We start from the raw sequence: 288,358 nt of genomic DNA, 5'->3' as shown, positions 1-288,358 counted from the left end.
CTGAGCAGAGTTCCCTGTGCTATACAGTAGGGCCTTGTTGGTTATCCATTTTAAATATAGAAAGTGTATACTCAAACATCCCAAACTCCATAACTATTCCTTCCCTGTATCCTTCTCCCACCGGCAACCGGAGGTTTGTTCTCTTAAGTCTGTGAGTCTGTTTCTGTTGTGTAAATATGTTCATTTATATCATTTCTTTTTGGATACTGCATGTAAAGGATGTTATAAGCTGTTTAGGAGAAAGCTGTTTGGACTGTGCTCTCAATATAATGCTTGGCTTACTACAGATTAAAAGTGCTTTGAAGCCCTCTGTCTCTCAGGTACTTGCCTATTTTATATAAGTTACTGCAAAGTTGGAATACTGTACTTCTAGTAGAGTGAATTATATTTCCCCAAAGCATTTCATTTTATTCACCAGAATGCTCAGTCTTTGAAAAATGAGGATTGATATCATTTTGCTTTAGTTCGGTTCACTGTGCAAAATAATTTTATATTCTTTTTTCTTTACCCCCTGGACACTATTTTTATCAGTTGATCCTTATTCACGGGTTCAGCATTTCTGTACCGTCTCTCCCTTCCCAAGAGTGTGTGTTTGGTCAATGGGTAGACTTGGTGGTGATGTTGGTTTGGGTCATGGTTTCAGTGGAAGAAGATATTTGAATTCCATTCCTTTCCAGATGCAACAAATTAGTATAGATTGTTCTGGGTTTTCAGTTGGTTCAAGTCTAAATATTTCTTCTCTCAAGAAGGTAGATATAACTAATGAGGCGAGACCTGGCCGAACACATGTCTGCTTATGCTTGTTGCAGGGGTGGTTTTATGTCACTTTCCATGACCCCATTTCCAGAGCTAAGGTCTGGGCTGTCATTGCAGAGGATCACAAGCCAGGCCCTGCCCAGTGAGAGCCAAGAATGATACCACTACTGTTGTGAATGCTTCCTAAAGCCACTGAAATCCTCCACGGTGGTCGAGAACTCAGCAGGTAGACATGCTGTGTCACTTCACAGAGCCACTTGTGAAGTGATAACAAGCGAAGTGAGCGGTAGAGAGTTATACCATCCTACCACAAGGGTGGCAAGTGTTCAAAGGTGAAGAGGCATTTATGGCTACCCTAACAGCCAGTTTTTCTCCAGATTCAAGGTTATAGACTTTTTAAAAAGTAGGTTCATTAGGTGACAAGGCAAGACTTAAAAGTCATCGGACAGGCTGGCCAAGTGTTCCAAATAGCTCGGTTGCCTTGTTTGTTCAGTCACTAAGCCATGTCTCTTTGCAACCCCATGGGCTGTAGCACACCAGGTTCCATGGAGTTCTCCAGGCAAGAATACTGGAGTGAGTTGCCAGGAGATATTTTTCTACCTAAGGATATCTAATATTTTTCTCCAGGGAATATTCCCTGACCAGGGATTGAACCCACGTCCCTTGCATTGGCAGGTGGATTCTTTAACACTGGGCCACCTGGGAACACTAAGGAATAAGAGACTTAATCAAGGAACCACACATCTTCATCACCCCAACTAGACGAAAGCTACCCACTCAGCCAGAGGCATTTGACTGAGTTTCCATTTCTGGATGGCACTCACAAAGTGATGAGCTGGTCTTGTCAAGAAATCAATCCAAAATGAAGTATGATAATGCATATTGGGAAATGAATAAATGCAGTCCCAAGCAATCTGCTTGTGTGACATTTATACAGGAAAACTACCTTTTATGGGATTGGCAGTTGTCTTCATTCCCTTAGCAAATCCTGTTGTGATAACTCTGAAATGAATAGCAGGATGCAAAACTAGATTAAACAATTTCCTTTTTACAAAATACAGAGATGTTTTAAAAGTTGGAAACCCACAGCATTGCCTCAAATGCTTCAAACTCTATGAAACACTAAGCAATGAACCCTCTTGCCTTCAAGAGAGGATGTGGTCAGAGAAACTCCCCACTCTGTAGAACCAGCTTTTGCAGGAGAGTCGAATTGCCAAACTAGAGCTGGCAGGAGAGTTGCTCCATGAAATGAGAACAGAATGGAATGCACTCTCACCTTCGAGTTCAAGTGCATGTTGAGATTTTTATCTGAAATGAATTCTGATTAACATCAACTTGGACTAAGGAAGAAAAAAACATTCAAGCATGTGTTTATACTTGTTGACATACGTAGAAGAAACACCTTAAATCTGAGTCATAATATTGGAAGAGGAGACTATTGAAAAATGCATGCCACTGATATAGTCTTACCAAGAATCCAAGAGTCAAGAAATCTAAATCCCCCAAGAGACAGGGAGATTTGTTTCAATAATCTGTCCTGTCACTCTGCAGCCATAAGAACATTCTACGGTTGAGTGCCTTCAACACTCCTCACACCGTTTTGTTCTTTTAGCTATTGTCTCATTTTCTCACTTAAATATTTCATTTTCCAATTGTTTTAAGAAGAAAGAGGAACAGACATACCTTCCATGAATGTTCTAAAAGCCCTGTTGCTGATACAGAGAGAGAGGGAGAGTTGAGTTCATATTCCAACAAGAGTTTTACATCCATGACAGTTGATGTCACAAGCAAGAAGATCAAATGAGCCCATCTCTTTAGAGGAAAAAAAGTAGAAGTGTTAGCCATGTCTGACTCTTTGCAACCCCGTGGACTGTAGCTCACCAGGCTCCTCTGTCCATGGAATTCTCCAGACAAGAATATTAGTGTGGGTAGCCAGGCCCTTCTCCAGGAGATCTTCCCAACCCAGGGATCAGAACCTGGGTCTCTTGCATTGCAGGCAGATTCTTTACCATCATCCTTACAGGATGATGCCCCAATTCCTTAATCAACTCTCTTGATTAAACCTGAACTTTTGCCTTCAGCCAAGTTATGTCTTTCAGTGGAAATATGATCGAATTCCCAAATTAGCAAGATTTGGAGCTTGGCTGGATAAGCCCTGTCAGCAAGAAGAAGCCACATTTTCCCTTGTCCATCTTAGCTTATAGTCTCCATCCCCTGGATACAGATGCTTACATTACCTATTCCTCCTTCCATGGTTTCTTTTTGTTTCTTCCATGGTTTCTTATCAGAAATTATTTTAAAGAGTACAAAACAACTATATTTAATGACTTCCCATTTCACTGAGAGTAAAGGCCCAGTCTCTACAAGGCTTTCATCAGGCCACCAGCCAATCGCTCACCCACCATCATCATTCCTTCCCAACCTCCTCCAGGCACACTAGCCTACATGTTCATCCCTGAACACTCCGGCATGTTGCTGCTTCAGTGCCTTTACACTTGCTATTCACTCTGGATTGCTGTAACTGCTGTAATGTGCACGCATGCATGTGAAGTCGCTTCAGTCATGTCAGATTCTTTGTGACCCTATGGGCTGTAGCCCACCAGGCTCCTCTGTCCACTGGATTCTGTAGGCAAGAATACTAGAGTGGGTTGCCATGCCCTCCTCCAGAGGATCTTCCTGACCCAGGGATAGAACCTGCATCTCTTATGTCTCCTGCATTGACAGGCAGGTTCTTTTCTTTACCATTAGTGCCACCTGGGAAGCTCTAACTGCAGGGTACATATGGTGAAATTGGGTCTTAAGTCAAATGTTGCTTTCTCGATAAAAACTTCCTGAGAAATCTTACCTAAAATTTTATCTTCTCCCACCTCCCAAATAATTTCTATTCCCCTGGTGGCTCAGAGGTTAAAGCGCCTGCCTGGAATTCAGGTGACCCGGGTTCGATTCCTGGGTTGGGACGATCCCCTGGAGGAGGAAATGGCAACCCACTCCAGTACTCTTGCCTGGAGAATCCCCATGGAGGGAGGAGCCTGGTAGGCCACAGTCCATGGGGTCGCAAAGAGTCAGACATGCCTGAACGAGTTCACTTTCACTTTCTTTCACTTTCCTAACATATCATATAAATCTCTTTTTCATTCTTATTTAATCTGTCTCCTCACATGACTGTAAGCTCCACGAGCAAGGTTTTCTATTCACTGCTATGTCCTCAGTGCCTAGAACAGAATGTCTGGTATGTAGTAAGGCTTGAGTAAATACCCATTGAATGAATAAATGATGATGAATTTATGAAAGAATATCAACCATTTACCAAGAGAGAGAGCCACCTTTATTCACATAAAGGCAGGTCCTTCCGGTGGGCACTAGAAGGCTTAACACCATGATCTTCATTGTAAATGACTACTAAGCTCTTACCATGTACCAAACATTATGTGAAATGCCATACGTGCATTATCTTATTTAATCTCTACCACCAACCCCCGTGTTGAGCGTGATGGTCTCAGGTTTACAATAAATAGAAGAGGAGCCAAGGAGATCAAGTAAGTTGCTCACGTTAGCATTTAAGTAGGAGGTGGAGCTCAAATACAAACTGAAGTTTGTCTAACACAGTAGGTCTCAGCCGGAAGGTGATTTTGCCCTTCTGTCCCAGGGGATGTTTTACAATGTCTGCAAACACTTTTCACTGTCACAGCTGGGGGTTGCTACTGGCATCTAGTGGGTAGATATCAGAGAGGCTACCAAACATCCCATAATGCACAGTACAGCACCCTCCCCACCAATAAAGAATTATCCAGCCCAGAAGGGCATCACCGACTCGATGGACGTGAGTTTGAGTAAGCTCCGGGAGTTGGTGATGGACAGGGAAGCCTGACGTGCTGCAGTCCATGGGGTTGCAGAGAGTCCGACACGACCTAGCAACTGAACTGAACTGCACTGAAGGGCAATTGTGCCGAGGTTGAGAAACTCTGATCTAACTCCATAAACAGGTTTTAGTCACTTTGCAGTTTTGCTCAATGAGTTGCTAGCGGCAGTAAAAACCAGCATCAACCCTTTTATAAAGCACTATGACAGTATTTCTCAAGAGTGCCAACTGTTTTCATACCTTTTGACCCTGAAATCCTATTTCTGTAAATCTGGCCTCAGGAAATAATCTGAAATGTGGAAAATATCCTCAAATATTTATAATGACATTATTTGTAATAGCAAAAAATTGGAAACCACCTAATGTCTGGCAATAAAGGAGTCATTAAGTAAACTCTGGAATATCTACTTGTTGGGACATTAGACGGCCATTAAAATTATATTTATTAAACATTTATAAAGGGGTGGGAAAATGCCTACATAGAAATGATAAATTTTAAAAATTAGGTTTCAAAATTATATGTGCAGTATGACTCTTTAAAACCTGACCAAAATTATATGTACAAAAGAGGTGAAGCAGAAATACATTAAAATATTAATAGTGTTGTTGGACTACGACTGGTTAATTTGATATTTCAGGACTTCCAGAATGTTCTGTAATAACAATGTGCTCATTTTACAATCAGGAAAAATATCTTTTAAAAAATAAGAAGATTAAGAACTAAAAATTAGAAATAAGAACTGTGAAAAAACAAAGGGTAAGTAAAGTATCTGTCCCTAAAGTGAACTCTGGGGCTTCCCAGGTGATGCTAGAGGTAAAGAACCTGCCTGCCAATGCATGAGGCATAAGAAATGCAGGCTCCATCCCCAGATCGGAAAGATCCCCTGGAGGAGAGCATGGGAACCCACTCCAGTATTCTTGCCTGAAGAGTCCCATGGACAGAGGAGCCATGGGGTCACAAAGAGTCGGACACGACTAAAGCGACTTAGCATGCAAAGTGAACTTCAGGCCTATTGTGGTGATTTTATCTCTTACGTGGATTTATTGAGTTTAATTAGTGTTTATAATTATCCCTTTTAGGGAACTGTCTTTGGTATATGAAAAAAGGCTTGGTTAGTTTTGTTGTGGTAGCTAGAACTAGCTCCATCTTTGCCAGTTTATGTCTATCAAACACATTTTACTCGATCATCTTACATTTGTTTTCTGATGTTTTAAAAACATTTAGTTCCATTAGATTAAAGGATTCTTACCCTCAGGCACAAAACTGCTGTCAGGTCAGTTGCTGTTTGGGGACACATGGCGGGGACGTGCATGGTTAACCTCCTTCATAAGGACTTTCCAAACTGGGAGCCAGCAACTAAGAGGACAGGCCATGAACTTCAACAGGCCTTGGTTCAGATCCCAGCTCCACACTCACCAGTGTGCTTCATTTTGTTTAAATATTTATTTATTTGACTGCACTGGGTCTTAGTTATGGCATGTGAGATCTAGTTCCTGGGATCAAACCCAGATACCGCCTGCATTGGGAGGACAGAGTCTTAGCCACAGGACCACCAAGAAAGTCCCACCAGTGTGTTCTTGAGTGAGCTCTTAACCTCTCTGTGCCCTCTCTGTATCCCACGCCTGTGTTTAAAACCACTACAAAATTCTGTTAATGCCTGACAGACTTCACGCTCTTTGAATGCTATGACGTGGGACCATTTACTTGAGAAAATTCGTCCTACAACCAGCCTAATTCCTCATCTTCATCCTTCACCCCACTTTCCAGATGTTTTTCATCTTAAGAAAACTTAGGCTTAGCCTGTAAAAGTTATGACACTACCTCTGAGAGCCTCATCCAAGATGTGGTATCTTTGAACTTTATCTTAAATTAAACCTGCCTTCATTCTGTAAACTGATGGGGGTAAGATTTGGCTTTCTGGTCAACCTTGGGCTGCAGCCTGGAATGAGTGAGGAGTGCAGGTAAAGCAGCTGCAGAGACAGCTTCCAAAGAAAGAACAGAGAACTCAGTTATTTAATGAACCCTTAGAGTTTATGAAATGTAAACATTTTCTTTGTGAAGCCCTGAGACCGCTCTTGTTTCCAACAAGCCCGCCTGTATGTCTACCTCTCTGTTCTCGACCCTCCTGTAACACATTGTTAGATGACTTGTTTGCACAGAGGGACAGAATTTTTTTTTTTCCAGTTTCTTGAAGCCTTAGAAATTTTCTCCCTTATCAATTTTCCATGACTGGCCCTCTATTACCTAATGGCACTGGATTGGTACACATTGCAAACACTGGCTCAGAAACAAAAGGCAAAGCGAGAAGATAGAGATACACACAGACAGCTTCCCTGGCTATTCCCCTTGTGTCCCACTGACAATGCTGTGTGGAAGGGAAATTGTTCTATCAGCGACTGTGTTAGATTCATGACCCCACCACAACCTTGAATTGGCCTTTAGTTGTCGCTGATGGGAACTGAAGAACAGCGCCTGTCGACATGATTGCTACTCTCCAATGAATCAGAACATACAGGGCGAGGAGCAGCACATTAAACCAGCAACAGAAATATATCACTGTACTTTTATATAGATGTATTGCTTTTGCCCAGGCATATAAATGATTGGGCCAGCCACTTATTTTTTTTTCAAGGACTATAAATTAAAAATAAGCTAAAGGTTTTTAAATTATGTTCTTTTAAAAAAAATCAGGGTAGCTATTTTAAGGCAACAGTCAAATATTTAAAGATCATTGTATATGGATATTTCAGCCAATGTCACCGGGAGGAAAATCCGCCTTGTTAAGTAACTCAGGTTACTTAACACATGGACGATAATTTATCATGTGTGGTCATTTGCTAATTGATCTTTTTAAAAAGTAAATGTTTCCCATATTTACTTCTCTACTTGCCTATTGAAGAACATATATTTTATAAATTTAAGTTGCGATTTAGACAACAAGCATATTCACCAACTTAGAATATGGTTCTGTAAGAGTCAAGGTGTTCAGAGAAAACTAAGAGTGGGGATCAACAATTCTTAAATTTGGGGTTATAAAGGTCTCCCATTGAGAATATGCTGAAGCCGAAGGACCTTTTGCCCAGAAGCTCATATGCCTGTTTGCACCTACAAGCAAGAGTTTTCATTTCAGTTCAAGGACTCACAAACCCTCTGAAGCCCCTCCCTGGTGTCCAGGTTGAGGGCCACTGCCTCTGAGATTATCTTATAAAGCTACAAAGTTGTAACTTATTGGGATGCGGTGATCCATTGTGCTGCTGCTGCTGCTAAGTTGCTTCAGTCGTGTCTGACTCTGTGTGACCCCATAGATGGCAGCCACCAGGCTCCCCTGTACCTGGGATTCTCCAGGAAAGAACACTGGAGTGGGTTGCCATTTCCTTCTCCAATGCATGGAAGTGAAAAGTGAAAGTGAAGTTGCTCAGTCGTGTCCGACTCTTAGCGACCCCATGGACTGCAGCCCACCAGGCTCCTCCATCCATGGGATTCTCCAGGCAAGAGTACTGGAGTGGGGTGCCATTGCCTTCTCTGGATCCATTGTGAAGTGTGTCTTAAGTCAATAGTTACTAACAACAGATAAAGTGTAGATGTTTGTGAATGATTTACTTTTCAGAAGCATAAATAGTTAAGAAGATTCCTAAGGTTTTCCTATAAAGAGCTTTGCTGTCATTCATTACCATCACTAATAAGACTTATGAGATCTAGCTCTCCCTACTTCCCTGGCATCAACTCTCACCACTTTTCTCCTCACCCCAAAAGCTCCAATCACATGGCCTCCTTTCAACTTTCCAACCTTGGGTCATTTCCATGGTCTAGGTACAGTTTGGTAGCTGAGTTGTGTCCAACTCTTTTGTGACTCTATGGACCTTAGTCCACCAGTCTCCTCTAATCATGGGATTTTCCAGGCAAGAATTCTGGAGCAGTTTGCCATTTCCTTCTCTTGGGGATCTTCCTGACCCAGGGATCAAACCCACATCTCCTACTTCGTGGGCAGATGCTATGCTCTCTAGGTATAGTTTGAATGAGGCCATTACATCTGTCTTTTGTGGATTTTATATTGTGTAGATGCTTTCTAAGGCCCACTTGACTTAACATTCCAGGATGTCTGGCTCTGGGTCAGTGATAACACCATCGTGATTATCTGGGTCATGAAGATCTTTTTGTACAGTTCTTCTGTGTATTCTTGCCATCTCTTCTTAATATCTTCTGCTTCTGTTAGGTCCATACCATTTCTGTCCTTTATCGAGCCCATCTTTGCATGAAATGTACCTTTGGTATCTCTGATTTTCTTGAAGAGATCCCTAGTCTTTCCCATTCCAAATCCTGAAAGATGATACTGTGAAAGTGCTGTACTCAATATGCCAGCAAATTTGGAAAACTCAGCAGTGGCCACAGGACTGGAAAATGTCAGTTTTCATTCCAATCCCAAAGAAAGGCAATGCCAAAGAATGCTCAAACTACCGCACAATTGCACTCATCTCACATGCTAGGAAAGTAATGCTCAAAATTCTCCAAGCCAGGCTTCAGCAATATGTGAACTGTGAACTTCCTGATGTTCAAGCTGGTTTTAGAAAAGGCAGAGGAATGAGAGATCAAATTGCCAACATTCTCTGGATCATGGAAAAAGCAAGAGAGTTCCAGAAAAGCATCTATTTCTGCTTTATTGACTATGCCAAAGCCTTTGACTGTGTGGATCACAATAAACTGTGGGAAATTCTGAAAGAGATGGAAATACCAGACCACCTAATCTGCCTCTTGAGAAATTTGTATGCAGGTCAGGAAGCAACAGTTAGAACTGGACATGGAACAACAGACTGGTTCCAAATAAGAAAAGGAGTTCATCAAGGCTGTATATTGTCACCCTGTTTATTTAACTTCTATGCAGAGTACATCATGAGAAACGCTGGACTGGAAGAAACACAAGCTGGAATCAAGATTGCTGGGAGAAATATCAATCACCTCAGATATGCAGATGACACCACCCTTATGGCAGAAAGTGAAGAGAAACTCAAAAGCCTCTTGATGAAAGTGAAAGTGGAGAGTGAAAAAGTTGGCTCAAAGCTGAACATTCAGAAAACGAAGATCATGGCATCTGGTCCCATTACTTCATGGGAAATAGATGGGGAAACAGTGTCAGACTTTATTTTTCTGAGCTCCAAAATCACTGCAGATGGTGACTGCAGCCATGAAATTAAAAGACGCTTACTCCTTGGAAGGAAAGTATACAACCTAGATAGTATATTCAAAAGCAGAGACATTACTTTACCAACAAAGGTTCGTCTAGTCAAGGCTATGGTTTTTCCTGTGGTCATGTATGGATGTGAGAATTGGACTGTGAAGAAGGCTGAGCGCCAAAGAATTGATGCTTTTGAACTGTGGTGTTGGAGAAGACTCTTGAGAGTCCCTTGGACTGCAAGGAGATCCAACCAGTCCATTCTGAAGGAGATCAGCCCTGGGATTTCTTTGGAAGGAATGATGCTAAAGCTGAAACTCCAGTACTTTGGCCACCTCATGCGAAGAGTTGACTCATTGGAAAAGACTCTGATGCTGGGAGGGATTGGGGGCAGGAGGAGAAGGGGAGGACAGAGGATGAGATGGCTGGATGGCATCACTGACTCGATGGACGTGAGTCTGAGTGAACTCCGGGAGTTGGTGATGGACAGGGAAGCCTGGTGTGCTGCGATTCATGGGGTCGAAAAGAGTTGGACATGACTGAGCGACTGATCTGATCTGATCTGATCTGATATTGTGTAGAGGGAAAAAGACAATAAGCACTTAAATATATTTATAAGTTTGATCATTTCAAATGTTAGGAAGCAATTAAAATAGTATGATGATGAAATAGGGACTGATTGATGGGTGGCCAGGAAAGGCCACTTTGGGGAGGTTTTATCTGAGACAGGAGAAATGAGGAACAGCTGTGCATCAGAGGAAACACTTAATAGTAATAAGTGCAAAGGCCCTGAGACTGAAAAGAACTTGCTGGTTGGAAAGGTCAGAAAGGAGGCCATGATGAATCTGATATGTTCTCTCCAGGAGAAATGTAGATACTCTATGCTGCTTCCCAGCTTGTTGATAGACCATGAGCAGTAATTAAAAATCAAGTATTTCATTTCCCTGCAATCATTTTGAGTTTTTGTAAAAATCTAAGTATGCAGGTTGAGTTAATTCAAGATCTAATATAAGACGGAGTAACATGAGGCTCAGAGAGGTTAAGTAATTCACTTTAAGTCACTCTGCTGGTTAATAAGTTAACTTAGTGGAAGAACCCAAAAGAAAGCCCTGGCTTCTGCATTTGTGGGTTTGTGCTCCTTCTCCACGCCATTCTGCCTCCCGCTGGTCTTCATAGATCTCACCAAAGTTTGCTTTTTCTTGAAAAATAGTCTGGTGTCTCATTCTATATGCAATTACAGCCCAAAGACATGCCATCATTTATATAATAGCCCTTTTGTAATTTTATTAAAAATCTAGCTCAGATTTTTAATAATAATAATAATAAAAATAAAATCTGCCTGATATCTTGGGCTCACCAGTAACCAAAAGTGAGTTAAAATTTTCTGACTCCTAAAGGGAACTAGACACCACTATCCCCTCTGGGCCAGACACTAAGATCATCAGGATTATTATAAGTTCTGGTTTCTCACCTATCTCTGGTTGGGACAGGATGGGCTTCCTCCCAGGATTGGATATTCTTGTCAAAGAGGATAACCATGCCCCCCATGCCCTACTCTGTCCCTTTGGATCCTCAACAGCAAATGAGTTGGCAGTAGTCTTTTTATTTTGGGGTCACATGATGTGGCATGCAAGAACTTAGTTTCTCAACCAAGGATCAAACTTCGCAGTGAAACCACACCATCTTAACTACGGGACCATTGGAAGGCCCCGATACCAATCTTGACCCTAAGCAAAGAAAAGAAATGTTCCTAATGGGGGGGGAAACCTTTCAGACCGGAAAATTATTATCAATATTTGGAATAGGAGTGTAACTTTCTTCCTACTGAAAAATCATGATACTGTTATGACACAATTTTGTAATAAACTTAAATACAATAAGCTTAAATACAAAAGTTAAAAATAAACTTGACACAATACAATTTTGTAATAAACTTAAAAACAAATAAATAAATGTGAGAATTCTCTGATATAATATTAATAGAATCAAATGATTTTAAAACATTAGAGGGTGGGATGGGACAGGGAGGCTCAAGAAGGAGGGAGTGTATATATATAATTATGGCTGATGCCTGTTGTTGTACTGCAGAAACCAGCACAACACTGTAAAACAATTATCCTCCAATTAAAAACAAATTTAAAAAATTAGAAAAAAATGGAAATATGCGAGTGACATATTTTTGGCGATTATAAATGGGCAAAGACTAAGCTAATTCCAGTCACTGCTACACAACTAATCATTCCTGTACTAATAATGAACAGTCTCAAGGAAAAATTGGAAGAGTCTAGCCCAGTTCAATATTGAAATCCCCTTTCAGGAAGAAAGTTGAAAAAAATGAACCCAGCCCATTCTCCAGTACCTCTGGTGAAATTCAAGATCATAATACTCTTCTTCAGCATCTGAAATCTGTCTTCTCTCCAGGAAGTTTCTCTCTCCTTTCTTATACTGCTGGTGGGAATGTAAACACATCATTCTTTCATGAGCGTAATTTGGCTATCGGGTATCAAGAAACTCTAAAAACCATGTAGACTTTAACCTGACAATTGTGCTTCTAAGATTTGATGACAGGGGAATCAGAAATACCTGCAAGATTATATGACTAGATTTATATCACAAGATAGTCACAACAATGTTATTTATGGTAGTGAAATATTGAAAACAATATAAAGGAGATTGGAATCTCTCAAAATGTTTTTTTGTACAAACTGGTCTCATAATAATCCCCAAACATATGTATACACACACACAGGATTGTGTGATTAAAAAATTTTGAGATACACACATTATATCCCTCTTTTGAGCAGTCACAAAGCATATGAGCAAGAATCTTCTCTGAAAAAATTCCTGCAATAAAGAAATCTATTTAACAATGTTTAACTCAATGTTTCTCAAAATCTTTTGGCCATGGAACCCCTTTATTGCATAATCTTAATATACTCCAGAATTAGGGCTCTGAAAACTATTTCAGGAAATACTAGGTAAATAAATTTATATAACTGCATTATGGAATGCTAGAAGAGAAGTGAAAGGCAAAGGAGAAAAGGAAAGTTATACTCATTTGAATGCAGAGTTTCAAAGAATAGCAAGTAGAGATAAGAAAGGCTTCCTCAGTGATCGATGCAAAGAAATAGAAGAAAACAGTAGGATGGTAAAGACTAGAGATCTCTTCAAGAAAATTAGAGATGCCAAGGAAACGTTTCATGCAAAGATGGGCACAATAAAGGGCCAAAATGGTAAGGACCTAACAGAAGCAAAAGATATTAAGAAGAGGTGGCAAGAATATACAGAAGAACTATACAAAAAAGATCTTCATGACCCCGATAACCACCATGGTGTGATCACTCACCTAGAGCCAGATATCCTGGAATGTGAAGTCAAGTGGGCCTTAGGAAGCATCACTACCAACAAAGCAAGTGGAAGTGATGGAATTCCAGTTAAGCTATTTCAAATCCTAAAAGATGATGCTGTGAAAGTGCTGCACTCAATATGCCAGCAACTTTGGAAAACTCATCAGTGGCCACAGGACTGGAAAAGCTCAGTTTTCATTCCAATCCTAAAGAAAGGCAATGCCAAAGAATCTTCAAACTGCTGCACAATTGCACTCATTTCACACTCTAGCAAAGTAATGCTCAAAATTCTCCAAGTCAGGCTTCAGCAATATGTGAACCGTGAACTTCCAGATGTTCAAGCTGGATTTAGAAAAGGCAGAGGAGCCAGAGATCATTTGCCAACATCCACTGGATCATCGAAAAAGTAAGAGAGTTCCAGAAAAACATCTACTTCTTTTTTTTTTTTTTTTTTCTCTCTTTTTTTTTTTTTTCTCTCTACTTCTGCTTTATTGACTATGTCAAAGTCTTTGATTGTGTGGATCACAATAAACCGTGGGAAATTCTTAAAGAGATGGGAATTCCAGACCACCTGACCTGCCTCCTGAGAAATCTGTATGCAGTTCAGGAAGCAACAGTTAGAACTGGACATGGAACAACAGACTGGTTCCAAATCAGGAAAGGAGTACATCAAGGCTTTATATTGTCATGCTGTTCATTTAACTTATATGCAGAGTACACCATGAGAAATGCTCGGTTGGTTGAAGCACAAGCTGGAATCAGGACTGTGGGGAGAAATATCAATAACCTCAGATATGCAGATGACAGCACCCTTATGGCAGAAAGTGAATAAGAACTAAAGAGCCTCTTGATGAAAGTGAAAGAAGAGAGTGAAAAAGTTGGCTTAAAATTCAACATTCAGAAAACTAAGATCAGGGCATCTGGTCCCATCACTTCATGGCAAATAGATGAGGAAATAATGGAAACAGTGAGAGAATTTATTTTGGGGGTCTCCAAAATCACTGCAGATGGTGACTGCAGCCATGAAATTAAAAGGTGCTTGCTCCTTGGAAGAAAAGCTATGACCAACCTAGACAGCATATTAAAAAGCAGAGACATTACTTTGCCAACAAATGTCCATCTAGTCAAAGCTATGGTTTTTCCAGTAGTCATGTATGGATGTGAGAGTCGGACTATAAAGAAAGCTGAGTGCCGAAAAATTGATGCCTTTGAACTGTGATGTTGGAGAAGACTCTTGAGAGTCCCTTGGACTGCAAGGAGATCCAACCAGTCCATCCTAAAGGAAACCGGTCCTGAATATTCACTGAAAGGACTGACACTGAAACTCCAATACTTTGGCCACCTGATGTGAAGAGCTGACTCATTTGAAAAGACCCCAGTTCTGGGAAAGATTGAAGGCAGGAGGAGAAGGAGATGACAGAGGATGAGATGGTTGGATGGCATCACCGACTCAATGGACATGAGTTTGAGTAAGCTCCAGGAGTTGGTGATGGACAGGGAAGCCTGGTGTGCTGCAGTCTATGGGTTCTCAAAGAGTTGGACAGAACTGAGTGATTGAACTGACTGAGAATGATTTTATTATGAGGAAAACATTTTTAAAATTTTTATTTTAAAATAATTGTAAAGTTACTGCTATTGACTGATTTGTACCTTCCCAATATGCATTTGTGGAAATCTAATCCTCATGGTGAAAGCATTAGGAGGCAGGACCTTTGGGAGATGATTGGATCATGAGAGTGGAAGCCTCATGAATGGGGTTAGTTCCCTCATAAAAAAAACCCCACGGAGCTCTCTCGTCCTTTTAGCCAGGTGAAGACACTGCAAAAACACTGTGTTAGCACAGCCATTTCTCTGAAACAGGAATCAGGCCCTCACCAGACAATGAATTTGCTGGTGCCTTGATCTGGGACTTCCCAGCCTGCAGAACTGTGAGAAATGAATTTCTGTTGCTTATAAGCCATCCAGTTTATGACGTTTTGCTATAGCAGCCAGAACAAACCAAGACAGAGAAAAGTTGCAAAAAATAGTACAGAAAGTTGTCATACATCCTTTACCCAGCTTCCCCTTGTATTGACATCTTATAAAATCACAGTGCAGTGATTAAAGCACTGATGGAATATTCGTTTGAATTTGACCAGTTTTTTCTGTTTCAGGATCCATCCCAGAATCCCTCACTGAACTTATTCATCTACAACCTTGGATTCTGAACCGCAGATTCAACCAACTACGGACAGTCAAGTTAGTACATGATCTACAGTTGATTATATCCATGGATGCAGAACTCTTGGATCTGGAGGGCTGACTGTATATTTATTATTAATCTGTCATACAGTTAGGTTCATTTTTATCATTTGTACTCCATTGGGAAATCTCCCGACATACAGGTTGATCTACTTTTTAAAACTTATTTTAATGATTCACTAAATATACCTGACTCAGAGCTACATACTTAAAAATATACTCAGGGAAGTGTCACTCTCCCTCATCTTTGCTGCTGCTGCTAAGTCACTTCAGTTGTGTCTGACTCTGTGCGACCCCATAGATGGCAGCCCACAAGGCTCCCCCGTCCCTGGGATTCTCCAGGCAAGAACACTGGAGTGGGTTGCCATTTCCTTCTCCAATGCATGGAAGTGAAAAGTGAAAGTGAAGTCACTCAGTCATATCTGACTTTTAGCGACCCCATGGACTGCAGCCTACCAGGCTCCTCCATCCATGGGATTTTCCAGGCAAGAGTACTGGAATGGGGTGCCATTGCCTTCTCCCACCCATTCCTATCTGTCCATCCTACTCCCAACCTCCACCTCTCAGTAATAAATTCTATCAGTTTCTAGTTTATCTTTTCTGTATTTCTTTTGCACAAATGGGAAGATACCTGTATATTTTCCTCTATATCCTTTCTTACCTGAAGAGTAACGTGCTATAAATACACCTTATACGTTGCTTGTTTATGTTTAACAGCGTATCTTGGAAATCACTCCAGCTTTTAAAAAAATAGTTACATAGTAACTGTTGAGTACTGTGTGGTACAGACTACAGTGTATTCTGTCATTGTTTATTCAACCACTCCCCTATGTATGAGCATCTAAGTTCTCTCTACTATTTTGCAGTTATAATCAATACTGAAATTAATAACCTCTCACATGTGTATTGACATATTATTGGACATATATCTTCAGAATAGTTTCCAAGTAAAATTGCTGTGTCAAAACAAAGTACATATGTACTTGTTTTGTTGTTGTTTAGTCACTAAGACGTGTCCAGCTCTTTAGCGACTCCATGAACTGTAGCCCACCAAGCTCTTCTGTCCATGGGCTTTCCCAGGCAAGAATACTGGAGTCGGTTGCCATTTCCTTCTACAGGGAGTCTTCCCAACCCAGGGATCGTACCCATGTCTCCTGTATTGGCAGGAAGATTCTTTACCACTGAGCCACCTGGGGAGCCCACGTGTTTGTTAGGAATTGCAAACTTATCCTCAAGGATTGTTGTACCAGCTTGCATTCCCATCAGTAAGTGCATGAGAATGCTTGCTACTCCATATACTTGCCAACAGAATGTGTTGTCTGATGACTAATTTCCCTCAATCTGATAGATGAGAAAAAGTAAGTAAGTTGAGTGTTAGTTTAATTTCCACTTATCTAATAATGGTTAGTGGATTTGAACATATTTTTAAGAGCCATTTATACTTTTATTGTGAATTGTCTTTTTTACATTTTTCTATAATGTTTTTGATTCTTTATCACTTAATTATTAAGAATTCTTTATGTAGTAGGTTGATTTGCCCTTTGTGGTATATGTTACAAATATTTTTTCCCAGCTGGTTTGTCCTTTTTTTTTTTTTTTTTTTAGCTTTTAAAATATGTGTTTCTTACCCTGCAAAATTTTGATTTAATTTTATCACACTTATCAAACCTTTTTTTAACTTCTATATTTTATTAGATATTTTAAAATGTGCTGCCTATGCCATACCTGAAAGACTCAGATACTACTGGAGTGCAAAGAAAAGTAAGAACTTACTCTAGAATATTTTAAACCTGAGAGTAAGAAAGTGGAAAACTCAAGGACCCTATAGTCAGGTGGATTCTATTCTCAGCTAGTTCACTTTTATCTTTTTAGCTGTGAGATTTTAGGCAAAGTATCAAGCTTCTCAAAGTCTAGCTTTCCTCATATGTAAAACAGGATGGTAAAACTTACTATGTATCATTATGAGGATTTGAAATGCTTGTTTCAATGCTTGGAGATATTTTTTATTATTACACATATAATACATCTAATTCTAACTGACAATTTAATATCATTTCAAGACATGTATCTGGCATTTTATTCTCAAGGTTATCTATTTGAAACTCCACCACTTCTATAAGAGTGAAGAACCTGAAAAATTTTAACCAATTCACCTGTACATTCATCAAAATTTTTCTCTTCTTGGCTTTCTGAAATACTTTATCTTCTGAAATACTATCATGTCTCTGTTCAAAATGAATTCAGAGAAACGTTATGAGAATGAAGGAGTTAACACCCTTAAGGCACACTGAGCTGGCAGATAAGAACATCAAAATAAATTCCAGAAAGAATTCTAATGAACCCAATTTATTATCACCTTATCTCTCCAAAGCCCTTTCCTGCCCCCAGCCCCCAGTTCAAAGTTTTGCGGTCATTCCCGAAGGACACATATACTGTAGAACCAGGAATCTTCAGCTGACACTGGTTATCGTCAGTACCACGAAGGTACTCACTGGAATTCCTCTTGCCAAATGTGCTTTCCCTCCACAAGTAATTTGTTTTCAGTGTCCCTGTGAAGTGAAACAGATGCCCATAAGGAAGTCTGATATCACCTTTGTTTTCAATATCGTTCAGAGCAAACATAGCCAAGAAGGGTCCCCTAATCCTTTGGCAACTGCCCCAAAATTATTTGAACATGATGAAGTTCACATCTACCAATAAGTTAATTAGGCGGATGTGTGTCTTTATAGAGTACAGATGTCTAGCCGGACCAAAAAGAAGTCAAAGGGCTCCATAGAAGGGAATGGATTTTTTTTCTAGTTAACTGATATTTGTTTGGCTCATGGCCTTATTCCCAAAGGGGTGATTTGGATATAGTTGTTCTACCCTTTTGCAATTCCTCAGTGCCTCAGGGTACATGGATCTGGTGGAAGGAAAAAAAAAAAAAAAAAGTGGAAGTGACAAATGAAAAGCAAATAACTTTGATTGTACCTGCACTATAATCCAGGCCAGTGGTCATGTATGGATGTGAGAGCTGGACTGTGAAGAAAGCTGAGCGCCGAAGAATTGATGCTTTTGAACTGTGGTGTTGGAGAAGACTCTTGAGAGTCCCTTGAACTGCAAGGAGATCCAACCAGTCCATCCTAAAGGAGATCAGTCCTGGGTGTTCATTGGAAGGACTTGATGCTGAAGCTGAAACTCCAATACTTTGGCCACCTCATGCAAAGAGTTGACTCATTGGAAAAGACCCTGATGCTGGGAGGGATTGGGGGCAGGAAGAGAAGGGGACGACAGAAGATGAGATGGCTGGATGGCATCACCGACTCAATGGACATGGGTTTGGGTGGACTCTGGGAGTTGGTGATGGACAGGAAGGCCTGGCGTGCTGCGATTCATGGGGTCGCAAAGAGTCGGATACGACTGAGTGATTGAACTGAACTGAACTGAGCCGAGCTACTTACAGGTATAGTATATTTCATTGGTTCTTAGTCTTAGTCAAGAGGATGGAGAAGGAAATGGCAACCCACTCCAGTATTCTTGCCTGGAGAATCCCAGGGACAGAGGAGCCTGGTGGGCTGCCATCTATGGGGTCACACAGTCAGACATGAGTGAAGTGACTTAGCAGCAGCAGCAGCAGCAGTCAAGAGGATACCACCCCAGTGGCATTTGGAAAATTTCTGGAGCTACTTGTTATCATCATGATAGTTGAAGAGTACTACTGACATTTATGGGGTGGGGTGGTATAATAAAAAAATAAACATTTGTTCTTTGTTCAGATTTCCTGGCACAGGGTCCCTAAAGCCTTTGGGATCTCCTTAGTGATGAGTGTCCTTTGTAGTCTAGTGAGATGATTCTTAGGGAGTTTGGGGAAAGATATGGAGTCCTGGAAAGGATACAGGGTGGTTGGATGGCATCACTGACTCAATGGACATGAGTTTGAGCAAACTCTGGGAGATAGTGAAGGACAGGGAAGCCTGGCATGCTGCAGTTCATGGGGCTGCAAAGAGTCGGACATGACTTAGCAACTAAGCAACAAAGGGGTGGTTGCTAGAAAGGCCAGCCACCATTAGAGGGTTGGATCTTTCAGCCCTATTGAAAGTTTAGAAGTGGAACTTTCGTCCCATCTCTGTGGAAGGAAGAGGGCTGGAGGTTGAGGTCAGTCACCAATGGCCAATGATTAAATTAATGGTATCTATGTAATAAAAACACCCTAAACAATGAGATTTGGAAAGCTTTTGAGTTAGTGAATACATTAATGAATTCATTTTATTAATAAAAGAGGGGTATGCCCAGGAAGGGCATGGAATCTCAGCACCTTCCACAGTTCCATGCCTTGCCATATGCATCTCTTCCATTTGGCTGTTTCTAAGTTGCATCCTCTATAATAAATCAGTAATAGTATGTATAGCATTATCCTGAATTCTGTGAGTCATTCACTTATCAAACCTGGAGCAGGGAGATGGTGGTGACTTCCGAGTCTGTAGTAGCATCTGAAGTGGGGACAGTCTGAGCCCTTAACCCGTGGAATCTGCATTAACTCTGGATAGTCAGTGCCAGAATTGAACTGATTTGATGGACACTGGATATTGGAGAAGTGGTTGTTCGGGAAGGAAAAAACAGCTCAGGTGGGGCCCAAAGATGCATCATGCTAGACATGCCTGGCACAGTTCTGAGGAGGAGGAACTGTCCTGCCTCCCACATGACTTTCAAAGGACTCACTGGTGAAAATCTGTTTATAATGATCTGCACCTAGAACCTGACTTCATCTTATTTACAAACTATGTTTTTTTATAAACATAAAAATATAACTTTCCAGAAATGCAACTAAGTAAACTGCAGTCCATGGGGTCGCGGAGAGTCGGACTCGACTGAGCGACTTCACTTTCACTTTTCACTTTCACGCACTGGAGAAGGAAATGGCAACCCACTCCAGTACTGTTGCCTGGAGAATCCCAGGGATGGGAGCCTGGTGGGCTGCTGTCTATGGGGTTGCACAGAGTCGGACACGACTGACGTGACTCAGCAGCAGCACACTGAGGGAAGGCCGCACTTGATTTTGTTCTCTGTGGTACCTGAGTTGCTAGCACAACTTACCTGTGTCGGTCTGCATTTGCACTTGTCACGTATGTGGTGAAAAATATAGGTGCAACTGTTGGGCCATTTTGTTGTATTGTCTAATATAGCTGTACCTCAGCATTTACAAATTATTTTATTATAAATAACTTTCCTTTGATATATTCTTTATATTATACATGACCATTTATTGATTTTTATGTATATAGGTTATCCTATTTATGAATTTTATTTCAAGATATTAAAGGAAGCATTGTAAAATATTTGCAATAGAACTACAGCATCTGTTCTAAGAGGGCTGAGACTCACTGTGTGACTTCATCAGTTCCTCACAATGATGTTGAGAGGATCTCTTATTAGCCCCATTTTATAGATGCAAAGTTAGAGGTCAGAGCAGCTAAGTCTTTTCCCCAAAGTCACACAGCCAGTAAGTGGCAAAAACCAGGATTCAAATGGTTTCTGTCTGATCCTGAAGCTAAAATGTAATGAAAATAAAAGGATAAAGGACATAAGGATGGATTAAAGAAAAAGGAAAGAGAAAGGAAAAAAGAGAGAGGGGAAAGTATAGAGGAGAAAAAAGGTGCAAATTAATTTTCATTTCAATTGTTAAACTCTGTTGAGCAATCTAAATATATGTAAAAGGGTCTCAATGAGAAGTATTGTTTGATGTCTGCTATGTATAACGTATGTTATAAAATGCCAAGGATACAAAAGTAGTTTTTTTTAAGTGTATGACACAACCCTATCCTTGAGAGACTCATAGATGGGAAGATAGAATACTTTTATTTAAAACAAATGAGCAAACAAACAGCATGGTCCCCTAAGTACATCAGGTACAAAAGCAGAAGGACAGTGTCATCTCTTCGTTGAAACGCACGGCCAAGTTTCTAGACAGTCTTTCCCTTCTCTCGCCACAGTCAAGAAATGGGAAGCTCATCAGTTATATGCTCGATGAAAACTTCATGCCACCGGCACACAAACGTTCCCTCCAAGTCAAGCTGATCTTGACACTGAACCTGGTTTTATGAGACACAAATGCCAGTTTTCTCTTTCCAGAGCTGATGCCCTGAGGGTACCCGGACTTTTACTGGAAGAAAGTACCATAGCCCAAAAAAGCAAGGAGCCGTCAAGTTGCCAGTAAATGCATGGCAGTTGGTGCCAGGTCCAAAGCCGCAGCCGCCACAGGGTGGATGAGTGGCTGCTTTCCTGTTCCTGTCTGATGGCACTGAATTTCTGCCATTCTCACTGCTCACTGACCCTCTCTCTTTAACTCAGGGGAGTTATTTCCTTTTCAGACTCGGGCTGAGGCAGGTTCTTCTTTATTTCACTATGCCAGGTCTTAGTTGAGGCACACAGAATCTTTAGTTGCAGCATACGGGCTCTTAGTTGAGACATGCAGGATCTTAGTTCCCTGACTAGGGATCAAACCTGGGCCCTCTGCGTTGGGAACATGGAATCTTAGCTACTGGGCCACCAGGGAAGTCCCAGAGGCAGGTTTCTGTTAAAGAAGATGCTGAAGAAGTTTAAGATTCAGGGCCTCTCATTTGCACAGGAGCCTCCTAAAATCCAGGGAGGAGGTGATCATATGTTCCCAAGATCACAAGTTTTTATAACACCTGCAAAAGTAAGATATTGTAACTATAATTGGTTAAGGCCACTGTCTGCATGTAGGCTTCCCCTCCCCTCCCATGCCCCTTTGTTAGGAGGGCATTAGAGTAGCAATGCGTAGCTTTAGCTCCAACTCAGGAGAACTTGAGATGAGAATACCTTTAGTTTGGGTGTAATGGGATATATTTTTGTAGTTCATACTTCTTTCTTTTTTGTGTGTTACTTTTCATTTATTTATTTATTAAAAAATTTGAATTGGGATATAATAGATACATGACATTACATTCAGTTCAGTTCAGTTCAGTCGCTCAGTCGTGTCTATCTCTTTGTGACCCCATGAATCACAGCATGCCAGGCCTCCCTGTCCATCACCAACTCCCAGAGTTTACCCAAACTCATGTCCATCGAGTTGCTGATGCCATCCAGCCATCTCATCCTTTGTCATCACCTTCTCTTCCTGCCCCCAATCCCTCCCAGCATCAGGGTCTTTTCCAAAGAGTCAACACTTCGGATGAGGTGGCCAAAGTACTGGAGTTTAAGCTTCAGCATCATTACTTCCAAAGAACACCCAGGACTGATCTCCTTTAGAATAGACTGGTTGGATCTTCTTGCAGTCCAAGGGACTCTCAAGAGTCTTCTCCAACACCACAGTTCAAAAGCATCGATTCTTCGGTGCTCAGCTTTCTTCACAGTCCAACTCTCACATCCATACACGACCACAGGAAAAACCATAGCCTTGACTAGATAGACCTTTGTTGGCATAGTAATGTCTCTGCTTTTCAATATGCTATCTAGGTTGGTCGTAACTTTCCTTCCAAGGAGTAAGCGTCTTTTAATTTCATGGCTGCAGTCACCATCTGCAGTGATTTTGGAGCCCCCAAAAATAAAGTCTGACACTGTTTCCACTGTTTCCCCATCTATTTCCCATGAAGTGATGGGACCAGATGCCATGATCTTCGTTTTCTGAATGTTGAGCTTTAAGCCAAACTTTTTCATTCTCCTCTTTCACTTTCATCAAGAGGCTTTTTAGTTCCTCTTCACTTTCTGCCATAAGGGTGGTGTCATCTAATTTCAGGTATATAATACAATGATTTGACTTCCCTGGTGGCTCAGACGGTAAAGCATCTGTCTACAATGCGGGAGACCCAGGTTCGATCCCTGAGTTGGGAAGATCGCCTGGAGAAGGAAATGGCAACCCACTCCAGTATTCTGGCCTGGAGAATCCCATGGACAGAGGAGCCTGGTAGACTACAGTCCATGGGGTCACAAAGAGTTGGACACAGCTGAGCGACTTCACTATATCCCTGTCCTCACTATATGCAGTAAAATGATCTCTCACTTCTATATACAGTACAGTTGAGTATGACTAGCTATACTGGGATAACAATGGCTTCTTAGAATCTCCCTTTCACTAATTTATGCTGGCTCAGCCATCAAGTGTGTCCTGAAGATGCAAGGCCGGGGGCCGAATGGCACTCTCATACATACAGTAATTGGTGTGTCCTATTCTTTGTGACCTATGGGCTGTAACCCACTAGGCTCCTTTCTCCATGGGATTTTACAGGCAAGAATACTGGAGTGGGTAGCCATTCCCTTCTCCAGGGGATCTTCCTGACCCAGCAATTGAATCCAGGGTCTCCTGCATTGCTGGCAGATTCTTTACTATCTGAGCTGCCAAGGAAGCCCGATACCACATGTTTATAGGTAAGGTAGAGAAGCAAGGTGTGAAAGAGCCAAGAATTGGTCCAGGAAAAATTATTCCAAATTTTAGAGCTCATATACAAAAGGAACTTATGCAGGCTTTTCCAGACTTGACAACAATCCTAAAACATCACTGATGTTACCCATGTCAAGTGATATAGCTAAAAAAAACCTTTCCTAGGACTTCTCTGGTGGTCCAGTGGTAAAGAATCTGTCTGCCAATGCAGGGGACAGGGGTTCAATCCCTGGCCCAGGAAGATCCCACATGCCAGAAGCAGTTAAGCCTGTGTACCACAACTACTGAGCCTGTGCTCTGGAGCCTGAGAGCTGCAATTACAGAAGCTCTCTCACCTAGAGGCCATGCTCCACAGGAGAAGTGATGGCAATGAGAAGTCCACGTGCTACTAGAGAGTAGCCCCCATTCACCACAACCAGAGCAACAGAGACCCAGCCCAGCACCCCACATAAAAAACCTTTCCTAGTCTACCGAAATGAAAGACAAATTTTGATGCGAGGAAAGATTGAATTATTTTCTCCTCTTTATTACCTTTATCCTTAGAAAGTGATATTAGAAAATTGTTGTCAAATAGTTATTCAGAATATTGATCCCCCAAAATGCAAGGAGCAAAACAAGTATTAGAGAGGTAAAGGTCCTAAGCACCCCGATTTCAGTGTGTGACAGGGTTTTTCCGAGTAATTCTCAACCACCACCTGGGTATCCTACAATTAAACTCAATTCTGACACTATCTACCTGGAGATAGCATCAGATCCCACAGGTTAAGGGCTCAGTCCCACAAGATTGTCCCCGGCAAGATTCCACTTCAGATATCAGTCCCATGTCCAATCAGTCACTCGGGCTTCAGATCCACTGGCTGTAGACTAGAGATTCCCGAAACCTCATCCTTGGGTTTGATTAATTTGCAGCTCATGGAACTCAAAGAAAGATTTTACTTTCTAGATTGCTGACTATTATGGAAGGATGGAACTCCGAAACAGCCAGAGGGGAGAGATGCACAGGGCAAGGCCCGGAGAAGAGCCCAGAGCTTCCATCCCTCTCAGAGTGCACGTACTCCCTGCATCTCCACTTGTTCACAAACCTGGAAGCTCTTAGAACACTGTCTTTTTGGGGTTTTGTGGAGGCTTTATTACACAGGCATTATTTGTTTTAATTGGAAGATAATTGCTTTGCAATGTTGGTTGGTTTCTGCCATTATCAACCTCGTTGGGTCCGCAAGTCTGTTCTCTGTGTCACACTGGTATTATAGATTGAATCACTGGTGACTGGCAACTGATTAAACTTCCAACTCCTCTCCCGACCAAGGGGCAGGAAGATGGGACTGAAAGTTCTTACCCTCTAATCACGTGGTTGGTTTTTTTGGCTGCCGGTCCTCATCATTAGGTGCGCTCCGAAAATCATCTCATAATATAATAAAAGACACCTTTATGGTTCTCTTCACTTAGGCAATTCTGAGGTGTTTAGAGCTCTGTGCCAGGAATGGGGATGTAGACCAAATATATATTTCATATTATAAATTGCAAAGTCACAGCAGTGGTTGGACAATTAATTAATAAGATTATCATGTTGTTTTTGTGGCTTTGTGATGGTTGGATTATTATCAGCTTTTTCAATGTGTAATTTTTGAGATTTATGTTCTTATTCAAAATATTTAGTTTTGTACCTAACTTTAAGTTAATAATTTTCTATCATTTTTTAATAAAGAGGGCCTCTGAAATTGTATAAGCTTGAGGTTTTACAAGACTTGGACTCATCCTGGCTGGCTTATTTATTTTCAATGTGTTATAATACAGAGATGGTTTATTTCATGGGTACCAAATATCCAGAACTTTAATTGATGGTGGGAGGAGCAGGAGGTCAGATGTCAGGTCATTTAAGAAAAATATTTAGAGCCTTCCGATGTGAAGAGGGAAGTTACAAGGAATAGTGAGTTCCATGACAGTGGAGATATTTAAGTAAAAGTTTCACAATCACTTGGCATGGCCATTGTAGTGTAGGCCTGAACTTGCAAGGCCGTTTAGGTGTAATGAATCTTCAGGTATACTCTGATGCCTGGACTCTCTGCTTCTTCCTGTCCGTAGTACCTATGGCCTCCTTCTGATGCCCCAACACGGCTTTCACAGTAGAATCTTAGAGAGGGGTGAGACAGGCCAGAGTAATGAGAACAGAAAACAAGGAACACAGCAACCTTTTTATGAAGAGGAACTGAGGGCTCAGAAGTGAGATTAATGGCCTGGCATGTTCAGTCATCAAGAGGGAATCCACAGCAGACAGTTTCTAGAAACACCTTCTACAAGCTTCCCAAAGACCTAATCACGTCCTAAGGGAAAGGCCCAGCTTCTCACTAACGGTGGAGGCATTTGCTTTGCCATTAACCTTTTCAAGGGGTCACTTCCACACCATGCGCCCAACATGCCACCCAGAAAATGTAGCTGAACATCAGTTTTGCTTTTCCTCTTGCTTAACTGTTTTAAATGTCCTTGAGCTGCATTTCTCCACCAGGCTTAATTTTATGGATTGTGGATTACATTTACTGCTCAGCACTTCTTGCTCAACCCTAGACAATTGCAGACCTACTGAGTTGTTAACTCACATGGTCAGCATTAATGTCTGAGAGCAGTTATACCAAACGACTGTAGCAGAGTGCGATTAACACCTGGCCTTAGCGAGGCCCAGTGAAATCAGCACTTTGGTTCTTCTTTTCCACCCAGCAAAAACCCGGGAGGGATGAATGGGTAATGGCTTGGGTTAACTTTGCTTATCTTCCAAAGAGTTCAAATTTCTATCCCAGTCTTTCGAGCTGCCTTATCTTGGAGAATTGTATTTGAAAGCGGTAGAATGGCCACTTTTCCCATCTTACAGGCAGGTTATAGAACTCCAGAGAAAGGTGCGACTTCTTCTGTGAGAATGTGTGTTAATCACTCAGTCATGTTCAACTCTTTTTAACCCCATGGGCTGTAGCCTGCCAGGCCCTCTGTCTATGGAATTCTCCAGGCAAGAATATTAGAATGGGTTGTCATTCCCTTCTCCAGAAGATTTTCCTAACCCAGGGATCAAACCCCAGTCTCCTGCATTGCAGACAGACTCTCTTTACCATCTGAGCCATTGAAAATCAGGTTATCTTGCTCTGTTTTGCTTTGTTTTTTTTTCCCTGCACTAACCCAAGTCACTTGGTTAGGAGAATTCCAAGAAGTTGTGGAAGTTACAAAAAGCTTTGGAATCCTAGACTCTTTTTAAAAGTTTATTTCTTTATTTGGCTTCAGGGTCTTAGCTGTGGTATGTGGACCTTAGCTGTCACATGCCACAACACACAGGACCTTTCAGTTGTGTCACGTAGGATCTAGTTCCCAGACCAGGGATCGAACCCAGGCCCCCTGTACTGGGAGCGTGAAGTCTTAGCCATAGGACCACGAGGGAAGTCCCTGAATCATAGACTTTTAAAGTTGAAAGGGACCTTAAAAGTTATTTTGTATTTGCATCTCTGTGCTTTGAACATCTTCTCAAATAAAGGTGATTAGAACCTGCCACATGTCTGACCTCCCACATGTATGACCGCCCACTGAAGCTACCTTATCTCCTGATCAGGAGGAGAACTCCACTCATGTCAGATAGATAAGCCCAGGAAAGTGGAGCACAGTGAGTATAAATGGCTTCTGAAATTGCTAAAGGGTTCCCGGTTCAGTGTTAACTTGGTCAACTTTTCTGGGTTTTTTTCTCATTTTGCCAGCCCTATTTAGTGTAGACTGTGCCATGCAAGTCTGACATGTGTTGGGGTGTTCGGGTTTAGAATGTCAGCAGCTCTATTTAGGAGGACGACAGTCTGCAGCTGCTGGGAGTGGGGAGAAAATTCTGAAACGTCCTCTCCTGGTTCACTCAACCGTCCTCCCACTGCTCCCACGAAGGGGAGGTTGACAAATTCCCAATATCAAAACCAGCTGTCAGAACAACATAGGGTAATAGCTGTCCTTGTCAAAGGCACCAATTAATTCACTGGCTGCCAATGTTAGGATAATTGATAGACTCCACAATCTGGCTGAGTAATGAAAGTCGAAGGCATTACTAAGTCCATTCCACCTCCTAACAGGTCTGGTAGTGGAACTAGGGTTGTCAGAGCTGGACAATATCAATAAGCCTCTGCAAAAATTAAAGTTTGATTTTTAAAAGTCTGTGTGTGGGCAGACGGAGGGAGGTTCCCTAATCAACTCGATCTATTACTATGGGACCAGAAGTGCCCAAGAATATTACCAGAAGAGGCTCAGAGGAAAACGTGGCAGATGGGTAAACGTTATACTGGTTTGTTCGGAGGCTGGTTTGCATGTAGACAGCTCGCTGCTTGTGGATGTTGTTTCAGACTGCAGCAGCCTGGATCTTTCTGCATTACTTACTCACTTTGTTAAAAGTAGAAACTAGAAGTCTGGATCAACAGAAGCCTAGCTAGGAGATTTGATAGGAAATATTCTTTATTCTTATGATGGAATAATCTAATGACTATCAGGCAATGTGAACATTCTCAAGACTAGAGAGTTTTCTTGGACCTCCGATGATATAATATAGAACATTGTTAGATTCCAGGGTGACAGTCACAATCAGATAGTTGTGGTGGCGGGCAGGTAGGCAGGGGAAACCAGGGAAGTTCAGGTCTGCTAGACTCCCAAGGAAAGCAGAAGGTCATTTCCAAGGAGGTCAACTAAGAAAGGGCTGCTGCTGCTGCTGCTAAGTCTCTTCAGTTGTGTCCGACTCTGTGCGACCCCATAGACGGCAGCCCACTAGGCTCCCCCGTCCCTGGGATTCTCCAGGCAAGAACACTGGAGTGGGTTGCCATTTCCTTCTCCAATGCATGAAAGTGAAAAGTGAAAGGGAAGTCGCTCAGCCGTGTCTGACTCTTAGCGACCCCATGGACTACAGCCCTTCAGGCTCCTCTGTCCATGGGATTTTCCAGGCAAGAGTACTGGAGTGGGGTGCCATTGCCTTCTCCGAAGCAAGGGCAAGTCAGTACAATAGGTCTAAATGGGTAAGATGTCAAGTATAAGTGTCATAAGGTCTATACTTGTGAACAAGATTTAACTCTGATCTGTGCATTCTAATTTTGCTGCATGTTTCTTATGCGAATTATATTCTTTGCTGAACATGGACTACCCTCAGCCCCAAGATAGTAGTAATAAGAATAGTACAATTTATTTTGTACACTTATTATATTCAAGCATTTTTCCTTTTATTTTAAATAAATTATCATTAAACTCTCACAACCTTTTGAAACAGATTAAACAAAAAAAACATTTTTAGTGTGCACAAACTTTTAGGCTAACGGAAGGACACCTGTGATCTTCATCTCAACTTTCGCCTTATTGCTCCCTCTCAAAGAGGAAGGAGTCTTTCTTGCTGCTAGAGGGGCTAAACACTGATCTAATTAATAAGATGTTGATAGAAAGGGGAGGGTGAATGGTGGGAAAATGCCTATTGATGGTGTGGGGTGAGACAGGGTATAGTTTTTCAGGAGTGTTTGAGGAGAGAGGCTTAGAGCAGCTGCAGAGAGTAAATTAAGTGGATGGGAGAGCATAAAGATTAAGTAAACATTGTTGTGAACCAAGTATTTAAATCCTCTGTCACATCCTTTGAAGAAGCCTGGCCAAACCGAGAATATCTTTTCAACTACTTTCGGACTGTTGAAATCAGTGATTATTACATGTGACATTACTTTGAGGTAGAATGACAAGATATCTGAATTCATTAAAATTAGGGTATGAATATTACTCATGGAAAAAGACAAAGCTATTGGACCTTAAAGAAATTACATAATTGACCCAAAGCTTTCAGAACATTTGTGGAACTGTGATTTAGCAGCCCAGATGAAAGTACCCATTTTTGCATTCCTACGCATGCCATTCTGGTACAGTTCCATATTCAAGGATTTTCCTTGGCCAGTTACACCAATTTCCTTCAAAGCCTCAAATCAGAACTTAACTGCTTTTCTCTGGGTAATACCACTACTTTCGAACATTAGGTACTTCCTGTGTGACAGGCTACGTGCCATATACTTGACTTGCATGCTCTCAGTTCATCCCCTGATATGGAGGTATCATTATCTCCAAGATATAGGAGAGAAAACTGAGGCTTCAGGAGTTTGTCACTTGCCCAAGGTTGCAAAGCTAGTGTACATTTGAGTCTGAAGTTGAATCCAGTTCTGCCGAACAGCAAGCCTCCGCCTCCCTCCTTTTCTTTAAGGTCGTTTTTGAAGCCCCAGGTAAATGCAAAGTGTTGTTTTGGGGAGCAGGAGAATCTTAAATCTTGCTCAGAAACACTCCAGGCATCTTTTGCACCTTGGCCTGTTTGCTTTCCAATTGTTTGGGCAACCACACCATTTGAATAATCTGTGCAGTCAGAGGGGAGAATATCAAGCAAAAAAGTGAGCAACGCATCCCCGGCAGGCAGCGGGGCTAGGGATTCGTTTCCTTGAGACAGCCTGATTGATAAGCTGGGATTTGTCTAGGCAGGCAGTCTTCAATTTGGATTTGTCAGGATCAGGAAGATTTGTTTTCTTCTGTAGTAATGTGAGGCTCGGGTGAGTTCAGTGTAATGTTTGTTCACCTTGACTCTGATCTTTAAAATCATGACCCTGTTTCTCCAGCCACCCACCTAAGAAAACACAGAGATAGATTTGCATAGTGTCTTCCAATGGAAATTGTTTCTCTTGAAAAGTAAAACATTTTTCTTCCTTTCTACACTTCATCTTGAGAAGTTATTTAATGAAAAATAAGATACGAAGCAAGAAAGGAAGAGGAAAGAAGGAAAGAAAGAAAGGAAAAGGAAAGAAAGGAAGAAAGGAAAAGGAAAGAAAAGAATGGTCCTACCCCTGAGGATCAGGACTAAGATCTCCTAATTGGACCGAGGTCCTTGTATCAATGAAAAATAGATATTTGGTGCATGGCAAAATCATTTCTCCTCTTCTCCTCCATCACGCCAATTCAAAAGGCTTTCATTTCACTTTATTTTTACATTGGCCAACTGAAGCTGTCATGTTCGGGAGCTAAAAGTGTTATCCTGCGTGGGCATCACATCCATCAATTAACGTTTCTGCCTTCTGTGCTAAAGGAATTATCTCCAAGTTCATCTTGATGAATTTTTCTCTCTACCTCATTACCCAAGCTAGATACAGCAGAGACTTTTCATGTTTAATGGCAACCATCTTACACACATTCTGATTCTTTTGAATGCACACATGCCTATTTATAGAGGCCCAAGAACATTCCATTGACTGTTTCTGCATTAAAAACACTTAAATTACAACAGCCATACAAGTCCCTTATAAAATAAAATCAAACATTATAGAAATGTTTTTAAAAATGAAAGCCCTCAAAGAGAATTTTTTTCCAATGCACAATTATGAGTCAAATCACACACTATATATAGTCTACTGTGATTTGATTTTTTACTTCCTTTTTCATCTGAGTGCATAGAAGTAAGATGGTCATTAATAACTGACACTTTTCTTTATACCCTTTATTACTAATAAAACTCACATTTTGAGAGTGCATTTAACTTTTACAGCACATTCACATTTAATTTCTTAATTGCTCCTTATTAGATGGACTTATGAGATTAGAGGAGATCCTGGTCACTAAGATTCCTAACGTAAATTTCTTATGTATTTCTCTGTGTTTACTTGCTGATATTCTGGTTCTGTCATTTGAATGCAAACTTCTTGAGGGCAAGAGAACCTGCCTGTCTATGTCATGGCTGATTCTCTCTGGTATATTGTAAGTTGTCAATAAATGTATGTGTAAACATAAATAACAAATAATTTATTCTAAATGTTTCTATCTTCTGGATAATCCTCTCTCCATGGGATTCTCCAGGCAAGAATACTGGAGTGTTCCTTCTCTAGGGAATCTTTCCCACTTAGGGATCGAACTGGAGTCTCTTAAGTCTCCTGCATTGGCAGGCGGGTTCTTTACCACTAGCACTAGCTGGGAAGCCCGGATAATCGACGGTTTGCATTTTTTAAAAATCTGAATGAATTTATCTCTGAAATGTATAAAAGGGTTTCTTGCCTTTGTAAAGAGAGTGTATTGTCCACAATCTAGATATTAATATTTCCTGGGAGTACAAGATCATCATTGTATCATCGACAATTATTTTGCTGTGTATTTTACCACTGTGATTTTCAAGCTCAAGATATATCTGGTTCTTTGCCTCTACCTTAACTCACCTAGACATTTATTTAATTGTTTAACTTCTTGAGTCTTCTGACTTAAAAAAATAGCAACAATTGATACCATCATTTTATTTCCACAAACATCTATATTGAGTGCCTGTTTCATGCCAGACATAATGATTACAAGAAAAAAAAAAATGACACAGTCTCAATGCACAGGGATCATAGGATTGTATGTCTTTGATGACAGTACACAGGAATCCTTCTCATTTTGAATGTATTGTTGCTCTGTAATGCTATGTAGTGAGTTTAGGAATCAATAATGAAATGTACTAGCAACGTGTGTATAACATGAGAAAGCAGGTATAGAAAGGAGTCTCCCATTTGTACTCGTATTTGCATGTAGGTTAAGTGATATCTGGTCCCAGGTTTATGGAGGATTTTTAAAAATATATAATGTATATATATTTACTTAGTTGTGGCAATAAGGATCTTTGTTCCAGAGCACAGGCTCCAGGGCATGTGGGCTTAGTTGCCTGGTGCCAAGTGGGATCTTAGTTCCCCGACTAAGGACTGAACCCATGTCCCTTGCATTGGAAGACAGATTCTTAACTACTGGACCACCAGGGTAGCCCCTATGGAGGATTTTTTAAATTGCATCTGATTCTCAATTATGTTTAGGGAAACCTAAGTTTTGTTTGTTCTTTATAGAGGAGGTATTATCCATATGATAGAAATGAAATGGAGGCCGAAAGAACAAATTTCTTGTCTAAGCTTGCTTGAAGCAGAGCCAAGAAAATTCCCCTTTCTTGATTGCTGACTAGATGTATTTCTCACCAGACCACAGACTCACAAGAACTTGTTACAGAATGATAAAGCATACAGGTGAGCCTTGTATGCATCTCTGTGTAATATTTCCAGAGCTTTCCAAAATAAGGGATGAGAGCACTTGCCTTCTTCTGTATTAGGCAGCTATCCTATGTGAATCTGCTCACATCAAATCATAGAAGAGCAAAAAGTTGAGACAAAGTCTATTAATTTGTGTGTAAGGGATGGGAACTTAGGAAAAACAGCAACAGACATGATAGGCAATTCAAGAGACAATCAGGTGTTATCGCTTATCTCAAAATCTTAAGCTTTTACATTTGCCCTGGGTATTAATTCAAATGGAGCAAAAGTCTTGAAACCTGTAGGAAATGCAATGTTGATACACTTTAACTTCATATGAACTTGTCCTCAGTACAGGCTTTTCTTGGGCTTCTAGTTGATATGAGTTTTTCGATCTGAGCCTCTTGCTGTTCAGGCCTTCTCTTGTCCCGGCTTTTTGAATTTTTGTGATAGGCTGTGCTGTTTGTGTTGACTGGCTATTCATGCAAGTGCACTGACGCCGAACCCAGTAGCCAGAGGGACCTCCCCAATGTATAAACCAAATCATGTCATTCGACTACTGAAAACCTTCCACTACCTTCCACTGTCTTCCTATGGCAATTAAAATAAAACCTTATGTTGAAATTTGTTAAGAGAGTAGAACTTAAATGTTCTCATCTATATCTATATTTATATCTGGATGTGTTAATTAACTTGTTGGGAGGAATCCTTTCATAGTGTAAATGTGTATCAAATTGTCACAATATAGACACTTTAAATGTCTTACAATTTTATCCATTATACTTCAATAAAGCTGAGAAAAAAAAAAAAAAAGAATGAAATCCTAACTCTTGCCAGGGCCTGCAAATACTTGCATGATTTTGCACTCCCCACCCACGTGCTCTGGCCACACTGGCCTTTTCCCTGCCTCTCTGTTACTAGAAGCTCTGTATTCACTGTTCCCTCTTTCTGAGCACTTTCCTCCCAGATCTTCATATGACTGCCTCATTCTCATCACTTAGGTCTTCACTAGTGTCTTCTCATCAGAGACTTGCCCATGGCTTCCCTCCTTAATGTCACTCACCCTGCTCACCACACCCTGCCAAATGACTTCTAGTCCATCACTTGGTTATTTTCTTCATAGGGCCTATCACAATTTGACATTCTTCTTACATGTACATTTTATTTTCTTTCTTTCCCAAAGGAATATGCATGCCATAGGGGCAAAGACTTAAAAATTCTCATTTACTGCTGTTTTCCCCAAGCCTAAAACAGTATCTAACACACAGAAGGGGCTTAGAATTTGGTTGTTGAATGAATGAATGAACAGAACACAGATTAGTTGAACTTCAGGAACTCTCATCACTGCTTAAGTACTTACTCCTGCACTCAAGCTCATTCACAACACTCAAGCCCTCTGGATTAAGTGTGCTAGATTCATATCAATAATTCTTACCCACAAGAATTATTATGAATGCCCCCATTCATACCAGTAGGATCATTATAGAAGGCATGCTAATAAACATGTTTACAGGTCATACATAATGACAGCAAAAACAATGATAAAACCACATCATCAGCATCATCACAACCACACTTGCTGAGCACGTGCCAAATGTTGGATCCTACACTTGTCTCACGTTTGTTTTTAACCCTCACCACAGTCCTACAAAGTAAGCGATAGAATCTGTTTTGCAGAATAGGAAAACAAGGGCACATATTCATTATGCCTCAAACATGTTTGCAGATCCCCTCGTTCCTCTCAGCATGCTTACCAGTGCTTATTAATATCCTCCTCCTCTGAGCAGATATTCTGCCAGGGACTCAGGACAAAAGAGGGTATCAGGGAAGGACGTGTGTTAGTCACTCAGTTACGCCTGACTCTTTGCAATTCCATGGACTGTAGTCTGCCAGGCTCCTCTGTCCATGGGATTCTCCAGGCAAGAATACTGCAGTGGGTTGCCATTACCTTCTCCAGGGGATCTTCCAGACACAGGGATCGAATCCAGGTCTCCCAAATTGCAGGCCGATTCTTTACTGGCTGAGCTACCAGGGAAGCCCCTCAGGGAGGGATAGGGCACAAGACTAGTCCCACCACTGCTGACCACAAGGGACTGAAGAGAAACTGTCCCATGCTCAGCTCCAGCCAGAAAAAGGAACTGAGCAGTAGGGTGGAGAAAGGTGTGAGAATGGCCTCCATCACAATCAAGGGTGCATTAATTTCCTGTTTAGGGGGAAATATTCAGAAGCTTGCTAAGCACACCAGCTTCTTTGTGACTCTGTAGTCCACAACCCCATCTGCTTTCCAGCAGAGCCCCATGCACAGCAGACATGTTCATGGTACCCCCTTCTCCACAGCCCTCCACTGCACTCCACCCCGTGACAGCGATGCCCTGATATCAGGCCAATACCCAGGCTTGGCCCTTCAGAGGTCAGAGGTGGGGACCAGCGGGGGAGGGGCGGTCACATCGTGTTCTCGGCAGATGCCAGACATTGACGTGGGGGAGGGCTTTTTGTGGGAGGAAGGTGGGAGCCCGGGTGTGCCCAGCTGGAAGCCGCCCGTAATTTAACACTCGCAGATGGAGACTGGGGGTGATACGATACCCCCAGCTGTCTGCCAATGCCGTCTTGAAGGCCCCCCTCGGCTGCCTGGGACTCAGGATGCTTTGGGAAGGGCCTGGTGCGGGTGGGGGAGGCCTAATAAAGCAGCTGGTCTATTAGAAGATAAGCTTTGTGGAGAATCATACAATCATTCCGAATCCCCCTAATCCCAAACTTTATTGCCCTAGATAATAAGCTTTGGTGGCGACGCTCCATTGAAATATGGAATTGTCTGCAGGCTGGAGGCACCTGCTGTGTCACTCAGCTCCCAGCCGGCAACTGCCAGGCACAATTCAGAGGCAGGTGCACAGCGCCGCCGCCTCGGCTCGGAGGGAAGGGGGACGGCCAAGGGGGCCGGCAGGGCTCCCATGAAGGGCTTCAAACACCGTGTCCAGGAGGCCCGGCTTAGGGCTGGGAATTTCTTTCCGAGGCTTGCTTGTTAAGTTGTTTCGGGACTTGGGAGAGGAGGAGCAGGAGGGAACATTTGTCTGCTGGGGATGCTGAGCTTAGGGGAGGCACCAGCTCCATCTGCAGACCTCGGTGGTCCAAGGCTGATCAGTCTCTCCCGTCCTCCTGCCACTTCTTCTTGTAGGTGCCCAAGCCAAATCTGGGCACAGGCTGTTTCCGCCTGCCCTCTTACCTGCATTCCACCTGGCCAGCATCCCTGGGCCCTCTCCTCTGTGATGCCTCCTGCGGCCCCACCAGGGAGATGTATATGTGTTCTGCATGCCTCTGTAGTCATGGATTCATGGCAGGATTGTAGCCCAAATATTAATGAAACCATTCATTAATTACTTTGCCTCCTCCACTAAGACTAGGGGTCAAGGCTTGGGACCAAATACTCTTATCTTTTAGTAGTTAGTTTTCTTGAAAATGCTCAAAAGATTTACCACCAGCACATAAAATGGAATCCTACATGGCCATTGAAAATACTGAGGCAGATCTACACGTATTCACAAGGAATGAAATCCAAAAGCATTTTGTTAAGAGAAAAAATGTTCATTGCAGCACTGTTTATAATAGCCAGGACATGGAAGCAACCTAGATGCCCATCAGCAGATGAATGGATAAGAAAGCTGTGGTACATATACACAATGGAGTATTACTCAGCCATTAAAAAGAATACATTTGAATCAGTTCTAATGAGATGGATGAAACTGGAACCTATTATACAGAGTGAAGTAAGCCAGAAAGAAAAACACCAATATAGTATACTAACGCATATATATGGAATTTAGAAAGATGGTAACAATAACCCTGCATACGAGACTGCAAAAGAGACACCGATGTATAGATCAGTCTTATGGACTCTGTGGGAGAGGGAGAGGGTGGGGAGATTTGGGAGAATAGCATTGAAACATGTATAATATCATGTATGAAATGAGTCGCCAGTCCAGGTTCGATGCAGGGTACTGGATGCTTGGGGCTGGTGCACTGGGACGACCCAGAGGGAGGGTAGGGGAGGGAGGAGGGAGGAGGGTTCAGGATGGGGAACGCGGGTATACCTGTGGCGGATTCATTTCGATATTTGGCAAAACTAATACAATATTGTAAAGTTTAAAAAAAAAAAAAAGTGAGGCACCAGTGCCAAGAGTGTTAACTTATGTTAAGAAAAAAGTGATACTGGTGGTGAGAGCTGCCTGTGGGCAGAGTACTTGGGGTTGTGTAGGTGGGAGGGAGACTGATTTTACACTTTAAACCCCCCATAAAGCTGAAAATTTTAGCATGTGTGAATATTACCTTTTAAAAAGACAAACAAATTACATTCGCACATGTGAAAAGAGATTTGTTGAAAGCCAGAATAAATAAACAGTTCATGCTCAGGGTGATCTTACTCCTCTTATTCTCTGACCATGATCTAGAACCATGGGCTGTGTCTGCCCAAAGGCATTTGCAACAGAAAAAGGAAAAGTACCAGATGTCCATGGGGACCAACATTTTGGGCTGGATCAGGAATTTGTCAGTTGCCATCAGTGAGCTGAGAAGCTATGGAGGAGAAGCTTGGAAGATGCAAGACAGGAATTCAATGCCTGCTCCTGAATGTACAGTTGTGGGTGTGAACAAACCAAGGAGGCATTTACTAAACCTCTGTTGGAGGAATAAGAGATCTGGCAGGACACATCTTTAAAGAAAACTGTCAGGTTTTCCCTCATTGTCCTGATGAGGATGGAAATGTTCAAGTTCTCTTTGTTAATGTATTCTTTGTTTCTCCCTTCCTCCCCCTTTCTTCCTCTCTCTTCCTCAACTACGGTTATAGATGCCCTCTCTACAAGGTCTGCCCTCCCTCAGATGAACATGACCTAAATTATTTGGCTCCCTCTCTGATGGTATATTGATTACTTCCCCATTCTCATAAACAACCCCTCGGCACCTCTCTGGGGGACTGACTGCACTAGATTAAATTAAGAGCAATCTTGGCTTTTAACAGGGCCTCTCCACCAAGCGGTTGCCTTGCAGGAGTGATTCATGAGTTTAGTTTATGATCCTAATGGCCTCTAGTAAGGCTGACCCTTTCCTCCCACATAGCCTTTAGGCTACACAGACTGGATTTGGCAAACTTTGATTAAAGTTGGATATATTTCCAAATAAGAGAGAGAGTATGTGAATAAACCTGGTGTGTGGTCACTAGCAGAACCAAACTGAGAACTCCACTCAGGCAGAAGTGGCTAATCCACATTTTTGAGAATGGCACCTGGGGTGTCGCCAATTCTCCAAGGGCTGATGTCTTGATAAGAGCTCTTTGTAGTCCCCCTGCTGAGCTGCTATGCCAGCTTTTGCTTCTGTGTTTTCATAAAATGTGTGTCTGTGCTCATGGTTCTGACAGAAATTCAGGAGCTCCCTGCTTCCTTTTCTCAGGAAGGACTGAGGCTTGAAATAATTCTCAATTAGCTAATGAAGAATTCACTGGCTTCCTCTCTGTACCCCCCATCATACACTGTGCCCCCACAATGCTGCTTCTCTAGAAAGTACTCTATTGCTTTTCTACAACCTTCCTTGCTGAATTGAGTTGCCTTGATGTGCCTTAAAGCAGCCTCTGATTGGCTGAGGCAGGTGACTGTCTTTTTGGTAACTGACTTGGATAGACAGAGTACCCTTAGTTTTAGGAACTCCTCACTTAACCTTCCCCCCAAGGACAGGATAGCATAACTCAGCCAGAGTTTGGGGCATCAGAGTAGAACTTAAAAAGTGAATACACAGAGTACCCAGGTCCATCGGCAGACAAAACACCCAAGGTCCTCAAGCTCATTGGGCTTCCCAGGTGGCTCAGTGGTAAAGAACCCACCTGCCAAGCAGGAGATGTGGGAGACATGGGGTCAATCCCTGAATTGAGAAGATTCCCTGGAGGGGGAAGTGGTAACCCACTCCAGTATTCTTGCCTGCAAAAAAATCCCATGAAATGTAGGCAACTACTTGGCAGATTATTACATTTGCATTCAATGAAATATTAATTAAAATGTATTATTTGTTATTGGCTGCCTTGGGTCTTAGCTACAGCATGCGCAATCCTTCACTGCAGTGTGTGAGCGTCTCTCTAGTTGGGGCACACAGGCTTAGTCGCCCGGTGGCTTGTGGAATCCCAGTTCGCCAACCAGGGATTGAACCCACGTCCTCTGTATTGGAAGACGGATTCCTAACCACTGGACCACCAGGGAAGTCCTAACGAAATATTAGTTTTGATTTCTGGCATTCTTTTAAAATACTGGTACAATATATATATTTTTCAGATCGCAAATATTGTCAGTCTAGTAATGTTGAGTGTCCTGCCTGTGTTCCTTGAAGGATAAGAGTCCTGAAACATCCAGTGTTCTCTGGAGGAATTTACGGCACAGGAGGCAGGTTTCGGGGAGCGTCACTTTCATTGATTACATAGCAGCAGCCTCTGAAGTGTTCCAGAGAAGTGTCAACCGAGGATGCACCCTTACAGTGCCCCAAACCTCAAAGGAGCGCTGTTTCAGTCAGTCTTTGCTGGGTGACAAACAATCCCCAAATGTGGCTTAAAAACAATGTACTCCCCCCCCCGCCCCCCCCCCATGATTCAGCTGTAAGTTTACACTGCCTGTTTTGCCAGGGTTCACTCAAGCCTTCAGGGGGAGGGGCAGCTGGGTTCAAGGTCAGGATGGTGGGGGTGTCCCTGGCCTCTGTGGCAGTGGGTCTGGCTGTCGGCTGGGGTGCCACACTTCTCTCCCATTTGGCCTGTCGTTATTCAGTCGGCTGGATCCGCTTTGTTGTGTGGTGGCCTTAGGACAGCGTTCAAAGAAGGTGGAAGCTGATAGGTCAGAGCAAGTCCTAACTGCCCAGACTGAAGAGGGTGGAGAAACACACTGTCCTCCAGGACAGGGAAGGGTGCCAAATTACAGTGCATAGGGCCCTGGACACTGGAATGGAAGGAATTTGCAGTCATTAAACAACATTCCCACAGAGATGCCACAGAGGGATTGCCATTTCCAGAAGCGAGGGAGAAGGGAATGTCTAGAGCCTTCAAAGAAGCTGGGGCATTGAGTCTGACCCACAGACCTTGTGGTTTGGGGCCCCACTCCCTTTAGAGAGTGGCTGCCCCATGGAGGGTGGCTTAGTAGCAATATGGCCCAGCAGCTTGAGACTCAGAGGCTAAAGAGGCACCATTTTTCCATATTGTCATCTTGCACTTTCTCTCTAAAGGCTCAGACACCCTGTGGTGAGGCTGCTAATCAGCCCCTAGAATCTTCACAAGGAAATCTGGGCCAGGTGCTCAGCTTTATCAGTCAGGGGAGGACAAAAAAAAAAGCCACAGTGCCCGAACAAAACCGCAGGTAGGAGTAGATCCTCAAATCAAAAGGCCTGGCTGTGAACCTGGCTCTAGCACTGCTAGCTGTGCAAAGTAAACAAGAGATATAAACTCTCTAAGCCTCAACTTTCTCCTCCGTAAAATGGGATGATTATTAAATCTTTTCTTTTTAATCATGTGTGCGTCTATGTGTTGTGTGTGGATTTAATGAGACCATGCCGTTTGTCTTCAACATCTGGCATATGTTGTCTTCAATATTACGTGTTAGTTCTCATTATTTTCCAAAGACACAGAATTCAAAGGAAAGAGAGGTAGGTGTCTGGAACAAGTATCTTAATATGTTTGTGGAATCGAAAAGAACAAAGAAAAAAACTCAACCTGTCCAGTTATCCTGACATTTAACATGGATTGGGAGGGAGTAGAAAGAAAGGGTCCATGTACTTAGATCAGTCTGGGTTCTTATCCTGGTTCTGCCAGTTACTGTGTAATCTGGAGCAAAATACTTAGCTCTCTGTTTCCTCATCTGCAGCGTACATGTAATAATAGCATATACATTACATCATACACAATTACATCCAAGGGGTAGATGTGAGAATTAAGGTAAACCTACGTGAAACAACTAGCACATAACAGACGCTTGAAATACATTAGTTCTCGTCTGTCTCCTTTTTGAATTTCTAATTCCTCACTTGAGTTCAAATAACAAATTCAACAATATCGGGTTGGGGGGCCACTGGCCTTTAGAGAATGGAACTTGATTCAAACCATTTTTTTGTTTTATTTGATTTTGGGGTCTTTTGCCAGAAGCCACCAAGAAGCCTCCCCTCTCTTGAAACATCAAGTGCATTTTTGTTGTTATGGACTGTTCTCACTCACTGTTCTGTCCCTTTAAGGAAAAGACCCTGAACAAGCTGCTCACCCCATTAATACTAAAGGCTGTGAGTTTTTCAGTTCTACTGAACTCTGCATGACCCTCGCAGACAATAATTGCTTTAACATAGGGTTAGGCAACAGCAACAAACTTGTCTAAAAATAAGCCAGGGCTTAAAATACAACTTAACCTGGGAGATTTAAGTAGGTAAAGAAGATGGCTTCTCTCCGGAATTGCTTCTTGATTAATCACCCCATCTGAGGCCATTGGAAAAATGACAGTTTTCAAACAGGGCTTTAAATGTCTCCTGCTCTACTTTTCCACACTGGCAGGAAGCCAGTTCCTGTAAGCCATTGGTTCTTAAAGGGGACGGGTTCCCTTGGATTTTCCTAAACTGCAGCCCAGGAAGATGGTGAGCTAGTAATGGCCAGGCTGATGGGAGGGGATTTTCATGCTCCTCTCTTTAAGGTTTGCCCAACTTCAAGATAAACTCAAGGAGTGGCCATTGAGTCTTGGAAGAGAAAAGAAGCAATGCTGAGGGCTATTTTCAGCTCTGCTCTGGGCTTCTGGCCAACAGGCTTCAGTATGTCTACTAACTTCTTTCCAGCCACATTATCTACCATCTTGCCATCTCTACTGGGTTCGTGGCATTTTGTTGACTTAGCCCTAGTCTGTTCTCTGTCCCTCCTGCTTACCTCTATCAACCCTAGGTTCTTCCCAGGCTCCACCTTTCTGAATATCTACGCCTTGAGCTGGGAACCTTCAATTTGAAGCCAATCTGGGGATCACCTCCCATTTATGGTTGTTTCTCTTTCTCAGGTTAATTATGAATCATCCAGGCTGGAGTCTTGATTCTCCACCATACTGGTCAAGTACCCATAGCATCCCTGAAAGATACCAGTGGCCAGTCTCCTCTCCTCTGTCCTTGCTAATAGACAAACTGATTCCTGCTCTCACCACACCCTGGAGAGAGTCTGTGATTTTCAGGTGATTTTGGCTTTATCACCTAGGCCTAAAGCATATTTCCAACTGATGGGATTTTAGAGAGGATTTCCATCTTGGCCTTAGGGAAGAGATTTTTCTTACCCGAGAGAGATTTCTTCTTGACCTCAAGCCAAATAAGCTCTGTGCAAGGATGGGTTGGCTCAGTGAATGTCACACTGTGTTCCTCATCCAAACCCTAGGGTTCTGCAAAGGATTCTCTGGGAACCTCCCACTTAGTTTCAAGAAGAGTGGCTCTATTCTGATCAGTCTTGTGTGCTGGATTGGGGCTCCACCTAAGATTATTCTCTTTGTCTGCAACATTCATCCCAAGATATTTGCACAGCTTGCTCCTCCTCTTCCTTTGTGGCTATGAATTGTTCTCCACCACCACCCTCTATCAAATAGCAACATTACCTTCCCCAATTTCCTATTTCTCTTATCATAGTAGTTATACCATCTGACACACCACATAGTTATTACTTACGGTGATTAAAGCTCCCATGAGTTTTTGTTATATTTAGTACTTCAGTTCCTGAACCTAAAACACTGTGGACACATAGGAAGTGCTCAAGAAACAGTTTTCCAATAAATGGATAAATTATACTTACAAAAAGAGTCTTGGAGTTCCTGGATATTATGTCTTATTGATCATAAGTCAGATTAATTTCTCAATGGACTCATTTTCTTTTTACTCTGTTTAAAAAATAGTCAATTTGACATTTTTGGCATGTAGTTCTGAGTTTTAGCACATGTGTAGATGTGTGTAACAATCACCACCACCACCACAGTCACAAAACAATTCCATCATCCCCCCAAACTCCGCCCACCCCATGCTGCCCCTTTGGAGTCACATTACCTCCACCCTATTCCCTGGAAACCATGGATCACTATAGTTTTGACTTTTTGAGAATATCACATAAATAGAATCATACGGAATATAACCTTTTGAGACTGTCTTCTTTCACTCAGCATGGCGCCCTTGAGATTCATCCATGTTGTCATGTGCTTTATTAGGGCTTCCCAGGCAGCGCTGGTGGTAAAGAACCCGCCTGCCAATGCTGGGGACTTAAGAGACACAGGTTCGATCCCTAGGTGGGGGAAGATCCCCTGGAGAAGGAAATGGCAGCCCACTCCAGTATTCTTGTCTGGAGAATCCCATGGACAGAGAAGCCTGGCAGGCTAGAATCCATAGAATAGCAGAGACAGATGTGATGAAGTGACTTCATGTCATGTGTCATGTTGTATGTTTTAATGGTTTGTTCCTTTCTATTGCCAAGTGGTATCCCATTGTATGAATGTACCACAGTTTGCTTATTCATTAATCCACTGAAGGACATCTGAATTGTTTCCAGATTTTGGTGCTTATGGAAAGAGATGTGATCAATATTTTTGTACAGGTTTTTTTGGTTATGTGTGAATCTAAGTTGTCATTGCTCTAGGGTAAATACCCAAGAGTGAGATTGTTAGGTCATATGGTAAATGTAGGCTTAATTTCATAAGAAACTACCAACCTGTTTTCCAGATGGTGGTACTATTTTATAATCCTATCAGTAATGCATGAGATTTCTAGTTGTTCTGCATCCTCATTAACATGTGGTACTATCAGATTTTCATTTTGTGCATTTCTTTAAGTCTCTCTAATAGGTATACAGTGGTATCTCTGTAGTTTTAATTTACAAGTAGAGGTATCTCCTTTTCCTAATAATGTTGAACATCTATTCTTGTGTTTATTGACCATCTGTATGTCTTTTTTGGTAAAGTGTCTATTCAAATCCTTTACCCATTTTTAATGTGATTGAATTTTAAGATTCTAATATATTATAGCCATAGATACATGATTTGCAAATATCTTCTCCCAGTGGCTTGTCTTTCCATTTTTCAAATAGTGTCTTTGACAGAGCAGAAGTTTTTAATTTGAAGTCCAACTTACCAATTTTTTTATGAGCTGTGATTTTGGTGTCATCTCTAAGAACTTTTTGATTCCAAGTTGTGCGTATTTTCTTCCATGTTTTCTCCTGAAAACCTTTCAGACTGATGTACAATTAGATCAATAACCTATTTCAAGTTAATTTTTGTATAAGATATGTGGATTTAGGTCTAAGTTTATTTATTTTTGCATATTAAGTCCAATTGTCCTAACACCATTTGATGAAAACAATTGCTTCTCTTCACTGAATGGGCTTTGCACTTAAAAAAAAAAAATGAACTGTTGTACTCATGTGGGTCTATTTTGGGGCTTCCCAGGTGGCGCTAGTGGTAGAGTCAGCCTGCCAATGTAGGAGAGGAAGAAACACAGGTTTGATTCCTGGTCTGAAAGATCCTCTGAAGTAGGGCGTGGCAACCCACTCCGGTATTCTTGCCTGGAGAATGGATAGAGGAGCCAGGCAGTCCATAGCATCACACAGAGTCAGACACCACTGAAGCAACTTAGCATACACAAACGGTAATTGTCAACATCAAACAGAATGAGTCTTTCCATTTTGTTTTGGAATAATTTTCTAACCTCTGTCATCCTGTGCTAAAAAAGGAGGAGAAAATAAAAAGAAGAAACTTTTAGGGAGCACTGTCCATGTCATATGCACTGGACCATGGGAATTTAATTTTTAAAACAATATATTCCAGGTAGATATTATTTTCCCATTTATGAAGATAAGAGAACTGAACCTCGGAGAATCTTAATAACATGCCCAAGGCCATAGAGTTAATAGAGTCAGAGCTAGGACTTAACCCATGTCAGACCAACCCTCAAGCTCATGCCCTTTCTTCAACAGTCGTTCAACTTTTCTGGATTTTGGAGGTGTGGAATATGCCTGAGAAGACCTTGGATGCTCTGCTGGATTGAATTTTTAATATATCATTTATGCTAAAAAGAAAAACCCTCTGTGGTTTTCCAAAAGTCATTCTGTTCTCATGGTTGATATGCAAGCATATTCTTATTTATAGTCTGAACAGAAGGTTTAGTATGGCCTCTCAAAAAACAGTGCCCAGTTAATAATCTAAGAGTAGATTGTCACACTGGCTACAGGAAGATAAATAATCAAGGATTATAAGTCTTTAATTTAATATAACTTATTCTCATTAATTAAATGCCAATTACCTGCTTGTCTTTCCTGGGAACTGGCCTTTGCAATTAATCTTTCCAGAAATGTTGTACACACATGCTCACAGAGGTATTAATATCACTCAAGATTTACAGGCACTGGACTCTTTGGCTTAAACCATCCTCAAACACTCTACACTGTAACCACAGATAATCGTCATAAATTTCCTGATCTTTGACCCAACCGGTTCTTAAATTTCCATTCCCTAACGGGCTTGAGGAGTTCGTATTTATCATACCGAGACGCTTACTTCTAAGGATCAACGCGTTCCAGCAAGGCTCTGAATTTCAGACCTCTGACCCATCCTACTTGGGGCTTTGGTTAGTCACAACAGATGAGAATCCCTGGGGACTAAGAGAGTACTCTGTCCTCTGACTGTCCTCTGCAAAATCAATCAATCATGGACACTATAACCTTACAAAGTACCTGGAGCAACCTGACCCTGAGGAAGCTTTTTGAATGCCCCACCTGCACTGCGGAGAGGGGAATCGCACCCCACTCCAGTACTCTTGCCTGGAAAATCCCATGGACAGAGGAGCCTGGTAGGCTGCAGTCCATGGGGTCGCGAAGAGTCAGACACGGCTGAGCGACTTCACTTTCACTTTTCACTTTTATGCATTGGAGAAGGAAATGGCAACCCACACCAGAATTCTTACCTGGAGAATTCCAGGGACTAGCCTGGTGGGCTGCTGTCTATGGGGTCGCACAGAGTCGGACACGACTGAAGCGGCTTAGCAGTAGCAGCAGCACCTGCATTGATCCAAGCATTCAATGGCAGCATACATCCGCTGCTGAAAATACTCCCACTTCAACCTTTAGCAGCTAGCTGTGTGTAGCTGCAATTTTTTATCAAATTCTTTATCTTCTAGACTGCTCATTCCTTATGCTTGTACATAACCATCTTTTATAGGTGCTATATATTCAATTCTTGCAAGTGGTTGGCGGTTTGCTTGGCAGACCTGACCTGGAATATGTGCCTTCTAATTCCATATTTCAGCTCAACAAGACAAGGAAATGGAAGTGGAAACCATATGTATTGAAGGAAATCCCAGGTTTACTTGCAAGATCAAATTCACACCATTCTAACATCTGATCAGCTTCTACTGTTACTTTAATATTTTGATTTGAGGGCTCAGAATAGAATTATCTTCATCTCAATCATTAGCTGAATGGTCTTTTCTGTTTACTTATTCTTTAAAATTATATTTAGATAGTGTAAAAAACTGCAAGGGAAATAAGTCATGAAATAAGAATTAACATGTATTTATATGGAAGGTCTAATCAAACAATTCGATAATGGTAGTGTATGGAGAAGGAAATGGCAACCCACTCCAGTGTTCTTGCCTGGAGAATCCCAGGGACGGGGCAGCCTGGTGGGCTGCCGTCTCTGGGGTTGCACAGAGTCGGACACGACTGAAGCGACTTAGCAGCAGCAGCAGCAGTGCATGTATGCCAGGCACCATGCTAAGCTCTTTACATCTTTTCTCACTGCTCTCAACAATCCTGTGAGATGAGTAGTATTAGCCCTTTCATTTTAATGATGAGGGAACTGAGGTCCTGAGATTAAATCCTTTGATTAAAATCTCATAGGTAGATGGTAGAATCCTGTTCTGAACCAGACCTTACTCCAAATCCTATGTTCCAAACTTGAAACTAAAAATGTGAGCTCTTCACCATCTCAGATTCATCTTTTCAACCACACACTCTGTGAGGTAGCTTAACTATGTAACTAAATCAGTCTATTGGGAGTCTTTAATGTGGGCAGGGCTAAATATCTTACAAGAGATGTTTCATAGCTTATCTTGATCAACTCATTCCTTGAGAACGGACAATTAATTCCTCCAGTTTGTAGGAAACAAAGGAAACAGGGCTTGGGATTTCTTAATAAGTCATTGTCCTTGCAGATAAACATGGTAATACTGATTCCTACCAGTACCTCAAGGGCTATGAATTATTGCAGTTTTTTTCCCCTTTTAGTAGCAGATATAGCTTTGTTTCACTTCACTTATATACTTTCAAGCAATGTCCATGGTCAGGTTGATGAGTTAAGATGACAGGGCTGAATTTGTTGGGGCTCTTGAATAAGAAGAATGAACATCTATCTTCATAAACACACTACTCTGACTTAAACTCAACCTGTTGCACTCACTACCCAAAGTGGGCCACTCTAGGTCCTGCATAACCTTGGCTACTAATCAAGATGGACACATGACCTGGGATAGACACACTGACTAGGAAGAAGCTGATTAGATGATTTTTGTTTTTACTAAGCATCAGATAGAAGATGCACGAACAACTGCTACTGAGATGCCTGGAAATTCTTGGTTCATTTCTTCCTTAGGCTTACTAGCTTCTTGCTATTTATTATGTCTGTATCCTATAATAAACTCTTCTTTTGAGTGAATTAGAGTGAATTTTGGTTCCTTGCAATCAAACATCATCTGAACACGAGAGATGTTTTAAACTTTCTTTAATATCAGAAACAACTCTTTGGAAGTATAAATGGGTAAAGACCCATCAGCTAAAAAGCATAAAATGGTATGTATCAGACTTGAAAGAGTTAACTTGCCCACAAAGAGCTAAGGAGTTGACTTCCTTCTCTTCAGGGGGGCCCAGATTAATTTTGGTGGGTTGTAAATGGTGTTTTTATTCAGGAGTCATGGGACATATGTGGTAAATGTGAGGACTGTCATATGTCTTATAAAGAGCTAATTGTTTGTGAAAGATGCTCTCTCTGTGACACACACAAGTCTGATGTTCACTGGCTGCTGGGTCTTCTATAACAATTTCATTAAACCATCAACCCTTACACCAGAACATAATGTGACGGAGCAGAGACTGTCTTCTTTGACCTTGGCAGGATCTGGAAACATTAAAAAAGGATCAAATACTCTTCCTTTTTAAATAAACAACTTTATGAAGACCTAATCACCCAGCATACTAAATTGAAGCACAGAACTTATGTCAACCATTTTCTCATTAACACTGTTGCTAATTTTTCATACTGTATCCAATTTTCTCCATGTCTCAGACTAACCACTTACTCTAATTTATTAGCTTAAGAATTGCTGAATTTCATAGGTAAGAAAAAATTATATGTTTCTCCTTTCTTCAAGAATTAGTCTCCCATCCTGGGGAGCTAAAATTCTTCACTCAAGGAATCATTCTTTTTCCATCCTTTAAATTGGTATTTTATCAAATCTCTGGCCTGTGGAATGTTGGCAAGCATTCCCTAGAGTAGAATGTAATGTACTGTTTCGTGTCTTTGTAAAAGTCATTTTGCATTTATCTTCAGAATTATTTTATCATTTTATGAGCAGCTTAACATATTTACTCATGTGTAAATGGACAATGGGTGAAGATTAGAGAGGCTTCATTTGCAGTGAAGACCTCAACAGAGTCTCAAACAAAAAATGGTTGCACTACCAGTTAGGGATTATAAATTGTGGATATCAAATTATGACATAATCTCTAACCTTTAGATACTGCTTTTAAACAGAACAGACAAAATTTCTACAAAAAAATGAATATATATTAAATAGATATATTTTTAAACAGATGTATCTATCTTGGTATCTATATCTACATATCTATCTATCTACGATGTATCAGCCTGAAAAATGGAGTCATAGAACTCATACTCATAGAACTCAGTACTGTACTGGAATATTTAGAGTCTTGAGTTTGTAGTTTTTTCTTTAACTGAATTACCTGGGAAATCCCACGGACAGAGCAGCCTGGTGGGCTACAGTCCACGGGGGAGCAATGAGTCAGATACGACTTAGCAACTAAACCACGACCAGAGAAAGTTGTAGAGAGAAGTTTTTTGGCTGACTTACCTGGAATTAAAGGGAGACACCCTAAAACTGTAGGAAAATTCAGAAATCCCCCAAAGCTTTCAAGTAGTCCTAGCCCATGAGAGAGATATTCTATTCCTCGTTATTTGGGTGTCCATTTCAACCTCACTTTGCAGACATCAATGTTAATATTAGCCAGAGAAGTTCTAAATCCTTGAAGAAGAAAGAGTGCACTCATTGGCCTGTTTTAAGATATATCATCCAAACAATAAAAGTTTAAAAGACCTAAAACTTTAATTTCCTAGATTTAACATTAGCCAGACCGCTCCAGCTTACACACACGCAATCCTAACCACATGGTCCAAAGGTCAATTACTTTGTAATCATTTCTTTCTCCAATAAAGTATGTTTGTCATCAAACACTAATAAATGAATGTACTGGTACCTTTTCCTCTTTATAGACATCATGGCTAAAAAATAAAAGTGATGAAATGTCTGCAAAAATCACAATAGAAAGTGGTGACTGTGTGTTACAGTGTGTTAAAGAAAAGGGAATGGCACCACTGATATGATGCAGGTCACTTGGAGAAAAGCTCATTTGCTCTGATGCAGGTTTTACCACTGTGGTTAAGGCTTCAGTTGGAGCCTCTCTTTGGCCCAACTCTGCACTCAATATTACACTAAATATGGTGCCTGATGAAGAGTGGCCACGTGAGAAAATATTAGGGACCTGGTGGCTGGCTACAGAGGTACAGATTTGCATCTCTGCCCTCCACCTAACATCCCCCAAGGGCACGTTACTGGCCACTAACACCCAAAAAGTTATCTACTGGGTATGCCACTTCCAAACCTCCTTCCTCAAATGAGGTCTAAAACAGAATCTTTTTGACTTTAGGTAAGGCGTAGAAACATTTTCTAACCCACTGAAAGAACTATACACAGATTCAACTGAAGAGTGACACTTACAATCTTAGAAAACTTTCAGAGGAAAAGGAACTACATAAGAGGAAAAAAACTGCCAACAGAAGTCTCCCTCCAGAATGCCTCTAGGTCAGTAAAAATTACCTGGGGGACTATGAAAGGAGAATGCCTCTATTGAATTGCTTTTAACATTGGTGGAAAGAGGTGGTGGTGAAGGCTTCTTTAAATAGCTTTGAGAATGCTGAGCTTTAAAAACAGTAGGTGATGTCCTTAGCATCCCAGCCAAGCTATTCGCTGCAAATACCACCAACCAACCACAGCACAACTGGCATGGATATAAATATTGATACCAATAAATCAGATACTGCTGAATCTACAAGTAGAGCTGGAAGAGCCTGCATCTTGTCACTTCACTGGAGATACATAATTTATTTTGTGGGAATAATCTTCGTTAAAAGTAACATTCTCACAAAACAGCCTTCCATGTGCCATTGAGTTGACTGTGCTGGAAAAACCCATCATATGGACTGTGATGGCGGGGGCAGTGGAAGAGAGGTCCAGCTCTCCCTGTCTCCTTACAAAAGCCAGCAGACTTCATATGAATGCAACAACCAGATGTCCTAACATTAGGGAAGATAAATCCGTCAATTCAGTTTAAAGAAAGTGAGCAGAAGACATATACAAGTCACACCTATTGGTCTCAGAAATCCAAAAGTTGATTGAGTTTTGGACCTAGATTCTTGCTTTCTCTCCTTATTCTCCTTTCCTCACCCCTACTTCACCTTTTTATTGAATACATTTCTCAGCGTAATTTCTGAACTCAAGCATATTGTATTGCTATCTCTGGATGCTGTACCTGGAGACTTCATCTTTCTTGGGGAAGATGATCTTATTCAATACAGATGCAAGAGAAATACAATGCCAATCTACTATAGTTTCTGACTTTTCCTAGAACATACAGCTTTTGCTTAAAAGATGTGAAATCAACGCATTGTTCCTATTACAATCAGTGGTCTTATGATTAGTTCTAGATTTTTTTTTTTTTGGTTATTCAGCCCTTTAGAAAACAATGTAAGGGAATTTTTATCCTCTGTACACCTAATTTCAATTCCACTTGTACCCAGAAATATAGCCAGTCAAGGAAAATGGTTAATTTGCTATATATATGATGTAGTATTGTTGGGAGAAGGCAACGGCGACACACTCCAGTACTCTTGCCTGGAAAATCCCATGGATGGAGGAGCCTGGTGGGCTGCAGTCCATGGGGTCGCGAAGAGTCTAGCATGACTGAGCGATTTCACTTTCACTTTTCACTTTCATGCATTGGAGAAGGAAATGGCAACCCACTCCAGTGTTCTTGCCTGGAGAATCCCAGGGACAGGGGAGCCTAGTGGGCTGCCGTCTATGGGGTTGCACAGAGTCGGACACGACTGAAGTGACTTAGCAGTAGCAGCAGTATTGTTGACGTACAATCTCTCTCTTCCCCCCTTTAATACAGAAACACAGTGTGATAATTAGCACTATTGCCGTAAAATTGATTCCAACACATTTTTTCAGGTGAAAGAAACCCTCCAAGTTATATTTTTCAAGTTTTTGAGATAAGAAGGTAAACGTGCCATTTCAAATCTTGCCACAAGTTATTAGCACTGCAGATAGGAGTACTGTGTTCAACATTCCAGGGTCTCTGTACTCTAAGATACTTCAAACGTTTCATCTTTATGATCACCATCAGTCAGACAAAAGCTTTGCAGTGTCTGAATCAGTATCAAGTCGGATTTTGAGAATGCCATTCTCTGCCTTGTCTCAAGGAAACTTTAGCAGATAAAAATGATCTTTTGTTAAAAAAATCAATGAATCGATGTATAGTTGCATACATTACTAGGTTTCAGGTGTACAATACAGTGATTGGACATTTAAATACATTAAAGTCTAGTAACCATCTCTCACCAAACAAAATTGTCATAGTATTATTGACTATATTCCTTATCCTGCATGTTATATCCCTGTGACTCATCTGGGAAGTTTGTACCTCTTAATCCAATTTGTGTATTTCACCCAGCCCCTCACTCCTCTCCCCTCTGGCAACTGCCAATTTGCTCTCTGTAAGTCCATTTCTGTTATGTCCATTCATTTGCTTTTTTAGATTCCACATAAAAGTGAAATCACATAGCATTTGACTTTTTCTTACTTATTTCACTTAGCATAATACCCTCTAAGCCCATCTATATTGTTACAAATGGCAATATCTCATTCTTTTTATGGCTGAGTAATATTCCATTGTGTGTGTATGTGTATCACACCTTTTTTTTCCACTCATCTATCAATGGACATCTAGAGTACTTCCATATTTTGGCTATTGCAAATAATGCTTGCTATGAACATGGAGGTGTAGGTATATTTTCAGATTAGTATTTTTTTCTTCAAGTAAATGCCAAGAGGTAGAATTGCTAGCTTGTATAGTGGTTCTACTTTTCACTCTTTTGAGGAACCTCCCTACTGTTTTACATAATGGCCAAAGCAATTTATATTCCCACCAACAGTGTACAAGAGTTCCTATTTCTCCCCATCCTTCTCAACACTTGCTTTTTGTTGTCTACTTGATGATAACCATTCTGACAGAGGTGAGGTGATATCTCATTGTGGTTTGGATTTGCCTTTCCCCAGTGATAAATGATGCTGAGCATCTTTTCATGTGTCTGTTGGCAATTTGTATGTCTTCTTTGGAAAAATGTCTATTCAGATCTAATAAGAATTATCTTGATGTTCCTGTTCTTCTTCCATTTCTGCATCAATGATGTGCGAAACTCTGAAGGGTCAAGGGCCAGACTGTCTCCAGCCTGGGGAGCGAAGTTCAAGGATGTGGGACAAATTAAAAGAAGGAAGGGAAGTGTATTCATGCATGCCATACCCTTTCTCTTCCTGGTGAATATGAGTTCAAGAGAGCTCATGGGGGAATCTCATTACACGTTCAAATGTCCTTACACAGTATCAAAGGCCAAGTTCTAGTTTCCACCCCCCATAACCCAGCCCTAAACGGTCACACTCACAAGAATGTGAGCTCTTATATCTGAGAGCTACAAACCACAGCAGATCCCTGGATCAGCTCCCCAGGAAACACTGGTCAGGAGGATATCAGTGCAGTCCAGGCCAAAGTCACCTTTCAATACAAGTTCAGAGCAGCATTAAGAAACATGTGCGAGGGCAGGATTTCTCCAGGGAGCTATTTCAGATTCCATATAAAAGTAACTTGTGGCCTTGGATAAATCATTCCTTTCACTTATGTGCTGAACGGGAGAAAACAAGTCAACAACTGATGCATGCAAAAGCACTTGGAGGTGATGGATGAAGACATTATGGCGCATTTTGTCAATGGCATGCCATTAGAGAAAACCATTTCATAGAGTAAATTAAGAAAACAAACCAGCTACGTGACACATTCGGAATTGCCACTGGTCAGACTGGTTTTTCTCCTCCAGGAATGAAGCTGCATGGGATTGACATTATCACTCAGACTCCCTTTCCTGGGGTAGCTGCCTGTGCTTGTCTGGAGCTTAAACCCCAGTGAGCACCTCCCCAGAACAATGGCCACTCATATAACTGGAGAAAACTGTGCATTACAGACTCTGATTTTTTTTTTATTGCTGTCTTGAACTATTATTTAAATCTCTTATTGCTGTTTAACTTCATTTGTCAATATCTTTTTTTCTTTTTTGGACCAAAATTACTTTTTATGGCAAGAACTGGGTCTTACAAAAGAAGCTTTTTGGTACATCACTGGGCTTACGGTGTCCAATAAATATTTATTGATCTGATCTGTGATTAATTTCTCCTATCTTTCTCGTAGACCTAGCTATTGTCTGCCAAACAATTTATTAAGAAAGCATGTCTTTGGACCTAGATGCTGGGAATGCAGAGACAGAAGATCTTGTCACTGATCTCAGGAAGCTCACAGGCAGACAAGCAGTGATCAGAATGTCCTAAGGTAGAAAGAAGTATGTGTGTGTGGGGTGAGGGGGTGGCTATGATGGTATCAAGGGTGAGGGGTGTTCTGGGTAAGGATAAGGAAACTCAGAAAAGTTTCCAGGAAATATGAGGATTAAGTTGTTGCTACTGAAGCATTATTGCCAGTATGTGCAAGGGCATGTTGGGGAGCTCAAGCATGGAGCATTCGGGTTCCAAGTCATTTGCTATTTCTGGAGCTCCTACTGAAAAGCTCAGCCTTGGATTTCCAAGGTCATCCACTAAGGTCGGGGCAGAAACAGGCTATGAAATCACAGCCCTTTCCCTTGGTAAGTGGGCTCTGAGAGCATTCAGATGCACCTCATGGTAACTGTGGCTTCATAAAAATCAAAGCTGATTGATGGGCACAGGCTCTCCGCTCTGTATGTTTAGTCTACTCGTGCTTTTAGTACCACTGTGGCCATGCTTCCTAATGGAAATGCATTTTTCTCTCTCACCATTACCCAGATATAGATGCTCTCGGATATGAAAGGCCTTTTACCTCAAGAGTTTTGTCTTGTAAGGCATCCCTAATTCAGGAAGGAAATAAGAAGGGGTCGAGAAGAACCTACCACAAATGTTTTGTTAGGTAGCTCAGAGAGGGAGAGAGACAGGAATTTAAAGAGCTTGATTTATGGATGGCTGGGCTTTGCAGCTCCTTTACCCTGACTCAGTCCAGTTCAAGGAATTCACTTTCTCATGTAAAGGGCTCTAACAGAGAAAAGTAAGCTAAATGTTTCTTTCTGCATTTGTAAGAAAGTATCATGGCTGGCAGAATAAAGTCTTCCATTTTTAAATAATAGCTCACTGGGCCCAGGATCCTATGATCAACTCTGACAAATCCACTGTCAAGTAGGAAGCATTCCCATTACACAGGTGTGGAGCCTGAGGCTGAGAGAAGTGACATACCACATCCAAGGCTGCCCAGATGGCCAATGACAGAGCTGGGATTTGAAAACAACCATGTCTGGTGCCAATGCTGGGGGCTCTGACCCGCACCCAGTGCCTTCCAGACTGGACATGCACATGTGTGTCAAAATGCATGATGGAGAACAGTCCAAGTTCAGAGGGAGCAAGGGCAGAAACAGGCACCCATATCTTCCAGTAGAAGGAACTGGCTGCCCATCAGAGAAAGTGTAGGTGGACAAGTTGAAGGGGAAAAAAGTGAACACTCATGGGAACACTTGGGGGTCAGAGTCTGAGCTTTTTTCAAGTAATCTGGTTTAAATAAGCTCCATATAGGCAACTTGTTCTTGGCTACAAAATTACATTATGTCTGGCCAAACTCATCTCCCCATCTTCGATTATTCCTGAATGTCAAGTTGAGAGAGCCGTTTATGTTCAGAGTCTGAATGTCAATGCAGGGCTGTCTCTTTGAATCTGCTGTGTGAGCATGGTGGTGCCACTGAGCCTCTCTGAACGTCTCACGAGCTGCACAGGTGATTTTATACAGGCATCCAGAGAGGCTTCTCAGAGAGGCTTCTCAGAGAGGCTTTGCAATTAGCATGGTTTTCTCTTCCATGGGAAGGAAGGACAGAAGTAGATTGGTAGAGGTGACATTTTGCAAAGGAAAAGAAAATAGCTTTAAACTTCTGAGTCATACATGCAGCAATCCTGCTTCTTCACTGCAAAGCAGGAGAAAAAACGTTTTGTGTTAAGAAGGCGATAGCCAGAGTGGGCTTAGAGCCTTCTATGAAACCACTCATTAAGATTGTCCAGTCCAGGATCCCTCCCCACCTCTAATGACCCCCTGCCCCGTGCCCAGCAGTATTTCCAAATGCCTCAGCTCAGAGCCGAATTCTCAAAATTCACTTAATCTCTGAACTCACTTTGGTGTAATAATTAAACAAAAAGTACCTTAAAATTTTTAGGCAAGTGGGAATGGGAAGGCATGAGAAGGGCATGAAAAGACACTGGAAAAGCAAAATACCATGTGGATGTTAACTCTACCAAAGCAGCACATTCTTGCTGGATGAGGGTTGGGGGAGGGGGGTATTATTCTGGGCACAGCAAGTGTTTTATCTGCAATTGACAAGTCCCCAATCCTCCCAGCTTCTGTTTCTCCCTACTTAAGACCTGGGTCACAGTATTTATTTACTTAAGTGATGGAGATGAAGGCAGGCTTAACGCTGGCCACCTGTCAGAACAACAGTGACCTGCCTCTTAAGGGGATTTTGGCATCCCCCAGCATCTTTATAAGACAAAAGGAGCTGGGGAGAGAATGTAGAGAAAAAATTCACTAATTGAGCTTGAAAAAAGATGGTGAGATGAAATGTAAAGACCCAAAGGGCAAGAGAGGCTAAGATCCATGGGTGCCCTTTAATGCGACTTGAAAGAATACAGCCCCCTTCCTGTTCTGAGATTAGATGGGATTTTGCAAACTAGGATACCCAAACTGAAAAATCAGTCTCCCTGATCAGCCTCTAGCAAATGCCCTTGGCATTCTTCATGTTCTTTTTTTTAATTTATTTTTTAATTGGAGGAAAATTGCTTTACCATGTTGTGATGGTTTCTGCCATACAACAATGCAAATCAGCCATAATTACACATATATCACCTCCCTTCCCTCCCCACACCGCAGCCCTGCAGATCATCACAGAGTGCCTGCCTGGCCTCCCTGTGTTAAACAGCAACTTCTTACTGGCTATCTAGTTTACACACAGTGGTCTTGAATAATGGAAATAAAAACAAAAATAAACACATGAGACTTAATGAAACCTAAAAGCTTTTGCACAGCAAAGGAAACAATAAACAAGATTAAAAGACAACCCTCAGAATGGGAGAAAATAATTGCAAATGAAACAACTGACAAAAGATTACTCTCCAAAACACATAAGCAGCTCATACAGCTCAATGGGTAGAAGACCTAAACGGACATTTCTCCAAAGAAGACAGATTCTTGTAAAGAGGGATGGCTAATGGTTTCCAATGACTGCAAACAGACACACTTTCTCGGAAACAATGCTCTTGTAGGTGAGAAGTCAACCGGCAGGTCCTGCCTGGAGAATCTCAAGGCAGCTCTGGAGACGTGTTGAACAAGCGTGTGTTACCACTTACTAAGATGCCAGGCAGTGATCGCCACATCGTGCAATGTAGACCAACAATGTACAACGACGTCATCATCATCACCATCACCCCCATTTTACAGGAAGGGTGAGTACCCAGCCAAAGGTATCTGCGCCAGTTTGAGGGGAAGCCAGGCACTGGGGAGCCAGGCGCTGGCTCTAGGCTCTGTGCTCTTCTGACCACACTGTGCTAGGCTTCAAGCGGGAAGGACATGGTTCAGCTGGCTGCGGTTATAAAGCCCTGTGCAGTGTGCTTCAGCAGGCCCCCAGGTGAGGGAAAGGGAGTATCCCGCGGCCCCATCAGTCTTCTATCAGCTCTTGGACAGCATTCTCCTTTCTGTCCTAGAGGTAGGGTGATGAACAGGGAATTGACTAGAGAGTCAAAGAGACCTTCCATTTCCCTAGGGAATGAATTTGAAGCTTCCATTTTCCTAGGGAAAGTGATTTAACTTTTGGAGTCTCAGTTTCCTATCTAAAAAGTGGGGCTTATGTAACCTCTCCCAGAATTCTGAGATCCTGATGCTGGGGAAGACTGAAGGCAAAAGAAGAGGGGGGCAGCAGAGGATGAGATGGTTGGCTACCCTCACTGACTCAATGGACATGAATTTGAGCAAACTCCAGGATATAGTGAAGGACAGGGAAGCCTGGCGTGCTACAGTCCATGGGGTTGCAAAGAGTCAGACACGAGTTGGCAACTGAATAACAACAGAAACAAAATAGGAAACCGACTCAGCAGAGAGCCTGGTTACAGAAGGATAGAAAGCGCACAATGTCTAATCTATTTCTGATGTTTCCTTGTTATAAGGCCCAGCGGAGAAAACGTCTGGCCTTGGGACAGTCATCCTGGGCCCCCCGGAGGCAGTTCACACATATGGAATGGTGAACCTGGACCGGCTGAAGGAAGCTCTGTCTGAGCCAGTCCACCCCATAGATTAACAGACTGGGCTGCTTCCTGCCCCCACACAATGGAAAGCAATTTTAGTAAGTGCTTAGCTTAATTAGTGTCCAGACGTGCTCTCAAGGGCTGGGCACGCACACTTGTCATCGCGATCATCCACCTGTCTCTGGAGAGCCTGCTTTTCCAGAAGTCTGGGCCTAACTCCTTACACTGTAACCAGCTGAAATTCCCATTTGGTCAACGCTCAGTTCAGCACCCGGGGAATGAGCCTGAAATCACCACCCTCTTCTGCTGATGCAGTAGGTCAAGGAAGTATGGTTAACCTCCACAGCACATCTCAGCTACTAAGGTCATGGACCACTTTTGGCTCTGGGTGGCCACCCAAGACACTTCATGAGTATTAACAGTATGACTCTGAGCCAGAATTCTGGCCTAGAACATTCTCTATAATTTGTTGGTACTGAAATCCAAGAATTCTTTTTGTGGATTATACCAAAGGATGCCTCGTGGGTAGGAAGGGAGGAGGATGTGTTAGAATGCTACAATCCAACAGGCACTGGAATGCAGATGTACGGGATATATTGCAGATTCAAGATCACGCTGCTTTTCTTTAATGGCTCTTCCAGAGAAAATAAAAAAGACGTAATATGGTTTTCCCCACCCGGCCCCCTGCTGCCTCCTGGCTGCTGCAACATTCTAGTGTGCGCGTGCCCAGTCTCTAAGTCATGTCTGACTCTTTGCAACCCCATGGACTATAGCCTGCCAGGCTCCTCTGTCCATGGGGTTTCCCAGGCAAGAATACTGGAGTGGGTTGCCTTTTCCTCCTCCAGGGATTCTAGTGGTGGACATTACTTATTTTTAAAAAAAAGTAAGGGGGGGGATGGTGACTGCTCCTGGGGACAAAAGGGATCACGCACGGGTTACTCCGTTACCCACTGGTTTGTCTTCTCATTCCCACACACATGTCCACAACAGTCCCTCTTCTGCACAGTCCCTCTGTTCCTATAGACATTACAATAGCTAAAGACTAAATCCTCACCCTCTGAAATCTACAGCAAGATAGATGACAGCATGATGGAAGGAAAGAGTACACTGAGTGCCTTATCGATCTACCTGCCAGCCTGTGAACGGAAGGTAATAAAAATTTATTGAAAATCTGAAAAAAAAAAAAAAAGTCACTTATTCTAATTCCTCTGAAAGGGAGTACCAATGTTGCATATGAATAAATCCCTCTTTCCCCAGGACTAAACTACCACCCTCCCACCAGCACAACCCTCCAAACAGCACAGATTTAAAAATCTTGCAATTTTATTTGCATATAAAGGCCGCTAGATATAGAATATCACAATAAATTTAAAGAAACAACTGCTTTCCTAAATGTCATTAACAAGATAACATAAAATAGAATAAAGCTCGACAGCATTTACAATGGGAAAACAGAAAGGACTATTAGCGACAATATTTTGTGCTAGCGAAGATTGCATCAAAACACACAGTGCAAAATGGGGGGTGGGGAGGGAGGAGGACGTAAGGAGGCAATTCAGGGCATTTAAATATAAAGGACAACTAAGCCTTATTTTAGTTAGCTTCCATTGCATCCGTTTAAATCTATACACGCCTGCGAGTGTACCTAGATTTAACTCAAGCTCTTTAAGACCTTGAGTTCTGAGAACATGCGTCAGCTCCTTCGGACTTCTGATGCTCCACGATCAAGCATCCCTTTACAGTTGTACTGTCCTTGGCAATATTAAACCCCTAACTTAGTCATAATACACAAAAAATATTTATATATATAAACCCATATTGAAAAGGAGTCTGCACGCTTGTTTTTTTTTTTTTAACTGCATGAAATACCTGCTCTTGACAGATTCCATTTCCATATTTTTAAAGCTAAAATAATTTAAAAGAAACAAACAAACGATGAGACCTTGTATCACCACAATATGGATCTCACTAGCTAAGCCATCCTCTAAACGAGAGCTGTTTTTTTCCCTTGACACAGCTTGCTTTATAGTGAGAGTGTGAAGGGAAGTCTTTTCCACGCCTACTTTTGTTGCAAAGATTGCTCTAAATCTGGGCCACGTCTGCAAAAAAGAAGCATTCCCAAGAAAAACAACAACAACAAACATCATAAAAATAAAATACTTCAAACAATACTCTTAAACTGTTGTGCAAATCTGGGTGGTTTTTAAAACACTGCCTACCTGCTTTATTTCTTTTCTTTTTTTTTTTTCCAGCTTAAAGCATATTAAAATAAGACTTTTGTCACCTTTTCAAAAGAAAGCTTGGCTGCCCTTTGGCGAACACTAACAATTTACAATGGCGTGGCCTTTGAGAAAACGGAAGTCATTTTACAAATTGACAACGCTCTTTTGATTCCAAATGGATGCCCCATTTAAAAAAAAAGGAAGAAGAAGCATAACCTCTAGCATCATTCATGTTCCAGCAATTTACAAAAAGAACTCACAGGATCTGGAAATAAACAAGGAAGAGAATGTAAGTTTATAATTAGAAAAAATGGCAGTTTTTTTAGACCTTCCCTCACATTCCAATTGGGTGTTTGGAGCTTCAGGAACCCTGTGGGTTTGGAAGGTCAAATATAATTGGAGGGTTGGTCGGTTGAAAGCTGACTGTACACGTTGAGGCATTGATGTACGTCGTGTAACCGTCGGTCATAATGCCGTAACCTGTGGAGAGAGAGTGTCACACTTACTGTGAAATATACAAATGCTGGTGACTCCGTGCAGGACTATCAGCCAAGGAAAACAAAAAAGTCTTTGCCAGTGGGCAGTGAGATGAAATTCAGTGGAGCCCCTGTTACAGCTTTCAGAAGCTGCCTCCCGATTTTATTTTCTTTAAAGGGGGAATCCTCTACTTCAAAGAAAAGTGATTCCGTGTAATTTATTTCAACACTCGATTTGTAGAAGAGAGGCTGTGATTTCTTTACTAGTGAGAATAAAGAAAAAACATTTTTTTCCCTCTTGTTTCAAATGTGATTTTCATTTCAAAGCCCTGTATTAACTATTGAGTTCCAGGGAAGAAGATGAGTAACATAAACTCCTCAAGGGGGCAAACACATCCTTCACTCAAACCCAAATGGGCTTCAAGACAGGTGAGACTCACGCAGGGTATAGCACTGGGAGTTAAGAGACATGAATTCCTAGCTTCCTTATTTATAAAATAAGCTCTAAACTGCCCCAATGAAAGTTAACAATAAGTTATCTTTTCAAAATGAGTTAATTTATTTGGCTCCGCTGGGTCTTAGTTGCAGCATGCAGGATCTTTGGTTGTGGCATGTGGGATCTAGTTCCCTGACCAGGAATCAAACCTGGGGCCCCTGCATTGGAAGTGCCAGAATCCTAGCCACTAGACCATCAGGGAAATTCCAACACTAAGTGATCTTACTGTCACCTACAAATTGGTGCTTGCCAAGGGCATTTGCCATCTGCCTCTGTGGAGATGGAATCCTGTGTTGCTGTAGCTGTTGACTTTCAACATGCCCTGAAGGCAGGTCAGGATGGAGAGTGAGGCAGTCTGTGCTCCAGGGAAACTGGTGGAACAGGTCTTTAGATAGTTAAGATATTTTCAGGAACTGATTTCATGACCCCAATCCTCTGTTGTTCGGTTGCTCAGTCGTGTCCAACTCTTTGTGAACCATGGACTGCAGCACTCCAGGCTTCCCTGCCCTTCACCATTTCTGGGAGTTTGCTCAAACTCATATCCATCGAGTCGGTGATGCCATCCAACCATCTCATCCACTGTTTTCCCCTTCTCCTCCCACCTTCAATCTTTCCCAGCATGAGGGTCTTTTCTAATGAGTCAGCTCTTCGCATCAGGTGGCCAAAGTATTGGAGCTTTAGCATCAGTACTATTCAGGACTGATTTCCTTTAGGATGGACTGGTTGGATCTCCTTGCAGTCTAAGGGACTCTCAAAAGAGTCTTCTCCAACAGCGCAATTTCAAAGCATCGATTCTTCAGTGCTCAGCCTTCTTTATGGTCCATCTCTCACATCTGTACATGATTACTGGAAAAACCATAGCTTTGACTATATCAACCCCAACCCTTGCATCTCTTCATATCTAGAAAAGTACTAAATCCCTTCATGGTGACATTAGCTCCTCGTGACTAGCAGAAAAGCTTTTATAAAGTAAATGCTTGATTGCACTGAATGCCCCCTTCACCAAAATCTTATATATTGACGTTCCTCTACTACCTCTTTGGAACAGTTTCTCAGTTATCCGAGGTGCTGTCTCCCAGGCTGCAGTTCTCATTTTGCCCCAAATAAAACTTAACTCAAAACTCTCACGTTGTGCATCTTTTTAGTCAACATTTTCTTACTTGAATTGTGTGACTTTGATGCTGAGTTCCATTTTATTCAAAAGAATCAGTTATAATCAAATATCTGGGGTCTTCCTGGGTAGCTCAGCAGTGAAGAATCTGCCTGTAATGCAGAAGACTTGGGTTCAACTTCTGGGTCAGGAATATCCCCTGGAGAAGGAAATGGCAACCCACTCCAGTAATCTTGCCTGGAAAATCCTATGGACAAAGGAGGATGGTGGTCTAGCATCCTTGGGGTCGCAAAGAATCGGACACAACTTAGGAACTAAACAAGAAATAATCAAATGTCCAAGTGGTCTGGAGAGATACCACCACAGGACACTGCTTCCTACACTTCTTACACCACTGGACACTGGCTCAAGCAAAAACACTTCCCATCGGCAGTATAAATCTCTTGTGACCTATGAGAAGAAAGCTAAGCAAGTTTCTCTGGGCCTTTGGTATGTATATTCATATCTCTTATGAATTTCAACATGTTGAAATTTTTAGCACGTTTGCAGATTCGCACATGTCCCTGGATACCTTATATTTTGTCTTACAGCCTCTGTAATTAAGTTTGTAATTCTATGTCGGTATCAGGTTCTTATGGCACACAAGACTACATTTGTGAAAAAGAAATTTATCAGGACTTATACAAATAACTGATAAGGCTTTTTTTTCCCCTTCCATTTGCTAAAATTTCTCTAAATAAGCCTGTGGAGAGCTTAATGAGGGTCAATGGAAAAAATCTCTTAAGAAAAGAAAAGAAGCATTTAAAATGTGCACTGTTTAGTTCTGGGGTCATAAAGTCTTGTTATCTCTCTCCATCAAGAGGCTGGTATTTGCCCTCTCTCTGCCCTCTTCAGCTGTCTTAAACGAATAAAAGCGAGACAAGTTTATTTGAATATGATCTCCTTCCTTTTAAGCAAGTTTATTATTTGGGGACTTCAGTGGAATTCCCCAATTGTCTGGCTACTTTAAAGCTAATTAGTGATTTTTTTAAAAAGGATAAAATGCAAACTTATAGGTGAGGATGCAGAAATGCATGACTGCCCCCCAGAAATGCTATTTAGACATGACCTTCCATCCTTCCTCTACTCCCAGCCCGTATCAGGCCTTAGAGAAGTGCCCTCCTTTCCAAAGAGTGTGGCTCAAAGTCAGGGCAGGATGGTATCCGCTCTCAGGGAGCTGGACCCTTGCTCTCCATCTACACAGCTCGTGCCTACACTCGGAGCAAGCTGGATTTTCTCTGGCCCCAGTAGGATGATTTTCAATATGCTGTTTATTACCCACCTAGCCAGGAAGCCACTGGATTGAGGACTTTGCAAAGCAAACTTTGGTTTTTCACAGTGCCAGGCCTAAATTCCTCACCTGCAGGTTCATAAATAACTCAGAGTAACAGCCGTGAGTGAGTGAATATGGAGGCTGCTCACATACACACACTCATTGCACACAAACATATGTAACCAGGAGACGATGGTACAACCACAAAACCTAAGGCCGGTCTGTCCCAAGGCCCACGGACCCCTGGTTTGAAAAAGGGAGGAGAGAGAAAATCTAGGGCCTCCAGCGAGGCTTTCAGATTCTGTGAACTTGACTTCACAGCTTACCCTGAAAGGCAGAAAACAGCAACTTGACCAGTTCCCATCTAGGGGAGATTTAATTATGCTGTTTAACCTCAGCCCCAACTAAAAGCACGGATGATTTCTGAGAAGTCTGAAATGGTTTTCTGAGCTTTAGTAAGGAAAAGTCTACCTACAAATGTGTAGGTTCCACCACTTCAGTTCTATATCTTTCATTGCATGTACAAAGTTATTAATATTTTTTGGAGAAAGTCTTGTATAATATTTACAGGTAGGAAGAGGCCAAGGACATTATTTAGTCTAAAATCCAGGCCATTTCTTCTAATGCTCTTAAAGAGAAAATCTGTCCTTTATTCCATCTGTGCTGCTCTGCAATAGTGGTTATCAACCACTCTTCATCAGAGCCCTGAGATTCCAGAAGTCATCTGGGGTTAGTGATGGGTTTCCCAAAAGGTGGACCAGATTCGGTTTCTTACTGTTTATGGAGGAGGGCATGGCAACCCACTCTAGTATTGCCTGGAGAACCTCGATAGACAGAGGAGACTGGTGGGCTACAGTCTATGGAGTCGCAAAGAGTTGGACACGACTGAGTGACTGAGCACACACGTTCCGCTTACAAGAGAGCAGTTCTCCACAAAATACTTCTCAGCTTTATATGCAAGTGTTTCTCATAACATTTCATCTCATTGAAAGCATTCCACAGGTAGAGTTTGGCAACCACCACTCCAGTTATTCCCGGTAACTAAGGTCTCTGCTGTGGAATGAGATCATGGCTAATGACTCATAATGTTGTGAACCCCTTTCTTCTGGTCTTACCTTCATGGATTCCACCAAACACATGGAGTTTGGGCCGGACTCGCCTCTGGACTGTGTTTAAAAGCTCCACGCAGCCCACTCTCTGAAGCTCCTTTGGAACCCAGTCTCGAAAACCTAAGGGTAAAATGCAATCAATACTCTTAATTTTCTGTCTTCAGGTAAGGTTTCATTTAGACTTTCAGGAAGCCATAACTCACAGAAGGTTTATTACATTATCTGTAATCCTAGCCTCCCCATTAAAGCTTACAATGGCTTTTAAGGAACTTTTCACTCGTCACTTTGTCTTCTTTAGGATCTTGAAAAAAAATTTTTTTTTTGGTTTCCATTTTTTTCCTTCCGTTAATTAACATTTTTTCCCCCCTCCCTGTGAGGGATTTGATTTATTCAGCCATGGGCTTCAAATCTTCTTCATGGGCCCAATGACATTTATTCCCGGCAGTCCCATACTCTCTCTTTTTCTCTCAATTCAGTTGCTTTCTTTTTTAAATTATAGCTCTCTTAGAGCAGTCTACTTCCAAGATGTAGACTTTAAAGAAGAAGGGCTAGGAGGGACTTCCTATAAACTGGCCACAAGATATCTTGTTCTCTTTATTTTTATTATCATTTTTTATCTTTGGCAGCACAGTGTGGCATGTGGAATCTTAGAGTTCCCCAACCAGGGATTGAATCTATGCCCCTTTGCAGTGGAAGTACAGAGTCCTAACCATTGGACCGCTAGGGAAGTCCTTGTTCACTTTAAACACATCAACTCTTAACCCTTGGTGGTTCCTGATGACCCACGCTTGGGAATGCCAAGCTCTTCCTCTGGTCTCCTCTCTAGCAACCGGGCAACCATGGTGACCCTGTGGTGGCAATGCAGTAAGCTGGGGCTGATGGACTACCTTTAAGTAAAAGCCACTTAGTTCTATGTCTAATGCAGAAAATCCATAAAAACTGACGTCAATTATAGCAAAAGTCAGCTACTGAATGATTATGGCCCAGAATGGAATCCAATCGCCTCAGTGGGATGGGGTGTTAGGAAAGCAGACAGGCCAAAAGGCTAAGTCATAATCAGTGGGAACACACACCATTGCTCCATTAGGTGATTTCTGCCACTCAGAACTGATCAGTCAGAAAGGGAGAGGCCAGCTCACTCCACTTTGTTTGGCAAAATAGTAGAAATGAAGTTTTAACATCTCTATAAAGACATGCTGACTGGGGAATGGCCAGAGAATATGGAAAAGCGTGGAATATAAGCAAGGGGCCCTATAAAAAATTCAATCAGAGATTTCAAAACTTTGCTAATTAGAGGAAAAACTTTAATCCACAGTGATTGGCATATTCCCTCATGGATTTTTTTTTTTTTTTGAAGAGGGAAAACATCTCATTTCATATATAATCACCTGAGAAAGTGTCTTGCTGGTATCATAATAATGAAGTCCCATGTGTCACGGTTCCTTTCTTAAGAGGAAAAGATTCAAGGCCAATTCCCATATCCACCTCCTACCTCCTAGCCCAGAATGTTCACAAGAATTCCCAGTTAACTACACTGATTAATGTTCAGCTTTACCTAATGAAAACTTTGCCTGGCTTTTTATTAATAGAGCTTCTCTAATAGCTCAGTTGGTAAAGAATCTGCCTCCAATGCAGGAGACCCCGGTTCAACTCCTGGGTCGGGAAGATCCCCTTGGAAGAGGGAAAGGCTACTCACTCCAGTATTCTGGCCTGGAGAATTCCATGGACTGTATAGTCCATGGGGTCGCAAAGAGTCAGACACGACTGAGCGACTTTCACTAACATTTTGGAACTCTCTGATGTAGATCTTACTCTGCTACACGCACAGCCACTCTCTAAGTTACTCCAACTTTACTACAAAGAGAGGGATGGTAGCCTCTTTCTTAAGAGTTCCCGGATGGGGGTGGGATGAATTGGGAGGTTGGGATTAACATATATACAGTACTGATACTATGTATAAAATAGATAACTAATGAGAACCTACTGTATAGCACAGGAAATGCTACTCAGTGCTCTGTGGTGACCTAAATGGGAAGGAAATCTTCCCCCAAAGAGACAGATGTATATGTGTAGCTGATTCACTTTGTTGCACAGAAGAAACCAACACGATATTGTAAAGCAACTATACGCCAATAAAATTAATTAAAAAAAGAAAAAGAGTTTCTGGAATGTATGAATTCTTTGGAGGCCAGAATTCAGACTGACTGCCACTTGCTTTTGTACCAAAGCTAATGACTTTGTTAACAACAAATCAATTGTTCTGTTCGAAGTTATTTTCCAAATAATACTTCAGGCATGTAAACATTTCTATGCTGAGGATGTCGAAGTCCCTGACAGTAAGCAGCCTTAAGAGGATCAAGTCCAGACCTAACTAGGTTACTCAGGGAAAGGATCGAGTTGGCTAGGATTTGGTCTCTATAGTGTCTCTCTATTTAAATCACGCTGAGCAGAATACTTAGCCAACAATTTAATGACTTAGTCTCCAATGATTGCAAAACAGGGAAATTAATTACTTATGACTTGATAAAGGTTACTGATAAGTATAACCATGTAAAGTACGGAGAAGGTGGGGGTGGGGTAGGGAAAAACCACAGGGATGGAGATTCTGAAGCTTTGAAAAGTAGGGAAGTGCTGATCTTGTGCAAATCTGTATAAATTCCCCGTCTGCAACAGAACTGGCTCCTTGTCTTATTTCCCTTCACTCCTCTTTATGAAAATGTGCCACCGTGGCTCGTGCCCTGGTCCTCCCTTCCGCTGTTTCTTTGTGAAACACACAGCACTTCCCTTGTCGGGGCAGGAAGGCAGCACTAAGCGGTGTGGGTGGGGAGGGGGTAACATCCATGAAGATTAAATTCACATTGGGGGATATGTGTTAGGTATTTTTTATTTTTCAGGTTGACAGAGGAGGGAAGTGACATGGACAACAACCCCAAACCACAGGGAAAAAGTTACAAAAATCATTCATTTTTGCATTGTTTTCCCCCTCTCTCCAAACCAAGAGGATCAAGAAAACTTTCTTAGAACTGAACATTTAACAATTTAAGACGATAGATTTCATGGTATCTGGTTTTTAATACAATTTTTTTTAAAAAGGAAACTCTCCTACTATAAAGGAAACATCTGGATTGTCTGAGAATATCTTTGTGTGACAAGGCTGTGCCAGCATAATAGACACTCAGTAGATGAGAGGATCAGGGTGGTGGTCCTGTTTGAAAAGGGGCTTCCCAGGTGGCTCAGCAGTAAAGAATCTGCCTGCCAAGCAGGAGATGTGGGTTCAGTTCCTGGGCTGGGAAGATCCCCTGGAGAAGGAAATGGCAACCCACTCCAATATTCTTGCCCGAGGAATCCCAGGGGCAGAGGAGCCTGGTTGGCTATAGTCCATGGGGTCGAGAGTCAGACACAACTTAGTGACTAAACAACAACAAAACCTGTTTGAAAAATATTCTGTGGCTAAACCAAACCACTAACAAGCACACGAATCATTAGAAGATAATTATGTAAGTCAAATAATCATCTTCTGGCCCATAGTCTGGGTAACTGAAGGTAGCTATGGTGCATATTGGCAATCTAAACCTGGATGCAGCTTCACTGTATCTATAAGATCCAGCATCTTTAAGTAAGGTTCAACATACTGTGCTGTGCTTAGTCGCTCAGTCGTGTCCAACTCATTGCGACCCCATGGACTGTAGCTCACCAGGCTCCTCTGTTCATGGGGATTCTCCAGGCAAGAATAGTGGAGTGGGTTGCTATGCCCTCCTCCAGGAGATCCAGGAATTGAGCCCAGGTCTCCCACATTACAGGCAATTTTTTTTTTTCCGTCTGAGCCACCATAAGTCCTTACTTAACACTTTGGCTTAAAAAAAGAGAGAGTAAAAAGATTCTTTTCCTGTATAATTAGCTCAGTGTTAAACTTTTAAAGCTCTCCTAGGTTCCACTATTACAAGGAAAAGGAAAATGAGTTCCTTTGAATGAAAGATTCCATCATTTCATTACCATTCAAAAGCCCTGTGATTGGGAGGTCTGTGTCTTCCTTCCATTCCCCACCCCACCCCCTCACTCCAAAGTGAATACAGTTCTTAAAATAAATGATCAAGCTCAAAGGACTGTGGTGCTCTATGCTCATTTGATTTTTTCCTGAGTTGACTAAATCAAAAAATTTAATTTCAAGAACACCTGTAAGCCCAGCAGAACTGCTGAGTTTAATTATCATACTGGGTTTCTTTAAAGACATTGACTTTTCTTTTTTCGATCACTTTTTTTTTTTTTTTTTTGAGGAAAATGATTATGTCCCTGAAGCATTAGTCATTATGCTTGGGAAAAAAGGCATCACAGATAACGAAAGGACACCTTTGCTTCACTTACCTAGAGGAGGTCCGTGTGTCATGAGTATGTCAATGCCCTCGGGGATGAGGTTCCACTTGTCCAGCAGAGATTGACCTCTGGGCAGGTTAAAGCCCCATCCATTAAACCACGGGGTCCTTTGGGGGAGATAATGTACATGGTATCAGGCCAGCAGAGCCACATGTCCGCTCTACACGATTTCTCTCTCACACATTCATTCCCCTATGGTTTGCATTGCTCTCTTTTCTCTTTTTGATGGTTGGCCCTGGCAGCAGGATGCTTTTTTGTTGACTGCTTCAAAACCAGTGCATCTGAAAATCAAGTGTGGAGCCTATGAATTGTTCAACTAGAAAGGGGCACAAGAGCCTTTCCAGTGGAGACTTTCCCAGCAGACCTCTATCAAAATCTTAACAATGCTTTGTCTTCCCCCAAATCTCAGTGCTTCCGAAAGATGCCCAACCCAGATCTGAAGCCTATCCACTCTTGCTATAGTGTCTCAAGGCTAAGAAATTTCATCACTCTCCCTTCTTCCTCACCATCACTATGGAAGGGCTTCGCCAGATTCTTACTGAAATTCTTGGAGAAATAGACAAGCGCTCTGAAAGCAGAAACCTGTGCACTTATGAGATGTTTTGAACATCCTGGACTGAGAATGCTGAAAAAAGTTGGGAGGCGGGGGGCTCTGAAAGGTGAGAAGGGACACAGGGAACAAAAACTCAATGTGGAATTTTTCCCCATCACCGAAAGGAAGACTTCTGGGGACATTCTTGGTCACTCTGGAATCCATTCTCCTGACACCAAATGCATGCATTCCACCCTCTCAGGGATGTCTGCTCTAGGAATGAGTTTCTGAGATTGATGCTCTACATCGAAATGATGGTGTCTTCGTCCATCCAATGAGGGTTTCTAACTGGAGCTGAAAATGTCTCTATCATTTATAACAATGGGAGAATGATCATTTTTCTTCTGTAAATACGACAGACTAAATCACATCGGCACCAAACCATGCCCAGTGCTGTCCTGTTCCCAAACATCTAGATGGAACCGTTGTTTTTCAAAACCAATTCTCTTTTGTGCTGCAGGAAAATTCTAATTTACTAGGGTATACACATCAAAGACAAGTTGGTCAGTTTCCTGGCTAAGCCCAACTTTTCCCTTCAGCTTAAGCTGCCCCGTCCATGCCCACTGAAAGAGGTAACCCTGTGTACAAGGGCGCCTGGTTTGTTACAGCTAATAAAATGGGGGCATGACTATTTAAAGTCAATCATGGGTTAGACTAATCAGTGACTCTCAAGACTCTGCACTCAGAAACACTTAGCCATCATTCTTTTGGGGGTGGGCATGCATAGTCAAGGGGCTTCCCAGGTAGCTCTAGTGGTAAAGAACCTGCCTGCCAATGCAGGAGACGTGAGAGTTGTGGGTTCGATCCCTGGGTCCAGAAGATCCCCTGGAGGAGGGCATGGCAATCCACTCCAGTATTCTTGTCTGGAGAATTCCATGGACAGAGGAGCCTGGTGGGCTACAGTCCACAGACTCACAAAGAGTTGGACACGATTGAAGCGACTTAACACACACATGCATGGTCAAGGCCAGAGGTGAAAAGATGGCACCTGACAGCCTGGTGAAGATCCACCTTAAGGTGGGAACCACACCTGAGGTGGCTCAGAGTAAGTTTCAGAGAAAACAGACAGTGTGGCCTCAGCTAGAAAAAGAGAAACCAGGAAATATCTGACTTGGTTCCTAACCAAGTCCCTAAGCCATCCTCAGAAAACTTACTTGTAATAACAATAGCTATTCAATAACAATCATCATTATTAAAGCCATTATTTAGTGAGTGTTCACTCCATGTCAAGGTACCACTCTAAGTCCTTTATTTGTATTAACACATTCAAAGCTCACAACGAGCTCATGAGATAGGTGCTCTTATTAAGCACATTTTACAGATGAGAAAATGGAAGTACAGAGCGGTCAGGTAAACACAGCCAATGAACCAGACTAAAACCCAAGCAGTCTGATTCCAAAACCAAGACTCTTAATCACCATGCAATTCTCCTTCTCATATGCAACCTGGATTAATTTACTTCTTGCCATGAGTAAGCCTGCCTCTGTATTCTTTCAAGTTTGAGTGTCTTATTGCTTGAAGTCAAATGAGCTCTGAACCAGAACAGGACATCAACTGCATGGTTCTGAAATCCAGCTATAAGATGCTGAAGTGTACAGGGATGGTTTCTGCCTATGAAAGTCATCCTCAGGATTTTGTTGGAGCGGCCTAAAGAGAGGGCTTCCTTGGGTGGCTCGGTGGTAAAGGACCCACTGGCCAATTCAGGAGATGTGGCTTCGATTCCTGGGTCGGGGAGATCCCTTGAAGAAGGAAATGTCTCCTACGTTGGCAGGCAGTTTCTTTTTTCTCATCTGTAAAAAGTGGATTGCCATTTTCTTCTCCAGTAACTCATTCTTGCCTGGAAATCCCATGGACAGAGGAGCCTGATGAGCTACAGTCCATGGGGTCACAAAATGTCAGACACGACTTACTGACTAAACAACAACAACAAAAGACAAGTCATGGTTTCATTTCTGGGATCCTAACTTGAGAAGTATGGAAGTCTAGTATTGCCCGGGAGCTATTTTACACCATGCAGATAGTTTGTGGTTGAAAAAAAAATCACCACAAAGAATGCCAAGCCAAGAAGCAGAGTGCCTTGATGATCTTGCTGGCATGGGAAACCACAATTTCTTCCAAGTATATAAGCCACCAAAATCCTTTTCTTCTTATTAGTTTGAGTTAGATCCTGTTTCTTGCAACTAAAATAGTTCTAATATATACAGTTACTGTATTTAGTATGGCGGTGGTGGTTTAGTCATTAGTGTTCATTGCTCAGTCGTGGCAAACTTTTTGTTGGACTGTAGTCCAGATCCCGTGGACTGTAGCCCTCCAGGCTCCTCTGTCCATGGGATCTCCCAGGCAAGAATACTGGAGTGGATTGCCATTTCCTTCTCCAGGGGATCTTCCCGACCCAAGATCAAACCCAGGTCTCCTGCATTGCAGGTAGATTTTTTACCGATTGGGCTATCCGAGAAGCCCTGTAAATGACCTATGTATCTGTGGTTGGCAATCATTATCCACACCCCAAGATATCCATGTCCTAATCCCTGGAGCCTATAAATATATTACTTTTCATGACAAAGGGGGATTAAAAGTCTGCCAATGGAGTTCAGGACCTAACCTTAAACTATGGAGTGGAGATGATCCTGGATTACCTAGGTGGGTCAGCGAAAGCACAAAGTCCTTAAAAGGGAAGAAGGCAGGCAAAGGAGATTAAAGTGATGCAGTGTAAGAAACAATCAACTTGCTATGACTGGCTTTGAAGAGGAAGGAAGAGGAACACAAACTAAGGAATGTGGGCAGTGTCAAGAAGCTGGAGAAGGTAAGGAGAGAAAACAAAGGCTCTCACAGAGACTCCAGAAAGGAGTCCAGCCCTGTTGACACCTGGATTCAGCCCAGCATGACCACTGTCAAGATTTCTGACCAACAGACTGAGAGGTAATAAGTATGTGTCAGCTTAGGTAAATGGATAAAGAAGATGCGGTATACATGTACAATGACTACTACTCAGCCACGAAAGAGAGTAAATGTTTCACATTTGCAGTAACATGGATGGATTTGGAGGGTTTTATGCCACATGAAGTGTCAGGCACAGAAAGACAAATACTGTATGATACCACTTAAATGTGGAATCTAACAAATACAACAAACTAGGGCATGTAACAAAAAAAAAAGAAAGCAGATTCACCAGATATAGAGAACACGTTAGTGGTTACCAGAGGGGAGAGGAGAGGAAGGAGGTGCAATACCGAGGGAGGGGAGCAGGAGGTACAAACGGTTAGGTGCAAAATGAGCTACAAGGATGTATTGGACAATATGGGGAATATGGGCAGTATTTTATAATAACTATAAATGGAGTATAACCTTTAAAAATTGTGACTATATTGTACACCTGTAACATATTGTACAACTATACTGCAATTTAAAATATATTAAAAATAAATATATGTTGTTTTATGCCACTAAATTTGTGATGATCTGTTATAACAGCAACAGAAAACTAATCAAACTGTCTAGTTATAAAATCTAGGGACTAAATAGGGACTCCCTTGGTGGTCCAGTGGCCAAGACTCTGTGCTCCCAATGCGGGGGCGGGGTTCGATCCCTGGTCAGAGAACTAGATCCCATTTGCTGCAACTAAGAGTTCATCTGCTGCAACTAAGACCCAGCACAGTCAAATAAATAAATGAACAAACAAACAAAATATACTTGAAAAAAATCCATGGATTACGAGCGGCCTGAGACTCACCTGGTACACAGTGTACATTCGATCAACAGTCCTTCCACAACCACACTGTCTGTGACCCTTTCAGACCTCAATGAGCCAACCTTGCTCTCTCTTGACTTCTAGGACTAGCCTGTCTTCAGGATCTTCAATATTTTCATTAGAGTCTAAAACAGAGCTTTGCCAGTTTGGGATGCCCATCTTTCCCCTTTATTATACAATAATGATCTGCTTCCCAGATTTGTTTTAAAAGTAAAGAGAGAGAGAGAAAAAAAGACAAGTTCAGAACCCAGTGAAGACTTAGTGAGCATTCTGGCATGAGAGAGAGGAAAATAAGCAAAAACATCTGTTATCCTAGATTTTGAAAACAAGCTTCTGGGCCGATGGGTCCTGTCTGAATGGTGAATAAAGAAGGGTTTGAAAGAGTCCCAAGCACACCCAAGTCGTTGGTACAATGAGGGTCTCTGATTTCACTGCCGGAGTCTGTCCGAGGGCAGTCAGCCCCTGAACCCCCAGGGTATCCCAGCGGCTTCCAGAGTCAAAGGAATGGGACACTCTTTCCAGTTTTTCCTGATAGAATTTTCTCTTAGAAACCCACAGCCATATTCCCCCACGAAATGCTCAGTTTTACAAGGGCTCTGTAACAGATTAAGACAGGCCCATGGTCTAGAGATACCTTAAATTTTATTTGGTTAATGTTAAGCCTATGACAAAATCCAGATGGTTCCAAGTTAAGGGTAAACTTTGAAAATGTTTGGCTTTTCTTTTGACTCAAACCTGTATGTGCACAAGAGCAAGAGAGAGGTTAAGTTATATGAAAACGAACATTTATCAAGTCCCTGATATGCTTGCTTCCCTGGTGGCTTAGACAGTAAAGAATCTGTCTGCAGTGTGGGAGACCCAGGTTCGATCCCTGGGTGGGGAAGATCCCCTTAAGAAGGGCATGGCAACCCACTCCAGTATTCTTGCCTGAAGAATCCCATGGACAGAAAAGACTGGTGGGCTACAGTTCATGGGGTTGCAGAAAGTTGGACACAACTAAATGAACATAAAGAAATATGCTTTCCATAGGGGTTTGTCTTTATATAGACTATTACATTTATTAATAATTTCTTATAACAGTCCTTGATATTGGTATCAACAATCCTTGATATCGAAAAAAATAATCCTTGATAATCCTTAGGTATTATCAGCTCTGTTTTTATATAAAAAGCCTGATGATCAGTGATGCCCAGTCATTTATTCATGTTCCCAGGGTTGGCAAGAGGCAGAACCAAGATTTTAACCCAGATCTGCTGGCTTCAAAGCCTGTGTTCTCTCTGTGCACAATGCAGAACTAAAATCTTGCAGCCCAGTTTTCATTTTGGCTTTCACATATATAAACAAGGCTGATCAATACAGTCTCTGAGGCTGTGCATTGCGTAACTGCAGAGGGCTCCATGGCACCGTGATGGAGGCGGCTCTTAGTGAAAATTCAGTGTGACTTCAACAATGCTAGATGCTTTCTGTTCCTCTGGATCCTCCAGATCAGGCCTTTTCCATAAGACAGTGACCAATAAATGGGAAAAGCAGCCCAGTGATGGGCTCTAGAATTATCCCAGCATGGTACAATAAATGGGACATATAGAAGTGGGAGAGCTGTGTGCTCATTCGCATTCTGGAATCAATTCACCAAGACACAAGACCTTTAGATAGGAGAAAGAACCTCAGTGGGCCAGTTTCTTCATCTGAGCAAAGAATGAGTGGGCCGATGCCATTACAGGAGTTCAGGACTGCTTTTGGACTTCCCTGGTGGGTCAGATGGTAAAAGAATCTGCCCGCAATGCAGGAGACCTGGGTTCAATCCCTGGGTTGGCAAGATTCCCCTGGAGAAGGGAATGGCTACCCACTCCAGTATTGCTTTTAGGCTACAGAAATGTTATGCAGAGGCCCCAAAGCAGGTACACGCAGGGGTGTTCTTGCTGAGGGGGAAGGGGCTCCAAACCTGCTCACTCCCTCAGCCCCCTCCTCCTTTCTGACTTACACTTCTGAGCACAACTGGCAAAACCTGGCATTTGATGATCTTTCTGTGATCTAAAAACCACCAAATTCTATCACTCTCTGCAGCCTATCTATGTTCTGAGTAAGTGCTGCAAATTGCACTCAATGAATTACCTAAACTGCCTGTAAGGGACCAAGTCCAGTGTGGGAGAAAGAGCCGCACAGAGTGGAGACTGACCGTGTCAGCATCAATGAATAATGTTTTATCCAGTTGAGTTTCAACCTGAAACATGAAACCCCAGCAGTAAGCCCATCAGGGGTTCACTGGAAAATGTGTGCACAGCCAATCTCCAGTGGCCCACAATGAGTTTTGTTCTGTAGCAATGGGGAGGCAAGAGGGGGAAGGAGGAGGAGGGGAGAATCCACAGGAACAACGTCTACTGCCTTGGCCAAGGACTTAATAATTAGCTGTGACTAACAAATGCCACATGGGAACCAACTTGTAAGAAAATGCCCCACAAAGCACCCCACTGCCAATGGGCCAATCCGAGCCCGTGACCACCCCTCCTAGACAGGGATCAGAAAGTCCTGGAAGGAAGGGGAGGTCGTCAACTGCCTGAAGCCCAGTGGACCGAAGACTCAGATGGATGGACGCTCGAGATGCTGTCAAGGCACCCTCCCCCTTGTTCTCAGAATTACAAGCACTTGGCCTCTCTGAGCTGAGAGTCCAGGGGCAGGTGCTATGGGAGTTCACAGAGGCAGAACTTGTTCCGAACAATGTCAATACAAAACAGGTTTGTTCTCTGGAAGCAGGCTGAGATGAAATCGCTGCAAAGGTCATGTGTGTTTGCCATACACAATCCTGTGGGGCGGGCGGAAGGGAGCTGCCGGAGCATAAATCCCAGGTTTGGACAGGTGAATGGCCGTTCACTCCCCCACCAACTCCAGTTGGTGCTGGGTGCACCCCAGCAAAGCAGGATTTGGAAACGAACAGTTGGTACTTGTTCAGTTCAGATGGGCTACTCAGGTTTACAGCCCTGGTGCTGGGCAGTGCCAACAATTCCCCAAGGGCTATGAGACCAGGGCAGGGTGCATCACCAAGGTTTGGGATTCTTAATGAAGACAGTTGCCTGGGTGCCCCCCTGCAGAGATTAGGGCTGGAAGCACTAGGCGGGATCTGCTGGGATTCTGCATGAAAGCTGTAAAGGGGAAAAGTGCAAGCTCAGGGAACACCCGGATTTAATTAAGAGCTGGAGGGTTGGCTGTGCCACTTAAAACTACAAGAACCTGGGGGTTTTGTAAAAGTTAGCCATTCTTGTTTTGAAGGCGGTAGGTACAATACACATTCAAGTCCCAGGTCTGTTCACCGGCTGGCTTCTCTGACTCTTAGTTTTCTCAACTTTCAAAAAGTAACAGAATATCTGCCTAAGTAGATAAAGTGAGACGATGTCATTTATGTAAAACTTTTGGCAGAGAACTGCCAGAGAATATTAATGTGCAGCTTCTAATTTATATATGCTGTATACTGACAGTGTGTGAGATGTATATATACACGTGTACAGACATGATTGCTCACGTTATTTTTTTCTCTCTAGAATTTCCCAAGCTATGGCTCATCAAACCCTAGACCCCACTGCACCAGACTCTGGAAGAGTCCCCAGTGCCCAGGAAAGCGTTACTAGATGGCTAGATAGTGCCTGATTTCCTCTGGCTGACTACTTATTAAAAGGCACTTCCTCAGCTCACGTCTGAGTGGAAGTTTTTCAGAAAGGCACTCCCTTGCTTGGTGGCTGGCTCAGTCTTGCATAGACAATCCCGTGGAATGTGAGAGCACAGGGCAAAACGGTTAGTCAAGGCTGCTTAGCCGGCAAATACAGGTGGCTAGATTTTGACAGGATTTTAAATTGGGGAAGTTCAAGGAAGGGGGTTGCTCTGGGTCCCTGGAATATTTATAATAAGGGGGCTCAGAGAGGTTCCGTGGAGGAATCGACACGCTACTAATTAAAGCCATCACTGCCGCCTGGCACCTCTGTGAAGCAAAACTCAGGAACCAGGAGCCAGTTTCCACATTCCCTTTCTTTTCTAAGTGGTAGAGCTTCGGAATCGCAACCTCCTCCACGCCGGGCAGTCCCGGCCGCCACCAGCCCCTCTGACTACACATCACATCAGGTCCGAGAGAAGCTAATTTAACCACCGCTGGTTAAAATCACACCGCACTTCACAGCGCCTTTCACATGCCATGAAGCTGTCATGATAATTCTTGATCTCTGGCTCACCTGACAGCTTAGCCCTCCCTTGACTGCAAAGCTTCCCGTCAGTTAGAAATAGCAGTTTCCCTGGCACCAGATGTGTCATCCTGAATACCCAGATGAAAGGCAGACACCTGCCCCGCTCCCCTCCTTGCTTCCTTTTCTCTCCGCAGCTCTGGAGTTTGTTTAAGAAGCCAGCCCTCTCCCTCCCTGAGTCCCTCCACTTGGCAGCCTGGAAGTTACTCTCCCATGCAATTAAAAAGCTGTCTTGCATTAGCCCATGGAAGGTCGTGCAGCAAAGAGACGCACGCGGTAACTGACATCGCTAGAAGAGAGACGCAAAGCTGAATTTCAAGGGGAGACTGACACCCCTGGGCAGCTGCCTGGGAAGCCTGCCTTACCCAAACCACGGGCTCAGCTGCCTCCAAAGGGCAGGGCCGGCTTCTCTCACACCAGCTGTCTAATCCCATCACTTCACTATGGCCTGGTAGCTTCGCCTTTCATTATGAGGTCCTTGGGATGAAAAGAGATACTGTGTTGATAAAGGGCAGGCCTGGATGAATAACGTGGTCGGTTGCCATAGACAGGACAAGAGCAAATCACAACCAAGGTAGCCACCTGAGGCCCACGAGCTGCAAGTAGAGGTTTTGTAATCCCAGTCAGCACACACCTCTGTCTTGACAAACAGGCTGACGGTGTCCTCTTTTTGTAAATAACGAGGAGCAAGTGTCAGAAGTAAGCCTCTGCTACCATTTTCCTCTCTTGATGGAAAGGACATGATGTAAGCAGAGTTTGCTTTAGGAGCCAAGATTAAAAAAAAAAAAAAAAAAAACACTCTGACCTGTTTTTGAACTTGGTGTGCCCTGAATTATTAAAAATAATGTTACAGCATCTGCCTGGCCCTCCAAAGCATACCTGCTTTTAATCTTCAAAACAAGTTCACAGCAGGAAGAGAAAGATTTTCAATCGGTTTCCTTCCCATTGGGCTGTGACGGAGACTGTTTCCATCCATCAAGGAAAGAATCCGACAGGGGAAAGGGAAGACCGTGGCAGGACTTCTGTCTTGGTGGGTAGGTGAGGCGGCCTTGGGCTTATGCCCTGATGCTTCCAGACATGGCTCTTGGTTTTGTCGACAAGGAAATCAGAGGACCGGGTACCAGGGCGCCTGACCAGGAGGGGCCTGCATCCAAGCACCCCCAATGCGACCTGTATTAATTGACATCTAATCCCCAGCAGGGAGAATTCCTCAAAGAGGGGCATCACGGCCAAGTTTGAAAGAAAAAGGAGGCTCAGTGGATAGAGAGAAGTAGAAAAAAGAAAAGCAGGATTCATTTTCTCTAATAAGTTTTATTATGGTAAAATAAAAATATATAGCATAAAATTTAATATTCTAACCATTTGTGAGTGTCTAATTCAGTGGCATTAAGTACATTCACAATGCTGTACAACCATCACCACTGTCCATCTCCTGAGCTTTTTCACATCCCCGATAGCAGATGTGACCCACTGACAATAGCTTCCTGTCTCTCCTCCCCCCAGCCCGACAGCCACTTTCTGTCTCCACAAATATGACCACTCCAGGTGCCCCGTGTAAGTGGAATCTTACTGTATTTGTCCTTGTGGGTCTTGCTTATTTTGCTTAGCATCATATGCTCAAGATTCATCCAAGCTGAAGCATGTGTCAGAAATTCATTCCTTTTTACAGCTGAAAAAATTCCACTGTATGGGTATACAGCATTCACTTTTTTTTTTTTTTTCATCTAAGGTTTCTGAAAGTCCAGGATGTGCCAGGCACTAAGCTTGGCCATCAGGCATCAAGGATGAAAAGTCTGAGTTCCTTTTTGCAGCAAGTGCACAGATACTGGGTTAAAAGCTCAGAGGATGGGATCGGTATGGTCCTTCTGGGGCATTTAATCACTCAGCAGACATGACCTGGATGCCTATAGTGAGCCAGGGTCTGGCAAGGTCGTTGCTGGGAATACAAAACTGAACACAGTTTCCAGGATAAACCCATGGCTCACCATTTCATAGGTAAAGTTGCCCTGGACTGGAAGTCTTTAAATGCTGATCTTCTTTCCTAAGTAACCTAATTTCTGAAGAACTTGGGGGAATACCAAAATGATCTGAGGATGAACCAGCAATTTCAAGTGCAGACTGGACAGGAGGGGACCAGGGGCAGAGCAATCAGGACTTTGGGGAGAGGTGTCTCCTTCCACGTCCACCCCTTAGGAAGACTCCGGGGCTAATACCAGAAACACGAAACAGAGCCACATCCTACCGGAGAACAAGCCTGGCAGGGCAGTGTGTGTCACACGCCTGGCTGACTCGAAAGCACGGGACAAAAAGGACAGGGCAGGAGGTGGGAAGACTGCCAGGTACTCGGCAACAGTGCAGACAGCACCTGCCCCCACCCCACTATCCTGCAGACATGTCACAGACACCTAGCCGGAAGGGAGTCTTTATGTAGCTTAGGTTTCCCAAAAGAGTAAGAAAACGAGGAAAGGGGGCTTTGGGGTTAGCTGGATATGATCGTGTTACACAGTGAACTCTTTAAGAATTGACGTTAACAGACAGGAATGGACTGATAAAATCTCTGCTCCCAAATAGAGGATAAAACAGTATTTTGTTGTGTTTTGTTTAGAACATGTCTGTGTTGAGTGTGTTTTGTCACATACACATTTTGCTTTTGCTGGTTTCTTTTTATATAATTTAATATTTGAGGGTACCAGGGTGAGGACTGCACTGGTAAGAAAGCCTGACCCTGAAAAACAGACCCAAAGAGAGTAAATGATCAGAGGGCCAAAACCCACTAGGCAGCCACTCGTTAAACACAACAAGGAAGACTGGAAGTTCAATGACTTCCTTGGCCCGGTTCACCACCGCGTCCCGAGCACCTGACCCAGAGCAGAAACTTAAGTGTTTGTCAGCTGAACTGAGCTAAGAATGAGTGTTCATGAGGTGTTTGTAACTTCATGAGAAAATGTGCTTTCCCTGATGGTCAGTGGAAAAGCCAACTTGCAGATCAGGATGAATCCAAGGATGTAAAAAAATGCTTAGAAAAAAGAAACAGATCAATATGCTAAATGGTAATCTCAGAGGCTACAGAAGAATCAAGAATGATTTTTCCCCCCTTCTATTTGTCTATTATTCTTTACTTTTTCTGTACTGAATTATCATTGGGGGGGGGGATTTTTTTATCCAGTGTGAGATGACTATAGGCTTCCTCAGTGGCTCAGCTGGTAAAGAATCTGCCTGCAATGTAGGAGATGTGGGTTCGATCCCTGGGTCAAAAAGATCCCCTGGAGAAGGAAATGGCAACCCTTCAGTATTCTTGCCTGGGAAATCCATGGACAGAGGAGCCTGGCGGGCTACAATCCATGGGGTCACAAAGTGTTGGACACAATTTAGCGACTAAACCTAAAATGCCCATATAGTCAAATGCAAGTTGAGCATGGATGGAAAGATTTGGAGGATCCGTAATCTACTTAGACTGCAAAGCGGTTTCTTCCAGAGGGTGAAGAAACTGATGGATTTAGGGGACTTGAGCTCAGGAAGCTGGCACAGGGCTTGCCATCTTTATCGCCCTTCCTCATTGCCACTTGTAGGGATGGAAAGGTGTGTTGAGCAGCAGTCTTTTTAAATTATTCAAGTAATTTAATACATATTTACTGCTCCTTGGAAAAAAAGCTATGGCCAATCTCCTTGGAAGAAAAGCTATGACCAACCTAGACAACATTTTAAAAAGCAGAGACATTACTTTGCTGACAAAGGTCCATCTATCAAAGCTATGGTTTTTTCAGCAGTCATGTACAGGTGCGAGAGTTGGACTATAAAGAAAGCTGAGCACCGAAGAATTGATGCTTTTGAACTGTGGTGCTGAAGAAGACTCTTGAGAGTCCCTTGGACTACAAGGAGATCCAACTAGTCCATCCTAAAGGAAATCAGTTGGAAGGACTGATGCTGAAACTGAAGCTCCAAAACTTTGGCCACCTGATTCGAAGAACTGACTCACTGGAAAAGACCCAGATACTGGGAAAGATTGAAGGCAGGAGGAGAAGGGGATGACAGAGGATGAGATGGTTGGAGGGCATCACTGACTTGATGGACATGAGTTTGAGCAAACTCCAGGAATTAGTAATGGACAGGGAAGTCTGGTGTACTGCAGTTCGTGGGGTCGCCAAGAGTTGAACACGACTGACTGTCGTGTTCAACAGTGACTGAACTGAATTGAATTTAATACACATTTACTGAGCATCTGTTATATGCCAGGTACCAGTCTGCTGGGGGTAGTTCAACTTACAGAGGGATTTTAGTCTGACTGTAGGGCTCCCCTGGAAGCACCAGTGGTGAAGAACCCCTCTGTCAGTGCAGGAGATGAGGATTCAATCCTTGCCTGGCTGGGGAAAATCCCCTGGAGGAGGGCATGGCAATCCACTTATCCCTGCCTGGAGAATCCCATGGACAGAGGAGCCTGGTGGGCTACAGTCCACAGGGTTGCAAAGAGTCAGACCCGACTGAAGCGACTTGAGCATGCATTCACACACGTAGGTAACGTTACATATAACTGCATATACTATGCTGCTGTTGCTGCTGCTAAGTCGCTTCAGTCGTGTCCGACTGTGCAACAAATCATTCTCGCATTTGTTGTTCACAACAACCCCGAGTGGTGGGCCAGGTATTAATTTTAGAGAAAATGGTGTACAGAAACCAGAATTTTAGTAACTTGCCAAGGTCACCTATAGCTGAGGTGCCAAGGACACAATTCTATAGTCCAAAGGTTTTCAAGTTTATCGTGTGATCTCGGTATACTCATCTATACAGTAGAGATAACAAGATCAACCACGCAGGTTTGTTGTGAGCACTGACTGTTATCCTATATGTAATGCATTCAGCAGTGTGTCTGTCCTATATTAAGAATTCAATGTTAGCTCTTACCATTATTATGAAAGCTAATATTACAAATATTGATATCACCAACCCTTTGGTTTTTGTTTCCTAATTTACCTTCTTTGTACCCCCACAAAGTGTATCTCTGTCTCCATTTCTCAGATTTAGACTATAGGTACCGAAGAAATAAGTACATCTATTGTAAAGCAATGAGTGACCATCTGAGTTCAGGTGAACCAGCTTTAGATAACGAATGGGAAGGCACTGACTTGGTGTCTGAAGACCTGGGCCCTAGTCTGGGCTCCTCCAACTTACTTGCTACAAATCCTTGAGCAAGAAACCTATCGGATCTCCTGTTTCCATAACTGCAAGGAGGATAATGACTTTGATGAAACTTGCAAGCTTGTCACACAAATGCCTACATAAACGAGTTGCAACTACATAAAAATGCCTTCTGATGAAGTGCCTTGGAATTCCCATGTCACTGGCTGTCTGTGTTGCCTGCTCATGCTGTTTGAAAAGCTCAGAGGAACCAGAGTAAGTGACAAGTAGGTCAGATGTAAGTTAAAGTGCTGGCCTCCATTTATCTACCATTTTGGCTCTAAACGACTGGTTTCAATCCAGACCGATTTAGTAAAGTGAGAAAACTGTGACCGCAAACTGGCAGGACACACAATCAGAGGAATGAGTGAGACGCTTAAGCTGCCCCTTCAATGCAGAGGTTAAAGCGAGTAGACAGACCCGGTGTCTCTGTCACTGCGTGCCAGCCAACCATATATTATTAATTGGGCTCAGCAAGCATTATCCAGCACCTTCCACTGCAAGGCTCTGGCAAGGCCTCCAGGGATCTACATACAATGCAAGACCAACCCAATCTGCCATCTGGTTGGGATAACGAGATAGTCACAGGCAAGACTGTCCTCCCATCTCTGCCCATTAAAATTCGACTGAGCCCTTAACACTCAACTCGTATTTTCCCTAAGAAGCTTGCCCTGATCCCCTCGGCACTTTCTTTAATCGTCATTTGGGGAATTTCTCATACTCTGCATTATCCCTTGCTTGTGTGTGTACGTGTGTGTTTTAACTTATTTCCTACTTCCAATGAGCAGGTGAATCCAATTTGTGCTATGAAGGTCTCTGTGTTCCCCAACGGATTGTCCTATTTATACTGGGAACCCCAAGATCTAGCACTGTACCTGGTATATGACAGATGTCAGGAAAATATTCATAATAATGAAAAAAGCAAAAGGAGTTTAGAATAAGGGCCCAAGGGAGTAATCCAAATAATATGTGTGTCTGGAGGTTAGACTGGAGCAAGACAGATGAAGGTCTGGGTTTTTAAAAAACAAAGGCCATTTAAAAATACTGGATTATAAATCTTACAGATCTGTGCTGCCAAATACGCTAGCTACTATGTGGCTACTAAAGACTGGAAACGTGGGTCATCTGAATCGAGCTGCACCATCAATGTGAAACACACGCTGCATTTTGGATTCTTCACATAAAAAAAGAATGGAGAAATATCATAATTTTTACATTGGTTACATGTTAAATGATAACGTTTTGGATATATTGGGCTAAATAAAATATATTATTTAAATGAATTTAATTTTTATTTACTTTCTAGTGAAGCTACCAGCAATTTTAAAATTACACATGTGGTTCATGCTATATTTATATTGGGCCATGCTATATTTGTACTGGACCGTGCTATCACAAGCCACACAAATGTTTACACTATGATTCAGTAACCCCTACTTACGGATTCTATCCTAATAAAATAACCTAAAAGCAAGTATAAATGCTATGCACAACGTTTTTCACTACAGTGTTACTTGTAAGAGCAAAATATTGAAAGCAAGTATATTCAAAACTCTGTAAAAAAATAATAGTTAAGAAAACCAGACAACAGTGTATGAAAATATGTAACAGGTGAGATGGCCTTCTGAAGGAGCTCCTAAGATTTCCTGGGATGAGCAATGACTGGGGAAAAATGGGAAGAAAACAAAAGCAAGCTACTCTTTTGGTCGGAACAGTATGGATTTTTTACTTGGGTTCCCAAGCTGTCCTGCATTTTTTACCATAAGAAAACAGAAGGGAGATGAGCCTCTGGTCCTGGACAGGTATACACTGCTGGCTCCAAGAGGAACCAGGGGTCTAGAGTGAGAGCTGTGTCCGCACCCGCGGTAATACTTCCTGCTGCTCGCTCTCTGAGTTTGCCCATCTGTAGAATGGAGACAATGATTGTATCTACCTCATCGATACATGGCTGAGAAATTTAAGTAAAAGAATCTACGTCAAGTCCTTCACAGGCTGCCTTATCCACAACAAGCACTAAATGAAAAGCATGGGGTTGCAAAACAGCCACGACAGCGACTGAACAACAATAAATGCTGACTTTGCTGTTTTTACTGCAAAAGTTGTAGGAATAGTATGACCTAGTTGATCGGGATGGCAAAATAGAAGGACGGAACCTTCGTGCTCGTAACACTATTCTGGCTGTGTTAGTTCACTTATTTTCAGTTGTTAGACTCTTTTACAGCTGCTGAATTTACTCAGCCAAGGTTTCATCTTCTTTTTTACTTTTAATGCCTTGAAGGATGATGAGATTGTAAATGTTCTATATAATGTGATAGTGAAATAATTTAAACAGGAAATTATTTAGGTCTGCTGTCTCTTACTCAGCAACATAACTCTTAAAAAGCCAAGCTGTACTCTCATTTCAAATTCCACTTTTTCTCCCCAGTATATTATTCGTTCTGCTCCAATTTATTTAGAATATTAAACACAATTTATTAATCTCCAGGTGATCTTCTATTAGTCAAAAACAAAACCAGGTCAATTGCTTTGTTGTTTCTTAAAGAACTGCTGAGGAAGTCCACAAATCTAGAAAAAGAAACATTTCATTTTTCTGATACTCAGTCCTGTTCTTTCTCTAATAAGAGACTAAGCAAGTTTGCCTGAAAACAGACTCTTGGTTTTATAAATAGAACACTGTTCAAGGTTTTCTAGAGGTGTCTGCTAAAAATAAAGAGGGCTACAATTTATTTCTTTATAGCTTTCAAAACAAAACACGAAAGCCTGAGCTTAACTAAATGTGTTCTATTTCTATTTTGAAAAGGCATCTTTATGTTAGCCAGGCCTGATTTCTGGAAATGAAATTCCCCAGAAACTAGATTTCCTATGTTTATACAAGGTGTGGCTATGTAAAGTAATGACACCAAAGTGGTTTTTATTTTCAGACACCATGGTGTTTTGTTTTGAACACCTGCCCCAGAATGAACACAACTGAATGTTGTACCTCCACCCTATAAAGTATTTACAATTCCCCTTTGAAAATCACTCCCTTTGAGGGGTATAATGATGATTTCAAAATATAAATTCTAGGTTATCTGCTCATAAACCAACAGCATTACTCTGAAGCTGAACTCACTGGTCCCTGGATTGTGAAGAGACTTTGTTACAAACTGTCTCTAGGTTGCCTGGCTGGAACTGAAGGGTCATGCTGTGGAAACAGGGCCAGGTTCCCAGGGAAGACCCCAGCAGCCCAGCTAATTCATGACTGACAGACAATGGCCAAGCTAATGCTAAGAGCTCATCAACTGCTTAGAACAATGTGAACTTGGGGAAAAGCCCACTTTTCAGCTCTGGATGCTATAGGGACCCATTTCTCATGGCCCGGGGTGGGGATGGGGGCTCTCCAATCTCCAGTTCAGTGGTGACTCTGGGGCCAGGGGTAGGTAGACTGTGAGTTGGACAGAAGTGAACTGAGATCTCCTGATATAACTTTCCAGGGCAGTATTTACTATACTAGGTCCAAGACAGCTGATCCACTGAGAGCGTTTGAGAGTGTTCTGGATCACAAAGGACTCTAGGGATAAGCAAGTCTGAGAAATGCATTTCCCCTCCGCTTGGGGGCAATTGCATGAATGCTGCCATAGTAAAGCTCGAGAAAGCCAAGTGGAAGATAAATGTTTACGCCCTATGAATCTTGTCCCACTTTTCTCCTATGATGCCTATACATAATGTGTTAGTCACTCAGTCGTGCCCAACTCTTTATGACTCCATGGACTGGGGCCCGCCAGGCTTCTCCATCCATGGAATTTTCCAGGCAAGAAAACTAGAGTGGGTTGCCATTTCCTTCTCCAGGGGATCTCCCTAACAGCTAACATTTATTTAAAGCTTACGATGTGGAAGGTACTGTTCCAAGCACTTCATGTGCATGGGCTCACTTAATGCCCACACATGCAACCTTCTGAGGTAGACACTAAGATTAACCTTATTTTATGGATGTGGAAACTGAGGCAAAGAGAGGTGACAGATTCCCAAAGACACACAGAGACCCGTGTTTCATGACCATGCCTGGTCAACCCTAGAGACCGATCTCCTTGAAAGCCTCCTTTAGGAAACAGGGTCCAAGGGGCAGGTCCAGGCTCCCTCAGATGACCCATCAGCCCTTTCCTTTCTTACATTAGTTCCTTACTCACATGTCCCAGCTTTGGAGTTTTTAAAAAGCAGGATTTGGACATTTTCTAAGGCTTCCTAGTTTCCCTCTACAAGTCTGCAACGGAAACAAAGTTTAACAATGGGTCTTTATCCACAAAAGAGATCCAGGCTTCAGAGGAAATCAGGTTTACTTTATCCTGGTGTATTAGCCTCCCACTGCTGCTATAACAAATTACCACAAACTTAAAACAACATGCGTTTATTACCTCACGGTACTGAAAGTCAGAAGTCCAAAATCATTCTCCTTTGACTCAAATCAAGCTATTGGCAGGGCTTGCAGCTTTTTCTGCAAGCTCTTAGGGAGAATCCATTTCTTGGCGTTTTCCTGCTTCTAAACGCCACCGCATTGTTTGGTTCCTAGCCCTGTATCACTCCGACCTCTGCTTCTGTGACCATATCTCTCCCTCTGACCTTCCTGTTTCTCTTTTGTGAGGACCCCTGTGATGACACTGAGCCCACCGAGATAATCCAGGATAATCTCCCCAGCTCATTGCCATTGGTATCATCGCAGCTACAAAATCAATTTTGCTATTGTAAGGTGACATTCACCAGTTTTGAAGATTAGGATGTGGACATCTTTGGGGGCCCCTTAATCTGCCTACAACACTGCACGGAATTGCTGGGGAGCTGCAGAGGAAAATGGGGACCTGGAGTTGCCAGGAGGGAGGAGATGGGGATTCCTTTGGGGCACTGAGTTTCTGCTGCAGGAGAAGGGGGAAGGGACAAGGTCATGGGGTTTTCCCTTCCTCACTTACCCCCTTCACCGTGATTAGCTTGGCTATCAATAGCCCCTGAACAGCAGAAGGGAGATGAAAAAGAAAGGCAGAGCTGTGCATCCTTAAAGACATTGGGATTTTTTTTTTTAACATTTTATCTTATTTTATTTATTATTATTATTTTATTTTGGCTGTCCGTGGAGCACACAGGCTTCTCCTGTTGGGAAGCTTGGGCTCTAGAGCACGTGGACTCAGCAGTTACAGCACGTGGACTTCTCTCGTGGTGTTTCGGCCCAGCTCCCCTGCATCATGTGGGATCCCAGTTCCCCAAACAGGGATCGAACCCACATCTCCTGCATTGGAAAGTGGATTCATAACTGCTGGACTACAGGGAGTCCCAACGTTGAGATTTTTAAAATCGAAATCACTATTTACATAATATGACAAGTACAGGCATATTTTCGGTTCTGCTGAAACACAACACTTTAAAAATCTTCCTGGTTGTCAGAGTGCATAACACCATCTACCTTCAATGGTACTAGGGACAATTAAATAAATCAATACCTATGCTGTGCCTGAACCAATGCCTGGCACATAGAAACTCTCAGTGAAGTGTAACCATTCAATTTGGTTGTTGTTATTCCAGTACCAAAACAATTGCATTGTCACCTACCAGGTGCTTTCAATACACGCCTCCTTGGAGCCTCACAGTCACCCTATGAGCCTCGACACTCTTTTTTCTGTTTTATAGACAATCAGATGAGGCGAGGTCTACAGTGTTTAAATCACTGCACAGGGTCGCGCATCTGACTGGCAGTCAGGACCCCAAATCTGCCTCCAGAGTCCACAGTTACAACATTTCCATTTCTCCTCCAACTCTGTGGCTCCTATTCCTCCAGGGCCCACAGAACATTTCACAACCACGACTTAAATCAGAGCGAACAGAGCTTCCGAGTGAGTTCCTAAGGGGCTCTTGTTTGAAGGCTTCCCGAGTACTTCCTTGTGGGTGCCAGTGTCTTAGAGAGTAAGGGAACCAGAACTGGTGTTCCCTAAACCCCCTCCTCCGACACACACTTTTCCGAGGTCACTTCACTCTCTGATAATACACCATCCCCTGTGTGAAATGGCCCCAGACTCTACTTGGTCAAACCCCTTCTTCTCAAAGTCTTTTAATAAACAGTATAAAAGTGGTGCTGACTTTTTCAATAACTGGAAATGTTCAAGCACTGGAGTTTTGCTGTGTGTGTGTGCCAAGCTGCTTCAGCAGTGTCCGACTCTGTGCGACCTTAAGGACTGCAGCCTGCCAGTTCCTCTATTCATGAAATTCTCCAGGCAAACACACTGGAGTGGGTGGCCATGTCCTCCTCCAGGGGGTCTTCCTGAATCGGGGATTGAACCTGTGTCTTTTATGTCTCCTGCACTGGCAGGCGGGTTCTTTACCACTGGCACCATCTGGGAAGCCCAGAGTTTTGCTGACTGTCCCTAAAACAGAAAGCTTTGATCCAGGAGCGGCAGTGTCAGCCAGTCTCGGCAGCTCCACATGTGGATGAACACCCAGGATACACACACATGGATGCTGGCTAAGCATACCACATGGTGAAAGAGAGAAAAATGTCTTTCCCCAAACCATCACAACCAGGAAGGACAGGACATTCTTGAGCCCAGGAGCTGTGACTCCCACTGGCCAGCAGAGCCTGCCTGCCCATCACTCCAATCTCTCCCCTACACTAGAGTTTCAGTTTTGTGAGAGAGACGTAACTGGGGGTTTGAATTTCCAGCTCTGCCTTTACAAACACTGTCAAAGTCCCCATGTTAAATCACGGGGGATCCATAGGCAGCACAGTGGGTATCTGGTCTCAAGTCAGCCTGTCAGTTGGCTTCCCTGGTGGCTCAGCAGGTAAAGAACCTGCCTGCTGATGCAGGAGATGTGGGTTCAATCCCTGGGTCAGGAAGATCCCCTGGAGAAGGAAATGGCAACCCATTCTAGTATTCTTACCTGGAAAATCCCTTGGACAGAGGAGCCTGGTGGGCTACAGTCAATGGGGTTGCAAAAGAGACAGACACGATTTAGTGACTAAACAACAGCAGCCTGTCTTAAACTTCAAGATGCAGGACAGAGGAGCTCAAGAAAGCACGATCAGTGTAGCACTGCAAAAAAAAAAAAAAAAAAACAAACCCTCTCCAGGCAGGAAACAAGAGACCTGGATCTGAAACCCGCCTCTGAATGATAAACAGTCGTGTCACCTGAGGTCTGTGGCTAAACCCTTGTATACAGTCATTCCTTCATCTACCCATCAGTGGGTAGAGGGTTGAGGTTCCACATGTTATGGTTTTCACTATCTAACAATGTAATCTGCCAACCTGTGAGCACAGAGCTTGGTATATCAATCACCTAATTTTCTTTAGTGTCTGTCTCACTCTCTAAGCTGTCAGCTTTATGCAAGGATGTTTTTTTTTTTTTTGATGCACTGGGTCTTCATTGACGTGCACGGGCTTTTTCTTTTTTCCAGCTGTGGGATGTGGGCGTCTGCTGTTGTGCAGCGTGGGCTCCACAGCGCTCGACCTCAGTGGTCGTGCCGTGCTGGCTTCTCTAGTTGTGGTGCATGGGTTTAGTCGCCCCACAGTGTGTGGGGTCTTAGTTCCCCGACCAGGGATTGAACCTGTGTCTCCTGCATTAAAAGGTGGATTCTTAACCACTGGAACACCAGGGAAGTCCCAGGGGAGGCACTTTTTAATCTTTGCTGTATTTCCAACAGTGCTCATCCCTTATAAGACACTTGAGAAATATTTATGGAATGCAAGAACAAAGGGGCATGGTGTCGTGCAGCGGCTTTCACACTTCAGGGTGCACGAGAATTGCCTGCAAGGCCCCTTTAAAAGTTCAAGAGGTCTGCAGTGGGCCTTGAGAGGGTGCATCTTCCAACAAGGTCCCAGGCGCTGCTGGTGATGCAGATCCTGAGACCCTCTGGTGTCATGGTCAAGAGCTAGCTTCCGGGGCAGACTTTCTCCGTTCTAATCCTGGCCATTTACTTCCTCCATCTCTCTGAACGTCAGCTTCCTCACTTATGAAAGTGCAGATCCCAACAACAACCTACCTCACAAGATTCCTGTGTGTAGAACACTTCCAACAGGACCTGGTATTTCAAAAACCTCGTGTTTGCCATTATTATCGCGAGAGTTTTCTCTCCTGCTTTGATGTTTTTAGCCGGTGTTTATATCAGTTGTTCCAACAACAAAACGAGGATGTACAATTTGCAGAGCCTGGCTCTTACCTCAATAGTTACTCTGCACGTGACTGGGGTCCAGCTTTCCCCCACGAAGATCTATATGGATTTGGACCTATGCCGAGTAACGGATAATTTCTCACTTAATACATCAATAGACCTTTAGACTTTTAAAGTGAGCACCTATATTTCCCAAATTAGGCCAACATCCAGTTACAGTGATAAGTCTTCTGCCTAGACAGTGTGGCCACGAGGGTCCGATGGTCAAGGCCATGATGGACACTGACGGACATCACGTTATTGAGACCACCTGGGCTGGCTGTGGGAGGTGCAGAGAGCTTCCTCTATTTAAGCTGAAGGAAAATAGCAGTGAAACAAATTAAAACAACAATCAGATTTAAGCGGCTTCTATCAGGAAATTAACTTTAATGGATATTGTCATCACCAGGCCTACCTCAGAGTTGCTGGGCTCACAGCGTCATGATGCAATAAAAAAAAAAAAATAGGCCTAAATGCTGAGTTACCTCCACAGCTCAGGATGGGTCTTGTCTTTACTATTTTATGTTTGCTTTAATATGCTCCTTTCCCTGTTCATTCAAGCTTTTCTATGATTCTATTATACTGATTATGCTGCTGCTACTGCTGCTAACTCGCTTCAGTCTCTGTGCGACCCCACAGACGGCAGCCCACCAGGCTCCGCCATCCCTGGGATTCTCCAGGCAAGGACACTGGAGTGGGTTGCCATTTCCTTCTCCAATTCATGAAAGTGAAAACTGAAAGAGAAGTCGCTCAGTCGTGTCTGACTCTTCTCGACCCCATAGACTGCAGCCTCCCAGGCTCCTCCATCCATGGGATTTTCCAGGCGAGTACTGGAGTGGGGTGCCACTGCCTTCTCCATACTGATTATACACCTTTGCAAATGATTGCACACCTTACCTGAGATGGAAGCTCAAATTGAGACCGAGAGATGGAGTTTTTTTTTTTTTTTTCTGCCACTTTCTCTTAAGTGAGACCTTAAAAAACCCTTTTTTCTCCATCACAGTCCAACCCTAGAATGGTGAGGGTACTTGGAAGGGGCTGCTCTCTGTTTCCAACTAAGTCTTCTCCTTCTAGAAGAATAAGACCCTGCCCTGTTATCTGGGCTATGTGATCTGGGGCTCTTCTCCATGAAGACTCACTCGCATTCTAGACTGAGTCCAGTTTCCAGCCTTCCTCCACCCAGCAGGCCTCTGAACAGCCTTCCCTCTGTAGTCAAAACACCTCTGGATTCGGCACTGGAATTTAGGCCCGGGGTTCAGCTGTTGTCTTCACATGCTATTCAAGATCAAGAGATCAAGAGCAGAACAAGGGAGGCAGTTGGAGGGCATCTGATCTCATGGGAGAATTTCTGACTTGTTAATAAAACAGGCTCCCAGGGTCAAGGAGCAGGAGTGTGACAGAGCTGACAGGGCTGGCCACCCAGTCCATCTGACAGCAGTGCATGACGGGAGCAGGGACTCGAGAGCCACACAACGGGGTGTGAAACTTCCTATTCGTTAGCTGGGTGAACTCTGACCACCCCTCCCCCCACCTTATGCCTCAGTTTCTTCATCAGTAAAAGCAGAATAACAGTCCTTCTACCTAAGGAAGCTGAGTTCAAACATGCAAAATACCACACTTCCCCTTCCCCCCGTCCTTCCTACCTGGCAACTGAAAGTTCATTTTCTAAGTCTCAGAGTCTGTTTCTGTTTTGCAAGTAAGTGCATTTGTATCATTTCAGAGTCCACATCTAAGGGATGCCACACACTCTGGACATGTACACGCAGCTATAATTAAAATGGATAACCAACAAGGTTCTGATGTATAGCACAAGGAATCATGCTCAGTGTTACAGGGCAGCCTGGCTGAGTGAGGAGTTTGGGGGAGAATGGATACATGTACACGTATGGCTGAGTCCCTTCGATGTTCACCCTCAACTATCACAACATTATTAATCGGCTATATTTCAATACAAAATAAAGTTTTTTTTTAAATAAATAAATTAACTCCTTGCCCTCATTAAGATCAATCCACTGGGATGACTCTCACTTTTTTGTTCACGAGCATTTGTCATTCAATGCAGTCCCAAAGCAATAAAAGAAAAAAGTAAACTAGAATGCTGCCTGACACACATTGTGAGTTGTTCATTAAATGAATAAAATCTACTGAGCCCTGCTATGTGTCACAGATGGCCAAGAAATGGCTCTTATTCTTAAGGAGTTCATGGTCTCTTAAAGGAGACGGACTTGGGAAGAAGTAAGTGGTGCAAGGCAGAGGAACCAGAGATCAAATTGCCAACATCCGCTGGATCATCGAAAAAGCAAGACAGTTCCAGAAAAACATCGACTTCTGCTTTATTGACTATGCCAAAGCCTTTGACTGTGTGGATCACAATGAACTGTGGAAAATTCTTCAAGAGATGGGAATCCCAGACCACCTGACCTGCCTCTTGAGAAATCTGTATGCAGGTCAGGAAGCAACAGTTAGAACTGGACATGGAACAACAGACTGGTTCCAAATAGGAAAAGGAGTACGTCAAGGCTGTATACTGTCACCCTGCCTATTTAACTTATATGTAGAGTACATCATGAGAAACGCTGGGCTGGAAGAAGCACAAGCTGGAATCAAGATTGCTGGGAGAAATATCAATAACCTCAGATATGCAGATGACACCACCCTTATGGCAGAAAGTGAAGAAGAACTGAAGAACTTGATGAAAGTGAAAGAGGAGAGTGAAAAAGTTGGCTTAAAGCTCAACATTCAGAAAACTAAGATCATGGTATCCGGTCCCATCACTTCATGGCAGATAAATGGGGAAACAGTGGAAACAGTTTCAGACTTTATTTTTGGGGGCTCCAAAATCACTGCAGATGGTGATTGCAGCCATGAAATTAAATGACACTTACTCCTTGGAAGAAAAGTTATGACCAACCTAGATAGCACATTAAAAAGCAGAGACATTACTTTGCCAACAAAGGTCCTTCTAGTCAAGGCTATGGTTTTTCCAGTGGTCATGTATGGATGTGAGAGCTGGTCTGTGAAGAAAGCTGAGCACTGAAGAATTGATGCTTTTGAACTGTGGTGCTGGAGAAGACTCTTGAGAGTCCTTTGGACTGCAAGGAAATCCAACTAGTCCATTCTAAAGGAGATCAGTCCTGGGTGTTCATTGGAAGGACTGATGCTAAAGCTGAAACTCTAATACTTTGGCCATCTCATGCAAAGAGCTGACTCATTGGAAAAGACCCAGATGCTGGGAGGGATTGTGGACAGGAGGAGAAGGGGACAACAGAGGATGAGATGGCTGGATTGCATCATCGACTCGATGGACATGAGTTTGAGTAAACTCCGGGAGTTGGTGATGGACAGGACAGGGAGGCCTGGTGTGCTGCGATTCATGGGGTCGCAAAGAGTCGGACACAACTGAGCGACTGAACTGAAGTGGTACAAGTGTGTGTGCAGTGATGAGCTCCAGTTGGAGGATAAATACAACTTCCTTTTATTAAGCACCTATTAGGTGCTTTCTACATCTGTCCTCTCCTTAATCCTTCTAAGAGTTCTGCAAAAGGTAGGAATTCTACTATCAAATTACTTATGAAGATGAGACTTAATAAAAAGTTTAAGTCACTGATCTACTGGTTACAACCAAGTGGCTGAACTAGGATTTGGATTCAGAGCTGCCCCACTTCAAAGTTCATGCTCTTTCTCCTGACAAGATAAAGAGGTGAGATGCTAGGAAATTATGTGCCATGCGCCCTGCGTCCCAGGAGAAACAGGTGGAGCCAGAGGATGGGAGCCTGTTATTGTTTTTTTTTTCATAACTGTATGACTCTGGAGCAATGACCATTTTCCCTTGTGCACCAGCTTCTCCAGGTATAATATAGTGCTCACCTGTGATCTACCTGCACTGCCAGGTAGAGTTAGTTTGAGATCAACAGCAATAACCAAGGCAGCCCTGAGAAGCATCTGGGATGCTAGAGAAAAGTAGGATGCTCCAGCTCTAAACCTCAGAGCACAACAACCTTGGTGGCATGATCTATCACCCTCTCCTTCTTGAGCTGCTACTGTGCAGTCCTACCTCCTGACCCAGGCAGGAAGCTTCCTAAGGGCAGGCACAGCATCTTCCCCTTTTCTTGCAACCCTACAGTATTACGACTGCTTTTAGACACAGAGAGGGGCTTCCCAGGTGGCTCAGTGGGAAAGAATCTGCCTGTCAATGCAGGAGACATGGGTTTGATCCCTGAGTTGGGAAGATCCCCTGGAGAAGGAAATGGCAACCCACTCCAGTAATCCTGGGGCTTCCCCAGTGGCTCAGATGGTAAAGAATCTCCCTGCAGTACAGGAGATCTGGGTTCGATCCCTGGGTTGGGAAGATCTCTTGGAGAAGGGAATGGCTACCCATCAGTATTCTTGCCTGGGAAATCCCATGGACATAGAAGCCTAGTGGGCTACAGTCTATGGAGTTGCAAAAGAGTCAGACACGCCTTAGCGACTACACAAGACACAGAGAAGGAACACACTAAGCAGCTGTTCAGTAACAGAACTCCAGTGAGCGAGAAAGATTTAAGTAAAAAATGACAAAGTATGTCCAAGAAATAGCAGAAGGATAAGAAGTTAGGTAGAACAACTCAAGTGGCCTAAAACAAATAAACTGGGCAAGGAATATTTCCTGGTTCAGAAATATCCTGGGTCCAGATAAACTCAGGTTAGGCCCTTGTACTTCCAGATTCAGAGAAGAACAAACTCTCTAAACCTCTAAAGGCTTGCCAATCACTAATTATATGGCAATTATTCTATTTTGGGCTTTTGCTAATGAGATCTGGGAAGTGTATTAATTACCCAAAATTATGGAAATAATTTCAAACTTGACTCTAGGGCTAGTTTTACTCCACTTAGGAAGAGAAATATAAATGAATGTACACGGGGTTATTTTTTATTAAGAAATAGTCTGAATTTGTTGGAACTCTAAGCTCCTATTGTAGACTTTGGTTTACAATCCTGGTTAGCATCCTGATATGTTGATATTTGAAGTTTCAGTCACATTTGCAGGGTCACTATTATTAGTACATTCAATAGACTATAATTTCTAGAAGAAGGCAATCTCTTTCAACTGTGGTGTCCTAGAAATCTCAGTCACTGCTCAAGGAGAAGAGGTGAGTATGTGGGGCCTAGGACATAGTGGGTTTTCCCAGGAGGCTCACTGGTAAAGAATCTGCCTGCCAATGCAAGAGACGAAAGAGACATGGGCTCTATGCTTGAGTCTGGAAGGTCCTCCACAGGAGCGCATGGCAACTCACTCCAGTATTCTTGCCTGGGAATCCCATGGACAGACAAGCCAGGCAGCTTACAGTCCATGGGGGTCACAAAGAATTGAACACGACTAAGCAACTGAGGGAGAAGGCAATGGCAGCCCACTCCAGTACTCTTGCCTGGAGAATCCCATGGATGGAGAAGCCTCGTAGGCTGCAGTCCATGGGGTCCCACAGAGTCGGACACAACTGACTCGACTTAGCAGCAGTAGCAGCAGCAGCAGCAGCAAGCAACTGAGCACACTCACACACAGGACACAGTATAGAAGCAAAAGAAGAGAAGAGGAAATGGTAAGCTTATTATTTAATACATGCTTGTCTTCGTGAACTGCCTGCTATAGCCAAGCAAAAGCAAATTCCCTCAGATAGTGTGTGTGTGCTCAGTCACTTCGGTTCACGTCCGACTGAAAGGAATATGCCTTTGTAATTCAGGACCTGTTTTTGTGATGTCATAAGGAAAGGAGTTTAGCATGGAAGGTAAGAGTAAAACTCTCAATCCCACTTATCAACTATTTAACTGCCTTAAGCAAGTTACTTAGCATCTCTCCTCCTCAGTGTTCTCAGGTATAAATCAAGGTATTAATTGTATCACCTCCAGTACTTTGGCCACCTCATGTGAAGAGTTGACTCATTGGAAAAGACTCTGCTGCTGGTAGGGATTGGGGGCAAGAGGAGAAGGGGATGACAGAGGATGAGATGGCTGGATGGCATCACTGACTCAATGGACGTGAGTTTGAGTGAACTCCAGGAGATGGTGATGGGCAGGGAGGCCTGGTGTGCTGCAATTCATGGGGTCGCAAAGAGTCGGACACGACTGAGCGACTGAACTGAAGTGAACTGAACAGGGTTAATTAGAGGCAAGATGTGTAAAGCCCTTGGTAGACTCTAGACCATGGATCAGTAGTCTCTGGTCTACTGGCCAAATCTCACGTGGTGACTGTTTTTGTAAACAGTTTCACATGGACACACCCATACCTATTGCATATTGTCTGTAGTTGCTTCACACTGCAGTGACAGATTTGAGGAGCCATAGCAGAGTACTCTTGCCTGGAAAATCCCATGGATGGAGGAGCCTGGTGGGCTACAGTCCATGGGGTCGCTAAAAGTCGGACACGACTGTGCGACTTCACTTTCACTTTTCACTTTCCTTCATTGGAGGAGGAAACGGCAACCCACTCCAGTGTTCTTGCCTGGAGAATCCCAGGGATCGGGGAGCCTGGTGGGCTGCAGTCTATGGGGCCGCACAGAGTCAGACACAACTGAAGCGACTTAGCAGCAGCAGCAGTAGCACCAGAGCCCACATAGTTCACAAAGTCTAAGATATTTTACTATATAAGCCCTTAATTTTCCCTACCCTAGACTCTAGAGCACTGGGTGAATAATGATTCAGACAACAGAAGAATGGGTACCTGTTGCAGCATTTCACAGATAAAAGACAAAAAACTCAATAGGGTTATGTTCCTGACTTGAGATCGTGAAGCCAGGAAGTATCAGGCCCACACAAGGTCCCGACCATCTGCCTCCAAGCGCACTGTTTTCCCACTACATTCTACTGACATGTACATTAGAACATGATAAACCGCCAAGGCTGAGCCCTGCCGTCGAGTTCTGTGTGAGGGACACCCACTTGTACGTCCCGCCAGCTCGGAGTCATCACAAGGATGCATCCAGAGGATGCTAAGAGATCCCACAACAGCCCTGCTTTCCAAAGTGGGTTCTGTGGAATGACAACAGGTCTTGGGTTAAAAGCAAGGTACCATAGTCAAGCACATTTGTGAAAAGCTGAGTGAAACTAAAGAAGTTTCAGGACTTGGAACTGCAGGACTTAAGAGCCTTCACTGTATCAGCACACACTGGGATGCTCCGAGAAGCGCTTCCCAAGTCAACCCCTCCTCTCCCTCTTCCTCCCATGAGTCAGCCAGCAGGATTGCTGGTTTTCAGCACATTCTCTGGGAAATACTGCTTTTTTAATTTGGCCTCAGAGATATTGTTTCCCTGTTTCTAAGAAAGGACTCTACCTCCTCATACCCAGATGACATATTTTTTAATTAATTAAAATAAATTAAAACCAAGGAAATGCCCTTTTAGTTACAGCTGAAGCATTTACTGACCAAATAGTTCCCAGGAGTTATTACTAGAAACACATGCTTTCCAATGCTGCTGAGAAAAGATTTAAGTAGCAGTTTATGCTCCTTCTAATCTTCCTAGACTTTCATAATTCTGGGTTGACCCTGAGACAATCCAGATCATCTGTTCCATGTGGAAAATCAGAAATGGAACAAGTGAGAGATCATATTTTTATACGACATTTGCCACAATCCCTCTCTATGAGACCAATCACTTTGAGAAACATCTGTAATGTATGAAGTACTTACAATTGACTACAATCTTGCAGTAATAGCTTAATTATGCCTCCAAAAAATATGCCCCCCTCCTTCCAGGAGCTTGGCAACAGATCTGTGATTCTGTGGTTCAATCTCGTATTTCTCTCCCATTTTTGTCCTTTAATTCAATCCCAACTATGAAAGTGGGAAAAATTTCTAAAGCTTTTGTCCTCAAATGCTGTTCCAATGGTATGGCCTGCATTGTTTTTGTCCCCTTTCATTGTTTTGTACGTTTCCCCACTCCTGAGCCCCGATGGGAACATGGCAGTCATCAGACAGTCGCCAGAACCCCATCCTCGAGCTAGGCTAGGCTGCCCTCCTATTCTCAGCTTAGCACTCTGCAACACTCATCACCCTAGAATTGCTTCATTATTAGAGTCTAAGTCCCAAGAGGCATATCCTATTTATCCCTGTATCATCACAGTCTAGTCTAGTGCCTGGCACCTAGATGTTAAACAAGTATTTCTGCTGATCTCTGGCTCATTGGAATAAGTCACTGGAATAAGTCATTCCAAGATAGCAGGAAGGGAGCATTTCATATACATTCAAGGTATCTAGTTTGAGTAGAAATATAACAATTGTCAAAGTTTATGGTTTTTCCAGTAGTCATGTTCGGATGTGAGAGGTGGACCATAAAGAAGGCTGAATGCCAAAGAATTTATGCTTTTTGAATTGAATTGTGGTGTTTAAGAAGACTCTTGAGAGTCCCTTGGACAGCAAGGAGATCAAAGCAGTCAATCCTAAAGGAAATCAACCCTGAATATTCACTGGAAGGATTGATGCTGAAGCTCCAGTATTTTGGCCCCCTGATATGAAGAGTTAACTCACTGGAAAAGACCCTGATGCTGGGAAAGATTGAAGGCAAAAGAAGAAGGAGGTGGCAGAGGATGAGATGGTTAGATAGCATCATCGACTCAATGGACATGAACCTGAGCAGACTTTGGGAGACAGTGAAAGACAGGGGAGCCTGGCATGCATGCTGTAGTCCATGGGGTCGACAAGAGTCAGATATGACTTAAGAGACTGAACAACAGCAATGACAAGAGTTGTTGGGAAGCTGTAGAACACAGTGGGAAGAATCTGAAGAGGAGACAAACCATCAAGCATGGCAGCTTAAGAAAACTCTGACACTTTGGAAATGGAGAAAAACAGAAGAGCAGCCTCTAGACAGAAACACTTCAGGGGTGTTTTAGAGAAAACAAGAAACAGGGCCCAGCTAATTAAGATGTATGATGTGGGAACTTAGTCGAATGAAGTCGTGGCTGCCTGCAGAAAAGCCTGTGATAGGAAAAGAGCCTACAAAATCAACAGAGAAACACGGGCTGACGGCACGCTACGTCAGTGTGGCAGGGAGAGGGGAAGAGACAAGACATCTCTAAATGTGACCAATTTCATGGTCTGATAAGGGGACCAGATATGAAAATATTTTATTTTTACTTATTTACTTTTCTTGCTGTGACATATGGCTTATAGGATCTTAATTCCCAGACCAGGAATGGATCTCAGGACCCCCGCAGTGGAAGCTCTGAGTCCTAACCACTGGACCACCAGGGAAGTCCCTGAAAATATTTTAAAACAATGTGAAAAGTGTTGGCATCCATTCATTACTTCACTCATTCAGTCACACAACGAGTGAAGTCACATTACTTCACTCATTCAGTCACTCTACACTCGTGCAGAGGCTGCCATGTCCACTTCCACTGGGAGACTCTCAGAAAGTCACGTGCAAGGGGATAATTCAGCAGACTATCCATTGGGGCTCTTTTTTTTTTTTTAATATTACCATTAAACTTGGATTTCAATCTGCTTTGGATGCATCACATGAGAAATTTCTCAGTTGCAGTATTAATATATCCCTTTGCTCACAGACACACAGACTCCTGAAACCAGTCCTCCACACCTGCTTCCCCATCCACTCTGTTGGGGATCTAGCAGGAAATAATATATTTTGAAAAAGTCATAAAACGGAAACAGCGTTTCTGATGAGAAGACAGTAAAAACAGTTAACACTAGTGAGAGCTTCCTCTGGTCAGGCACTAGGTAGAGTGCTTTAAAAGCCAGAGCTTACTATTACGACTTTTCAGTATCCGTATTGTCTCTGCTTCCAGCTGAGACATCTGAGACTGAGCAACGTTAAATAACCTGTCCAAGGTCACGTGGCCTGTGTGGGAGTCAAGCCCTGGTCTGCCTGACTTTAGGGTCAGTGTCCTGTCTCAATGAGCTCCTCTCACATTGTGGGAGGAGGGGAGGGCGGGAGGGCAGGAGGGAGAAGAGGCAGAAGGTGAGGAGGGAAAGAGAGAAGCTGGAAGACAGACAGAATGAAAGGAGACAGGCAAGAGAGAGAGGTCAAGTGTTTCCCAGAGATGGCAGCAGAGACTGGAAGGGACCCGGACTTGTGGCCAGAGAGATGTGAGTTCCAATCTTGCCTCTACAGAATGGATTTAGGGAACAGGTAATGGCTTCCCAGGTGACTCAGTGGGAAAGAATCCTCCTGCCAATTCAGGAGACTCAAGATACACGGGTTTGACCCCTGAGTGGTGAAGATCCCGCAGAGAAGGGAATGGCTACCCACTCCAATATTCCTGCCTGGAGAATTCCACGGTCAGAGGAACCTACCAGGCTACAGTCCATGGGGTAGCAAAGAATTGGACATGAGTGAGCACACATGCACACGCGCCCCTCCCCCACACTATGCTTTGCATGTAGTCAGGGGTAATAAACAGTAAGATCCCTTCTTGGGGGTCTTTTATCTCAAGAGAGTGATCAGTAACTAGTTGGATGGAATTCTGTCTGCTTGAAAACACTACCAATCAGTGTCGCTTCTCACCAGCAGGCAGCCTGTCTCACTATAATAAACAGGCAACTCTCGTCTTAAGCAGGGATGAGCCTTCCTTATGCTTCTCCCTCGAGCCCGGGTGATCAGCTCTCAATCTACATTTGCTACGTGGATGAATGCAGACTACTAAGGGCCACGAGATGTTCTGGAAGAAGCACTTCTTTGAAAGCCGAATACATGTCTGCTTGTCTTCTTGCCATCTCTTGAGAGTTAAAGCAAAAACAATTACTTGTAAAGGAAATTGATTAAAGCTGTTGGTGGTGGTTGTTTAGCTGAATCGTGTCTGACTATTTTGTGACCCAGTGGACCGTAGCCTGCCAGGCTCCTCTGTCCATGGGATTTCCCAGGCAAGAATACTGGAGTGGGTTGCCATTTCCTTCTCCAGGGGATGTTCCCAACCCACGGATGGAACACGCGTCTCTTGTATTGGCAGGTAGATTCTTTACCACGGAGTCACCAGAGAAGCCCCAAGTTTTTGGTTATGAGTTAAAAAAACAAGTAACAAGGCCAAATGGCTGGGAAAGCCAAAAAGCAACCAAATAGGGTGTAATCATAGTCTGAGATGAAAATTCTGTCCTCAAAGCACAGCAAAGTAGAATATATGAAATTGAGAGAGGCAACCGATGAGAGGCATGATTTGCATTCCACCTGCATTCCAACCTAATGAAAATAAAGCCATGTGCTGGGGCAGGGCTGTCACTTTCAATTGCTCCAAATTGTTTTGCTTGTCTCACAAAGTGCTTCAAACATATCAAATGCACTTGCCTTTCTGAAGAAGTAGTCCATAACAAGACTGGAAATTAATAGTGGTTTCTGAATTACTCTCAAACACACAACATGCCATCTTTTTTTTTTTTTTTAAGACAGAACACATTTTTCCAAGATGACCTAACTTCCACGATGGCTAAATCTGTTTAAAATAAACATTCCAGATAAACATTCCAAATAAACTCACCTCAGGGTTGACAGAAGAAATAAAATGCACACTTACTGTGATCCTAAATAATGCTACAAGTTAAGATTTAGCAAGAATAAACCAAGTAACTCACTTAAAAAAAAAAACATATATTGTAATCTTGCTCCATTCCACTTTCCCTTTTGTTTTGATTTTTCCCCACTTGTTTAATTTATCTTAGTTAAAAAATGCTTAAATTATTCGGTAATGCACCAAACCATTAAACAATCTCAGATGCACTCATGACAACATTAAGTTCTTAAATCTTCATAACTGTGTATGACACTGAACCAGCCCCTGGACCACCTTAATTAAATTTCAGCACGTTCTCTGACTGATTTGTCAGGATCTCTGGGACTTGGTTGATCATCCACACTGGAATGAAAGAACAGCAGTTTCTTGACAGCAACCATGTTAATTTCTTTTTTTTTCTCTCTGGAAATTGTGAAATTAAGTTTAGGGGAGACAAAACAGTCCCTTTATAAAGCTTTTGTCTTTTCTTTACTGTTCCCCTGACAACACCTAGTCTAGGTGTTCAGTCACTGCCTGAACGACCCAAAACAAAGAGAAAATATACAGAGCCAAAGCCAGGCTGGCCTCATTTAATATCCAACAGGAGAACTCAGCAGGCGGGGAAGTGACCTGGGTGTGTAAGGCTGGCATAATGGGAATACCGTTCAGTCCTTGCATACTGTGTGTGTGTGTGTGTGTGTGTCCCTCAGCTGTGTCCAACTCTTTGCGACCCCATGGAATGTACCCCACCAGGCTCCTCTGTCCATGGAATTCTCCAGGCAAGAATACTGGAGTGGGTAGCCATTCCCTTCTCCAGGGGACCATCCCAATACAGGGATCAAATCCAGGTCTCCCGCACTTCAGGCAGATTCTTTACCATCTGAGCCACCAAGGAAGCCCTTACCATAGACAGGAAATAAGGCTCAAGGGGTGACGTAATTTGTTAGAAGGTCTTTGACGAATACGTGGGCCTAAATTCCACACTTCCTGACTCCTAGGCGAAAATCTTTCCATTCCACTATTGGACTAGCGATCAGGAGACCTGGGACCTGAGTTCCAGTCCAGTCTGCCACTGATTAATGGAAACTTTTTTTTTTATTGTGATAAAATGCACATAACATAAAATTTGCCATTTTAACCCGTTTTAAGAGAACAGTTTGGTGACATGAAGCACGTTCATACTGTGGTACAACCTTCACCACCCTCCACTTTCTGAACGTTTTTATCTTCCCAGCTAGACGTCTGTACCCATCAATTAGCAGCTTCCATGCCCTTCCATGCCCTATCCCCTGACAACCACCATTCTACTTTTTGTTTCTATGAATTTGAGTACTCTAGGTACATCTAAATAGAATTACAGAATCTCTACCCTTTTGTGTCTGGCTTATTCCACTGGCATAATCTTTCCAAGGTTTATCTACTCTATGGCAGATGTCAGACTGTCCTTCTTTTTTAATGTCCTTCCATTTATGTATATACATTGGGATTCCCCCTGGCTCAGATGGTAAAGCGTCTGCCTGCAACACGGGAGACCCGGGTTCGATCCCTGGGTCAGGAAGATCCCCTGGAGAAGGAAATGGCAACCCACTCCAGTATTCTTGCCTGGAAAATTCCATGGATGGAGGAGCCTGGTGGGCTACAGTCCATGGAGTTGCAGAGAGTCCCAAATGACTGAGCAACTTCATTTTCACTTTCTGTTTATCCATTCATCTGTCGTTAGACATCTGGGTCGCCTCCTCCTTTTGGTTAGTGTGAATAATGCTGCTATGATCATGGATGTACAGATATCTGAATTCGTGTAACCTTTAATCCAGCAACCTCTCCCTTTTTTACTGTCGATATTATCATTCCTAAAAAGATGGTGTAACGATATGTACTTTCTTGAGTTCCCTATTTGCTACTAGTACAATAATTTCTCCACGGAACCATCCAGTATTTCACCAAACTGGTTTCAGAGAGCTGTTAACCCAGCCCAAATTTAGACTGCCACAAAATGAATAGCTTGGTAAAGTCAAAGGTGGCAAGTTCCTTCCTGGCCCTGGGAATGCCAACTGTGTACAGAAAAGTGAATGCTAGAGGACACTGGTAAGTTCCCTCCCCTACTCTCTGCTCCTAGCCCTTCACCCACGAGAAATCTATCCTGTGCAGACTCAATTCAGTTCACTTGACAACTGCTTACTGAGCACCTAGCAGGCACCGAGCTTGGTGCTAGGTATTCACCGGCTGGATCTCAGCATCACTGAACTATTTTTGTTCGGAAGACACAGTAATGGAAATACATGTTTTTAAAAGTACTAGCTGTCACAAGTTGTGAGTTTAAAGGAATAAATTAACTCACTGCAAAGGAAAGGAAAAACAGTCTAAGTGTGCAGAAGAAACAAACACACTTCCATCGCCTTTGTCCCTGTTTGTGGACTCCTGTAGCCTCCACAGTCTGCCCAGTTGTTCCACTCTTCCTTGCAGGGAGGATTTAAAACATCTACGGAGCCTGCTGGGCAAAGCAGTTAGAGAGCCCCGTGTACATTTCAATCTGGCTAATGGCTTCACAAGCCATTCCATCACTAAAGAAGTGCCTACCACCACAGGAGCGTCCCTCCAAGTCGACCTCCCTCCACACTCCCGTGATGGAAAACAAGCAACCCAATTTACTTGCCAAGACTGTCAGAGCTCTCCACCCCTGACCCTAGATGCTAAGTTTTGGTCTAAAATGACTTCTTCTGTCCAAGTTACTGATTTCCCTGAAAACACTGGGTTATAATGAAAATGTGGACATTTAGCTCAAGTGCTCTTTTGTAATGGTTCTGCAAAGCAAAGCAGCAACAAACTTAACATACTGTGTTTTCTAGCAGGGAGGGAGGGACTGAGGCAGAGAAAAGCTGTTGAAAACAAAAGATTATTTTATTTGCTAGCATTTGAGAAACTTTAGATTTTGTACTCTGCATCCCAGGTTGCATAAACAATGGGTCGTTCTAGTCAAGCAGGTTGGAGTTGTTCAGGTGGGGTCTTCCTGCCCCAGAGCACTGGGCATGAAGTCCCATCTCTAAGTGACAGCCCAGTGGAACAGAAGCTACCCTCTTAGGCTGTTACCTGCCATGGAATCTCAAACAAGTTCGGAACTTCTGACAGTCTGATTTGATAAAAATCCCAAAGCCACAGTAGCCCATTATGTGGGCAAACTATTCATTTTACATTCACCTCCTTGTCGTGTTAGTGCAGAGGTCATCCAAAGAGGAGGCCTAATTAATCAAACTGTCAGAGGCAATGAGGAGGAGCATGTTAATAGGACTTGTATTTCACCCAGGAAAGCGGCGGCCTGACAGGGACCAGAAAATATGGCCTTGGTGTTGCTGTTTATTAGCAATGCTGAGATCAGTGGTAATAGGAGCCAAGCAGTGTGTGGTTGATAAAGTGCGGGGTGTCAAGCAGCAGCAGCAAGTCGAAATTAGACTGACAAGAGCCAGCACTCGGCGGATATTGATAGCCGATAAATAGGAAGCCTGGTGCAGAGGGGCATATCAAAGAGGGTGGCACAGCCAAGAGGGGTCTGCAGTTAGGCAGGGGTCAGGGAGAAAAGGCAGAGTGCACATTCTGTCTTTTGCTGAAAATGAGTCTTTTTTTTTTTTAATTGAAGTATAGTTGATTGACAATATTAGTTTCAGGTATACAGCATAAGTGATTCAGTACTTGCAGATTGTACTCTATTATATATTAGTGCTAGACAATGGTTACAATTCCCTGTGTGATACAATATATTCTTGTTGCTTATCTACACATAGTCATTTGTATCTCTTAGTCCCATACCCCTAATTGTCCCTCCCCATCTCCCTCTCCCCTTTGATAATCACAGCTTCATTTTCTTTATCTATGAGTCTGTTTCTGTTTTGCATATGCATTCACTTGTATTATTTTTTAGATTCCACATATAAGTGATACATATTATTTGCCTTTCTCCAATTTCACTAAGCATAATATTCTCTATGTCCATCCACATTGCCGCAAATGGTAGAATTTCATTCTTTTTTATGACTGAGTTGCATTCCCTCATATATATATGAGGGAGTATATACATACATACATATATATACATATATATCACATACACAAACATAGGGCTTCCCTGGTCGCTCAGCTGGTAAAGAATCCACCTTGCAATGCAGGAGACCCCAGTTCAATTCCTGGGTTGGGAAGTTTCCCTGGAGAAGGGATAGGTTACCCACTCCAGTATCTATTCCATTCTTGGGCTTCCCTGGTCGCTCAGCTGGTAAAGAATCCACCTGCAATGCAGGAGACCCCGGTTCAATTCCTGGGTTGGGAAGGGATAGGTTACCCACTCCAGTATCCATTCCATTCTTGGGCTTCCCTGGTGGCTCAGATGGTAAAGAATCTGCCTGCAATGTGGGAGACCTGGGTCCAATCCCTGGGTTAGGAAGATCCCTTGGAGGAGGGCTTGACAACTCACTCCAGTATTCTTGCCTGCAGAGTCCCCATGGACAGAGGAACCTGGTGGGCTACAGTTCATGGGGTGGCAAAGAGTCAGACACAACCGAGCAACTAAAAGCACACACACACATATACTCAAAATGAATCCTTATTTCATTCAATCAGTATTTATCCACAGACTGGTTGCACCAGTCCTGGGCTGGGTGCTGTGATGCCAAGATGCACAAGCTATTACCCTTACCTGCCGGGCTTATTATTTTGGAAAGCAGATTCCCTTAAGAAAGTGATGAAAGCGACAGACCTTCGAAAGAGAAAATTCACATTTACACCAAAGACACAGAATTAACACACAATTGCAGGGGTTTTTACAGAATTGAAGCCCATTCAGGGGCATTTTTAGAGGGGAGTTCCATCTTAAGAGTTCCCTGTCCGCTGTCACCACCTAACACTATAGGGTTATTTAAAAAAAATATTTATATATAGACTTTTGGCTGCATTGGGTCTTCATTGCTGTGCTCAGGCTTTCTCTAGTTGCAGCGAGTGGGGGCGACTTTTTAGTTGAACGGCACGGGCTTCTTACTGCAGTGGCTTCTCTTGTTGCTGAACATGGGCTGTAGGACAATCAGCCTTCAGTAGTTTCGACTAAGGGGCTCAGGAGTTGTGGCACACGGGCTTTGTTGCACCTCCCCAGACCGGGGGTCGAACCTATGTCCCCTGCATTAGTAGGTGGATTTTAACCACTGGATCATCAGGGAAGTCCCTGAGGGGGTATTTTTTTCAGAGGCAAATGAGCATCATTTTGGTGGGAAGAAGGAGACACACCACAAAGGCATGATTTTCATAACAGGATTTCCATCAGAAAAAGACAATATCTTCACACCATTCACATTGAACTCCATCTTATTTTCTGCAGCATCATCTTTGTTACTGAAGAAGTAGCCACAATGCTCAGAGGCATTAGCCAGCAAAGGAATCAACAGCTCCTGGAGCAAGTGGAATCTCTGAGACTTGAGGGCACAGCAGTTGCACTTGAGGAGTTTCATAAGCCTGGCACAGATGCCAGACCCCCACGGGGCAGCCCCATTCTTGACCTCTGGGCAGGGCTTGCTGCTGGTTTAGTCACTAAGTCGTATTCAAGTCTTTGGAACCCCATGGACTGTAGCCCACCAGGCTCCTCTGTCCATGGAATTTCCCAAGCAAGAACACAGGTGTGGGCTATTTCCTTCTCCAGGGGATTTTCCTGACCCAGGGATCAAACCCACATCTCCTGCTTGGCAGGCAGATTCTTTACCACTGAGCCACCTGGGAAGGGTTCCAATGGTTTCCTGGGCTCCAGATGATCACAATGTGCCCTAAAGGTTTACAGCTCTATTGAACTGATTCTTACAACAGCTTTCAGGGAAGCTACTGCTAGGTGTCCAATTTAATGTATGACTAGAACATAGATTAAACCATTTTAGACAACTTTCATCAATAAGGGAGAAATGCAAAGGGTTAATTCTTATTTTTTGCAAGTATTTTCCTGATTTTTAACTTCCCTCTCTATGCTTCTTTCTCAGCACTTATCTACTTCAACACTGGACACAGGAGATGAGTGAAGACCACGGGCGAAGGCGCAGGGAGGGCGCAAGAAAAAAAAAAAAACACTGGACACAGAGACTTCCCTGGTGATCCAGTGGTTAAGTGTTTGTGCTCCCAATGGAGGAGGCCTGGATTTGATCCCTGGTCAGGAGACTAAATCCCTGCATGCTGCAACTAAGACCTGGCACAGACGAAAAAAGAAAGAAAGAAAGAAGACTGAATGTATTTGTTTTAACTTATCTGTTTTCTTGCTTGATCTTTAGTCTCCCATACTAGATTTTAAGGTCACCACAGTAGGTTCTTTGATCTATTTTATGCCAAATATATGTCCACTGCCAAACACAGAGCCTGGTAGGTGCTCAATAAATGTTTGCAGAATGAATGAATGGATGTGTATGTCCCTAAGCTCAACTGAAAATAAAATCAGAGTATCATGAATCTTACAATTCTACTCTGCTTGAATACGAACTCATTCCTTCACTTCAAAATATTCACTGGACATCTAATATTGCCAGCCCTTATTAGAACCTAGGGATTCAGTTACCAAAAGAGACTTGACATGGCCTGTACAAAGCTCTACGGTCTCACTCCTTGTCTAGAACAGAATAAATAATAAATATAATGATTGGCATATGGGGTCTCGGAGAGTCGGACCATTCTTGGCGACTGAACAACAAAAATAACTGGAAGTATATTAGTAATGTTGTGCTGTGCTTAGTCGCTCCGTTGGGCCCGACTCTTTGTGACCCCATGGACTGTACCCTGCCAGGCTCCTCTGTCCGTGGGGATTCTCCAGGCAAGAATACTGGAGTGGTCTGCCAAGTCCTCCTCCAGGGAATCTTCCCAACCCAGGAATCGAACCCAGGTCTCCTGCATTGCAGGCAGATTTTTTACCAGCTGAGCTACCAGGGAAGCCCATATTAGTAATAACAGGTGTTAAATTGTTCCTATATTTCAGGTTACACAAAGTAATTTGCACATATTATCTCATGAGTGCTCATATCTATGGTATAAATGAAATGCTGTTAATGGTCCCATAATACAGATGAAGATCTGAGTTCTGAAGGGATGAAGTAAGCTGCCAATGGTCAGCAAGAGGCAAATGGGGAAGCTGGGGTTTGACACCAGCGAGACCTGAATCCAAAGCCTGGATTCCTAGGATCAACAAAACAGGGTCACCCCCAGGTACTTCTAAAACACCCAGGAAACAGACACAGAAAAATATTAGCTCCATATGTGAACTTCCTCTCCTGTTCTACATCCAGGTTTTACAGCCAAGAGTTTAATGGCAATGTCTTAATGGGGTTTTTCAGTTTGCAAAGAACATCCACATAAAACTACACACTTTCCTCTCACAGAAACTCTGCAGGAGGGGATAGAGAACATTAGCCTTTTTGACCAGAAGAGGTAACAGGGTCAGGGAAGGTCTGGATCAGGGTCACACAGCTGGTAAGGGGTAGAGAAGAGGCTCTGTGGTCCCCAGTATCATTTTATTTTCTTCATGTAAAGGATTTGGAAACTACCCTTAGCTTCTAAATTGTGATCCCTGGAAAACAATCTGGGTGGCAGGCACAGGATCAGAAGACAGGAGACCAGCAGCTTGGTGTGATGCAGGAGCCACCTGGGCTCTTCATTCCAGCCTCGCCACTGATGGGCTGTGGGGTCTGAGTGAACCCCTTCCCCTTTCTGGGCTCTGCTTCTTCCCAGCAAGATGGGGATGGGGACCCTGTTGACAGTGATCTGTAGGCTACTTTCCAGCTCTGACACATGGGAAGCCATACCTCACCCCTTGTTTCTTTCTCCTTTTCGGCTTCCCTTCTTCATCTTCAGCTGCTTTTGTAACACTTGGGAATTGTGTGTGACAAAGGTTGGGCCCTCAGGACTACGGACCTTGGCTGTCAGGTCTCAGAAACACAATGGCCACTGCTGACCTGTCCCTCGGGCAGAGGGTAAGCAGGGGCTCAGAGAAGCGGTGGTCTTCGTCCCCAGGCAGCGGCTGTTATGATGGATAACAGGGATTCCTAATACCCCGTGTCTCATATTAAAACTGAACTGAGTCAGGGACTTTTCTACTAAGGAACCTACTTTAGGGTGAGAAATGTGTAGTCCATTTAGATTCTTATCAGGGGACTTCCCCAGTGGTCCAGTGACTAAGTTTCCACCTGTTAACGCAGAGGGTGCAGGTTTGATCCCTGGTTGGGGAACGAGGATTCCACATATCACTGGGTGTGGCCAAAAATACATAAACAAAAAATAGAACCTTATTAGGAACCTCCCACTACTCCATGGGAGATGTCATTTTAATGTGTGCTCAGTCGTGTCTGCCTCTTTGCGACCCCGTGGACTGTAGCCCGCCAGGCTCCTCTATCCACGGAATTTTCCAGGCACAAGTACTGGAGTGGGGTGCCATTTCCTCTCCAGTTTTAATGTTAAAAGAAGCCTATTACCACAAACGTCGATTTAACTTCTACCATTTCCATGTGTTTTCCTGTAATGTTACAGGAAGTTTCCAAAGAACACAACTGGTTTTGCAGCGGGCTTCACTATCACAGAATTTAAACGGATGGGGGTGGGATTTTGTTTTTTGTTTTTTCCAATCTCCCTGACTGGCAGCCCACAGGGAGGGATCCAGTTGGAGATTTGGAGGCAGAAGGCCTGTGCCCCAGTTCCTGCTTTCCCTGTAACTCAGAGCAATCATGGGCAAGTCATTTAACCTTGATTTCTTAAATTGAGGATGGAATCACACCAATTAAGCCTGCCTCAAAGGAACATGAAAGCAGAAGGGAGCCACGAGCCAGTTCCCATTTCCTGCTCTTCTCATTCTGCCCTTTCTGTACATTCATGCTGCCTAAAATCACCGCCACTGATCACTACAGCAGAAAAGCAGAATCAAGAGTGTTTCACTTCTCTGCTTAAAATCCTTTACAAGCTTTTCATTATCTAAGAATAAACCTCAGATCCGTGAGCTCCCCACAGAGAATCCTTGCCTGCATCCACTTCTCTCTTTCACCTCAGTCTCCTTGATTCTTCTATCTTCTGTTCCAAGGACCCTTCCTCTCTAGCACTGCCAAGTGGCCATGGCTGGGTCATCCTCCAAGATCTGGCTTAAACTCGACCCCTTCTTTGGGCCTGTGAACCTGCCCCGGCCCATCTTTAGCACGAGCACCTTCTTTCTCCTCTGCTCCTCCAGCCCTCTGTGAGGACCTTCATTTAGGCAGTTTCTGCGGATTTGTAATTAATGATGTTTCTGTGTTCCCTTCCCTCACTATATCAGCGTTTCTTTTGTGATCCCTGCATCAGGATTACCTGGGATGCTCCTTAGAAATGAAGGCTTCTGGGTCCCACTCAAATTCAATAAATCACACCTTTGGAGGAGGGTATGTTTTGGGTTTGGTGAAGTCTGAGAATCACTGGCCTAGTGCATAAGCTCTCAAGACGCAGGCAACACTCTCGATTCTCTGTGCATCTCCAGTGCTCAGCACAGTACCTGGCACCTAGCACTCAGTCAACATCTGTGAGTGAATAAATCACTTATGCCCTTAGGATATAGGCAAGTGGAGTTCTTGTCCTGAGGGTTTGGCATGAAGACGTTTTGCCTTGAGATGTCTCTAGAAACACATTCTGTTGAGCAGTGGGACTATAAAAATGACTGTTAGGATAAAAGAGATCAGATAGTACTGCCGTGTTTCTTTGCTAACACTGTTCTACGTGGCTCTGCAAAAATGATGGCGGGAGCTTAAAACAAAATCTGGGAAAGAAGGACTTTGGGCTGGGGGAGCTGCTGCAGATGGCAGCCTTGCGGAGGAGACCCTCCTGGTCAAGGATGCCCAGCACGTGCTGGCTGTTGTCCAAGTGCGACTCCCTGGCGGAGTCGGCACCAGGATGGATTGCTGCAAGGATGCTCAATCAGTTCAGTTATGTGCTGTGGGCACTGAGAGGAAACAAACCCCTCTGAGCTTTTTTTTCTGCCCAGAAACAAATAAATTAAAAAATAGAAAACAAATTTATAGATGTTTATGCATGCTGCTAAGTCACTTCAGTCATGTCTGACTCTTTGTGACGCTATAGATTATACCCCACCAGGCTCCTCTGTCCATGGGAATCTCCAGGCAAGAATACTGGGTTGCCACGCTCTCCTCCAGGGGATCTTCCTGACCTGGGGATTGAACCGGCATCTCTTATGTCTCCTGCACTGGGGGCAGGTTCTGTACCACTAGTGCCACCTGAGAAGCCTCATAGATGTTTATATATATATTTATATTTCATATAAATAGAGGCAAAATAAATACAAAAGGGTAAAAACTATGTGCAGCCTAAATGTAGTCGCTTGTGAGGTTACGTCCTACTAAAGTAGAAGCAATGGATTCCCTAGGACAACGTCTTCACTGAAAAGAGAATTTAGGGCTTCCTGGTGGCTCAGTGGTAAAGAGTCCACCTGCAAATGCAGGAGATGCAGGTTCAATTCCCTAATCTGGAAGAATCCTGCATGCCATGGAGCAGCTAGGCCCATGGGCCACAGTTGCTGAGCCTGTGCTCTAGAGCCCGCTGGAAGCCCTCATGCTCTACAGCCTGTGATCTGCAACAAGAGAAGCCACCGCAACGAGAATCGAACCCATCGCAATGAAGAGTAGCCCTCGCTCACCACAATGAAAGAAAAGCCTGCAAAGCAAAGAAGATCCAGCACAATCAAAAACAAAATAAAGAAATAAAAATTATATATATAAAAAAAGAACTACAAATGAAAAAAGAGAGTGAGATTTAGGGTCCAAGCCCAAAGGGGTGCACTGTCAGGCCCAGCTACAGGCTCCAGTGTATAAAGTTCCATGCCTGGAAGGCATTCCAGGCCCAGACAGATACTGGGACCTGCAGAGGCGGAGGACCTGCTTCTATTACCCACTGTCCCTCGGGCATCCTTTCATTTAGCCTTCCTGAAAACCCATCTCTTTGAATTGAGGCTTTGCAGGGGCCCTCGCAAAATGAAGATGGAGACCACTTTATTTTATTTCTGAGACAATCAAATTTCTCTCCAATAGGGCAATTTCAAGACTGGCTATTTTTGTAAATAGTGCCCTGCAGCCCCACCAGTAACACCACACCCTGCACACCTGCTTCCGGCTGTGTGGCGACGTTCTCACTGAATTTGTTTTCCTCAGGCATTAGGAAAATAACTGAGTTTCCCTTCCCATGGGGAAAATTGAGTGCACCAAAATTTCTGGTCATTTTCTACAGTTTGCTCTGTGATTTCAAAATGGCACATTTCATTGTGCATGGATAAAACCAAGCAAAGGAAACGGTTTCTTCTCTCCTGAGCTTCGCCACTTGGCTCATAGGAGTAGATGCCCTCCTGCTATGTCTGACTAGATTACTCCCTTCAAAGGCTGCCAGGAGTCTCAGACTTGGTCTATGTGAGGCTGGCTTTGCCCTCCCCAAGGAGGGACCAAGACAGCATCTGAATGGCATTGGCATGGAGCTGGTGTCCAAAAGGCAACTTCCGGTGCTCCCGGGGCTGCTATAAGACGCAAAAGAGGTCAGGGAAGTGTCATTTCTTTCCCAAAGAGGTCATCCTGGATCTTGTCTCTGTGCCACACACCTCTGTTTCAGGCATTCCTTTGAGCAAGCAACAACTTCTTCAAAAGACTCCTTTAAAAAAAGGAAGGGGCTCCTTTTCACCTTGGCAAGGAGACTATTGTTGCTCGAAAACAAAAGGAATCTGCACCTTCATCCCATGACATTGCTATAGGAACCTTATTTACAGTATGACAAAAACCCGGTCCATTCTTATAGCCTCATTAAATCTAAGCCTCATTTAACTAGTAGGACATTTTTACAATGGGTTTACTGGCGCACCGTGATAAATGGCTGTCTAACATCTTTCAACAATAGCTGGGTTTCAGCCATAACCACGGTGTGTGTAAACACAGCATCAGTTTAACAATGCACAGTGCTGAATAGCAGGAAGTGAAGGCAAACATTTTCCCCAAGCGCTTTTTGTATGTGTTGGGGGGTTAAAAAAAAAGAAAAAGAAAAAACTCACTAGAGGGAAATTTATAATTTTTTTTTTACAAGTTTAATGTTTCTGCTAAGGAGAGTAAAGATGACCTTTGAAATTCATGACCTAGTTTAAAAAAAATTTTCCTGAAATTCGATAATTTGATCCCTGAAAGATAAAAAGAGTAGGCAATAGACTCAGAATGACCCCATTCTTCTTTTTCAAAAATCCTATATCTGAAAAATGAATAGAATGGCTTGTGAATATACATAGCTCACCCTTCTAGAAACTGAAGTCTCGCTTGCTTATTTGAGAATATGAGTTAGGTTGCTGGGCAAATTAAAACCACTACAATATTATAAAGTAATTTGCCTCCAATTAAAATAAATAAATAATTTTTTAATTAAAAAAAGAACAAACTAGTGCCAAGCCAGATTCTAAAGCAATATTTTAAAAAATCAGAAGGTCAAAAAAAAAAAAAAAAATCAGAAGGTCTATAAACTCTGGATTTTTTTCTCTGGGATAGAGCATCTAATCACCACATTCATATTCAAGCCTGTGAAGGCCTCTTCCAGATACCTGAGGGGGCCAAAAGGTGGAGAAGCAGAAGGTTTCCTAACCTAGGGGAGAAAAAACTCAAATAGGGGAGAAAAAACTCAAATACACTTGACACATTTAGATCCCATCCAGGTTTTCACTGGATTCTGATTTAATTTCACACCAAGTGCTATTGCATAACTGGACAGAGCAAAGCCTCTAGTATTTACACTGGAGACCAAGGGCTGACACTCTGTCTAAATGAAATTTCCCAGATGTCCCAAGCAGTTTTTACCTTGTTTCCACTCTACCAGTTTGAAATGTCACTATCTGTTGCTGGAGTGACAGGTGAGCAAAAGCCAAACCTGGCTTAGCTGGAGCTCAGAGCAAACAGGCCTGGGAAGCAGCCTAAGATCCCCCGCCCCACTCCCCTTGGGGCCGCTGTGAACGTTCTGTCCCACCAAGCAGCTCTGCCAAAGGGGACTCAGAGCTTTGACACTGACCCTCTCTAAAGGCCAATTAATCAGGAGAGACTATGAAGAAGTATTACTGAAAATAAAGGACATGATCTCTGTCTCTTTTCTTCTTTGTGCTATAAGAACAAAAGGCTGCCCGTCCGAGTGAGTTTTGGCAATAACTCTAATTTTATTATGAGAATATACATTTAAAACAGAACACCCGTTTTCCATAAAACTAGTTCTCATAGTGTTATAAAAATGAAAAAGCTAAAGGTATATCCTAAGATTACTCCAGTGACTTGTTTTTTTCCCCCTTTCTTCTTTTTAATACCAAAAGGCAGCTTCCACAACCTATGCCTTCCTCCCTCTATGGGATGGGAGGTAATCAGAAGGCAGGGCTGTGTGCTTCATCCACAGTGTAAATCATGTAAGCATCGTTGTTCCCTCCAGGAAGTCGTCCCTCTGCAGGTCAGCCTGGCTTAGCATGATGGGATATGGGAGACCCCCACCCACAAAGGTAAAGATCCCTCACCTGGACAGTCCTGCCCAGATCACAGCAGTCTTTGGGCACAACCAGAACTCGTTAACCTATCAGCCATTCAGCCCTTTGAGACTGGCTTCCTGATGCTCTAACCATGAAGCTCAATAACTCTGCATTAGAGTTTTCCCACTCTAAGGCAGACAGGATGCTGACCTGGGTAATGTTTCATCCTGAACTCAAAGCCTCTGTGTCTTACTTTTGAAGCCGAACATAATGTCTAAAATTTGAAAACTCATCTTCAGGCATGACTTGAGTTGTCCTTTATAAATATTGTTTCTGCAGAGAAAACCTGCACCAGGATGAGTAATGGAGGGAATCCTGTAGCAGTTCCTTTAGTTTTTGCTGTCATCCCCAACAATGAGGGGCAAATCAAGAATCGGGGGGGAAATTCACCTGGAAAGGAGACAACACTTAAGGAAAACACGGAATTTCCTTTGACTATCTGAGGAATTGATGTGCGCACTGAGACACAGACAAGTATGGATTCGACTGAAGGAGAACATAGAGCTTTGCCTGAGCAGTGACCCTTAGGTGAGGGGAACAGACGTGCTGCAGTGCAAGGGGAAGGGGGCCAGCACGCAGCCAGCAAAATCAGTCCTGACCATACACAGCGCAACAGGTGGCCTGGCCACACCTTTATACTCCGTGCGTGATTAAGCTGATAGGGGATGAATTCATTCATTCTCATTCTTTCTCATTCTTAAGCCTCTCTCTCCTGTGTTAAGAACTGTTTAAAGGTGACGGATGGCTACCTAAACATTAAGGAATGTTGCAATCCAGTTCTGTCATCCTAAAAATCAAATGAAAAGAGGAATGAAAAGAAATGGTTAGCTTCCTATTTTTTAGCGGTTTTTACAATGTATCTACATGGGGCCTTGACAATTGCTTAAACAGTGCCACAACGGCCTCATATTTAAGACCATTTACACCAGCACCGTCTTTCCAGGAAGGTTTGTTGTTTAGTCACTTGTGTCAGACACTTTTGTGACCCCATAGACTGTAGCCCACTAGGCTCCTCTTGTCCGTGGGATTCTCCAGGCAAGAATACTGGAGTGGGTTGCCATTTACTTCTCTTCAAATACTCTGTGAGCACTAATTATTCAGGCAACCACACAGCTAGCAGCATGAACAAAAACTCTTTAGACTGACAAATATATGGCAATAGGAATTAACTTGCACTTGAAAAAACAGTGATCTATACTCCTGTTAAAAATTAATACTTCAGTGAGAGGAATAAGTGATAGAAAAAAATTCCTGGTGGGGTCAGAATTTTCAGTCTCTGCTTGGTAAATTTTATTCTCTGTCCTTTAACGAGAAGGAGCTCACTCAGAAGGTTTCAGTCTTTCTGAGAAAACAGTTCATCAGTATCTATGGAATAAACCACCATGTTCTGAGAAGGCTCATCCAGCTCTGCTCCTTGGACCCATTCTAAAGAGATGTTGAGAACTGGAAAAGGGGGTGGGGATGGAAGGAGAGAGAGGTTTTTTGCTCTGGTCTGGGACAGGGTTCTCATAGAGGCTGGATCCTTAATGATGACATAAATTGATAATGTGCATGCATGCATGCTCAGATGCTTCAGATGTGTTGGACTCTTTGCAACCTCATGGACTGTACCCTGCCAGGCTCCTCTGTCCATGGGATTTTCCAGGCAAGAATACAGGAGTGGGGTGACACACCCTCCTCCAGGGGATCTTCCCGACCCAGGGATCAAAGCTGTGTCTCTTATGTCTCCTGCATTGGCAGGTGGGCTCTTTGCCACTACCACCATCTGGGAAGTCCTAAACCCATAGGTCAGTTTAAAAGAAGTTTCTCACTCATATACTGGTTTGACATTTTGACCTTCTAAGTTTTCAGAATGGTCCTTTCTTTTCCAATTGCTAAAAAGTGACATCCTCCTTAAGTTACCTGAGAAGCTTAAAATGACCCCTTGGCATTTTCAAATTGTTGATGTGTGCCCCAAATTCATAAAGTTGCAGATCCTAATGATACCAAAAGGCTTCCCTGGTGGCTCAGATGGTAAAGAGTCTGCTTGCAATGCAGGAGACCTGGGTTCGATCCGTGGGTTGGGAAGATCCCCTGGAAAAGGAAATGGCAACCCACTCTAGTATTCTGGCCTGGGAAACCCCATGGAGAGAGAGGCCTGGCAGGCTATAGTCCATAGGGTTGCAAAGAGTCAGACACAACTGAGCAACTCACACACACAATGATACCAAAAGGTAAATAAAAGTCCATGAGAGAAAGCTGGCATTTACTCAGTGCCCATTAAATTCCAGCAATCTTTACATAGGTGGTTGCATTTAATCTGCAAATCAGTTATTTCATAACCTTTACGTTGAGGAGGCTCAGGGAGGTAAAGTGATCTGCTTAGGATCACACAGTGAGTAAGTAACTGAGCCAGGGTTCAGATGCAGTTCTAAGTCTAAAAGCCATGCTCTTTCCCATGAACCAGAGGCTCCAATAAACTGTTCAGTCTATGCTGTCCTGGCAAGTCATCTGGGTTTACTTGTGGATTGCCATAGTCCTATTTGGGTGTTCATTTATACATGAATCTCCCCATAATCTAGGTTCTCAGGGTGAATATATGATTTAAAGATACATGCACCCCAATGTCCATAGTTCATAGCAGCATTATTTATAATAGCCAAGATATGGAAGAGAAATAAATGCCCATCACCAGATAAACAGATAAAGAAGATGTGTGTACACACACTATGGGATACTACCCAGCCATAAAAAAAGAATGATTTTGCAACTTGAAACAACATGGATGGACTTGGAGGGAGATAAGTCAGAGACAGAAAGACAAGTACTGTATGATATCACTTATATGTGGAATTTTAAAAATAAAACCAGCCCAGGTTCGATGCATGAGGCAGGGTGCTCAGGGCTGGTACAGTGGGATGACCCAGAGGGATGGGATGGGGAGGGAGGTGGAGGCGGGGTTCAGGATGGGGAACACATGTACGCCCATGGTGGATTCATGTCAATGTATGGCAATACCACTACAATATTGTAAAGTAATTAGCCTTCAATTAAAAGAAATACATTTATATTAAAAAATAAAAATTAAAAAAAATACAACTAGTGAATATAACAAAAAAGAAACAGACCCACAAATATAGAGAACAAACAAGTGGCTACTAGTGGGAAGAAAGATGAAGGGAGGGACAAGATAGGGATTAAAAGCTACAAACGATTATGTATAAAATAAATAAGCCACAAGGATATAATGGACAATTCAGGGAATATAGACAATATTTTAAAATAACTCTAATTGGAGTATAACCCTGAAAAACTGTGAATCACTATGCTGCATACCTGTAATTTATATAACATTGTACATCAACTGTACTTCAATTTAAAAGAAATGACACTAACGAACCAATCTGCATTCACTTCCTCCTACCCAAATGCCCAGGGCAAACTCTGATGAGGCAGCACCTAATATAATACATGTGAGGCGTTCTTGGAACATAAGAAACAGCCTTTCCTGTAACACACCATTCACGTCACAGTGTCACGGTGGGAGAAGCCCTGCGATCGGGTTCTGGCTCCTCCAAAGCAGCACCTCCCGTCTGCTTCTCAGTCTGTCTTCTCTGGTGCTAAATGAGCAATTAAGATTAGATGATCTCAAAGTTCCTTTCCAGTTCCATGCATGAGAAAATGTTAGGCGGTTGAGAGAGAAAAAGTGAAAAAATAAAATGTGAGTGGAACCATAACATGTTAGGAACCACAAAATGCTAGTGATGGAAAGGAACTCAGAGATCAGTTAGAGATCGAGCAATATTTTCATTTTACAAGAAGAGAGTAAGGACCAAGGGGACAGGTGACACCCAAAATTGCACGACTAGAAAGTGAACCATGTATTTAATGTGGGTTCCCTGAGTCGTAGCCGCAACCCTTCTGCTATAACACAGAGGAGGACAAGTTTGGAATGAAACATCTAATAGGAAGAGATTTTTAAAAAGTCAATAAAAGGCACAATTATCCATATCCCAATCAATCCAGAGTCCTGAGTTAACTGAATTTTAATTTATTTTGCCCTCTCTTCCTGGTGGCTCAGACGGGAAAGAATCTACCTGCATTGCAGGAGATCGGGGTTTGATCCCTGGGCTCGGAAGATCCCCTGGAGGAGGAAATGGCAACCCACTCCATTATTTCTTGCCTGAGAAATCCCATGGTCAGAAGAGCTTGGCGGGCTACAGTCTATGGGGTTGCAAAGAGTTGGACAGGACTGAGCTATTAACACTCTCACAGGAAAGAGGCAAAAATATATCCCAATCGGGAGTCGGTTCATAAGGAGAAATTCGAGGAATAAATACACAGCCAACTCGAATAACTGTGTAAGTTCAAAGCCAGTTGTTCTCACATTTTCGGGGGCATAAAAATCACCCTGGGGGCTAAAGTGCAGATTTCCGTCCCACTGTCAAAGGTTCTGATTCAAATCTAGGCAAGACCTAGCCACTGGATTAACAAGAACCAAGGTCAAGCCTGAGACCTGTATTCAGGAACCACGTGCTCTGAGCCTAGATGAGTGGGACCAATAAAATTCTGTTGATTATGGTCATCTGGAAACACTAGATGACCCTGACTTAAAATTCCTAGGGCAATTTCCAAAAGGTACTGAAATAAAAGAGCCCTTTTGTTTAATCCTCAGAAACCTAAACGTACCCAACCACACTACCAAAGAGTCAGATATGACTGAGTGACTGAGCTCACACACACACACAACCACTCCATCACAGATGCCTATTTATCAGGGAACTGTTACTTTCCATGCCCATTGTCAGCACATAAATAAACCCAATCACCTAATGTGGGACTTTTATGGGACAGCGGAATATCTGGTTTGAAACAGAGTCACTATGACAACTCTAATTTTATAATAAGAAAATCCACAAACATCCCAGCAGAGAAAATAGAACCTAAACCATGGCTTTGGAAAGGCTGCATCTCTTGAGGTTTTTCTGCAATTGGAAACGTTCACATCTTCATAAGAAAGGAGCCGTTGTAGCGCCCGGAGGTCACGTCATAAGACGAGGCCTTGACAAGAAGATCATAAAATATTCAGTAGAGCAGCTTTCAGATCCACAAAGTTTCACACAGAAGCTCTTTCTCCGGGTCATATTATTCCAAGATGTACTGCAAGCTAACAGTTACATGAAATGTGAAGTAATGTTCTCCTGCTCCCTCACCACCTCCATCCCCAAACACAACCCTGCCAGATGTGTGGCTGGTTAGGTTGGACTGAATATATACCGACATCAAATGTGTCTCTCTTTTTGGAAATCCTGAGCAGAACATGTGCATTGTGACAATTAATTTTGCCCAAGGGCGGAAACTGCTTTCAGAAAGCCATGGACACCCTCTACTTCCAGAAATGAAAGGACACGGTTTGAACTATCTGGAGGCAAACAGCAGCAAGGGAGTCAGGATGGGGTCTGTTTCACCTTGTGGTCCACATGGACACTTGGGCAGAAGAGAGAACACCGCGGGCTTGTCCTTATGGAGGCGCATAGGGCGCCTTGTACCTGACACACACAAGACCAGGTGCACCCTGAAATGAAGGAGCACTGGACAGATGAGAGTTTCACACCCTGTTGACAGCACTTCTGTTTAAATCTAGAGGCTCCTGTATTCTTTGTGAAAGCTGGCTTTGCTTCTCTGCATTTACTATGCCATAGTTTTAACATTCTATTCTTTGCTTTTTTTTTTTTTAATACACCTCTGCTTCCCTTGGCCACAATATAAATGTGGAGTCCAATTCCCATTCCCATGCCCATTCCCAAATGGAGAAAACCTTTACTAATGAGAATCAGTTGTGTACAGATATCACATTTTTTGGGGGTAGGGAGGGTGGGACTTGGGTGTGCTAAAAAGAACCTGAAAATTGCTAGCAGCAATATAAAACAGTGAAGCTACCATGGAAATGACATTTTTCCCCTCAAAAAATTAAACATAAAATTATCATAGAGTCCAGAAATTCCACTTCTGGCTATTTACCCCACAGGAATGAAAGCAGGGACTCAGAAATCTGCCCACCCATGTTCTTAGCAGCATGATTCACACTATCAATAGGTAGAAGCAACCCAAGCATCCACCAATGGATGCATAAACAAAATGAGGTATAAACATAAAACAAAATATTATTCAGCCTTAACAAGGAAGGACATTCTGATACCTGCTATAACAACATGGATGAACCCCGAACACAGTATGTGAAGTGGAATAAGGCAGACATAGGAGGACACATACTGTTTGATTCCACTTACATGTGGTACCTAGATAGTCAAGCTGATGGAGACAGAAAGTAGAATGGCTGCCAGGGGTTGGGGGGAGGGAGAAATGGGAGTTAATTATTTAATGGCTATAGAGTTTCCATTTGAAATAACAAAAAAGTTCTGGAGGTGGTGGTGGTGATGGTTACATAACAATATGAATGTACTTAGTGCCACCGAACTGTACATTAAAAATGGTTTAAATGGTAAATTATGTCATGTATACTGGGGTCTCAAAGAGTCGGACACGACTGAGCGACTGATCTGATCTGATCTGATACTAACGTAATTTAAAAAACCCCAAAATACTCTGATAGGAAAAAACATGATGTTGCACCAGTAATACCACTGAATGGGACTCAGCACTTCATTTGAGCCACAGCAAATTTTCTTTGGAAGGAATGATGCTAAAGCTGAAACTCTAGTACTTTGGCCACCTCATGCGAAGAGTTGACTCATTGGAAAAGACTCTGATGCTGGGAGGGATTGGGGGCAGGAGGAGAAGGGGGAGACAGAGGATGAGATGGCTGGATGGCATCACTGACTCGATAGACGTGAGTCTGAGTGAACTCCAGGAGTTGGTGATGGACAGGGAGGCCTGGCGTGCTGCGATTCATGGGGTCACAAAGAGTCGGACACGACTGAGAGATTGAACTGAACTGAACTGAAAGTCTAGTGCCAAGGGGAAAGGATGTTCTACCTTGTGTAAATCATATTCCAATGTCAGTATCCTGAGAAGAAGCCCCAGTGACTGTCAGGCTTGCTCTGGGATAAAGAAATGGAGACACATGACCCAAGGGCTTCCCAGGTGGCTCAGTGGTAAAGAATCCGCCTGCTAGGGCAGGACACGCAAGAGACTCGGGTTTGGTCCCTGAGTTGGAAAGATCCCCTGAAGTAGGAAATGGCAAGCTGCTCCAGTATTCTGGCCAGGAAAATTCCATTGACAGGGAAGCCTGGTGGCCTACAGTTCACGGGGCTGCAGAGAGTCAGACATGACAGAGCATGCACAAATGACCGATGACCAGGTAGTGCAAAGTCTGGCACCACGAGGCAGGGATAGGATCAAAAGGACCTTAAAAACGAGGAAACATGCTTTGAGAGTTGATCACAATGGCTAAATTTTTATGAGGAGTAAACATTCTTTTGGCCCTCACATATGTAAGTGAAAATCATCTCGACAACTTAATCTCTACAGCTTTTTTCCTAGGTCTTATTTCAGAGTCTGAAGGTAAGCATCAGACATCTCCTATAACAAACAGGAACTCTGCTGTGTTTCAGGGGATGATCCTGTGTAAACATTCAGGCAGAGATGCTGGGCATTCACTGTCCGGCATAAACTCATCTGATGAACTTACCAACTGTAATTCAAAAAGTTTATGTGTTCCCTTCAGGTATTGCTAGACCCAGAAGTCTGGAAGTGGGGAAGTTAGAGGAGGCTGGGAGAAATACTGCAGATACCAATAAAGTGACTCGCAATAAAGAACTCAGAAACGCTCCGCCCTGGATCTGGGCACGGTTTTGAGAACATAAAACTCCAAGTTCACAGGCAACACCTGTTCTTCATTACCCCCTTTCCAGGGTAAAGATATGCCTGTACCAGGGAATAATCACAGATATAAACATTCCATTAACTTAACAAGAAATCAAAAACAGCAAAAAGCAGAATGCAAACAAGACAAACTACAAGCACCAACCACCAGCATGAACTCACTTTTGTTATTCTTTGGCAAATCTGGAAAGAGGAAAAAAAAATCACCCACAACCTACAGATTCCAGCTGGGCATGAAGGAATAACAAGACTTCAATGTATGCTCTGCATAAAAATCAGAGCATAAATAATGCAAATATTTTTTAAAATGTAAAGATACAAAGAATCTTTTAAAAGTATGCTCACAAATATTTTTTAAGAGGAAGAGGGAAGTTGCTCTCTTTTAAGTATAATTTTAAACAATGACTTCCTTCATTTAACACGGAAAAAAAATCCTGTTTCTATTTCTGGCCCTCAATCTATTTTCTTGGACTAGATATCCAAGAGAAGTTTACTAACGTCCAAGGACTTGCAAACAGGGAATCCAATAATATCCCATTCCCATCCGCTCTAATGTCCATGTAACTGATTAAATAAAAAGTCACTGTAGTATGTTTAATTGATGGAAACTGAAATAAATAGATGTATTTATTACCCACATGGCAAAAAGTATGGAAAAGGGTACAGCTCCTATCATCTGGCATTTATTTGATGAATGGAAAGTTTAATAAGAAATCTAAAAAGGCACATATGAAGAGATTTTAAATCTGGGAAAAAAAAAAGAATCATACAAAAGGGAACTGGTTAGAGGAAAGAGTTTTAACTGTTGCAGGAAAGAAAGAAGGAATTTCTTCAAGAGCCTGTGGTTTAGAAAAAAGGAAATACAATAGTTAAGAAAAAATAAGTGACTTTGGCATTGAATTTGTCCATTTTTATTCAAAGGGTAAACTTAGAGAGAGAAGAGATTAAAAAAAATCCTAATATCTTTTTTTTTTTTTTGATACAGGTTTATGTCACTAAGAAATGTTTCTCTGCTATCTATTCAGGCCAATTTTGAAACTTCAGTTCCAATACACTACTGAGAACCACTGAAAGAAATAAACACCAAAGAGTTGTAATTATGTAAAGGAAAGGAGCTTCAAAGGGGAGCTGTCCACTTCCCGCCCCCAGTAAGCAGCTTCGAGTGGACATTTGTTAATTGCTTTCCCATGCTCCTTCTTCCGCTCCTCTTTCCCACAGCCCCAACTTCCACCTGAGCATCCAGGGTAAGCAGACTCCTCTTCAGGCCCAGTGGGACAGAGCTTGCAGCTTAGGCTAAGGATGGAGTGCCTTTCATCGCTCTGGCCCTGGTGATTGGGCTTATGGGCCCAAGTCAGCCAGCAGGATCAGCTTCTGGATTTTACCAAGTCTGTCTTCCCTATATGCTGTCTCTTTTCCCTTCAGTCTCACAAAGCCACTGGCAGCTGATTTGAAAGCACGAAGAGACAGTATGCATGAGAACAGAGCCAACCTAGGAAATGGAGAGACAGTGCCGCACTCACACGTCTAGGGTCATGTTAAAACCTCCTCTAAGGCCATGATTTCCTGGTAAAGCGTCTGCCCACAATTCGGGAGACCCGGGTTTGATCCCTGGATCGGGAAGATCCCCTGGAGAAGGAAACAGCAACCCACTCCAGTACTCTTGCTGCCTAGAAAATTCCATGGATGGAGGAGCCTGGTGGGCTACAGTCCACGGGGTCGCAAAGAGTCGGACACGACTGAGCGACTTCACTTCTTCAAAGCCATATCTGGGCTGGTAAAAGAATATGCCCTCAGTGGATTTGATCCGTGGGTTGGGAAGATCCCTTGGAAAGGAAATGGCAACCCACTCCAGTATCTTACCTGGAGAATTCCATGAACAGAGGAGCCTCGAGGGCTATAGTCCATGGGGTCACAAAAGAGTCAGACACGACTTAGTGACTCAACGACAACAACATCATCAAAGCCTCATGTACTGTGAATTTTTAAAAAACGTGTGCCAATACATTTGTTCAAGCCAGTTTGGCTTGCAACATTAAAATCCTCACTGATACACTGCTATGCCTAAACTGCTATAATATATATTTCAATATATTAAAACATCATTCACATGTACCCCATGCTGGTGAATTTTTTTTAATATAAGTCAGGGAAGGGCTAGGTTGAAATTTACCCATGCAATGTCCAAAGAGACAAGATTCAAAAAGAACATTTAAATTAGTAGACTATAAGCTGATATACGGTAAGCATTCAATAAAAATTTGATTAGTTAGATTGATAAGTTTAGGTTATCTTAACAAGTATGCAAATGCTCATGACAAATAAATGAAATGAGATAAACATATATTGGCCTCTTTGACTTTATCTTTAATCACAAAAGGCCAGAAGTAACCAGACTTTTGGATCTCATAGATGTGTAAAATTTCAAGGGATGTTTAAGGTACTAATAAATTGTTAATTTTTATTCTAGCATGAAAGGATGTGTGTGCATGCTCAGTCATGTCTGATTCTTTGCAATCCCATGGACGGTAGCCTGTGAGGCTCCTCTAAGTGAGTAAGTAAGTGTAAGTGAAGTCGCTCAGTCATGTTCGACTCTTTGTGACCCCATGGACTGCAGCCTACCAGGCTCCTCCGTCCATGGGATTTTCCAAGCAAGAGTACTGGAGTGGGGTGCCATTTCCTTCTCCAGTGGATTTTCCCGACCCAGGGATCGAACCCGGGTCTCCCACATTGTAGACAGACGTTTTACCGTCTGAGCCACCACTCTGCCCATGGGATTTTCCAGGCAAGAATACTGGAGAGGGTAACCATTTCCTCCTGTAGGGGATTTTCCTAACCTAGGGATCAAACCCACGTCTCTTGCATCTCCTGCACTGGCAAGCAGATTCTTAACCAGTGTCACCTGGGAAGCCAGCGTGAAAAAAATAGTAAAGCACAAACATGCACACATGCAAACACACACCACACTTGACTCTCATCTACTATGTTTCATTAAAAAATAAACTTAAAATGTAGCATGAACATAATTTTAGGATAAAGAACAGTCCTTCTCAAGAAAAGCTGATAACATACAATAAAACATGACACACGTAAACACTTTGTCTTTCTCACGGTCGTAATAACTCCAGGAAAGTTTACTTCAGTTCTTCTATATTTGTAACTCTAATTAACCATTTTGAAATTTAGGCTTTTCACTAATTCAGACTATTCTTTCCAAACTGTCTGAAAAAAACAGCACTTTCTGAGTCTCTTCTATGCCACTGGGTGGAAACCTGTTAATCTGAGACTATTTTGCCTACGAGGAGAGTCTCTTATCAAGCTTAGAGAAAAACGCATGAATATTCAAAGCTGTTTCCTGTTGCTCACCTTCAATGTACTTTTATGATTTAATAATTTTATAAAATTACAATCCTATAATTTATGTTTACGTTTCTATCATGCATGCGTGCTGAGTTATCTCAGTCGTGGCCGACTCTTTGCGACCCCATGGGCTGTAGCCTGCCAGGCTCCTCTGTCTATGGGATTCTCCAGGCAAGAAAACTGGAGTGGGCTGCCATGCCCTCCTTCAGGGGATCTTCCCAACCCAGGGATCAAACCCGTCTCTTCTGTCTCCTGCTTTGGCAGGCGGGTTCTTTACTACTAGTGACACCTTCTATCGTGAGGATGAAAAAATTTAGGTAAGTGCTCAAGGAAGTTAACTTCTCCCTGGTGGCTCAGATGGTAAAGCATCTGCCTGCAATGTGGGAGACCTGGGTTTGATCCCTGGGTTGGGAAGATCCCTGAAGAAGGAAATGGCACCCCACTCCAGTACTCTTGCCTGGAAAATCCCATGGATGGAGGAGCCTGGTGGGCTGCAGTCCATGGGGTCACAGAGTTGGACACAACTGAGCGACTTCAGTTTTTCAAGGAAGTTATTGGGTTGGGGAGCCTACAGGAACACCCCCGAGGCATCTTGATACCTCACAGACTCTCTGATACCATCCCACTCAGCTAACCACTAAGTGATGCTATTCAGCAGACTGAATCTGATTCCTATTTCTGCTACTCACTATCTCTATGATCTTAGGCAAGTCACCTGTGAGTCCTGGCTCTGGAGTCTATATAGTGATGGGTAATGTATCTTTCTCACCAGGTTGTAAAGATGAAATAAAATGTTCAGCACCATGTCTGGCACATAGTAAGTTTTCAATCAAACAGAAAGAGTGATACTCTGCAAATTAAAGGATATCAAATGTTTCAGGCTGCCATTGCATTTATAGTTCATGTAGGTGTGGTAAGTAGGTGAAGCTGGAATATGAAAGCAATTGGAAAAAGTGATGAGACCTATGGCACGGACCTCAGAAGACCTTAAACTTTTTGGTTATTTGCTTAAACAAAATACCATACATGTAAAACAACACATTTGGGGTCCAAATACAGCCCTAATTCCTAGTTTTGGATTCAGGTAGAATCTGGCAAGACAGGGAAAAGGAGAATGTTTTAGTGAATGGGACATCTTAGAAAGCTACACCTAAATTTGTAGTAACTGTAATGCCTTCCTTTTAACACATCAGTCTGTTTTATTCCTGTGCACAACACTTAACAGTCTCTGATATTCTTCTCTATTTTGGATTATTTCACATTATTTCTATTTTGGATCTGCCAATTTCTTGCTAGAATGAAAGTTCTATGACACCACAGACATTATTCCTAAGCCCAGCAGAAGATGGTGTTCCACCAATATTTGCTGAATGACTAAAGGAAAGTTATGATTTGATCCGGCAGATTTCTACACAGAATCATTACTTTCAGATTAGGAATTTTAATTTCTGAAATCTAACAGATTTATCTTCCCCTCTGAATAAGGACTCCACAAAGTGATCAATGTACAGTAGCCAGGTAATTCAATAAAGGGATTAATATGGAGAGTTTGTTTCAAAGCTGCTTAAGAGGAACTTGGATTTAGCAACTGTAGGATGCGACTAACCTCCCATTGGGCTGCAGTGACAAAAAGAGAAGGTACTGTTGCCAGTGGCCAGGACCACCCCAACAACCAAGGCCATAATGGCTCACCCAGCAGAAGCTGCGCCTCTGGCAAAGGAATCTGGAATCCCAGCTGGCAGCAGTTGGTCCACCCTGTGACCCAGACAGGAGCAGGGCAAGGGCAGAGAGTGGATCTGATGCAAAGAACAAACGATCAGCATGACCTGTGAATTATAATACCAAAGGGGCGATGACTTGCATGGATCTAATCATACGTCAGGCACTAAACTGGTTCTGTTATCTGCCCCCACTTTAAAGGCTTTTGCAAATTGAACACAAACAGTACTTTTGGGCCTCAAACCTACTAAATTTTTGGATTAAACTGCATTTGAAAGAGATAATTATTAAGACCACGTCTTTCTGATTCTCCTGAGCAAACTGGTAAGACTGGGAGGCCATGTTTAATACTGTGCTGCTGCTGTGTCGCTTCAGTTGTGTCCGACTCTGTGCGACCCCATAGACGGCAGTCCACCAGGCCTCCCGTCCCTGGGATTCTCCAGGCAAGAACACTAGAGTGGGTTGCCATTTCCTTCTCTAATGCATGAAAGTGAAAAGTGAAAGTGAAGTCGCTCAGTCGTGTCCGACTCTAGTGACCCCATGGACTGCAGCCTACCAGGCTCCTCTGTCCATGGGATTTTCTAGGCAAAAGTACTGGAGTGGGGTGCCTGTAGCTATCTGAAATACTCCTGAGTCTCTGAGTTGAAAGACAGAGAGAAAAAAAAACAAATGTTGTAACAAATACTTTCAGCATATACACATATTTCAAATTTTTTACCTTCACACATGACAGAATAGTTAACAGAAATATTTAATCTGTTTGGTTTTCCCTGTTTTTCTCTCCCTTATTCCAAGAAGGCCTTTGTGTTCCTTTGCCTCAGGGGTGTTTGTGTATCACCGGTTTAAGTGGAAGTTGCCAGAAACAGCCCTTACCCCCACCCTTCCTGGCTTTTGTTTTCACTGAGGGCTTGAGGCTAGGTCAACACCCTGGGGAGGGAAGCCCGGTCAGTGCCCTTGGGGCTGGGGGCAGTGTGTGTGTGTGTGTGTGTGTGCGCGCGCGCGAACACGCAAGGCTGAAGGTTTACCAGGAGGCTGGGAAGAGAGCTTCTCTACGTGAAATGGGAGGGTTGTCTGGAGCAGTGGGGACTCAGCTGGAATTCCTGCCAAGGTGGCAGGGTGGGCAGGGGAGTGACCAGCCCTCAGCAGCAACCGCTGTGTGACGTCCCTCGGGAGGCCAAACCATGCCCTCACCCCCAGCTTGGGCAGAGATCCCCCAGCCTGAGTCAGGGAAAACACAATCATTCCCTGCTTTCAAGGGACCATGCAATGCCACCAAAGAACTGAATGAAGTCCAGAGGGCTCCCTCCAAAAGTCTCATTCTTCTCTCCAAGGCCCCTGGTTGGGAGTGAGCGCAAAGGGAGCCTCAGTCATGAGCGAGATCTAATTTCTTCCTGCTCTAAGGACTCAGATTTAGATTTATTCCAACTCTAAAAGCAAACAAACAGATAAGCTGATGTGAAATTTCTTGCATCTGTGTATCCTAGTGGAATAACATTCACACCTGCTACACATGTTTAAATGTTTAAAAACTCAAGTTGTTGGTGCAGAGTTATTGCTCACGCCTTGGGCTTTCATCAGCACACGCAGCTGTGGAACTGCTGTGTGTGAGAAGGGGTGGGTTCTGTTCAGAATCTTACCTCGGAGATAGACTTGCTGACGGTACAGCAGAACCACGGTAAAATGGCAGGGGTGTCCCAGAAACTAACCGAGAAAGGACCGACCCCATAACCTCTCCAGAGAAGGCGTCAGAGCTCCCCCGTGGCCCCGCATACAAGTGAAAGATGCTGTCTATTACAACAGGGTTTCCCAAGCTTCACTCCTCATGTATTTGAGTCATGATTCATTTGCCACATCTGTGTACCACCTGGACTAATATTTACTAAATATTTCTCTGCATGTGGCCTCAGTTTTAATACTTAAAGAAGTTTATCCTCACCGTAAACAATAACATCCATTTAATCACAAGTTTGGTGTACACACACACACTCACTTTTCAATATGCATGCCATAAATACAAAATTACTAAAGGACACACATTCATCTGTGTACTGCCTGGGATTATGTCATGCTCCGTGTCGTGTTAAGTCGCTTCAGTCATGTCCGACTCTTTGCAACTCTATGGGCTGTAGCCTGCCAGGCTCCTCTGTCCAGGGGATTCTCCAGACGAGAATACAGAAGTGGGCTGCCATTGCCGCCTCCAGGGGATATTCCCGACCCAGGGATTGAACCCTCGTCTCTTATGTCTCCTCCATTGGCAGGCAGGCTCTTTAACACTAGCACCGAGGGCATAACTTGGCCCAGTTTGTAAGAGGTATGGTTGTTTGGGATATTCTGATCGCAGTTTTGTCTTCCCTTCAATCCCAGTCTCCCAACTTTGACACCCTTCTAATGATGAATGACTGAGAGAGAGAGAGAAAGGGAGGAAGGGAGGAACAAAGAGAGAGAGAGAGAGAGAGAGAGAAGGGGACAGAAGGAGGAGGGAGAGGAAAGAGAAAGAAAAAAGAAGAGAGAGAAAAGATGCTCAGGCAAGAGATCCAGACTGAAATAGACTCGGAACATTTCTGTGTATGTGTGTGTGAACAAGGCATGCACACCAGGAAGTCTGTTTATCAAAAACACAGTTGCCCCGTGAAGGGCCAGTGTTATCCTGAACAATTACACAATGCTGGTCCCAAGCACAAACCTGGAAATAGGAAGCATTTATGCTCTAATCCTCCCGAGTCTTCCCCTGTAGCTTCCCTGGCCACTGGATCTTGGCCTCTTCAGAGGCTCCCAGCTGGCTGTACGGCCAGTCTTCCCTCCACCCTTTCCTTCTTACCTCTCTTATCAGCTCAGGAAGAAATTTCTGCAAAACTCTTCCTCTGGTCACTGATATCTCTGGGAACCAAATCCATTAAGATATTTTTGATCCTTACTCATGCTATTTTGAATGTCTGGTGCACAGGAAGGAACCGATAAAAATAGAATTACAATGCCCTTACCGCCAAAGTAGCAAAGGGGCTGATGAAGATTGATGTCTGAATAAACATACAATAGCAGGCTCTCCAATTTTAATAGCCTTTGATGGAAGCAGATAGGAGTGAGTTTTCCCTGGCTGTGTGTATTGTACATTTCTGTTCCCTGACTATGTTTTTTTTTTCCTTAAAATATGGTCTTTTTTTAAATATTAAAAGCTCCCTGGTGGCTCAGATGGTAAAGAATCTTCCTGAGATGCAGGAGACCTGGGTTCAATCCCTGGGTTGGGAAGATCCCCTGGAGAAGGGAATGGCTACTCATTCCAGTATTCTTGCCTGGAGTATCGCCTTGGACAGATCAGCCTGGTGCGCTTCGGTCCACGGAGTCACAAAGAGTCCGGACACAACTGAGCCATTTCCTTAGTTTAGTTCCTTAGAATAACAACAACATAATAATATAAAATAATGGCTAATATTCATTGAGCACTTACTAGATGACAAGCATGGTTCTAGGAAGTTTACATGTACCGACTCACCCAATCTGCATAACAAATAACGTAATAGGGATGCAGTTCCTCTTTTCTTTGTTTTTATTATTTACTTGTTTTAGGCTTCCTGGGGTCTTAGCTGTGGCACATGGGCTCTGAACTTTGTGGCACTCAGGCTCTCTACATGTGGTGTGTGGTCTTAGTTGCTCCTTGGCATGAGGGATCTTAGTTCCTGGAAAAGTGAAAGTTAGTCACACAGTCGTGTCCGACTCTGCGGTTCCATGGACCGCAGCCTGTCCCGCTCCTCTGTGCCAAGGAATTCTCCAGACAAGAGTACTGGGGCGGGCTGCCATTTCCTTCTCCAGGGGATCATCCCGACGGGGATCAGACCTGGGTCCCCTGCATTGCAGGCAGATTCTTTACCAACTGAGCCACTAGGGAAGCTACTAGTTCCCAGACCAGGGATTAAAGCCATGTCCCCTGCATTCGAAGGCAGATTCTTAACCACTGAACCACCAAGGAAGTCCTTGCATGGTTACTTTTACTCCTTTTTTATAGATGAGGAAATTTAGAATCAGAGATGTAAAGACAGCATAGCAGAGAAATCCAAGTCCGGCCCTGCTTCTCCAAATATCATGTATATCTCCTTGAAAGCTCCAAAAGCATTGCTTCTTCCCAGCCTTCTCTGTGAGAAGATCGAAGATGCAGGTTGCTGTGAGTACTAAAGGGGAGATGTGTAAAGTCCTTCAGAGACTGCCGGCCACAGAGTAAGCCCTCAAAAGCAAAGCATAATCACCATCATCACCATCATTCCTTCTTCCATATCCTCCACTGATTAGGAGGATAACCATTTATCTCTCTCTCTCTAAATATAATATTAATCAAGTAAATTTCAATGCAAAGAGCATGATCTAACCCCTATGATCTCTCCAAGAAAATGAGCTTCCTGGTCATGGTGCCCTGGAAAGCATCCAGAGAACTCCACAGGGAGTGCCTTGAGCCCATCAAGAACCACGTCCCTTAACCAGCAGCATTCGAAGTATGGTTGGCAGTCATTTCAACTCAGAGCCTCCCTTGCCTATGAGTGGTTACTGTTGTGCCTGTGACTGAACTCTTTCAGCTGTTCATTTAAACCACTCTATTTTTATTTTAGCATGCTTCTTTATGTAACTTGACTATTTAACTTCATTTAATATTTTCCTTTGCAGGTATAAGTAGAATGGTACAGCTTGCAGTGGTCAGTGTGAAGACAGTGATTTAAACACAAAAGTTCTTGATGCAAACACAAGAAACTTCACAAAACATTCTCCCTTTATTTGTCTCCTACCCTACTGCTCAGACGGTAAAGCGTCTGTCTACACTGCAGGAGACCCGGGTTCAGTCCCTGGGTCGGGAAGATCCGCTGGAGAAGGAAATGGCAATCCACTCCAGTACTCTTGCCTGGAAAATCCCATGGACAGAGGAGCCTGGTAGGCTACAGTCCATGCGGTCGCAAAGAGTCGGACACGACTGAGTGACTTCACTTACTTACTTACTACTGGTTCAGCTTGAACCTTCAAGCCAACAAGTCCCCCGTGATCAGCAGCAGGCACTAATTAAAAGTAGAGTGCTCACATCTTCAAATCATTCACAGCCTTATTTAAATTACCCATGCTCTGAGCTACTTGTATCTATGTTCCAAAAACCTCCCACTCCTCCCAGCTGAGGACCTGGGAGCTCATTTCTTGCACATTCACTTTGCTACTACGTTAGCCAACACTGGGCACCCAAGGCCTGATTTCAGCGGATGCTTCTCTCCTTGCTTCTTCTCCCACCTTATTTGCCTGGAGTCATCCTCAATAGATTTCCAATCTCTAAGACTCCACACGAATATGCCTCCAAGGACAATGAAAGAAGAAAGCTTGCAGAATGTGCCAGTTATGCTGGCACCTGGCTATATTCGAGTCAAAAAATCCAACATCTCTCAAAATAAGACTCCTTGGAAAAAGACTCAGTTAATGTTAATGGTCTTTTATCAGGTTACTGGAATTATTTAATACTAGTTGGCAAGCCAAAATCTAATCTTAATTTCTCCCTTACTATTGGTCCATCAGTCCTATATCTTTCAATACCGTCTTCTCAACATGCCTTGTTGTCCTTTTCATCCTCGCCCCTCACTCCCAACCCCCAGACAGTATCTGAAGGAAGATTCTCTTCCCAAGCTTGTTCTTGGACAATTAACAACATTTCTGATTCCTGTTCCTAGTCTCATTTTCTTGCTTGCTTGCTTCATTTTCATCTGCACTGCTGTTCTTCCCAAAAGAGTCATATCATTCTCCAACTTTGAACTCATGGCTCACCAGAACCAGAAGATAAAGTCCAAACTCTTTCACCTGGCTCATCTGCCCCTTTATGGTCTTCTTACCCCAGCCACACCCAGCAGTCTCACGCAACAGAATTATAATACTTCCAGATCCTAAATTCTGAATTGCTTCAATTTATTTTATGTGTGGCTCTTTCTGCCTGAAATATTCTCTTACAGATTCGTCTCAATCTTCCTGAAGGATTTCCTTACCCACCCAAAGCTCAAGTGGGTGCTTATCATGTCTATCTCTCAGTTCAGTTCAGTTCTGAACTTCAGTCGCTCAGTCATGTCCGACTCTTTGCGACCCCATGAATTGCAGCACGCCAGGCCTCCCTGTCCATCACCAACTCCCGGAATTCACCCAGACTCATGTCCATCGAGTCAGTGATGCCATCCAGCCACCTCATCCTCTGTCATCCCCTTCTCCTCCTATCCCCAATCCCTCCCAGCAGCAGAGTCTTTTCCAATGAGTCAACTCTTCACATGAGGTGGCCAAAGTACTGGAGTTTCAGCTTTAGCATCATTCCTTCCAAAGAAATCCCAGGGCTGATCTCCTTCAGAATGGACTGGTTGGATCTCCTTGCAGTCCAAGGGACTCTCAAGAGTCTTCTCCAACACCACAGTTCAAAAGCATCAATTCTTTGGCGCTCAGCCTTCTTCACAGTCCAACTCTCACATCCATACATGACCACAGGAAAAACCATAGCCTTGACTAGACGGACCTTTGTTGGCAAAGTAATGTCTCTGCTTTTGAATATGCTATCTAGGTTGGTCATAACTTTCCTTCCAAGGAGTAAGCATCTTTTAATTTCATGGCTGCAGTCACCATCTGTAGTGATTTTGGAGCCCAAAAAAATAAAGTCTGACACCGTTTCTACTGTTTCCCCATCTATTTCCCATGAAGTGATGGGACCAGATGCCATGATCTTTGTTTTCTGAATGTTGAGCTTTAAGCCAACTTTTTCACTCTCCTCTTTCACTTTCATCAAGAGGCTTTTGAGTTCCTCTTCACTTTCTGCCGTAAGGGTGGTGTCATCTGCATATCTGAGGTTATTGGTATTTCTCCCAGCAATCTTGATTCCAGCTTGTGTTTCTTCCAGTCCAGGATTTCTCATGATGTACTCTGCACAGAAGTTAAATAAGCAGGGTGACAATATACAGACGTACTCTTTTTCCTCTTTGGAACCAGTCTGTTGTTCCATGTCCAGTTCTAACGGTTGCTTCCTGACCTGCATACAAATTTCTCAAGAGGCAGATCAGGTGGTCTGGTATTCCCATCTCTTTCAGACTTTTCCACAGTTTATTGTGATCCACACATTCAAAGGCTTTGGCATAGTCAAAAAAGCAGAAATAGATGTTTTTCTGGAACTCTCTTGCTTTTTCCATGATCCAGAGGATGTTGGCAATTTGATCTCTGGTTCCTCTGCCTTTTCTAAAACCAGCTTGAACATCAGGAAGTTCATGGTTCACATATTGCTGAAGCCTGGCTTGGAGAATTTTGAGCATTGTCTATATCTAAAGGAATCTTTAAAAATTAGCTTGTGAAACTTGGTTGTTAAATGAGCAACTTGCCCTCTCTTTAGTAAGGGTCAGTATTTTGTTTTGTTCATTCTCTTATTCCCATAACCTAGCACCGTGCCTTAAACAGAGCAGGCAACTCAACAAATGTTAGCCAAGTTAATAAACAAAACCCAAGACATCATAAAAGTAAGTTTTACTACTGAGTACGGACTCTAGAAGGATCCTCTGAGAATATCCATCTTCCTGAATTTGCTTTATTTCTCTCATGGACCCAGAATCCAAGGATCTCTAAAGGACAACAAATCAACTTAAAACACAGACTCAGAATAATCTCTAGAAACCTCATGCAATCAAATCAACCTCATGCAAATCAAATAATCTCTAGAAACCTCATGCAATCAAAAGTATTTCTCTTTTCAAGGATGGTAAAGTCAAGTGTGACTCTTGTTAATCTCAGATACAATGCACACTATTTGTGGACTGTTTGTGGGTACGTGTATAGACTGTGTTTAAGCTTCTCAGGTGAAGCATGAAAGCCAGAGGAGGAAAGAACGCAAGGACAGTTCAGGATACTATCAGCCAACAGGGGTTTTTAACCGGATGCTCATGGGGAGGTTTCATATTTCTGCTCCCAGTACATTCACACAATCTCTGAATCCTCCTCTTAGCACATCAAGCGCATTTTCCTAGTCTCTAACAACCTGCTGCTGCTGCTAAGTCGCTTCAGTCGTGTCCAACTCTGTGCGACCCCATGGACGGCAGCCCACCAGGCTCCCTCGTCCTTGGGATTCTCCATGCAAAACACTGGAGTGGGTTACCATTTCCTTCTCCAATGCATGAAAGTGAAAAGTGAAAGTGAAGTTGCTCAGTCGTGTCTGACTCTTAGCGACCCCATGGACTGCAGCCAACCAGGCTCCTCAGTCCATGGCATTTTCCAGGCGAGAGTACTAGAGTGGAGTGCCATTGCCTTCTCCATTCTAACAGCCTAAGTGAGTCATATTCAACCTACTTTGAATGCATCTATTTTTGTGCGTTAAAGAGTGTAAGCTCCTGAGAGCAAGGGCCACAACACTTTTACTCATTATCATAGTCTCAGAGTCTGACTCACCAAATACTTATTCACTGACCCACTGGGATTCATTTCTTTGGGAATATGCATGTTCCTATATGTTCTCCTAAATTTTCTAATTCTTACAGTGTTTTCACAAGATCACATCACACACAGGAAGAAACTCTCCCTTTTTTATATAAGAAAAGAAATACATTTTCACTTTTCAAAATTTTGGAAGGACACAAAGAAAATGTAAAAAACCATAGACAATCCTACTAGTTGGAGACAGTCTTCACATTCTGCATAAACTTTTTTGGTCCTACCACTATGTTGGGATCATAATTTGACTTTTTACATTAAACAATCTCATGAGAGAATTTTTTTTCCAACGGAGGATTATGTCCCACTAGCAGGTCATGAAAAGAATTTAGTGACCAACATTTTAAAAATGAAATACATAATGAGACACTACTTCACACCCATTTGGATAACTATTATGTCAAAAAAAAGCATTAGCAAGAATGTGGAGAAACTAGGGGGACTTCCCTGGGGGTCCAGGGATTAAGACTCTGCCTTCCAATGCTAGGGGTGCAGGTTTGATCTCTGGTCAGGGAGCTAAGATTCCACATGCCTTGAGGCCAAATAACCAAAACATCATAAAACAGAAGCAGTATTTTAACAAATTCAATGTGCTCAGTTGTGTCCAACTCTTTGCAATCCTATGGACTGTAGCCTACCAGGCTCCTCTGTCCATGGGATTCTCCAGGCAAGAACACTGGAGTGGATTACCATTTCCTCCTCCAGAGGATCTTTCTGACCCAAGGATTGAACCCACATTTCCTGTGTTTCTTTCATTGGCAGGCAGATTCTTTACCACTGAGCCACCTTGGAAACACAACAGATTCAATAAAGACTTTAAAATGATAATAATAACATGGAGAAACTGGAACTCTTGAGCATGGCCGATGGGAATATAAAATGGTGTAACCACCATGGAAATGGTAAGGCAATTCCTCAAAATATTAAATATAGCATGATCCAGTAATCCCACTTTCGGCTGTATACCTCAAAGAAATGAAAGCAGGGACTTGAACGGGCATTTATACACTCATGTTCACGGCAGCATTATTCAAAATAGCCAAAACGGAAGTCACTCAGTTGTGTCCGACTCTTTGCGACCCCATGCGTTGTAGCTTACCAGGTTCCTCTGTCCATGGGATTTTCCAGGCAAGAATACTGGAGTGGGTTACCATTTCCTTCTACAGAGGATGTTCCCAACCCAGGGATCGAACCCGGGTCTCCCACATTGCAGGCAGACACTTTACTGTCTGAGCCACCAAGGAAGCCCATAAATAGCCAAAAGATGGAATCAACCCAAATGTCTTTTGACAGATGGAGAAATAAAGAAAATGTGGCATATATGTACAATGGAATATTATTCAGCCTTAGAAAGGAAAAACTTTTGATACATACAACAACACACATAAAATTTGAAGATGCTCAGTGAAATAAGCCAGTCACAGAATGAGAGTACTGTATATACATAAGTAGGTGCATTTCACTTATATTTACGATCCCTCCTGTACAAGGTACCTAGAATGGTCAAATGAATGGAGGGAGACAGAATGTAGAATGGTAGCTGCCAGATCTGGGAGAAGGGGGAAAGGGTATTAATGGTTAATAGATACAGGGTTCAATCGAGGAAGATGAAAATGTTCCAAGGATGAGTAGTAGTGAGGACTGTACAACAGTGTGAAGGCACTGAATGCTGCTAAACTGTACAACTAAAAGTGGCTAAAATGGTAAACGGTGTGCTATGTATATTTTACCACAATTTAAACTATGAAATCAAATAAAGTAAAAAATACAAAAGTACGTCTTATATACAAACGATAAGCAGGTTCTATGAACTTTTATTTTCAAGTAAAAGTGTGTGTATATTTAATTTTGGTATAAACAGATGTTTTTATTGTGAGTTGTGGTCAAAAATGTTTAACACCACTGTTCCCCAAAATTATTTTTAATAACTACAGGACATCCTATCAAGGATATACTGCAATTTTTAAATCAGTTTCTGCTCTGAGACATTCAAGTCATTTCCTCCCTCCCTCCCTCCCTCCCTCCCTCTGTCCTTCCCTTATTCTTTTTTCGCTTATTCTCTGTGAACATTCTTAAACACACCTCTGTGTATGCATCTCTATCTCACCTCATTATGCAATTATTTTTTCAGTTGTTTCTGGCATCATTTTTGTACCCCATAATCCAACTTCTAACCATGAACACAAAACGCCTCCTGCCAAAGCTCTCACCCCGCTACAGGAATTTCCTTAGTCTACTTCGTCTTCACAAGCCACCATTCAAAGCTCTCAAAAGAAAACTTCAAGGGCAAGGGAGGTGGGCAAATCCCTTCCTCCACAGGCAGTAGAGTCCCTTCCACATTGCCAGTGGCACTGTGACACACAGCTTCTAAGATGCTCCCAATGATCCTGCTTCCTGGCATTCATGCCCATGTGTCACCTTTTCCCTCTCAGGTAAGGGAATGGCCTGGGCCTAGTGATGTGCTTCATAACAGTACGGTAAACTGACAGGCTGTTCCTTCTGAGATTGGATCACCAAAAGGCCCTGGCTTCCATCTTGCTCTCTCACTTGCTCCCTCTCATTCAAACCAAGCTGTGAGCTACCCTCTGGAGAGGGCCACATGGCAAGGAAAGGAGGAAGGCCACAGGCCAACAGTTAGCAAGAAACAACAAGAAACTGAGACTCTCAGTCCAACAGCTTGCAAGGAACTGAACCCTATCAACAACCACTAAAGTGATCTTGGAAGTGGATTCTACCCAAGTCCATTCTGGTAATGAGAACACAGCTCTGGACAACACTGTGATTATACAGTCTATAAACCCTTAGCCAGAAGACCCAACTAAGCTGTACCTCGATCCTCACCTAAAGAAACTATAAAAGATGTCTATTCTTTAAGCAACTAAATTCTGTGATGTTTTTACACAGCTATAGATAACCACTACAGCGGCAAGGTTACAATCTCAGATTGCCGAGCCTAATACAAATAAAGGCATTTGCCATTCCAGTATTTTCAATTCAAATCATTGCCACCACCCACTGGTGAAAGTGTCTCCAGTAACTAGTACCAGAAGCAAAGATACTGGGATGAAAAAATGATCATGGTTCTTGAAAAAATAGGCTGCGAGATAATTAGGACAAGAAACTTTAATTATCACTGGAAGATAATTCCTTTTCTTAACCACATCAGGTATCTTGTGTGTGTGTTTTTGGATGAGCGAACTATTATTTTGTCTGTGCAACATTTACTCCACCTTCTTCTGCAAAACCGCACGTTAAATTTTCCTGTAAAACTCAGCTCTGTTTCATTGTTAATTTAAGTGGTGCAGGTGGGGCCCACCCTACCCCCTGCCTGCCTTGGAGTGTATGACTAGGCCAAGCCAATCAGAGTGTTTCATCTTCCTTCCCACAATGACTGGTTTTAGGAAGGCCATGTAGATCAAGCTGAGATCATTAGACTGTCTGGATTGACTATCCAGCTGAAAGTGTCAGCAGTCATCACAAGGGGACAGTCTGTTTACAGATGAAATCAACACCTAAAGATCTAGCCAAGAAATAGAGATGGATTCCTATCATAACGCCTGGACATCCAGATCAAGCCATGCCTGATGTCATTATCCCCACAGACTTCTAAGTTACATGAGTCAATAGTTTTCTGTTTTTGCTTGAGTTATTTTGAATAGATTTCTGTTACATGTACTCCAAAGAGTTTTAATGAATACCTTCCACCTGCTTTGCTGCTCCAACATGAAAAAACAAATTAAAAAAACACTGTATAATTTGACCAAGAATGTTGTTGAAACAAATTGACCTTTTCCTGATTATTAAAAGCAGCAATAGCCCTGGGCTGTAAGTTACTGGTAAACTTGATTCTAGAAAGGCCATTCTCTCATATTTAAGATGGACAGATAATGGAATCCAGAATTTGAGTTGTTTTGTTTAAGACTTGAACTTTTTCCCATATTTCTGTTCTCTACTATGAAAGAAATGACATAAATATACCTCATTAATGCCTTCCTTTCTTCCTCAAATATTTGATTAAACATAGCAATAAATGTTGAATGAAATAAGAAAGCCCCAACAGACTATATTTAGCCTAACGTCTTTTTACAGTGAACTGTATTTGGATAACGGAGAAGGCAATGGCATCCCGCTCCAGTACTCTTGCCTGGAAAATCCTATGGATGGAGGAGCCTGGAAGGCTGCAGTCCATGGGGTAGCTGAGGGTCAGACACGACTGAGCGACTTCACTTTCACTTTTCACTTTCATGCATTGGAGAAGGAAATGGCAACCCACTCCAGTGTTCTTGCCTGGAGAATCCCAGGGACGGGGGAGCCTGGTGGGCTGCCGTCTATGGGATCACACAGAGTCGGACACGACTGAAGTGACTTAGCAGCAGCAGTATTTGGATAAAATTTACAAAACAAGTTTTATCCGTTTAAAGTGCACAATTTTGTGGAATTTTTGTATGTATACATATTTGTGATGATGAAATATGGCCACAGTCACACCAAACATTTCCATCACAACCCACCCCCTTGAATATTTCTCATACCTTTGCAGTCTTCCCTTCTCTCTGTGCCCAGTGTAAGCAGCTGATGATCTTTTTGTCAAATTAGATTAGTTTGTGTTTTCTAGAATTTTATACAAATGGAACCAAACTACATACTATTTGGGGTCTGGCTTCTTTCATTTAGTGTAACATTTTGAGATTTATCCATAATATTGCATGATTCATTTCTTTTTTGACGTTGAGTAGTATTCCAATCAGAGAAGGCAATGGCACCCCACTCCAGTACTCTTGCCTGGAAAATCCCATGGACGGAGGAGCCTGGCGGGCTGCAGTCCATGGGGTTGCTAAGAGTCAGACATGACTGAAGCGACTTAGCAGTAGCAGCAGTATTTCAATGCATGGCTATATCAAAACTGTTTATTCATTTACCTGTGGATGGATGTATGGGCGGCTTCCTGGGTTTTGTTATTGTTAATAAAGCTTCTATAAATGCTTGTGTACAAATCTTTATTTGAACACATATTTTCATTTGTTTGCATAAATATGTAGGAGCAGAAGGCTAGGTTATATGGTACATGTGGGTTAGCTTTTTAAGTAACTGCCAAAAGTTTTCCAAAGAGACTGTACTATTTTATATTAATTCTGCAGTGTATAAGAATTCTATTTCTTGCTCTATACTTCAACCTCTCAGTATTAGAAATTTTAGTCACTCTACACAGTGTGTTGTGGTATCGCTGTGTGGTTTTAGTCCATATGTTCATCATGGTTAATGATGGTGAATATCTTTCTGTATGGAAAAGGTCAGTTTTCATTCCAATCCCAAAGAAAGGCAATGCCAAAGAGTGCTCAAACTACCACACAATTGCCCTCATCTCACATGCTAGTAAAGTGATGCTTAAAATTCTCCAAGCCAGGCTTCAGCAATACGTGAACCGTGAACTTCCACATGTTCAAACTAGTTTTAGAAAAGGCAGAGGAACCAGAGATCAAACTGCCAACATCCGCTGGATCATCGAAAAAGCAAGAGAGTTCCAGAAAAACATCTATTTCTGCTTTTTTGACTATGCCAAAGCCTTTGATCACAATAAACTGTGGAAAATTTGGAGAGATGGGAGTATCAGACCACCTGACCTGCCTCTTGAGAAATCTGTATGCAGGTCAGGAAGGCAACAGTTAGAACTGGACATGGAACTACAGACTGGTTCCAAAGAGGAAAAGGAGTACGTCAAGGCTGTATATTATAACCCTGCTTATTTAACTTATGTGCAGAGTACATCATGAGAAATGCTGGGCTGGAGGAAGCACAAGCTGGAATCGAGACTGCTGGGATAAATATCAATAACCTCAGATATGCAGATGACACCACCCTTATGGCAGAAAGTGAAGAAGAACTAAAGAGCCTCTTAATGAAAGTGAAAGAGGAGAGTGAAAAGTTGGCTTGAAGCTCAACATTCAGAAAACGAAGATCATGGCATCCAGTCCCACCACTTCATGGCAGATAGATGGGGAAACAGTGGAAACAGTGGCTGACTTTATTTTTCTGGGCTCCAAAATCACTGCAGATGGTGACTGCACCCATGAAATTAAAAGACGCTTACTCCTTGGAAGGAAAGTTATAACCAACCTAGACAGCATATTAAAAAGCAGAGACACTACTCTGCCAACAAAGTTCCATCTAGTCAAGGCTATGGTTTTTCCAGTGGTCATGTATGGATGGGAGAGTTGGACTATGAAGAAAGTTGAGTGCCAAAGAATTCATGGTTTTGAACTGTGGTGATGGAGAAGACTCTTGAGAGTCCCTTGGACTGCAAGGAGATCCAACCAGTCCATCCTAAAGGAGATCAGTCCTGGGTGTTCGTTGGAAGGATTGATGCTAAAGCTGAAACTCCAATACTTTGGCCACCTGATTCGAACAGCTGACTCATTGGAAAAGACCCTGATGCTGGGAAAAATTGAGGGCAGGAGGAGAAGGTGATGACAGAGGATGAGATGGTTTAATGGCATCACCGACTCAATGCACATGGGTTTGGGTGGACTCCAGGAGTTGGTGATGGACAGGGAGGCCTGGTGTGCTGTGGTTCATAGGGTCACAAAGAATCAGACACAACTGAGAGACTGAAATGAACTGAACTGAATGGCCACTTGTATATACCTCTTTATGAACAGTCAATTTAAACTTTTAACCATTTATTGGTTTATTTTTTATTATTATTGAGTTATAGGAGTATTTCAGATATTCTAAATAGAGATTTACATAATTGTGAGCTTCATATACTGAGAATATGTCCAGATTGTGGACTGCCTTTTTTATTTTTGTAATAGTGGTTTTTTTATCAAAGTTTTTACATTTGATACAGTTCAATTTGTCATTTTTCACCTTTTAGGCTCATGCTTTTTATGTGTCCCAAGAAATCTTTGCCTATCACAATATTTTAAGTTTTCTTCTAGAAGTTTTATAGAATTAGTTTTCCTATTTCAGTGTAATATCTATTTTGTATTTATTTTTGTATATGGAGTAAGTTATCAGTCAAGGTTTTCCATATGACATTTATTTGTCCAAGTACCAATGACTGAAATCTACTATTTCCCCTTTAAACTGCCTTGGCACTGTGTCAAACCTCATTTGACCATATACCTGTGAGTCTGTTTCCAGACTCTTTCTCTTCCATTGATTTACATGTCTATCTTTCATACCATAACACCATTATCACAGAGTTTTGGTTATTAAAAGATTTATAGTAAGTCTGAAAATTAGAAGATGTAAGTCCACCAACTTTTATTTTTTAATTTCTTTCAGCTATTCTAGATCTTTTTTCACTTTCAAAAAAATATTAGAATCAAACTTGTTTATTTCCAAAAATCATAAGTCCGCTGGTAGACTAAGTTTGCAGGTACAGATCAATCTAGGGAGGACTGAGGAGCCTACAAACATAGCCTATCTTACTTGTTTAAGTCTTCTTTAATCCTTTCAGAAATATTGTTTATCAGTGAAAAAATACTCAGATCTTCTGTTACTAATATATTTACCCTTTGCATTTTGTGGTTCTGATACTGTTGTGTGTGTGTGTGTGCTCAGTTACGTCTGACTCTTTGCGACTTTATGGCCTATAGCCCGCCAGGCTCCTCTGTGCATGGGATTCTCTAGGCAAGATTATCGGAGTGGGTTACTATTTCCCTTCAGGGGATCATCCTGACCCAAGGATCAAACCTGAGTCTCCTGTGTCTCCTGAATCGGCAGGCAAATTCTTTATCACCGTGTTACCTGGATAACTACTGTACTGCTCTGGTACTACTGTATTTTAACATTTTAAAAATTCATTTTCAATTTATGTTGAGTACATAAACAGTCGCTTTTTTATATACTAGCTTTTTATTCTGTAACCTTGTTAAATTTACTTATTACTTCTTAATTCTTAGAAATTGCTTAGAATTTTGTTGTTTTGGAGATCCCTTGCAATTTTTTAAATTAACCATCATGTCACATGCAAAAAAGAGAAAATTTTACTTTTTCCTTTACAATCTTCATTCTTTCTATTTCTTTTTTTTTTTGTGCTTTATTATGCTGTTTAGGGCCTCCAAAAATTGGTGACTAGAACTATGAGTCCAAGAAACCTTACATTTTCCTGATCTTAGTTTGAAAGCATTCGACGCTTACCATAAACTCTGATGCTAACTGTAGGTTGTGACCATGTATAAGATGATGGGCTCCTTTCTACTCCTAACTGCTGAGTTTTTGTGAATGAATGTTGAAATTATTCAAAAGCTTTTCCTGTATATATTTGAAAAGACAAAATTCAAATTAATGTATGTGTGAGAAGGATGACGGGACAGTAACAGCGGTGAAAGCACATAGGCAAACACGAATCATTGTCATAGGTGGTTTTCTGTGTGGTGTGGGTCAATGGATGTTCACTGAATTATTCATAAATGGATAAATAACATAATACTAATAAGGGATATGCAGAAACTCATGATACCAGTATGTCATGAACCAAGGACTTTGATACATTTAACTCTGTCCTTCTAGAAACAAACCTTTACAGAGTCTTCGTCGAGATCCTATGGGCTTCCCAGGTGGCTCAAGTGGTAAAGAATCTTCCTGCCAATACAGGTGACTCAAGAGACGCAGGTTCGATCCCTGGGTCAGGAAGATCCCCTGGAGGAAGAATCAGCAACCCACTCCAGTATTCTCGCCTGGAGAATCCCATGAACAGAGGAGCCTGGTCCGCTACAGTCCACGGGGTTGCAAAGAGTCAGACACCACAGAGCAACTAACACTTACCTTTTTTTTTTTTTCCCAAACAAATGGTTAATAAAGAGAAAACTCCCTAAATAATGCTGTCATTTTGAATGAGGAGGATAAAAACACAAAACCAGACGTGTGGATTGTGTCTCTGTTCACAATACATACAGGCTGTTTGACTGAGACAGGAAAAGTTCCTGTGGGTCAAGAAATAAGAGTGACTGAAGGTAAGAACATGTTTAAAACAAGAGAAAACTTCAGCTCACGTGCCTGAAAGCATATCCACATGTCAAGGGCCGTGGGACACTTTCCCAGGGGGCCTGAATAAGAAGCCTCTCTGGTCTTAGTATCTTAACCGAGGCTGAATGGAACACCAGGGAATATGCTGGAGGGAGGGGAGCCATTGGCCAAAGGGGTGGAAAAAGTGATGCAATCAGAGAGCTCCTGCCCATCTCTAGTTTTATGACTCTTCTTAAAAAAGGAAGGAGAATTCAAACCACTTCAAAATAAGATCACGGGAGGAGACCTGGCTTGGAAGCCTGGTTCTGATGAGACAGAAGTTTAGAAGGATTTATCTTCCTTTGATAATCACAGTCCATGCCAAAGGACTACTCCACCTGACTACTGCTTTGTAGCAAATATAGGGTAAATTTTAAACTTACACAGAATAATTTCTCTGGGAATTGGGAACAGCAGACGGAGAATCTACAAACAAATGACGCTGAGAAATAAAGGCTCTCCTTCCCAACAACCTAAAGCTTGACAAATCATATCAATGTTTTACATCTCAGTATATTTAAAAGTTCACAACAAACAGAAAGCTCTTCTCTACCTGCTTGCTAACTGGTTTGATTTGATGAAGAGTGTACTCCCAAGGACAAACCTCTAAAGAAAAAAAAATACCATTAGATTTTCTTTTCTTTTTTTCTTATTTGATGCCATTAATAATAAATAGTATGTATTTTCCTTACCCAATTCAAGGGGGAAAAAAACACCCTTTTTGTTGCTTTTCATATAAAGACACATTTTAAAAGTTATGCCTACAAAGAGTCCATTAAAAAAAAAAAAAAAAAAGGACAGAGAAATATGCTAATTGCTCTAAAATTCAAAGCTCCAATCAAGTGAACACTCTCATGGGTGTGAGGATATAGGGCCTCTTCAGGGGAAGGTAATCGTAATTATGCAGCATGAGGCCCCAAGTGTATGTCAGTAGCAGATTCTGATAAGATAGGCACCAAAGGAATCACTTCTGGACTGCTTCAATGGGAGGGTGTTGGTGCAGCGCTGGTATTTAGCTGTGATCTAGAGGCCAGCAAAGGTCAGGCTGGACAAAGCAGAGTCTAATGAAGCTGCTAGTGTCTGGGGTGAAAGAGCCACAAGGCCTTTCAAATTAGCAGCTGAATCCTGACACTCATTAGTGGCTCTATATGTAGAGGCTGCAACTTAGTCCCAACCAGGGAAACAGCCTAGACACCCTGTATACACACGGAGGAAATCAAGTATGCACGAAATAGAGAACTGGAAACGCTCAAATGTTTTCCCTTTTGCATTTTGACATTTTTCTTTTTCTTTTTTTTTGTATTAATGACAGAACTGCATGTGCTTACCTTCCAATTTGGCACTAAAATAATTACCACAGCGACTAAAATGAGACATCATTTTTTTTTAATCAAGGAAGCTCTAGTCAGAAATTGCTTCTGCTAAGTTCTGTACAAGACGTAATATACTCTTGTTAACTAACAAAACCAATAAATCAAGCTGAAGCACTTATTAAAGTATCTTACAGCACTAAATTTATCACTGATGACAAATTTAATTTGGGACTCTGACAGTTTTGCTTCTTGCATATACTTCAACAGATTTCTTTATTATTATTTGCAGGGGGGGGTGTGTTATTTCACAAGAAATTTTTAGAGATGTAAAAGATGACTTCCCATAGAAAACAGTGTTTGTTCCACAGTGTTGCTATCACTGGGAAAAGCTACACATTAAAATTCTTTTCTGCAATCCTAGCCTTCGCACACTAGAGTTAGCAGAATTTTTTAAATGGTGATAATGACCATTTTACGAAGCAATTTATAATCATCACTCAGCTCACCGCTACTCGATCTCACACAGTCAGGTCAATGCTTGTCCCTTGATAATGAAGATAACAAAATTGAGACACAGAGTTTCCCCCTACCTAACAGGTAGAGGAATTTTAATCTGTGGCAAGGTCCTTCAGTCAAAGGAAGATGGAAAGAAAAAAAGCATAGAAACTCACACAATTGTATTGGGTCTTTTTATAATTATTCAAAATTGTAGCTAAAAATGACACTATTTCCACTTAAGTATCAAAATAAAATTACATTTCAAATATACATAAAATGATTGTCCAGAGGCAGCCTTTGCTGGATACCGAACTTCTCAGCTATGTAACATAAATAATGCTTTATTTTCTCTTCCAGTCTACTGCACTCTGCAGTGCATTCTACAACACACCCGGGCGACTCAAGTTATATTTTCCATAAACTTTTCTGCTTCCTAAAACACACCTCAATAATTCTACATTAGCATTTTCCTGTTGTCTTTTCCAAAAGTGTTTTCTCTCTTGACAAATGCTATCGGTATAAAAACCAAATTTCACCGCCTGGTCCCGTTTAAGGCAAACCGCACAGCCTGAACCACAGCCTGACAAGGAGAACACATTAAGCCCTGGAACAAAAGCGTCCAAGTCAACCTGTTTTGCAGGCTGATTAATAGAAACAAGCTCCAAGGACTAATCACAAGTCGAGCCCTGTTTTGCAGATTAATAGAACAAAGACACAGGAGAGGAGGGGAGGGTACAGCACTGGAATACAAATAAGCAAAGGTAGGCACCAGGCTTTCCTTGACTGAAGTCGCATCCTGTACAGCCAGACCCACACACCCAGATGCCACTCGGGGATGAATCAAAATGCAGCACCGAAGAGAGCAGGGTTCCATCAGTCACCCCAGCCCCAAATGAGGCGTTTGGGCTCCACCTTCTTTGGGCTAGTCTGAGCTGAAAGAGGAAGGAAGAATTTTCAGCCAAATGAGGTACAGCTCTGATGCTTTCAGGGAATCCTTCCACACTTCAGCCAGGCACACACAGCCCTTGTTGATGAGCACAGACACACCCACCTCCCCATCTTTGCCAATGGCCTGTCACACAGGTCACCCTGGGAGTGCGTGCATACGTGCAGGCCCACAATCACGCAAGAACTTGATACACACCAGCGGCATGAAGTTAGAAAAAATAAGAGAGTCAATGTCCAAATTACCCCGGCATACATTTTACAACTAGAGAATGTGGCCTTTTCTCCTGACTGTAAAAATAAAACCTACCCACTCTAAGAACATATAAAGTCTCAGGCAAGTAGAATGAAAGAAGAAAAATTCATAAGAGAAAACCAATGTTATACTTGTGGTTATTTCCTTTCAATCTTCCTTTTCTGTATATACATTTTCAAGATGCTATTGATACACCTCTGTGTATTTTTGGCAGGCACGTGGCTTTTGAAAAGCTTACTGCTAAATTTAAGAAGAAACACATACCATGAACCTCTTGATGTCTGATGCTAATTCTTGAATGAGAAAAACCAGGTGAGTGGGTGAATTTTTTTACTGGAATTTCAAAGCTTTCATCCATGTGCGTGTCTGGTTAACTGAAGACAGTTTACACAGCTTGAGAAACATAATCTTTAGGAATTGAGATGTCTGTTTTTTGTATGATTTCTAACCTTGATATTCTGCAGTAAGTATTTTCCTTTTACTTTTTCTTTTGGTTCTGTTCTTACTTGTAGAAATCCAGAAAAACCAGTTTTTTGGTCTCATTCACAAGAAGAGTACTTGAATCAATGGACAAAGAAAATGAATTTTCTCTGGCATATTCGTATTTTATTCTATTAATAATCCAATGATTTTGTTTATTGGGACAATCCACAAAGTAAAAACACGCTTATAATGAAAATCATAAATATCAACAGTTACAAAACCTCAGAACTGACTTTAGGGAAGGCTTATGAGTTTACAAGCTAGACAAACTTCCAAAATTTCCAAAGAAATGATCCTGTTCCTTTCAGACTTTTCAGAACATAGTTCAAACTCTACAGAGGTAATTTCTAGAGCAAATAACCTTAAAAACCAATACCCTCCTTAATATTAGGTTTTCCCTTTACAAGTAGTACTGAACTGCACACATGGTGTGTTTGAATGCAGGCAGACAGTCAATACTCTGAAAATTCCCTCACCTCTCCTGGGCCTGCCTCCGAAGCTGCTTTGTAAGCCAGCAAACCACACAGAATTTGCCTTCAGGAAAAGCTGTTTAGAAGCACAAAGGTCAGGGCCAGCATTATACATACACACTTAGGTCTCCTGTCTTTCTTATTCATTCTGTTGGACCTACAGGTAAGTACTTCTTACAGAATTATGACATTTTTTCAAGAGACAGACAGAATTGAGGTAAAAAAAAAATTAAGTCTTGGCCGTTTCACTCTGAAAAACGGTAAGCATTAAAAAATGTTTAGTAACAAAGGCATCATAAGCACAGCTTAAAATCCTCAATCTCAAGAGCTTCCTATGTATTAATTTATTTAAATAATGCAAAAACAAAACTAACAGATTGAATTTCTTTAACAGATATCCTTTCCACAAATTTTCTCCTTAAGTCATAACACCCAAAAAGAAAAAAGAAAAGTAGGGATTGGCTGATAATAGCCCAACAGCTTATTTTCAACTATTAATAGTTTTACCTCCAACAATTCTGATTAGGTTTTAATGCAGCATCTTTTACTTTGTTTTGAAAAGATCAAAGCAAGACAGTTTTCTTCTACTGATCCTTGATTCAGAATAGAGGCCCCAATTACAACTAGTGATTTAAGAAGCTGGCCATTTTTATTTTATTTTTTGATCAACTGATTTTTTTTTTACAAAAACCTTTTATTTTCTTCTGGCATGAATGAGTGTTCAGTCACTTCAGTCATGTCCAACTCTTTGTGACCCTATGGACTGTCAGGCTCCTCTGTTCATGGGATTCTCCAGGCAAGAATACTGGAGTGGGTTGCTATTTCCTTCTCCAGGGGATCCTCCCGACCCAGGGATTGAACACATGTCTCCTGCATTGCAGGCAGATTATTTACCAATGAGCCACCTGGGAAGTCCTTTATATCAGAGTATAGCTGATTAATAATGTGACAGTTTCAACTCAGCCATACACATACATGTATCCATTCTCTCCCAAAGTCTCCTGCCATCCAAGCTGGAGGGGCTGGACTTTTAAAGCATTAAGACAATAAAAGCTTTTCCCCCATAGTTTCTGTCTTTGATAACCCTGTTTCTGGAATCATGGTGCTCCAAGCTACTTCCCATTGCTTGTAAAGCCTTGTTTGGCATTGAAAGTCAGCACTCCTTAGTGGATTCAGAGTTAGGACTGATTTGTCCCATCATTTCAATACATACAGCAGCTTGAAATGTAGTGAGAGAAATAGTCATCTCCATTTATGAAGCCAGACAGGCATCAGAGGCATTTCTTTTTATGTGCCGTTATTTTGTACATCATATGTAAAAGAAACTGATAACAAATTAGGGGAGAAAATGGAAAATCAGTCTGTCAGCTCTGATTTTTTCCCCCTTTACACACTTAGCATTGGTTTTACTTAGTCTTCAATGCCGATTTACTGTAGGTTCTATGAAATTTTAGCACCACTTAAAAAAAAATAGAGATCCATCCAAAATCCACCATGCCAGACATTAGGCTTTTATAAACCAGGTGCTTCTCTTCATTTATTTTTCATTTTTTTGTTGCAAACTTCATACTTAGACACTTTAGTCACAGTAATTATATTTACACTTTAACCAAGCGGATCTTTTCTAATATTCATGAAAAACAGTCTTCCTGTATCTCCTCCTGAATTAAAGCAGGTTTGCAACTCATTTTTTCTGCTCTTTATGGAATGCAGACACATTCTGCTAACCCAGAGGCTTTCAAAGTGTGCCACTAACTTCCTGTTTCAGGAACCCTCACGGAACATTCCACGTTCAATTTATAGTTCCCATCCAAGATCACCTTTATTTTTTCTGGGTGAAAACGCAGTACCCAACGTTACTCATACATTTAAAATGACGCTCCATGTAAGTGACCTTAAACACCCCCATCGTCTTCATTTAACAGACATCTATTTACTCTTCCACATCCTTTGACCACATGCTGCCAATATACGGGGTTCCTTTCCTAAATGGTTTATACTTATCCAGATCATTAGTAACTTGTTGTGCAAAAAATACTGCACAATGTTTACTTTTAAAAATTCTCTCCCCTGCCTCACACACATACACATACAGGGTGACTATTTTCCTAGACTAAATTTCCTATTCACTTCATTTCTGTCCATTTTTGCTTCTTCCCTTCTACTCTGGTATATCATAATAAAAAAGAAAGCTGACAAATAAATAAAAGTAGCCATCACAAAACTACACACTATCGATACTACCTCCCAGGGAAGAAAATCGTAATTATTGTGGATTTACTGAGTGCCAGGAGCGTAACATACATAATCGAATTTTAATACCATGAAACATACATGGAGCAGTGAAAAAAATAAAGGCTTTGGGGTTAGACTTCCAGTTTTGCTGTTAAGGAAATGAGTATCTTTCTGTAGTATTTAGCTTTTCTATTTTCATCATAAAACTTCAATTTTTATCAACTCCCAAATGGTGGGTAATATTACTTCCTTTACAGGATGACAGTTGAGGCTTAAAAACTATTTTATGTAAAATACCTATACGTGAGTGATGCTCAAGAAACAGTAGTTACGGTTCTCTGCATACCCATTTTACAGATGACACTGTGGCTCAGAGATGAAACGATTGGCTTAATGAGGTGAGTTCTACAGTGATAAAACCGAGACACAAGCTTGCTGCAGACAGCTGCTTCTAAAGGCCACAGTCTCTACACACTCCCCGCTTCTCCCGTCAGTAGGTAGAACACAGCTGCAGCTGTTTAAGCTGTGTCCAATTTGGGAATCAGACCTTTCAGGGTGTATCTCTCCGATGGGGAGGTCCAGCTGGCAGTTTGCTAACCTGAAGAACTAATGGTTTAAGGGAAGAGGGGATCAACAAGAGGAACTCAGCCCAGGTTCAACAAACCCTTCACTGTCAGAGGGATGTCCCTGAACACAGCATCTTTTTGCCTATCCCCAACAAGCTCCCACAGGTGTACAGGTGACTCCTTGGGAGGCCACACGACATGCCTGTACGGCCTTCTTACAGACACAGCCTAACAACTCGTGTCTCAGTTTTATCATGTAGATCTCAGTTCCCTCCTTAAGTTAGTCGCTTCATCTCTGAGCCAGTTTCATCTGTGAAATGGGATACGCAGAAGTTATGCAAAAGGCAGAGGGCCTCTCCCAGAACACAGCATGGCTTTGATTACCATGATTCCGTTGTGAAACAACTCTGGCAATGGGGCAGATGCATTAGAAAGGGCAAATGGACCACCTGAGCAATGCTCAGTCATTAAGTCACGTCGGATTCTTCGTGACCCCATGGGCTATAGCCCGCCAGGCTCCTCTGTCCCTGGGATTCTCTAGGCAAGAACATTGGAGTAGGTTGCCATGCCCTCCTCCACGGGATCTTCCTGACCCAGAGATCGAACCCGAGTCCCTTATGTCTAACCTGCATTGGCAGGCGGGTTCCTTACCCCTAGTGCCACCTGGGAGGCCCCTGTACCTGGCAAAAAGAAAGAACTGGGTAGAAGGGGCAGCTTCCTAGCTGGACTCCAAAGCCCATTCACTCTCATCCTCAGGAGGGCTAAAGGAACCCGCACAGTTACTTGGACTTACTCATGGGCACACCTGAAGTACAGGGGAAAGGTATGCAGGAAGTGCAGGAAGGCGGAGCATGGAACCAGGCAAACATGTGTCGCAACTGTCCAAGGGACCCCAGTGGGCTCAGTGTCTGGTAATATCTGGAGAAATTCATGTTACACTTACAACTCAAAGGATTAAATAAGGAATACATGTTTGTAACATAGCTTGAAAATAAATGGTACAGAATCTATACGGCTTTAATTCAACTCTAAGAATTCAGCCATTGAGAACGCAACCATCAAGAAATGTCATATGTTCAATAACTGGTTTCTAATGTCCAAAGGACATTCTGAAGGCCCACTTGGTTCAGCTTCTGGCCAAACTCACACTTTATGCTGGTTGCTTTTACTATAGCTTAAAAAGATAAGTCTCCAAATCTAAAAGAAACTTCTGTAGCTACCCAGAGCATGGCGATAAGGCAAATGAAGTAAAGAACTGTCAACTGAGAGTTTAAAAATACTGTTGGAGCCTGTCTTCAAAAGTTCTCACTGCCTTCAAGGTCTGTCTCACCACTCCCCTCCCTCACCTTCATGAGACCACGCTCACCTGGAAAGATTTTATGCACTCTACTTTTTGAACGTTTGGGAAAGATCTAGATGTGTCCATGAAGAGCTCATGGACATAGGTTAGCACTTTCTTTAGCTCCACTTTGTTCTACCATCTCTAGCGGTCCTTGCAGATTCATGGCAATGCTTGATCTTGTCTTAGAAATATTTTCTTTTGCAACTGAGTGTCTCGTAAGTGTAGACCTACAGTCCAGGAGCCACATACACATCTCTACCACCGCCACACTCATTCATTCATTTAGCAGAAACGGACTGAGCATCCACTGTGTGCCAGGCTCCAGGGTAGGCATGGAGGCCCCTGCCCTCATGGCACTTACGGCCACTGTATCATCTCCTTCTATCCACCCCAACAACTCTGGGTTAAAAAGGAGCCTGTCAGTGTGACATGAGAAAATGAAAGAATGCCCAGTAGCCAGCGCCAGGGTCTCAATGTGGAAGTCCAAGTCTGCCAGGAGCACAGTGCATGGGTCCATGCGACCCCAACTTCAGTGGGGACACTCGGCCAGCACTTCCTTCTTGGTGCATGTGCCCAGGGCTGCTGTCTCTCTCAGTAGCTTCTCAGCAAAGGAGATGGAAGTTGTCACCATGAAGCAGAAGGACCAGAGGAACTGGCCCACGTCTTACGACACACTGAGGTATTCAGTTCAGTTCAGCTGCTCAGTTGTGTCCGACTCTTTGCGATCCCACGGACTGCAGCACGCCAGGCTTCCCTGTCCATCACCAACTCCCAGAGTTCACTCAAACTCATGTCCATTGAGTCAGTGATGCCATCCAACCATCTCATCCTCTGTTGTCCCCTTCTCCTCTCGCCTTCAATCCTTCCCAGCTTCAGGGTCTTTTCTAAAAGTCAGTTCTTTGCATCAGGTGGCCAAAGTATTGGAGTTTCAGCTTCAACATCAGTCCTTCCAATGAATATTCAGGACTGATTTCCTTTAGGATGGACTGCCGTATAGGTTCCCATTTTTTAAACCCTAGATTCTGCAGCATATCATGCAAAAGAGGCTGGATTATTCTTTTCTTCTGTTCTCTCAACATTCCCATTGTCCCCCCTCAAACACCTCCCCACTGAAGCCTGAGAGCTCCTGGAAGGACTGGCCTGGATCTGTGTGTGTCCTTTTTTACAACCAGATGGAACAGTCAAGACTTCCACGTGGCCACACCCTGAGTTGCCTCAGGTCAAGGAGTAGCGTGACATCTGCGGTTACTAGGATACTCTCCCTCAGCCTCGAGAGCTCCTCAAAGTAACACTGGATTCTAGTGTTGTGTGTGCGTGCGTGTGTGTGTGTTTGTGTGTGTGTTAGTCACTCAGTCGTGTTCAACTTTTTGCAGCCCGTGCACTGTAGCCCGCCAGGCGCCTCTGTCCATGGAATTCTCCAGGCAAGATCACTACAGTGAGTTGCCATTTCCTTCTCCAGGGGATCTTCTTGACCCAGGGATCGAACCCAAGTCTCCGGGTTCGCTCTGTATTGCAGGCAGATTCTTTACTGCCAAAGCCACCAGGCAAGACCTGATTCTAGCCCTGTCTCTCCCAGACTAACTTTGGGCCCGTCACCTTCTCTGCCAAACACCGTCATGACATACTAGCACTTGCAAAAGCTGGCTATTGTTAATAATTATTAATATACACCCTTTGTGTTTTAAACTTTTTTAAAATTTTAACTATTTAGAATTGTTTTGAAGCCCAAATGAACACATATGAAAGTTCCCTAAGTGAAATATACCATCCAAATATGTTTATCATTGTTGGCTAATTGAGTTGGTCTCTCAGAATTTGCAGGTAAAAATTTAAATCATGCCCAATGCCGATACTAAGCAAAAATGATTGCCCAAGAACACATAAATATCTCCTTCCACATTCGCTTATATAACCCATAAAAGCACACGACAGGTTTTAAAGATTTGGACCCAGCGGGCAGAGAGGCACGAGTTAGATCCAACATCCCAAACTCCACATACACCAGCTTCTGCCATGGTATTTACTGACGTGGCCTCTGATGGGAGGTAGGAAGCCAGGGGACTGGTGTTGCTTTCTCCTTTTCCAAATAAACAAGGCGGTTGTTAAACCAGAAGTGAATCTGATCCCGTGCAGCTTTAAGAGCAAGTCAGCTGCATTCTGAAGCAGGCGAAAATGTAAACAGAGCCTGAAACTCTAGAGCTGGGCAGACCCGCCATAGGTTTCAGAATGGGAGAGTCCACGGGCCTGGGGCCAAGAAAAATGAAATGTTAGCCTGGGCCTTTAAACAGAATCGTGTAGAAGCAGAGTGCATATTTGTTTAACACACATACACAGACCTTCTTCTGTGCCAAGACCTTCCTGAACCCTCCTGAATAAAAGCTGGAATCCTCGAGACGGTGGTACAGAAAAAATATTGTTCCTACATTGCTGTTCTTTAGCGTCCACGGACTTTCCTCTTGAATGTAGAGATGTTTCTTTCTTTCTTTTTTTTTTGGCCTGAGTTAATTACAAAGTATGACTATGAAAATAAAATAAATGAGCCCATTCCACTCATCCCTGTATCTGAATTCTATCATATGAGTTGCCCATTGGTTTTCTAATCCTCTCACTCAGTATCTGCTGTTAATTTGTTCGCTATTGCCAGAACTTGAAGACTGTCAGCAAAATACATGAGGCATCACAAAACTTATAATTGGAAACAAAAACATCTGAAGCTCTTCTGACTGGGTAAAGTACCATGGTGCTGATCAGAACAAGGAAACGTGAGCAACCTTGTAGCTGTTTGTGTGCAAACACAATTATGTATAAATGCGGCAGAGAGTTGAATCAACACTTAACTCCCACTTTGAAAAACACTGAGAAAATTACATTTAAAGGCATGGACGAACTCAACATATTGATGATCCAAAATGAGGGGGAGAGAAGAAGGGAGAAAATACATCCTGCTCACACTTCCTTTGAAAACACAGCTTGATGGGCTTTCTCTTGCTGTTTCAACCATTTTAAAATTATGCTGCCTGGGACTCCATCTAATTTTCTGGCTGCAGAAGTTAAGGCACTTCCTCCACAGTTACTAAATCTGACAAATTACACCTGGGTCTACTCTAACATGAAAAAGTGTGCTCTTTGTTCCTGACCCTTGGGCAGCATAGAGATCAAATTCCTGGACATTGGAAAGCCCCACTCATTTTCATTAAAAGCCACAGGAGACTAGCTCTGCATTTCTGTTCAGGAGGGGAACAAGGTACACTGCCGAACAATACAACTGCCATGCTCAGGTCAGAGCAAGATAGACTTTTTACTCTTTGCAGCTTGGCTACTGATCCGTTTATACCCAGATTTTTTTCTTTTTCTTTTTTTAAAATATATAAGCATCTTGGTAGCAAAAGAACAACTGAAATTAAAAAAAATAAAGAAGAGGCTAGTCAATTTTTAAATACCAAGTCCCATGAGTGAATTTATTGAAATCTGCTAGCACTAAAATGCTGGCTACAGATCCAGTAACCAAAAATACAAGAATGATTTCAAAATGCCACCTCTCCTCCATCCTGGCCAGACAACAGCACAGTGGCCGATACCTGACAAATTAGAATTTTGTCTCCTCTGATCAGCATTTGGAAAAGACGTACAAGAGCTGAAAGTGATCATAAGAGATTAGGAACCATCTCGGTGGCAAAGAACAACATGAGGGATACAAGAAATCCATGAGCTTTGCTGAACAAGAGCAGAGCCCTGGGCAGATCTAACCATCAGGCCACACAATACCCTCTTCTTCTGTCCCCCAGAGAGGGAGAGAAAAAGGTAATAGAAGAAATTAAGAATAGCTTTAACTGCACTGTTAGTCCTGTGACAATACATCACACCCGAGTCCTTTCTTTAAGACTCCTAGAAAAATGATGAGGTGAGGGAGGATACAGAAGCCACAGAATCCGGCAGAAGGCCTCCTGAGCAAGGTTCCCACCGCCCACCCTCCTACCTCCTCTCAGGAACTAGTCAACTCTTGCCTTCCTTCCAAGGAAACACCTTTCTTCCAGGACGAGGCACCCCATTTACTTCTTCAGTGTAGGTCACTGGATTTTCCCAGACCCATCAAACCACAGCCAAACCCTCTTCCTTGCAGATGTAATAAGCACCACAGTGCACTCCAATTGCAAACACCCACGAGGGCTCAGGATTGTTTTAAGCTATTTTCCACATACAAATTCCTCCTAAATTGTAAGTCAGGACACACTGCGTTAATTCTCTCTGGTCTTTAGGAAGCTTTCAGCGGTGCTACAAGTTATAAGCATGGAATGAATATGAGCAAATATACCTTGTTCAGAGCAAAACTGAGTCACAATTCACATTTTGTAAATGAGTTAATAGCTCTCTCCCTGGTCAGATGGCAATTACTTTTGAGAAATCTGTGACATGATGGAAATCCTTAGTATCAAGGTTCTCATTTTGATTTCTGTTTTAAATTAAAAGCAGTAACAGTATCAGCAAATCAGAACTTAATATTTCCTCTGGAAAAGTCATTGGGAAAGCATGGAAATCAAACTTACATCAGTTCTAACTTACAAAACAGAAGCAGACTCACAGACGTAGAGAATGAACTTATGGTTACCGGGGGGAAGGGACAGTTAGGGAGTTCGAGATGGACATATACACACCACTATATTTAAAATGGATAACCAACAAGGTCTTAGTATATGGCACATGGAACTCTGCTCAATGTCATGTGCCAAACTGGACAGGAGAGTAGTTTGGGGGAGAAATAGGTACAGTTGAATCCCTTTGCTGTCTAGGTAAAACTATCACAAAGTTGCTAATTGGCTATATTCTAACATAAAATAAAAAGTTAAAAAAATTCACATTATTTGGGGGTTGGAATATCTAATGGGTTACTAAGCAGGCATCCACCTACTTGTGAATCCCAGGGATGGAAAAATCCTTTTTGCTGACAGGATAAAAGTAGCAGCTCTGGTACAAATCCCCCCAAATTTGCTTCCAATCAAATTCTTAATCATGAAAGAGGCTAAAAATTGTACAAAATATTAAAATAATCAAGCATGTCCACAAATACATGCTCTTTGAATATTCTAATTTGGGTGACTACTGAAGTGGGTGGCATCAGAGAGAAAGTGGGGCAGACTTCATTGTCCCTGTTTTACAGAGAAGTTGATGGATTTGTCACGCAGTCACCAGAGACTGAACTAAGGCTAGACCCCACCGCATCTGACTCCCAGTGCAACAGTCTTTGTACAAAGGTGGACAAAGATACAAAGTAAACTGGAAAGACCAACCCCACTAGGCCAGTAACAGCTAGCACCTGTCAAGTGCTTATTCTTACATCAGAAAGCCTTCTGCATGCTGTGGGTGCATTAACTCACTTACGACATCCATGAGAGAAAAGTAAAATTGCTACTTCCCACTTTAGAGATGAGAAAACAGAGGCAAGGAGGTATTCAGGGAAAAGTTCAAGCCCAAAAGCTGAATAAGCGGTGGAAATGGGAAATCTGTTGTCCCTGTACAGAAACACTGATGTAAGCATTCCTAAATCAATGTTCAGATTACAGCAGTTCTGGGAATATTAATTTTAACAAAAAAATCTTCAGCGAGATCCGAACTGAGTTGGACATGACTGAACGACTAACAGTCTTCCTGTATCCACCAATCAGTCCTTCTGGATACTAACTAGTAAAGCCAGAAAAAAAACTTACAGGAAATGTCTCAACTTTCTATTCTACAGAGGACAATCCAAACTGTTGAGTAGGGGTGTGTGTATGCTCAGTCCTGTCTGACTCTTTGTGACCCCATGGACTGTAGCCCACCAGGCCCCTCTGTCCATGCAATTTTCCAGGCAAGAATACTGGAGTGGAGTGCCATTTCCTACTCCAGGGGACCTTTCCCACTCAGGGATAGAACTTGCATCTCTTATGTCTCCTGCATTGGCAGGCAGATTCTTTACAACTGCGCCACCTGGGAAGCCCTGGGAAGTTGAGTGAGGCGGCCAATCTGAATTCACTCTATCGTTTTCCAGCTTTACTCACAATTCCTAGGGCATGACCAGGATACTCTTCCAAGTTGAATAAGTAAAGGTCAGTTTTTGTGCTCTATGTATACATAGGGCTCTCAAAAAGTAAGAAAGCATATAAATAAAAATCCAAGACTCCTCTACTACTGATTTTCTGATCTAACACTCCCATTTTAAAGATGCAAAAACTGGCCCTAGAACCTAAGTGACTTGCTTAAATTCACATAAATACTTAGTGGCAGAGCTAAGGCCTGAAAAGTGGTAATTATTAATATTGCTCTAAGCAAACCGCCAGATACTCTTCTCAATTCACTGCAAACATCAGCCAATTTAATCCTCACCATAACCCTCTAAAGTAGGTATCATTTTCACTGTCTTAGAGATGCAGAAACTGAGGTTCATCCTCTATGAGTTAACCTCTTCAAAACCAGACAACTGCCAGTTGATGAAGCCAAGATCAACATGCTTCCTTATCTGGTCCCAAAGAATATGCACCAGCTTCAGCTTTTCTAGAGCTGAGAATTGCAGTACCAAGAATTCTAGAACTGAGCTCTTAACCTGTAACTTGCAAACTGTCTGGGTGTCTTGTGTGTGTGTGTGTGTGTGTGTGTGTGTGTGTGTGTGTGTATGTATTAGTCGCTCAGTCCTGTCTGACTCTGCGACCTCACAGACTGTACCTCACCAGGTTCCTCTGTCCCTGGGATTCTCCAGGCAAGGATACTGGAGTGGGTTGCCATTCCCTTCTCTAATCAGTCTTGCCTGGGGAGCTTTAAAAATACAGGTCACTGGGCTCCACCTCAAGAAGGAGAATCAGCATCTTGGGGGGGTGGTTATGGCTTCAAAATCTGTATTTCTTCAGAGTTGATCAGGTGATTCTCATGTGTAGCAAGAGTTGAGAAACTCTAAGCAAGGTATTTCATGAGTGTTTCCAATGTAAAACATAAGGAGGAAATGAATCACCTAAGGCTGATGGAATGTTCAGAGTGGCTCAGTCTGCATGAAGGGTAACACTGTGACCCTCCCCCAAATTGTTCTGTGTCCCATTGACACACGTGCAGCCCCTGTCACACAAACAGACGCATATCTACTGTACCAAAGCTCTGCCCCCACTGATCTCGCCTAAAGAAATCTGCATCACAACGAACAATTCGCAGCAGTGCCAAAATTCGTGTTCTGTTGGAAACACAGCATAAAGGTTTCATTTCACCTTTATTTTTTTGGGTTAAGACACTTCAGCCGGCACCATGCTTTCTCAGCATTGAGCCAAAAAAAATAAGAGGGGAAGACTGTTGGAAGGAACACTTACCAAGGTGCACCATATATCCTGAATCCCTTCACTGTTACCTCCGAGTCTTGTAAGTAAATACTGTTCGTCAGGAGGGACTGAACGTTGTCAAAGTCCTCTGGTTTCAATTTCGACACAGAGGGGAAACGGTAGTAGTCCTGTTTAACAAGGTCTGCCATGAATTCCTTATCAAATGTCAGTTCATGATTCCCAGCAATCACTATTTTATATTCATACGGCAGGTTTCCTGAAATACGGAAAAAAAAAAAAAAGAGCACCAATTAGCACGTTCATTTCCCATCACGAAGTACAACTGCCATGACTGCGTGATTATCAGACAGTATCCCCAAATGAAATAGATCACACATTCCTTTATATTTCCATGGGAACCAAAATTTATGACTACTCCTTCATGCTAACAAAAATGACAATAAATGGGAGACAGGAAGCCGCTCAGAAGCTTAAAAGCTACTAAGGAGACATTAAGTTTTCTAGTTCCATTTCCCTTTTCTGTTTGCTGCAGATTCACTGTCAAAAATCCATACTGTGATTCATACTTTAGAATCATCCAGCAAAGAGTACTTTAGTCATAAGCCTTAAAAAAGGTCTAGATTTGGTTTTAATCCTTAAAAAATAAGTTGACCAACTGTTTGTAACAACCCCTTTCACTGCTAGATTTTTAGTATCACTTTAGTACAAAGGACAAGGCATACATAATTCACAATTTGCATAAATCAAAGGAAGCACACAGTACAATTTTGTATGGCAAGTTAAAGTTTACCTTTTGGCTTGTGAATAAAAAGATTAATAATGACCCCCTGATTAGAAGGCTAACTTTCCTCCCATTGGGATGGGAGAAGAAACTGTAAAGCTTAACCCCCTTTTAATATTTATGGTATGGAAATGTGAGTTCGCCGTGTGTGCTTTTTATGCAAAAGTTTCCCGATCAAAATGAGATAATTCTGGGAAGAAGAATGAAAGCTATAAAGGAAAACCCAAACACCAGACTTCTGCATAGATTTATAATGTTTGAATAAAGTACAGATCATACATATTAATAACTCATCGTGATGCTATAAGAACCAAAATCCAAAGGGAGATAGTGCCCGGCAGCTGTCCCCACCCTGAAATTAATGCCCTTTTCTCTTCTTTGTCATTACGCATCCCTCAAGCCTCACCACTGGGCAGCTGCTCATTTTATTTTATTTCATTTTTATTTTCAGGAGGAAAAGGGTGGGAAGACGGTGCCTATAATTCCAGCTTCCTGAGACTCCCGGGTCCAATGCAAAATTAATGTTTCCTGCTATTCCAGGAAGAATGAAAGTTACCACTAGCAGGAATTGGATATATTTGTTGTAAGAATTCGTCCTTACCAGCAAGCCAGAGTCAATGAATCAATTAATGAAACTTACAGTCTGAGACAGAATTATATTCGGGGGGGAGGGCAAGTTTTTGTCATAGGTCCAGTTGGATTTCACCAATGCAAATTGTAAACAGTATTAAAATTGGATACACAGAATGTGGACTAATGGGGAGACTTATGAGACAGATGAAAACAGGCAGAAAATAATACTGCAGGAAGATAAAACTGAAAATGTGGTGGCTAAGTATCGATGAATATCCTTGACTACAGGCCCACAGAACTGTGTGACATGCCTTCGGCCTCAGTTATTCAAAAGGTTGCGGTGAAGAGCTCCAAAAAAATAGGAAGCCTCTCAAGGACATTCCTGGTGGCCCGGTGGTTAAGAATCTGCTTGCCAATGCAGGAGACCTGGGTTCGATCCTTGGTCCGTGAGGATTACACATGGCAGCGGGCAACTAAGCCCATGTGCCACAACCACTGAAGTCCGAACGCCCTAGAGCTTGTGAGCCACAGTAAGGGAAGTCACCACAATGAGAAGCCCACCCACTGCAAACTGGACAGTAGATTCCACTCACTACAACTAGAGAAAGCCCACGGACAGCAACGAAAACCCACCACAGCCAATAAGCAAACAAATAGATTAAAAAAAGAAAGTAAGAAACTTCTCTTAAACACATGCAGAGCTTATATAAGGCAGTAAGATTGTGATGTATGTTGCAAGTTACCTGGATAAAATGATGATATTTTGCACCCACTCCAGTACTCTTGCCTGGAAAATCCCACGGATGGAGGAGCCTGGTAGGCTACAGTCCATGGGGTCTCGAAGAGTCAAACACGACTGAGTGACTTCACTTTCACTTTTCACTTTCATGCATTGGAGAAGGAAATGGCAACCCACTCCAGTGTTCTTGCCTGGAGAATCCCAGGGACAGGGGAGTCTGGTAGGCTGCCATCTATGGGGTCGCACAGAGTCGGACACGACTGAAGCGACTTAGCAGCAGCAGCAGCAGCATAAGGCAATAAGATTGTGATGTATGTTGCAAGTTACCTGGATAAAATGATGATATTTTGCACAATGCCCTACACTTAAAATACAGATAAAAGATGTATTCAGGAGTCTGAAAATTCCCAGCACTGTACACAATAGAAATTTTTGAGACGCCCCACTACTTCAACATCATGGCTCTGTGACCCCACTGGCCCAATACTACCTCCCCGGACCCACCTGCCTCCCAAGGCTGGAACAGTCTGATATGTTTTCCTGGACAGTAATCTGCTCCAAGGCAGGTCCTACCTGATTGAATCTTTGAGCAACTCTATTTGTACGAGTCATGCTTTAGCTGCCAGTTCTCCTTTAATGATTCATGATGATGGACTCACTGCAAACTCTGTCTTTATGCACCACTGCTCTTGCAAGAGGCTTTGGCTTCTTGCTTTTTCCATTTTAGAGCATTGCTTTGGGGATGGGATGGGTGAGACTGGGAAACAAGGCGACCCGAAGGAAGTACATTTCTCCCCTTCAGATCAGTGAAAGAAAAAAAATAAAACTGCTGCAAAGTAAATCTTTCTCAGGAAGACAGGCCTCTTCAGTATCTTTTAAATCACATTTTGGAGACTCAGCATAAAGAAATAGCCACCAAAATGAACAGCCGCGGAAATCGTCGTGATATTTACACACTGCCAACAAACTCATCTCTTTCTGAGAATCCAATAGTAGTTTCCAACTTCCATCCTCTGTTACCTACGTTATGAGATTGTCTGACATGTTTTCTTTTTTGCTGAACTGACCTTTCATCTGTAATCTGCCAACCTTTATGTTTTATATGAAAAGTGTAAGCAGGGCAGCTGACAAATCTCCTGTTACTTGATGGCATTTTCATTTTTTTTTTTCCAGGCTAGATTAATTTGGAAGGCTCTGCAGTCAAGCTCCAACCTTCTTGGTATTCAAATAGCACTATTTTAAAATTGTCAGACAAAGAGGTGCCTGCCTTTATCCATTTTATTCAGATCAGGTCATCGAAGTTGACCTGCCTGAATAAAAATCCAAGGCCATATGCAGATATTCTAATGTGGAAAAAGCCTTGCTTTGAATGACCTAAAGGATTCTACCAACTAACCAGTTCTATCTTCCCAAGACATGGTATATGTTTTACTGGTAAGATACGAGATGATTTTAGGTGAAATAGAGATGAATTTCTGACAGAATGTAAAGTAGCTCTGTATGTTCTAAAAGTGCACGTTTGAAAAAATATGCCAATGCAAGTAATGACATATGGCTTCGTTTTTCTACTATCTTTTCCATGTTCATTTTTCTATTTTTGTATATAAAACAGGAGATGGTTTAAAGAAAACTACTGAGCAAATAATCATATAGAAAATTCAAAGATTTGGCAAAGCGATGACTACCAAGTGAATGAATGAAATTTGGGAAACTAGTCCATCTATCAGTTCAGTTTAGAGCTACAGATAATAAGTAAGACAAGTTCTTGGAGGCAGCAATTAAGTCTTATTCAAAACTGTATCTCCCGTGTACCCCAATGTTCACCAAGCACTGTTTATAATAGCTAGGACATGGAAGCAACCTAGATGTCCATCAGCAGATGAATGGATAAGAAAGCTATGGTACATTTACACAATGGAGTATTACTCAGCCATTAAAAAGAATACATTTGAATCAGTTCTAATGAGGTGGATGAAACTGGAGCCTATTATACAGAGTGAAGTAAGCCAGAAAGAGAAACACCAATACAGTATACTAACGCATATGTATGGAATTTAGAAAGATGGTAACAATAACCCTGTGTACAAGACAGCAAAAGAGACACTGATGTATAGAACAGTCTTATGGACTCTGTGGGAGAGGGAGAGGGTGGGAAGATTTGGGAGAATGGCATTGAAACATGTAAAATATCATATATGAAACTAAAAAAAAAAAAAAAAAAGCAAACTGTATCTCCTACTGTATCTGTATTACCTCACTAGATGATATAAATAGATGCTCACTTAAAAAACTAAAGGATAGCTGAAGTAAGCTAGGTCTTTACTGCTACTCCACAATTCTAATTATCCTACACTCTTGCCACTGTCTATTCCTTAAGCAGCCCTCACAAAACTTTTCCAGGTTCCAGGCTCCATTTGATTCCCCACTTAGCTTACAGTACACATCCTCTAGCCCCAAGATGGAGAGGGCCATGGCAACCCACTCCAGTACTCTTGCCTGGAAAATCCCATGGACGGAGGAGCCTGGTAGGCTGCAGTCCATGGGGTCGATAAGAGTCAGACACAACTGAGCAACTTCACTTTCACTTTTCACTTTCATGCATTGGAGAAGGCAACGGCAACCCACTCCAGTGTTCTTGCCTGGAGAATCCCAGGGACGGGGGAGCCTGGTGGGCTGCCGTCTATGGGGTTGCACAGAGTCGGACACAACTGAAGTGACTTAGCAGCAGCAGCAGCAGCAGCCCCAAGATAGGCTCTCTTTATTTCCCAATTGCTCCTTTACATCTTCTCATCTTTTTAATAATTGGCCTCAATGCTTTTCTTGTCACTGGCCCTTTAATTTTTCAGACATCTCTCTATACTATTTTGGATGTCTTTATTATATTTCTCCCGCTTTAGTAAGTTTATGTTTACTCACCCCAAGAAGATAAAAACAAGCTCTTCACACACACAACCTACACACACACATCTCAAATGCAATCCTAAACCATCCCTGGAATTATTTATTCTTTGAGAAACGTCTTCATTTTATTTCTAAACTTCTGGAAAGAGGATTCCAGAAGTTTGCAGCTGGTAGGCCAAATTCAGCTGAGAATTACAGTTGGTCCTCAATTGTTTTATTTTCTTAGTTGAACTAACATTTAGAAATCTGGAGGTATCACACTAAAAATTCGGGGTTTCTGGCTTCTTTTGGAAGATCAAAAATCAGGCAATTCTGACCTCCAGTCTATTGCAGACCTCCTCACTCTCTGTTACTTCTCACTCCTGGCCTACTTATCATGCTTGTGTACCCTCATGGGCTAACCTACTATTAGAATCAGCAACTTAAGGCATAAATGGCTATTCAGAATTTACCCAATGTTGGACTTCCTTGCTGGCCCACAGGTTAAGAATCCACCTGCCAATGCAGGAGACATGGGTTTGACCCCTGGTCTGGGAAGATCCCACAAGCTGAGGAGCAACAAAGCCCACGTGCCAAACTACTGAAGCCCCTGCACCTAAAGCCCGTGCACCTCAACGAAGAGAAGCCACCGCTCACCGCAACTGGAGAAAGTCTGCACTCAGCGGCCCAGAGCAGCCAAAAATAAATAAAAGAATAAAACTTAAAAAAACAGTAATTTACCCATCGCAACCTCCCTTTGTTTCTATACTCAACCAAAAGCTTCCCTGAATGTCAATGCTGCTGTTAAGTCGCTTCAGTCGTGTCCGACTCTGTGCGACCCCAGAGACGGCAGCCCACCAGGCTTCCCTGTCCCTGGGATTCTCCAGGCAAGAACACCGGAGTGGGTGGCCATTTCCTTCTCCAATGCATGAAAGTGAAAAGTGAAAGTGAAGTTGCTCAGTCATGTCTGACTCTTAGCGACCCCATGGACTGCAACCCACCAGGCTCCTCTGTCCATGGATTTTCCAGGCAAGAGTACTGGATGTCAATAATTACCTCCTAAAAAGCAAAGCCGAGGTTTTTCCTCCATCCTCATCTCCAAAGATCACACGGCAGTAACATCTCTGTCCGATAAAGTATCTTTCCCCTAGATTAGTGCTGCTGGACTCTGCCTTCTCCTCCTCCCTCTCCAGGGTGTCCCTTCCTCTCTTCTTTCTCAGTTCCCTGTGCCTCTCGTCTCATTCTCAGCTGACTTGCTACACTTCCGCTCTTTATCCTTACTTCTATGAGTATTATTTAGTATTTTTTTACTGCATGTGTCACATTTCTACTTTTTATGATTAAATTTTTAAGTCTTATTACAAATTAAACTGGGGCGGCAGCATGGGTAAGAGTAGGGGCTTTGCAGGCTTCACCACCTATTAACTGTATGACCTTGGACAGAGCTCTATGTCCTCTAAAGTGTCTTAGAAAAACAAAGACAATAATTGCACCCACCTCACAGGTTGTATTCAAGATAAAATGAGACAGAGCTTCTAAAGCACATGCATGGTATGGAGTAAATAATCAGTGCACATTAATTATTATTTTATTCCATTTGTTTAGTTTTTTCCTTTGCATGTGACTTATCTCCTCCTAGACGGTCCTTGAAGGCATGGATTGTGGCTTGTGGTTCCCTGTTTGACCCAAACTAGTTCAATACCTTGGCCTTCCCAGGTGACTCAGTGGTAAAGAATCTGCCTGCCAATGCAGGAGATGCAGGAGACATCGATTCCTGAGTCAGGAAGATCCCCTGGAGGAGGAAATGGCAACCCACTCCAGTATTCTTGCCTGAAAAATCCCACGGACAAAGGAGCCCAGTGGGGTACAGTCCATGGGGTTGCAAAGAGTTGGACATGACTGAGCGACTGAGCACACACACAATTCAATACTCTCCAAATGGCAGGCACATAATAAGCATCCGTTCAACAAGTGAAGGAATGACTGAATCCCTTCAAGACTCACCAGGAGCTTCCTAAAAAGAATTCCAGGAATGGGCTTGTTATCTTGAGTCATGAGAAGGTTTAAGCCAGTATCAGATTGTCCTCCAAGTTTAAGCCCTCCTGAATTGAAAGCTCAATTAAAAACAAACACACACAGTTGGGGGCCAACTCTAATACATCTGTGAGCTGAATTTGGCCTACCAGATGCAAGCTTCTGGAATCCTCTTTCCAGAATTTCAGAAGTGAAATGAAGAAGCATCTCCAATCCAGTCTAGCCAAATATCTCCAACACACTGTTTTTAAACTGCAGTTTATTCAAATATAAATGGGGGGGGGGGTGGATAATAATCACACTACCCTTAAGGTTTGATGCACATTACATAATCTACTGCATGTAAAGATGTGCAGTTTCTAACACTTCATTGTCTCTAAACAGGTATTGCTGCTGCTGCTGCTAAGTCACTTCAGCCATGTCCGACTCTGTGCAACCCCATAGATGGCAACCCACCAGGGTCCTCCATCCCTGGGATTCTCTAGGCAAGAATACTGGAGTGGGTTGCCATTTCCTTCTTCAATGCATGAAAGTGAAAAGTCAAAGTGAAGTCGCTCAGTCGTGTCCGACTCTTAGCGACCCCATGAACTGCAACCCACCAGGCTGCTCCGTCCATGGAATTTTCCAGGCAAGAGTACTAGAGTGGGGTGCCATTGCCTTCTCCACTAAACAGGTATTGCTGCTGCTGCCAAGTCGCTTCAGTCGTGTCCGACTCTGTGCGACCCCATGGATTGCAGCCTACCAGGCTTCTCCGTCCATGGGATTCTCCAGGCAAGAACACTGGAGTGGGTTGCCATTTCCTTCTCCAATGCATGAAAGTGGAGTCAGCTGTGCTCAAATAATTATTATAATGATTGCCATATTTTCTTGATTGCTTAGTTGCCAATCAAGAAAATACTAGTTTGTCCACAAATTGGATCACCCTCTGGTCACACTGCACAATGTCACTATCTTCAAATATAAGCAGCTGAGGATGAAAAGGAAAACTCTGACTTTCCAAAGGCTGAAACGGACATGGTGCAATGTGTCCTTCAAGTTAGCAAAAGTATCACTCGGGTCATTAAGATGTCTGGATCTGGAGGTGATGGTAGGTGGACACAGGAGACTTTCAACTTGTACACACTGCGAACCTAGCTGCCTCTGTCAAGATGTTTCTAACCCTGAAAATGTGTGCCCTTAACACATCACTTATTTTCTCCTTCAATGATCCAGTTACCCATCTCTTCTAACATTTACTGACTGCCCCAAAATGGGCCAGGATCAGTCCCTCTTAACAAATGAATAGTACAACCTGTGAGAGGTAACAGCTTAGATTCTATTTCTGTCAAGAGTGACTACTCACTTGGAATATCTTTAATAGAGTTTTTAATAAAAATTTTATTGGAGTATAGTCGATTTACAATTTTGTGTTAGTTTCAGGTCTATAGCAAAGTGATTCAGTGTTACACATATATTCATTCTTTTTCAGATTCTTTACACATATAGGTTATTACAGAATAGTGAGTAGAGTTCTCTGTGCAATGCAGTAGGTCCTTGTAGGTTACCTATTTTATGTGTAGCAGTGTGGGTATGTTAATCCCAATGTCCTAATTTATCCCTCCCACAATGTTTCCCCTTTGGTAACCACAAGTTTGTTTTCAACATCTATGAATCTATTAACACATACATGTGGAATCTAGAAAAGGGGTACATATGATCTATTTGTAAAGCAGAAAGAGACACACAGACATAGAGATTAAACATACGGACACCAAGAGGGAAGGGGGTGGAGAACTGGGAGACTGGGACTGACATATACACACTATTGATATAAAACAGATAACTGATGAGTGCCTACTGTGAACTCTACTCAATACTTTGTGGTGACCTAAATGGGAAGAAAATCCAAAAAAAAAAAGCGATATATATATATATATATATATTCATTTTGCTCTACAGTAGAAACTAATATAACATTGTAAAGCAACTATACTCCAATAAAAATCAATTTTAAAAAATGAGAAAACACACAAAAAATGAATGTCCATTGACAAAGGAATGGATACAGAAGATATGGTTCATATATACAATGGAATATTACTCAGCCCTAAAAAGAACAAAATAATGCCTAACATCTTTCACTGAATCAGATAGGGTACTCTTCTATGAGCGTATGGAGAGGAACAGAAAAACTAAGATCTTCAGCTATACATATGTCTGGCAAAGCTGTAACAACTTTAAAGCAGACATACAGTAGATTGTGTCAAGGTCAGCCTCCCTTCCTTCCCAAACTCTGGATATTTAATGTGTCACTGAAAGTGGCTCCCATGAATCACAGCACAAGAGCCTAGAAGCATCCTCAGAGCAGCCTGAGTAATGTGAAAGTTGTGCCCTGTAGGCCTCCTCCGGGCGGAGCAGGGCAACTTGAGGGACAGACAAGGGCAGGAGGAAGGGGACTGCTGTGCTGTCCGCCATGCAGTGCTACTTTCCTTTACTTTATGATTTAGTAAAAGATTTGATTTGAAGGAAGTTATCTCTGGCTTGGCTTCCCAGGTAGCTCAGTGGTAAAGAATTATCCTGCCAAGCAGGAGACCTAAGAGATGTGGGTTCAATCCCTGGGCCGGGAAGATCCCCCGGAAAAGGAAATGGCAACTCATTCCAGTATTCTTGCCTGGAGAGTCCTATGGACAAGGAGTCTGGCAGGCTACAGTCTACAGGGTCACCAAACAGTCAGATGTGACTTAGCAACTTAACAACAACATCCCTGGCTTAAAAACATTAAAAAGAAAAATCATAGATATATCCAACCCCATTTTACTAATGAAGAAATTGAGTACCAGAGAGTTGCTGTCACTTTCTAAGCAAAGTTCACAGGTCAAGCTGGTTCAAAAGTGTGACAGAAAAGCTCTTCGGTTCCCCTGCTAGTGTTCTATCAGGTGAGACCAAACTTTTAACTGCTTCATGGGGTTTGGCTCAAGACCTTCCTCTTACATGAGTCCTCTCCATCCCACTCCTCCATCCACCGTGATCTTTTCTCTAGATCTGGGCAGCTATGATCCTTATGTTTGTTCATGAAATAGAACTCTCCATTCTACATGACTCTGCCTACGTCATGGATTTCTCCTCCAGGGGACATGAAGCCATGTCAGCTTCACACCACGACAATACACTGGCTCGATTCAGGCATTTCCCAAATGCTACTGTAGCCGTGGGCGTAATTTCTTATCTACCAGCTCCCTGAAGAATTTGGGAGCCTACCCAAGGAAAGGAAGGTCACAGACTTGAGAAGGGGAAAGAAACTCCGCTGGCCCATTGTCATGCAGCGTCCCAGGATTTAAAAACGTGTAGGCTATATCATGAGAAATAAGAGGAGACTCTGACAGGAGAACAGAAATTTAAAGTAATAAACCAAAACGTCTACAGGGACCAGAGAAGTCAAACACAAATGTGAGCTGAATTGGTTAGAAGTTACAGAGAGTGGTGAAGACTAGGGCACCTGGGCATCAGTATTTTAAAATAAACCTATATAAGGACTTCCCTGGTGGTCCAGTGGTTAAAAATCTGCCTTCCAATGCAAGGGATATGGAATCGATCCCTGGTCCAGGAACTAAGATCCCACATGCTGTGGAACAACTAAGCCCTAAAGCCCCAACTACAGAGCCCACGCACTCCGAAGCTGTGCGCGGCAATTCCTGAGAAGCCCACACGCTACAACAGAGATCCCTTGTGCCGCAACTGAGATCCGACGCAGCCAAAAATAAATACTTTAAAAGTTAAAAAAATAAATACAAACAAGCACTGCTCTGGCCAAACAAGGTTCCTTGCTAGCTTGCACCCCAACCAATAAAAAAATTAATGTCCCTCAAAATTATCACACAACTGCAACTTCTTTTTTTTTTAATCATTATAGAATGTGTTCCTCTTGAAAACTCAAGTTCCGGTCAGATCAAAATGCAAAGTTAATTCCAGAATATTTTGTTTTCTTGAGAATCTGCCTCCACCTACTAGGAGTTGGCCTCTGCCTCAAACACTTCATTCTTCATCAGTGGGAAGTATGGGGAAGAGAGACAACCAATATGGCCATCAGGTTGTGACTTATACCAAATACCACTTTCCTCGTGCCCCATTTTTATCAGGGATCACCTATTTATTTCTGCTAAAAGCCCAGGGGGGAAAAAAGCCCAAAGTACAATGGTATTTCTTTGTGAAGGAGAGCACCCCAAAGCACCCCTGGGTAAAAGAAAACCTACTTATATAAAGGTGACAAATAATTTCAAAATCTCCAACCTCTATGCCCACTTTCCTCAGCACTCCTAAATTCTAGACTTTGAAAATACATGAGGAAACCAAAATGAAAATATATGAGGAAACCAAAAATGTTTCTGGCCTAACACTCACATTGAATAAAGCTCTCTACATTACAAGAAGCAAACAAGACTGAGATGACAAGTCAGAAGAACTTATAATGGCTCCCAGATGCCCAGGAAAATACAACTCACAAGGCACAACCTTCAGGCTTACTTTCCTTTGACGATGTGCGAGGAAGAAAAGAAAACTAACTTTCTGAGATTAAAAAGAATAAAACAGATATGTGGTCATGTTATCACTACTACAGTCCTATCATCATGGGAGCGTTTCCACACAAAAGAGGTATCTTGCAATTCAATCGCATTGCTGAAACCTCTGGTCTGCGTGGGGCACTGTAGATGTTCCCTAATGCCAATGCTATAAAGGGACCTTATTATATCCCCAAGGTGGATAAAAAAAGGCATTTTTTTCCATTTAAAATTATTATTATATCTTTAATATCATGACTCCAGCAGAGAGGGAAATGTTCAAACTCTTGAAGGTTCTTTATTCCACTGAGGACTAAATAAGAATAACTTTGGCTTGAAAACTGGTCAAGCAGAAAATTTTGCAGGAGGATGAGAGGAAAAGAAAAATAATACCAATGGCTATGAGGATGGAAGAACTATGAGGTTGTGGGAAGGATTAAGGTGATGTGTCATTTAAATCCCTTCCTTGTTTGGGAGTTTGGGTTTAGCAGATGCAAACTATTACACAGCGAATAGATAAACAACAAGGTCCTACTATTCGGCATGGGTAACTGTATTCAATATCTTGTGATAAACTCTAATGGAAAAGAATATGAAAAAGAATATATATTTATATTTATATGAAAGTGAAAGTGTTAGTCGCTCAGTCATGTCCGGCTCTTTGTAAGTCCATGGACTGTAGCCTCCCAGGCTCCTCTGTCCAAGGGATTTACCAGGCAAGAAAGAATACTGGAGTAGATTGCTATTCTCTTTCCAGGCTTCCCTAGTGGCTCAGCTGGTAAAGAATCCACCTGCAATGAGGGAAACCTGGGTTTGATCCCTGGAGAAGAGAACGGCTACCCACTCCAGTATTCTGGGCTGGAGAATCCCATGGACTATCCATGGGATCGCAAAGAGTTGGACATGACTGAGCAACTTTCACTTCACTTCACTTCACTTCTGACCCAGGAATGGAATCTGGGTCTCCTAAGGTTGCAGGCAGATTCTTTACTGTCTGAGCCACCAGGGAAGCATGCATGCATGCATGCTAAGTTGCTTCAACTGTTCCAGCTCTTTGTGACCCTATGGACCATAGCCCGCTAGGTTCCTCTGTCCATGGGATTCTCCAGGCAAGAATACTGGAATGGGTTTCCAGGCCCTCCTCCAGGGGATCTTCCCAACCCAGGGATGGAACCTGCATCTCTTATGTCTCCTGCATTTGCAGGTGGGTTCTTTACCACTAACAACACCTGGGAAACCCCATGTGTGTGTGTGTATGTATGTATACAGATGGTGTGCTAAGTCCCTTCAGTCATGTCTGACTCTGTGTGGCCTTATGGACTGCAGCCCGCCAGGCTCCTCTGTCCCTGGAATTCTCCAGGCAAGAATACTGGAGCAGTTAGCCATTCCCTTCTCCAGGGGATCTTCCCGACCCAGGGAAACTTGGGTCTTCCTCATTGCAGGCAGATTCTTTACCATCTGAGCCACCTGGGAAGCTATATATATATATACATATATATATATATATATATACATACACACACACATACACATATATGTGTGTATGCTGCTGCTGCTAAGTCGCTTCAGTCGTGTCCGACTCTGTGTGACCCCACAGACGGCAGCCCACCAGGCTCCCCCGTCCCTGGGATTCTCCAGGCAAGAATATTGGAGTGGGTTGCCATTTCCTTCTCCAATACATGAAAGAGAAAAGTGAAAGCGAAGTCGCTCAGTCGTGTCCGACTCCTAGCGACCCCATGGACTGCAGCCTACCAGGCTCCTCCATCCATGGATTTTCCAGGCAAGAGTACTGGAATGGGGTGCCATTGCCTTCTCCATATGTGTGTATATATACATATATATGTTTGAATATATATAACATATATAAATAACTGAATCATTATGCTGTACAGCAGAAATTAATACAACATTGTAAATCAACTATATTGCAGTAAATTAAAATTCCTTCCTAGGTGACTATCAGGGGCTGATAGCACAGGAAGGCTGGGTCTAGCCTGAAGACAGAAACAGGGTTCTGAAGCTAGAAGCGGGCACAACCCATCTTTTCCTGCTGTGTTCCCAGCACCTAGAAAAATGCTTGGCACCTAGTGCCCACTGTCTATTCCTTAAAAAAATGAACGGGCCTCCAGCACTCCCTCTCGGCTCCACAGTTTGCACTCACTTGCCTGGGTTGCAAACCCACCAGAAACATTCAATCAGGGCAAGCTCCGTCTCTGACCTCAGTCTGTCCCCCGTCAGGCTCCATTAATTTTCACAAGTCCTGACAGCTCTAACGTTAATACTCACACTTGCTGATGGAGCCACACAGCAGGTTCAGACTGCTACCTTCTCCTCTGAAACTCATGCATTAGGGTTTCTTCCATGCTTGCAATGGGAAACCAAGTCTAAGAAATATTAAACACAGAAAACTATATTACAATAATGTCAGGGCCGAGCCGGAAACCCAGGAGAAAGTAAGGAATGCTGAGCGAATGCTCAGTGGTTTGCTGCAGGAATTAGGGCTAGCCTAAGAAGCCACAGTTGAAACACTCCCTCCTCTTCTTCAGCCTCCTCCGTAAAAAGAACCACGAAGCAACAGGAGATGTTATAAGTCTTAATCTACACAAAGGAGACAAAAGTCCATCCCTCATCCAGGAAAGAAGACCCCGCTCTGGACCCAAGTGGTTGCCAATATATAGCACTGATGGCAGACAACATAACTAGTAAGAAGTGTAAAGCACAAGGAACAGGCCATTGCTGCTGCTGCCGCTGCCGCTAAGTCGCTTCAGTCCTGTCCGACTCTGTGCGACCCCATAGACGGCAGCCCACCAGGCTCCCCAGTCCCTGGGATTCTCCAGGCAAGAACACTGGAGTGGGTTGCCATTTCCTTCTCCAGAATAGGCCATTAGGACCCACAATTATTAGGCACCTGAAAACATCTCAGAGATTTGACCTTTTCTCTGCAGCAACTTTTTCCCATGCATTCTTGTCTCAACCATAACCTTACTTTAACATAGCTTTCTGTGACGTACACACACACAGACACACATACATTTCATTACCACAGGTAGTAAAAATGAATGACAACATCCTCCTTGTTTCCCAGCTGAGCATCTCTAAGTTGCCACCCAGACCGACACAGCACATTCTACATGTGAAGCCATGGTGGGAACCGTCCAGGGAAGCATGGCTCCAATTATACTTGACTATTACCATCTGACTGGATCACTGGAACCATGGGTAGTCTCTTCATTGTTCATTTTGTCCAACCTCTTTCTTACAAATGACAGGCTTGGCTTGTTGATATGCCATACAACAGATTTGATTTGAAACCATCAGACTATCTCCTAAAGGCTATTCAAGTAACATCCTCAAGTTTCAGAAAACTGGATCCAAATCAGAATTTCACTGGACAGGCGCAAGAAGAATTGGTGATGGTATTCTCAAGTCTCATCTCCACCAGCTGTGCATGTATGTATATCACTGGAGCATACTGGGATGTAGAAATAATGGCTTGATGGGCTTTGGAGTCAGACAGATTTGGGACTAAGTTTCTGTCACTTATTATCTGTGAAACTCAAAGCATGCAATTTAATGTTTATACTACTCATCAGAAAACATAATGGTAACTGCACAACCTATATTATGGAGTGGACATGTAGACTGAGTGAGACCGGTAAAGAACCTAATATAAAACTGACACATAAAGAACAATTATTATTATCATTATTTTCATCCTGTCTTTGTTCTGCATTGTAACTTCATTTGGGATAAGGGGTTAATCCCTTACTCTTATCACCTTGAAAGTGTATTCAATGAATATCTTTTATAAACTAATCTGAATAAATTAGCAGTGCTGACTGACAAAGTCTATGGTGAGCTGAAAAACACTATATTGGGGGTGGATTCCCATAAAACTGTTAAGAAAACCAAATAAGAAAAAGGTGGTCCATCCAGCAGTGATTATAAAACAAGTGGTAATTATTCTCCTGAATAATTAGAGGACCAAATGCAAATCCTATGTGCCTGCCTCTTAAACCATTAAGTATGATGAAAAATCAAATTAAATAAAAATAATGCTAGCATAAAGGCCATCTTCTTTAAAAAATAACTATTTTAGAGCTTTTTAGATTCCCTCTGCACTACCCACAAGTAGTAATAAAAAAATCTTTTTTTAATAACTACTGTTATTTTTGCATGCTGAAACCATGCTTGGGCAAGATGAAATGCAGAATTTCAGTGTGCAGTGATTCCAAGCGGCTGGTCCACAGAAGCCAGAACAGAGGGTTGACAGTGGAAATAAAATCTCTGCCTTAACAGCGCCACTGGGGCTAGATGAAAATGGTCTAGAACTTGATTAAAACTAAATTGAAAAAGAACATATTTGGCTAATATTACATTAGACTAAAATATAGAAATAAACCCTAATACTCTTGAAATCTAATAAGAAAGAACCATCTCAATTTCCAAACTTTCAAAAGCATCTTCTTTAAATGCATCACAGATCAATTTACATGGTACTTTTGCCAATAAGCAAAACCAAATCACAGGTTCCAATCGGCTTATATTGGAAAGTGTGAGAGCAAATGCTAGAAAATGCAATTACTGCAAACAAACTCCATTTTCTCCCCTCTGAAGGGAATTTCAGAGAATATTTTATTGCCATCAAATAATATTTCTGAAGGCATCAATACACAATTCTATTTTCTTTTCAGAGTACCCACTTGCTATACAATCTAATCCACTCAATGGAATATTGTGAAATTTAGAAGACTCTACAAAAAAAGATATTACCTTGCACATACATCGTATGTCAATTTTAACAATTTGCACTCTGGACAGGAAGCCGCATAGAGCAAAATTTAGGATCCAATAAAATTGACTTTTCCCATTTTATAATTCAAAATTTTAATGAAGCCTACCAAGGGTGAAAATTTAAAAGAAATCTCTCAGGGAAGGTTATTTTGATCAGTAGTGACAGTGATGAGATGGAAAGAACGGAGGTCACATTCATTTCCCCTTCCATTTTTGTTTCCTCCCCACCCCTCAACTGGTGGAATTTTCTACTAATAAGAACTCCAGATAATCAGAAGCTACAAAGGAGACTTCCTGGGCAGTGTGAAATCATGAAGTCTCCTACTGATAAGGTTTTGGTTTCACTGAAACATTAGTTCCAACAGTTTCTGACCTCTTGGTGGAAACAGCCTTGTGGACTAATTTTGCCAAGCTTCCCCGCTGGGATGAAGCACTATGAAGTAAGTAGTATGGATTCTCAGGAAGAAAAGATTCCTGGCAAGTCCATCATGGCCCCTGGGGCCCAAGGTTCCAAGGAGTGGAGCTGGAGGTCTATTTCACATTCTACATTTATATTCTTTACCCATATGTGACGGTCTGTCCCTCACCCCTAAAATTCATGTAGTGAAATCCCCAATGTGATGGTATTTGGAGGGGTAACCTCTGGAAAGTGATTAAATGATCATCAGAGTGGGGGTGGAACCCCATTAAAAGGATTAGTGCCCTCATAAAAGAGAAGCCGCAGAGCTCCCTTACTGCTTTCATCATGTGAGGACACAGAAAGACAGCATCGTACATGAACCACAAAGAGGGCCCTCGCCAGGACTCAACCATGTGGGGCCTTTGATTTTGGACTGGCCAGCCTCCCGAACTGTGAGAGGATTTCTAATGTGTATAAGCCACTCAGTCCGTGGTATTTTGTTATAGCAGACTGAAGGGACTGAGATATTATAGCTTACTAGTTTATAGAGACCTAGAAAACAGCCTCTTGTGAAGGTGGAAGAGGAGAGTGAAAAAGTTGGCTTAAAGCTCAACATTCAAAAAACAAAGATCATGGCATCCGGTCCCATCATTTCATGGCAAATAGATTGGGAAACAATGGAAACAGTGACAGACTTTATTTTGGGGGGCTCCAAAATCACTGCAGATGGTGACTGCAGCCATGAAATTGAAAGACGTTTGCTCCTTGGAAGAAAAGCTATGATAAACCTAGACAGCATATTAAAAAGCAGAGACATTACTTTGCCAACAACGGTCTGCATAGTCAAAGCTATGGTTTTTCCAGTACTGATGTACTGGAAATGATATGAGAGCTAGACAATAAAAAAGTTTGAGTCCCGAAAAATTGACGCCTTCAAACTGCAGTGCTGGAGAAGACTATTGAGAGTCCCTTAAACTGCAAGATCAAACCAGTCAATCCTAAAAGAAATCAACCCTCGATATTCATTGGAAGGACTGATGCTGAAGCTGAAGCTCCAATACTTTGGCTCCAATACTCTGATGTGAAGAGCAGATCGATTGGAAAAGACCCTGATGCTGGGAAAGACTGATGGCAGGAGGAGAAAGGGATGACAGAGGATAAGATGGTTGGATGGCATCTCTGACTCAATGGACATGATTTGAGCAAACTCCAGGAGATAGTGAAGGACAGGGAAGCCTGGCGTGCTGCAGCCCCTGGGGTTGCAAAGAGTCGGACACGACTGAGTGACTGAACAACTGAACAACAACAGGAGATCTAGTCCTCAGCATCTTAAAAATACAGGTCAAGAGACAAGTTTGCATTGTGTCTTCCTAAATCTGTTTTCTCATAAGTAGTATACTTAAAACATAAGGTATTCTTAAAGCACTCCTTTAAGTAATTCAATTAAATATTTCAAGGAATCCAGACAATCAGACCACAGTTGGAGAGCATACTCTTGTCTGTTGAACACTGTTAGAAGCAAGACAGTGAAATGGGGGGAAAAAAGCACAGGTGGCCTTGTTTTATGAGAGTCCCTATTACTGAACATTTGAAGTCAAGTGAATACCTACTTCTTTAGCCTTAAATTGTTAATATAAAAATACATGTTCATTTTTGTTCCTTATCACACACATCTATGCCTTCCGACAAGGTGTGGATTTCCTCTATCTTTTGGTTTGCTTCTTTTATGGCTGACTCGTGTTCCCCTAAAATTCATGTGAAGCCCTCTCCCACAGTACCTTAAGTATGTGACTGAAGATAGAGCCTTTAGAGAGGTAATTAAAAAAAGACCACATCGGACAGCCCTGGCGGTCCAGTGGTTAAGCATCTGCACTTCCACTTCAGGGAGCACGGGTTCGATCCCTGGTCAGGGAACTAAGATCCCACATGCTTTAGAGTGCAGCCAAAAGACAAACAGAAACATAGCAGCCCCAGATGGGCACACTTCAAATGTCTATTAATGGGAGATACATAAACAAACTGATATCTCCATACTACTGAATATTATTCTGCAATTAAAATAAACTAAAAAAAAAAAAAACCGAGACCATAGGATGGGCTCTAGTCCAGTCTGACTGATGTCCTTATAAGAAAAAAACATGGACACACAGACAGGCACCAGGAATGTGTATGCACAGAGGAAGACAGCTATCTGAAAATCAAGGAGAGAAGTCTCAGGAGAATTTAAACCCACAGACACCTTGATCTCAGACATCTAGGCTTCTGACTGTGAGATAATAAATTTCTGTTGTTTAAGCCACTCAGTTGGTGGTATTTTGTTGATAGCCCTAACAAACTTACACACCTTCTTAGGTTTAATCCATCCTTTGCACTAAAAGCTAAGGTGATCTTATTAGAATAGAAAACTGATCATATACATTCCTCCTCATATACATTTAGAAACTCACCCACATTAAATTTCCCCTAGACTCCCAACTATTGGCTGCAGACAAAAAAGCTAAACTTCTTATGTGATGTGTACAACTCTTCATGATCTGGCACCCACTGGCCACCCTTCCAACTCATATTTTGGGCTCTGAGCTTGCCAAGTACTTGCAGTTCACAGAATGAAGAGTCTGTCTACAGGGCTCTCTTTCCTACTTGACTATGGACTTCAGCAAGGTCAGACTATTTCTATTCCTCTTTGCATTCCCAGGAGGCTTCAATAATTATTAATCAACTGAATGAATGAATGAAGAAATAATTTTATCCTGGTTAAGAATAATGTGAATATGAGTAGCTAGTATCTCAGTTTTGGATTCCAGATGACTTTAAAGTGTAACAAATCCCGTTTTAATTTTATCCCTAAGATACCACCAGTTATATCCATCACAAGATATATTATTCATTTGTCATTGAGAAACCAAATCTGGTCTTAAAAATTCATTGTAAGGGGACTTTTTATTGGGGAAGGCAGATGGAAACAGACTGATCCGCACACAGTAAAGATTCAAATTTGTTGAATGAGTAAGCAATTAAGAGGATAAATAAATGAATGAATGCACTATATACTTCACACAAATAATGTTTCAATTTAAAAGAGAAAGGAATCACTACTGTTGCACAATTAACACTAACATTTAAAGATTTTGCAGCCTTTGTTCCCAGGACTAGGGTGCTCAGAGGAGGTAATAGAGAAGTTAAAGCAATAGCCATTTATCACGTGAGGAGGGTGCCTGTATTTCTTCTTCCCTGTATCCCTTCATGTGAACATCTTCACTCCTAGGCCTTGTAGGCGAATCACTGCTGTTTTGACAGCTGGCTTTGCAAAGGCCACTCTTTACGAATGAGTCTAGCGACCAAGCCAAACAGGACATGTGTGTGCATCTTCTCAGGCCCCCAAGTCACTGGGTCAGATGAAAGAATCCAGGCTAACATACTTGTAGGGCCAGCTTTTTCCTTTTGCTTCTAACAGAACATCAAGAGGCAGCAGGGTGATCCTGACCTTTTATCCTCTAATTCCAGACCCACTGAGTTCCTTCCAACCTAGGCAAGTCTTCTGAGATCAGTCATTCCGTCCATGGGACAAGAAACTAAGACCCAGCAAAGCTAAATGACTCAGGTCACCCAGTGAGTTCCTGAAAGGTGAAACTCCTGATTTTGCAGACCAATCCTCTCTTCCTCTACCACATCATACAGTGACCGAGTCAGAGTTTTTGACTCAGAGAGACCACTTAAATTAGGAAATTAAGGTTCAAAAAATGGAGAGACTTCTCTGAAGGCTGTGTCTTCAATCATGAATCCTGATTAAATCAATCTGCCACTTCTGCAGGTACCAACCGGTAACCCTCCTGGGCATATGGCTACTAAGTTCTTTGTATCTCAGAGACACTCAGGAATACTCAGTTAATTGTTGGGATATTCTTTTCTACTCTTTTCTAAACTTCTGCTGTTATAGTTTAAGATCATTTTCTTTCATTCGACACATGGAAGGAGTCTGTTTAGCCACCTTAACTGTGAGCTTAAATCAGAGAGCAACTAAATAGAAATGACAGTTCTGAATCCAACAACAATCCTCCCAAACTTTCCTTCAGTCTCTGACACGATTTCTGAAGCATCTTTAATGAAGCCCAACAGTAAAGATCTTCCATGGAAGATCAGCATATACCATGAGAAAACCATAACTGAAAAAGACACATGTACCCCAATGTTCATCGCAGCACTAATAACAATAGCCAGTATGTGGGAGCAACCCAGATGTCCATCAACAGATGAATGGATAAAGAAGATGGGCTACATACACACAATGCACTTTACTCAGTGATAAAAAAGAATGAATTTGAGTCAGTTCTAGAGAGGCGGATGAACCTAGGGCCTGTTATACAGAGTGAAGTAAGTCATAAAAAGAAAAACAAAGAGAGTGTATCAACACATATATTTGGAATCTAGAAAAATGGTATTGATGAACTAATTTTCAGGGAAGGAATGGAGACACAGATGTAGAGAACAGACTTATGGGCACAGTGGGGGAGGGACAGAGTGGGACAAATGGAGAAAAGAGGCATCAGTATATATATATACATGCACTATCAGGGATAAGATGGAGAGCTGGTGGGAAGCTGCTGTGGAGCACGCGGACCCCATCTGGCACTCTGTGATGACCTAGAGGGATGGGATACGAGGGGAGAGAGGCTAGGGAGGGAAGGGATGCATATACAATTATGGCTGATTTGTGGTGTTGTATGGGAGAAACCAACACAACATTGCAAACATTTTTTAAATAAAACAAAATTAAAAAAAAAATCTTTCAAGAGGGCAACATCATCATTTTTATTTATTTTTTCCCTTCAATAGTTAAGGAGGTATATTTGTTGACTCTCAGTCAATTCAGCACCCTTTTTTCATATCAAATACCAAAGTGGTTTCTCAAGGCTCTGAACAAAAGATTTTCTAGATTGATATTTTTATAACACATAAGCTCATCTCAACCATGGTATTTCATGTCTGCCTGGCTCTGAAATACTAACATTTTCCATTAGGATTACTCTCTTCAGAGTAGGAGGTAAAAGCAGTATCATTGATCTTAAATGTTGAAGATGGCAGTCAAATTTTTTTTGGAAAAAAGCCTACTTTTTAAAAAATGAATTCTTTTGGAATGTTTGCACCAGAAACTGGAGATGAGATACACTATCAGGAAAAGACATTTTTGCAGGGTCTAACACAATTCCCCTTTTTGTACTGTTCATGCGGTTCTCACGACAAGAATACTAGAGTGGTTTGCCATTCCCCGCTGCAATGGACTGGAGATCAAACCAGTCAATCCTAAAGGAAATCAACCCTAAATATTCACTGGAAGGACAGATGCTAAAGATGAAGCTCCAATACTTTGGCCACCTGATGCAAGGAGCTGATTCATTGGGAAAATCCCTGATGCTGGGAAAGACTGAGGGCAGGAAGAGAAGGGGGCAACAGAGGATGAGATGGTTGGATGGCATCACCAACTCAATGGACATGAATTTGAACAAACTCCGGGAGATGGTGAAGGACAGGGAAGCCTGGCGTGCTGCAGTCCATGGGGTCACAAAGAGTCGGACACAACTTAGCAACTGAACAACAACGTAACTCTCCACAACTGAGAACTCCGACTACTTCTATTCAAGCCCATCCAAAGATTACAAAGTTGATTCCTTACTAGGAAGGTCTGGCCAGATTTCAATTCTTTGGGTTCATCTCCTTTCACTTTTTAACTCTGTAGTATGGCATTTCACCTTAAATGCCACATTCTCAGATTTGCCCACTTTGTGGTTTCCTTTTTCTTTTGGCTCATTTCAAAGCTCTTGCAAAGTCGGGTCACAACCTAATTTCCTAATCCAGCAGCCCTTGGGGAAAGAAACCCTATTAGATCCCATTAAATCTCATTAGATACCCGATCCTCTCAAAGTGAGGATGAGATCTGATAATGAAATAGGGTCCCGAATGCCCATGAATGGTCAGTCTTCCCACAACTTTCAACAACTATGCCCTGGGGTCCTAGGATATGACAGGCACTGTGCTTGATGTAGTGATACACAAAACAGAAAACATCTCCATCCTTATAGAGCTTATACTCAGCTGGGAGCAACAGACGATTAAGCAGTAAATACTCCCTAACATAACTCAGATTATGGTAAGTGCTAGAAAGGGAGTTAGGTTCTATGAAAGAGAGTAACAGAGGAAATCTACTGAGGTATGGCACTTTTCAAGGATGCTGTCTTTGAGGCAGATGCTGGACATTTTCAATCTGCCCAGCCCTTTGTCAATAATAAGAAATAGACTTTCCTGGGACTTCCCGGAGGGTCCCATGGCTAAGACTCTAAGCTCCCAAATGTAGGGGGCCCAGGTTCAACCCCTGATCAGGGAACTAGATCCCACATGCCCCAGTGAAGAGTTCCCATGCTGTGACTAAAGGTCCCATCTGATGCAATGAAGACTGAAGATCCCCTGTGCCGCAACTAAGACCCAGCACAGTCAAATGAATAAATAGATATTAAAAGAAAAAAAGAAATAGACTTGCCCGATCCTGTTTAACCGAAGGTAGGGAAGCAGGAAGCACATTTATGCAAGATTGCACACACACACACACACATGCACACACATATCAGAGATGCTTAGAACAGTATATCAAGCACATCATTCCTTCAGGTTCTCAACTTTCATGCGAACACCCATCTCCTTTTGTCAATTAGCTGAAAATTAACTAGAGAATATTTTTAAACCTACTCTTATGATCAAAAATATTTCTAAAATGTGTTTATTCAACCTCCTGCCCCGGGAAGACAAGTCCACTAAGGGCCTGATGCTGAAGCAGCCATGCAGGAGGTAAGAACGCACAAGATCGAACTGGAGTGTACACACCCCGAAGAAATGCTTCTGTCTAGGCGTGGTCGGGAGCAGTTCAGCTAAGCTGACGTTTCTGCGTATTTTCTTAGGCTTAATCTTTGTCTCTTCAGAATCCTTACTATCACAGGGAATTGGGTCCTTGGTAGTTGAGGATAAGCAGGATGGCTTAACTGAGGGGCTGTCAAACAGGTGGTGAGAGACCGTCCCGAGGACTGTGCTGACCTGCCGGGGGGGACCACTAGGCCTGCCTCTGTTCCCTCCCGCTGCCGTGGTCATTCTACTTGGCCACCACTGACTTGTCGTGATCTATTCGTGCAACCTCAGACCTGCAAGGCCTTAACCGGATTTCTCTCAGCCCCCCAAAGATGCCTTGCACAAGGATTTACAGCAAGTTGTACCAGCCTGTGTCCTGGTCCAGAAGCAGATTGCTCCTGTTTGTTTGTGTGGTGGGGCAAGGGGAGTGAAGGGAAAACTTTGTTCAAAGAAGTTTATAAGGGACTTCCTTGGTGGTCTAGTGGTTAAGAATCCATCTGCCAATACAGGAGAGAAGGGTTCTCTCCCTGATCCGGGAAGATCCTCCATGCCTCAGGGCAACTAAGCCCATGAGCCACAACTACTGAGCCTGTGCTTTAGAGCCTGGGAACTGTAACTTCTGAAGCCCACGTGCTAAGAGCCCATGCTCTGCAACAAGAGAAGTTACTGTAATGAGAAGTGCCTGCATCACAATTAGAGGATAGCTCCCACTCAACACAACTATAGAAAAGCCCTCCCAGCAATGGCCCAGCATGGCCAAAAATAAATGTCTTAAAAAAAAAAAAAAAGGTTATAAAGAAATGTGATTAAAGAAAAAGAGTCAAAATGCATCTGCTGTGGTTGAAGAAAGCTTGAAGGTGGGGTGAGAGAGTTCTGCACCACCCTGGTCATCCACTGCTAGCCCCTCACTGCCCTAGAAGTCAGAGTGTGCAAATCTTTTCATTATTACAAGGTCTGAGATAGTCACTCTAGGCCAGTGGCTCCCAACCCTGTCTGATGTCTTAAATTATGCAGGGAGTTTTTCAAAAAGTCAGATTTCAGGTTTCCTCCTGGAAAGTCTGATTCTCTAGGTCTGAGTGGGCCATGTTCTTAAGGAAAAATATTCTTTTTTTCTCACATTCACTTCTTCTCTGCATCTTCCAGCAAATAGGTAAGATCTCTGTGGACAACATAAGGTGTAGTGGAGGCTTCTTGTCCTAATTTCGTTCTTGTTCAGAGGGAGAGGGAGTCCTTAGTCTACCCACGACGCAGGCTACTTCACCTGTAAAAGGAACTGACAGGCTTCCCAGGTGGCACTACTGGTAAAGAATCCACCTGCCAATACAGGAGATAGAGGAAAGAGACGCCGGTTCAATCTCTGAGTCAGGAAGATCCCCTGGAGAAGGAAATGGCAAGCCACTCCAGAATTCTTACCTGAAAAATCCCATGGATAGAGGATCCTGGGGGAACCTCAGTCCATAGGATCTCAAAGAGTGTATATGACCGAGCCCACTAAAGGCATTGGGCTCAAAACCACCAGAATTGAACAATAATATCATTTATTTGTTTCTTTGTTTTTGTTCTTGCTTGTTCTTTTGTTGGTACCTCTGCCAGGCCCTGCTGCTATGCAGGTCTCTTTTACTGAGGATTTAACAGGCATCCTTGTCACCCTATATTAGTGGGTTCAGGTTCTAACCAAATGTCTTTCCATCTCTTGCTGACCAATCAATGGTGACAACTAACTCATTTGGATTATTAAAAGGATGCTTCCGATGCTATTGTTAGGAATCTTGACATGCCAAGTTTAGATGGGTAAGAGAGAAAGAAGAGTAAGTTACTCTGAAAAGCCAGCCATCAAACACCGTGCACAATTATGAGTGGAGCCTCACAAAGCTTTGGAATCTGACTATATAACAGGGATCTTCCTTCTGAACATCATTTCTGCTGCAAAGGGGCACAGATGACTAGAAGTCAATCATCCTGTTTATCATATGGGGCCTGGTAGCTGCTTGATGGGAAGGGCAAGAGATGAAATAGAAGAAAGAAAAGAGAAAAAAATCAAAGGAAAAGAGAAAAGTAAAACACTTCACAATAAAAATAGGAAACAGGTGATAGGCATGATATTTTAAGTGTTACGCAAAGCTGTCTCAGTCATCAGCCAAACCATCCACAATGGCTACCTCCTGAATTACAAAAAGTCGCACAGACAGAATAAACTCCATTCGAGGAAAACAGTAGGTGACCTCTCAAAGTGCCATCCAAAGATCCTTCTTTATGTGACTCACAAAGCAGACACTTTTGATGGTCTATTCAAATCTTCACCCTAGCTTTCCACAATAGCAGAGCATCCAACTTTGTTTATATGTTCATTCCCCTCAACTATCCTTCTCCAAAGCCACATGCTCAAGAAAGGCAGGCCTATTCTTAGAAGACCCAGGCTAGTGGACCTTGATTAATCATTAATTCTATTTTCCTTGCCAGTGATTGGCTGAAACAGGTACATGTCACCCAGTCCTAGTCAATGAGACAAGAGGGGCAATCTGCTGAAGAACTGCTGGGAAATGGTCACCACCTGTACAAAGAGACAATACAAAAAAGGAATGGCCTTCTTTTTCCTCTGAACACTGTCATGACTTTACGCCTTCATGCTATGCCTGTTACTTCAACAGTCACTCACCAAACTTAGTAGCAAGACTAATAACATAAGAGAAGTAGAGAAAGGAGGATTAAAAGAATTCATGAAGTATCAGATCCTGAAAATACTTTACTCCCAGCCTTCTTGCTATATGAGATTACAAACCCCTTGTTGTTTAAGCTATTTTGTTTCTTGCAGCCAAAAGCCTCCCAATTCAACTCACTATGAATAATGTTTTTCACAAACAATACTATTTGTATACCTTCCATCCCTTCTAAGAACAGTCTACTAAGAGATCCTGATTCATGATTTGCTGCCTCTGGCAAGGTTACTCAGAACCCCTCAAAATCAAATGATGATGACCATTATGAGGCTTAGAACTTACAGCACACATACCCTCTATTGGGTACTGCTCTAAAAACCTTTATACATTAACCTACTTAATACTTACAACAACCATATGAAGTAAGAACTATTATCCCCTTTTACAGATGAGGTAACTGAATGGAACAGAAATCACAATGGAAAAGAACGGCCTATTGTTAAGGGTGATGAGAGCCTGCGGAATACATCCCCGAACTTGACCATGAACCACTATCATAAGCAGGAATGGCAGCACTGGAGTGGCTGAAGAGCCACAGAAGAATTCATTAAGACTCAGGTCATTCACGGGACTTCCCTGGTGGTCCGGTGATTAAGACTCCATATTCCCAACGCAGGGGACACAGGTTCGATCCCTGATGGGGGAACTAAGATCCCACATGCCGAAAGGCGTAGCCGAAAAAAAAAAAAAAAAGACTGCAATCATTCAGACTCACCAATAGACAATCTGATTCCACAGGTCTGAACTAGATTCCAGGAATCTAAATTTTTATCCACCTACCTGGGACATTCTGATAAGCAGTTAGTTTTAGGAGAAAGGGAACCAGAAAAAAGTGAGCTGCCCAAGATTTGGGAGACATAATAGGATATACTGAGTTAATCTAACTCCTTTACAGATAAGTATGCAAAAAGCTAAAAAATTAACTCCCATTAGTGATTAGATAACCTTGATTCTTCATAGATTAAAACCATAAGCCAAAGTTAATTTACTTCCTAAATCCTATAGGATACAAACAGTCTTCTGTGTTTTGTCTTCCTGATTGCCTGATTCACATACTAGCCCCAGCTCGCCCCCAAATATGCCAAGAACCTCTTGCAACAGTCATGGAACTGCCCACAATGTGAAAGAAAGTTAAAAAAATCCCATCAAGCCAAGTCACAGTCATTTCAGGGACTTTCTAATAGACATACTTGAATGTTTGGATTGGTCAGAGTTAAATTAAGCAGGCATATACTTTCACTATGGCAATTCTCTGTCTGCCATGGTCAGAGAGCATGAATTTGATGAAAGATGAATGACACTAAGCCAGGATCCGAAAACACATGGTGTGTGGGTAACCATCTTCCCATCCTATGAAACGGAACAAACATTGCTAATTGATCACAACGTCTGAGTCTGGATGTGGCATGAAGATGCTTCTCAACAAAATGCTTCAGGGCTGAAACTCCCTAAGAACATGGATACAAATTAAGATTCATTTTTGATATTTGGCAAAACTAATACAATTATGTAAAGTTTAAAAATAAAATAAAATAAAAAAAAAGAAGATCTTTTATAGCTAGAAGAAAACAAGATGTGAAAATATTACGTGTTCATTTCCCATATACTCTTCTGGTGCATCCAAGTCTCATTATTATTATAGCTCCTCGTTTCTTGTTGGATAAATGTTTGCTGAATTTAATTTAGTTTTTTCCTACTTCTTCAGCCAACAGATTTAGCATTTCTCTAACACAAATATTAAACTCAGCAGAGCCCATGAAGCACTGGAACCAAAGCAGTTAATTAGCGAGTCACCAAGACTGGAGCAAGAAGCAGGAGGCACGGCTTAGGAAGCTGCCCATTTTTCTTGTAATAAAGAAAATAAAGACAGTAATTCTAAGAACATTTATTAACCCCTCAGTATGGGTAATTGCCATCAGATGTGGGTCTGTCAGTCTTGCATTAACATAAGCTACTGCATCTTGGTTTTCAATGGCACAGTAATGCCTATGATACTGTGGATTAAGTGCTAACGCTGGAGTTTTGAGAACCAAGCCCTGCGTCCAGCAAATGCTTTTAAAAGAATTTCACCCTCAATGTTTGCTTGCCCAGAAGAAACTCATTTTATGTTTAAAAAAGAGCAGGAAAGAAAACAAGGAGGCATTCAATTGAGCAAGCATTTTCTTAACTCATTTTAAGATAATCTCTTGCATTCACCAACAATTTCTCAAAGGGTGGAACCACAGTAAGAGACTCTGTGTGGTTCGGCTGTATGTTCCACTCTATAATACATTGGTATACGACCTAAAATAATGGAATAGCGATAAAACAAAAAAAAAAAAAAAAGAGAGAAAGGCTGTATAATAGTCAGGACACGCCAACCAATTTTAAATTGAATTACACAGCCTGCTAATCTTTATGATGGGATAAAATTTCTTTCAACATTATGCATTATACTAAAATTTGTGGCACCTCCCCCTCCCCACTGCTTGAGCTAAGAGCCCCCCACACATACCTCCTCAACGATAAAGCGTCTCTTCAACCCCAAAAGCATTGTTCCTGCTGACTGCAAAGGCAGGGCACGGCTTGTGCAAGATTTCATTTTTATAGCTATTGTTAGTTGGTGTACATCTGTATTTCACACCAGAATATATACAAACAATATTACGAACACCAGGCCTATTTTCCTAATACCACAAGCACGCATTAAAAAAAAAAAAAAAAAACAGATGGATTCAAATGTACACAGGTGGTGGAAGAGATTTTTAAAACCAACACTATCGAGAAGCTTTGTTAAATTTTTAAAAAGGACACGCAGAACCCTGCATACTGCATATTTGATAAAGCAAGCACACTTCAGAAACTCTGACCTATCCAAGTCTAGAAGTAGTACTAACCCTTTTGAAGGTTGAGGCTGCCTGGGTGGCTGAGTTCTTGCTCATTTGCTATGCTTCTCTCACTCTGTAAGTGATGGAGCAGAGTGCTTATGTGAGGAGAAAGAGCACGTTCTGTAATCATGGACAACTTCAGATGTCACCTGCTCTAATGCCGATAAAGAAAACTAAGAGAGGGTGACAAGAATTGCCTTAACACGTTTCTTGATCCTTCTTCTTCCTGTCATGGGAAACGAGTTTCCAAACTGACCTTATTAAAACCACATATAAAGTACCTCTGGGAGACGTGCATGCATCCTTGCACGCTCAGTCGTGTCTGACTCTTTTCGACTCCATGGACTGTAGCCCACTCTGTCCATGGGATTTTCTAGGATACCTGACTCTTATTAAAACTCTAGCTCTTTTCAGACACCCCAGACAATGCAATCTTACTCTGGCATGCATCTGATTTACGTATTATAAAATGAAAGACACACCCAGATACACTGACATGTGGACATACATATGCTCCTTATCACTGAGCTGTATCTGTTGACTTTTTTTTTTTTTTACAACACTTGCAAGGCAGGCAAAGAGACCGTACGTAAGAATAAAAACCTATAACTGAGAGCTACTGAAAAAGCATATAGCAAATTATGAGCTCACGAACAACTAAGAGAAACCGCACGTAGTTTGTTTTAGATCTTTCTAGAAATCCTAGACTCTTCTAATGGACACTTCCCGGTCCCTGAAAGACCTACACTGGCTGCTGCCCACAGCGCATTGACTGATGACAGTCACAATTACTCCTGGTGACCCCTGTCACTTCTGCTCCCCCAAACAGCATCTCACAGCCACGAGCCTTTATCCCCAAATTAATTTATGTACTTTTTACCATAATTACCTAATGCCATTGTATATTCTTTAAGATGACTAAATATGAACTTTAAAAGACTGTATCATTTGTCACTGCATAAAGAGCAAGTGAAACCAGTCTAAAGGTGAGGGAGGGGCTTCCCTGGCAGTCCAGTGGTAAAGATTCCAGGCTTCCACTGCAGGGGATGTGGGTTCGATCCCTGCTTAGGGAACAAAGATCCTGCCTGCCACACAGGGTGCCCCAAAAAATATACAAAAAAAGTAACAACAACAAATTTTAAGTGAGACAAAAAGAATCATAATAATCTAGAAGTACTCTGCACCCAGATTGTTTTGCAAGTAAGTTTTCATTCTTAGTCACCAATAAATAAAATGGAAACATAATAAATATGACACATCGCATGTGTGATTTACCCAAGGAAGACGGTGCTGATCTTGAATCACCATATTTGTATTCAAATAAAAGATTTTGGACACGGTGATTAGAGATCAGAAGACTGGGCAAAACCTGAACATATGTATGTTTAAGTTAAAATAAAAGTATTTACCTCCATGCTTATCACCACTATAGTTTCCTGCTTTAGCTGACGTTTTGATTAACGGCACACTTTCTAGTCTCCATCACACTAGACAAGAGGGCTTTAGCTAGAGTAGAAACTACTTGCAAACAGCTGTGAAGGTGGGAATGACACCCTTCCCCACCCGTAACCCTCACATGGCCTTTGCAAGGAACAAAACATCCAGACCTATATCTGCACTACAGAAGGCATATATGTATTTTGGTTTCTACTTATTTTTATAGGAGAATCATAACTTTCCTCATTTTCACAGCTCTACATATTCAAGTTTAAAGATCCATTTGTCCACTCAAATATAAATCATTTTTAGGCTTTGTGTTACACTGATTTGTAAATCCAGGTCTTCTGCGAAGGAAGGATTCATAAAATGAAGCATACGAATCTATGCAAATATCAGCTTGGTTTCCTAAATCCCCAAGAAACTCACCAAGTATAGCCTATTCACCTAGTATTCCTCATGGATATGAGAGCTGGACTGTAAAGAAGGCTGAGTGTCAAAGAACTGATTCTTTCGAATTGTATTGCTGGAGAAAACTCTTGAGAGTCCCTTGGACTGCAAGGAGATCAAACCAGTCAATCTTAAAGGAAATCAACTCTGAGTATTTATTGGAAGAACTGATGCTGAAGCTGAAGCTCCAATACTTTGGCTACCTGATGTGAAGAGCTGACTCATTGGAAAAGACCCTGATGCTGGGAAAGATTGAGGGTAGGAGGAGAAGGGGCCTACAGAGGATGAGAATGGTTGGGTAGCATCACCGACTCAATGGACATAAGTTTGAGCAAACTCCAAGAGACAGTGAAGGACAAGGAAGCCTGGCATGCTGCAGTCCATGGGGCCTCAAAGAGTCGGACACGACTTAGCGACTAAATAACAATAAACATCAGTCCAGTCACTAGGACTACCACCATCATCATCACTAAGACTGTTATACAGACTTTACAATTTCAAAAGTAAATGATAAAGGAAAATATATGCATAGGGCTTTGATACAGGCAGGCACTTAATCTCAAATGACTGTGTAATGTGAAATAATTCAGTCTATAAGGAAAGAACTAACAGTCTCATTCTCAATATTTTCAGAGAAATCAAAGCTTGGAAGTTGTATACTTTATACCAGATGTCTGTCTTCACAGGCAAGTCTAGTCTCCTCAAAATAAAAAGTTTACCTTCCAACCTTATTTTCAAACAAAGGGAAAAAATACAAAGTAGAGAATAAGTGAGATTCACATCAATGGCAGAAAGAAGAGAGACAATACATTTTAATGCACTTTATCCTGAAATGAGAAGAAAAAAAAGTGCTGTTTCTTTCCTGCTCTTGAAATTTCAATAGAATTTTAAAAACACCAGGAAAAAAAGGTTTATTTCAGTTTCATAATGCACATAACACTTGCTGCGATAACATCTAAATCTGGCAGATCAATAATGCATGTTACAGTTAGCTGCTTAATTATTCATTTTGGATGTAACCAAGTAGGTTTTAAAACAAATGTGGAAAGAACTAGAAAGGACAGGTAGTGCAATCAAAAAGAAAAGTTTCTCCCCAATGTAATTCTTATCTGAAAGATCATAAAAGTCTCCTCCACTTTTCAAAATTAGAGATATTTTGATTAAGAACTTTATATTTTTTACAATTACATGTATTTTATGAACCACTATAAACGCTAAAATCAAATGCCTTAAATCTTCCATTTCAAAATACTGTACATAAAAATGGCATATATTACATTACGAAAGGTCACAAAGTGACAAACAGAAGTAAATTCGAGTCTAAAAACATTAACCAAAGATAGGTAATAAAGATGAAAAAAGCAAACAAGGAAAACATTCATCCGGGAGTGAGTCAAAATAGAAGACTAACTGAAGGCTGCTGTATGTGGCTGCAAAAGAGCAGCAGCCACGGGGGTGAGTGGGAGCTGTATGCGCTTCAACAAGCATGTACCTATTGGGTTCAGGAGTTACCTCTTCACACTTTATGCAAAAACTACTTTATGGGCAAGCAGTAGTCCTAATCAGGAATAACATATTGGAAAAACTGAAAGAAGTTTTAAATGAAAATGCAAACTACTCCCACTTCCTTCTCCAAGTAATAAAGTAGAAAAACAACAAGAAGAATAAATAAAAACAAAACCAGTTGTTCAGATCTGAGTTTCAAAATGAATCGCACCCCCTTTTAGGCTAAATGATGAATATTACTCATCAACCATCTTTGTAGGAACCTTTCCACTGACAGCTCTGAATTGCACCTTCCAGTTTCTACCAGGACTAACTTAGCCACGCCAGAAACACACAGAGAACCTGAGTGCTCAAACTTCCAGTACCATTAGCCAGGTTATCAAAGCTCTTTTGAGCTCACTCTGTCACATTCTAGCCAGCAGTCCAAGAGCCTTCCATCAAACAAATCTAATCGATTTGACATTTATTAAGGATCTCACTAATTTTTAAAATTAAGTACCAGGCAGCATCTCTTGGATCAAAAAAAAAAACCAAAACCTGTTAGATAACTCTCTAAAGTAGACATATTTTCCAGTCTTTGATAGTACAGTGTAAAAACTAGAAATGAAAGAAAGGTAACATCACTCAGCTCCCCACCACCATGAGTCTCTAGGATCCTGGGGGCCCACCCTCCCCCAATGCGTGGAAGAAAGCAGCACTCAGCACGGATGCCGCCTCTTAGAATCTGGAGATCTGTGTTACGGTAGGTGCAGCACCTGTAGCTTGAGATCAAGAAGAACTTTTTTGCCATTTGCAGCTATAGGGACGGACCTAGAGACTGTCATACTGAGTGAAGTAAGTCAGACAGAAAAAAAGAAATATCGTATGATATCCCTTAAATGTGGAATCTAAAAAGAAATCATACAAATGAACTTACTTACAAAACAGAAACAGGCTCACAGACTTAGAGAAGGAACTTATGGTTACCGGGGAAGAAGAGGGCGAAGGGATAGTTAGGGAGTTTGGAATGGACATGCACACTCTGCTACATTTAAAATGGATAAACAACATGGCCCTACTATAGCACTAGGAACTCTGCTCAATGTTATGAGGCAAACTGGATGGGAGGGGTGTCAGGCAGAGAGTGGATACACGTATATGTGTGGCTGAGTCACCTAAAACTATCACAGCATTGTCAATCAGCTACGGCCCAATCCAAAAGGAAAAGTTAAAAACAGAAAAAAAGAGTCTCCTCTTTGTACATATGCTCAGAGGATCAAATGAAATAAACGTGCTCCCAAAATACCTGCAGTGCATGGCATCTTGTTAGTTAATACACAACTTTTTGTTACATTAGTTAAAATGTAGGCATAGACTAATTTTATAGGGTCAAATTTCCTTTATAACCTCCTCACTCCTTTAGGGTAAGAAAGTGAGAAACAGCATTTTGATTTAGTCTGATTTGGCTTGGTTTTTACTAACTGCAAGGCATGATTCTGGATTGGATCCTTGAATGGAAAAAAAAAAATGCTATAAAGGACATTGCTAGGACAATCGACAAAATCTGAAAAAAAAAAGTCTGAGAGTAAATAATAGAGTTGTATCAATTTACACTTGATTTTGAAAACTGCAGTGGCTTATTGTAAATGAATAGCCATGTTTTCAGGAAAGTCACTGAAATATATTTAAGGGGCCTGATGTCTGTAGCACATTCTCAAATGCTTCAGAAAAAGGCAGATATAGAAAGAATGATAAAGCAAATGAGGCAAAACACTAACAATTGGGTAATCTGGTTGGAGGGTATATGGGAATTCATTATGTTTTTCTTGCAACTTTTCTGAAAGAAAGTGAAAGTTGCTTAGTCGTGTCCAACTCTTTGCATCCCCATGGACTATACATACAGTCCATGGAATTCTCTGGGCCAGAATACTGGAGTGGGTAGCCGTTCCCTTCTCTAGGGGATCTTCCCAACCCAGGGATAGAACCCAGGTCTCCAGCATTGCAGGCAGATTCTTTACCAGCTGAGCCACCAGGGAAGCAACTTTTCTGAAATGTGATTCAAAATAAGAAGTATATAAATATTCATTGAAAAAATGATTAAGCACACTGGGCCACCCACTGGTGTGAGAAGTGCTGTCTATACCTTAATGGCCCCTCTGGTGCTTCACCTTGGACTCCACTCCACCTTCCACTCCCTAGGCTATTGGCCTGCCCCATGTGAAGTAGTAACTTAACTGAATTATGTGGACAACACTATAATTATGTCCTCTTCTCATCTTCTTTGCACAACTCAAAGTGAGCATGTGTGGGGTGAGCTAATGATTTGCTGTGTTATCTCTGATGAGTACTATATTATTTGCATCATAATATTTTCATTTCTTCCTCCTGCACAGAATGCCACATTGACAGCAAGGTCAGCTAAGTTACTATAAGGGATTTTTAATGAAAACAATTATAAATTTAAAATAACTGTGTTTAAAGCATTTAACAGTCACTAGGGTCAAGTGATTACAGCAGTTACAAGACCCATGGGACATGTTCACACCAAAACAAAGTGAATAAATTACCTCAGCTGGCGCATGTAATCACTAAGTGACCACAGGGGTCAGGCAGAGTGAAACCCTGAAGACTCTCACGCAAAACCAATAATGAAAATTTATCAGTCAAAGGGGGAGACGGAGGATGTCAGGAATTAGTGAGTCGAGTGATAGACTAAAAGCAGAACTGACTCTCCCTGCAGCTTTAGGGCCACGAAAATGACAGTCAAAAACCCAGGGGACAGCTGGAGAAAGATTCCAGGAAACAATATGCAGACGGGCTGGGAGGAGGTGAGAGAGCTGAACTGGAAATGATCTATGCAGCCTCAGTAAGTTCAAACCCAGGGTTACTCTGGGACAAGGATGACTATCTTCACCTAGAAACCTGTGGTGGGGTCTGGAAATACAGCATCTGGAGCTTTCCGATGTAAGAATGTGATGTTAAAAATAAAATGATCATCTCTAACATTTACAGGGCACTTGACATCTTCTGAGGATGTTCCTCAAACATCACCCTCACATCTCAATTTCTCCTTGTTGGAGAAAAGTGGTGGCCGGACACCAGGGAAGCAACGCATTTTGTCCATGGAAGTCCAACTAGGAAGTGAATAAACCAGACCTTTTACTGAAGAGTTCTTATTTGTCAAAGACACCTCTGAAAATATGATCTTAGGAGACTCACAATCAAAAGAGGAGATACGGGATTTCCCTGGTGGTCCAGTGGTTAACAATCCACCTTGTGATTCAGGTTCGATCCCTGGTCAGGGGACTAAGATCCCACATGCCCTGGAGCAATTAAGCATGCGCCATAGCTAGAGAGCCCGCCTGCTACACCTACTGAGCCCGCATGCCACAACCAGAGTGTGCACTGAAACAAAAGATCCTGCATGCCTCAACTAAGACACAACACAGTCAAATAAATAAATAAATTATATATATATATATATTTTTTTTTTTTTAAAGAGGAGAGCAGCAGCCCTAGAGTAACGTGTGCTAACAGAATGAACACCATACAAAGCGGAGGCAAGGATGACAACCAAGTAGAAAGGCAGGGCCAATTTCATAAACCTTTGAATCGGGCCTTAAAGAATGAATAAAGAATTCACAGAAGAAAGGCCACAAGATTGGCAGGCAGGCAGCAGGACCCACAGGAGCAAATATTGAGTTATTTAGCAAAACTGTGCTGAATGCTTACTATGCACGCGGCCCTGTGCTTGCATCCTCATCACTGGCGAGGAGCAGACAGGCACACTCTTGCTCTCATGGCACCTCCTCTCCTTCCACCACCCACCCACTCAGCGTACCTGTGCTCAGCAGCTCCTGTGTGTTAGGCACTCTATGCATATAGAGGATACAACAGTAGTAAATGGGGCAAGTCCATATGCTCATAGAGCTCTCATTCAGTGGAGGAAGACTGATGATTAACAAGACACAGAATAGGAAAAAATAAGCTCTCACCAAGGAGGTGGCATTTGAGCAGAGACTGACAAATCCAGGAAATGGGTAAGGTGGGAACGACTTTGGACCAGAATGTTTGCTGTGGCTGGAGGACAAGCAAAGGAGAAAAGATAGGACATATGCCCAAAGGGCTAAAGAGAGAGTGGAGAGAAGTATGTTGGAGAAGGAAGCTGGGCAGATAGACTGGACCAGCTCACGAAGAGTCTTGAATGTCATGACAAACTTTATTCCATCAGTTAATGGTTCCTAAAATGCATTCCAGAAAATATTAGTCTGATGGGATAATTCATGGGAAAAGGGTCCTGCGCCTCCACTGTATCTATAAAAATGGTGATAAGAGCATGGACCCAACCAGGATGTTGTGAGGATTAAATGGGTTAATTCTTGTAGAGGGTCAAGCAAATATGAGTACTCCGAAAGTGTTATTAAACTATTCCAGGAAAACGAATGGTAGGCTGAGCCTAGGCAGTTTCTTTAGATACAATAGATAGTCCAGAAAGTAAACTGACAAAACATAGTCATATTTAGATAGAGGCAGTTTAGGCGCCTGGATAAATGGTCATGAGAATCAGAAGGAGAGTTCAGGAGAACGAGCAGTATTTGGAGAAGACAGAAATTCAGTGTGAGTTGTACTGGTTTTGAGGAATCTTATGCACCTTCTACGGCAAAATGCCTAGTCTCCAGTTAGATGCAAGTATCTGGAGAGAGATTAAGAGAGAATCAGGACTCCAATCCACAAATAAAACCTCAAAGAATAAGAATAATCCCCCAGGTTCTGATATGTAGAAATAGTGTATGATGAGAAATGGCATCACATGCGGGCAGAAGATAAAGCCCCTAGTCCTGTGAAAAATCAGGTAAGATGTTAAAACTCCCTGAGTTCTAGCTGCCTAATTTATAAAATCAGGGAAGTAATACTGACGCTCAAAGGCTGGATGCTGAATGCACCAACATTGCTCTCGTTCCCTTCTGCATCCTTGGTGCCTTTCGCAAAGCAGGAACTGGTCCAGAGTAATGCTGAGCTCACAAGTAAAGCATCTTTTGAGGAAGAAATCCCTTCACACTCTGGGATATAAGGATCCTGGCTCCAGGATTTAGGACTGTAACATTTAGGGACTCCAATCTTCCCTCTTGGGCCAGATGGTTTGGAAAAGTTGAGGACATTTTTATTTCCAAAGAGCTCATTTTTAATTTATTTATTTTTAATAGTGGTACAATTTTCAGACGGAAAAATGTGAAAAGATTCTCCCTTTTCAGTAAAGTGTCCGCTGCTGCTGCTGCTAAGTCGCTTCAGTCGTGTCCGACTCTGTGTGACCCCATAGACAGCAGCCCACCAGGCTCCCCCGTCCCTGGGATTCTACAGGCAAGAGCACTGGAGTGGGTTGCCATTTCCTTCTCCAATGCATGAAAGTGAAAAGTGAAAGTGAAGTCGCTCAGTCATGTCTGACTCTTCGAGACCCCACGGACTGCAGCCTACCAGGCTCCTCCGTCCATGGGATTTTCCAGGCAAGAGTACTAGAGTGGGGTGCCATCGCCTTATCAGAGTAAAGTGTCTACCTGGCTGTTAAAGTAATTATTATATACGTCTTGGCCATGTATATTTCTCTTGAGGCGATGGGGACATTTCAGCAGAGGAGGAAGCAAAAAGCTTTAGAATTGAAGGTTGAAAGAGTGGGGACAACGTCCAGGGACTTTAGTTCTTGTCTCAGCTCCTGGATTGGCTCATGGTATGACCCCAGTCTGTCCTTCTACTTTCTGGATCTCCATCCATCCATCAGCAAGACAGGGAAAATACTGTCTGCCCATACCAACTTCCCTGGACCATTATAAGCATTAATGATCTAATATACTCAAAAGTACTTTGAGTCCTCTGGAGGAAAGGTGTCATATAAATTAGAGGCAGTATAATTAATGTAATTTAAGAAAATAGCTGGCCATAACAGAGAGGATTAGGTTCACACGGATCACAAACGACCCAGTCTTTGTGTCCTGAGGTCACTGACAATCCTTTCTAATGTAACAAAACTCAATCTTACTTATTTGAACATATGCAACTGTTTGGGGTTTCTTTTTAAAGTACTTTATTTAATTCTATATCAAACTGAACTATACTTGAATGTCAATTTTGTCTTTATTGGGAAAATGTATTTACACATTTACGTATGAGTTAAATCATGAAGTAATTAACTTTAGGATAAAAGATTCTTCTATAGAAAGCAGGAGAAGTAAATAGTAAGCATGCATCAACTGTTATTTGGATTAAGTAGATACTCATTCTATACTATTACAGACAGGAAAATAGGATGTCTATATCCACCAGATAGACTATATAGATAACATGCAGACACTTTTATTCTAGAATCTCATACTAAGGGAAAAAACTTAGATAAATTACTTAGAAAGAGAAGCTATGAACAAATTTAAATAGAAGGAGAAACTCTCAAATACACTATAACTCTAACATGATAAGTGGGAAAACCAAACTATGAATCAAAAGTTGAAGAGTATCCGCATGTGAGATACTGTTTTTGTGAACAAACTAAAGATTAAGAACCTTCTTTGATATTAACTCTAAACAGTAAGAGTCATGGAATTCTAGGCTCTCACACACCCTCCTCTATAAATCATGGGAAAAGTCATCTTGTTTGCCCTCTCTTAAAGCCTCTTACCTTGACCTCATTATTAGAGAAGACTATTAAGTGGTCATAAAGTTATATCACTATAAACATTTCAATGAGGCTCCCCTGCTCAAGTTATTCCTGAAATTTTCTTCTGGAAACTCCTAGGCACTTTACTAGAAAGCAATTGCCATTATGTCACATCATTGTTTTGTTCTTATTTTTTATCAAGGTGTAATTGATATATATCAGTTTCAGGTGTACAACATAATGTATTCAATATTTGTATACATTGCAAAATGACCACCTCAGTAAGTCTAGTCAATATCTTCAGTCAGTTCAGTTCACTCAGTCGTGTCCGACTCTTTGCCACCCCATGAATCACAGCACGCCAGGCCTCCCTGTCCGTCACCAACTCCCAGAGTTTACCAAAACTCACGTCCATCGAGTTGGTGATGCAATCCAGCCATCTCATTCTCTGTCGTCCCCTTCTCCCCCTACCCCCAATCCCTTCCAGCATCAGAGTCTTTTCCAATGAGTCAACTCTTCACATGAGGTGGCCAAAGTATTGGAGTTAATATCTTAACTATACATAATTACAAAATTTTTCCATGTGATGAGAATTTTTAAGAACTACTCTTATAGCAACTTTCAAATATGTAATACGATACTAGGATATGACTATAATATATATACTACACTTACACTATAGCATATATATCATAAACTATAGTCACCATGCTGTTCATTAAAACCCAAGACTTATTTATTTCGTTGCCATTATGTCATATCATTGCTTTTTATTCAAAATGGCACATTTGAACTTGTCCACTTCACAAACTCCAGTTCCTAATAATTTTGTACTGTTGAAAAAAAACAAAAAACAAAAAACAGAAGCCTTAAAATGTGCAAACCATGCCTGGAAAGCATTATATGTAAGAGTTTAAAAAATAAATTAAAACCTGCCATCAATAACCTGGTTAAAGCTGAGTGTGCTAGAGTTCCTAAGACAGGAGCTAGTGGGCAGAAATGATTTTCAGAAAAAGAGATGATGATACTGGGGGATGGGGTAGGGGGAGACAGTGGATCAGATTCAAGGAGGCAGACAAGGGGGAGATGACAGGAGACTGAAGAGAGGGACAGGGAACGGGGAGGCCTGGCCCCCTCAGGTTGTGGTTCAAAAGTTAACTAGAATCCAAGGAGATATCTATGTGTGCTGGGTGCGGGGTGCTTGGAAAGGAGAGAGGGCCAGGTTCCTGGGGGACCAGACAGGACATGTTGCTCCTCCTTTTCTATACCCCACCAGTGGAATGGGCCACCTGCCAGAGGTCCCTGTGGCACAAGAGAATGTAAGGCTACTCTCCCTGAAGTTTTGGCATCCTGAGGAATAAAAGAAATTCACCAACAGGACAGAAAGGTGGAGTCATGGCAGCTTGGGCAGTAGGTAATATTTACTGACCATTCACTACCTGTACACATTGGGCACCTGTTATCAGGTACCCTCTTTAACCTCTCTGCAGCCCTTTTATGGAGAAGGCAATGGCAACCCACTCCAGTACTCTTGCCTGGAAAATCCCATGGTCTGAGGAGCCTGGTGGGCTGCAGTCCATGGGGTCGTGAAGAGTCGGACACAACTGAGCAACTTCACTTTCACTTTTCACTTTCATGCATTGGAGAAGGAAATGGCAACCCACTCCAGTGTTCTTGCCTGGAGAATCCCAGGGACGGGGGAGCCTAGCGGGCTGCTGTCTATGGGGTCACATAGAGTCAGACATGACTGAAGCGACTTAGCAGCAGCAGCAGCCCTTTTAAGTTAGATACACTAAGCATTCATAAATCTCCTTTTACAGATGAATAAATTGAAGATCACAAAATTAACAACATTAAAACCAGGCAGATTTAAACACAGGCAGACTAGATCTGGCACTCACGCTCTTAGCCTGACAGCATACTATCTTTTCACACGTCAGTACACACACGTGCATTTATACACCACACGACAGGATGCACACCAGCTGTTAATAGTAGTTATCTTGATTTTTTTCTGTACAGTTATTTGTATCTTCTCACAATGAGTATGTAAGCTTTCACAATTAAAAAAAGAGTTGATAGTCATTTTTAAAAAGCATTTTCCCCCACTGAGGATATTCAGAAATATGTGACACAAACTCTCCAATACTACTGAAAGCATGAGAAAGAAATTACAATCCTTACAGAGGGAAATCTGACAGTATGTACTAAAAACCCTTTTAAAAAACACATCATTTGAAGCAACAATTCTACTCATAGGACGCTATCTTCTAAACTAAGGATGTTTGCAAAGAGAGAGCAAGAAAGATGTCTATCACACCAGTGCAGATAAAAATAAAAAATGAAAACACTGTAGGTGGCCAGTACTAATTTTTTGTTGTTCTTCAGTCGCTAAGTCCTGTCCGACTGTTTGCGACCTCATGGACTGTAGCACTCTGTCCTTCACTATGTCTCAGAGTTTGCTCAAAAGCCCAGTAGTAAAGATCTGGATAAATGAGCCAGAGTGCACCCATACACTTGGGCTTTCCTGGTGGCTCAGCAGTAAAGAATCAGCCTGGAATGCAGAAGACTCGAATTCAATCTCTGGGTTGGGAAGATCCCCTGGAAGAGGAAATGGCAACTTACTCCAGTATTCTTGCTTGAAGAATGCCATGAACAGAGGAGCCTAGTGGGCTACTGTCCACAGGGTCACAAAAGAGTCAAACTCAGCGACTAACAGCAGTAACAGCGCCCATACAGCTGTAAATACTGTGCTGTAATTCTTTTTTTAAGTTACAGGACAATATGCATAGCTCTATTAACTTTTCAAAATATTCCTTAAACAGAGATGGTGGCAAGGGCAAATGACCCTGCCATGCTCCTCTTCTTCTTTCCCATTGGCTCCCTTCCCTCCAAGGTTCCTGCTCGTCCTTGGTGGTACCAACACCATTCTCACCTGGTACTCCTTGTGAAGCCTGGCTTTCCATCCTGTCCCTAACCTCTTCCCCTAAACCCATGTCCTTCTGGATTTGCTCTGTTGCCCTTCTTGGTTAAGACAACATGAAATTAAACAGGGCCCTTAGAGGGAGTTTGGCGGGGGTAGGGGGGAACTCTCCAATAACCACCATCCTTTTATGAAAGTCTAAAGGAACAAGAAGAACAGTTTTCAGCCATTATCACAAGATAAATAAGAAACTAAATGAAAATAGTTCTACCAGGACCCAGAACCCTAGAAACCGACTTTAAGAAATTAGTGGTGTAGCCCCTAACTACAGAGCAAGGGCCAGGGTCTCAGCACCATGAGCTGTGTACCTTCAGAAACGGGCTGCTGAGAAATGGTTACTGGGTGTGTGGAGATGGACTATTATAGCAGAAGAGAACATGGATGAGGATGGTTAAAATAAAATCAACAAACTGCGCAAAGGAAAAAGAACCAGAATATTTCTTAAATAAAGACTTGCTGCTATTGAGGATATTCAAAATAGAAAAGAAAAACGTCTCAAATGCTACACATCAAATAGTGATTACTCCAGAGACAGGATTACATGGAGAAATGTGTATTTTCTACTTCGCACATGTCAAAAACTTTAATTTCTGTAATGTTTGTGTATCTTATTTATACTGAAAGTATTCTTTTTTGGGAAAAAGTATTTTAGCCATATTTATTGATGTGGAAAGTTGTGCATGAAATATTGTTAAGATGAAAAACAGCTTACAACAGTCTTACTCTAAGATCTCTAATTTGGTAAAAAGTGCTCACATGTGTATGTGCTCATATGTATCAATAGAAAACATTCTATATAGAATTACCCTATTTTATTCAATAGAGAACATTCTATAAAAATGTTAACAGTGGTTATCTCTGGCTATGGGTAATTTTGTTATCTTGTTTCACTTATCTCTATTTTCTAAGTTATCAGGAATGAACATGTACTACATGTATTATAAAAATATAATAAATAGCCCAGGCTGTGAAAGCTTTTCCCAAAGACCAGCTCCAAAACTTCGGGCCAATAGCAGGATCACTGGAAGAGGGACACACTCTCAGGTATGACTATTCTGAAAGGGGCAAAATCAATTTTAGTGTCTACGATCTGGGATGTTTGCCACAGTCACATTCGGTTATAATCGTACCTGATACAGTGCTCCTACAAATACAAAGAACCTTCTTCTTGAGAGTCTCAGGAGCATCTTCATTTTTTCTTTTAGGCTTGGAGAAATGGAAACTGTGAACTATTAAACAACAACTGAGGCAGGATAAAATTAAAAATTATAAGTTATGGTACTAATGCTGTGTTAAAAGGGATTCGGAGTGACTAGATTGTTGTATTGGAGAAGGCAATGGCACCCCACTCCAGTATTCTTGCCTGGAAAATCCCATGGACGGAAGAGCCTGGTGGGCTGCACTCCATGGGGTCGCTAAGAGTCGGACATGACTGAGCGACTTCACTTTTCACTTTCATGCATTGGAGAAGGAAATGGCAACCCACTCCAGTGTTCTTGCCTGGAGAATCCCAGGGATGGGGGAGCCTGGTGGGCTGCCATCTATGGGGTCGCACAGAGTTGGACAGGACTGAAGCAACAGCAGCAGCAGATTGTTGTATATAAACTTTTAGCTAAAAGAACAGACCACCCAAGAACCCTGTCTTTCTAATTTTAATTGAGGAAACAGAACAACTACCATAAACCCCTTTTAAATATTTCTACTCAGAGTCTCGTTGAATCACTAACAGCAGCCAACTGAACATATATCTTGAGGACAAAAAGGAAAAGGACGGGCATGGCATTTTATATACGGTACAATATAATTTTAAAGTTTCAGCCAAGAGTGCAAAAACACACACACAAAAGCCCTGTCCTTTATGTTCATTCAAAAATCACTCAGTGTGAATCGGCTGTGTGCATTGACTATTCCAGGCTCTACTCAGAACTGGTGCAGAAGGAGCACTCATTGGGCATGCTCTGTTGTCTTGCTGGGGACAGACAAGGAAACAATGACATAACAGCCATGGGAAGGGCTGCACAGAGGCCTGACCTAGTGTTAAGGGAAAGAGAACCCATCATAAAGGAGGAAGGAGATCTCCTGGTCATTCCAGGAAATGGAAACAGGACTTGCAACGGGAAAGCCATGTGGAAGGACATGTGCATTTGGGGAGTGGGAAGAAAGTCAGTGTGGGTGCAGCTGGAAGGTGGGTGTGCAATCAAATGATGAGATCTCCATTTGTGTAGCCTCCAAGGGCAAAGATGCATATTCAAGAAGAAAGCTGTCACAAATATTCCAAAGATGAGAGGACACGAGGAATGAAATCGAGTGATCTGTAAAGAACATCAAAGTGGCACAGGTCAGAACACCATAGGGGCAAAGAGAAGGACGACCATACACAACCCACTGCCTCACAAAAGGTGTCTTTAGGCATTTCAGTGGTTCCGAATTTACTAGCAATAAAAACAATAACATTTTAACTGGCAGTTAATCTATAGTTGGCAAGTTTATTTTTAAACCCTGTCTGTAAATGAGATGCATTTTTGCCAAGATAAAAAAGAAAATGCCATCACGGTTGAGTGGCTAGGACCCCAGTTCAGCTCACCAATGCCTATTCATTCATAACATCCCTGGAGCATATCTGAGCTATCACATGAATGTGGCTATAAAAATTCTTTCTTTAGGAAAGACCTATCTGCACCTTGTCCCCACAACTCTGATACATGAGCAATGCCGTAGAGCCATCTGGGGGTCTGGGTCTACATATGCATGAGTGTGTATATTTACAGACCCCCTGGACTGTAGCCTGCCAGGCTCTTCTGTCTATGGGATTTCCCAGGCAAGAATACTGGAGGGGGTTGCTATTTCCTCCTTCAGAGGATCTTCCGAACCCAGGGATGGAGCCAGCGTCTCCTGTGGCTCCCGCTCTGGCAGGTGGATTCTTTATCACTGAGCCACCTGGGAAGCCCTATGCTTAGACAGGAAGTTAATTTATAAAAAAAAAACAATTTTATCCAGAATATGGTCCCTCCCAGCAGGGATCCCAAGCTCAAGGTTGGGAATAGAGAAAGACAGAACACATGTGGGAAGTGGAGTCTGATAGACTGAAAATCAAATTCTCAGGTCACCTCCTAGTTGTGTGATCTTAGGTAAGTTAACTTCATCAAGGCTCAGTTTTCCTCCCAGGTAATAAGCAAGCTAATAATATCTTCTGCATAAGTCATAGAAACAGATGGGGAAACAGTGGAAACAGTGTCAGACTTTATTTTTTGGGGCTCCAAAATCACTGCAGATGGTGACTGCAGCCATGAAATTAAAAGATGCTTACTCCTTGGAAGGAAAGTTAAGCATATTCAAAAGCAGAGACATTACTTTGCCAACAAAGGTTCGTCTAGTCAAGGCTATGGTTTTTCCTGTGGTCATGTATGGATGTGAGAGTTGGACTGTGAAGAAGGCTGAGCGCCAAAGAATTGATGCTTTTGAACTGTGGTGTTGGAGAAGACTCTTGAGAGTCCCTTGGACTGCAAAGAGATCCAACCAGTCCATTCTGAAGGAGATCAGCCCTGGGATTTCTTTGGAAGGAATGATGCTAAAGCTGAAACTCCAGTACTTTGGCCACCTCATGTTGACTTACTGTAAGTTGACTTACTGGAAAAGACTCTGATGCTGGGAGGGATTGGGGGCAGGAGGAGAAGGGGACGACAGAGGATGAGATGGCTGGATGGCATCACTGACTCGATGGACGTGAGTCTGAGTGAACTCTGGGAGTTGGTGATGGACAGGGAGGCCTGGCGTGCTGTGATTCATGGGGTCACAAAGAGTCGGACACGACTGAGCGAGTGACTGAACTGCACTGAACTGAAGTTATAGAAGCTATCTCACAAGTTATTTTGAGGACTGCATAAAATGATACATGTTAATGGGGGGTGGGGAAAAAGGTACAGTGTCTAGCCCCCACCACCCACAGACAATGTATCACTAGTTCAACCCTCTCCGGGTCCAAGTCCCAGTTTCAATGAGACCATTAATTATCTGAGTGACCTGGAGTAGTTCATATAATCTGACCTCAGTTTCCTCTTCCATCAAATGAGGAGGCGGGACCTCCAAGTCCTCTTACGGTTTCAACGTTTCATCCCACTAGTGTCACTGTTTAGAGGGGGGCCCGTCCTCAGCCTTTATTCGTATGCTTCTTCAGGCTCCCTCTTCACTCTAAATTCCTCTTAAACCTATGGAACATTATGCAAGTTAATAAATACAGTTTCTAGTTTAAAAAAAAAAAAAGTAAGGTGCCAGTCCTTTCTGCATGCTTAAGTTGCTCATTCATGTCTGACCCTTTGCAACCCTTTGGACTGTAGCCCGCCAGGCTCTTCTGTCCCTGGGATTTCCCAGGCAAGACTACAGGAGTGGGATGCCATTTCCTCTTCTGGATCTTCCCAACCCAGGGATCAAACCTGTGTGACCTGTGTCTCCTAAACTGGCAGGTGGATTCAGTCCTTTCTAGTTTCTGCCTTATGGATTCTATGCCTCTGACTCTGCTGTCTCCCTCTACATTATCTGTTGAAAGCTGTCTACAGGCCAGGGGCTGTGTTAAGAAGGTTGCTATTTGTTGTTTTAGTCACTAAGTCACGTCCAACTCTTTTGCTACCTCACGGACTGCAGCCCGCCAGGCTCTTCAGTCCATGGGATTTTCCAGGCAAAAATACTAAAGTGGGTTACCATTTTCTTCTCCAGGGGATCTTCCCAACCCAGGGATCGAACACACTGTCTCCTGCATCGCAGGCAGATTCTTTACTGCTGAGCCATCACAGAAGCCGTGTTAAGAATGGCACAAGCTTTATCACAGAATATATTCTCACAGCAACCATGGGGTGTATTATTATCACGCCCGTTTTACAAATGAGAAAATCAAGGCTCAGGAATTTAAGCAACAAAGGCAGGGAATTCAACACAGGCTCTTCTCATTACAGGCTACACTACCTTCCCAACCTTTGGCTGTACCTAGTTTGGGTCCTATCGTCTTATGACCCTGTGCTGCACCTGCTTATCTCATAAATTACTTTGTATTAATAACTTTGTGTGTTCCTCCTGCCAGGTGGCGTACATACATATTAACCAGGTACCCATCATCTCTGAACCAATAGAGAACTCGTGATGGGATTCTCAGCCCCTGCAACTGGTAGGTCAGGGTGAGATTCCAGATGGGCTGAGCTTAAATACATTTTTCAAATAACAGTATAACTCAAGTCTCCGTGAAGATGCTGGAACATTTTAGTTCAAGCTCAAGTCTGCAAGCTTCCTAGGTGCCATAAGCCCACTCGTAATCACAGGACGGAAAGAAAAGGGCTCAGACACCAGGTTTACTCACTGGTTGAACTTGGATGCATGTCTTAGACTCTCTGAGTTTCTTTTCTGCTAAAGGATCCTGGGCAAGTTAGCCCAACAGAACTCCAGATTCTTCATCTGTAAAATGGGGATAACATTAGCAACTTTCGAAGGTTGGGACAAATAGGTGTGCCTGGTCTGAAGCAGAAATAGCCTTTTGGGAAACTAAAGGAGTCTAGAGGATGGTCAGTTGCTGCCAAGAATCAGGGTAGTCTAAACCCAAGTAGAAAGATGGAAATCAGCGAGAGGTTCCCTGGGCTCAAAGTGACGGCCAAGTCTGTAAGGACTCATGCCGGTGAGGGTTGGATGACCTATTATAGCTAAAGCCCTAGACTGATCTGACCCCTGACTCCACTCTGTTAGGCCACCTGGCAGCTGTTGATGGAAACACTCTTTTCAGGTAAGAGGTTTCCAACTGAGCCAAATGGTAGCATGTAATCATATACTAACTCTCACCTTTGGAGCACCCTGAGTTTGCCAGGGTAACTGAACTATTCTGGGCTGCCCCTATGGGATTCCCAACTTCTCTTCCCTTTTACTTCGGTGGGTGTATTCCTTCAGCCTCACATTCTGCATCCCCTTCTGAGACCCCTTCCTCTCATGTCAGGCCATCAGAAGGGAAATGGGTGAGAAGGAACTGATCTTGCAAGTGGACCTCAGCATTTTACTTCTTTACTATTTTATTTCCTCGGTTGTGGCACTTTCCCATCTAAGAAGTACATTCCTTTATAAAATCTCCCCGTGTTTACTTCCATTCCACTAAATAATTCCTCTGACCTCTTCTTATTTTTACCCTTTAAATATCTGTTGATGGTTCATTCACCACATTCCCCATTCAATTATTAATGGCCCACAAAAACTTCCAAGCTGCAATCATTTACTGATTAATCTGCACAACAAACCAGAAAGACAGGTAGTATTAATCCTTCGTTCTGCAGAGGGAAACCAAGGGGAAAAGCGAGGTTAACTCAGTTGCCCAAGGTCAGTGGCTAAACAAGATTATAACCAGGATCCATCCTGTCTTGTATTTCTTCCCACAGGCTTACTCTTTCCTTACAAATCAACATTGTCAATGCAGCAAGATCACTTCTGTGTTGATTCAGTTGTCACAGAACAGCTTGAAACTGTCAAATTCAACCCCAAATAATTCTGCCTGTGACTAGTTCATAAACACAAGTTGCTAAAAGAAAGAGGTAATAGTACTGCAAAGCAAACTCGACAGATGCGAAAGAGGAGTGAAAAGAATGGGATTACAGGCCCAGCTGTACCACAGGATAGTCTGCCTCGAGTCACTTTACTTCTCCGCATCAGAGTCACTTGTGAAAATGGGATTATGCTGAATGATGTTTAAGATATCTTGCTATTTTAAGTGAGATGACTGAGTACCTACTGAAACAGTACAAAATATAAAGCTCCAATATCCAAGATCGTGGTAAAATTGGTGTATTCGGGACACAGCTACAATCCCCTTGGGAAGCAATATGTCAATATTCAATAAGAACCGTAAATAATTCCATATCCTTTGATGCAGTAATTTCACTCACACTGTAGTTTGCCCTAAGAAGTAAATCAATGGAAACAAAAAGACATATACAAATGAAAATGCACATTTCAGTGCTAGCTTCAGAGGAAAAATTGTTATCAATTTCAAAGTTCATTTTTAGAGGGCTGTCCTATTAAGTAAAAATACAGAACAATACAAATGTCACATTGCTATCAAAAAGGATAAATATGAAAATTATGCAAAATCATGTAATAGCAATACTATCAAATGAAAATAAACAATAACAGAAGAGCAAATATGTATTCTGATGTCAGCTCTATAAAAGACGGATAAAGTGCAAATCACAAGAAAACTCAAAATAGTTGTTATTCGTTTATTGTTTATTTTCTAAATATTTTAACCGTTTTTAATGAATACTGTTTTCCATCAACACATACACCTTATCATTTAATCAGTTACTTAAAAATTTCTCAAGCCCTGCTTTAGTTCAATGGAAAATCAATTTTCAAGTTTCTGCCTAAATCTCCTCAGTAATTTTGGTTGGCTGACACATTATTCATGGCATTATTCTTGTGGAGTGATTTCTGCCTTTTCTGTAATTCTTCAGTGTCTTTAGAGATTCTAAAATCTCACTGTAATTCCTTAGTATCTTTAGAGATTCTAAAATCTCAGAACCCTGGCACGTCTTTCCCTCACCTAAGAGGATTCTTACAAAGATTTGTCATCTAATCTTGCTGTGAATAACCCCATGATTCCCTTGTAGTGCTAATATTTGGCAACTGCCTAACCCAGGAGTCAGCATTTTTCCAGTAACCCAGACCCGTTGGGTGCCCCTACAGTAACCATAAAGTTGCCATTACCTTTTTCACAGTAGTGTGTAGGGTGATTTCACAGTCCAGAGTTTTGGAGCTTTTCAGTAGGATATCTTATCTTTTTCAGGGGTCTTAGGACACCCTTCTGGTTCACTTGGGAAAGCTGCCCCCCAAGCATCCCTGTGCTAAGACCTTCCTTTTAAATAAGGGCTCTGACATCCTCCTCATTCTTTAGAAATGTTCTCTTACTATCTGGGAAAGATTGCAGAGCCATGAATTAAAAATACGATTCTAGGTCTCATGTGTGCCAACGAGTGCCCTCGTTAAAGCAGAATGAGTGAGATGAGATCGATTTCAAAGCTTTCCATCCCTTTGCCCCAGAGCTGCCGAGGCCAGGCGCTGAAAGGATGCACAGTAAAATTAAACATCTAAAAATTCATCTTTAATTAACACAACTGGATTAAAGCTAGACACCACCGCATATCATACGAGAAATGGCTGAGCTGGCTTCCAAGTGCTCTAATTCAATTAGGGCACAGTGAGTGACACTCGGGCGGGAAAGGTTAATTGGGGGCGCCGGAACGCAATCATTCCTTACCTAACCAGTCATTAAACTTCTTAACCTCTGAGGGCAGTCCCAGCTCGGTGAAATCGCCTGTGTGGAGAAGGATGTCCCCATAAGGCATCTGGATACCATCTGTTCTGGAGTGTGTGTCTGAGATGCAGACAAAGCGCGTGTGGCCCGCTGGTTTTGGAGTGTCATATGGGATGGGGTCGACCCTGAAGTAGACATAACAGATCCCATAACAGTTAAATATATTCGAACCCTCGTAATTGTCATCGCACATACATATTGACTGTTATCCGTGAACGCACCCAGACAAACCAATGCAAAGACAGAAGGGCCCATTATAACAAGGAACCCTTTGGGGGTGCAAAAGAGACAGCATCACCCATCTACAAACCCACTGGGCAAATTCAAAAAGTCTTACTTACCTGGTAGGAAAATTAAAAGGCCAGACTATCTTACACGTAGAGTCAGAAGTAACCCAGGCAACTGAGAGAGTGATTAATGGTGAAGTTTAGGGATATTGAACCCCAACTGGGGAAGCAAAATGATACTATTTTCTCTCTCTTCATGCTCCAACTGATCCCACTACTCATTAGGAAATGGATAACTAATTTATTCCTCCTTAAACATGCATAACTTTAGCAAAGAACTAATTTATGGAGAACATTCTACACATGCTTTGCTAACTGAAATGTTAAGAGACGTAGTAGATGGTAAGTACTTCTAACCAATTTCCTTTCTAGAACCATTCAATACCTCTATCATGTTTTCAAGCAGAGATTCACAAATCAAATTGTGGGGAGGGAAGGTGACGCCAAAGTAAACGGACTTTTAAATAAAACACTGGATGTTCCAAGAACTTTGTCCAGCTGCTTCTCTACCACTTCCTGAGGCCCTAGTTACACCTTAGGTTACCTGGAATGCTCACATGCCTTGGGCAAAGCATCTATTCAGTACAAATAAAGTAAGCCTTTTAATGGGTGTGTACAGATCTACATATGCATTAATATATGTACAGTTTTAGAGACCTAAGCACTGTGAAATTACACTCGGGCATAAGAATCAAAAGGCAAAATGATCCACCCGAAGCAAAGAAAATGAAACAGAACATTCTCATTTAATTGAGTGTAACAAAGTGTGCTAAATAAACTTGGTAAAGCAATGCAAATCTGACTCTTCAAGCATACAGTTTTAATTATTTAAAGGGTTTATAGCAGAGTTAAGGATGCTTTAACTATATTAACTCTACACTGACAGCTTCCTGTAATTTCTCTGTAGGAATGTACACTTACTTTGGATTATGGGTGAAAAGCAGCAGCTATCAAAGCAAAGAGAAGGTCACAAGAGAAGCAAATATGCAATGTGGAGATGAGAGCGTAAAATGTTAAATAAGGAACAATATTTCATATCCCCGCCCCACCCCGGGTTATTAACATGCAGCAGAGAACACAGGGAAAGCTCAACACAAGATTCTCTGCACCAGTTGCCTCCAAGGCTTTGTTTAATTTTTTGTCCTTTTCCCCACTTTTGTAAAAAGAAACGATCTGTTTTCACAATGGCAATGTTTGTGAGGGAAACAAAGGCAGTCAGTATACAACCTGCGGAGTCCCGCATTTCCTTAATGGTTAGTCTTTTAATTTTATTTTACCTTTGTCAGAGAAGAAGCAAGGAAGAAGAAAGGAGAACTGGAAGAAGACAAAAAGGATGCAGGGACTGTGACCTGGTGAATACAGTGGGGCTCACTGAAAACCCGAAAAGAAAGTTTAACTTCTGCAAAAAAAATTTATATACACATATATACATACACACACATGCACCGGATTTTTCCTCTAAAGGTTAGAAATTAACAATGCTGTCAATCATGAAGAAAATTCACTAATCCACTGAGATCTCATGAGCAACCTAGAAACCCTTCTGATAGGATCCAATGTTGATTTTTTTATTATATATTAAAATGTTTTTCTTTGCATTACTGAGACTCTATTATACTGTCTCAGTGGTTCTAAATTGTATCAGTTGACATTACCTGTTTTCTAAAAGTAGTTTTCCCGGACAATAAAGGACTGTTTCCTGCCATAGCAGACTGTGTCACCCTCTGGAAGTGACACTTAATATTCTATTCCTACAGACAAAGTTAAGATGCTTGCTAGAAAGGGGCTGTGCACATCTATGCTGAAACCACCAATGTCTGAAAGAAAATTCATCAACCACTGGACTTTAAATGTATACATAAATTCATTATTTATATATCTTTATTTTCCAGTTCTGTTCTCATCCTAATGGTCAAGTACAGACACAGCCCCATTTCTTCCTTTCTGTAACTCAGTTAAGCTATGGGCACAACCAGTGCATCAAAATCCTTTAAGAAGGCGGTCCCCAACCTCTTTGGCACCAGGGACAAGGTGAGTGGAAGACAATTTTTCCATCGATTGGCAGACGGGGAGTAGGGATGTTGTGCGGATAATTCAAGCACATTAATTTAGTGTCCACTGTATTTCTATTATTATTTCATCAGCTCCACCTCAGATCATCAGGCATTTGATTCCAGAGGTTGGAGACCCCAGCTTTAAGAGTCTACACGAGTTTATCAGAGGGACATCAGAGTCATCATTTTCAGTTTATAAAACAGAAAGGAGCACAGATATAAATCCTTCCCTGTGAACAGGCCCCTGTGCTATGAACCTACTCAGTTTAGAGAAGTGAATCACCACTCAGTACATGTGTTTCTTAGCTCTGTGCTGGACAATCATTTTCTATGACTATTAAAACATCAGTCAGTTTCTGAGTGGTTTCAAGTCTTCCCCACCTTCTCTCCTCCTCCAGAGAAACAAAGGTCCAACAGAATTAACGGTGAAATAAAGGCCAAGAAATAAAAAAATAGAAGAGAGAGGAAGAAGAGAGAAAAATGAGTCCTCTCAGCTTTGAGCTGAAATAAAATGATGAGTCAGAGGGACACAGGACGACTGAGAAGGTGTATCCATCACCACCACCAACTTGATGTCATCCAAGGAAAACAATTAGTAGACACTGGGAAAGATACGGAGGACTGATTCAAGGAAGAGGGCTGTGGAAGTCCAAAGCCAGGGGTGGGGGTGGGTTATAAACGTGCAAAAACATAATTTACATACATCCCCTGACCCAGAGGCAATGATGTCCTTTGCTATCCATCAAAGGACAAGAAAATAAGACAGCATAGCCTGTCAGAGCCACGCTGCAGGGTAACAGGACAAGTATCACCTAGGGGTCATAGGAAAGAAGGCATCTCCACCCAAAGACATTCAGAGTTGAAAATAAGACGCCCAGTAGAATAGGCAAGTTGCAGCAGATGTAATTAAAGTTGAGACAACCCTAGGGAAACGACCATTTCCAAATTGAGCATGTGGTAAACACTTTGAAAAGGCAAGACAGCCAAACGTTTTCCTGTAAAAGCATGTTTAAGGGAGACCCTGACAGCTATCAGAAGATCCACCTGTTCACGTTGTGGGAAGACCCTCCCGCTGCCTGTTCCCTCTTAGTTAACAACCTTACTGCTTACTGTTTATGCTGCTGACTTCTCACATGACCTAACATTTCCCCTAAGGCATCATGTCAAATATCCTAGCAAGTGAGTCTCTTACCAAGGCAATCTAACCCCCAGAGCCAGATTCAAATAGCAGAGTGAGATTTGCACGTACATCTGAGTACACCCAGGGGAAAACAAGATGACATGGGAAGATGAGAAGAAAACACTGCATCATAAAATCCCAGAGCTGGACAAAACCTTAGGGGGCATCGGGTTCAGTGCTTTATATGAAGCTTGAACCTCCTCTATCCCTTTCCTGGCTAGCTGACATAAATTTTCTCTCCAAGTTTTCCAGAGAAGGCAAGCCCCGCCCCTGCACTCCCTCCTCTCCACCAGGGCAGACAATTCTGGTTACTTGCTCTACTTGCTAGAAAGTTTCCAATCCAGAAGCTCTAAGGAAGCTGAGCATGGTCCAAAGTGACTTGGCCAGGAGCCTGAAGACTGAGTAACAGTTTGGCTGAGTTACTCATTTTGGGCAAGATATTCCATTCTTTTCACCTCGATTTTATCATCTATAAAATGGGAATAACACTGCCTAATCTCTGCTGTAGTCACTCAGTCATGTCCAACTCTTTGCAACTCCATGGACAGCATCACACCAGACTTCCCTATCCATCACCATCTCCCAGAGTTTGCTCAAACTCATGTCCATTGAGTCAGTGATGCCATCCAACCATCTCATCCTCTGTCGTCCCCTTCTCCTCTTGCCTTCTATCTTTCCCAGAATTAGGGTCTTTTCCAGTGAGTCGGCTCTTCGCATCAGGTAGCCAAAGGATTGGAACTTCAGCTTCAGCGTCAGTCTTTCCAATGAATATTCAGGGTTGATTCCCTTTAGGATTGACTAGTTTGATCTCCTTGCAGTCCAAGGGACTCTCAAAAGTCTTTTCCAACACCAACAGTTCCAAGGCATCCATTCTTCAGCACTCAGCCTTCTTTATGGTCCAGTTCTCACATCCATACATGACTACTGGAAAACCAAGGCTTTGACTATATGGACCTTTGCTGGCAGAGTAATATCTCTGCTTTTTAATACACTGTCTAGGTTTGTCATAGCTTTTCTTCCAAGGAGCAAGCGTCTTTTAACTTCATGGCTGAAGTCACCATATGCAGTGATTTTGGAGCCCAAGAAAATAAAGTCTGTCACTGTTTCCACTGTTTCTCCATCTATTTGCCTTGAAGTGATGGGATCAGATGCCACGATCTTCGTTTTTTGAATGTTGAGTTTTAAGCCGGCTTTTTCACTGCCTAATCTACTCTATCACTATAAGGAAATAAATTGTCAAGTATTGGATCTGACACGCAGCAGATGCTCTGAAATTAAAGATGCTGAATGATGTAAGGTGGGGTGGGAGGGGGGGTCATGTGTGGCCATAAAGCCAGACCATCTGGCTATGAATCTCACTTCACTTTTATTAACACTGTGACACCGAGCAACGTGCTTGATTCCTGTGTCTTGGTTTCCTTACCAATAAAATGAATATAAAAATAGTTCCTAACTCATAAGATTGCCATGAGGATGACAAAGAATAATGCACTCAAAGCACTTAGAACAGTGCCTGACACACAACAGACTATCCATGTTAGGTTTTGTTTTAACTCAGTAGTAATATTTTTACTACTACTGGTGGCAGTAGTTAAGTTTTTTCTGACCTCCATGTCTCCTTACATTATAAGGAGATAATAACAGCTAGCACACAGCTTTGTTCAATGAAAGCTGATTACACACACAACGGCCAGCACAGCACCGGACACATAATCCCCAGTCAATAAAAACATTCCTTTCTTGGGACTTCCCTGGTGATCCAGTGGTTAAGATTCCATCTTCCAAGACAAGGGACACACCAGGGTTCTATCCCTGGTCAGGTCAGCTAAGGTCCCACACGCCACGGGACTAACGAAGCCCACATGCGGGAATCATTGAGCCCACTCTCTAGTGCTGCGCTAGAGAGAAGCTGTGAGCCCACATGCCACACAAAGATCCTGCATGCTGCAACTAAGATCCAATGCAGATGAAAATAAAAATACTTTTTAAAAATTAAAACCATGCATTTCCTTCCTGTCACTTCTTTCTTAATCCTAGTTCTGCACTCAAACAGCAGAGAAGAAGAATTCAGTCCCTTTTCCACTGGACAGTTCTTCAAATATCTGAGGACATGTATTATAACCCCCTGAAACCGTCTCTAACGTACTTGATTGGCCACACTGTCCACAAGTTTTTCTTTTGTGATAGGATGTCCAGTGCCTCCGCATCCTGGTGATCTCCTGGATACAATCCAATTGGTCAGAACGCCTCTATCCGTCGTGTCAGAACTCATGGGCCACATGGATTTATGGGGGGCTTCCCTGACGGCTCCGACACCACCTTCAGTGCAAGAGACCCAGCTTCGATCCCTGGGTTGGAAAGATCCCCAGGAGAAGGGAATGGCTATCCACCCCACTATTCTTGCCTGGAGAATCCCATGGACAGAGGAGCCTGGAGGGCTACAGTCCATGCAGTCACAAAAAGTTGGACACAACTGAGCGACTAACACAAACACATATGGATTCATGGCCCCATGAGCTGTTTATCCAAGACAAATGCTAGTACAGGCGCTGGAGAACCACTGAGGCCGGACATCCTGGAGGATTTTCCTAGGGGAAGCCTGAGCTATCTTGAGTTTTCCAATTAAGTCTCCAGGTTTTGTGCCAAGCCTCAAATCTTGTTCTTGAAGCTTGATTGTCAAATGTTTATATATCCCATTGCCTACTCAAACAAATAAACCATTCTCATTCACTCCATCCTGACCCATTAGAGTTTTTTTGATTTTTTTTTTTTTTTTTACCATAAGACACTAATATAATATTATTGCTTCCACTCTGGAAAGCTCTATTGGTCATATCTGTTATTTTTTCAATAGCAAATGTATACGCTGTTGCAAGCCCTGACAGATCTTCAGAAGAGCTGTAATCATGTGGTTTGTTATGACATGAATTTCTTCTTTAGGCCAAATGAGAAGAAAAAGCCTTATGTACACATTTAGATTATAATTCACTGTCAAACGAGACTAAAACTCTTACAAAGCATTTTAACAGGATTCCAATGTATTTATCATTTCCCATTCCACTTGAAAACCATGATGCTGTGCTTATGCATCCCAGTGACTTTAACAAGTTTTCAAATGTGATATTAAAGCTTTCATTTTTACCCTGAAAATTCAGCTGACGTGAGAGTTAAAATTAGGTTTGTGATGTTACACCATCCACCCTAGACATAAGAATTCAGTCCCCTTTCCAATCGACTGTTTGATAAAGATATGCAAAACCCTCTAGCAAAACAATGAATAAATAAATACTGGGCTTAAGTTAGTACAGTAACAGAATTTTTCAACTGGAAGGGCTTCAGAGATGATCTAATCCTGTGTTCCGCTTCTCTGAGTATCGGCTTCATGGTTTTGCCTTTTTTGTATGCTATTACTTAACTTTTGTTAAGCATCTTACATTTTTTATACAATTTTGTTTAGTTTTGCCCTAAACAATTTCATCTATGTAGGCATGAAGTGGAAATGGTGATTGTACTTTTCAACTAACATTTAAAAAAATACATAGGTATGAAAATTTTTAAGATTTGTCCAGTATAAAGAACTACAACTCAAGTTTTCTAACTTCCGATTCACTTCTCTTTTTACCTAACTTTGGAAGCTAAAAATATGCTTGGACTTGGAGAATAAAAGATGTTAAAAATAATAAAATGACATCAAAGCAAACCACCTAAACTCTTGTAATCATTAATATCTAGAGACTCTGCTCAAAATTATTGGAGTTTACTGTCAAAAATACCCAAGTGTTAGTGCACTGATGCCTCTATTTTTATAACTGCTATCCAACTGAATGGAGTCTCTTCAAACCTCAAGAAAATGCACATTAGAGTTCATTAGGAAAATAAGCAATATAGAACTTAATTTTTTTGAGTACTGGTTAAGATAAAGTCCCTGATGCTGGGAAAGACTGAGGGCAGAAGAAGAAGAGGGCATCAGAGCATGAGATGGCCGGATGGCTTCACCAACACAATGGACATGAACTTGGATAAACTTCGGGACATGGTGATGGAGAGAGGCCTGACATGCTGCAGTCCATGGGGTTGCAAAGAGTTGGACACGACCGGGTGACTGAACAACAACAACAAAAATAAAGAGAGCTTCTCATTCTCGGAGAGGTCAAGTCACACATGCAAACTGATTGTGAATGTTTCCAAATACAGGTGGCATTAGAGGGGCCACTTTAGCTGACAGACAAGCCTCATTAAAAAGAGCTCTGGCTGTGGCGGCCAGGGCCTTCCTGCACCCCCACTACATTGGTCATCAATTAGTTATGTGATCCTGGGCAAGTCACTGCCCTTCTTGTAACCTCTGTTCTTCAAGTGTGAAAAGAGAGGCAGGACCAAATGATGCTCAAATGATTACCTGCCTGGTTTCTCCACCACCAGAAATCTGTGCAAGACCTTAGAAACAAGTCAGTCTCGTAAGCACTTAAAACATGCTCTTTCCCTTTGCAACTGTATTTTCTGCTTTCCAGACAATGCAAAAGTAAATGCAGTCCAGAGCCTTCCAAACAGAATCAGAATTAGACAGATTTCACATACAAAGAGAACTGAAATTGCAATTTAGGACCATAGATGGAGCTCCCAGGTCTTTCTAGTGTAAAACAGAGCAAAGAAACCAGAATCCCAGTTACCACAATTAAACAAAAATTAAACGATGTGGGATTTAACTAGTTGCTTCAAAAATGGGCTGTTCTCCATTTTCTAAAACTCTGAGCTGATGAAACTCTCCCAGTTTAGCCTTCGTGTCCCAGAACAGTAATGGTGCCGAAACACAGTGAGGAAGCATAACACAGCCAAATGTTTAAATATACTCACATTTGTACCAAGGGCACTGCTTTCCTTTAACTGCTGAACTGCTGTATCAACACTGTTCTACCACCAACTAATTATAGCTAACAAAAGCCCACTGCACAGAGTGTGTCTCGTGTTTCATCTGTTTTTTTCCTAGTACAGAAGTACAGTGCTGACATCCAACGAATACTAAGTGGTCATAATTTAATTCTTCAAGCACTGCATGTGATAGGAATTCCCGGTCCTTCTGCTGGTTCCACTGGGGTGTTGCAGTGCCCATCAGCCTAGCTACTGTGGAAGCCGCTGAAGCCTCTCCAATGGCAAACGGCTGGGTCATAAATATCCCACTGGAGATGCGTTGTCCAGGGTTAAACGTTTCCTGCTCTTTTAGCAACAAGGTTTGTTAGCTTCCACTTCTGGGTACTGGCCTTGACTTTGAAAAAAAGAAGGCACATGACACTGAACTGAGTGCCCATCACTCCACACAGTCAACAACCATTTCCTTAACACCCACCTGCATGCCAGGAGTCATGGTAAGCTCTAGGAAGACAAGGAAGCAGCCTACAAGGAGTCGGGAGTTGACCTGTCAGTTCCTTGCAGGCATACCTCAGAGATATTGTGGGTTCAATTCCAGACTGCCACAATAAAGCGACCATCACAAGAATTTTTTGGTTTCTCAGTGCATATACAAGTCATATTTACATATTTATACTATTTACATTTTATCTTTAAAAAAACCAAGGTGCACGCTTTAAAAAATTACTGCTAAAAAATAACTATCATCTGAGCAGTCAGCAAGTTGCAAACTTTTTGCTGGTGGAGGATCTTGCCTTGCTGTCGGTGGTGGCTGACTGATCAGGGTGGTTGCTGAAGGTTGGGTGGCTGTGGTAATTGTTTAAAATAAGATAACAACAAAGTCTGCCACATCAACTAATTCTTCCTTTCGCAAATAATTTCTCTGTAGTATGCAGTGCCATTTGATGGCATTTCATTCACAGAACTTCATTCAAAACTGGCACCAGTCCTCTCAAATCCTGCTGCTTCTTTAATCAGGTAAGTTTACCTAGTATTCTAAATCCTTTGCTGTCATTTCAACAGTCTTCACAGCATCTTTACCAGGAGTAGATTCCATCTCAATTTCTTTGCTCATCCATAAGAAGCAACTCTTCATCTGTTAAAGTTTTATCATGAGATTACAACAATTCAGCCCCATCTTCAGGAACCACCTTAATTCTAGTTATCTTGGTACCTCCTAATTTGCAGTTGCTTCCTCCACTTCAGTCTTAAACCTCTCAGAGTCACCCAGGAAGGCTGGAATCAACTTCCAAACTCTTGTTACTGCTGATATTCTGACCTCTTCTCACGAATCACCAGTGTTCTTCATGGCATCTAGAACAGTGAATCCTTCACTGTTTGAAAACAGAAGGTTTTCAATTTCCTTTGCCCAGGTGCATGAGAGGAATCATCATCTATAGCAGCTACAGATGTAAGAAATATATTTCTTAAATTATAAACCTGAAAGTCAAAATCAACAACTACAGAATGGCTGCTGTGTTGGTGTGGCACACATGCACGCTCAGTTGTGTCCAATGCTTTGTGACCCCATGGACTGTAGTCCTCCAGGCTCCTCTGTCCATGGGATTTTCCAGGCAAGAATACTGGAGTGGGTTGCCATTCCCTTCTCCAGGGGATCTTCCCAATCCAGGGGTCCAACCTGAATTGGCAGGTGATTCTTTACCACTGAGCCACCTGGGAAGCCCCCAACACCACCTTGTTGAGCATCTCCATCAGAGAGCTCTTGGCTGATTACATGCACTGTCTGTGAGCAGTCATATCCTGAAAAGAATGTTTTGGTTTTTTTTCCTGAACAGTAGGTCTCAGTAGTTGGCTTAAAATATTCAGTAAACCATGGTGTAAACAGATTTGTTGTCATCCCAGCATCACTGTGCCATTTACAGAGCAGAGGCAGAGTTGATTAAGTATGATCCTTGGGAATCCTAGGCTTTTTTTTTTTTTTTAACTTTTTACATAATTATATTAGTTTTGCCAAATATCAAAATGAATCTGCCACAGGTATACATGTGTTCCCCATCCTGAACCCTCCTCCCTCCCCATACCATCCTTCTGGGTCGTCCCAGTGCACTAGCCCCAAGCATCCAGTATCCTGCATCGAACCTCTACTGGCAACTCGTTTCTTACATGATATTTTACGTGTTTCAATGCCATTCTCCCAAATCTTCCCACCCTCTCCCTCTCCCACAGAGTCCATAAGACTGTTCTATACATCAGTGTCTCTTCTGCTGTCTCGTACACTGGGTTATTGTTACCATCTTTCTAAATTCCATATATATGCGTTAGTATACTGTATTGGTGTTTTTCCTTCTGGCTTACTTCACTCTATATAATAGGCTCCAGTTTCATCCACCTCATTAGAACTGATTTAAATGTATTCTTTTTAATGGCTGAGTAATACTCCATTGTGTATATGTACCACAGCTTTCTTATCCATTCATCTGCTGATGGACATCTAGGTTGCTTCCATGTCCTGGCTATTATGAACAGTCCTGTGATGAACATTGGGGTACACGTGTCTCTTTCCCTTCTGGTTTCCTCAGTGTGTATGCCCAGCAGTGGGATTGCTGGATCATAAGGCAGTTCTATTTCCAGTTTTTTAAGGAATCTCCACACTGTTCTCCATAGTAGCTGTAGCAGTTTGCATTCCCACCAACAGTGTAAGAGCGTTCCCTTTTCTCCACATCCTCTCCAGCATTTATTATTTGTAGACTTTTGGATCGCAGCCATTCTGACTGGTGTGAAATGGTACCTCATAGTGGTTTTGATTTGCATTTCTCTGATAATGAGTGATGTTGAGCATCTTTTCATGTGTTTGTTAGGCTTTTTGGAATGCTAAAGGAGCACAGGCTTCAACTTAAAGCCACCAACTGGATTAGCCCCTAACAAGATAGTCAGCCTGTCCTTTGAAACTTTGAAGCCAGGCACTGACTTCTCCTCTCTAGCTATACAAGTCCTAGATGGCACCTTCTTGCAACATATGGCTTTCTGTCTGCATTGAAAAATAGCTATTTAATGCAGGTCCCCTTTTTGACCTTTTTGACACCAGGGACTAGTTTCCTGGAAGATGATTTTTCCCTGGACCAGTAGGGGGATGGTTTCAGGGTGATTCATTACATTTATTGTGCACTTTATTTCCATTATTATTATATCAGCTCCACCTCACATCATCAGGCATTAGATCCTGGCAGCTGGGGACCCCTGGTTTAGTGCTGCCATCTTAATTAACTATCTTGGCTAGATCTTCTGGACAACTTAAAGCAGCTTCTACATCAGCACTGCTTCACCCTGCATTTTGATGTGTTGGAGACAGCTTCTTTCCTTAAGCCTCACGAACCAGCTCTGTTAGTGTCAAACATTTCTTCTGCAGCTTTCTCAGCTCTGAGCTCTCTCAGGCTTGACAGAATTGAAGAGAGTCAGGCTTTTGTTCTGGAAAAGGCAATGGCAACCTACTCCAGTACTCTTGCCTGGCAAACCCCATGGATGGAGGAGCCTGGTAGGCTGCAGTCCCTGGGGTCGTTAGGAGTCGGACAGGACTGAGCAACTTCACTTTCACTTTTCACTTTCATGCATTGGAGAAGTAAATGGCAACCCACTCCAGTGTTCTTGCCTAGAGAATCCCAGAGGGATTCTGGGCATCTCCATCTCCTGGTCGGCTGCCGTCTTTGGGGTTGCACAGAGTCGGACACGACTGAAGCGACTTAGCAGCAGCAGCAGCAGCAGGCTTTTGTTCTAGATCAGGCTCTGGCTTAGGGGAATGTTGTGACTGGTTGGATCTTCTCTCCAGACCATTCAAAACTTTCTCCATATCAACAATAAGGCTGTCTCACTTTCTTATCATTCATGTATTCAGTGGAGTAGCACTTTCAATTTTCCTCAAGAACTTTTCCTTTACATTCATAACTTGGCTAAGTATTCGGTGCAAGAGACCTAGCTTTCAGACTATCTTGGCTTTTGGCATGCCTTCCTCACTAAGCTGAATCACTTCTACTTTTCTTTGACTTCAAGTGAGAGCTGTGCAACTCTTCCTTTTACTTGGACACTTAGAGGCTACTGTAAGCTTATTAATTATCCTAATTTCAATATTTTTTGTGTGTCTTAGGGAATAGGGAAAGGAAAGAGGAGGAGAGAGAGCAGGGAACAGCTGGTCAGTGGAGCAGTCAGAAATACACAAAACACTCATTAAGTTCATTGTCTCATACAAGGCATGGTTTGTGGCATCCAACGCCCCGTAACAATTACAACAGTTACATCAAAGATCACTGATCACAAATCACCTTTGGTAAGTATAATAATAATGAAAAACATTGAAATATTGTAAGAATTACCAAAACGTGACACAGAGACACAAAGTCACCAAATGCTGCTGGAAAAAGTAGTACCAAAAGATTTGTTCAACAGAGGGATTGCCATAAACCATCCATTTGTAAAAAACAAACAAACAAAATGCAGCATCTGTAAAGCACAATAAATCTAGGTATGTCTGCATTCAACAAATGCATGATTTCTGTTCAGTCACTGAGCTCTTTCCCAGACATTTATTAAGCACCTTCTATGGACCAGATTGCGCTAGGTGCTGGGGAGACAGATAAAGCCAAGCCCCAGAAGGTTTCTGTGGTGTGCAAACAAGTGATTTATGAAACAACTCGGGAACAGCTAGAATCAAGGACCTGCATGATGGTGGTTGTCGCAAATAATCAAGGATGTGCGGGGTACTGTGGGATAAAGGAGAAAATGCCTGGCACTGCACGTGGGTTAGGAAGGACAGGGAACATCGCAATGGACACAGGACACCAGGGGGTGTCTCAATTCAATTTCAAATGCTGGGGACAAAGGATCTCAGGCTCAGAAAGAAGAGGCATGAGAGTGGCCTGAAGCTGGAATCTGAATTGGGATTTAAACAAGCACAGAACTTGGAAAGTCAGGCAGAAAAGAGGAGCAATCCAGGCCACAGAGGACACTGCAAGGAAGCGCATCACTTATTTAGGGACTTGTGAGTGAAGAGGCACTGCCAGAGCAGATTCACTGTGTCAGAGAGCAGCAGAAGGTTCGAAAGGCTGGTGGGACTGGGGACCACACCGAGGAGAGCCAGACTGTAGGGCCTGAACCAGTCCCGGAGGCCGTGGAAACCCGCCCCCTCCGCCACACTCACTGAAAGATGCGAGCAGCCACAAAGGCAGCTGGCTTTAAGGAAAACTGACGTGGCCTCTGCAGGATGTGAGGGATGGGATGGTGCTGGGGGTACTAAAGAAAAGGAGGCTGACTCAAAATTACCTGCAAAAAAATCTAGGCGTATGTTTGATAAGGGCACACCCAGTAAAAACAGAAAGTAGAGGATACGAAGGAAAGGCAGTAGAAACCTGAAACTGTAAATGATAATTGGAGAAGTAGTCAAAAATGAACTACAACATCCTACATGATTATAGTTCCTGTAGCTCCATCTGTTCCCCACTTTTATCCCTGATCTGATGCTACAGACCAAGTGTCTGTGTCCTCCCCTAAAATTCATATGTTGAAGCCCTAATATGATTGTATTTGAAGGTCGAGTCTTTGAGAGGTAATCAGGTCAAGAGGGAGGAACATTTATGAACGGAGTGAGTGGCCTTATAAAAAGAGACACAAGAAAGATGACCTTGACAGAGCAAGAAGGCACCCACTGACGGGATCTCACCAGGAACTAAACTGGCTGGCACCTTAATCACGGATTTCCCAGGCTCTGTAATCGTAAGAAATAAATATTTGCTGTTTAAGCCACTCAGTCTGTGGTACTTGTGACAGCAACTCAAGCTGACTAAGACATCTGGATGAAATCTGGATACCGACAAAGAATTTTTGGGCTGAAAATGATGATAGTCATGATGGGGAACAACAGCAACTGTTTTCATTTTGAAGCCAGGTGCTATGTGATGCCCTTCATCTGAAGAGCTTTCATTTAATCCCTACAGCAGGTAGGCCCCATATTTCTCCCATGTTACCAATGAGGAACCTGAGACTCAGATTAAGTAAAGGCAGAAGGCCAGTAGATGGCTCTGCCCCAAGATGACCATCCAGAGTCTGCTCTGTCATCTGACAGTTTTACAACCTCCTCTTACACAGCTTTCCTGGTGGCTCAGATGGTAAAGAATCTGCCTGCAAAGCAGGAGACCCGGGTTCAGAAAGATCCCCTGGAGAAGGGAATGGCAACCCACTCCAGTATTCTTGCCTGGAAAATTCCATGGACAGAGGAGCCTGATGGGTTACAGTCCATGGGGTGGCAAAGAGTCTGACACGATTGAGCAATTAACACTTACACAGCACACCCAGATGTTAGGGCAGATTCTGTCCTAAAATGGGGCATACGGTTTTTTTAATCAATAATTACAAGGACCAACTTCAAAAATAAAATGCGGGTGATTTTCAAACACTGGGCGCACCTGAAAAACATGTCTTCATCTGGCTCAGTCCAGGAGAAAGCGTGTTAAGAGACACAAAAAACACAACCATTTACTTTTTTATATGTTGGGGGAGATATTCATGAACAGCGTTGGGTCTAATGGATAAAAAGGAATTTTTTTGGGGGTATTAAAACTCTGCCAAAGGAAACTGAATTCTCCTCCACTTTTCAATTCATCAAAGTCAGGTTTTCTAAGGCTCTATGTCTCACAAGAAGCCGATAACAGAATTTGTTGTTTAGTTAATTGTGCTTATCAGAAGTGTTCAGTTCAGCCACTGAGTCAGGTCTGACTCTGCGATCCCAAGGAATGCAGCACACCAGGCTTCCCTGTCCATCACCAATTCCCAGAGCTTGCTCGAACTCATGTCCATGAAGTCAGTGATGCCATTCAACCATCTCATCCTCTGTCATCCCTTTCTCCTCCTGCCTTCAATCTTTCCCAGCATCAGGGTCTTTTCCAATGAGTTAGTTCTTTGTATCAGGTGGCCAAAGTATTGGCGCTTCAGCTTCACCATCAGTCCTTCCAATGAATATTCAGGACTGATTTCCTTTAGGATTGACTTGTTTGTGTAGGTAACTTCATATTTCCATGGCTAAAGGGCCTTTTTTAAAGTGTGTGGCCAAAAGTTGAATTTTAACAGTCCATAATAAGGGAGCAACAGAGAATGAGATGGTTGGATGGCATCACCAACTCAATGCACATGAGTTTGAGCAAATTCCAGGAGACAGTGAAGGACAGGGAAGCCTGGTATGCTGCAGTCCATGGTGTCACAAGAAGTATGACATGACTTCGTGACTGAACAACAACAAAATGTTTTTTCCAACTCTGAGCTGAGTTTATTGACTTACTTTCAAAAAATCAGTTGTCCCTAAGGCAGAAAGACCATTTTATATATGCATGAACATCCTGTAAGTCCATTACGAGACAAATGCTTATTCCTAAGACCACATAATATGATTAATTAAAATCAGAACTTGCTAAATCATGCCTGAGTCTTTTGCAAATCCATGAACTTTGGCCCGCCAGGCTCATCGGTCTATGGGATTATCCTGGCAAGAATACTGGAGTGGGCTACCATTTCCTTCTCCAACTTAACATGATGTCAACATTTAAAGACCTTTCAAAACGAATCCAATACAAGAATTTTAAGACTCAGTATATCTTACTCTGGAGACTGTTTGATGACAGTAAGAAAACCATTTTACCCTACATCTTTATCTTTTGCTGAAATAGCTAGTCCACTTCTACTGTGAAAATTATTGAGTTGGCCCAAAAGTTCATTCAGGTTTTTCTGTACCATCTTACCAAAAAACCCAAATGAATTTTTTGGCCAAACCAATACATAGTTCCTACACAATGGCAGAATCCACAGAGGACTACTTCCCTCTTTGGAAGTGAGTACTTACTTCCTTGGTAGCGTATTTCATGGTTTACATTTCCCCAAGGGTATCTCTGCTTATTTAACTTATATGCAGAGTACATCATGAGAAACGCTGGACTGGAAGAAACACAAGCTGGAATCAAGATTGCCGGGAGAAATATCAATAACCTCAGATATGCAGATGACACCACCTTTATGGTAGAAAGTGAAGAGGAACTAAAAAGCCTCTTGATGAAAGTGAAAGTGGAGAGTGAAAAAGTTGGCTTAAAGCTCAACATTCAGAAAACGAAGATCATGGCATCCGGTCCCATCACTTCATGGGAAATAGATGGGGAAACAGTGGAAACAGTGTCAGACTTTATTTTGGGGGGCTCCAAAATCACTGCAGATGGTGACTGCAGCCATGAAATTAAAAGACGCTTACTCCTTGGAAGGAAAGTTATGTCCAACCTAGATTCAAAAACAGAGACATTACTTTGCCAACAAAGGTCCGTCTAGTCAAGGCTATGGTTTTTCCTGTGGTCATGTATGGATGTGAGAGTTGGACTGTGAAGAAGGCTGAGCGACGAAGAATTGATGCTTTTGAACTGTGGTGTTGGAGAAGACTCTTGAGAGTCCCTTGGACTGCAAGGAAATCCAACCAGTCCATTCTGAAGGAGATCAGCCCTGGGATTTCTTTGGAAGGAATGATGCTAAAGCTGAAACTCCAGTACTTTGGCCACCTCATGCGAAGAGTTGACTCACTGGAAAAGACTCTGATGCTGGGAGGGATTGGGGGCAGGAGGAGAAGAGGACAACAGAGGATGAGATGGCTGGATGGCATCACTGACTCGATGGACGTGAGTCTGAGTGAACTCTGGGAGTTGGTGATGGAAAGGGAGGCCTGGCATGCTGCGATTCATGGGGTCGCAAAGAGTCGGACATGACTGAGCAACTGAACTGAACTGAACTGAAACTCAATATTATAAAACTAAGATCATGACATCTAGTCCCATCACTTCATGGTAAATAGAAGAGGGAAAACTGAAAGCAATGACAGACTTTACTTTGGGGGGCTCCAAAGTCACTGCGGACGGTGACTGCAGCCATGAAATTAAAAGGCACTTGCTCCTTGAATGGACAGCTATGACAAACCTTGATAGCGAATTAAAAAGCAGATATATCCCTTTGTCAACAGAAGTTTGTACAGTCAAAGCTATGGTTTTACCAGTAATTATGTAGGGATGTGAGAGCTGGACATTAAAAAAGGCTGAGCATCAAAGAATTAATGCCTTCGAACTATGGTGCTGGAGAAGACTCTTCAGAGTCCCTTGGACAGCAAAGAGATTCAACCAGTTAATCCTAAAGGAAATCAACTATGAATATTCATTGGAAGGGCTGATACTGAAGCTCAAGCTCCAATACTTTGGCCAGTTGGCGTGAAGAGACAACTCACTAGAAAGACCCTGATTCTAGAAAAGACTAAAGGCAAAAGGAGAAGGGGGTGGCAGAGAATGAGATGGTTAGATAGCATCGTAGCCTCAATGGACATGAATTTGAGCAAATTCCAGGAGACAGTGGAAGACAGAGGAGCCTAGTGTGCTGCAGTCCATGGGGTCGCAAAGAGTCGGACACAACTGAGCACTGAGCAACCACAACCACAACCACCACCAACCTCTCCAGGTTTCCCTGTTGAGTGACTCTGGCAAGTCTACCAATAGGTGTGACTAGCAATTAGTCCTCCACCCCAAGTTTTTGAATTAGCCATTTTAATCATTGGGTGCAGGATTAGTAAGCTATAGCCCAAAGACAAAATCTAACCCAGTGCATGTTTTTAGAAAGAAAGTTTTACTGGAACACAATTGCATTGTTTGTTTAAATATTGTTAAGGTTGCTTTTGAGTTACAACAGCAGTTTCATAGTTGTGACAAACACCATATGGCCCGCAAAGCTTAAAATATTTACTATCTGGACCTCAGGAGGAAAGTCTGCCCACTCCTGATTTTGTTACTCAACATTTATTAAGAGACAACCATGTGTTAGATACTTTATTACTAGAAATAATACCTGAAATTTATAGTATAAATTCAGTATCTACTATGTGCCAGGGACCTTTCCTGTATTATTACATTTGATTCTCTCAAGATCTTTCTGTACAGGACGGGTGTGCATGTGTACACACATCTGCCACGCATGTGAACCTTTTTATATTCTTTCCAAATTTTACTTAAGGTCACATAGTAAGCTTGGGACTTTGGACTCGGAGTCAGTCTAAACCGCGAGTTTCTGCCCTTTACTATAATGAACTGTTTCTAAGGGAAAAATTTAAGACTGGAGTGAGTATCCTTTTAATGGAGTGATAACGCCTCCAGGCATTGTCTTATCCCACGGGGATACAGGCCTTAGTCTGTGGGCTATTATACAACTTTGTAACTTGTAGATAAGTGAAAGCAATGCAAATAAGACCTATAAAGGCAAATAACTTCCATCCAGTGGAGGCTCAACTGACTCCCCCTCCAGTTTTGCATCCCTTTGTGAATTCACTTCAACATTCCTTTATTCTACATAAATTCATGGTCCTCCTAAGAACCTGTCATAACAGGTGTTTTTTTTGTTGTTGTTCTCTTGTTAATGAGTTATATAAAATTTTTAACAAGTGTTCATTTTATATCTATGAGTCAGAACTTTTAAGAATTATTCTTTTATAAGAGTTGCCATTTTTATCATCTTGAACTTCACATTTTTGCTTGGGAGGGTATGCGTACCAAACAATCAATGTCATCATAAATCATATATATCTGTGCAGGTCAAAAAGTAGGGAGAATAAAACGATTAAGAGCTCACTGCAGGGGCCATTTATGTCACTTAGAGCATCAACAGGGTCTGGGTTGAGGCCACCGCTCTGTCTCTGCCTAGCTTTGAGACCATGAAAAAAACCACTAAATTTCTAGAAGCCTTAGGTACCTCATCTGTAAACTGGGGATGATAATAGTAATTGCCTCCTAAAGTTGATACAAAGATTAAGTAACTGTTGCTTATAAAGGGACGGGCTTCCCAGGTGGCGCTAATGGTAAAAAAAAAAAAAAAAACCCCACCTGCCAATACAAGAGGCTTAAGAGACACGGGTTCGATCCCTGGGTCGGGAAGACTGCCTGGAGAAGGACATGGCAACCCAAGCCAGTATTCTTGCCTGGAGAATGCCATGGACAGAGGAGCCTGGCAGGCGACAGTCTGGAGCGTCTCATAGAGTCAGACATGACTGAGTGACTAAGCAAATGGTGCATATTAAGTCCTCATTAAGTGCTAGCAATCATTACTGTGATTCTTCCAAGAAAAAGATTGATGGAAGGAATTAATTCCATGTGGGGATGGGGAGGTCTTCACAAAGTAGATATATTTTATTTGGGTCTTGAAGGGGCAGGAGCTCACCAAGCAGAGAGCTAGGGTAATGTCATTCAACATAAAAGGAACACTATTTAAAAAAGAGAGAGGTAAGAAGGTGAGGAAGTGAGTCAGAGGGCCAAATTTATAGGAAGGTTATTCCCCGGTGGACATAGTGTTTATAAGGTGACCTGAATTTTCCTAAAGTGTTAAAGCTTATACCTCTCTACTTCACAGTGGTATAAGACTGCTAAGTCAGGTCAGAATGCATTATTCAGATTCACAAAATGCAGAAAACAAATCATCATGACTACCGTTATGACACTCACCCAGCCCAGGTACCCAACAGGAACAAGTGGTTATGTTATTTTAAACTTTATAACAACAACAAATGGTACTAGCCAAGAATGACTGAGCCCAAAGTACAGATCACATTTTATAGAGACCAAACTTCCTACATGGAGAAGGAAACAGCAACCCACTCCAGTACTCTTGCCTGGCCAATCCCATGGGACGGAGGAGCCTGGAAGGCTACATACAGTCCATGGGGTCACGAAGAGTCAGACAGGACTGAGCAACTTCACTTTCACTTTTCACTCTCATGCATTGGAGAAGGAAATGGCAACCCACTCCAGTTCTCTTGCCTGGAGAATCCCATGGGACAGAGGAGCCTGGTGGGCTACATACAGTTCATGGGGTCGAGAAGAGTCGGACAGGACTGAGCGACTTCACTTTCACTTTTCACTTTCATGCACTGGAGAAGGAAATGGCAACCCACTCCAGTATTCTTGCCTGGAGAACCCCAGGGACGGGGGAGCCTGGTGGGCTGCTGTTATGGGGTCGCATAGGGTCGGACACGACTGAAGTGACAGCAGCAGCAGCAAACTTCCTGCCATGTACCTTAACAGTGAGCTTACATTCAGTGCAAACACACACACACACACACACGATCTCCTAAACACCCACAGAAACAACACACAAATCTAGTTACACCCTAGTCCTTACCTTGGCCAGATCCAATTTCTTTCAGCACCCGGTTATGTGTCATTTCTACATTCTTTTATTGGTCTCATGATAGTTCACACGTAAAATTACCCTGCTCTATTTCAAACCAGTGACTTTCCTGGAAACTTTGGATAGGGGAATAAACTTCAGCTAATTCTCCGGTCCCTATCAACATTTGCAAAATGTTTGCTAGAAAGTCGGCTTCCACCTTGATTGCATAAGTCTGTTTATGCCTCTTCATGCTGCATATATCCATTCGAATGCAAAACTGTAGAGGGCTGTTCTCTGAAGTGCATTCCACAAAACTGCTTACTGTAGTGCCCTGCCAGTCTGCTAAGACTCAGGCGTGCCAGTATCTTTTTGCTAGAGCAGTGATGGATATGATGAAAAGGAGGTTAGGCTACTTTAGTTTTCTGGCAAGATAACTTCCTCAAAAAGTCTTCGCCTTTTCAGAAAACAAGAAAGAAAATAAAATCTTAAAAGTACTGCCTGTGCCCTACAATCAGTTACTCTCCGCCCCCAATCTCTGGAGGTTGGGCTGTGTGACTGTTTCAAGCTCTCTTCCTCCTGAAGAGGAGACCACGTGACCACTGCCACCCATAAAGGCTGAAGCAAGTGTACTTAGCTAAAGGGCACTGCAATAATTTTTCTCATCCACGTGAGAAAGTTAGCCTTGAAAATTCTCTGGCTCACTGCCTGTTTTCAAATCATCATTGAGGGAGGGGTGGCCAAGGGGGCATGTTAAGTTCCAGCCAGTCCTCTCCTCATTCCCACATCAATTGCTCCTAAAAATAACAATAACAACAATAATAATTAAAAGATGGTAGTCCCACTCAAGCCTTCAGATCTGCTTTCGAGGAAGTGCTAAACACTTTGATATTTTAATAGGCAGTGCCTCCAAATGCCCACGGTAGGAAAGCGGTCTTGGCTGACAGATTAAACTTGATTAACATTGGAGCTGGCACTGTTCTGTGAAGACAATGTGATTTCTGCAGGAATCTAGGGTGGGTGGTGGCCTGAGAAAGTCACTGGAAGCATTTCTAACCCCCAATACAAAACAGCTTCTGCTTCCAAAGAAATTACTGTGTTTTTTCCCACCCAACAGTAAAAATTATGAACCCGTTTCATTCAGTGCAGTGGGACTGGCATATAATCTCTCTTTGTTCTGTAGCAAGCATTTAAGAGTTAGGACAAATAGAGAGAAATCTAAATGTTTGCTACAGGACCTGTGGATGGGCAGGGATGTAAGAATAGCCAGGAATTTTGATATGAGTTTGCCAAAGCAAAACTTCTCTTGAGCGCTGCTGGCAATTTAGCACACAGACCATTTTTATATAGTGCTCTGAGGTATGGACAAGCTTACACACATCTACACTTGATGCTTCCACACCTTGCCAGGCTGAATAAATGGACTCTTGTTCTTCTTGGACACTTCCCTTGAAATTGTTTCACTCTCCAGGTAAAAGAGTAAACCTTGGCCAGGCCTGACAGAGAGTTCCCAAGGAACCAAAGGCAGAGCCCTCACCTGGGAAAATATGCAATAAGCCTTCCCACAAGGTCCAGTTTGGGGCTGGCTTTTTCTTGATAAGAGGTCACAAGACAGGCAGATCTCTGAATAGTGCTGCAGGGTTTCTAGGTTAAAGCTTTTTTTTTTCCCTCAGGAGATTCCGTATTACTCACTCAACTTGTTCTCTGCAAACTGGACTCCTCTGGGAAGTTCCAGTTACAACCTAAACTTAAGTCCATGACTGTGCCCCTTCTGATCTGCTTACAAGTTCCTTCCTCTTTGACTCGTATGCTGGTACAACCCTTCAGACTTTTTCAAAAAGCTGCTTCATATATAATCTGATTTCATCCTCACCTTGTAGGCAAAAAAGACAGTGCTGTTTTTGCCTTTGGAACCTCAGATCCAGACAGGTTGAGTGACTTGCTCAGGTCAATGTTAGCATCAGAACTGGATCCGCATTCCATGAACAGGAACAAAATTACTGCAACTCCCAGGAACAAAAATATTGACTTCCACCAATGAAGTTGTTTGCCAAGCATTGGGCACTGTGCCAGAATTTTATAAACTTTCCCTCCTCTATTCCTTGTGAGAACCCTATAAGGTGGGTACTATTAATCCCATGATCTTTCCAGGTGACAGGAGTGGTAAAGAATCTGCCAGCCAATTCAGGACACATGAGAGATTCAGGTTCCATCTCTGGGTCAGAAAGAGCCCCTGGAGGAGGGCATGGAAAATCAATCCAACATTCTTGCCTGGAAATTCCAAGGACAGAGAAGCCTGGCGGGTTACAGTCCATAGGCTCGCAAAGAGCCAAACACAACTGAAATGACTTTAGCACAAATGCATTCAGCCCATTCTACAGATGAGAATTACTGAGTTGATGAGGTTAAATAATCTCCCCAAGGTCAGAGATGCCATAAATGGTGAAGCTTCAATGACAAGGGAAGTCTGTCTGACTCCTGGCCTGCTGCTGCTAAGTCACTTCAGTCGTGTCCAACTCTGTGCGACCCCATAGACGGCAGCCCACCAGGCTCCCCCGTCCCTGGGATTCTCCAGGCAAGAACACTGGAGTGGGCCACCATTTCCTTCTCCAATGCATGAAAGTGAAAAGTGAAAAGTGAAAGTGAAGTCACTCAGTCGTGTCAGACTCTTAGCGACCCCATGGACTGCAGCCCACCAGGCTCCTCCGTCCATGGGATTTTCCAGGCAAGAGTACTGGAGTGGGTGCCATTGCCTTCTCCGACTCCTGGCCTAGACACTATTATATTGCCTCCTAGTTCAATATGTTTTTCTCCACAAATCCAATGTTAAATTGATTTTTGCCAGATTAAAGTTTTTGCCAGATCTGAGGAGTTCAAATATTAGGTACTACTTTTAATACCTAATAAACTTCTGAAATTCAAGTTTTGTCTGCTCTGATACTGCCCAATAGAAAATACTCTAAAAACCATAAAGTGCTATCTTTCATCAGGTGTTTTGACTGGGCCAAATATCATTCACATCCATCTCAGTTCATTTAAAAGAAAAACAGATGGTTTAATATAAATTCCTGCATGAAATGTACTAGAATCCCTCAGAATACTTTATGAACATAATAAGTTCTCAAAACAGAATGGATTCAAATCACAAATTTACAAGTGGACAGTCTCTGAACCTCATACTTCAGCATTCAGTTCAGTTCAATTCAGTCACTCAGTCGTGTCCGACTCTTTGTGACCCCATGAATCGCAGCACGCCAGGCCTCCCTGTCTATCACCAACTCCTGGAGTTCACTCAGACTCACGTCCATCGAGTCAGTGATGCCATCCAGCCATCTCATCCTCTGTCGTCCCCTTCTCCTCCTGCCCCCAATCCCTCCCAGTATCAGAGTCTTTTCCAATGAGTCAACTCTTCGCATGAGGTGGCCAAAGTACTGGAGTTTCAGCTTTAGCATCATTCCCTCCAAAGAAATCCCAGGGCTGATCTCCTTCAGAATGGACTGGTTGGATCTCCTTGCAGTCCAAGGGACTCTCAAGAGTCTTCCCCAACACCACAGTTCAAAAGCATCAATTCTTCGTCGCTCAGCCTTCTTCACAGTCCAACTCTCACATCCATACATGACCACAGGAAAAACCATGGCCTTGACTAGATGGACCTTTGTTGGCAAAGTAATGTCTCTGCTTTTGAATAAGCTATCTAGGTTGGTCATAACTTTCCTTCCAAGGAGTAAGTGTCTTTTAATTTCATGGCTGCAGTCACCATCTGCAGTGATTTTGGAGCCCCCCAAAAATAAAGTCTGACACTGTTTCCACTGTTTCCCCATCTATTTCCATACAGAGATGGTGTGAGGAAATAATGAGAACACACTGGCCACAGAGCAAAGAACCAGTAATGATCACAATTAATTTTGTTTTGGGGCTTCCCAGGTGGTGCCAGTGGTAAAGAACCTGCCTGCCAATGCAGGAGACACAGGTTCTTCAATCCCTGGGTCGGGAAGACCCCTGGAGGAGGGCATGGCAACCCACTCCAGTATTCTTGCCTGGAGAACCCCATGGACAGAGAAGCCTGGCGGGCTACAGTCCACAGGGTCGCACAGGGTTGGACATGACTGAAGTGACTTAGCACATACAATATTGTTTTATTATTTCTGTCTCTCCAAAATTTCTCAGAATTGCCCAAATTTCACTAGGATGACAAAACCCGATAGTATTCTTAATGAATTGTTCCCACATTCTCTTCTAAACAGACAATAAAGCAGCTTACACAGGAAAGACCATACCATTTTGTGATTCAAAATCCAACCCTCTCTTAAAATGATTATCCACCTGATAGTATTAAAATTGCCAAGTCTTCTCGGTCATCCCACTACTAGTGTCAAATAGGTGTCATTATACACAAAAATAACGTGTTAAATAAGAGTCACCTGAGACACCAGATTGACCGAAGGGTAATAAGCAAATTTCCCTGACCCAGAAAGGTAAATTTCCCCCCACTACGAGAAATTAGTATTCTGCTGTAAAAAAAAAAAAAAAAAAATTTTCCTCCTAATTAGAGAATATATGCTTACTAAAATTACAAATAACTAACATTAATAAAATTAAGAACAGGCATATAAAAAGCAGAGAAGAGGAACCCATCCTCAACTCCATAAGAAGAGCTACTAGTAACATTCTGGTCTCTTTCCATTTTGTCTTTTCACTATACATTTTTAAAACGTAATTGGGATCATTCTGCATTCAAAATGTTATATTTCAGGGATTTTTTGGCTCCATTTAAATCATTACAATGTCAGCATTTTCAATGCTACTGCAGACTCTTTACAAACGTTTTCACTGGCTGCAGGATATTTCATGGGTTAGTTTTGTCATAATTTTCTTAGCCATTTCCCATTGCTGAACTCCCCCAAAAGGCTTTTAAGCTGTCAAGCCCAGACAAGATTTCTAGACACACAGCCCTAACACTGGGGCTGTCTGTGATCATGAACTGGGCCATTTGGGGCACTTGCTATATAACTTCACGCCGTAAGTGAGAAACACTGTGGGTCCTGCTCTTCAAATGCCAACAGATCAGGAGTTCAGTGATGTGTGAACCCCAAATGCCAATAGTTCTGGGCAAAAAAATACAGTAACTCCTCTAAGATAAGTAAAATTATATTTTGGACGGTCCAGCCACCCATGGTGAGCCCAGGGATGAGCACAAACATCTTCCACCCAATGAAAACACAGGGCACAGATGTACCTCCTTTCCTCTTCTTCCCCTACACAGTTTATTTCCAAAACTCACCGTTCCATCACCACTCCACACCATTTGCTGCCAACGGCACCATCAAACCTAATTTATAAAGTAAACTACCAAGTAGATCCTGCTTGGAGTCACAGAATGTCACACCGAAGTCAGAAAACGATAATCAGGGCTCACTCACTACCTCCATGCTCACCCACGAACATCACCTTAAGGTCCAAAATTAATGACATTAAAATCCAGTTTCATGGCTTTCAAATTTGGGAAGGATGGTGTGGTCTCAGAAAAACAACTTGTAAGTTACGTTTGCATTTCCAGCAGTTAAAAAACACATTTTTTTTATGAAGCAAATAAAGTTTGAGCAAAGGGAAGACAGCATTTCTTTCTGCGGATGGACTTCCAGGCACAGCAGCCGGAATTTTGAAAATCGTCATTGTCAGCTGTTAAAAACAAGATTGAGACACAGGAAGTTGAAAGTTAGGATGGCCTCATGGAAAAGAATGGGCTTTGTCGTAAAAGCGGGGTTTAAATTCTAATTCAGGCCTCATGAAGAAGGGACTCCTCCGCAGCCACTTCAGAGGGTTCTCAGAGTGTTAAATATGTTATCTACAATTCTGAGGACCATCTCTGACACAAGGGCATGTCTGTTTTACATTTTGTAGTCGTTAAGTCGTGTCCGACTCTTTACGACCCTACGAACTGTAGCCTCCCAGGCTCCTCTGTCCATGGGATTTCTCAGGCAAGAATACTAGAGTGTTCCCATTTCCTTCTCCAAGGGATCTTCCTGACCCAAGGATCAAACCTGTGTCTCCTGCATGGCGGGTGGATTCTTTACCACGGAGCCACCAGGGAAGCCGGGATTTCAGTATATTAACAGGAAGAGCCTATGATTCAAGGAGGAAGCTGTCAGGTAGTCAGGTTCCACTGACCATTTCACAACTGTAAACAATCAGAAACATAAGTCAAAGACCTAGAGACTAAGAAATGGAGTACTGCTCTTTTTTTTTTTTTTTTTAACTTTATGAGACAAACTAAGAACTAAAGAGAAAATGCACACCCTTCCCAGATGTCTTGGGATACCTTAACCAACACACAGGGTCCTCCAGGCACTTTGGGAATTTCCTAACAACTGCACAGCAAGATTCCCTACTCCCAGGCCAGTTCTCTACCCAGAGATGCAGCAGCTGCACGCCCACCACTCAGCTTGGTCCCAGGCCAGGTTCCTGGGCTGACCCTGACCAACTCTGACCATAGATGGCATCCAAAAAATTCTAGTCCATTCCTCAAGCAGCTCAGGGGTAAGCCACTTGAGCATCTCCCTCTGCTTTGCCTTCCACTTCAGTCTAGTAAACGGGCTTCTGCCTCCTTCCTGCCATAAGCATGTGTGCTAAGTTGCTTCAGTTGTTTCTAACTCTTTGCAACCCTATGGACTGTAGCCTGCCAGGCTCCTCTGTCCATGGGCTTCTCCAAGCAAGAATACTGGAGTGGGTTGTCATACCCTCCTCCAGGGAATCATCCCAACCCAGGAACTGAACCTGCGTCTCTTACGCCTCCTGCTTTGGTAGGTGAGTTCTTTACCACTGGGCCACCTGGGAAGCCTAAGACTTTTATAACCTACCACAATCCCACAGCATGCAAGCCAATCACCCTCACTCTGTTCCTTTAAGGTTGGGCTCCTATTTTTAAAGCTGAAAGATTTATACAATCTGAAGAGAAACCAGGATATAAGCCTCCGATTTTAGAATTTCTTCCCTCAAACTCAACAGTATTTACTAGAGGTCTGCCACCAGCTGCCACACCTTTGGGGCTAGACATCCCTCACATTTGCCTTCCCTTAAGCCTCCTCTTTGGAAGGAATGATGCTAAAGCTGAAACTCCAGTACTTTGGCCACCTCATGAGAAGAGTTGACTCACTGGAAAAGACTCTGATGCTGGGAGGGATTGGGGGCAGGAGGAGAAGGGGACGACAGAGGCTGGATGGCATCACCGACTCGATGGACGTGAGTCTGAGTGAACTCCGGGAGTTGGTGATGGACAGGGAGGCCTGGTGTGCTGCGATTCATGGGGTTGCAAAGAGTCGGACACGACTGAGCGACTGAACTGAACTAAACTGAACTGAAGCCTCCTCTCCCTGACATGACTGCACTGGTACACAGTTCCTCACAGCCTCGGACCTTCTCATTCTTTCCAGACCTGCAGCTCACTCCAACCCCAAGGCTCCCAGGACTCCACAGCAATGCTGGACTGAGATGTCTAGCTTTCTCCACCACCCTTCTGGATCCACTGTGTGCAAAAGCAGAGTCAGCATCAGCTATGCAACTCATCTCCAAGGACAAACCGTTCTCACTCCACTGCAAATACCTTTATTTCACACTGGGCATGTCTTCTTCCTCTCCACAGGAGTGACCCGAGTTCAGGTCCTCTGAATTGTTCGTTCAGCCTTAACTCCAGTCACTTGGGAGCCCTGGCACTCCAAACACCAGCTCAATACTGTCACTCTCTTTTTGTGACATCAAAATATAAACAGATTCACAGATGTTTCAGCAGTTAGGGAGACCTACCCAACGTCTTACAGATAAGAAAGTGAGGCTGGAGAGACCTGTCCAGTAATTAAGTCTGAGTCAGCAGCTATTCCGAAACTGGAGGCTCACTTGGGCTGCTGATGTATTCTTAGATGAGTATATCTAAGAACCAGTGAAAGAAATAAATCTTGACACACTTCTCTAGAATCTGAAATGCTTCTTTCCAGTCAGCAGAAAGCCCAGTCTCCACATCTTTATTTCTTACTTCCATATCAGTGTGTTCTTTGAGGACATTTGTCTTCCCAAGGCTCCTAAATGTACTTCATGGTAGAGAAAAGTCTTTTCCTTCTTACATATTTATGTTCAGCTTTGGGTGTTGAGCTGAATGGGTTAACAGTCTTGAGCATTCCTTCTGGAATTCCATGACTTGGGAGTGTAATGTTTCAATTTGTACCTCTCTCTTGCATTATCTTCCAATCCACGTGGCATCTGAGTACAAAGTCCAGGAATACAGGGAATTCTGAGTAACATCAGCCTGAAGTCTTAGAATACTCGAAATGCCAGGATCCTTGGCGACCATCTGCTCTAACCAGCATTAGTTCCGTTTTACAGATGTGGGCACTGAAGCCCACACTGCTTGAGTCTCAGTCCAATATGATTTTCTCCATGGATCCTGAAATAATGAATTTCCTCCATATTTGTGTTTCTATCTGAGAGAATAAGTCATCCTAGGTCATGTTTCTCTACAGAGCCTCAATCAGTGGAACTATTCCAAAAATATGTTTGTGGATCTGGATTGTATTTATTTCATGCTTCTTCATGACTTCAGTACCACATGGTTTTATCATGAGATTTGTTTTAGAAAAGAAAACAGTCAAAATCCAAATCTTTAATCCATGGGTCTGTAATTGTCTCTGAGACAGACAGCCTGATGCACAGACTCAGGTAAACATGTTTCACTGACCAACTATGAAACCCAGGTCATCCTGGGTGGCTTCTTTCAGCCTTGACTTTCTTATATGCAAAATGGGAATACCACCTACTTCTGAGGGTTATAGTATGAATTAAATAGAACAATGTATTAAGGCAGTTACCACTTCACTGGGTACACAATAAGCACCCAAAAGATGGTAGCCATTTTATCATCATTGTTATTATTATTATCTCTGAGGATGTTGTCTTGTTCTGTCTGGTTTGCTCATTCTAACTCGTTTCCTTGGTCTAACTTAGGCTGTCTGTGCTGAAGTCCAGAAGATCTAAGATGCCTTGAAGGAGGAGGGCAAGGGGTCCCCAAAAGAAGTGTTTAACCAAGGAAAATAAGACAACAAATTGAGGAAAAGGCCATCAAATGGAAAATAATCAAAGTAATGAGGGTTAGTTTCATACTCTAGGCTATGACAAATTTTGTATCAAGGCCAATACAAATCATCAGTGGGCAATACTTTGAACTACTTTCCCCTATAATAAATTTATGAGATTATAATTTCTATTTGCTGAATTGTCCCAGACTCAGGGAGTCTGCTTGCCTAGAAAACAGCATGAATTCAATAAATATTTTAATTAGTGTATGAATAAAAGAATGACCATGCCAAATAAGCAAGTACATTTCAAAACTCAAGACAGTTGTATTTGTCATTCTATTTATAAGGTTAAGTGAGTTTTAGAATATTTCTGTCTTAACTAGAGGTACCAGTCCAAACTTTTGGTTGGAGATAATGTATAATTTTGTATAATCAAAATATAAGAATTCAAATACATTTGGGGAAATTTATATATATTTTCACTTATTCGTGACTCCTGATAGCTTGAAGCAGCTATTATGTCAAGACAAATTATTAGCTTTCACAATTGTATAATAAGCAGAGCTATAATTCATGTTCATTTGGAAGTGTTCTCCCCTAGTTATTATGAGATTTAACATACATTTATAGCCAGCTAATCTATTATGATTGTTAGTTTCCTTTGAAAAAAATGACTATTTGTTAAGTAACCAATCAGTAAACATCTCCAGTTAGCCATCTTGGTGACCTAAACAGAATGTGCAATTATTTCAGCCTGTAAGCTGATGGATCATTCATATAGGATCATTTGGATCAACTTTCCAGCAGACAGTCCAATACTTTTGCAGACAAGTATAAAGTTGCTATGAAAATGAAAGTGGAAAACTCGCTCGCTTGTGTCCAACTCTTTGCGAACCCATGGACTACACAGTCCATGGAATTCTCCAGACCACAATACTGGAGTGGATAGCCTTTCCCTTCTCCAGGGGATCTGCTCAACCCAGGGATCAAACCCAGGTCTCCTGCACTGCAGGCGATTCTTTACCAGCTGAGCCACCATGGAAGCCCCAAGATTGCTGTAGTACTATGTATATAATATGAACTCTTCACAGCAACCAGAGAAGACATGTAGGCTGGTAAGCCTCAAGTTCCCCTGTGGCCAGAGTGAGAAAGTCAAGGTGAAAACTCACTGATGAGTTTTATTCCTTGGGCACCTCAGGGGCTTCACTAGGAAGGTATGAGGGGTATGTGTGAAGATCATTTCTGTAATCTGAAAACAGAACTCCTTCCTTATATACCCATGAACTGGCTCCAAAAACCACCCCTAAAGAAAGTTTCAGAACCATACTCAGCAATGTAAGTACTGCAGAAATAGATGAAAATGAATACACATACACAAGTATATATGTATGTATGCATTTTATTATTTTATTTATTCTGGCAAATTTACGAAAAAGAAAACCCTGAATCAGTAGTTTACAGAATACTTGAAGCCCAATAGTCTCTCTCTGGCTAGATTTTGGAGTAATTCTTTGTCCCCCTCTTTCCTCCAAAGCTGGAGTTAAGCTATTTCCAGGTAAGAGTTGTCTTGGTTTTAAGAATTTTGTGAATTGCTTTTCCCTCTTTTTCCTCTTTCTTTTGTTTCTGTCCTTATTTCTTCCAACCCTCCTTGTTTCCTTTCTTTTTCTTTTTTTTCCTAGCTGGGAACACACCAAAATTTGAAGAGAAAAAAACTTAAAGTGTAAAAATGCTTTACGGTCACAACCAATTCTTTTCAAAATGGTTAGCCAACCTAGTCCTCCTCATTTGGACAATTACGGCCAAAAGAAGGATCTAGTTTCAAAGCGCAGCTGCTCATTTGAAGTGGGATAGGCATGTTTAATTTTTTCAATGAGACAATGGTGATGAATGGAAGAGAAAATAATGATGTCTTTAAAGCTAGACTAAAAACATATATATTTTTTAACTCAAGAAGGTCATCAATTTGGAAATATTATCCAGAGAATTATCAAATCACAGAAAGGAGCTTTCAGGAAATCTTAAGTGACTACAAATGGAAAGTATGCCTTGGAGACCAGTTTAAATAGAAGTCACAGTAGTCACATATACTCTCAGCCCTACAATATTCAGCTGCAGAGGAATCCTAGGGAGGCCACTGGGATCCCAATGTTTACAATTATCTTCTTTGTAAAGCACACAGCATTAGTAACAAAGGTCTCTATGTTTTTTATTAATAAAAGTTTATCACAGATTATGATACTTAAATTCTTACTCCTTCAGAATGTTGTTTTGCTGACTAAATCATCTTTAAATCTACACCCAATACAGATCACACAAGCATGTTCCCGTTGTGAGAATTCATTTAGTCAAACACAGTTAACTTGGATTCTTCTCCGTATGTGTGTTATGCTTCAATTAAAAATTTACTAATTAAAAAGAAGTTATACTCAATCCTCTCCTTCCACATGAAATGTTTTTCCTAAGTACATTAAAAAAATAATGAGAATACAAAACTGCACATCTCCTACAAGGTCTTACTGTTAAAAAAAAAAAAAACTGTCAGCTATGTTAGAATGTTAGTTTTTCTTTTGGATTTAGTGTTCTTAAGTCATCTCTTTGGATAGGAAAAACATACCCTCTGATATTTACATGTCCTATTCATCACGTTTAATTCTTGCCATTTTTTCCTGCTAATAGCGATCCAAGTAACTGAAGGTCATCATTGGTCATTCAGCACTTTCATTTTGTTGGTCTATCACTATAACTGGTATCCTTTCTCGTTTTGAAAGCAGTTTTCACATTTAGCAAAGGGCACACCCAGCACTATAGCTGCTTACTGCCTTGTGGGGTTTTATCAATAATGCAGTTAACAAACAGAGGCTTTGTGGATAACCACACCATGTCCCAGGTTTTCTAAGCATGTATAGCCTTCCCTTGATTTCCACCTTAAAAATTTATGAATTAAGAAAACCTCTGTGGAAGGGGGAGGTGATCTGTAAAACAGGGCATTTTCATTTGTCACTGAACTTACTGACTTTTGAAGTCAGTGATTATTACTGTTGTGTTAAATCCTTTATTTTCAAGGAAATAAGCAGGAGAATCTCAAAATGACTGTTAAGTTATCTGCCTTCCAGATATCCTGAGCCAATTAAGATTCGTACTTTATAACAGTCATTAAAAAATGGTGACTAACTGAAGCTTTTGTTTTTATTTTATGCAAACTGTTTTCTGTCGCCAACTGCCTAAAAAGCTTTAGATTGCATTATACATCCAACCCACAGTGACTTGTGTTCTCTTAGTAAGCAAAAGTTGTCTCAAATGACAGAAAGTGATTAGCCATCACTTGCTGCATGACGTGAATGGTCTTAAAACTCCCATTTACCCCCTACTGAACCAATATCTTAAGCTCATTCTAGGGAAGGAGAATGAGCATTTCTCCCACAACTAACCTAAGTGAAAATATGAGCCCTAACTCTGTAGAATGCAACAAATTTGGTCACAAAGGAAAATGAAAGCAAGCACCCTAATACCAACTCAAGACACTTTAGCTGGAGAAAAACAGCCTGCATCCCATAACATTTTATGATACCAAATGAGATGCAGGCAATGTAATTTCACTTATGTGATTCACTTACAAGCAATGCAAATGCAATCTTGCTGATTACATTTGAAACAAAAGACTGAATCTGCTTATTTATAGAGCAGAGCCATAGTCATGCAAAAATCATGCCACCCAGCACCCAGGGTGGAACCAAAAGAAAACAATCTGGCTGAAGACCTTTTCATCTCCATAGAAAGAAAAATGATGTTAACCATGAACTCAGGGTTGACCCAATATGCTTAATAATGTGGCATCTTGGTGCCCTCAATTGAAAACAAGGTCAATTGTTAGCTGAGGTGTTCATCTCAACATGCAAACAATGTCCAACATTTTGGTTTTTAGATGGTCATAAGAAATGTTCTGAAAATGCTTTCATCTGTGTGTAATTTTAAACCTTCATTTATCCATGGCTGTGTGTGCATATACTTACACACACATTTGTACAAAGACAATGGAGAGATGTGATGTATAATTTCGACAGGCAGCTATAGACTGCTATAACTAATCCATTCACTAGCTGGACCCCTCACAATGCGTATTTTATGAGCTTCTTGGTCTAGTAAGTTGAGGTCTTGAACATTCGGGAACTACTAATTTTAACCACCCCAAAATAGAGCTTTTATTAGATAATTTTCCTATTACGAAGTTCAAAAGTTAGAACTGAATGCAAAAGCTGCTGCCAAATGCCATCTCTGAACCTCCCAAAAAAGCAACAGAGCTGGAAGAATTCTACTTTTCTGTGCTGCTCTGATTTTAAAGATCAAACAGGTACTTCGGGCTCAGCACCAGCAACTGAGCCAAGGCCCAGCTGCCAGCCACAGCATCCGCATCCGAGGCATTTGGCTAGAGTCTGGCTGATAGCTAAATCTGTGGCACCCTAGGAAGAGAGGAGCATCGCCAAAGCAGACCTGGGCCTGGCTGCAGCTGAAACACTTAGAAGTTTAATAGGATACCTCACACCTGCCACAGAGCTTTTTTCCAAGAGGGAAATTGCATATGGCTGGAAACACTCCTTGCAGAGTGACTTGTGGCTACAGGGTTTCTCAATCTTAATGAAGAAGACACACTTCAACGGTCTACTCAGTGAGGCCAAAACACTGTTTACAGCTCACAGAAGCAATTTTCTGGGTAGTAATACCACTTCTTTTTGGTCAGAGAGATTATTTCCAAATAGCAACCTTTGAGAAGTTCTCAAAAATGGAGGTGTCTTTGAAGTTAGCCTTCACATTCAACACGTCGGGTCCCAAAACTGTACTCAAATGAAACAGGAAAATGTATTGTGTTGAAGCATCCAACCTTCTGTCTTCATGTCCGCAAGTGGAAAAGACCTAGAAGCGTATAGTTTTGCTCATTTCCACACAGCACAAGCAGTGGGCCAGAAACCATTTCACTTGTTTGGAATGTGAGCCACTACCCAAGCACACGGCATATGGCCGCACACTTCTCCATTCCCACATCCCAGCAAAAATGCAACTGCTGTCCAATACACATAGTCTCTGAGTAGGAAATGGCCGTGGTTTCTGGAGCTCTGAGGTCCAGAAAAATGCTGCCAGATTTTAGAGGAACCCAGGGGCACATGGGTGGTAAGAACAGGAGATATTATGAAATGAAAGCAAAATGTGATCCTCTAGGGCAGAAAACAGCTGCTCCTGTTTCATTTAAACTTTTTTCCATCACGGGATGCCTCCTACAGGGAGCCTTCCTTCTTTCACGTTTGGGAAAAGGATCAGACCTGAAGACATTTTGGACTCACCTGGGATATGCCTACAGTGGAAAATCAGGAAATAAAATTGAAAAGCAAATATAATGGAGTTTACAGTAAGGACAGATGACATAATAAATACATATTGAAGACTGTTTACTGATTGGTCAAAGATGTACTTAATTACTGAGCCCACGAGTGCTACAGAGGATTCAAGATCAGCCAGCATCAGCCCTACCCTTATAAAACTTCCAGTCTAGGAAGTGCAGTGCTGGTTATCTGTGACTCCCCATTACACTTGCAAATGGAAATTCCCAAATGAAGGTAGCTGGTGCTGGACCATTTGTGGATGTAAGTCACATGACACTGTATAAGGCTGATCTTTTGATCTTTGTGTCCCACGCTGCCTTTTTTTTTTTTAGGTTTTTTTTTTTTGGATGTGGTCCACTTTTCAAGTCTTTACTGATGTTTTACAATATGGCTTCTGTTCTATGTTTAGTTTTTGGCCCCAGGGCAAGTGGGATCTTAGCTCTCTGACCAGGGATCCAACACACACTCCCTACATTAGAAGGTGAAGTCTTAACCACTGGACTACCAGGGAAGTCCCTGTCCTAGGCTTCTTATTCTGAGAAACCACTGGGGAAAGGAGACCGTTACACTCTCTTCTACTTTGAGAGTAAAATGCTTCTCTCTGGTTATATCTTAAGCTCCCCCCAAGATACCATGAATCTCTCCCTTGCATTATGTGAACCAGAAAGACACACATCTACTCAGTATTTTGTATTTCTAATGGCTTCTCCCAGTTGACACCATTGAATGAAATGACAATCATCTCCTGCCTTCACCTGCCCTCAGCCCTAATGTGTGCATGTCCACTTGAGCACAGACGTGCTTATGAACTCAGTCTCTGGGTGTGCTGTGCCTCGTGTCTCATCCCCACCTGCACCAGAAGGCCTTCTACCTCCGATACTAGTGACGACAACACGAACATGAAGCAACGCTTTGATAGGACTGTGTCCCAGGCAGTGTTCTAGGTATTATACAGAAATCCACAGATTCAACCCTCATGACAGGTCTACGAGGTAGGTACTAAATTTTTCCCTCATCTATAAACAAGAACATGAAGGGGGGAGGTAAGTACCTTGCCCTAAATCATACAGTTAATAAAAGACAAAGACACACGCTGGTCATCCGGTTCTAGACTCCACGTTCTTAAACACTATTTATCCCTACCTTCTTGTCCAGTGAAGCTCGGGAATACATTCTAGACCCTTGGGCATTTATTCCAAAACTCCTTTCCAAAAGCTTTGTTTGTTAAACTCAACTCCATTCTCTTAATTTTCCGAGCATTCACAGTTATTTCTAAAAATCTACCCGAGAGCCCAAAAGAAGAAGGAGAAATGTAGAAACAAAGGCACCCAATTCTATGAGCACTGAATGCATTCATCGCCCCCTAATCTGACTCCAGATGTGAACAAGCAAAATACATAAATCTGAGTAGACTGGTAGTTCATATAAACAATTCAGAGTCTTATCATGCCTCTCCGAACTGACTCCAATTCATCAAAAATGTAGGAGCAGGTTATATACGGCACCCTCCATTAACTGAAACACACCCATAAATTTCCAAAAGGTAGAACTCAGCACCAAAAAATATCTATGTACGGGTGGAGGAATCCCCACATCTATTCGGAGCTCCATGCGGTTTGTGTCTCCTCCGTTCAGTCTGGCATCATGCATAATGCAACACCGCAACTGCTAACAGCAGGCGCGCACCAGATAATTTACACTTGTTTTTATGGACACGAGGAACTGATCTTTGAAGCCGTCCCTAATGAGATTCCGCTTGGCCCTAACAGCATCCTGAGAGAGTGTTCCGGTTTTCTACTTGGCATCCGGTGCATATTTATAATGCAGAATACAAGCTCATTTAAATTGCACATGTGGATTTTGGTGTCTTCCCTAGGTTAAAGAGAGTTTTTCATATAATGAGGAAGACCGACTCCTCAGTTACTAACCTCTACTTTCCCCAAACAGTGTCACTGCTAATCGCTCCAGGTACTTATCAAAGAGGCAGGTCCATCCAGGGTTTCGACCTGCAGGGCCAAAAGCTGCGTCAACTCCAGCCCAGCTCAGTAGTCTAGCCCCAAAACTCAATTAGGTCCTCAGCCAAAGGAGATCGCCAGAAAGCCTAATTATACAGCACCTTTCTCAGTAGACATAGTAAGAAGACAGTCAGGGAGAAAACCTAAAGCCCCAAATTAACCTAAATTAACAACTTCCTGCCCCAAAGTGCTTGCCATGCAAATCTCTCTTATTATCTTCCCTCTTTTACCTACTCCCCCTTGCAAGCCCCTTGCAAAACGCTTCCTTAAGCTTCGAACTCTTTAGTAGCATTTATTTTTTGTCACTTAATTTTTAAGAGGTTTGTAGCTAAATCACCAGTAATTAGAAATCCATCAAATACTTATTTTAAATTTTGTTTTACCTTTAAAGGAAAAATTTTAAAACACTTTCAATCAGTACCTAACACCAACGTTATTATAATGTTGTTACCTGTATTAAATCCAAATTACAGGTTTCTGTGAAAATAGTCATGTGGTAAGATATAGAAGAGCTTACTATTAAAAAAAATAACTGAAGTTGTTAAGAAAACAAAGATGCAGAATAAAATTGGTTCACTTTATGCAAAATGTGTGATTCCCATGATAAAGACGACCCATTTTCACGGTCTTCATTTCAGATAAACTCCACATTATTAGGGACAGCTGTCAGTCAGAGTCCTGGTATGTGCATATGTGCGCGTGCGTGCTCAGTCGTGTCGGACTCTGCGACCCCGTGGACTGCAGCTTGCCAGGCTCCTCTGTCCACGGGATTCTCCAGGCAAGAAAACTGGAGTGGATTGCCATTTCCTCCTCCAGGGAAACTTCCCGGCCTGGGGATCAAACCCATGTCTCTTGTGTCTCCTGCATTTGCAGACGAATTCTTTACCACTGAGCCAATTCCATGCTTCCACTCAACAATAGTTGATGCCAAACAAGATCAATAAATAAACACTTTACAAGGAGTTAAGACAGCATACTTTCTAACGCCTCTCTTTTTAAGGTTGGAAACGACACAGGAAACCCAAAACTTTAGGGTCAAGATGAAAGTGAAACTGGTATTTTTCCTATGTTAGAAATGAGAGTCTACTACTGTCAAAGTAAGAGTCAACTGGAGGCAGGACAGATGATAGCATTAGTGTAGGAGTATCAGAAATACTCACTCTGAGCTTCATCCAGCTCCATCCTGAAAAAAACACGGGAGACTCATGTTACCCTTTTTAAAGGCATGCATAGCATCAAGTCTATATACATGCTCTCAAAATGAATGAATGATTCCAAGGGAGTACACACTTCCTGGGGAAGCACACAGTAAGAGAATACGGAATTCTTACAAATTCAACAGTCACTCATTCCTTCAACAGGTATTTGAAGAGTGTCTAGAACGTGCTAGCACGTGACAGGTGCTGCAGGTACAGAAAGGCAGCAAAGTAAAATGCAAAGAGTCCCACAGTCTTCAGAGAACTTAAAGCCTAGTTGCAAGACAGACACTTCACAAACAGTCAGAAAAAAATATGTATAAAAAGTGTGACCAAAAAAAAGCATTGCTCATAGGAGGTGCTCTGAGTCCATACATACAAAGAATTCACGGAGTCCAGAGAAAGGGATAGGGGCTCCCCTGAAGCAGTGACAAACGTGGAGGCAGGAAAAGAAAGCATATTTAGGGAGGAGGACCGTCAGCATCAGTCTGAGCCTCAAAGTTGGGGGCCTGCTGCTCTCCCACACCTCTCAGTACTTCTCCACTTGGAAAAATAAAAAATTCAGGAGGCATGCCTAGGAAGCTGGATTTACAATGTATCTTCTCTTCAACGTCAGCCCAGAATCCAGACGGAACTGAAGACCTTGGGAAAAACTGGTGGACAGATCACCGAAGCTGGCACTAAGTGCTGCCAAATGTCTGGCTGGCACAAATACACGGGCTAAATTGGCCATAAAAACCTCACTGTAGTCTTGCTCCTCTCAAAGGAAATCATTTTGCCATCCACAGTGAGGCTTACCCAGAGGCCAGTCTTGGGGGGAGGCCTTGAATTTTGAGCTTAACTCAATTGCACGGTTTAGGGCAAGAGTTTCATGTTTCAGATGTGCAGTCAGGTAATCCGATCCCATCAGAGTTTTAATGGCTTCTAAAGAATCCAAAGTGTTAAATCCTTTTCCCAGCCTCCCCCAGAGCAGTCTGATGGTGCTTTTTTTTTAAACCTCTGTTCCTCTCCATCCAGTCTTTTACTCTCATACCCAAACAGTTCCTAAATCTGAAACACCAAGTTAATATTCATTTCTTCTGATTGTAATCAGTGTTCTAAAACAGCACCTACCATACATACTCCCTTTAAAAAACACTGAGAGAAAATAAAACAAATAAAGGAAGTGGAATATGTAGAAAGGGGGTTTTATTTCAGGGGCAACGCCATTATCAGGAGACCTTCCTTCTAAGCCTGGGAAGAACATTTTCTGGTTCTGCAGAAACCAAAGGCAGCAGATCCAAGCCAATTCCTCACCTCCAGGAAAACGCACATCACCAAGAGCTACACTGTCCAAAGCAGCAGACCGGAGCTGCGATCAGTGTTCATTAAGTCTGTGCCCCTGGCTATCAGCAGGTTAACAAAGACTCAATCCCTCCCTCCCCTTGTGGGAATCCCTTGGGAGACAGCGCTACCCTAAATACTTGAAAAGTACTGAGACAAATAAAACTTCTCAACAAGAACAGAAGACACACCCAGCTTCACGGCAACCAAAAAACTGATGGTGAAGGATGAGCCACGTGGCACCATTAAAACCCTGCTGAAGTTCAAGTGTTGACACTGTGGGTACGATCCTGGTAAACAACGGTATTAATAACAATATTTACCAGGCACGGAGCATTGGGACACGGTGCTAAGTGCCTTATTCTGTACTAAGCATCATCTAATATAACCTCCACCATTACGTATGGGCGCATATATTATGATCTGTGACCACAGTAAAGATGAGATTCTAGGAGCGGAGTCTGTAAGTGAACACACAGAAGGGGCACCTGGGTAGACAGCCAGGATTATGGACATACTTCTGGGGAACTTCTTAAATGATAGCAGTTTTTATATCTTTGACTGTGCCTAGATTTCTGCTTAGCAACAACCACTCCACTCCCATACTCTCCTCTCCAAAATACACTCATGCATTCTTTGGTCTCCTGTTCTGCTGACTGCTTTGTTAAGTCCAGCGGTGATTCCAGCAGCCCGTGGTAGAGCACCTCTCAAAGCAGTGCTGTTTGTTTATAAGGTGACACAGCCCTCCCTGCAGAGTGTGGGGCGTGACTAAAATCTCCTAATGGTCAGAAAGCTCATTTTAGTTCTACACTTGACAAAATAAACACCTCATAAAGGCAGGTAAGCAGAAGCTACTTTCCACTTTGGACTGCTCTGTCTTAATAACCTTTGAAAGCAAGAAATCCACTGTGGGGAACAGGCTCTCGCACACAACGCAACACACAATTATGCACCAAGAGACTGCAATAAAAGCACAACTCCCAATGTAAAGTTTGTTTTTTTTCCTCAAAAGGGGGTACCTCTCACCAATACAGGCCATTCCTAAATTGCAAAGGTTCCTTTGCTGCAAATCCTGGCCACATTAGCAAGAACAAACCCAGCTGGTCTGAAAAACCTGGGCATTTGAATTCCCTGAAACCAGTTCCCAAGAGAGCTGATTTTTTCCCCCTTCTTTTGTCCACAGAAAATGAAGCTCCACTTACATGTTGGGAGGAAATATTTCAAAACATTCCTTTTTTTCTCAAAGTGCAGAATTTATGGTAACAGATAATTAACAACAAATGACAAACAATGTGAGCAGTAAAGGTCCCAGTTTGGTTGCCAAGATGATGGTATCGAATTCCAAGATAAACAGTGGAGCGTGCCGGCTGCCATTAATGTGGCGGAGGGGTCGAGATGGAGAGATGCAAAACAGGCCAGCCATCCAGCACCGAGGGGCAGGGACACGGGGGCCAACCACCTCCCACGCGGTTGCTATTTCCCTTCTGAATTCTCAAGGGCGTCAGCCAACGAGGGGGTGGTACTAGACTCACTCTTCTGTAAGGAAAAGGACACCTACCTGTGCTTTTCTATTTCACATGGAGGGGGAAGAGAGTCTTCTTTGAACTGCACTATGGAAGAATTAGGAATTAATATCCTTCAGGAGTTAATACCTCCTTCCTAGTCTGTCAGTTCTTCCCAAAGACATCCCCCCTCCTCATTCTTCTTTACTCTAAGCTGGTGGAGACAAAATAGGTTTCAGGGCATCCAGCTGTGCCCAAAATGTGAGGGTCAGGAACAAAGTGAAGACAAGTTAACTGTGAAAGTCAGAATCAAGCACAACACACGGTAAGTCTCCTAGAGACTAACAGAGGGCAGACCTTGGGCAGCTGACATTTCAGATATTTTTACATTTCTCAAAAACCAGTTCATGGTTCACTATTTCTCAAATGGATTTTTTTTTAACATTGAAACACAAACCTAAACTTCTGAGTTACTCAAAAAAGTCTAACAAATTGTTCTGTCTCAGGGATCAACACAGGTCAGTGTATCAAAAATTTCGATTCTGATCCTTTCAAATGCTGGATTCATTGGTATGTAGAGTTGGCATGCATACCCTAAAAACCCAAGGTGAAATTTGTCTTATCTCCCCGCTGACTGATGTTCAGGGATGTGCTGACATACTCCTGGCATTCAAGTCAAGCCCAAGGCCAGGGACATCATAACTGCAAGAAAGAGTTAGAATCTAATAATATACCTGCCAGGCCCTCCCTCTCCTTTCCTCTCTCTTCTTCACATATACCACTACTTTCCCTCTTCTCCATAAAACATGTTATCTCCTCATTATATTTCCTCCACACCCTAGCAGGACCAATGTACAAAAGTTGGTACTTTTTAAAAAATGGAATATTAAATATAAGGCAAAACCAAGAGCAACGGGTATCTGTGATTATTAAAAAATATCTGTGATTATTAAAAAATGCCTCATACAGTTTGACAGGCTTCTGTGGTTATCTCTGAAGTCTTAAGTGAAGTCTTAAGGCAAAGCAAAATGAAACAAAAGGGGGAAATTTTTCCAAAACTCAGGACCAAAACAGAGCTGGTAGAAGGTCCATGTTATAGCAAAAGGCTAACTCAGGAAATTAGAGAAACATGCTGAGGCTGCTTAGCTGGTGGGAGACTTTACCTTTTTTTTTTTCTTAATTTCAGTTTTAAGTCTTTGGGCAAAACACATTTTAAACTAAGTGTACAATATGTAAACGGTTTGAAACTTGGTCTGTGGCCCAAATACCTAAAACTAAATACCACAAGTAAACCGCTTTTCTTAGCCAATCAGCAGAAATGCCAAAATAGTCCACCGAAAGATGAGAAAAGATATTTTCCTTCCAACTGGAGAATTATCAAATCTTTTAGCTGGAAGGTTTCAGAGACTGTCTATTCAAAGAAATAAATGGATTTGAGTAGAGTTCATGTTATGGTGGTAGGGCACCACAATCTTGTAAGGAAGCCACTGCCGACAAATGAACCTCAAGAAGGGTTTAATTCTCACGTGAAATTTTAAAGCTCAATACTAACAAGTTCTGAAAATTTACCTCTTTGCTCTATTAAATGGTGCTAGTGTTTTTCTGTTTTGTTTTGTTTTTTCAACTAGTGTCAAGAGCTTTGCTATTTAATATAAAAACATGAAAATTTAAACCAACTAGAGTGTATATTCTTGATGTGTGGTAAAGGAAAAAAAAATTAAAAGCCTGCAAGACAACACATTTTCTTATTTGCATACATTTTACCCTTTTACAGGGACAAACTGAAGGAAAAAAAATCTTCAAAGCCAAAGAAAAAGAAAAATATGCAGATCCAAATACTGCAAAGGCCAATAAATTCAACAAAGTTTCCTCTTTGCAAAGTTAGTGTTTCTACACAGACAAAGCCTTTAAGTGTACTTTTTACATTAAAAAAAAAAAAGGCAGACTAACATGGTGGTCTGGAAAATCGTGGCAATTTTGTCCACACTGATATTTAAATAATAGCCTAATTATGCCAGGATAGCTACAGAAACACCCAGTTTCCAGGATGCCAGGTAAGTCTAAAAGGGAAGGAGACATGGGAAGGAGAGAGCGAAGAAAACACTGAAGAAGATGAAAAACAAGCTGATGCACACATTCTGAGACTCGGTGAGTTTTTTCTCCTTTTTGAAACAGTTCAGAACTACCTAGAGCTTGTTATACTAGAGGTGGCAGATTTAATTATTAGCTTTGTTTTCATATCTTAAAATCTACATCTTCACAGGCTCTAAATCTTAGAATTGAAATTAATATGTTTCAAATACAGACTCCCTATTATAGTACTCCTTTCCTGGTTAGCTAGTCTTGTCATTTTTGTCTATTTTTATCAAAACAATGTTTTTTAAAAATTGTACTCAGATCAGGAGATAAATTTAATCCATAAGGAGAGGTGATTAAGAATTGCCCAGTTTCAGGATATGCCAATCCACTGACTGTAGCCACACTTTTCGTATGAATCTTTTCTCTCTCTATAAAAGTAGGTAACTGTTTCAGGATTTGAAATCCAGGCATACCATAGTAGAAAGAATCCGCTTTGTCAAAATTCTTTACCCTCCCAGAGAGTCAAGGAACCAAAAACAAACAAAACTACCTAGTTATGCAACATACAGCTAAATTTCTAAGAACAAATCCATATGGGACAAAAAAAAAAAAATCTAATTTCAGGTTGCCTTTTAAAAGCAAAGAAATCAACGGGATAGGAAGAAAGTCAGTTCTGAAATGAAGCCTAAACTGTCATGGACCACGAGACCAGTACCCTCAGGGAGCATAACAGGAAAAAGAACTTATTTTTTAAAAGAAATGAGAGAGGAAAAGAAAAAACACCCTGTGTTTGTACATGAGCACAAACCAAAAGGGCCATTCAGCATCTCCAAGATGAATTTCAGATTGAAAACATTAACAAAAATTATGGCCATGCTAATGTGCAGGCCAGTGATAAATTTGTAATGAGAATGAGAAAGCGGCTTACCAAGAGAAAAATGTTTAGAATTTTTTTTTTTTCACACAGCTAATGCAACCCAGCTCTTCGACAAAGAATGAATTTCTACCTTGTGAGTACTGTGTAATTTCACAGAGCCCCAGACAATCACTCATTCACTGATACTCCTCTTCCTCCCTATGCGAGGTGGGGGGTCACTGGTCTTCTCCTCCAGTGTATCCCCGTGATGTCTCACTATGTAGTCTTTCCCTACAGAATATCACTAATGATGAGGGATTATTGTTCTTTATTTCAAACAGACTAAAGGAAAGAGAAGAAAAGAGGAAACCCTAGACGGCCAGGGTAGGAAGGAATGATGCTAAAGTGCATCGAGTGCAACAGCTGGTGAGGAACTTGAAATTCAAAGACGCTCAACTTGCTCAGGATCACAGACCTAATTAGTGACCAAGACAGGACCAGAATCCAGGTTCCCTGAAATACTGTCAAGTCATCTGCGACAGCAAGCTCTTTATTTATCGATACTGTACACTTTTCTGGCTTCCAAAAATGAACTTGACAGCATTTCTTAAATAGATTTCCCTCTATTAGATGCTAAGAAGTCAGCAGCATCTATGGCCTCACATCTTCACATAGAGGAGCAAGCTAAATGACACTGAACCAAGAAACAGCCTTTGGTCTCTACCTGGATTACAACACAGAACAGAAGAAGGTACCACCCAAGGAAGCTGGGCCCAAAGAAAGCAGATTTACATGAGAGTGAGCCTTCAACGCAAATCTTGCTAACTAAAAGCAGAAGGGACTGCAGACAAATCACATGTTTATCATTCTTTAACTAAATTTTTTTTATCATAAAAGCATTATAGAGTTCTTATAAAATAGACGAAAGTATATAAAATAAAAAAGTGTTAAGATCTTTACCTATCATTCCCTCCCCTAAATTTATTTGTAAATTTATTCCCTACAGAATCCCCAATAATGTTGATATTTATCTTTTTACACATTTTGAGATTTTTTTTAACCAAATGGCATCATTCTCTAACACTCTTCTGTAACTTTCTTCTTATATCTAAGGATACCTATTGTGTTTAGTCGCTCAGTTGTGTCTGACTCTTTGTGACTCCATGGACTGTAGCTTACCAGGCTATTTTGTCCTTGGGATTTTTCAGGCAAGAATACTGGAGTGGGTTGGCATTTCCTACTTCAGGGGAATCTTCCCAACCCGGGGATCAAACTTGTGTCCCAAGCATCTTTTGCACTGGCAGGTGGATTCTTTACCACTCTGCCACCTCGGAAGTGCCAAGGATAACTAATATAGACCTGAAATAAATATTTATTTCCTACCACTTAAGAATAAAATTTGAGATTAGACAAACAAAATCTTGTAAGAATTCGGCATGGGATGATCACCAGGATACCCTAAAAGCTTCAGACCATTTTTGATTAGCAATGCCCAAGCAAACACTGACAGATGCTCTAAAATGCAACAAAGCAACAAGGACAAGTTGGACTTGTCAAGTTTCACACAAGCAGTTCAGGAAAAAAAAAGATGTTAACACTTCATGCTCCCCAGCTACTGGACAAGACCAGAAGTATGATCACAGCATTTATTTACCAATGCTATCTTCTGGGCACTATGTCATATACATCATCTCAAGTAACACTGACAACCATCTTAGAGAGTCACTGAACCCATTTTACAGATGAGAAGATAGAAGTTCAGTAATCCAGCCCATCATCACCTAGCCAAGCCAGCAACTAGTGAGATCAGCTTTCGGATAGAGATCTCTGACTTCACACCACATTATCAGCAACCGTGTGAACACTGTCCTCATTCCCCAGCTCAAGCTATACCATTTGTACTCAGTCCTGGTTAAATCCAGTTAACTCTTAAGGCTTCTATTTTAACCACTAAGGTCCATCTAGTCAAAGCTATGGTTTTTCCAGTAGTCATGTATGGATGTAAGAGTTGGACTATAAAGAGAGCTGAGTGCCGAAGAATTGATGCTTTTGAACTGTGGTGTTGGAGAAGACTCTTGAGAGTCCCTTGGACTGCAAGGAGATCCAACCAGTTCATCCTAAAGGAGATCAGTCCTGAGTGTTCATTGGACGGACTGATGCTGAAACTGAAGCTCCAATACTTTGGCCACCTGATGTGAAGAACTGACTCACTGGAAAAGACCTTGATGCTGGGAAAGATTGAAGGCACGAGGAGAAGGGGACGACAGAGGATGAGATGGTTGGATAGCATCACTGACTTGGTGGACATGAGTTTGAGCAAGCTCTGGGAGTTGGTGATGGACAGGGAAGCCTGGTGTGCTGCGGTCTGGTCAGTGGGGTCTCAAAGAGTAGGACAGGACTGAGCAACTAAACTGACTGACTGACTTAATGCTTCTGTTTTAACCTCAGCCATAGGTACAGAGCCTCAGACACTGATAGGGCTACGAAGGCTTGAGACTAGCACAAGTGAATGCAGGCCACTATGATTCTACAGGGAAAAATCAGGTGACAACACTCAGCTCTCCAGATTCCTTGTCCCCTTGGGGCTGACAAACCCATGAATAACTCAAGGTAGGTGAGACATCCCAACAGGCACTAAGTCAGGGCACAGAGAAAGACAAATACTATACATTTTCACTTACATGTGGCATCTAAAACATAAAAGGACAAATACAGTAAAACAGAAACACAGACAAGAGAACAGACTGCTGGTGAGAGGCAGAGGGAGGGGCAAAACAGGTGTGGGTGATTGAGAGGTGCAAACTATTGATATAAAATAGATAAACTACAAGAATGCAATATACAGCACTGGGAATATAGCCAATATTTTATAATAACTTTATGTGGGATATAAAGTATAAAAATATAGAATTACTATGTTGTATATCTGAAACTAATATAATTTTGCAAGTCAACTATATTTCAATAAAAAATTTAAAAAATGAAAAAATTTTAAAAAAGAAGTCAGGGCACCTTCCAACATTGACAGCTAAAAATTACACCCAGCCAAGTTTGCTACTACGGGTTCCCCGATGGCTCAGCGGGTAAAGAATCCACCTGCCATGCAGGAGACACAGGAGATGTGGGTTTGATACCTGGGTTGGGAAGATCCCCTGGAAAAGGAAATGGCAATTCACTCCAGTATTCTTGCCTGAAAAAGCCCATGGACAGAGGAACCTGTCAGGCTACAGTCCAATGGGTCGCAGACATGACTGAGCAACTAAGCGTAGGACAAGTTTGCTAGTAATGACTCCTTGAGGAAGACAGGACAAAACTTACCAGTGATTTTCTTATTTATCCATTTATCTATACTCCACTAATTTTCAAAATGAACTGAGACAGAATAAAAAAGTGCAGAATCAATAAAACAATCATCTATGAAAGAGTTAACAATTATTGAGTACAGACAATATACTAAGCATTCCTCTAAAAGTTTTACAGATAATAATGTTTTTAACCTTCACAAGAACCTTTGGAGATAGGTGCTACTTTTATCATCTATATTTTAGAGATGGGAAAAAAGGGAAGTTAATACACTTCTCCACAGTTGGTTATGCAGCTAGTAAGTCATGCAACCAGGTTTTAAATCCAACAATCTAATTCCACTGGTGACACAGACCATTATACTACCCTGCCTCCTCAAAACAAATGTAAAAGAAAAAGAGTTAAGTAAGATTCCAAGGGTGTTGGCAACTAAAGCCATGGACAAGAAAGTACAAAGTGTCCAAAACTGAAAATAAAATTTAATTTGAGCTTCCTAGCAACCAATCTTGAAAGAAAAAAGTGAGGAATTAACCTCAATAGGGTAGCCAATCATCCTGGTTTGCAAGGGACTGAAGGGTGACTTTTGATGCAAAAACAGATATGGTTAGATACCTTACTAAAGATGTTTTACAGTACTTAATTAGGCCTCAGACAATGTAAAACATACAAAATCTTGTTGGTGTTTTGAGATCTACACTGATTCCTTGAGCACCTTCTCCTACCCTCACTGAAAATACTAAATAAGTTTCATCATTAAAAATACTAAATAGCATTCTGCTTGGGAACATGACAGGGCTGTAGAAAAATGAAGCCCTGTTAATTGCTGGTTTTCAACCATCACATCTATCAGTATCTTTAAGAATCTGGATAAGAAATTCTGGGTTCAATTCTGCCCTGTCAACTTCAGCTGTGCTTTAATTTTCTTTCCCAAGGTCATATGGGATTGCTTTCTTTAAAAAAAAAAAAAAACTTCCCTACATCACAGGCAGAGATGCAGACCAGTGATTCCTAGAAGGCCTGGTGACAACCTGTTCAGAACTCCCAAGTGAAACCAAACCAGGACCATGTGGTAAACCCTTAATGCCAGTTGAAATGACAGCTTTGAAATCAATGATGAGGTTACGAAGATGGGAACTGGGTCTTACGCATGGGTGTTCCCCTCACAGCACATCCTGCAAATAAATGTCCTAACTGCAATCTTAATCTTGGTATGTCAGAGCTAAAAGGGTTCATATCTATCATTTGGTGCAAATGTTTACATTTACTAAGAGAGAAGGTAAATTGTCCAAGATGGGTCACAAAGCTAAGGTGCAACAAACTAATTAAATAGGAAGTGAACTATTTCTTAAACAAGTTAACTAAACCTCAACTAGGTTTCCTGAAAGAAAAAGCTCACTTTACGGATCAGCACTGTAACTTCAATCCAGGCGATCTGTCATGGGTCTCCACAGACGTCAGTTGTAAGTGCAAAAGGAAAGCCAATGTTCTAAGAAACTCATGCAAAATAAATGAGCAACTATTCAAGAAGAAAAGACAAAATACCTTCAGGGAGAGGAGTAGAGCTCTTTTGTGTTTTAACTATGACATGTTAAAAATTTAGAAAAACTGAAGAAATTTTAGACTAAATATTTTATAGGTATTTTCCAGCCAATTTAGGTTTCTATTTAGACCCTGGGCAATCTTTTAGATATAACATGATCATATTTAACCAAAAAATCTGAATGCCCAGTATGGGCTGGTCTCTGTGCTAGGGGACCAAGCATGGAAAAGAAAGGTCAAGGAAAAGGTTGGCCAGCATCTTGATAATGTGTACCTTCTTTCAAACAACACTGAGTGTTAAGACTGGTCAGAGATCCCAATGAACATCTCCAAATCTCAATCACAATTTTTCAACACAATGCACAATCAAATCCATGGATCAATCAAGTGATCAGTTAATATTTCTAAACACCTGTCACCTGCTCAATCCTTGCCTTGAAAAAGAAATGAGTGATACAGGACTTTCCTGGTGGTCTAGTGGTTAAGACTCCATGCTCCCAACGCAGGGGTCTGGGTTCAATGCCCGGTCCGGGAACTGGATGCCACATGCCACAGTGCCACAACTAAAGATCCTCACGTGCCTCAGTGAAGACTGAGGAGCCCACGTGACACAACCAAGACCCAGCACAGCAAACAAATAAATAAATGTTAAAAACTGTTTTTAATAAAACAAACCTGCCCCAGTATTTTAAAAAAAGAATGATATCGTTTGAGAGAGAAGGTAGGGAGAACGGAGGGGTAAGAGAGAAACAGAAAAGAATAAAAATGGAGGTGGTCTGGTTGGAGGAAAACACCAAGTGATGAAAATGTCATGTCGGTGGAGGGTGGGGGATGGATGGGCACAGTCACTCTGGACTGGGGAAGACAGAAGAGGTTTCCTAGATGCAGAGGGCCAAGAATTGACTCTCAGCAGAGCTGAAATGTGAGCGTCTCAGCTGCGAGAAACAGTGAAGGCAATGGCACCAAGACAGAAAGGCCCACGGGGTGCCAACATGCGTGGCTGGAACAAAAGGTATAGGTGGGAAGCCCTCCACCTGCGCCCTTGCTCATGGGTGATGAAGGTGCCAAGGGCACCTGGAGTTAACCGTGGAGGAACTACTACTCCCAGGGCAGAAGTCGGGTAAGAGGGCTACACAACTGTCCAAGCCGCCACTGCAAACTCCACTTTGCAAGGCTTGTTTTCATAAAAGGTATAATCTGATCCTTCAAATTTTTCATGGCTAGATCATGTACATCAGTTCTAAGGCTACATGATTTTTAAAATATCATTGTGCATTCACAGCTCACCAGTGGAATCTTAGGGCTACAAACAAGCAAAGACTAAGCTGAGATTCCCTGTCAGTCGTTTTCCAAGGAATCTGGGGCAAAACATACTTTCTTTTGCCTGGAAGGAAACAAAAATCCACAAAGTGCTGTGCCATTCTTTAATAGAAATGTTACACCAGCAAAGCAGAGCTCAAGGATTCCTAAGTCCAGTTTGCACACATTCTATAACATATTTGAAGGAAAAGCAATTATTAGAAGCAGAAGAATAAAAGGAATATTTGAAATTAACACACAGTTAGTGTTCAGAAAAGCCATTTTAACAAAGAAAAGTCTTTCCCTTAAAAACTTTTCCTTAAAACCAAGAAACCTTCATTATTATGAACATATCCTGATTTAAAGAGTATAAAAATCTTAGAAATAGTTTAGCATTAACCATTTGCAAGGATTTCTCTATTTCTTCTTTTTTTTTTTTTTTTTGCAGAAATCCTATCATAGATAATTGAGGAGCTCTACAGAATATGCAAACTTGCAAAGTAACATCCTAGTACTTATGACAATACCCAGGCAGTCAAGAGAAAGATCTTTGTGTTTGGTTAGTGTTTGTAAATTTGAGGAGGGGGTTGCATGTATCTGTGTGTGTGTCTGTGTTGGTGGTGGGAGGGAGGTGGACTTACTGGGTTTTTTTTTTTAATGCCCAAATAAAACAATTACTTTTAAAAAAAGAGCTTGTGACTTGGACATGCCCCGAGTTCAATTTTGCCAGGAATGGTAAAATCAGTCAACAGATCCCTAACCTCCTTTCTCTCTTGACTATACAATGCTTTTCAAAGGGGTTTAGTCCTACCATGAAAGACTCATGTTAGACACTGGAAGGGTCTAATAGAGAATGAGCACCAGGCCTTGAATAAACAAGGGAGATGGTGACCTTTTGCCCCTCCTGCTGAAAGCCCAGCACATCCTGTAGCAGAGGAACAGAAAAAAAAGCTGGTGCGCACCCAGGTGCTGCAAAATCCTTGCCTCTGGATTTCTCCCACACTTTGTTCCTTAAACAGTTTAAACCGAGACAGGGCTTAAATAAAAAGTATGAGGGAGTGAGGGAAAAGTACAATTCCTGGAACCCACTGTCTCACTGTCCCTTAATCCTTTGTTCCCCATATTGTTCAAATCCAGCAGCATGCTGCACACGTTCTACGAGCAACAGGCAAGACAACAGATTTAGCAGTGGCTGGACAGTTAGTCCCAATTAGGCCTATTTCCCAGCTGAATGTAAAGGGCTGGTGGGGTGAGTTATAGGGGGGAAAAAAACTACAGAAATGTTAAGGACATTTCATCAGGGAAGCAAGCAATGCAAGGTAAATCCAAACTGAACTAGGGGTCGGGAATCTGCCAAAATCAGCTGTGTGACATCAGGTGAATATCTGAACCTCTCTGTTGTTATCCACAAAATGTAGGCAAGCCCTTGAGGGCTCTAAAGATCTAATAGCAAATTATGGTCGACTGTACATACTCTGGAAACGTTCAGCGTTACCCAGATGCAGAGGATTCCTCTGAGCCATACTTGGAACCACAGATAAGCCATCTGTTTGGTGAAGCCTACATCTTTTATTCTCCAAGTCATTAGCGACTTTCTAATTCCCTGATGGCTAACTTTTTTAAGTTCACAAGCGATACTTACATATGTACATGTGGCGGCTGGAACCTGCTCTGGTTGATGTTGTAGTGCGTGAATGCCTGGGTGGGGTTGGAGCTGTACTCGTCCACCGTGATGGTAACTTTGCCTTGAGAAGGAATCCCATGTGCCATCCTTCCTCTCTATAGGCATGAGCAATTCACAACTTTCCGGAGCGAAGGATGGAAGTGGGCATGGTGCGTTTCAGCCAACCTCTGAACCCAAGGATCTACTCATCAATACTGCTCTGCGTTTCTGGAAAAAAACAAAACAAAAAAAATGAGGACAAAGAGAAAGAGGATGTTCTAAACAATGTCAGACGTGACACCTGGATGTGAAATTGGTTCAGGAAAAATCTTAATCTGTGTGGTCGCTTCGTGGACAAAACCTTTCCCAACTCTCCATCCAGCACGTACTTCAGAATGGACATGGCACTCCAAACGACACGGCTGGCTGCTAGCAAATCATTTCAATGGTGTTCAAACTAAGATTTCCTCTTTAATTATAATTATGCCACTTAACGTGAATTACGGAAGGGCACATCCACAGTTGCCATGGTGTCTAACTATAAATGGTTTGAGCTCGAAGTGGAGAGTCTTCCAAACCTTCCCTGCTAATTGGAACGTTTGGTCTGTACAAAGTTGGTGTCACAGAATAATTTGAAACCTCAGTGCTTAGCACAGCCATAAAACACAATGCCAAATGTAAATTTAAAATGCTGTGTTCATCACAGATACCTGTGTGTAACTATGATACACACATAATATATGCACACATCACATATAATTTTTCAGTGGTTCCAAAATACATAGGTACTCAAAGCACGGTATACATATGGATTCTATTCCAGCCAAGAACTTTATGTTAAGGCAAATCCTTCTTGCTACATGTAACATAGGTTCTTAAAACCATCCAGTTACTCAGGGGAAAGTTGAACACATCCAGGCTTGGATTACCATTTTGGGTGCATTCATTACCAGCCTCTTGAAGACCAGAAGGAGCAGTAAAGAAGGGTGGCCATGGAATCTACCGCTTCACTCCTGCTTGAAAGTGAAAGTCTCTCAGTCATGTCTGACTGTTTGTGACCGTATGGATTATACAGTCCATGGCATTCTCCAGGCCAAAATACTGGAGTGGCTAGTCTTTCCCTTCTCCAGGGGATCTTCCCAACCCAGGGATCAAACCCAGGTCTCCTGAATCGTAGGCAGATTCTTTACCAGCTGAGCCATAAGGGAAGCCCTCACTCCTGCTTGGTTCTGCAATATTCTCAGTAGCTGGTTTCATCCTTTAAAATTTTTTTCAGCTCATTTTGATTATTTGTCTAAAAGACACTATATTATTTGCTGCACTGGGTTCAGAAATGAGGATGTTTATTTTTACAGCAGGTGCACAAAGACTGAGCAGAGCCCATCCCTGCCTCTAAGCTGTTGCAATTGATCAGGGAAGTTTTCAAGAAGGGGACAGCATGCTCCTTGGATACCCTTGGGTTAACCCACACTCTTATTTTAAGCGCTCTGCATTACAATACATCCACCAAGTGCACCATGAAGTTCTGGGAATCTTAGATGCTATCTCAAATAAAAATATTTAGAATAATAAGATTAGATTTAAATTTGGCATGAAACACCTTAAATATCAAGCAAAAGGCAGATGGCTTGCCATAGGCCATTTATTTTATTATTTTACAACCCAGGGCTTGTGTAGTCCTCCATATGCTAGCTGAGCTAAGAAATTCCACAGCCTTCTACTCAAATCATTGCCTTCTTCATATTAGCAAAGCAAGCTAAATAACACCCACCTTGCCTGCGTTCCTAACACACAATGGCGCTGCCAAGACATGAATCCCTCCTGCTCTGGCATTTTAAACAAAGTGTCATTTTGGGTTCTCTTTCTTCTTCCTGACTTCATGGGAGGTATGAGTCCTCTAAGCACTGGCTGACAGACAACCAGGCCACTAGGATTAACGAAATTAAAATCTTTGCCTGCTTCTCTGATGTAAGATATCCATAAGAACTGCTTACAAATCATAATGTAGCAGTTTTCATACCAAGTTTGCAGCTGTTTCCTTAATTTCCCCCACAATTATATTTTACTGTTATTTTGCATAACAGTAAAACACAACACCTGCTTCAAATTGCAGTCCTGTTCTAAGTACTGTAATTCTCTTTTGAGACACAAAGTACCGAGACACGAATGAAGTGCAAAACTGCATAATTGCGACATGCTGAAAAGTAAATACAAATGAAAACATCTTCCTGTTATAGAAATGACTGTCATTAAAAAGAATGTTAGCCATCAAAGCACAGAGGGGGAAAAAATACACATTTTCAGACTGGAGAACTTAGTGTTTGCATAAATTAGAGAGTGGTGTAAAAATTACATGGCATTTCTTATGTTCCTGCCATCAATGTCTATTGTGTGAAATACAGAACATTAAGAAGCAAAGGAAATAAAATTCATGTCTAGACCACTGTGACCTCTCTGTAACAATCTCTACACCCGGAGCCAGAAACAGTTTAAATGTTCCTGGAGTAAACTCACTAATTAAACTCAGCAAAATGGCCTAGAAATGAAAGATACATACCTATTATGTAAATATCTAGGTAATGACCTACAGTAGTTAGCATTAGACCCTCCCATTTGAAGTCCAGAAAAGAAAGAACTTAGAAGGTGATCAATTTGCTCTCTTATATGGTCCACTATATCCCACAGTCAACATGGGATTGCCTTTTCTACCAAGTGAGATCTGTGCCTTTTTGCACCTTTGCTCCAGTAAGACAAATAGAACATCTTTTCATCAGCAAGCACAGGCCCCTGTAACTCAAAAGGGTAAATGGGTGGCTGGCACCTCATTTGAATTCATCTTTACCATGTTCTCTTTCAAATGTTTTATCGAAACAGTGCACCTGCAGCGTCTATCTTCTTTAATCTGGAGTCCTTTGAAGAAAATGTCAGACTGAGGCAGAGAGCTTCAAAACTTTCACAGGAACCTTTACAGACAAGTCAAGAAAAAGCTTATTTTTAAAAAATGCTATGTTCACCCCCATTCACATCACAGGATAATCATATATCAAGAATATGAAACACCAACACATGGGAAAGGCATTTTTTTTTTTTTTTTTAAACTCCCTCCTCTAATCTGAGAAACCTGGAAAAAGCTTGAAACAAGACAGAATGATACACCGCCTCAAACTACTAAGAACCTGCATCCCCTTGCTTCATACAGGCAGTAAAACCCTCCAAATGATCAGATTTTGGAGCACCTCATCCTCATCACACACATTACTTTTTATGTATAATATTTAAAGAGAGCAGTACTCTTTTTTAAATTTCCATTTTTATACTTCAATACATTTGCTTTACAAAACAAAGGAACCCAGTACTAAATGCCAGCAATCCTAAAGAAAAATCTAAAAGGGACTGACATTGCCAAACATTCATGCTGGTGCTACTTTGATTTTCTCTTTAAAAAAAAAAAAAAAATCATGTGAGCACATTTTGCATTTCCTAGACAGCAATCACTTCTCCTGTGCCTTAAGCTGTGCAACTTGCAATATTCTTTTTTAGGAATCTAGTGGGAAATCCTTTTAAAGTCTGCTGGCAATGAAAGGATTAAAAGCTGAGGAATTAAATAACTGTCTCCACCTCCTAGACACCAGAAGTCCAATTTACCAAAAGTTTCAAAGCAACAACTCATGACCTCTCTACCCGAACACCGCACGGCACAGCCTATGAGAAAGGAGCCCGGGATTTCCTCGTTTAAACAAGGATGCTCATTTTATTCACTAGCCCCTAAGAATATCGTCCGACCAACCTCCTGGCCGGACTTTGGAACTCGCCGGCTCCAACTCCGCCAAATTTCGCTCTCTCCTCCCTCTGCCGCACAGATCGAGTGCTTTCTCAACTTACGCCCTTACTCTTTTATGCCCATCTCCAGTTACTCATCCCTGTATCCCGGAGCGATGCCCAGAAGCCTTCCGGGCGGTTTCTCCGCCAAGGTTTTTAGACGGATGCACAAAGTTCCACGTGCCCTCTGTCCACAGAGCGCCCTCCCTCCCAACGCACTTACACCTGAACTTGTCTCCAGCACTTCGGACACCCGGCTGGCACATTCTTTCGGAGAGAAAGGGCAGGACTTTTCTCCCGCGCCTCTGGCAACGCGTGGAGTCTATATATGGTGGGGCGGGGGGTGCGGAATTCTCTACTTTGGATTGGTGTGTTTGTTTTAAATCTACGGTGGGCAGTTGTGGGAGAGGGGGGTCAGCAACCACACACACACACACACACACACACACACACACACTCATTCACTCACTCGCGCGCGCGCGCGCCCTGCCCTCCCGGCTCCCGGCCGGCTTGTCCGGGTTACAGCTCCCCCTTCTTTCCTGGAGCACCAGCTCGCCTTACTCGCTCAGTCCCTCGTTGCCACCGCCGTCGTCTCCGCCGCGGCCGCCGCGGCTGGCACTGTTGGCGCTGGCGCTCGCGGCCCCAGGCTCCGCTGGGCGCTTGTCCTTCTTTCTCTACCGCTTCCCCAGCCCCGAATTGATTGATGACCACCGGCGGCCAATGGCTCTGACACCGCGCCATCCTCGCTCGAGCATCACAGCCCCACGCCCCCGACGTCAGCCTCCAGGGCGCGTTGGCATCCCCGAATCCTGAGAGCCGAACCCGCGCCCGGGGCCGCCGGCGCCTCCCTGCTCTCTGCCCCGGAGCTGCCGGGCTGCATCCTTGGAGCGGCAGAGAAAGGGAGGGATCCAGCGAACGTTCGAAGGGGGTGTGGAGGCCACGGATTTCCACCCCCCTCTTTGGAAATCTTTTCTTTCACTTAAAGTTTTGTTTTGTTTTTTTCCCCCCACCCTGACCTGTTTGTGTGTGTTTGCAGCATCTCGATTACACATTTTTCAAGACCTGCATTTGCACTTAATTTGGGGTGTCCTGGGGAGGGGTGTGGTATAAATCCGCCCACTGGGGCATCCTTAATTTCTTTCCTTGCTGGTGGATTCTAATACCCTCCCCAATCTCCAGGAAAAATGCCCCCTTCACCTCCTAGGCCGCAAAACCTCGGAATTCAAAGGTTTTGCAAAGACAACCCTGTTACATGTAAATAGCAAAGAAACTCCTGCCTCCCGAGGGAAGAATCGAGCGGCAACGGTTACTTTTTCTGGCCGTTCGTCCCCCGCCGCCCAGCCCGGGTCGCTGGCCCGCTCTGCAGGCTGCGATCGCGGAGACAGGAGGCGGCGGGGGAGATCCAGGTTGGAGCGCGGGGAGAGGGTGAGAAACGGCCCCGCGCGAGAGCGGCGCGCGCGCAGGCGGCCCGAGGGCGGCCGCGGAGCGCAGACCCAGCACAAAGCTGCGCGGCGCCTTCCCGGCCGCCGCACCTCGCTCCGGCCGCCGCGGGCGCCCAGGGCTCGGGCCAACACAATGCACCCGGGCCTAGGCCCGGGCGGCTCGAACACAGAACCCCGGGACTTTCTAGTAAACAGCTCACCGTGCCCTCGTCCCCACCCCCATCCCCGCCGCCCGGCTTTCGCCGCTGCCCCTCGCCTACACCCCCTCCTTCGCTGCTAAAAGAGCCCGGCGGAGGAGGGAGCGGCGAGGTGGGGACCCCGGGAGGTCGGGGGCCGAGGATAGGGGCGGGGGGAGGGGAGAAGGGCAGAGGGGCGACATGGGGAGTGGGAGGGAGACAGCTCCTAAAAAAGAATTCGCTTTCGCTCCGGGGGTTGGAAAAAAGCCCTCCTCGGGTTCCGAATTGCCCGGAAAGCGCCGACTCGAGCGACTGTCAGGGGCACCGGGGCAACCGCGGTCCGCAGCCTCCGAGCCCCTCGCACGCGCCTCTGACAAGGCACCTCTCACCCGGGCTCCGCTTTGTGTGTGCATTTTTTTCCCTTCCTCTCGCGCGCGGCACCGGGCGCCCGGCCGCCTCCTCCCCCTCCCCCGCCCTCCGCCTCCCTTCCCGGGGCGGATTACCTTTCCCGGGCTGCGCTCCGGGTCCCGGGGATGCCTTCAGCGCCCGACGAGCAAGCGATCCATCGCGGAGCAGCCGGAGCCGGCGGGAGGCGCGCGGGGGGCGCGCGGGGGCGGCGAGGGGCGCGGGCGGGCCAGAACCTTCGACCCCGAAGGTCCCGCCGCGGGCTGGGGCGGGGGGCCGGGGGCGCGGCGCGAGAGGGAGGCGGGGGGCGGGGGGAGAAAGGACCCGAGCAGCCTCGATCTGGGGAGAGAGCGAGCGTGGGGGCGAGGAGAGGGAGCGAGGGCGCGGCGAGCCGGAGGGAACGAGAGCGGTGCAGTGACAGGGACTGCCACTGGGGTCAAAGGAGCAGAGCTCCAGGAAGCAGGGCGGCCGAGGCGCCGCTCCGTGCGCGCTCCCCGGCGGGACCCCGCGCCCTCGCGCGCCCCTGCTGCAGCCCCGGCCCTCTGGAGCCCCCACTGGCGCCCCGAGGCCCCGAGGTTGCGAGAGGAGGCGGGAGCTAAGGGCGAGGCCGGTAGCCTGCTGGTGCTCCCGGGTCAAGCAGGCGGCAGGAAGCTGAGCTGCAAGTTCATCATCATGAGTGTGATCAGCGTAAAAATGATAGGGGACTGAGGAGGGGGGCTACGGAGCCCCAGGAAAATAAAGGGAGTTTTCCCTCCAAATGGGCGTCTTCTGCAAAGGGAACACCCAGGGCCCAGGCCCCCCACCCACCGACCTGCCAGGCGCGGTCTGGAGTCCTGGCACAGCTCCAGGGCGCAGAGCTTGCCTGGGGGCAAGGAGAGCGGCTCCGGCACCGCGCTGAAACTGGGGAGGCCGACCCTGGGTCTCCTCCCTTCTCAGAGCTTAGACTTTAATGGGGTAAAGCTATGCACCTTTTTCTGCACACACAGACACACACACGCATGCACACACACCTCTTTCTTTCTGCAATGTTGTTCCTGAGAAAGAAAAGGCCAACCCAGCTGACAATTTCTTTCACCTCCAGGTTCAATTTAGGGAGGTGAGGAGAGGCAGAGTCTAAGTATTAACATTTTGGCCTTTGGGGCACATTTTCCCCGAAGGATAAGCAGTTCAAAAACATTGTAAAAAATCAGTTTGCCCCCTTTTTTCCCCTGCTACTTTGGATTATGGAAGAAAAGATTTTCGTAAGAAAAGGAAAAGTCGCTGAGATGCTGGAAGACAGAGGACAAGGAAGAGAAGGCTTTTAGAAAACTTGGTTGATGACGTTGACTGTGAAAGACAGGTGACCCTGTGATGTTATGTCATTGTCCGAGTTGAAGGATTTGGATGCCAACCAGCTCTAATTCCTTTGCAGGAGTCAGACTCAAATATCTAGGCATTCTCCACAGGGAAATCCAGTGGATGTGTGTGAGAGGGTGAAGTGTGCTAGGTATACTATGGGACAACGGACTAGACATCCTGGCTGAAATTATAGCCCCTAAAAATAAAAAGGAGCCACTGCAACCTGGTCTGTGGCCTCTGTGTGGAGACTAATTGGTTTCCAGGGTCAGGGGAGGAAGGGAGAGAGGCTGGTAGGAGCCCCTATAAAAAAGATCAAACGGAATTCACTTGAAAACATGTCCCTTTTACAATGGACTTTCCTGGCACTTGAAGTAAGCTATGTCTTATGCCCGAGCTGAAATGAAGGGGAGAAGGTCTTGCTAATGTATTTATTTTGTTGTACGGTATGTCCGAGTGTCCGTCCTTGTCAAATGTGCTGGGAACCATAGGACAGTCACTTTCCTTGCCCAGCATAAACCGCAGCAAGGAGCACTGGTGTAAAAGAACATTAAAGATGGGCAGGGGAATGGACCTTTTATATTTTGTTTTTGATTTCCAGTCCAGCAGCAAACACTGACTGGAGTCATGTTTTTGAAGAAATGCTTGGTTTTCTTTTTTTTTATTCTGTGAGTTAGCAGTATACTCCTTATCTAAATGGTTAAAAATTTTCAACTGATTTTGACTGATTTAAATCTGCACCAGCCAAATCATTTCTGTGGTTTCCTTCCTTTAAAAAAAAAAAAACTTGATAGTTAAAACAACAAAACTAGTTTGTACATGATCCCAGATCTAAATAATGTACACACAAAAAATAAATAATAACCTGTTCTACTTTAGTGGCACATTTTATAGGACACTTAATGATATTAAAAAAAAAATCAAGTCAGTGATCTTTCCGAAGTTGATGAAGAATTGTTTATTATTTAATTGAGTGGGAGAAATTGAGGCAAATAGCTTAAAATTGTAACATGTAGTATAGGAAGAAGTGCACCTTTCTGTGTCTCTGCTAATCAGTTACCTACTGAGAGTGACCAACCTATATTAGGATTTTGAATTTTTATTTCCATTTGTCTACCAAAATAAAAAGCTGGGGAAGTGTACATGAATTTAAACAATAAATTAAGAACAAAAGAAACTCACTTTTCAAATAATCCTCATCCCATGTATTTGAACATACTGCATTTTGTGAAATCATATTCTCTACCAATATAGCTACCTACACTAAAAGCTTGTTTTAAAATGATTGGATGTGAACTATGGCTGTCCCTTGACATCAGCTTTGAAACATCAAGCCTCATTATACCAAATTTTAAATGTTATATTCTGGGAGTTGTGGGTGTTTTGTTTTTTTTTTTTTTAAGGTAAGTAAGCCTATAAGATCCATTTTTGTTGTTGTTGTTAAATTCAATTTTTATTGCTTATGATGGAAAACAAAAGAAGGATGAAAGTCAAATGCCAAGTTTATGCTTGCCTCTATGCAAATATTACAAATATTTTCCTTTAATGGAATGTAAATCTGTACTCTTTCTCCAGTGATTTCATTGAAGGAACTGGCAAATACACTTCCCAATAGCCTGCCGCAGTGTCTTTTAAAATATCATTTCAGAATGCATTCAGGGAAGAAAATGAGAGGTGGAAGCATGGGAGAACCTTAGATGGAAGCCTGGAAAGTGAATACTACTTCCTTTGAAATGTCAGTACTTTATTTGGAGTTGGCTTTCTTTTTCCCTGTAAGAACAGCTTTCCAATACTTCAGGGATACTTGCGCATAACTTAAAACTTCATTTCAGCCTGTGGCTCCTCTTCAGAAAAAAAATTAACTATTTTGCCTCTTTTTTACTTTAAGTTGGTTGCATTTCAATCATTTTCCAACAAAACTTAAGATATATATGATTAGAAATCAGTGACTGTTAATAGAACTATTATGACACAATTAGAAAATTGAGCCAACTAACACCTTTACTTTATTCTAAATTCCTACAGTTTTTACTTTTTTAAAATTTGTTTTAAATGTTTTCATTTTAACCTCCTCAAACTGGAGAATGATGCCCTCTATTCCTTTCTGGTTTTCATTCTTTTGTGCTATGCACATAGTATTAATAGAAATTTGGAAATATTTATTAAACAGCCTTATGAGTCAGTAAATGAGAAAATGAATAAAAGAATTCATGAGTAATTGAAGCAACTACACAATGAAGGAAAATCCATATCATATATGTAGGAATGGAAGTGACATCCTGAGACCAGTGTGGAGGATAAGAGCTAAGGATTTTCTATGGAGTTCAATGAGTACAATTAAAGGGGTTTGTTAACATCTTCAGAAACATGAAATAGTACTTAAGACTATCTCATAAGTTGATTTTCTCATGGAGAAGCTGATGATTTTTATGTATCTCATCCATTTAAAGGCAGCCTTCTTTTTAAATATAGTAGGATGTACAAATAAAGAATTTATATCTTAAAATTTACATATTTAATATACCAAGGTATAGTCTCAAAAGAAAGCTATGTGCTTAACCTGATTCTTTGATAGATCCTTATTTGAAGTGGGCAAAATAAATATATAAATAATAGTTTTTGTTCTTTTTATTTAAAATTTCCTTTTGGTTAACCAATAAAAATGTGTGTGACTAAGAAAGATTCAAGAAACACTAGAACTGGTAAAATTTTGTATCATAAATTTTATAAGCATTATCTTAGAAAGACTAAATCTGAACCACTTTTGCCAGCAGCTTAAGTAATAAACATGGAGGAAGTGAAAAATCTTAAAATTTTGCAAAGCACTTACTAATTCTTACCGTATTTACTAGTTAATGCCTCGCATGTATCAACAAATCAAATGAATATTATTTATGTGATAATAACTTTAGTAATCAATTTCAAAAAAATCTGAGCAAGATACTGAGCATATGCATGATCTCTGTTGCCAGTGTTTGCTGGGTCCTTCCTAAATCGTGGTCCCAATTCTGCAAATGTGGAATGGAATTTAGTGGCACCTGAGATAGGCTTGTCATGGTGGAAGATGAGCAATCTCATTGAAGTAAAAGCCAAAGTAATCACTTTTGAAAGATGGGCAGTGTAGAAGACCCATAATAACCTGATTAAAGAAAATGTATGTGGGGGGTTTCAAGTTTAATAATTCAATTTGACAAGCTAGTATAAGATATATCAATATTTTGAGTAAGCAACATATAATGTAATTTTCCTTCTCAGCAAAAATAAATGCAGTTTTAAAAAATTGACTTTGAGAGACCAGCAGACTCTAAACTCCATTTCTCTCAGTATTATTAATGTTATGGTTCGATTATTTATTAAATATTTTATAGGCTGTGCTCTGTGACAGGCAGAGTACTCAAAACCATGCTGATGATCTTATGATGCAAACAAGCAAAAGTTTTCTCCCACACTATGAAGTATGTAATCTAATGAGCCTGATGAGAGACTGGCTTTAAATAATCACACAAGTAAAAATTGTATCTAAGAAAAGGAGAGGAAACGGGTACCAAGAAAACTTAAAGTAGGGGTACTTTTCCTCCTCCGAGTGAGGAAAGGAATACAAGGATGTCATAGAAAAGAGAAGCAGTCTGGCAGGTTGCTGAGTTCAAAAGGGATCTGTACACAGCTCTGTAGGCAGAAGCCTGAACTAAAGGGCCAAGTTAAAAACATTTGAAGGTCACAGCTAAGGCCCTGTTGAAGATGTTTGACTTTATTCTGAGGGCTCCTGGAAGCTGTTTAAGGATCTTAAGTAGAAAGGCTAACATAATTTGATTTATGTTTTGCAAAGGCCACTCTTGCCCCAGCCTGGAGAATGGATTTTAGGGGGCTAGGGTCAATTTTGGGAGGTCATTTGTAAGCTCTAACAGTCATTAGGTTGAAGGTGATGGTAAGCTCCAGCCAAATAGTTTGGAGGAGGTAAGGCATGAAGAGATGTGAATAGATTTAAGAGATTTGAATACATTTCATGTAATAAAAACAAAGTTTTGTTGTTGTTTAGCCTCTAAGTCATGTCTGACTCTTTTGCGACCCTATGGACTTGTAGCCCTCCAGGCTCCTCTGTCCATGAGATTTTTCAGTGGGTTGGGTTCAATGGAGTAGGTTACCATTTCCTTCTCTAGGGGATCTTCCTAACTCAGGGATCAACCCTCATCTGCATTGGCAAGCAGACGCTTTACCACTGAGCTACCAGGGAAGCCCCAGGACAAAGATTAACAAAATCTTGAAATACTGTCTTAAGGCATGATAGTACGCAGCCAGAGAGGTCGAGAGCTATGCTTACCTGACGACTTCTTTTATTAAAGCCCTTATTCCCCTCATAGGTCAGGCTTCTCCTGTCTCCAAGTCACCCTCATTCTGTTCTCTACATCCTTTTGGGATCCCATCTTGCCATGAAGAACTGCAGTATTAAATACTAGCATAAAATGTCACTAATCTTTTTTTCAAACACACAGATTCTAAAACATCATCCCTCATTCAGTGCCCCATACCTATTTTTGGTCCACATATGGACTTGTCTTGTTTTGTATGAAATATAAATGCAAGAGGTAAGTGTATTTCTGCTTTTGCTGTAAAGTTTGCAGATGCTACATCAATTCCACGTCTGTCCTCATTGGAACTAGTTCATTTTTATTGAATATTCCAAACAATATTCTAAGTGATTCTTAAAATATGGCTGTGTTTTAAGTGAAATCTTCAAAGAAGCAGATATGCTTTCAAAGGAAATACAAGTAAGAATATTGCTCTTTTGGTACAGGATTATTCCATGTGAACCCAAGCAGTCTTCACCAACCCGTTGTGAAGGTGTTCTAGTTGGTGGGTTCCTGATTGTTGCAAGCTAAGTCACTATGGCCCTTCTTAGCAAGTCAGACTGAAAGCATGCAATGGAAATATATACAAACATTTAAGGACATTCATAATGGCAAGCATGTTTTCTAAATTTGCCCCTTTCTTGGCATTTCTACATTTTGAAAGTTCCATCAGTTTTTTCTTCTGTCCTCATGATTACGCATAGTGATCATCTGTAAACAAAGCAAAATCTGTACACAAGAAAACAGAAGAATAGCCATCTTCAGGACATGGTTTTACCAGATACTAAAATAAAAAGAAGGTTTACAGGAGGGCAGTTTTTTAAAAAATCACAGCACTATAATCATGCTCACTACAGAAGGAACTATAAAAAGATTATTTTTTCTCCTCTTCAATATTTTTTCTTTTTCTATTTATTATTTTGTGAAAACAGGAAATACAGACAAGCAAAAAGAAAACATTTAAAAATAACTATAATTTTATCATTCAGAATTGTCCACTGTTGACTTTTGGCTATACAGTTTTCAGTCAAATGTATTTCACAAAAAATGAAGTAAAATTGGGAATGTAGTTAAGTGCATATTGTAGTAGTTGAGGGCAAAGCAAGACTGGAATCCTATCTCTGCCTTTTACTACCTGTGTGACCCTGGGTAAGTTGCTTAAACCCTCCGTGCCTTGGGTTTCCTCATTTGTAAAAAGGAGATATTAATAGTACCTATTTTATAGAACTGTTACAAAGATAAAATGAGTTAGTTTTTTAAGAAAACTAACTTTAAAAATGCAAGATATGTATCAAGTAATTATTGTACAGTCTTGTAATCCATTTCTAAATCTTTTTATACAAAATTAATATAAGCCATTGTAAATAAATTAAAGACTGAAGTACATTAGGAAATAAAAGTTCCCCTTTCTTCCTCATGTCCTATTACCTATGTAACCTGTTCTTTCAACTAAATAGATACTGTGAATATTTCCCCATGTCATTAAACATTGTTCTGTGGCTCTGTAGACTAGAACTTTCATTAAAAGAAGTGTTATGCATTCTATAAGTTTAGAATACCAACAGTTCATATTCCTTTTCAGGACACTGCTCACATATTATAATCATGTCCACGTGCTAAGTCGCTTCAGTCTTGTATGACTCTTTTCAACCCTATGGGCCATAGCCTGCCGGGCTCCTCTGTCCATGGGGTTCTCCAGGTAAGAATGCTGGAATGGGTTGCCTTGCCCCCCTCCAGAGGATCTTCCCAACCCAGGAATCGAACCTGTGTCTCTGTGTCTCCTGCATTGGCAGGCAGGTTCTCTACCACTAGCACCACCTGGGAAGCCCCATTTTGATCATAGAGATTAAAAGATGTAGGATTCGGTAATCTTAAAACATTTTAACAAAATCTTTCTGATATTCACATTTATGGGAATGATTGATCTTTGAAAGATCAAAAGATTTACATTTAATGTATTGCCATATTATTAATAAAAAATTATTTTTGAGGCAAAGGCAATATTATAAAAAGCAATTTAGGGATTTTACATTTTGCTAGCTGCAATCTGTTTTGGTTATTTATGTTGTTTAAATTCATAAGCAAAACAAGCTGATCATTTGTTGAGAATGATGACTAATTGATATTTAACTTTACCACCAATTGTTGATATAACACTTATTTGCATACTTCAGAGCTGTCTAGAATATATAATAAGCCCTAATCTGTAGCATTCATTTGACAACAGGAGGTTCAAAACGTGATGACAATAACTTGGGAAAGTTGTAGAACTTAAGGGAAAGAGGATCTCAGAATCCTTTGGATCTTGGCAGATCTTTGGCAAATTGTACGACTGCTGTGTTTCCACCAGCTGGGAACTGAAGTGTATGAAAATGTATATGGCCAGTGTTTATCTTATTATTAGATTTGCACATCAAAATTAAATAGTCAATGATGATCCACGACCTTCCCCATATGCATAAGCTAATTTAGTTAAAGAAATATAAGTGTGTTTGGGTGTCAAGGGGTTTGTCTGGTGGAGTATCAGATTTTCATTTTAGAAAAGGCTGTGCTAAGAGAAAAACATGTCCTACAGCAGCTATTATCTGGTATCCAAATTTGCTGTTAGCTAACTGGTCCTTGCGTATCTTTGAGGCATATGGAAATTGACGATGAAAATGTCTAGTGTAACTAGAAATATAATTTGATGAAAACTGAAGCAGTGAACTGTGAGAAACTGTTAAAACCAGTGTCATCAAACAGTACTTCAAAAATAATGAAACAGAACTACTAGCCCTTTCTGAGTAATATTGAGTAAAAATGAGAAAAGCACATGGTATGTAGAAAAAGTTTAAATATATGAGGTAATGCTCTTTTTAATTACTGTTATTACAAAGGCCACTCCAAAAGTCTACGCCCAGACTCCTTTCCATTTATCTCTAAGTAGACAATGACATCACGTCTCCTCTAAATTATTCAGACTCCGGGGACGGATTTGGCTCATTCAACAGGGAATGCCATGTTTGGTGTTGGCACGGTACTGAAAGCCTCTCTCCACACCATCCCCAAACTGAAAAGCACATTTGATGCTGGCCAAATGATTAAAAAAAAAAAAATTCCCTCTAGACTTAAAGCACGCAGAAAATCATGAAGAACAAAAATAGAACTGCACCATAAGGTATAATCATAAAACGTCATAGAAGGAGGAAACTTAAAAAGCGAAAAAAACGCGGCAGTCATCTGAAGGCTAGCAGTTCGTGAAGTCATTAGAAGTCATTCCATACGGACTGAGTTTGAGGAAAAGTCAGAGGTTGCTTTGTTCTTGACTCTGAGTGAAATCAAAACCTACCCAGACTCTATACAAAGGCAACTGCGGTCTGCCTTTTCCTTGCTTGGTATCTGCCACTAAACACACATAAATGACTTATGTTCAGAAAACTCTATGATTCTGTTCATATTAATCCATGTCTCAGGCTGGCCAAATGCCTAAGCACAATCAAAGAAGAGGGTAGAAGGCTGCCTTTTCAAACAGGCTAGAAAATTTGTACCAAAAGATCACAGGGCGACAGAGACAGCTGGAAAAATTGGAGCTCGGGCTCTGATTTTTGTGCCAGTGTTACACCTAATGCAAAGGGAATGCAGATGATAGATCGAGAGTTATGTACGTCCTTTAGTTCTTTGGCACTGTGTTAAACAAGGGTAAAAACATAGCATTTTAAAAGGAACCTCACACTGACATAGCACAAGAAATCCTAACTGCTGCACAGAATTAATACATTACAATCCAGCAACAAGTTGCTAATAATATTAGATAAACACACACAATGAATAAAGTGACTCCAAAATTAGTCGATAGCAAGGTGCTTCTCTGCTAAGTCTTAATAATCATTCCTTTGGGAAAATAGTCCTAACAAGTGTTTTTACACACACAGAATTTTCTGCAAGGTGGCTCAAAGTGCTGGGGCCACCGAGGCTTTCAAATCAAAGGTTTTAGCCTATTTGTACTTCTGAAAGACATGTTTATGATTTTTTGGGGTTTAGTGGTGATTTTATTCATAAAGGAGAATTAAAAAAAAAACACAAGATATTAAAGGTAATTCTCTGTTTGAACAAACCTTTTCACTTAAGATGCTGGTCAATATAATTCTCTTCAGATGAGATGTATCATCCACAACCCAAATGCTGTATGGAAAATGGAGATCACTGAAAGTTTTATTGAGATGTGTTGGGAGTCTCTGGGGTCCATACTGATGCCAGCTATATTTTCAGACCCCAACACCCTATGGCCTTTGACAGTCATGAAGAAAAGCCAGACCAAAACAGTTCTCATAACGCGGCCGGTGGTCACAAAGAACAGCCCAGGGAGACGTCTGTCACTGAAAGAGCAGCCTCTGGAAGAGAACCAAAGAGGAAAAGAGGTGGAAGTGGAATGTGTGTGTGTGTGTGTGTGTGTGTGTGTGTGAGAGAGAGAGAGAGAGAGAGAGAGATGGATGGATTAAGACTAGATGAAAATACAATATTTGAACACTAAAAGGTAAAACCTAAACCCCGAAAAAAATTTCAGTAGCTGAAATCGCAGGCATATATTTTTCTCTTCTATCTCCAAGAACTTCATTAATAAAAGAGTTTGAAAGTATAGGTGGTCAATCACACAATTACATTAAAAAAATATTGTAGACCCTTCAGGCATCTTAGAGAAACTGACTAATAAGTTCCAGAAGGAGGGATGGAATATTCCTAGAAACAACATGCTTATTCTTTTACTTATTTATTTTAACATTTTCACCTTTAGTAAAGCAGCATCATAGTCTACACATTAATTATATCATTAGTTATTTTTCTAACTTGCTTTTCTGACATTTATGTGCTTTTATGTTAAAATTCTTTTCAGGATAACATTTTGATGACCGACTGATAATATTTAATGGCACATATATTTTTATTTCATATGTGTATGCATGCCCTGAAGCTTTTTTATAAAAAGGATTAAACGTTTGAAACACATATATACATAAACTCATGCACCCCTAGTATGTAAATTCTTCAAACAAGCCTGGTTAAGATAAAATCGTAAGATAATATGTAGCTAGCCTTCTATCCTGCCATTCTCTCACTACTTTTCACCCCCCTGGTTTTCCAAATAAACAACAGGCCCTAAGGGCTCTTTGAACTCACTCGAGTGTTTAGTGCCAACAATCACTGGTTCGTGTAGCTTATCTTTTCCCGGTATTTCTATGTGATTTAATATTCCAGCCTGGCCAAGGGAATGAAAATTCTGGTCTGCTTCTGGAAGCATTGTACTTCCCCATTGCCATCTATGATAAACCAAATAACCTTTCTCTGCCTCAGCTATTTTCTTATAATTGTGTCTGTTTTGCAGCGATGGAGGGAAGCCTGATAAAATAGTTGAAATCGTTCATCAGTGAAACAAAGCTGGCTTCTGAGTCATGCAGGTGTGTCTAGTAATTAATTAATGAATAAGTACCAACCTTTGGATGGTGATATTAATTAAATATCCAACATTAAAGTGGCATTTAATTGCCCAGAGATGAATAAAACAGATCCTTACTCTATTAGACTGGGATCCTTTAGTAAGTAATAGAATCTGACCCTGGCTAAGATCAGCAACAGGGAGTTTATTGAAAAGTAACAGGATTACATCAATCCAAAGGCTCAGGGTGGTGGATTAAATTTTCTGAAAATCATTGCACTAATATATATTCTTTGAAAAGTCTTTCTATATATAATTCAAACTATATATGAATGATATATATATCTGATGAACTATATATAATTCAAACTATATATGAATGATATATATATCTGATGAACTATATATAATTCAAACTATATATGAATGATATATATATCTGATGAACTATATATAATTCAAACTATATATGAATGATATATATATCTGATGAACTATATATAATTCAAACTATATATGAATGATATATATATCTGATGAACTATATATAATTCAAACTATATATGAATGATATATATATCTGATGAACTATATATAATTCAAACTATATATGAATGATATATATATCTGATGAACTATATATAATTCAAACTATATATGAATGATATATATATCTGATGAACTATATATAATTCAAACTATATATGAATGATATATATATCTGATGAACTATATATAATTCAAACTATATATGAATGATATATATATCTGATGAACTATATATAATTCAAACTATATATGAATGATATATATATCTGATGAACTATATATAATTCAAACTATATATGAATGATATATATATCTGATGAACTATATATAATTCAAACTATATATGAATGATATATATATCTGATGAACTATATATAATTCAAACTATATATGAATGATATATATATCTGATGAACTATATATAATTCAAACTATATATGAATGATATATATATCTGATGAACTATATATAATTCAAACTATATATGAATGATATATATATCTGATGAACTATATATAATTCAAACTATATATGAATGATATATATATCTGATGAACTATATATAATTCAAACTATATATGAATGATATATATATCTGATGAACTATATATAATTCAAACTATATATGAATGATATATATATCTGATGAACTATATATAATTCAAACTATATATGAATGATATATATATCTGATGAACTATATATAATTCAAACTATATATGAATGATATATATATCTGATGAACTATATATAATTCAAACTATATATGAATGATATATATATCTGATGAACTATATATAATTCAAACTATATATGAATGATATATATATCTGATGAACTATATATAATTCAAACTATATATGAATGATATATATATCTGATGAACTATATATAATTCAAACTATATATGAATGATATATATATCTGATGAACTATATATAATTCAAACTATATATGAATGATATATATATCTGATGAACTATATATAATTCAAACTATATATGAATGATATATATATCTGATGAACTATATATAATTCAAACTATATATGAATGATATATATATCTGATGAACTATATATAATTCAAACTATATATGAATGATATATATATCTGATGAACTATATATAATTCAAACTATATATGAATGATATATATATCTGATGAACTATATATAATTCAAACTATATATGAATGATATATATATCTGATGAACTATATATAATTCAAACTATATATGAATGATATATATATCTGATATATATGAATGATATATATATCTGATGAACTATATATAATTCAAACTATATATGAATGATATATCTCTTTGAGTCCCTTGGACTGCAAGGAGATCCAACTAGTCCATCCTAAAGGAAATCAGTCCTGAATATTCATTGGAAAGACTGATGCTGAAGCTGAAACTCCAATATTTGGCCACCTGATTTGAAAAGAACTGACCCATTTGAAAAGACCCTGATGCTGGGAAAGATTGAAGGTGGGAGGAGAAGGGGATGACAGAGGAAGGGATGGTTGGATGGCATCACTGACTCGATGGACATGAGTTTGAGTAAACTCCAGGAGTTGGTGATGGACAGGGAAGCCTGGTGTGCTGCAGTCCATGGGGTCACAAAGAGTCGGACATGACTGAGGGACTGAACTGACTGAATGATACTGCTATGAACGCGGGTAAACAAATATCTGTTTGAGTTTCTGCTTTTAATTCTTTTGAGCATATGGACAGAAGTGAAATTGCTGAGTCAAATGTCTCTAGATATCGTTAAATGTCCGTGGGGGGGTGGGGGACGCAAAATCACTCCCAGTTAAGGACTGCTTATCTAAAGGAGCAAACTTCTTTGAACAATTGTATTTCTACCAAGTTTATTCATGGACTTCTAGGTTGAGAAGGGACATTAGAAGCCATCTGGTTGAATAAGTGATCTCTACTTCATCCCTAAGACCTGTATTTTACCATGAGCAGTGCTTGGCCCATAAAGCCAAGAGTAAGTCAATCACCCATAAGGCCAGCTTGTACTCTCCTTATCAGTTCTTCTCCCCTTAATACCTTTTAGTTCACTGGATCCTTCCCATCGTGTCTTGCTTATTCATGCCTCCTGTATTTCCAGCCTTCTAGTCACCAGCAAACTTAATAGAGTAATCTATAAAACTTCGACTTCCATTTATTCTTTAATCAATTAACATCTGAAACTTCTTTGAATGCGATCACCTAATTGCTAAATTCAATCATGTTTTTGCTTTTCTTCTTGACATAGTCATAGCAATATCCAGTTTCATCTGGCCTAACTCTCCAGGGGGTCGTTTATTGAACATATATTACACTTACTATGCATCAGTGGAGAAGAAGATGGCAACCCACTCCAGTATTCTGGCCTGGAGAATCCCATGGACAGAGGAGCCTGGCAGGGTATAGTCCATGGGGTTGAAAGAGTCAAACATGAACTAAAGCACCACTATGCATCAATGTGTGGTAAAGAATTTCACTGGCTTTTGTCTCTGGTTCCTGGAAATAACCTCTAAGCAGTTGGAATTTGCCAAAAGATAGGTGTATCTTTGTTATTCATGATGCACCCCTCAGACCGCACTTGAAAGTTTATGCTAATGAGGAAGCTCATGGTGTTTATGACATCTTATGTTAATAAGATGAGTCAGGAGGGGCCTCAAAGACCAACCAGATGATTAGATTTTAGGGCTTTGAGCCTCAAAACTGATATAAGCCTGACATCTGAGGACAGAGATGGGGCTGGAGATTGAGTTACCAACTCAAAGGCAATGATTCAACCAACTCTGCCTACGTTAATGAAACCGTAATGAAATCTCTGGATACTGAAGTTCAGATGAGCTTCTATGGCTGGCAAGCACTCTGTATTCTGGCACACACTTGTGTGCCCAGAAGGTAACGTGCGCTCAAAGCCTCACGTTTGAGGCCTTCTTAGACATCATCCTCTGTGCTTCTCCTTTTGGCTGGCTCTGATTTACATCCTTTTGCTATAATAAAACTATAATCATTAACTAGAGAGAGTTGTTCTAATGAATTATCCAACCCGAGAGGGTGATGGGAAATTTTGAATTTGCAGCCAGCTGGTCAGAAGTCAATGTGGTCTGAGGACTCCTGAATTTGTGAATGGTGTCTGAAGGGAAGGCAGTCTTGTGGAGTACTCTGCCCTTAATCTGGGAAGTTTGGCTTAACTCTAGGTAGTTGGTGTCTTTACAGTCACCCTGAGGAGATCTGCAGTACCCTGGTGAACAAAACATTGATCCCTAGCCTCATGGAGCTTAGAGTATGGACAGATAGAGAGACAAAAAAAATATATAACCGGAAAACCAAACACAGAAACTTCTCTGAGAGGATGTCCTTGCTGGTCCAGTGGCTAAGACTCTGAGCTCCAATCCAAGGGGTCTGGGTGTGATCCCTGGTCAGAAAACTAGATACAGAATGCCACAACTAAAGATCTCACATTCTTCAACTAAAAATCATGCATGCCACAGGGAAGATTCCATGTGCCATAACTAAGACCCAGAGCAGCCAAAGAAAGAAAGAATAAGAGAAATTCCTCTGAGTACGAATGAGTTAAATTTCCAAAGACTATATAAGTCTATTTGTTTGTACGTCCAGAATGATGCCATAAAAGTGATGAAAATATGCACATCAATTAATGTTAGGTTTCATTTTGTTTTCATCATAATGTTATATCACTAATTAGTAGTTTTCATCGTTCTCACTGCTTGCACATTCATTGGACATAATGAGATTAATAATGCTCATAAAACACCTCAAAATTACACACAAACATAACAAGCTCTAGAGAACTAAGATAAATGAAAACAAGATGACTAAGATTAAAATGACTGTACATGACCACTTCTGTCTTCAGTCATTGGTAAACAGAATTAATTTGGCTTTGCTCCAGGGTAAAACTTTGTTTATACACACATTTATGAATTTCTTAAGCTGAACATCACAAGGGAAGGATAGACATACATACATAGAAATAGATAAGTAAATGGCCATTGGGATGACTACCAACCTAGACAGCATATTAAAAAGCAGAGACATTACTTTGCCAACAAAGGTTCATCTAGTCAAGGCTATGGTTTTTCCAATAGTCGTGTATGGATGTGAGAGTTGGACCATAGAGAAAGCTGAGTGCTGAAGAATTAATACTTTTGAACTGTGGTGTTGGAGAAGACTCTTGAGAGTCCGTTGGACTATAAGGTGATCAAACCTATCAATACTAAAGGAAATCAATCCTGAATATTCACTGGGAGGACTGATACTGAAGCTGAAGCTCCAATACTTTGACCACCTGATATGAAGAATTGACTCATTGGAAAAGACCTTGATGCTGGGAAAGATTGAAGGTGGGGGTCGACAGAGGATGAGATGGTTGGACGGCATCACTGACTCGATGGATGGACATGAGTTTGAACAAGTTCTGGGAGATGGTGATGGACAGAGAAGCCTGGTGTGCTGCAGTCCATGGGGTTGCAGAGTCAGACTGGACTGAGGGACTGAACTGAACTGAACTGAACTGAAGTGGCCCATTTAGATTGAAGTTTGGGGAAGGCTTCTCAGTGCCCTGAAGGTTAAATAAAAATTAGTCAAGACAAGTGGGGAGAGTACCATTGAAGAGAGAAGGTTTAACAGGAACAAAGATCCTGAGATAAGAAAGAGCTTGGCACCTTGTTGGCAAAAGTTAGTCTATGTAGGGAGTGTGTGTGTGAGGGGGAGTGGAGTGAGAAGGCAATTAGGTGTAGGAATCTGCCTCAGCAAGATGGCACCAAGGCTCAGGTATCAGAGGGTGGTGATGGTTGAAGATGTATTTGGGTAAATAACTTGGTTAATACTGGGAAGCATGCCAAATTAGTCACCCTGCTGGGATGTGAGCTGCCTGGGGACTGTGGGTCTGTGTGTGTATGTGCTTGCTTGCTTGCCTGCCTGTATGAGTGACTTAGAGCTCTAATAATCCGGGGTTAATAACAGGGAGACATCTGGCATGAATTTAATCAGGAGTTGTATGAATACTTTCTATGAATTATTTTGGTTAATATTAACAGTAGTTACGATATAACCCCACATCCAAGGAGTGGCGGATGTGCGGGCACAGGAGGGAGGAGAGGAGCTATTCCACGTAAAGATCAGGAGGGGCGGCCATGAGGAGATACCCCTCGTCCAAGGTAAGGAGCAGCGGCTGCGCTTTGCTGGAGCAGCCATGAAGAGATACCCCAAGTCCAAGGTAAGAGAAACCCAAGTAAGATGACAGGTGTTGTGAGAGGGCATCAGAGGGCAGACACACTGAAACCATAATCACAGAAAACTAGCCAATCTGATCACACTAGGACCACAGCCTTGTCTAACTCAATGAAACTAAGCCACGCCCTGTGGGGCCACCCAAGACGGGCGGGTCAGGGTGGAGAGGTCTGACAGAATGTGGTCCAATGGAGAAAGGAATGGCAAACCACTTCAGTATTCTTGCCTTGAGAACCCCATGAACAGTATGAAAAGGCAAAATGATAGGATACTGAAAGAGGAACTCCCCAGGTCGGTATGGGCCCAATATGCTACTGGAGATCAGTGGAGAAATAACTCCAGAAACAATGAAGGGATGGAACCAAAGCAAAAACAATACCCAGTTGTGGATGGGACTGGTGATAGAAGCAAGGTCCAATGCTGGAACCTGGAATGTCAGGCCCATGAATCAAGGCAAATTGGAAATGGTCAAACAGGAGATGGCAAGAGTGAACGTCAACATTCTAGGAATCAGCGAACTAAAATGGACTGGAATGGGTGAATTTAACTCAGATGAGCATTATATCTACTACTGTGGGCAGGAATCCCTTAGAAGAAATGGAGTGGCCATCATGGTCAACAAAAGAGTCCAAAATGCAGTACTTGGATGCAATCTCAAAAACAACAGAATGATCTCTGTTCGTTTCCAAGGCAGACCATTCAATATCACGGTAATCCAAGCCTATGCCCCAACCAGTAACGCTGAAGAAGCTGAACTTGAATGGTTCTATGAAGACCTACAAGACCTTTTAAAACTAACACCCAAAAAAGATGTCCTTTTCATTATAGGGGACTGGAATGCAAAAGTAGGAAGTCAAGAAACACCTGGAGTAACAGGCAAATTTGGCCTTGGAATATGGAATGAAGCAGGGCAAAGGCTAATAGAATTTTGCCAAGAAAATGCACTGGTCATAGCAAATACCCTCTTCCAACAACACAAGAGAAGACTCTACACAGGGACATCACCAGATGGTCAACACCGAAATCAGATTGATTATATTCTTTGTAGCCAAAGATGGAGAAGCTGTATACAGTCAACAAAAGCAAGACTGGGAGCTGACTGTGGCTCAGATCGTGAACTCCTTATTGCCAAATTCAGACTTAAATTGAAGAAAGTGGGGAAAACCATTGGACCATTCAGGTATGACCTAAATCAAATCCCTTATGATTATACAGTGGAAGTGAGAAATAGATTTAAGGGACTAGATCTGATAGACAGAGTGCCTGATGAACTATGGACAGAGGTTCGTGACATTGTACAGGAGACAGGGATCAAGACCATCCCCATGGAAAAGAAATGTAAAAAAGCAAAATGGCTGTTTGAGGAGGTCTTACAAACAGCTGTGAAAAGAAGAGAAGCGAAAAGCAAGGGAGAAAAGGAAAGATATAAGCATGTGAATGCAGAGTTCCAAAGAATAGCAAGGAGAGATAAGAAAGCCTTCCTCAGCGATCAATGCAAAGAAATAGAGGAAAACAACAGAATGGGAACAAGAAGAAGGCGATGGCACCCCACTCCAGTACTCTTGCCTGGAAATCCCATGGACTGAGGAGGCTGGTGGGCTGCAGTCCATGGGGTCACTAAGAATCGGACACAACTGAGCGACTTCACTTTCACTTTTCACTTTCATGCATTGGAGAAGGAAATGGCAACTCACTCCAGTGTTCTTGCCTGGAGAATCCCAGGGACTGGGGA

At 42.1% G+C, this 288,358-nt stretch overlaps 1 protein-coding gene and 1 non-coding gene across 4 annotated transcripts; both read right to left on the bottom strand.

Annotated features, from left to right (window-relative positions):
* Nucleotides 1-59,238: 59,238 nt before the first annotated feature.
* MPPED2 (metallophosphoesterase domain containing 2) lies at nt 59,239-270,008 on the bottom strand. Of its 3 annotated transcripts, none has more exons than XM_070383626.1 (7): nt 269,820-270,008; nt 263,859-264,107; nt 212,026-212,207; nt 161,572-161,797; nt 68,844-68,959; nt 64,488-64,601; nt 59,239-60,457 (listed from the first exon to the last, which is right to left on the bottom strand). In XM_070383626.1, exons 2-7 carry the CDS (start codon nt 263,984-263,986, stop codon nt 60,339-60,341), a joined length of 885 nt encoding a protein of 294 aa, XP_070239727.1. In that variant the 5' UTR covers nt 263,987-264,107; nt 269,820-270,008; the 3' UTR covers nt 59,239-60,338. The 3 variants fall into 3 exon arrangements, with proteins under 3 accessions (XP_070239727.1, XP_070239729.1, XP_070239728.1); XM_070383628.1 differs by lacking the exon at nt 269,820-270,008 and adding an exon at nt 268,260-268,482; XM_070383627.1 differs by lacking the exon at nt 269,820-270,008 and adding an exon at nt 267,922-267,995.
* Nucleotides 61,078-61,151, bottom strand: TRNAG-UCC (transfer RNA glycine (anticodon UCC)). Its single transcript has one exon. It is a non-coding gene; the product is annotated as a tRNA-Gly (tRNA).
* Nucleotides 270,009-288,358: the final 18,350 nt, after the last annotated feature.

Source organism: Bos mutus, chromosome 15 (genome assembly GCF_027580195.1).
Source record: "Bos mutus isolate GX-2022 chromosome 15, NWIPB_WYAK_1.1, whole genome shotgun sequence".
Classification (NCBI taxonomy): domain Eukaryota; kingdom Metazoa; phylum Chordata; class Mammalia; order Artiodactyla; family Bovidae; genus Bos; species Bos mutus.
This window is presented reverse-complemented; position numbering and strand designations above follow the sequence as displayed.

Coding starts and splice junctions, on each gene's coding strand:
- MPPED2 (XM_070383626.1), bottom strand. CDS start 263,986: ATGGCACATGGGATTCCTTCTCAAGGCAAAGTTACCATCACGGTGGAC. Junction 212,208..263,858: donor CAGCCGCCACATGTACATAT/GTAAGTATCGCT, acceptor TGTCTACTTCAG/GGTCGACCCCATCCCATATG. Junction 64,602..68,843: donor GACACACGGACCTCCTCTAG/GTAAGTGAAGCA, acceptor TTTTACCCTTAG/GTTTTCGAGACTGGGTTCCA.